Source organism: Macrotis lagotis, chromosome 7 (genome assembly GCF_037893015.1).
Source record: "Macrotis lagotis isolate mMagLag1 chromosome 7, bilby.v1.9.chrom.fasta, whole genome shotgun sequence".
Taxonomy (NCBI): Eukaryota; Metazoa; Chordata; class Mammalia; order Peramelemorphia; family Peramelidae; genus Macrotis; species Macrotis lagotis.
Window position 1 is genome coordinate 163,006,666 of NC_133664.1, and position 288,358 is coordinate 163,295,023.

At 33.9% G+C, this 288,358-nt stretch overlaps 1 protein-coding gene across 5 annotated transcripts; it reads right to left on the minus strand.

Moving 5' to 3' along the window:
• Nucleotides 1-77,227: 77,227 nt before the first annotated feature.
• On the minus strand, nucleotides 77,228-178,184 carry HGF (hepatocyte growth factor). Of its 5 annotated transcripts, XM_074194040.1 has the most exons (19): nucleotides 178,088-178,184; nucleotides 177,709-177,850; nucleotides 168,419-168,581; nucleotides 159,438-159,550; nucleotides 156,009-156,123; nucleotides 146,218-146,360; nucleotides 139,729-139,849; nucleotides 137,960-138,078; nucleotides 116,537-116,711; nucleotides 111,790-111,917; nucleotides 106,765-106,867; nucleotides 104,159-104,292; nucleotides 91,123-91,161; nucleotides 86,380-86,476; nucleotides 84,567-84,641; nucleotides 83,369-83,515; nucleotides 83,122-83,228; nucleotides 82,865-83,010; nucleotides 77,234-82,163 (listed from the first exon to the last, which is right to left on the minus strand). In XM_074194040.1, the coding sequence occupies exons 2-19, from the start codon at nucleotides 177,794-177,796 to the stop codon at nucleotides 81,987-81,989; spliced, it is 2,190 nt and encodes a 729-aa protein (XP_074050141.1). In that variant the 5' UTR covers nucleotides 177,797-177,850; nucleotides 178,088-178,184; the 3' UTR covers nucleotides 77,234-81,986. The 5 variants fall into 5 exon arrangements, with proteins under 5 accessions (XP_074050143.1, XP_074050142.1, XP_074050141.1 ...); XM_074194041.1 differs by lacking the exon at nucleotides 178,088-178,184 and having other exon boundaries at nucleotides 77,232-82,163; nucleotides 146,218-146,345; nucleotides 177,709-177,968; XM_074194039.1 differs by lacking the exon at nucleotides 178,088-178,184 and having other exon boundaries at nucleotides 177,709-177,968.
• Nucleotides 178,185-288,358: the final 110,174 nt, after the last annotated feature.

The window sequence follows — 288,358 nt, forward strand, 5'->3', positions numbered from 1 at the left end:
TCTCTTATGAGGATATATCTATATTACATGAAATTACAAATCAGTTCTGTAAAAGATTATTTTAATTGATTCATGATCAGTGATCATGTCAATACTTTAAGATTTTTTCAAAATTTTTTGTTGTTTTTGACTTCTTATAATCAAGTTAATATACAAGCATATTAGCTACATTCTAATTCATATATCCTTATAAATAAGATTTGTTAAAATGATAGCTCATGATTACATCACAATTGATAGTTTACAAAGTATTTGCACATGACATAGGGGATGTATGTGTTAATATCCCCATTTTACACATTTGCCCAAAATTACATTTCTAATGATCATCAAAATTAGTACCTGAAATTTAAGTCTGTTGATTCTAAAGCATCAGCACTCTGCATTATAAAGGATGTGTCAGCATATTAGGGGACAGTTTGTTTTCCATAGCTATGGTACATCAAACAAACTTACCCTGATTTTGGAATAATAACAATCCTTTGTGCTCACCCTCTGGATGTTCTCTTCCTCTAGCAAAAATCATATAATTTTGTGTTACTTTGACCAGCACTAGGTGTTTTCTGAGATGGGACAAGCATCCATGTTCCAGTCTTGGAAGTCCTGCTATTACCCAAATTTGTCTCATTGTTATTGTTACTCCTCATTGTCAGAGCCACAGCTCACTGCTTTGGTATAAATATTGAGGTATGATCACACCAGAATGGTCCCACCACTAGGGACAGGGCCCTGGCACATGTGTGTAATTTAACTCCTTGCTTAAAAGTTGTTCCCCTCGCTTCTCAATTAAACTTGTTTGATTCCTGTATCTCTTCTTTTAATCTGCTTTGTTTGACAGTGACCATGTGTAGATTAGAGGTCGGTTTGGTCCAGTTGACAAATTTTTTAACCTTTTTATGTCAGGGACCCTTTTGACAATCTGGTAGAGTCTGTAGACCCCTTCTCATGTTTTTAAGTAGAGAAAACAAAATACACATGATTATAAAGGAAACCAGTTACCTTAAAAAAAACAGTTATCAGAATTTTTTAAAAGTATTTGCAGACTCAAGATAAAGAACCCTAGATATGTGTGTGGTGTATGTATGTGTGTGTGTACATATACATATACATATACATATACATATACATATACATATACATATACATATACATACACATACACATACACATACACATATACATATACATATACATATACATATACATGTACATGTACATGTACATGTACATGTACATATGTCTTATTCTATAAGAATTCTTTCTGTATCTCTTTAAGCTTGGGCCTTTCCTCTCGTTATTAACTCCACTTTATCACACACACTCACACACACACATGCACACACGCAAACATATATCTTCTTTTTACATAGTTGCCCACATGTGTATTCTTCTTTAAACTGTGAGCTTTCTGAGATCAGGGACCATTTCTTGTTTTTGAAAGTGGTTAATATAGTGCCATGAATATATATGTTAGGCTCCTAATAAATACTTGCTGTTTACTGTCTCTTAAAGATAGTTATGCTATGCAACAATGAATCCTTTGAAATGTATCCAAGAATCATTATCTAGCTAAATATAATAAACCCTCATGATTTTTACCAATAGAACATGCCTGCAAATCTCCTCTGTAAAAGCAGATTTGTTCTCTGCACCTTACTTCAAGTATCTATGTCTACACTTCTTCCTTACCTTTGGGAAAAGAAGCAGCCTGGGGTGTTTCACATAACTTGACCCAGCTGTCCTGGAGGAAGAGGGAGGCAAAAAGACAAATGGAGAGAGACTAGGTGCACCCCCTCCAAACCTCATGGTTCATTGGAAGGTGCTGATATCTTAGCAGAAGAAACATCACCTTCAGGCTGGAGGGGGAGGGGATATACCATGAGCCAACAAGGGATAGAAAACAGACTCATTTGAGTCTCCAGTCATTTAGGGACTGCTTACTAATGGAGCTAGGCAGGCTTGCTAACCACAGGAAGCCTTTACTAGCAAGTAGCAGCTATTTCAATTCCCCCCTCACAGTCTTTGTATTGTCTAGCTGAGAGCTCCGAAGGAATGTCCATTATTTTTCCTTCCTATATGGGAATACACAGGTTCAGAAAATACATTTACATTCCAGTTCTCCTATTAAGAAACCGCTGCCTAGGCTCAAACAAATGTATATTTTCCTCACTAAAACAGGGTGTTGCCCTTATACTGACACAGGTTTAAGCTGTGTCTATACTAGCAACCATGTGCCACATAAAATGGATGTTCCAGCATCCGTTTATTTGGCAATGACCTTAAAATACAACCAGATGTTTTAATGGAGAGCAGACCTTTTACCAGCAAGTGTTTCCAATTGAAATACATTTGTTTTGACTGTATGTTGTTGCAGATGGAAAACATCCATTTTCTTTTTTTATAGTGGGAATGGATGACAAATGTTGGCAAATCTCTGGTCAGAAGGATTACCAGTGTAGACATAGCTTCAGCGAGAACTGTAATTCTCCAAGAAACATTTTTAACAGTGTTTTTAGAGGTAGCATTAATGCATTAAAGCAGTTGTTTATTGCAAGAAAAATTTATCATTATAATTTGTACCATACACATTCCAAATTTGCCCCAACTATTTTTCCTAAGTAGTTGTATAATCTTTGGTTGAAGGAAGCTACCTTTCTTTAATAATTATACCAGATGGAATAATTTAGAGCAAAACAGTACCATTTCAGAGTGTGCTATCTACATCTATAATATTCTTATAGTTCTGTACATTTTTATATCCTTATCAAAATTTGTGTTATTAAGAAACTTTTTGCAAAGATACAGATCTGTCTTCTTCCATGTAGCACAATGAGTATTTGAAAAAAGATAAAATTTGTATATGACATTATAAAGGAAAGTTAAATATTGTTTTTTCTAAAAGCAAAATAGCATATATGTGACAGACAACTGAAGATTCTGACAAGGAGTCGCATTGATGAGGTTTTTTATTCTTCTGAAATTAGACAGCCTATTAAGCACATGGGATGAAATCTGATAGTTCTCTTTATAGTCAATTATGGGTAATATTTGTTATTTAACTCCAGGAAATATGTAGAATGTTTTTAAAATAACAGGTGCCCTCATATAAATACTTTCCTATTTCCTAGTTATTTTAAATGAGAGAAAAATTATTTTCAATTAGTCAATAAACAAATATTCATTAAATTCCCACACTGTATCACAGATTTTTGGCATTGGTGATAAAGACAAAATTAAAACAACCCAATACTCAAGGACCTATTCTTTTGGGGGAATTGGGGAAATCTATTGTGCGGGAATGGCATATATGTGTTTGTATGCTTCTATATATGTGTACATATATATAGATATATACATAAGTATATATCTATATATATGTATAAAATATATAAAAATACAGGTCATATTATAAACAAGTATAAATTATATTTGTATAAATGTATACATATAGGTGATTTTGAGTGTGTTTATGTATATATGAATATATATGTGCATGTATGTATATATATAAAATACAATATGCATACAAAGTAAATGATGGAAGCAAGAGCATGAGATAGCACTAGTAAAGATTTTATTTGAAGGTAGTCCTTGAGCTAAGTTTTGATGAGAGTTGGGAATTCTCTTGAAAAAGACTGGTGGAAAAAAAAGAACTTTCTAGGGGTGATGGATAGCTTATCTCGCAAGAAGCATGTTAAGAGCTAAGAGAAACCTGAGTCACAATTGAAAGTCTAAAATGCCAATTTGATCCTGGATCATGAGAGATTAGCTGTGCCTCAAAACCCCTCCAGTTTTTCTACCATTTTGAGGTCACTGGGAAGACTAGTTATTGCCAGAATGCAGAGCTGTAAAGCTCTTTAAAAATGTGAAATTATAACATATTATTAAAATGATGCTTTGGAATTGAAAAAAATATAGCCTAAAAGGTCTATTAAATGGTTGCAGTGAAATTAACATTTTAAAAGTTATCTGGTGGAACTGAGTAATGAAAACAATTACATATGTGGACCAAATAAGAACCATTTCCTTAATTTAATATCTAATTGTTTTAATCTCAAATCATCAGATCTTTATTTTATATGTAGTTATACAGCTCTGTTAGTATGACCCTGTAATTAATGAATCTTCATTCTAATATAGACATAAGATTGAAACATCAAATGAAAGAAGGAAGAGTTATTTATGCTTGTACTATCTCATGAAAATAAAGATCTGGAAACCAGCTCTTATGTGTTCCTACCTGGTAGGCACCATTTTGCAGGAAGTAGAAGAAATCTTGCCCTTTTTAAAAAAGATATCAAAAAATTAGCTATGTGGTATTAATGACTATGTGTAATAAACTTTAAAAGAAGTTACTCTGCTATGAAGAGAATGCTGGTGATACAATGTTAGTAAGTCATATTCTTTGGCATTATAAATAACAGAAAATATCTATATTTTATATCAAAAGATCATTTTGCAAGACTTCAATAAAATATTTTCACCTGTTTTGAATTACCATTTAGAGAATTTTTTTTAAATTTCTTGTTTGAATTTTAGCCAGTCATTTTTCATCTGTCTGACCCTTTTGGGGGGTTTACTGACAAAGATGTGGAAGTAGTTTTCCATTGCTTTTCTAATTCATTTAACACAGGAGGGAACTGAGGCAAACAGGTTTACAGGTCTAGTCCAAGTTCATAAAACTGGTCTGAGGTTGGATTTGAACTGAGTTTTGCTTGACTTCAGTTCTAGCACTGTATCAATTCTGCCACCTAGCTGCTCTATAAAATGTATATTAATTACTAAGAATTTTATTGGGGTGGCTAGGTGGCACAGTGGATAAAGCACCAGCCCTGGAGTCAGGAGTACCTTGGGTTCAAATCTGATCTCAGACACTTAATAATTACCTACCTGTGTGGCCTTGGGCAAACCACTTAACCCTATTTGCCTTTCAAAAAAAAAACCTAAAAAAAAGAATTTTATTAAGCCCGAAGAAAGTTTTGAGGTCCTAAGGTATTTTGTGGTCTTTTTTTTAGTTTTTTCAAGGCACTGGACTTAAGTGACTTGCCCAAAGTCACATAATTAAGTAATTATTAAGTGTATGAGGTTGGATTTGAACTCAGGTCCTCCTGACTCCTGGACTGGTGCTCTATCCACGTAACCACCTAGCTGCCTTTTGTGGTCTTGTTAATGTATATTGCAATATTGTCCTTTTTTGTGGTTCAGTTGTTTTTCAGGAATATCCAAAACTTCCTTGCCCCCATTTGAGGTTTTCTTGGGAACAAAATGGGAGGGATTTGCCATTTCCTTCTCCAGCTTATTTTACAGATGAGGACTGAGGCTAAGTGACTTACCCAGGGCCACATGGCTAGTAAGGTTCTGAGGCCACATTTGAATTCAAGAAGATGAATCTTTCTGACTCCAAGTGTGGCGTTCTACTCATTGTGCCACCTACCTGCCCCAGCTACAAGTAACTTTATGCTTGCTTTCTAAAGACAATATAAGATAATAACTATTCAAAAGAACAATAATGACCAAATGAATAATTCACTGAATTTAATTATTCAATTCTGAGAAAGAAATTTAATTTGGTGCCAGGTTGATAGTAAAAAAAAATTTAGTGCTTTAAAATTATTTTCTGAGCATCATCATAATTAAAATAACTTTTAAAAAAGTTACTCTTCTACTAAGGAAATAACTTCAGTGTATGTTTATGCTGGATATATATATGAAATCTTACAGAAAATAACTTCAATATGTATCTATATTCGATATGTATGCAATCTTATAGAAAGTGGTCTCTAGAATACTAATGGCACTTACAGTTCAATAGTTTAGTAAATTATTAGATAACATTGGAATCTTTTTTTTTCTTTGGTTCAGGACATTAAAGTCTTTAGGAATATAATTCACTTACATTAAACAGTGTGCTTTAAACTGTTTCCAAGCCAGTAAGATTGACAGTGATTGACTATGTAAGTGGCAGTCATGCAAATGAACATATTCTATGGGGAATTCTTAAATATATGCTTTCCATGTTTCACAACATTTTGGAGGCTAAAAATGTGATAAATTTGGATGTTTTAGGCTTGCATTTCCAATTTCTATTCTGTCTAATTTGAATATGTATTCATATTTAGTTGGAAGTCTATGAGGATAAATTAATAAAATTAATTTCCTAAAATCTGTAGATTATTTTAAAATAAAATTCACTGTTAGGAAATGTGTTAGCTTCAGTGGTATATAAATGATAAGTTTTAGCAGAAAATCTTAAAAAGATCACAAATGTTGAAAATCTATGCTTTATGTTATGTGAAAATGAAAATACTAGCTAAATTTTATGGATTTCAAATCAATGAATTTTGTGATATAATTTTCTTTTTCTCCCCTCTATATTTAGGAAGCCATTGTTGAACTACACAGTGTATTAAAGAGAAAAATGATTAATACAGTAAACAAAAGCTTCCTTTCATATATGGCCTCATGAATCTACTAGGAATTATCGGACTTTAATCTGGTACATAGTTATTAATACTTAACAATCAGATTAGAAAGTCTTAATCCTGTAGAGACTAGTAATCATAATAAAATTAAACCTTCAAATACAATGTAACTCACAATCAATGAATAGTCTACTATGAGATCACAATACCATGAATCTTTGCAAATGAACTAGGGAAGCTTTGAAAAAATTCAACAAAGTCTAGGGAAAGTGAAAGATCTCATGTTACAGTAGGAAAAATTAATCATATAAGACTATTGTGTATAGGGATGGCTAGGTGGCACAATGGATAAAGCACCAACCCTGGAGTCAGGAGTACCTGGGTTCAAATCCGGTCTCAGACACTTGATAATTACCTAGCTGTGTGGCCTTGGGCAAGCCACTTAACCCCATTTGCCTTGCAAAAACCTAAAAAAAAAGACTATTGTGTATCTAAATGAAAAACAACAGACTTCCAGCCAAGATGAAGGATAGAAGACAGGCACTGTGTTAAGTGCTCCTCTTTCACTTAAAAATAACATGAAAGAAACCTCAACAGAAATTCAATCAACAAAACCCAGAAAGAGAAGATCAACAAGGTCTGTCTCAGGGGACCGTGGGTGAACCAAGAAATGAGAGCAGAGGATCAGCAAAAGGACAGCAGTGGGGGGAACCAGAGGACAAGCCTCAGCCACAAAGACTTTGGTGAGTGGCAGGTACAAGATCCAACTTTAGCCATGGAATCTTTGGCAGGGGAGAGGAGCTATAGGAGGGTAAGTTCTAGCTTAGAGAGTTTCAGAGCATTCCCCAGCTGGGCCGGGATAACTCCATACTTTCAGAGGAAACCTTTGCCCAGAACAAACAATAAACAATCCCTCACCCACTCAGGCTCATGTGTAAGCAACGGAGTTCACTCAACAGAAAGAAAAATTAACTCCCTCTCCCCAGTGCTCAGCACATTGTTCAAGGTCAACTCAGACCCTGCTGCCGAGGGCCTCAAATATTTCAGGGAAAGCAAGCAGTTCTCCCTACTGGCTGGCCCTTGGAATGACTAAACCAAGTGAACAAAACCTCTAGGATATTCAAAAGCAAGCCTCTGAGACCCAGCCTCCACACCCTAAACACAAGATCCTAAAAAGATGAAGAAAGGCCAAAGTAAAGGGACATAGGGAGAAATACTTAGAAGAAATAAATTCTAACCTATAGAGATCTAGCACTTCTGAGGAGAATATGAATTGGTCTCCATCCCAGAAAGACTTCCTTGAAGAAATCAGGAAGGAATTTAAAAATCAATTGAAAAAACTGGGAAAAGAAACTCAGAGAAAATTAACACCTTGCAACAAGAAAACAAATCCTTGGAAAATACAACTGGACAAATACAAAATGAGAACAACTCTGATCTTCATTTGGGCAAATTAAAAAAGAAAATAATTCTCCCAAATCCTCAATTTTTAAAATGCAAAAAGAAAATGATTCTCTCAAAACTACACTTGGACAAAGGGAAAACTCCTTCAAAAATAGAATTTACCAACTGGAAAAGGAATTGCAAAAGGTAAATGAAGAAAATTCTTCTCTATAAAAAAAGAATGGGGGGTCAGAGCAAAGATGGAGAAATGAATGGATCTTGTCTTAGGGGCTCTCTCATAAAACTCATAAGCTAAGGACTCTAACTAAATTTTAGAGAGATAGAACCCACAGAGGGACTCAGTGAGGCAGTTCCCCAACTCAAGGTAACCTGGAAAAGAGCAGAAAGGCTCTGCTCCCCAGAGTCAGAGAGGTGGGGGAGACCTCTGCCAGAGCAAGCACATGAAGCCCAGCCCCTCAGAGCACACAGAAAGCAGTGTGGCCAGCACAACTGAGTTCCAGGGAACAGAAGCAGGCGGTGCTGGTAAGCAGGAGCCCCCAGGACATGAGCCAATTGAACGTAGGGAGGGGAGTTAAGAGAGACACTGCCAAGCTCTGCCCTTGGAACAGGGCTCTGGGTTTCTGACCATGTTCAGAACCTGATCACAGTCTAGGCCGCCCCATAAAACAGCAGGGGCCCCCTCCACCTCAGCCCCATGGCAGAGGGGGATGCATAGGGTCACTCACAGACCAGGAAGGAGGACAGAGCCTCACACACTGAGACCCTTGTGGGAGTGTCCCAAAAGTTCAGGAAGCACCCCACAACCAGGCTCAGTTTGGGAAAATGAGCAAGCAGAGAAACAAGAGGAATACCATTGAGAAATATTTTGCATGTGAGCCCAAGAAGGATCAAAATACTCAGTCTGAAGATGAGGAAGCACAAGCTCCTGCATCTAAAGACTCCAAGAAAAACAGAAATTGGGTTCAGGCTATGACAGAGCTCAAAAAAGACTTTGAAAATTAAATGAGGGAATTAGAAGAAAAACTGGGAAAAGAAATGAGAGAGATGCAGGAAAAAACATGAAAATGAAGTCAGCAGCCTAGTCAAGGAAATAAAAAAAAAATGCTGAAGAAAACAGCATGCTAAAAACCAGCTTAGGTCAATTGGATAAAACAGTTCAAAAAGTTACTGAGGAGAAGAATGCTTTAAAAAGTAAAAATGGCCAGATGGAAAAAGAGATAAGAAAACTCTCTGAGGAGAACAAATCCTTCAGACAAAGAATAGAACTCAGGGAGATTGATGAATTTATGAGAAACCAGGAATCAATACTTCAAAACCAAAAGAATGAAAAATTAGAAGAAAATGTGAAACATCTCATTGTAAAAAACAACTGATATGGAAAACAGACTTAGGAAAAATAATTTAAAAATTATTGTCATTCTTAGCAAGCTCTGATAATATTTGAGGAATAAAATGGAGATCTAATAAATCTGTCTAAACTAACAGCTTATTTCGAATTCCATATGTGCTCCAAATAGTTGTTGCTTTTTTTTTCCTGTGGGGTATACTTTGTTTTGCTATGCATACATTATTTTAGTGTGTTTGCTAGGAGTTTACATTTTTGTTTCCTTTGTCATGTCTTTTTTTACATTCTTTTCTTACACCCAATATGTTAAGAAACAGACAGATGGTGTGTATGAGTTGTAGATTGTCAGTAGCAGATATATATGGATATAGATATATTATACATATATGCACATATGTGCACATATATGTATTTAAATAGAACAAATTTCTTTTAAGTATGTGTATATATCTTGCATGATATGTATAACATGTATAATGTATTTATCAAATATGTAAACATGTTTGATAAAGACTAACATAAGAATCACAAAACTATCATTCTCTAAAGGCTATATCCTAGGTCATCCACTTAGTCTTAGTTATCCTAAAGTAACAGATGATTGTTTAGTTTTCTTAGGCTGGAACAAGTAGAAAATTCATGTTTAGGAGTGTCATTATCAATTCTAAACAACCTGACATGAATCAGGAGCCCTAATAAGAACAATTCTTGGGGCGGTTAGGTGGTGCAGTGGATAGAGCACTAGCCCTGGAGTCAGGAGGACCTGAGTTCAAATTTGATCTCAGACACTTAATAATTACCTAGCTGTGTGGCCTTGGGCAAGCCACTTAACCCCATTGCCTTGCAAAAACCTAAAAAAGAAAAACAACACAACTCTTACCAGTTCTGTCTGTTGTAACATAAATTTATGGTTTTATCAGCACAGGAATGTTCTAGTGTGAGAATTCTTTTAACTTGCCTATGACTAAGTAAATAAATCCTTTGGAGCTGGCCATATACAAATAGAGATTTAGTGGTTTATCCAGGCCCTGTAAGACTGTAAGATTCAAAGTTGGAATTTGAACCCAAATCTTTTTCATTCTAGACTCAGGACTTTTTCCACTATGTTGCAAATGCCAGAAGTCACTTGACAATTTTAAAATAGTAATTATTAACTCATGTCACTTTAATGTTGAGACTCCCCCCACTGGAAAAATATTCCCAGTTCTAAAAATTTTTTGTCATGATTATTATTTAAAAGTTATATTAGCACTGTGGTATTCATTTTTCTTATTGTAGCAATGTGTTCATTTTTATCAGAAAAATTTATTTATTCATTTATTTGTTAATTTTGTTATTCCATTTTCCAAGAGTATTTGGCTTGTCTTCAGTGTTGAACATTAAGCAAAATATAAACATTAAAAATAAAAGCAGAACTAAGACCACTTAGGAGTAGTTAGCTAGAGCACTGGACTTTGTGTCAGGAAAATTCATCTTCCTGAGTTCAAATCCAGCTTCAGACACTTTTCAGCTGTGACTTAGGCGAGTTATTTAATTCTGCTTGCCTCAACTTTCTCATTTATAAAGTGAGTTGGAGAAGGAACTGGTCACCCACTCCAGTATTTTGCCAAGAAAATCCCAAATGGAGTCACAAATATCCAGACATGGCTGATCAGCATGATCAGCTAAGTGAAACAAAAGGAATATCTACTACTAGGTCCCTGAGGACACTAAATTTAGTTTTAATATCTAAGACAAAAAAGAGATAGTATTCATTTTTTTTACATAAGAGATCTTACAAATTCATGCACCAGTAAAATTTATTTCTTGGAAAAAAATTAACTCAGAAATTGATCCACACAAATGAACAATAATATTTGAAGCAACTTTCCATAAATTCAGAGAGTTTAAATTATGACCAAGTAAAAATATTTCTGGGGGTACTAAGATGATATGTTCCCTTTACTTTCTGATAGTTTTATTTATTAGGAATAAAAATTTGTGAATTAGATTATCAGGTATCTCAAGTAGTTTTTTGGAAGTTGGTACAGTTTAGATAGGCTTTATCATTATTTAAATACTTCAAATACTAGATTCAGGATAAGGGGAACTACTATTCTATTATGGATAGAAGAATAAGATGAAAATTTTCAGTTTCATCCAGTCATAACACCAATACACTTAAAATATAGATAAAAGCAGTATGGTTTCCTACAAGTAAAAAACTTTTCATCTTAGACTTTTTTTTTGCAAGGCAAACGGGGTTAAGTGGCTTGCCCAAGGCCACACAGCTAGGTAATTATATTAAGTGTCTGTGACCTGAACCAAACCCAGGTACTCCTGACTCCAGGGCCAGTACTTTATTTACTGCACCACCTAGCCACCCCAAAACTTTTCATTTTATCAAGTACTTTTTAAAAGAGCTAAAGTGACAACCCTAGTCTATGCTAGGCAACATAGAAGGAACAATTTAATGTGAATCCTATGTTAACTCTATTAAAAACTGCTTTTTTATTTCTATTGATGATCCAGTTTAATAAAGAAGAGAGTACTAGGGGTGGCTAGGTGTCGTAGTGGATAGCTGTGTGGCCTTGGGCAATCCACTTAACCCCGTTTGCCTTGCAAAAACCAAAGAGAGAGAGAGAGAGAGAGAGAGAGAGAGAGAGAGAGAGAGAGAGAGAGAGAGTACTGATGAGTTCTTCCAGGAATAGTTAATTCCAAAAAGAGTTTCTAAATAATTCATTGTATTAACTTGTTAAATGAGGCAATTTGAAACATAACTTTTTTGGAGCATGGGGATTGGGTTTTTTGTTTTTAGTATTCTTTTTTTGTTTTATTTTATATTATTACAATAATCTTGTTGTGAGAGTAAGTATAAACCCCGTTCTCCTCCTCAAAAAGATAGAAACCTCAAGAATAGTGAGAGAGAGAGAGAGAAAAAAAAAGTGTACTTCAGTCTGTGTTTAGATTCCAACGTCTCTGTCTCTGGGATGAGCTGCCTTTTTTATCATAAGTCCACCAGTGAAGTTGCTTCACTATTTTTCCCACAGTTGCTATTACTAGCTGTATTTCCTTCCACTCTATTACCCCCCACTCTCATTTATTCTATTCTCTCTCCTTTCACCCTGTCCGTGTTCAGAAATATGTTGTATCTGAGTACCCGCTCCCATGATCTTCCCTCTCTTCTATCACCTACTCCCTTTCCCTCTCCTCATTCTCACTTATCCCATCCCTGTCCTTTCATTTTTCTCTAGGATAAGGTAGATTTCTATACCCTAATAAGTGCACTCTCTGAGCCATTACTAATGGGAATGAAGGCTCACTCGTCCCTCCTTGCCTTTCCCTGTTCCACAACATTGCAAAAGCTTTTTCTTCACTCTTTTATGTGACTGTCTTAGCCCCTTCTTCCTCTTTATTCTACAGAGGAGACAACCTACACACACACACACACACACACACAAACACACAAATATAGACCTATACAAATCAGATATGAAGTCATCTTGCAAGCAAGCTCTTGGTTTTCTGCCTTGGTTGATTGTTTTGTTTTTGGTGAACACTACAGATGGAGATCAGAGATTGTGAGGTTTGAAAGGTCACTATCTAGTTTCAGGAGTTGAGGGGTCAGATAGTCCTTAGTTTGCTGCCAGTCCATCATCTTGCTGTTGAGATTGACCTTCAGGACTCACTTCAGTAGCTAAGACAAGGACTCAGCTGACATGACGCCATATTCATGAATTAATTGAGTAGGACCAACACTAAATATAATTAGTAATAAGTCTGAATGTAATCTCCTAAGTGACTTAGGTGGCAAAGAGGAGAGTATTCTCCAGAGATGTTGGAGGAAATGAGTGTACTTTTGCTCTTACATTAGCCTCAAAATAAGTATCTTTTTATAAAAACTAATTGATGCTAATTAGTCAGATGGAAATAGGATACTAAATCACTAGGATTTAAGAGTGAGATAATATTCAAAAATGAAAGTTTTAGCCCAATAATATCAGAAAGGGGAAGCCCAGAATCATCGAGATTATCCTTGATAAGGGAAGTATAGGTAGATTGGGTCTGGCTTTTGAGCCCAAGAAGTGCTTGCTACTTTAAAATTTTAGTCTTATTAAGCAGCAAGATGGAACAGTGGATAAAGCTTGGGACTTGATAGTAAAGGCCTAAATTCAAGCCAAGCCTAAGACACTTATTAGCCAAATGACCCTGAATAATTCATTTATTTTCCTCAGCCTCAGGTTTTTTTTATTTGTAAAATGAGAATAATTATAGCACCTCCCTCAATAGGATGTTGGAATGATCATCTAAGATAACATATGTAAAACATTTTATATACATTTTAAATAAATTTATTTGTTGCTGTTTTATTGTTGTCATTATTATTAATTTAGTGGGTGTGGATACAAATAATTGAGAGATACAAAGGATGGGTTCTGGTGTGGATAAAATTAGACAAGGAGAAAGGAAAGATTGTGTCCACTCAGGGATTATGAAAATAGAAACAGGAAGAGAAGTAACAAGGAAATTAAATTATAGAAGGCTGATGATAGCAGAGAAATAGTCAAACCCAGAAGGTTAACAATAAAGTAATTCATAGAATTTGGATGTAAAATTTGCTGTGCACAGAACCCAATGTGGGTACATTATTCTTGACTTTTCTCCTGGTCTTTTTCAAGAAAATCTAATTTGAAAGCCTCACGCTAAGAAAAATGGATATTAGGAATATAATGTTTACTGTGACATTCCTGCAACTTCTGAATTTATGTTTGATTTAGGAATCTAATCTTGCAGCATAAATTTAAATACCACCTTGATCACTACCTGTATGAAGTCAGTCAAATAATTTAAATTCTCTGGACCTCAGTTTCCTCATTTTACACTTAAATGAGTAGAGTAGCTAGCCTCTATGAGGACATTAAAAGGATATTAAAATCATTGCTTGGTCAGTTGAATATTATGTTGAGTTACTAATTCTGACAGATTGTAGCGAAAAATAGAATTTCTTAAGGCAATCAGATAATATAATTAATGCAGAGATAGTCTTCTTATTTGTTGGAGCAGGGCAGAACAGCTGAAAACAATATTAAACTCCTCCAAACAAACCAAGAAAATGTACTGATGAGAAGATTAAGAAAAAAGTCACAATGAGTCATTTGTCCAATACAGGTAGACAAAGGAAGATAAGAGAAGTCAAAGGACACTAGGGACAAAATTGAACTAGGAGTTTACATGGAAGCACCATGGAAGAGGCTCTAAAGGGAAACAAGAGAAGATTCATACAAGGACCTTGTAACAGACAGTGGTACCAGCTATCAACTTTGGGTTCCATTATCCAGTTCTGGGACAAAGATTCAGGGTTGGTTGAGAGGAGGCATTCTCCTAAAGGTGGAGTACCCTAGTAAGGAAATCATGGGCTTAATATATTATAAAAGGAGGGGCTACAGAATCAAACTATAGAAGGATGATTTGGATACCATGAGCAAAGGAGTATCTCCATTCTAACATGTAGCCCAGCATACAAAGATATTAGTAAGGCAGGAGTACCATTTCCAAGGGGAGTTCTATCACTGTGACAATTGATAATTACTCTCATCTGAATTTATTAAAGGAAGGAAATACACACACACACAGGGTAGAGAAATATAAGGAAAGAAGGAAAGAAGAGGAAAGGGGAATTTAGAAATGGACAGAATGATAAAATATTAATCAATTCTAAACAATATAAACTAATGATGTACAAAAATAATTATAACTGAGGAGACAAAGAATGGGAATATGAAAAGTGCCTATAAATTGAGGAATGGATGAACAAATACATACTTTAAGAAATGATAAAGGAATTGGAAAGTCAGAGAAGTCTGGGAAGAATTGTATTAAGTGATACAGAGTGAATGGAATAGAACCAGGATAACAATTTATACATTGACAACAATATAGTATAGGCAGATAACTTGAACAGTATTAATAATAATTATTATTATTATCATCCTAATGATCAACCACAATTGCAGAGAACTAATGTTGAAACATGAAAATGAAATATTCAGAGCAGAATGCAACAAATATTTATGTAGATGTGGCCAATGTGGAATTTTTTTTAACTACATATATTGCAATGGTTTTTGTTTTCTTTAGTTCTCAGTAAAGTTTTGTACCTCTTTACCAAGCTATTAATTTCATATCTTCCCTCCCTACCTCTCATATGATTTTAAAATAATTTTTAGCTCCTTCTTGAAATCTTTCTTGAACTCTACTAGGCATTCTTATTGGGTCTGTATCAAATCTGCTTTTTTTTTCCTTTGTGTCTTTGCTTGTAGATATTCTTGTCTACATATATGTTGTCTTGAATTTGTTTGCCACCATAATAACTTTGCTTTTCAGGTTCTTTGTTTTTTGTTTCTTCTTTCCTCCAGTCTACTTCTTGACTTTTGACTTTATGTTAATATTAGACTTTGCTATTGGGTGGGGGGGGGGGAGTGGGATTTCTGATCTGAGATACTATCCTTTTATGTCTTTCTTTTTTTTTTTTTTACAGATTAGTCTGAGTTCCTATGAGTTTTTGGTGTTTCCAAGGACGAGTACGTTCACTGCCATCCTGCTCCATGCCCTGAAAGTTAGGTCTTGTGTGAAGCTGAATTTCTTTGTTGTAGTTGAAGTTAGTCACTATTAACCCTCTGGGGAATTCTGCAGGTTCATAGTGACTGCTTTCTCTATCCTCTTTGGTCTTTGGTCTATATCCTCTTGGTCTCCTGATCTGATTAATCCACTACAGTCATGTGTACTGAGCTAAAGGTTAGAATTGAGTTTCTGCTTTGTTCCAGAGCTCAGAGACACACAACTAAGTTTCTGGGTTTCATTCTGTACTCAATAATCTGCTGATCCCCTTTGCTTGCTTGTAAACACATGGATCCTTACTGAATCTGTGCCTTAAAACTGGGTAAAAGCTGCTGAATGGCACCTGCCCTGCTTACAGTTCATGCATCCCCTGAATCCATGTACTCCACCTTAGCCCTTTGACTTTTTATTCAACCCCTTGGTACATATACAGTTACCTAGATTTTAGTCTGCATTCATAGACTTTTTCCCATTGTTCTTTTTGGTTTGGTTTTTGTTTAACTCACATGACTAGTATCTATCTCAATTCCAGTCTTCATCATCTAGACTATATTTTAGTAACCTTTTCTTTTTTTTTCAAAACAATAGGGTTAGGGGAGGCTAGGTGGAACAGTGGATGGAGCACTGGCCCTGGAGTTAGGAGTACCTAAGTTCAAATCTGGCCTCAGGCACTTAATAATTACCTAGCTGTGTGGCCTTGGGCAAGCCACTTAACCCCATTGCCTTGCAAAACCTTTAAAAAAACAGGGTTAAGTGACTTGTCCAAGGCCACACAGCTAGGTAATTATTAAGTGTCTGAGGTCAGATTTGAACTCAAATTCTCCTGACTCCAGGCTAAGTGCTCTATCTACTGCACCCTGCACCACCTAGTTGCCCTTTTTAGTAAGCTTCTAAATGTTGTTTGCAATTCATCCTCTTGGCAATCTATCCTCCCCTTTCCTACTAAATTGATATTCCTAAAGTACTGGTCCAAGGATATCATTGTTATTTACAGAACAGTCTAGGGCCTCATTCTAGACTCAAGAGAAAATGTTGACTCCTCTTTTATTCCTCCTTGTCAAGTTTGGAATATGAAGCCTTTTGCTATGGCACTGAGCATGGTGCCTGATAAATAGTATTGCTTAATAAATATTTGTTGATGTGACACTCTACATTTCAGCCAGATAGATCTGTTTATTTTTTCCTGTAAGTCTCTGGTCTCTCTTTGCTCAGGTTGTCTCTCATGCCTAAAATACATTCCATTTTTTCCTCCATCTCACAATAACTGTCAAAGCTCAAGGTAAATGTTCCTTCCTACAAAGGCTTTCCATGATCCCACCATTTGTAGTGTCACCTCTTCCATCCTGTGAGAAATTATTTGTGTGCATTTATTTGTATTTTTGTATATATCCTTCCCCCCATCCCATCCCACAAATGCATCCTCCTTAACTGGCAAGGACTTTTCATGTTACACAATAGATGAAGAGTAATGGGTATTTACATGGTTTGGGCAATTAATGACTAACTGAAACTAAAAGAACACTCACTGTAAGAGGACTTCTAGTAAAGAATGTCAGAAAAAGCTTCATTGTACCTGATCCCAAGGAGAATTAAACAGAGATTTAGTTCTTTATATTTAAAGGAGGAGGAGGAGGAGGAGTTGCATATTGAGGCTTTCCCTAGTTATGACTCATTTTTTCTCAGTCTCCAGGTTACACTTATTGGAATGGTTGGATGCTTTCCAGAGATTAGATAAATTGGACTTTTTAAAAAATTCTCAGGTACCTTTAAATAGAGACAGGATCGCTTTGGTTATGAGGAAGCAGCTCTCGTGAGTTATCTTTGCACTAAGCTTATTGACACCCCATTGGATACCTTGGAACTATTTTAATGTGTAGGATCATTGGCCCTCTTCAGAGAAGAGTAATTTAAGTCAAATGAGCTATCTGGATCTAAAAACGGCAAAACTCTTAAAGCTTAGAAAAGCAAAGACAAAAATTGTATCTAATAAGATGAATCTGTTCAAAGCCAAGCAAACTTGAAAGATTCATCCAACCCATTCTTTGAGGCTTCTAAAGTTTGTGTTTTTCCAGAAAAAGCACTTGAATGGAGATTGAGTTAAACCTCACACTGAGAATTGCAGGGATGTAGGCCCAGGGCTCTGACTCTTTGGCTCATGTCACAAGTCCACTCATCAAGATGCTTCCAGTCAATAAGGCATTTAGGTACAGCTCCCAAGAAACTTTGACATCTCAATCACACCATAAGCTTCCAGACCCATCCTCAAAAAAAGTCTCTTTTAGGAACCTTCAATGAAACTTCAAAACAAAAATAAACCTATTACAATACAAAGAATTGTAATATATGTCCATAGAATGCCATTGTAATGTACATATTTATAGTATTATTGCATGCATTTATTTTATTTACATATATAGTTAATAGTATAAACAACTATATTAATATGATTGATTAATAGTAATATTATCCTTTATGATTAATCAATTGTTATCATTTATTATATGAAATATATACTATTATTGCATGTAATATATCAATATTTTATTATATTAACATATAACATATTAACTGTATTGGTATCTAATATATTATTCTTATAAGAAGTAATAGGATATATTACATGATAGGTTAATATAATAATGATATTACATTACTTGTATTAGTATCTTATATTTTGTTATATATAATTATATTATATATGTTATATATAATATTTTATATTATAGATTATAAACATATTTTTAATACTTTATAATTCATACATCTATGGAAAAAGGGAGAGACAAAACATTTTATAGGGATTTTCAAGATGGGGGGGGACCTCATCCCTAACCTATTCTGTAATGTAGAAAGGATAACTCTATTGTATATGGCAGTCTAGACTAGTCTCATGTAATGCAGTCTCATGTAGTGTAGTCCATTGTGGCATATTATGATAAAATACAGTATATCCAAAAAAGTCTTAGTTCTTTTTAATTTGATAAAACGGAAAGCTACACTGATTTTGAAATACTTTGTATAATATAAGTAATATAATATGATGTATTATCATTTATTTATATATTGGTCTGTGGTAATACTGTAAATTAGAATAATGTTTGTCCTTCATTTTTGAAGAAAGCCATGACATCAGGGAGGTGACACCATAACAAGAACATGAATTGGATTTGAGTGAGGGGGTGGGTGCTGGGCTAAGTCAACAACCTCACTTTCCCCCCCAGAGCCATCTGGGTTCAGTGACCAGATATGAATCAGGATGACAGGATATGTCCCTGAATGTGAGACAAACAGGGTTAAGTGATTTGCCCAAGGTCACAGAGCTATTAAGAGTCAAGTGTCTAGGACTAGATTCGAACTCCCATCCTGCTCACCCCAAGGCCGGTACTCTTTCCACTGTGCCACCTAACTTCTCTAAATAAATCAGTATATTATACAATCTAGTGTTATATATTATTATATATACTGTAGTTTAAGATATAAAATTATAGTATATCTAATATATGTAGCATATACATTATAGTATATATGATATTATATAATTATTTTTAAGATTACCATTAATATTTTTAAATTAGCAATAATTTATAAAGATGCAAATGGAATACTACAAATCACCGCGTAACTGGTTGCCTTATAAATTGAGAGCACTGACCTCTAAGTCAGGTTTAAATCTTATTTCTGATAGCTATTGACTATGTCACCCTGGGCAAGTCATTTAACTCCATAATCTAATAGACGCCATTAAGGCTTATAGGAGAAGCCCGGGAAACTCCAGACATTACCCTCTCTAATACCTTCCCAATGACATAAACCAAATGTCTTGAGGGTCCAGATCCAAGCAGAAAGAGGACTCAAGGAACCCCCCCCCCAATAATCATACTTTTGGTGTGTCAAATATGACGAACCCAGTATCTATCGTCATAGGAACTGGACCTGTGCTTTCATTGGTATAGGGAATTCCTTGAATAAATAAACTCCCACTACCATCCATAATTGATGCCTTTTTTGTATCTTAAAATTCTTAGAGAGTGATCTAGATCATTGAGAGGGAACTATCCCAGGATAGTCAGGAGAAGTACTTCAGATCATGTCTTCCTGACTTGAAGGCCATATCTCTGGTCTCAAAGATAGACTGTCTCTCTAATCCCCTCAGAAATTGGGATTTTTAAATGCCAGCTATGAAGAAATAATTGATAATAATACCAAGCATCAAAAATAAATAGTTAACCTAGAAAGGAACCTGATTACCCAGTCCTCATTTTGGAATCTGTTTTTTTTAGTAATAACCAAGAGATGTCCAGAATCAGGGAAGTATCTGCCACCTTTCCCAAACTAAGAATGTTTCTCTGCTGCTTGCTTCAAACATTATTTTTTGTTATCTTCCTTGGTCCCTCTTCCCCACAGAAAAATATAATAAAAATTTTAATATATTTTAATAAGATGAAAGGGTATTCTCTGAAAGACATTTCCCACCTCATCCTTTCCTCCTCCATTTTCTCTTAAAAAAAACTTGGGTAGGACAGCTAGGTGGTGTAGTGGATAGAGCACCCACCCTGGAGTCAAAAGAACCTGAGTTCACATTTGGTCAGACACTTAATAATTATGTAGCTGTATGACCTTGGGCAAGTTACTTGACCCCATTCCCTTGCAAAAACAAAAACAAAAACAAAAACAAAAACAAAAACTCTTGGGTAAATAATGTGTTTTTTGTCTTGGATAGGAAACACTATTGCAATAGGCAAGCAGATTTGGTCTTGTTCATTGTGATTAAAGGTCAAATTTCTTCCCAAGCTTAGCTTAGGTTACATGAGAGAATAAATCCCATTGCTTGCTATCAAGCAGCCAAGTAAAAGTTCTGCATCCATAGTTTTATTAGAAGTAATTTTGTTCCTGGAAAAAGTGATAGAGATAACAAAGTCTGGTCTTTACAATATCAAGTGCTAATGAGGGCAGTCAAATAGCATAGTAGATAAAGTGCCAGAATTGAAGTCAGAAAGACTCATCTTAGTGAGTTCAAATATGACCTCAGATACTTAGTAACTATGTGAATATGAGAAAGTCACTTAACTCTACCTCAGTTTCCTAATCTGTAAAATGAGTTGGAAAAGGAAATGAGAGACCACTCCAGTAGGCAAAGTCATAAAAAAAGTTGGACACAACTGAAAGAACTGAGCAACCACACAAAAGTGATTTTTAAAGAATTCATTGCCTCCAAGGTTAGAAGATGAGGTACATAGAACCGATTCATTCTTTATTGTAATCCTTTTATATATCAAAACCCAGGACTACCGCTAGATAATTTTTATGAGGTTGGGAGAGCCAGATATGGTAATAACAATGAGAGTAAAAATGACCAAAATAATTGTTGATAAAAAATGTTATAACATTTATCATGCTCCTATGGTTCTCTGATTGAGATTAGCTAGAACCAGATAAGAAAGATGGGGGGGGGGATCTTTTTAGCCCAAATGAAATTAATCAGACTGAATTGAAAAATTGAGCAATGAGAGCATAAGCTAGTGAATTACAATAGCTAGTTAAATGTTCTACTGATTTATGACTTGGGCCAGAAAGTGATTCTGATTCATAATTTTTCTTAGTTACAAGCCTCAGTCATATTTCAGAAAATAGGAATATTGTCCCAGATATGTTGTAGGGAAAAAAACAATCGGCAGATAAATCTGTTTGACCACTGGGGAGATAGTTACCAGTGAGTAATATTTAGGTCCTACAAAAGATAGGCTTGAAATTCTCTCTCCAGAAGCATTTTGGTATCTGTGAGCTGGAAAATGAAAATATGATATTCAGCTGTGTTTTCAAGTTTTTGGAGATAAATAGGACAATAGCTTAAGAAGTGGAAAATACCTTAGTGGCCATTAAATTCAAATCTTTTTTGCAATGAAGAAAAAGAAGCTCTGAGTGTTGAGTGACTTGAACAGGTTTATATATAACTGGTAGATGTCTAAGGTCATATTTGAACTCAGGTCTTCTTGATACTTCATCTACTGCATCACATAACTGTCTCTGGTCACATTAGTATGATACTATCTCTCCTGTAGAAACTAGGGTGGCAAAAATTAAATTAAATTAAAAACAGAGGTGACTGAAAAAGTGAAGGAATCTATTTGGAAATATGTCTCTATCTGAGGAGGGAACAAATGGATCCATAGCTGTAGAGGAAACTTAGATGTAACTTTGGTGTTCATACCTAGCTGTCTGGGACCTATTCATTTGTGGAAAAAAAATTCTCAAGGTTATGCAAAAAGAAGCATATCATCTTGTGACTTTCTGCTGATAATAGAGAGGCCAAAGAACTATTATAGCTGGCAGCCACTCCCAACATCTGTACAATGAAGACTCATGAAGAAATTCTGAATGATTTTACTCTAGAGATCATGGAAGATTTGAAAGCTCAGCAAAATGCCATGGCTTCATTAATATTTGAAGACTAGAAATCTGCAGCTACAGGAAACAGTGGGAAAAATATTATGAAGGTGGGGTTTTTAAAGTAGTTTCAAGGACTGATTGAGAGAATGCCCATTTGATGCCATTTGGGGAGCTACAAGAAGTAGCCAACCAATGCTGCTTTCTGATTTCTGAAATGATTTCCTCTTAATTCTCTGACTAATAACTATATTAAAACAGTAATGAAGAAAAGCAAGTTTATAATGGTTCTATTTCTAGTTACTCCTATCCAGGAAACCAGAAGTTGTTCAGTTGACTCTAGAGGTTGAAGTACAATCTGGAGGAGTAAACTTGGCTAACCAGACAATGAGGCAGAGGACTGGATTAGAGTCAGGAATTCCATTTCTAACAGTTGCCATGTGCCTATGGGCAAAAGTCATACTGACCAAGTCCCATTTCTTTCATCTATTAAGAGAGAGGGATGAGCTACACATTCAGTGCTAAATTAGGGATGTGAAAAGATCTTTACCAAATATTTGAAAGTAAATTCTGGAAAAGCTAATAAAATTAAATTTTAAAGTGGATAAATATAAACTTAATTATGATTCAAGAAATATATTCAAAATATGAGATGGGGTAGTAATCAGTAGATACCAATTTGTCTGCAAATACACACACACACACACACACACACATACTCAAACACACATATACATATATGTTTTGTTTGATACCTCTGAAGAGGCAGAATGAGAATCATTAAGTAAAAGTTACAAAGAGGATAATTTGAGTTCAATATAAGGGAAAAAAAACCATTAACAATAGAAGATATCCAAAAGTGGAAAGAGAAGCATTGGGAAAGTGAAGGTGTTCCCTCACTAGAGATCGTCAAGTAGAAGATGTTTGTCCTTCATTCTTTTTTTTTTTTTTTAGGTTTTTGCAAGGTTAAGTGGCTTGCCCAAGGCCACACAGCTAGGTAATTATTAAGTGTCTCAGGCCGGATTTGAATTCAGCTACTCCTGACTACAGGGCCAGTGCTCTATCCACTGTGCAACCTACCCGCCCTTTGTCCTTCATTCTTTGTTTTGTTTTGTTTTAGGGTTTTTTTGCAAGGCAAACGGGGTTAAGTGGCTTGTCCAAGGCCACACAGCTAGGCAATTATTAAATGTCTGAGATTGGATTTTAACCCAGGTACTCCGGTGCTCTATCTACTGTGCTACCTAGCCGCCCCTTTTGTCCTTCATTCTTGAAGAAGACCATGACATTAGGGGAGGTGATGTTATGACAAACACATGAATTGGATTTGAGTGAAGGGGTGCTATGCTAAGTCATCAGCTTCACTTTCATTTCTTGGCAAATACAGGTAGAAAAACAGAGACAATGTCAGATTTTATATTCTTGGGCACCTTGGAGGGAAAACTATGGTAAATATGAACAGGCTGCTATAAAGCAGAAATATCACCTTTCTGAAAAAGGTCCATTGAGTTACCAGTCTCACTCTTTCCTCCAGAATCATCTGCATGCAGTGGCCAGATATGAATAAGGATGACTGGTCCTGTATGCAAAATAGTAGAGAGCATACTCATTACAACATATCAAGATTCATTATCAGATATGGGTTGTTTAGGTAACTTCTGAGGTATCTTTCAAATCTGAACTACCATAATTCTGTAATGTTATGATTCCATTAGTAGGAGGTCCTATGAACATTAATGGTAATAAACAATGATTATGAAGTACCAACATTGTTTTAACAGAGTCATACCATTCTAACTTCATTTCTTTTTTTCTTACAGCATTACTAGAAGGGCAGCTCAGGTAAATACTTTATAGTTTATATTGATTTAATCTTATGCTGTCCATGTGATCAAGACATAGATATATGGGCTAGCTAAACAGAAGATAAATGGATTGCAAACTGGATTGAATGACCAGCTCCAAAAGAAAATTATCAATAATCTAATATCAACTGGAGAGAGGATTCATAATGTAAACCAAGGATACATCAAGTATCCAGTTATACAATCTAGAGATATGTCTAAATTTTTAAAAAATTTTATCCATGATAAAGGCATAGATAACTTGGTTATCATATTTGCAGAAAAAACAAAAGTGGGAAAAACAACAAATATATTGAATGATAGAATCAAAATCCAGAATGTTCTTGACAAATTAAAACATTGGACCAAACTTAATAAGAAGCTGTTTGTGAGGAATTATTTAAAATCTTGCATTTAGATTCAAATAATTGACCACAAATACAATGGAGAAAGTCTCTCTATTCAGAAGTTTGTCAGATGTTGGACAGTGTGGAATGTAAGCTTGATATGAGTCAGCAATATGTAATAGTTATCAAAAAATTAATCACATAATCATAATATTTGAGTTGAAAGGGACTTCATTAAGTCATCTAGTTCAAACCCAAACTAAGTAGCTATCTCATCCATTATTAAGTAGTCATCTGATCTTCATTAGAAGACCTTGAGTGAAAAGGAGCCCAATATTTCCTAAAGCAGTTTCACTGTAGCACAGCTTATTGAGGTTTTTTCCATAAAATCTCCATATCCTTCTTTCCACTTTCAGTTCATTGCTCCTAGTTTTCCTCATTAGAGTCAAGCAGAACTAGCATAATCAATATGTTGCATATCAGCTCTTCAAATATCTGAAGAGCTATCACTTCTCCTGTAAGTCTTCACCCTCACCATTAGTTCCTTTAACTGGTACTCATATGGCATAATCTTGAGATATTTTATCATCTAGATAATCTATCTCTGGACCATATCCAGCTTAGTAATAAGCAATTTTTGTTGCATACACAAATTTTAGTTGTGACCTACGCTTTGTGATCCCATTAGGGGTTTTCTTGACAGATATAGAGTGATCTGCCATTTCCTTCTCTAGTTCATTTTACAGACGAGGAAACCAAGGTCAGCAAGGTTAAGTGACTTGCCCAAGATCAAATAGCTAGTGTCTAAGGTTATATTTGAACTCAAGTCTTCCTGAATCCGGTGAAGTCCAATGTTCTAATCAGACAGTACCCAGCTGCCCCAACAGCTTTGAGAAGGTGCTCTTTTCTTCTTGAGACTAGACATAGGGGGCAGAGCTAAGATGGCGACATGAAGGGATTGAGTCTTAGGAGCTCTCTGATAAAAACTCATAAACTAAGGATTCTAACTAAAATTTTGAGAGACAGAACCCACAAAGGGACACAATGAGGCAGTTCCCCTACTCAAGGTAACCTGGAAAAGAGCAGAAAGGCTCTGCTCCCCAGGGTCGGAGGGGTGGCCCACCAGAGGGGTGACCCGCCAGAACGGAATAACTTCAGCCTCCCGGAGGCAGCCCCAAGGCGCTGGGAGCCTTGGCTCACAGCAGCAGGGGAGTCTCCTGAGCTGCACACCTGGGAGCACTGGGCACAAAGTGGGGGAACAGCGGGGGACTTCTGCCAGAGCGAGCACCTGGAGCCCAGCCCTCAGGACACACAGCCAGCAGCTTGATCTTTCCACAGCCTAGAAGCTGAAACAGAAGCAGGCAGAGCTTTTAAGCAGGAGCCCCCAGGGCATGAGCCCATTGAGCTGAGGGAGAGGAGTGAAGAGAGACTGCAGAGCTCTGCCCTCTGCACCTGGAACAGGACTCTGGAGCTCTGACCACATTCAGATCCTGATACCAGTCTAGGCCCCCCCATAAAACAACAGGGCCCCCCAACCTTGGCCCCATGGCAGAGGGGGGCGCTTATGGTCATTCACAGACCAGGAGGGAGGACAGAGACTCACACACTGAGACCCTTGTGGGAGTGTCCCAAAAGCTCAGGAAGCACCCCAAAAAACAGGCTTAGGCTGGGAAAATGAGCAAGCAAAGAAACAAGAGGAAGGCCATTGAGAAATATTTTGCAAATGAGCCCAAGAAGGATCAAAATACTCAGTCTGAAGATGAGGAAGCACAAGCTCCTGCATCTAAAGACTCCAAGAAAAACAGAAATTGGGCTCAGGCTATGACAGAGCTCAAAAAAAACTTTGAAAATCAAATGAGGGAGTTGGAAGAAAAACTGGGAAAAGATAGGAGAGAGATTCAGGAAAAACATGAAAATCAAGTCAGCAGCTTAGTCAAGGAAATCCAAAACAATGCTGAAGAAAATAGCATGCTAAAAACCAGCTTAGGTCAAAGGGATAAAACAGCTCAAAAAAGTTATTGAGGAGAAGAATGCTTTAAAAAGCAAAATTGGCCAGATGGAAAAAGAGATAAGAAAACTCTCTGAGGAGAACAAATCCTTCAGACAAAGAATGGAATTCAGGGAGGTTGATGAATTTACCAGAAATCAGGAATCAATACTTCAAAACCAAAAAAATGAAAAATTAGAAGAAAATGTGAAATATCTCATTGAAAAAACAACTGATATGGAAAACAGACTTAGGAAAGATAATTTAAAAATTATTGGAATACCTGAAAGTCATGATCAGGAAAAGAGCCTTGACATCATTTTCAAACAATTACTACAGGAAAATTGCCCTGATATTCTAGAAGCAGAGGGCAAAATAGAAATGGAGAGAATCCACCAATCCCCCCAAGAAAGAGATCCCAACAAAACAACCCCCAGGAATATTATAGCCAAGTTCCAGAACTCCCAAGTCAAAGAGAAAATATTACAAGCAGCCAGAAGGACACAATTCAAATATCGTGGAGCTGCAGTCAGGATCACACAGGACTTAGCAGCAGCTGCATTGGAAGCTAGTAGGGCTTGGAATACAATATACTGGAAGGCAAAAGAGCTTAGAATGCAGCCAAGAATGAACTACCCAGCAAGGCTGAATGTCCTCTTCCAGGGAAAAAGATGGACTTTCAATGAACCAGGGGAATTTCAAATGTTACTTTTGGGATGGCCAGAGCTGAACGGAAGGTTTGATCTTCAGATACAGGACTCAAGTGAAGCATGGAGATTGGAGGACCGGGGGTGAATATGAGGGACTTCATGAGGATGAAGTGCATGTATAGAAAAATGATACTGATAATATTCATATGAACCATCTCAGTTAATAGAGCAGGTAGAGAGAGAGCTTTTATAGTTGAAGCACAGGATAAAGCTGAATTTGAAGATAAAATATGGTGTAAAAATGGAGTCAATAGGAAAAAAGGGGAAATGGAATGGGAGAAAGAAAAAGGAGAGGGGGGAATAGTCTAAGATATTTCACATAATAAGATTTTTCTTAATTACAATGAGCTATTGCAATGATATGGAAGGGGGGAGGCAAGGGGGAATGAGGGAACCTTTGCTCTCATCAGAGATGGCTAGGAGAGGAAACAGCAAGTATACTCAATGGGGTATAGACATCTGGAGTAAGAAGGAGGGAGGAGCAGGGGGAAGGGGTGGGGATGTGAATAAAGGAGGAGAGGATGGACCATGTTGGGAGAGTGGTCAGATATAACACATTTTCTTTTTTATTTCTTGCAAGGAGTTGGGATTGGATGGCCTGCCCAGGACCATAGGGCCAGGTGGATTCTGGGCCTAAGGGGTGGTATGGGGGCTCAGGGCTTCTTGGCCCCAGGACCAGGGATCTGTCTTCTGTGCCACTCAGTGACCCTACAGCAGAGTCAGAATGAAAGGACAGAGAAAATATAGTACATGGTAGTGGAGAAATAAGAAAGGAGGGAGTTACGATCAGCAATGGCAATGTTGGAAAAATATGGAAGTAACTTTTGTGATGGACTTATCATAAAGAATGAGATCCACCCATGACAGAGTTGTTTGTGTTGGAACAAAGACTGAAGCACATTTTTTGTTATTATTATTTAGGGGAGATTGCAGGGCAAGTGGGGCTGGGTGGCCTGCCTGGGGCCACATAGCAGGGTGATCTTTGGGTGTCTGGGGCCAGATTCAGACCCAGGTGCTCCTGGCTCAAGGGCCAATGCTCTGTCTGCCACCCAGCCACCCCTACTATTATTACTATTTTATTTTATTTTGGGTCTTTTTTTTTCTTCTTTTTGGTTTTTTTCAGGGCAATGGGGATCGGGTGGCTTGCATGTCACATGGCTGGGTGATTATTGGGTTTACATGGCTGGATATGGACTCGGGTGCTTGTGGCTCCAGGGCTGGTGCTTTGTCCATTGCGCCACCTGGCCATACCTACAATTATTACTATTATTTTTTTAATTTTAATATTTTTTCTCTCCCCTTTACTTTTTTGGCCTAAGCAACTCTATCTATATTCATGGGGGGAGGGGTATTTTGTTTACTTGTAAACAAGAATATTTTATTAATGTACAAAAAACATTTGTACAAAATGAGAATAAAAATAAATTTTAAAAATATATATATATAAAAGAGGAAACTGCCAAAAAAAAAAAAAGACTAGACATAATATTTTCTTTTTGGTCATGCAGCCTAAAATTGCATTTGATTTTTTTCATTAAAATAGCATTTTGGCTCATTAGTCATGCATTCCATTAAAACCCCTAGATCTTTTTGAGATAAATTACTATTTAGCCAAATATTCCTTTTTTCCCCACATTTTAAGTTGATTTAAAAAAAAAACAGTTGTACTTTATTAAACAGTGATTTTTTAAAATGGTGACTTCCGAATTACCTGGCTCCTTCCTGTTCCTTCCCCACCTAATGATAAGACAAGCAGTATGTGAAGTCATTCAAAACATATTTCCATATTAACCACTTTGTAAAAAATGAACGAAGCAAGAAAATAAAAGTGTTAAGTTCCTTTTTGACTAGCTGCTCGGATGTGTTAGGTTCCTTTGTCTAGTCTATCCTTACCCAGACAAACACTGAAGAGGCGGGAGACAAGGGTGACAAGTTCTCTAAGATCTCCTAGATCTCCATCAAGATCTCTCAAATATACATTTATTAAACCAAATACAACTGCTTAAATATTAAATATTAAATATCCCTGGTCCACTCCCACTCCTGTAGCACTCTACAATCAAACAGTAAATAATGCTCTGGTGCTAGAGGACACCAGGTGATGAAATTTTACAGTACTCCCACAAACAACAGTCCCTTACACAAGAGGGAAAAAGCACATTTCAAGCTTCAGTTCTTTCTCTGGATACAGATAGCATTTTTTTCATGAGTTCTTTGGAAATGTCTTGGCTCATTGATTGATTAGAACAGCTAAGTCTTTCATCCTTACCATATTGCTGTTACTCTGGTCAATTTTCTTCTGATTCTGCTCACTTAATTTTGTAAGAGTTCATGAAAGTATTCCCAAGTTTTTCTGAATTCATACTGCTTATCATTTTTATAGCACAATAGTATTCCATCACAATCATATACCACAGCCATTTCCTGATTGCTGGGCATCCCTCAATTTCAAATACTTTGCCACCACACAAAAAAAGCTACTATAAATATTTTTGTACATTTGATCTCTTTGAAATACAGCTTTATTAGTGGTATTGCAGATCAAAGGTTAATGCACATTTTATAGCTTTGGGGATATAGCTCCTAATTGAAATCTAGAATGGCTGGACTAGTTCACAATGACACCAAATAATTTTTCTACAATCCTTACCGAATTTTTCATTTTCATTTTGCTGTTATGTCAACCACTTTGATGGGTATTAAGTGTTACCTCAGAGCTGTTTTGATTTACATATTTCTAATCAGTAGTGATTTAGAATATCTTTTCAAATGACTCTTGATAACTTTGATCTCTTCTGAAAAGTGCCTGTTCATATCTTTTGACCATATATCAACTGGGGAATGACTTTTATTTTTACAAATTTGTCTGTTACCTATACATATATATATATGTATATATATATATATATATATATATATATATATATATAATGTGTGTATACATATATGTATAGAAAATTACTGAAATTTTTTTCCCATCTCCATTTTTTCTTATAATTTTGGTTGCATTAGTTTTGTTTGTTTCTGCAAAAGTTTTTTAAATTCATGCAATCAAAATTATACATTTTGCTGCCTATGACCCTTTCTATCTCTTGTTTGGTCATAAACTTTTCATTTATCCATGGAGTTGACAGATACATTTTTTCATGCTCCCTTAATTATCATATCACCCATGATGTCTAAATCATTTATCCATTTTGACCTTTTCTTGATATATATACAGTAAAATGTTGCTCTTTGCCTAATTTCTGATCCTATCATTTCCTGGCAAATTCTTAATTAATGTTTGTCCTTCATTTTCAAAGAAGACCATGATATTGGGGAGGCAATGCTATGAAAGCACATGAATTGTATTTGAGTGAGGGGGGCTGTGCTAAGTCACTAGCTTCACTTTCATTTTTTTTTTTGCAAATACAGGAGGAAAAACAGCATCAATGTCAGATTTTATATTCTTGGATTCCTTGGAAAGAAAGCTATGGTAAATCTGAACAGGCTACTAAAAAGAAGAAATATCACCTTGCTCACAAAGGTCCATTGAGTTAAAGATATGGTTTTTTCAGCATTATATGACGATGAGAACTGGACGATAATAAAATCTAAGTGCCACAAAATGCATACTTTAGAACTGTAGTTCTAGAGAAGACTTTTGAGAGTCCTTTGGACAGTAAGGAGATCAAATCAGACAATATTTAAGAAAATTAATTCATGCTATATACTGGAAAGTTAAATACGGAAGCTTTTGCTGGTTATACATATATATATATATATATATAAGTGCTGATGATTTATATGAATTTATTTTATATTCTGCAACTTTGTTGGTTGTTATTTCAACTAGTTTTTTAATTGATTTTCTACTCTTTTCTAAGAATAATAGTCTCTCATCTGCAAAACGATAATTTTGTTTCCTCATTGTCTATTTTTATTCTTTCAATTTCTTTTTCTTGTTTTATTGATATAATCTAGTATGTTTAGCACAATATTGCATAACTGTCATGTTGGTGGACATAACTACTTCACTTCTGATCTTATTTGGAAGGCTTTTAATTCATTCCCATTATAGATAATACCTTTTCTTGGTTTTTAGATAGATAACTATTTATTGTTTCAAAAAAGGTTTCACATTCCTATGTTTTCTGATGTTTTTAGTAGGAATGAATGTTGATTTTGATACATTCTAATATTTGCTTCTGTTTTGTATTAGATCCCTTCACATTTAGTTATGACTACTATGTATTTTGCTCCTTGTTATTTTCTTCATTTTGTCTATCTTTTTGAACACTATCCTCAAAAATCTACTTTTTTTTCTGACCACTGCTTCCCTTAATGCTCCTTTCTGAGTATCATCACTGCTCTATACCCTGCTATTCTTACTTCCCTGTTGGGTAACAGATTTCTATACCTCTGTGAGAGCACAGGCACATATTTTTTTTTCCCTTTCCTCTTTGAACCATTTAAATGAGAATGAGATTTAAATGTTTTCCATTCTTCTCTTCATTATAAGAGTTCTTCCTTGCTCATCCCTTTTATGTGAGATAATTTTCCTTATTTTTCTTCTTCCTTTCTCTTTTGTATTATATCTTTATTTCTCACCCCTTCCCATTTTTGGAGATCATTTTTAACAAAATCAATTGGCATCTGTGACTCCTGTTTGCATTGTCTTCTAATTGTCCTAATAATGATAAAGTTTTTCATCCTCTCATACAAAAATATAAACTGTCTAACCTATTAAGTAATTTATGATTTCTCTTTCATGATTACCTTTTTCATGCTTTGAGTTGTGTGTAAATGTCAGGTTTTATGTTCAGCTCTAGCCTTTTAATTTGGAATGTTTGAAAGTCCACTATTCATTTATTTTTCCCTCTTGAAGGATTATATTCAGGTTGTGATCTTTGTTGCACCTTTGTCTTCCAGAATATTCCAAGTAGTCCCCTCTTTTTAATACAATGACTGCTAAATGTTTGGTATCTTGACTTTATCTCCCCAGTATTTGAATTTTTTGTGTGTGTGGTATTCTTTCCTTGACCTGGAAGCTTCAGAGTTTGGCTATAATATTTCGGGGGGGGGGGGGGGCTATGTGGCACAGTGGATAGAGTATTGGCACTGGAGTTCAAATGCAGCCTCAGACACTTAATATACCTAGCTGTGTGGCCACCCCATTTGTCTTGCAAAAAAAAAATAAAATATAATATAATATTTCTAGGAGTTTTCATTTTATGATCTCTTTCAGAAGGCATTTGGAATATTCTTTCCATTTTTATTTTACCTTCTAGTTCTCCAATACTGGGAAGTTTTTTTAAACTAATAATTTTTTGAAATATGATGTCTAGGCTCTTTCTTTGAGGTAGACATCCTGCTTTCAGGAAGTCCAATAATTCCTAAAATGTCTCTTTTTTTTTAGGTTTTTGCAAGGCAAATGGGGTTAAGTGGCTTGCCCAAGGCCACACAGCTAGGTAATTATTAAGTATCTGAGATCGGATTTGAACCCAGGTACTCCTGACTCCAGGGCTGGTGCTTTATCTACTACACCACCTAGCTGCCCCCTAAAATGTCTCTTGATATAATTTCCAGGTGAGTCTTTTTACTGATTAAATAGTTTATATTTTCTACAATTATTCACCTTGTTCACTCTTTTGATTTTATTTTTAATATTTCCTGATGTCTTATGGAAAAATTAACATTCATTTCCTTATTCTAGTTTTAAAGAATTCTTTTTCTTTGGTGGGTTTTTGTATCTCTTTTTTTTGTCATTTGATCAGCTCAGCATTTTAAGGAGTTATTTTCATTAGTGGAGTTTCATATATCATTTTACCAAGAAGTTCTTTTCTTCAATGAATTATTTCCTTTTATTGTTTGATCAAATCTGATTTTAAGGCATTGTTTTCTTCAGCATTTTTTGTGCATCTTTTACCACATTTTTTTTCATATTGCATTCTTCTCACCCCACCTCCAATTTTTCCTCACTTTTGTTTGATTTTTCAATTCATTTTTTTTTTGTTCTTTCTTTAGCTGTTTCAGGAATTTTTATTTGGTTTGTGTCCTATTTGCATTTTTCTTTGAGGCTTTGTTTATAGTTATTTTCTCACTATAGTCTTCTTAGTTGGTGTCTTAACTACCCTATCGTCATGCTATCTTTTTTATGATCAAGTTCTTTTTTTCTTTGCTCATTTTTCAAGCCTATTTCTTGTCTATGAAATAATTGTATAATCAGTGCTAGGAACTGCTCAACTGAAGCCAGGGGAAGAGGGATGGAGGTACTATATCAACCTCTTCTATTTTTACAGCGAGGGTTTTTTTTTTAAGTGTTTTGTTTGTTTGTTGTTTTTTTGTGTGTGTTCAGTGTACTTCAAGGTAGAGTTGTCTGGGAAGAGGTATAATCACTGTTCTACTGGTCTGAGCTTTGGTCCTTACCAAGAAGGGTCCCTTGCTCCCTTACAGTCACAAGAACTATTTTTCAAGGCACAATTGTTCTTCAATGTCTGTGATCCTTTTTGACTCCAAGCGCACTGCTTTTTAGAACCCTTAATCCCCTATGTTTACAAGCTTTAGTGATTCTCTCTGCCCATGAAATGAGACTTTGAAATGTTGCTAGATAGCATCAGATTTTGCACCAGTGTTAGAACAGGCATTGCCTGTAATGTTTGGCTGACCAATTGTCCATTTTCTTTACTGTAATTTCTTTGCTGAGAGCTCCACAGCTGCTGCTATTGCTATTGTAGATACCTCCAAGGCTCACAGCTTGTGTTGTCCTCCTTGAATATGCTCTGGGTCAGTCTCCATTCCCCAGGATCTTTCCTTCTGACCTCTGAAGTCATTTTGGAAAATGTCTGGAAAATGTCTCACCCTGATCTTTTATTTCTTGTACCACTCCAGAATTTGATTTGAGGCATTATTGCAAAATTATTTGGAGAGGAATGTTGGGAGATGAATTTCCTTGAGTTTAATTTTTTAAGTCAATGTTCCTTCTATAAAAGCAAAAAATAGCTAGAATCCTGACAGTTTAAATCCTGACAAAAAATAGAAAAGCAAAATCAGTGATTCAGCAAACATTTATTTATGTTTAACTTTATTGATGTGTTTTATCATTAGCTTATAAATGTTTACAGAATCCTCCACTCTAAAAGGATTTTAACAAAGAAAAATGTTTAAATAAACTTAAAAATACAGTGACCTTACCTGAAACTGCTGGTTAGCATTCCAAACTGTAGCACCCATCTATTTTACTTTTTTAAAATTTTTATCAATAGAAATCTATTTTCTCATCATTCCCCTCTCTTATCATATTAAGAAAAAAAAAAGAAAAACAAATTCCTTATAACAAATATGCATAGTGAAACAAAATAAATTCCTTTATTAAATGTAAAATAGATGTATATATAATGTGCACATGTGTATTGCTTACATATCTATCTTTATCTATAGCTATATCTATGTTTTATCTGATACCCTAAATTCTGTCATCTCTTTGTAAGAATGTTGATAGTATGTTTCATCATCTAAACTGTTAAGTCATATATGTTCATTGTAATGATCATAATTCTTAACAGCTTTGAAAGTTGTCACTGCAATATTCTTGTTATTGCATAAATAGTTTCTGGTTCTAATAATTTCACTCTTCATCAGTTTATAAAGGTCTTCAAAATTGTTCTTTAAAATGTTGATATTATTTATGGATTGTTCTGGTTCTCTTCACTTTGTCTCAATTTATTTAAGGCTTTTCTTTTTTTTAATCACTTATTTCCTCATTTCTTACAGCACAGTAGTATTCCATCACATTCATATAACATAATTTGTTCAGTCATTCCTTTAGCTTACAAGAAATAGGTACTATTGAAAATATACTATATCATATATATACATATATGTACATATATGTATATATATATATATATATATATAGAGAGAGAGAGAGAGAGAGAGAGAGAGAGAGAGAGAGAGAGAGAGAGATGGACCTTTCAACCTTTGTATGATCTTTTGAGGGTATAGGCCTGTGTGTACATGCATCAAATGGCAAATGGCATTCACTGGTTAGTAACTTTTTTTGATAATTGCAAGCTAGTTATCAGAATGATCATACCCTTCACAAAACTACTAACAGTTCATTGATGTACCTATTTTTTTCAGTAACTTCAACAATTACCATTTTCCTTTTTTCTTATCTTTATCAATTGTCAAGGTGGGGTATGATCACAGAATTACTTTAATATGTATTTCTCTAAGTAGAAGTGATTTTGGAGCTTTTTTCCCTTATGATTATTGATAACCTGTGTTTCTTTGAGAACTGCCTGTTTGTATTCTTAGATAATTTATCATTTGGAAAATAAATCTTATTCTTATATATTTAAATCATTTCCTTATATATCTTTGAAATTAGACATGTTTAATTTTTGGTTTAAGTTTTATGCTATCTGAATTATTCCTCCAACTGATACTCTTATTCAGTGAGTATTTTTCTCTAATCAATAAATTGACAGGTAATTGTCCTTTGTTTTTCAAATGATATGATCTTTGACATCTAGGTCATACATTTATTTGGAACTTATCTTAGCATAAGATATAAGGTGTTGATCTGAATCTAATTTCTGAACATTCTACTGATCAATTTTCCCAGCCATTTTCCTGTGAATAGTTAAATAGTTGATGGGAAGGAGGGGGTACTGTGGGGGGGGATATCTTTGTGTTATCAAATACTAGATTATCAGTTACATTTCTTTTTATGTTATCTCTTACCTAATCTGTTTCTTAGAACAATCTGTTGGGTTTGTTTGTTTGTTTGTTTTTCAAATAGTACTTTGTTATAAAGTTTGAAATCTGGCACTATTAGGATTCCTTTGTTCCCACTTCTCTTCTTGATTCCCCTCATGGTTCTTGACTTTTGGGACCTCTATATAAATTTGATTATAATTTTTCTAGCTCTCTAAATTAATCCTTTTAATAAAATAAATAAATTAATTTAGATAAAGAAAAAGAGAGGGAAGGAGTGGGCATTAAGCTAGAAAGGAAGAAGTTAGTAGGAAGTTTTTTCTTCACCTTTTAGCTAGGTCCCAGACTTTTGTTATTGAGCACATAATTTCCCTTTCTAAGACCCAAATTTCTTAATGTTCCTCATTAAGACTCTTGAGTCCTTACACCTGATCCCTCCAGCCTCCCTAGTCCAGAGCCAAATTCCCCACAGAGATGAATAATCCCCTTCCTGGCTTTAGTATTCATTATGAGTAGCCCCTTCCTTTTCCTTGTAGACAAGAACTTTTATGAATGCAAATAGGGATACTTGTGATGCTCAGGATGTTAGCCTTAAGACCAAGAGTAAAAGAGAGGAAACAAAGGTTAAAAAGACCCCAAGGTATTGTAATGACTATGCAACAGGTGTGAAAGGAAAGTGGCTAAGAAAGATAAAAGGGAAAAGGGAGAGAGCTATAAATAAAAAGGAAAAAGAACTGAGAAAGTGAAGAGCAAAAGAAGCTAAGGTATGCTTAGCAAATCTGGTGTGGGTTGGATGTGCAGGGAAACTAAAATAAGCATTTTCAAGATTTGGAACACAAGGAGGATAGAGTGAGAAATTCGGTGAGGATGCTGGGGGAAAAGATAGAGTCTTTCAGACTGAGATCTGAATCTGGATTTTTCCCTACATAATTTAGAAAAGCACTTGTTTTACTCAGAACAAAGTCTAGTAAACTAACAATAACAGACCTTACCAAAAGACTTTCAAAACAATATCATAAGAACAGAAGAGGTCCTTAAGTCCAACCTCCTCATTTTGCAGATGAAGACCTTAAGGTCAAGATAGCTTGAATGACTTGTTCAAGGTCTTGCAACCAGTGTCTGAGGTAGCATTTAATTCCATATTCGCTATTTGCTATACAATACTGCCTCTTTTATAAAATGTTCCATGAAGGTAGTATGGAGCAAGGAAATATAATGGATCAAACTCACCTCTGCCCAGTCCAGTGCTGTATGTATACAAATATGATTATTTGTATTTTAATGATGAGAATATTGAGGCTCAGTGAGATTGTGGTTTGGATGTGCACACACAGCTAATATTACTCAGAGCCAGGATATCACACCAGGGCATGTGGTACCAAATAAAATAGTCTTTTCTCTAACATCTAGCAAGTCTTCATTAAGCAACAAGTGGAGAAGTGATTTATCTATTAAGATGGATAAAGTTGAACTGTATGTATAGCTGTCTTTTGGACCTGGAATTCATCTCTCTCTCTATATATATATATATATATAGATATAGATATAGATATAGATATAGATATAGATATATGTATATACATATATATATATACAAGTGTATCTATCTATCTTTATGTATATATAGAGAGATGTGTTTGTGTATATATACTTCTATATACATATATACGCACACATATATAAAAATATAAATATTCTTCATACTACCATAGTCAAGAATTTTCTTGTACCTGAAATATCTGGTTTACCATGTTCAGACACCCTATAGAAGCAGGACTTTTACTGAGGCTGAGCTCTTTACCCAAGGCCATAATTTAAAGAGCAGAACCCCTTTTAATCCTGTGTGTATAGAGAGTGCAATGGCAGTTGTCAACAAATTTATGGATCTGAGTTTGATAGGAAAAGTGCTGGATTTTGAACCTTGTAATCATCCCTAACTATGCTACATTAACTGAGAGAACAGTTAAATCTAATCTTTCACTTCAATCCAGTTTACCAAATCATCATTTTGTCTAATGTTATAATTCTCTTCAAGAACAAAGAACAAACAGCAATAACAATTATTTTTGTCATGATCATTATTAAGTCACTTCATCAATGTATGCCTCAGTTTCATCTGTAAAGTGAAAGGCTTTGAATAATGTGTCTGTGTGTGTATGTGTGTGTGTGTGTGTATGTGTGTGTGTCTCTATGGGTGGGGGTGGGGGTGTCTGTGTCTGTGTCTGTGTCTGTGTGGGCATGGGTATGTGAGCTGCCCCTTTGGAAGTCCATTGATGTCTATGGGTCATTCCACAGAAAAAGGTTTTTAAAATACAAATCAAATCCATAGAATTACAAAGGAAATAAAAATTGATGCTTCCCCCTTTTCCCTTATTCAAGTTCACAGACACCCTATTTAATCCCTTTAGCAGTCCATAGAGTCCAGTTTAAGAATTCCTTTACTGTACTGGCTGGTTCTAAACACAAGTCTTCTAACTCTAAAAGCTATAACTGAGAGATCTTGAAAAATCTTTTCCGGTGCTAAATTCTGTGTCCCGAACATTTATCACATTCTTGGCTGAGGGGCAATGTAGGACAGAGCAAAGAGTACTCTGCTATGGTCAGACCACCTGGGTTGAATTCCATCAGCAAAACCTGTTATCTCTATTTATAAGGACAAGTCACTCATCTGCTCTGGGTCCTAGTTTCCTTATTTGTAAAATGAGTGTTGAACTAAAAGACCTTCTAAGGACCCTTCTAGTTTTAATGCTTTATACCCCTTTTGCTCTTTGCCTTTGTCTTAATGTTTTAGATCTTCTGATCCCTTTCTCTTATTGCTATTGCTGCTACCAGTTTTTTTTTAAAGGATTTTGCCTCATTATTTATAGGAACTTGTTATATGAATGAAATAAGGAGAATTAGTAAACAGGGAAAAAATCATAAAATACTGCCATAACATTAAGATGGAAAAACAAAATCATCTTGTTTGCTTTTTCAATAGGCAGGGGAAGGAATGGAGACAGGTATAGAATTCAAGTCAAATTTTTCAGAAAAAATGAGTCTTAAAAATGACTTAATATTTTTGTTAAAAAGCAAGATATTCAGAACACTGAGAATTACAGTGGCCAATCTAGACCTTAAAGGTAGTGTAACATGCCTCCCCGTATTAGATTATAAGTGCAGAATGAAATGAGATATATATTGTTAGACATGGTCAACATTTGGGGGTTTCCGCCTAATTATGCTTCTTTGTCAGAAGAGAAGATAGAGGAATTAGATCATTGTCAAGAGACACATATAAAATGCACCAATAAAAAACATTTTCTAAAGAAAAAAAGGATTCAATACTATAAAATAAATCACAGTGCCAAAAGGAATCTATAAGAATACAAAAGTAGCAAAAATGTGGAAAATCTTACCCCCAGCTTTTTTTTAATGTTCCATGGAGATGAATTTTGACTGCATAATAATGAGGTATTCCACAACCCACAGTGGAAAATCAGACTCATTATTTTATAATGACACCTCATACAACAAACTTGATGAAAGTAGACAAACCCCCAGCCAACCAGCCGTCTCTCATAAAGAGCAAAGATAAAGAAAATTGGCAGCTTTTGAATATTAATAGAACCTATCACATCCAAGGAATTGGCAGATGAGTTGATGTTCTTTCAGGGTTCCAAAATAAATTCCTGAAAGTCCATATGCATTGCTTCATAGACAAAGCATAAAACTGCAGAACTCAAAATCAACAGAAAAAAAACAAATGTTTTCTTCAAAAAATAAGCTTTGAAGTTAATTGAAGCTAAAAGAAGAATTGTCAGTGAGCCAATATTGGAAGAATTCAAACAGACTACAAGCATTTTGAAATCAATTTTTTGGAGAGTTCCTCAGAATTTGAAAGGTCTATGAACACAGAGTCCCTATTATAGCTCAGGTCCAAGTATCTCCCAGGGTTTGAAGCAGTTTATCTGAGACTACCACATGTTTTCTCAGCAATTGTTTTGCTATTATTTTCATTTTTATATGAAATCCAACTTACTAAATACTTATTAAGTACTACTATGTACTAAGTACTTGGGTAGATTCTGAGAAACAATGCTTCAAACAGTTTCTGACAATCTGGGTACTTTTTCTTCCATCTTTTTATCTGATATTGCTTTCTCCTAATTCTCCTACCTATTTGACCACTAAGTCAAGCATGCATTTATTAAGGACCAACTATTTAAGAGACACTGAAGTACAGGTACAAAGAATGAATAGGAAGAATCCTTAGAGACTCTATTTCCACCCACTGATTTCACAGATGAGCAAACTGCATCCTATGGACATTAAGTAGTTTTCCCAGGGCCACCCAAGGACTAAGCTTCTGAGCTTAGTAGAATTTGAAACTTGCTTCTCTGATTCCAGATCCTGAGTTCTTTGCTCCATATTACACTGACTTCCTAAAAAGATACTCCAAGGGGTGGCTAGATGGCAAAGTGGATAAAGCACCAGCCTTGGAGTCAGGAGTATGTGGGTTCAAATCCTGTCTCAGACACTTAATAATTACCTAGCTGTGTGGCCTTGGGCAAGCCACTTAACCCCATTTGCCTTGCAAAAAACCTAAAAAAAGACACCCAAAAATGATTATTTTTAGGTCTCCATTTGAGAAAATAGGAATACCAGTTACATTGTTGTTCTGTTTCAACCCCATCTACCCTAACACCACAGAATCATTGTGCAATTGGCATCATTGTGAACAAACACAAAATTGTTAAAATTTCTTCTACATAGTACTTCCATTTTCCTATTGAAACTAAATTTTAAAAATGGGATTTTCTGAGTTATTTTACCTCATAAATAGGTCTTCCCCAAATCCTGTTCCTTGGATGTGAAGATAGGACATCCTCAGAAACCTCAGACAAAATCTTAACTAGTTATTCCCATGATCTTTCCTACTCTATGACTGTATCTAGACAAGCAAGGTCCTCTCAGGGATATTTCTATTTTCCCAGTAATATAGAGACAAGACCTTAGAAGATCATGGGTTTTAGAGCAGGAAATGACTTTAGAGATCAACTAATCCAATCTTCCTTTATTATAGATGAGGAAGCTGAGACTCAGCTAAATGAAGTAACATCACCAGATTAAATAAGGGTAACAAGTTATAAAGGTGCATCTAACTTTCAGTGTTCTCTCCATTCTACCATAATATGGACAGTGTCACAGCCCAGGTGGGATAGATGTGAGTTTGGATGCAAATGAGAGTTACACACAAATTCATACTGAGAGAATAGAATTCTAAAATTGTTTTGAAGTAAGGCTAGCAGAGCTCAGAAGCAGATTACCTGGTTGATGTGAATCTCAGGTATGGCATAAGACTTAAAATCTTAAAATGTCAATTTATATTTATATAGAGAGTGAACACCTGTTTTCTGACTATCTCCCTTCTTAGATTTCCTCTTCTTTTTTTCCCCCAAAATCCTATGAACTTCAGTTTTTTTTTTCCAGGTACTTCTGGGAGGAGGGAGGCCTTTCCTAAATTATGCTGCGTTAGGAACCAAGACCCTTTTTAGGTCTGCTATAAAATGCACCCCCCCCCCCAGGCAGCTGAGATGTGAAGGTGAAAAATGGAATTACTCTAGGGAAACTGAGAAGCCAGGTCACTTCATCTTGAGTTGTCAGAAAGCTAAAGAAAAAAAAATGATGACAATGATGATGAGTTTAATTGTATACCATTGCAGCATTGTCCTTATTCACGTCCAATTACATGGACTGGTCATTATTTCATCCTCTGTACCCTAGCCAAAAGAAATTCATTGAAATGGCTTTACATATGTAACATATAGTTTATAGTTCTCTTTTATTGTTTCTTTCTCAGTTGAATGAAATCCACATTGAATAGTATGTCTGTCTTGAAAGAAAATCTTACTTTCAGATTGACTTTTTTTAATCCAACAGCTGCTTTTAGTTTAAATAGTTTACTGTTACTAAAAAAGCTATGGCAGCCCAGAGACATTTTTCTATCAAGGTTTATCTCCACTTGTTAAAGTCCAGATAAGATGCTGCCAGATTTTTCTGTTTCAAAAGAGATAAGAGTAAATGTAACTGAAGACTCTCCTCATTTATCATTAGCTTGTAGTTTTACAGAACAAAGTGAAAATGTTTCAATTTCAGATTAGAAAAGAATATATTTGAATTTGTTCAAGGAGGAGGCTTAGAATACTTCATTTCAAAAGATTGTAGTGCCATTTTTGTATAAGAGGAGAGAATAATTTACACCTGATCTCATAGTGATAGTTTAAGGATTAAGTTGGTAAGTCTGACTTTAGCTACAAAACATATTTTTTAAGTCTATACAGAAGGCATGTGAATAGTTTAGAAGTTATGCATTGTATAACTGGAATGTCTTGTATTGCAATTGTGTTTTTTTTCCCTATCCTAATAGATCCTAAGTGCTTTGGATACCTATGTGATACTAAACTTTTCAGTTAACAAATTGAAATACAATTTTACCTATACAGAGAACATACATTAATTTTTCATTGACAGCCAACATATACATGTGTACACTTGTCTAATTTCATGACAAAGAGAATAAATTTTCTGATTCGAAATATCAGATGATAGGAAATCATCTATATTTTTCTTGGTAAGGTACACTTAGTAGCATGTTTCATGTGCATGCATACATATAAATACACAGATACATGCATACATACATTCGGCTATTCATCCCTTATTTGCCCAGTTTTGACACCAGTTCCTAGTTGAGTTTCATTATTGGCTGTCAAGAACTTATGTCTGCACCAATGGGACTCCATATCACAATGGATGATCTACTCCAGAATAATTGAAAATTGACTGCAGTGACATTCTTACAAGAAACTCCATTTGAGGTCAGATTGTTTTCATAGGATTTCTTTTTCAAAAGGGCCACCCTGCACTGCCATGATGTATGCATCACTTCATTCATCGTTGAAATATATCCAGTTCTACACTGAAATGCAACAGCTGTTTCCCAGTAACTTACAGAATAATTTAAGGTAGGAAGTTTAAAACACCATGATACAGTTAATGACCATTTTTCTTAGGGTCCTCTGACTTAAATGCAGTTTTAATATGTTTTTTTAAAAAGATTGAGTTTCAGTTTTTGGAAATCAATACCTCATTTGAAAAGAATTTTATGACAATATAAATATGCATCCAACTAGTAGAGTTGCTCATAACATGGAAGAAAAACCTCCAAATTTAGGCAGATGTATAAAATGCATTTGTTATATCTCCCACTGGAAATACAGTATATTTCTAAAGGAAAAATTTGAAGGGTACGTATAAAAAAAATGAGTCAAAAGTTTGAGTGCCTGAAAATCCTATAAAAAGGACACTAGAATTACATTCCAAAGTTGACTTTACCAATAAAACCAAAAGATTATAAATGCAGAAGACATGCATTTCATCGTAATACAAATACTTTTATTAGTTTCTAGAAAAAGAAGAAATCTTAGATTATCTCCTTTATGGTGTGTTGGTAGATCACCTCAGGTTCAACCTAACTCCCTGCATAGGTTCACTAGTCTAGTGATTATGGGCTATATCACATTGTATTTTTCAACTTTCAATTGGAAAGAGAGAAAGGAAAATTTTTCGTTGTGCATTAATTGAATGTCAATTTAAAACATTTACCAAAATGTCCATTTTAACTGGGGAGGCTTTCCCTTAGGATAGAGAGCATTCAAGAAATTCAAGGAAGGGATTTTAACAATTCTACATGGGACCTTCTCATCCTTTCCTCCATGAATTTTTAGAATATAAACCTGGCTCATAGTAGGTAACTAAACTTGTTGATTGATTGAATGTTCTTATTACTCAGTTTCTACTTCACTGAACGGTTACAGTTTTTTTTTTCAAAAGCATAGAAATGATATTTATTGAATTGGAATGAATGTGTATTTGAGCAAATCCCTCATCCAGCCTGTCTCATTTTTTTCTAATTTGTATGATAGAGATAGCAATACACATACATACAACCTATATTGAATTGTTGATGATCAAATATAATAATGCATATAAATTACTTTAAGCTGTTGTTATATTTTAAGTATATTTCAACACAAGTGCACATAAATTATATTAACAAATAAATGCACTTGTTATCTCTTTCTCTTAACATTCCAGATAAGAGGTTGCCTTTATGACATGGTAGAATGATAACTGAACTTGAAGCCAGATAAGTTCTGACTTTAATTCCTGGCTCAAGCACTTATTAGTCATGTGATCATAGATAAGTCAGTTAAACTTCCTGATTTTGACATTTGTAAAAAATGTAATGATAATAATACTTAAACTCTCAATCTTGTTCAATTATTGTAAATAGAAAATGAAACAATTTTATGTTTCTTTGCATAAGATTTTTTGCAGATCTTAAAATGATACATGAAATAAATTTTTTTGGCTCTACCAATGACTGAATTGTTTTGGGGAAGTGCCTAGAAGGAACCCACATCTAGTGTTACTATCTACTTAGAGGATTTTTTTCAAGACTTTAGCCAAAAAATGATAAGTGAAACAAAATAGAAACTTTCATTCTTGGTTCATTAGGTGCTTATTATCAGAGTATATTGTTTTAAAATTAATATTTTTTCAAGTTTGGAATCTATGACAAAATTAAAAAGTATTCTGGAGCAAAATATGAATTTAGATTTAAATTCACAAACTTGAATGAATATGGAATATGGATATGGAACAAAAATATGAATTTGGGTTTAAATTCACAAATTTGAATAAATGTATGTTGTAATTTCAAGAGAAAATTATTATAATAAAAATAACATGTAATTTTATGCAATGTTCATTAGTCAAGTGAATAAAAAATGCCATTATCAATCATGAATCCAGAAACCAACTCAAATCAAATTTGATACCCTAGCTGCAAATAATGACTTCTGATTTCAGATTACCTTTATATACTTTATGTATAACTTCTGTGTTCCTAGATATATTTATCAGACTTTTAAAAAAAATGACATGTCATAAGGAGGAAGATAGAAAGAGGAGCAAGATAATTCTTTTGTGAGCATATAGTCTCTAAGTAGATGCCTACTAGTCTGTAGTGATGTGTAATATATATTTTGAAATAGCTGAAGCTGCAAAGTGTTCCTGTGTTTCTGGATAGATGGAGATGAATATCCAGTTCCCTGGGGAAAGGAATTACAAATGTGAATTTTAGGCATCATCATCATCATCATCATCATCATCATCATAAAGCTGCCATTTATTTAGCATTAGACACTCTATTATTATTATGTCAACCTGGGAAGCATGTATTATTCCCATTTCCATAAATAAAGTAACTGAAACAAAGAGAGCAGAAGTGACTTGCCCAGGATTTTGCTGTTGTTGTCAGTTATTCTCAATCATGTCCATCTTCCATGCTCTCATTTGGGGTTTTCTTGACTAAGATACTAGGGTGATTTGACATTTTCTTCTCCAATTCATTTTACAGACAAGGAAACTGAGGCAAACAGGGTTAAATGACTTGTCCATGGTCACCCACACAATCTAAGGTTGGATTTGAACTACACTCAATATAGCTAGTTTCACCATGACTTTTACTAAGGAGTAAAACTAGAAGCAACACCTTCAGAAAGCCTCTCCCAATAAATAACTAATGTCACACAAGCATCATCTGAGGATGTTCAGAGGACGACGGAGAAGGCCCTGGAGAAGGTCTACTGTCAGAAATTCAAATAAGGTCTCATTCATTTACTCACCCTGGCAAGCCACTTAATCTCTGTTCTTCCTACTTTCTTCATCTATAAAATGGACATGACAATAATGCCTTATTTCCAGGGTTCTTGTGAAGCTATTTTTATCTTAGTATTATTTTTAGAATGTAAACTCTTTGGAGGCAGGGACTGTTTTACTTTTTTATTTTTACATGATATTAGCACAGTGTGATCCCATTGTAGATCATAATAAATGCTTGCTTGCTAACTTGGTTGATTGATGATAGTTTGTGTGAAAAATACCTCAGTTCTTTCCTTTGTAGCCATAAAAAAAATGATGATCATGTGTTGCAGGCACAATGCTAAGCACTTTGAAATCATTCTATCTTCTCTAAATGCTTTGGCAGTATTGAGCAAAAAGAAAAAAATAGTAAAGCAATATCCACCCATTTACATAAAGGATCTTGTACATTTCTGATCATGTGATGATTTCTAGGTCTGAAAGCAAAATTTAGAAGGATTTCAAGTATGAGAGGAAAATGGCTCCAAAAAAATTCCCAAGCAAGAACTGCAAAACAGAACAGAGCTTTTAGTGAGCTCCATTTAAACAGGCATAAAACACAAAGGACATTGTTAAAGGACAAAATCACCAACTCCTTTTAAACAGAGACAAAGTACATTACCACAGCTGCATAGGGGGAGCTGGTGATTTCATCTTAATGAAGATAAAGGTGACACTGAAAGAGTCCAGAAGAGGGTAATTGAAGAGATGCTCAGAGGTGTGCTTCAGGTCAGTTCCTATTATTGACTATCAAAACTGCTATTGTCCCTGGACAATCAGAGACAGTTTGAGTTACTTAAGACTAAGTAAACAATGATAAATCTCTCTACACTAGTGCTGATAGATATTAACTGACTGAGTTGGTGAATTGAAGAAAATTCAGCTTCTGTATGTTAAGTCCACTATGGAACAGAACAAGAGCTTTAGGTTGATTTTTAAAAGTTCACTTCAATTAATGATGCCAGAATAAGTTGCATTTGAATTCAAAGGTTTGACATGAACTCTAATTGAGTGTATTTTATTTTGCGCTGCAAGAACTAATACATGCAAAAATAGGAGAAAGCAATTTCTTCTCCCTGTAAAGTAGAGCTCTGATTTTCTACTTTGTATCCTTTAACAAAAATAGTGCTTTACTGTTGAGATATTTTTGTTACTTTTTTTTGTTACTGATGCTGTTTTCTTTTTGCTGCCATCCACCCAAGAGATGACTACCATTTGAAATATATATATATATATGTATGTATGTAAAATTATTCTATTCATACATCTATTTATCAGTTCTTTCTCTGGATACAGATAGTAACTTCTTTTATAGGTCCTTTGTAGTTAATTTGGGTATTTATAATAGTCAAAATGATTTAATTGCTAAAATTGTTCCTAAAACAGTCTTCTATTACCATATAAAATGTTCTCTTGGTTTTGCATATTTCACTATTCATGCAAGTCTATCCATATTTTTATAAGATCACTGAGTTTATCATTTCTTATAGCACAGTATTATTTCATCATATTCATATACCATAACTTTGGTTCAGCCATTCCCCAATTGACAGGCATCCCCATTTGAGAGGTAATGTGATATAATAGGAAACGCACTGGAGTTGGAGCCAAGAGATCTGTATTCTTCTAGTTCTATTGTTGTCACTGTGCAAATCACTTAAATGTTCTAATCTTCAATTTTATCGTTTATGCAAGTCTAAGGTCTTCAATTCTGTTGTTGTTAGTGTTACTCATTCTGCTTCTTCATGACCTGGTGGTCATGGCAAGCATGACAATATTGTCCATGAGGTTTTCTTGCTAAAGATTATACACTTGCCCTTTTCTTCTTCAGTGAATTAAAGCAGAGGTTAATTGACATTCCTAAGGTCACACAGCTGTTATCTGAAACCAGATTTAAACTTGGGTCTTTCTACTTTGAGAACCACCATTCTATCTACTGAGTCATCTGACTTCAAATAATCCTTTGATAATGCAAGATCTGGGAGGAAGTAGGGAAGTGGGAAAGCAGTAAAATAAAATCTAGTCATTTATGGACTTTTTATGACTCCACACTCTAAGAAATTCCACAAATTTTGAGAGAAAATGATAATGTGATCATGTACAGAGTATAAGGTTAACTTCTTAGAGACATGTTAATTTTTCTGAGCATTTGGTTTAACATACATTGTTTAATCCCTAAATCTCAAAGAGAACAAATGATATTATAAGAGTGATATTTTGCATATGAATTGGACTTAAGTGAAGTATCAAAATCATCAACCTTACTCTCTTCAGAATAAATGAAACCTAGTGACAAGAAAATAGTGAAAACAATTGGTGAATTAAACATTAATGTATATTAAACTACAGGAAATAGTTCACACACACACACACACAGAGTAGTTTTTCCTTTCTCTCTCAATATTTTCAAGCTGGGATAACATATGAAACATTTCTTACTTAGTAATACTTGTATATTCATTTAAATATTTAACCCTCAAAAATATATCAGGAACATTTCTCAGAGCTCAAGATTCTATATTCCACTCACTTCCTGATTCTTATAATTACTATATTCTTTCCAGGAGACCCAATTTGGTAATCTGCTAGTTATTCACAATATTCCTTCAAAAAGGAGTAAACTAGTGAACAGATATTAGTAAAATATGAGCACATGTCAAAGCAGTTTATTTTTCATCTCCCATATTGAAAAGAAGATGCATATGCCAAAAATGCTCTAAATTTTTTAATAAAGTAAGTCAATTTACAGGACTGGTAAATGACTCAACAGATAATTTAAATTATTGCAAAATTTATGTAAAAATTGATTCTACCTAATGAGTAAGAGGTAGAAGTCATGCAAGACAGGAATCCACTATGAACAAACACTAAATCAAAAGAATCTGCCCTTTTCAAAGAAAATCAAACATTCCACATAAACCTGTAGAATCCATCAAATAAAGGCAAAGTCCCTTGGAGAATTAGTGGAATATTTCCCCCCCTTAAAGACTGCCTTCTTTATCACCAGAATATAAATATCTTTGTTTCAAAATGAAATGATTGCCAGAAATTGTATATTAAAGTGTCTTTTAGTTTCCTCTCTTGGGTGCAAAAAATCCTGACCCCGCATAAATAGCAGGGGTACTATGAATTCATAATGGAACATTCAATTGAAGTCTTCTTGTCTTAATAAAAGATTTGGTGAGTACTCAGCTTCTACGCTTTGTGTACCTGAGTCAGTATTATTTATCCCATCCTGGTGGTGGTATTAAAAATTGCACTAAAATCAAAACTCCTCCTTCTCAAGCAAACTAGAAGCGTAAAATTGAACTTTCAGGAGTTGAGCTATAGAAAAAAAAGTAAGTTTGTAATTCCATATTATCAGTAGAGATAATGGAACCATCCTACCAACCCTAATCCATGCCCTTAAAGCCTCTCTGCTCCAAAATCTCTGGAATTGTTTGAATAGGACAATAGATGGTAGATTTGAATCAGGAAAGGATCTGAAGATAAAATATTCTCATTTGCACATTTTATAGAGAAAAAAATAAGTCCTATATAAGTTAAGCATATAGAGAATAAGTTTTATTACCTTAATAAAATAGTAAGAATAAGTTTATAATTTAACCTATTAATGAAGTGAAATAGGTCTATTTAGTGTTTATATATATATATATATCAATTTAGCATAACTGATAAAAGAAGTTCAGAGTAAATTTTATTACCTTCATGATAATTTGTCAGCCTAGCATAACTAACTCCATTTTGTTTTAATCCTCCATTTTTTGAGTTGTTTTAAGAAAGTTCTTTTTTCAAGAATAAGATAAACATTATTATGATATGATGCAGTAAATTATGTTTTTATTCCTAAACAACTGATAAAACATATGGACCATATGATAAGACAGACCACAAGTGGAAAAAAATTATATGCAAACTAATAATCAAACTATGTGGTAAACAATATAGGAACACACATAGTTAAAAGTAAAAACCCAACTAAGGCCTCATCCAATAGCCCATTCCTTGGAAGAATTTAGGACTGGCTTTTTTTATTTCCCACATTTGAGATTTAAGCAATCAGTTATTCGCTTAAGGGCAGTGCTGATTGATGGAGCAGTTCCAGATGACCACCTCAAAGTAAGATACAAGGTCTCAGGCTAGACAAAGTGGAAACTTTGCTGTAAGTTTGGTATTAGAAAAGCTTATTGGTACCTCTAAGATTTAGGCTGATGAAAATATTGTTTACCCATTTTGTTTAATAAGGTTTGATTGCAAATACTGTATATGTCTGTTTATATCATTAGAGTGCATACCATATCACTTGCCCAAAGTGACATAGGTAAATAGGTAGCCAAACTGGATTCCAAAAAAAAGCTTTCTGATTCCAGATCCCAGTAATCTTTTCATTATCATTCAGTATTAAATAGGAATGTTTTTCTTTTGTCCCCAGATTACTATCTCAAATCCACAATCACTCCCAACTCTTTCCTCCCCCCCCCCCCCACCCAATTCTGGTATAAAATCATTACCCTAGGGAATGATAGATTACATCAAAAAGGAAGATAACAGTGAGTCTCTAGACCAAGTATAATTGCCTACAGCAGGGGTTCATAACCTGACCTGTAGGACTGTGCCCTATTTTTCTTTTTTTTCCGTTTTACTTAACACACATCTTCAGTAAGTCCATTTTAAAAACAGCAACTTTTTTGATGGGAAACTGAGTGTAGAATTAAAAATCAATACATATGTAAGTTGTTTTGCTAAACATTTTACAATAATAAATTGACAGATAAGATGCTCTGAATAATACAGTACAAGTTGGAAATGTTTCCATGTCAAGGCCAAAGGTATCAATTTATAGTATTTGAAATTTATGTTACAATCACTATTTAGCAATTTGTGGTATAGAGAACAATCTGTATTCTACAACAGTCAACTACCAATTTGTCCAGGTAGACATAGATGAAATGTATTACATAACTGCAGAAGCTATTCCACACAATGTATAACCAAGTGAAATTGTATTTTTTTTTTTGTAAAACTCTTTCTTGATATGAGATTAAGGGGATCAGTGAACTTAGAGGGGAAAAAAAGCTAATTGAATGGAGAGACAAATGAAAGAGTGTTATCTTTATTTCACTTACTTCATTTTGAAATTTAGCATAAATTGTTTAAAAATATTCCAAGTATTCTCAAAAGTAAATAGCCTTCAGAAGACTGCCAGAGGGGTCTAGTTACAAAAGGTAATAAACACCTAGTCCAGAGAAAATGGCAATTCTATGAAGCTCCTCTTCAGGGTAACTGTTAACAAAAAAGAGGAACTTACTAAGAGAAGTTCCTCTCTACTTTTATCCAAATACAATAAAACATAATGGCAAGATCATTTCTGGAAAACTCCCATTCTAGGATCCACTGCTTTTTTTTCTCTCTTTGTATTCTTTAGTCCTATTTTTACCTAATCAAAAGAACATTGTAGACTATAAAGTTTGAGCCCAAGTGTAGCAGTTCTGATATTCTTAATGGTGAAAACAATCCCTTACATTTACAGATCTTTTCCCATTTTTCTTCTGTTTGTTCTCCTATTTTTGTCCTTAAATGCCCTAGGATTCCACTAATTAATTTGGATTACTTGCCAGGCTTTCAATATGGTTTTTACCATGCAATATGTCTTTCTGATTTATAGAGTGATACTGCTCATAATCTTCCATCATCACTTTTTTTGTAAGATTTTATAAGTAAACTTACATTCTAAACTGATGTTGCCTTTGGCTGCCACTTCTCTCTCCTTGGCAAGTTAAATCTTTTCTAAGGCACATTTTGATTCTTTGTAATTCATTCTATCAAAATTTACTACCTAATTCAGATCATAATGACTCCTTTCTGTGGGCCCTTGAGGTTGTTCTCCCTCCTTTTTTTTTGTATCTGGCTGTCTTCCTCTCCTCTCCAGTTTCAATTGCTTTACTAGGAGAATTCAATATACTTGCTGATATTCCTTCAAAAATGAATTCTTCACTTTTTTTATTTATTCACTTTTTTGACTTTTTCCTCTATTCCGCCTCAGCCAAATGTATGTCTATGTCTCAGATCTTGACCATCAGTCATAAGTATTACAAACTCTGACAATGTCTCTTTCTGATCATAATCTCCTATAATTCTATTTTTCCCACTTTATCTCCCCTATTGAATGTATTTCTTGTCCTTGCCATCCAATCCCTCTCTTCCATTAGAATTTCCTCAGACTATTGCTGCTGAAATTTCATTTTACTCTCTTCCCATCATTCCCTCTATAGTTTTCAACCTCTATTCTTGAATCTTTAATCCCCCTTGCCCTAACTAGTTCAAGTCCCCTATGTTGCAGGTCCAAAGATGTGTAGTGACTTTGCTTAAGATTAGTAAATATTCAAATCTAGTTCTTCTAATTGTCAGTGCAGTGCTAGAAGACAATGATATCTCCTCTCACACCCATGCCATAATTCTTGAATAAAAATTTACTTCACGTTAACAATTAATTTTTTTTTGGATGAAATCAGTCTGTGAGAGAGCTTCATACCCTGGTTCCACGTACTTTCACCAGGATCCCAAGACTGTGAATCATCATGATGAGAGATGTTGGAGGTATGTTTCCCCCATACACTCCCCCCCCCCACATACACACATACTCTACCTCTTCCTCACCTCTATTTGATCCTCTTCTGTTCATAAAATTGTTCTAATAATCACTGCAATGAACTCCAGGGTCACCTTACCTCAATCTTATTACAACAATCTGTGCCTACAATTAGATTTAAGCCAAAATAATCCTCTAACCATGAGTACCATGGTTGATACTTGCATTAGTCCAACTCTCTGCCCAGGTAGCCAGTTCTTACTTGGAAGGGGAGATCTGCTCCTCCTATTGAATTACCATCAATACAACTTTTTATGAGCAGATACACTTGGTAGGCCCTGATATTCTCATAAACTAGAGAAAATGACTTGGTTCTATTCTGGGGAAGACAAAGAAAACAAGACACATGTTGACTGGCCCAGTCTTGTTTTCCCTGATGTTCTTAAATCCTAGCTCCCTTCTGCTAGGGATCTGCTAGATCCTTTTCTCAGTTTAAAGTCCCTTTTATAATCTTCCCTAGCAGACAGTTGAAATTGTGAATCAGCCATTGTGAGCCTTACTTGTGTGAGGAGCACAGTACCTAAAGGTAGTTTACTTCATGTTCTCCAACAACTATGCCAAGCTATGCAAAAAAAAAAAAAAAAAAAATCAGAATTTATTATCATGTTCTATTAAATTTAGCCCCTCACAATTTTCTTTTTTAATTTTTTTATTTAAGAGCAGCATTATCATTATCCAGCCACTCATTATCTGAGTCCTATTTCTTTCCTTTTGTCCAGTCCATTGTTCATTTTCCATATCCAGTTCATTGTAGGCCTAACAATTCTATTTCCATGAAAACACCTTTCCATCTCACATAACCAATAACCTAAATACACACCTTTATTCTAACTCAACTGGATACCTCAACAGTCTCCCAAATGACCTCCTTATTTTTCTCTCTCTTCTCAGATCTATCCTCTAAACAATTGCCAAAAAAAATCTTTTTAACCCCCATTTGCAGGAGTGAGTGGGAGCCCAACTCTAAAGTCCAAAGTCAAGAATAAACTGGGAAAAAATGTGCAAAACCAACAAAATAAACAACCATAAAAATAACCATAAAAAAGCTACTGTCATGATAGTGAACAAGGCAGAAACTTAGAAGAAAATGGCTTGAAAATATCTATAAACAAAGTTTTAGAGAAAAAAAAAAAACAAACCCAAAATGAATTCTTAGGGAATCAATGAGATTTTTACAAAGTCAAACAAATGTTTTAGAAATCAAATAAGAATGATGGAGGGGAAAAAAATCACAAGGCACAAGGCAAGAAAATTATGAGAAAAAATTAACAGTATGGTAAAAGATGCAAAAAGTGATGAAAAATATGTCAGATACTGTGGATAATTAGAATTGGAAAATTGTAAAAGAGATACAAAAAATCCTTCTCAAAATATAGAATAGACCATTGATTGAGAGGTATAAAAGATTGAACTCCCTCCAACTTTCCATATTGTTTTCTCTGTTTTTTTCTAAGCTGCTTGTGTTTCCTGGTTTAGAGAAAATTTTTTTGTCCTTAAGCTCTGAAATAACTTACTTTGAGGTACTTTAGTGTACCCTTGCCTTAAACTTACAAGATTCAGGTGTGTTTTATAAAGCAAGCAATTTAGAAACTTCACTCTCTTAAGCAGGGAACAGATTGACCTAAATAGGTTTCTTCTGTGCTCATATCAAGGGATCGGGATATCTTGGAATGAAAGGAATCTACTTCTTATCCTCTTTTCCTATATGAGGGAGAGAACTTTAGAAAAGTAACATAACATTCTTTCAGTTTTGTTTGCCATTCTCTACCTCCTAAACCTTATAAGATAATGATACCTGCCACTTTATTGAATCTACAAGAGTTATCACATAGGTTCATATTCTCTTTTTAGTTATAAGCCCTTCAAGGACAGGGACATGTGTTAGAATTCCTAGGTTTTTTTTTTTCAAAGCTCAATTCATTTACTTTTCTTTTATGTGGTCTCTTATTTTCTACCATCTGGTAATGTACCATTCCCCCAAATTACCTCATATTTCCTTTTTGCATATTTACATCCTATGTAGTTTTTCTTCATGAACTCCATAATCCTTTCCTTCCTTCCTTCCTTCCTACCTTCCTTCTTTCCTTCCTACCTTCCTTCCTTCCTACCTTCCTTTCTCTTTTATTTGTCATTCTTTGTTCTCACTTCTTTCTGCATGCTTCTCTTTCATCGCTTCTTTTTTTTGGTTTTATTTTATCTGTTAATTGTACAATATACATTGATAGAGATGCAGCATGGCATAGTGGATAGAGTTAGACTTAAAGCTTCTATTTTTTAGTTCAATGGGTTTCATTTTCAACTTGATTAATCTCACTGGATTTTGAGCATTTCCAAATTTTAATCTTCTCTCTCTCTCTCTCTCTCTCTCTCTCTCTCTCTCTCTCTCTCTCTCTCTCTCGACTTTTTTTTTCTTTTTCTTCTCCTACTTATGGGTGCTCTGTCCAAAGGTTTAATAAGATTTCTTAGGGTTTACAAGCTCAAATCATACTGTTTCTTGTAGATTGGTCAACAATGGGTCTATGGCTAGGTTTCCCTTTGTTTGGACCCTGATTGGTTCAGAGTGAATTCAAACAGCAATTGTTTCTGTTTTGACTAGAAACCCTGAGGGCATTCCCTCCTAGATTGACCTTTTTTGGAGGGTGGGGGAGTGGGTTTTGCAAAAAGAAACTCCTGGATTATTTTCTTTCCTATCTGCCTTAATCACTGACATGGCCCCAGGATCTTAATTTACCAACAATTTTTTTCCTTTTTCCTCCCCTTTTTTGGAAGTGGGTCATTTTTGATCTCCTTGCCTCATCTCTCTTACCTGACCTTAATGACTGATTTACTGTTGCCTCAGTCAAATTATGACCTGGGAAATTCCTAGTTTTAAAAAGCCAAGTTCTCCCACTGCATCCAGGGCCATACCCAGTCATCTTCATCCATATCTGTCAGGGGACCAAGATAGTTCATAGGAAAGTGATGATGGTAACTTTGCATTGCGCCTCCTCACAGAAATCCAACTCACTTGTTGAGGGAGAAGTTGATGCCATCAAGAAAGGTTGAGAGTTCTTGTGAAGGCAAAAATATCTCTACTAGACCTGGAGTTAAACTAGCCAGGAGTTATTTCAGAAGCCTGCAAATTTTATAGATTAATAAAATCTTTTTACTGAAGAGACAGTAAGTGGCTTGAGGACAAGGTGAACAACAAAGGACTAGGCAAGGTGTCTTAGAGAAAGAGAAAAAAGAGAAAGTTACAAGAGCTGGCTTAGACTCAAGGAAATTGGGTTACATGGAACACAGGTCATAGTTCTCTGGCAAACTGTCCAGGAGTACATAGTTCTAGCTCAAAGAGAAAAGTGTTCATCCTGTATTGGGGGGGGGGGGGAGAAGAAAAAAAGAGCTTCTCTTCGGGCAGCCCTTACTTAAATGGATTACCATAGTTGTTGGACAAGGGTGGCCCTTGGGGAGTGGTTTAACACCTGACTCAAGATGCTCTCCAATATGCATGCCATAGGGATTGCACACCAAAGAGTGGCCAAGAGAGGATTCATCACACATTAGTCTTTTCTGTCCCATAGCACAGGACCTTTAAGTCCAAAATGTCATTTCCTATATCCTGCATCAATGGTATCCACTAGATGATGTCATAGTCTTCTTTGAGAACAAAGGACAAATAACAACAATATATAATTTAACTTTTTCATTAAGAATTTGCACATTATGCCATTTGGTGCTTATATGTTTAGCATTGATACTATTTCATTATCGTTTTTATGTTTTACCAAAATGCAATTTCCCTTATCTCTTTTTATTATATCTCTTTCTTTTGCTTTGGTCTGAAATTATGATTACTAGTCTTTTTTTTAAATACTGCTAAATCATAAAATATTATATTAATATACTATACAATAATATATTACTGCTGCTGAAGGAGCTCCCACTCTATTTTAATTGTGTGTATCTCTTATAAAAAAACATACTTTTAGGTTCTGGTTTCTAATCCATTCTGTTTTGTAGGTAAGCTGCCATTTATATTCATAATGATGATTATTAGCTGTACATTTCCATCTATCCTATTTTCTTCTGTTCTATCTTTCTCTCTTTATGTCCTGTCCAAGTGTTTAACTTATCACTGCCTTTCTTTTTCTACCCTCCCCTTTATTACTCCTCTTTTCTCACCTTTCTCTTCCTCCTTCCCTGTTGAGTTAGATACATGTAGTATTCCATCTTTGAATCAATAATAAATGTGAAGTTCAAGAATTGATTATGCTCCAATTCATTAAATATCTATTTTTTCTTCCCATGAAATACTCCATATTTGCTGGGTAAAGTATTTTTGGTTATAATCCTAAATCCTTTGCCTTCTAGAATGACATATTCCAAATGCTCTGATACTTTAATGTGTCTGTTGCTAAATCATGTGTGAATCTGACTGTAGACTCATAATATTTGAATGATTTTTAAATTAATTTATTATTGCAATAAATGATTTCTTTCTGGATAGTTAAAGTATTTTCTCTTTGACCTGGGAGCTCTGGAATTTGGGTGTAACATTCCTGGTTGTTTTCATTTGGGTTCTCTTTCAGTTGGTGATTCATTAATTCTTTCAATTTCTATTTTACCCTCTGGTTCTAAGATATATCCAGGAAGTATTCTCAAAAATTTCTTCAAATATAATGTCTTGACTCTTTCTTTTGAAGACAGGAAAAAATGGGCTTGAGGAGATTTACAAATCCATGTGAGTTTGCTTTATGAAAAATTCACCAGGTTCTTTAGAGGGTAAGAAAAGGCTTGAATTTTAATTCACAGGTTGCACAGGCTAATACCAAAGTTCACAGGTTACTATAATAAGTTCACAGATTAAGTTCTTTTTAGATGTAGAAAGATAGTTTCAATAGAAGTGGAAGAGTTAAGTAAAGAAGAAAAAAGTCACAAGCTGGGCTGGTAAGACAGCATCAACCACTAAGAGAAAGAAAAAATTGTGAGAGATTATTTGGGGAATCATACTTCTCCAGAGCAGGCTGTTGTCACAGGAAAACAGCCTGTAAGGAAAGGTATAGTAACAGGAGGGTTTGGGGGACACTCCCCCAGAGCAAGCTTCCCTCCAAAGGCAGAGGAGCAGTTCAAGTACATGTACATGTTAAGGAGTGAGGAGTGAATGGCATAGGGAGACATAGGTGGGGGCAATTAGCTCAGACAGCAGCAGAGATGAGGTAATGAGAAGTATGTAGATGAGGGGTGGTAGGTCAAATACTTAATCCTTTAAGGTTTACCGAATGGGGGGGGGGGGGGTTGTGCCTGGAACCAAGAATTTACCAAGTCAGTTTACTTCCCAGGGCCTTAAGGTACTTTACTAAAAGTTCATTCACTGGGGGCAGCTGGGTGGATAGAGCAGTGGCCCTGGAGTCAGAAGGACCTGATTTCAAATCCAGCCTCAGATACTTAACAATTGCCTAGCTGTGTGACCTTGGACAAGTCACTTAACCCCATTACTTTAATAAAAAGTTCATTCACCTACTCATAGCTTGGAGGAAGGCAGGGAAGATAAATAATCAGTACAGAGGTTACAGATTAATAACTATGAAAGTTATTTCTCTTTCCAATATTTCCCCGACTTCCTTTTGATCATGGTTTTCAGATAGAAGAATAATAATACTTAAATTATCTCTTCTTGATCTATTTTCCAGATCAGTTGTTTTTTTTTTTTCTGATGATATAGTTCAGAAAAATTCATTCTTTTACTTTTTAATTTTAGTTTTTTTTATTTTTGTGCTATGGAATCATTAGCTTTCACTTACCCAAATTTTAATTTTTAAGGAATGATTTATTTTGGTGAGTTTTTGTACCTTATTTTCTTTAGACAATTTTTTAAAAAATATATTTTCAACAGTAAAATTCATTCCTTTGTCCATTTGACCAATTCTCTTTCTAGGGTGCTATTTTTTTTCAGTATTTTTGTGCATTTTTAAAACAGAGCTCTTTTATCTTTTCATAATTTCTTTTTTCATTCTCATTTTTACTTAATTTTTTGATATTGAAAATAATTTTTAGTTCCTCCAGGAAATATTGTTGGACTTGTGTTCGTTCAACTTGCAATTCTTTTGAGGTTTTGTAACTATTTTGAATTCTCCTGATATTGTGTCTTAATCTTCCTTATCACCCTACTATTTTTTTATCTTCAGGATCATTTTCTTTGTTCATTTTCCCACCCTATTTCTTGATTTCAAATTATGTTAATGCTGGGCTCTGTTCCTAGTTTAATAGCAGGGATGAACATTATCCCAAGTTTGGGCAAAGGTGTAGTCACTGCTGTCTTAGTCTGTTCTGTGGTCTTTAGCCAGGAAGGTCCCTTATCCTTTGAGATTATAATCAATACTATCCTTGGGGTCTTGGCTCCCTTCTCAGGGTCCCTGATTTCCTAGTGACTGAAAACAATCTTATTCCTCAAGGGCTCAACTCTTTCTTGATTGAAAATGCTTCTCTCCATTCTTGAACTGTGTCCCAGAAAGGAGGTATAAGCAATGAAGTTTTAAACAGTACCCAGTATTACATCCACTGCTACTGAGGCAGAGAAACCAGGGCATGGGAGTGATGAGATCAGTTGGAGACAAACTTTGTAAATCTTTTGTTTGCATTGTAAAGGGAATGTTCCTTCTTCCTTTATCACCTAATTTAGGCCACACCTGAAGGCCTGACCTTCAACCTGATTTGGATTGCATTGTTTTCTGGTGGAGCAGCCAGGGAACACAGACCCTGGAAATACCAAAGACCACCCAAAAGAGACCCCTCCCCAAAAGGCAAAATCTCCAATGAGGGACTTGGATCACTCCTAAGTCACCAGCCCCTCCTAGGAACTCTGGGAGAGAATTTAAGGAGATTGAGGAAGGGGCTCACTCTGTTTTACCTTCCAGCCTCCTGCTGAACCCTGGCCAGCTGGCCTGGCCAATTCAATCAGCAATCCACGTGGTCTTCTCTTGAAACTCTTTTTAACTTTTGTATTACTTTCTTAATATGTTGTAACTTCCTTTAATAAAACTCTATTTTCTTTGCAAAACCTGCTTCCCCTAGTCTGAGCCTCGATTCATTGAGGAGTAGAACCAAACCCAAGAAACAAATCAGTGGCCAGTCTTATTGACTGGTTGCCAGATTTCCTTACCATTGTTTGAGAATCCCAAAGCTGCTTCTGTTCTATTGCCTCCACCTAGTTCCTCTAAGAGTGGTCTAGGCTAGATTGCATCTCCATGGCACAGATCTCTCCTTTCAGTCTAAATTTTCTTGGAGCATAATGTCTCAATCTGACTTTTTTTGACTCTGACACTCCAGAATTTGATTAATCATAATTTTAAAGTTTAGGGTTGAGGTTGGGAGACCTCAACCATCTTGAATATAACTAACTAATAGGCATTTGACATATGACATGTAACATGTATTTAGCATATTGTCTGGCATGAAATAGGCATTTTATATGTGTTTATGGATTGATTTTGCAATCATGAAGGAAAGATACTGAGAGATCCCAAGAGTATACCACTAAACCATTACCAAAATGGCACTCCTACATCTGTCAAAATATTTAGCATATTATTGTAAAAGTAATTCTTTTAATGCTCAATATATTCCTAATCTGTCCTTTTTATTTTTCATGCTATTCACCACAGCTTGGTTAAGGAAAAATCCCAGACAGCAGCAATGGGTGAAGATCTCCCAGGTAAAAATTTAGTCCTCACTCTATTCTTCACTCTTCTATTAAATATGGAATGCATGTGCTATCTTTTCCTAAACTGGTACTTTTCCCATCCTCTACCATTATAAGAAATATCAGGGAACAAAAGTTGTTCTAATATCTTTTAAATATATTTAAAATAAATATCCTTAAATGAATACCTTTAAAATAAAAATCAGCAGTGACTACAAAGGAAGAAATAACAAAGTGTAGAGAGGAGAAGAGAAACAAATCAGTGAATTAAATAACAAGTTTCTCTGTGTTCAAGGACAATAAAACACTCTACTTGATAAGAATCTAAGAGAAAGAGACAATTAACACATTCTGAGAGGAGAATGTCTCCAAGGAAAAATTTCACCAAATTTGGACTGTGCAGCACAGACATGCCTTATCACCTTCTGCCATTATAGCAGTCATGACCTAAATGACCTTAGCCTCTGTCTCCTGACCCAGTGTGGAATAAAAACCCTCAACAGCCTCTGTTGTGACAATTGATTTTAGTCTCTTGAAGAAAAGAAGTTGTGGGTAGGAGGGATTATTGTTTAAGCCTGGTTTCATCTCCCTCATGATCCCAAGATAGAAGATTCCATGCCAACCTTCACAATTCCAAACACCTCTATGAAACATTTTCTAGGAGTCAATTCACACCAGAATGTACAAAGCTAGTCAATTCTGGGACAGACAGTGTTTGCATTAAAAGGTCAAATACACACACACACACACAGACACACACACACATATGTATAGGTCCAGTCCTGGTTTCCCTACTGAATTATAGTTCTTCACCTATTGATGACTGTACATTTGAAACTCAATATCCTTATATGTATTTAAAACAATATATCAAAAAATACTTCCCAACACTCCCTTCTTAACTTCTTTCTTTTGAAAATACCATCAGATTTCCTATAAATTAGACTTTCCACCTCATAGTCATCCTTGACTTTTTTCCCCCCTTTATCTCCCATATATAGATATTTGTCAAGTCTTAATCGGTCTTCTTCCTTATCATATTTAAGTCCCTTTTTCTTTATTAATAAGGCCATCACCTAAGTTCATGTCCTCATCATCTCTTACTTCCACTATTATAATCTCTATCTGATGTTGCTGCTTAAAACTACTAACTTCTATAGTTTCTCATTTTCAAAGTTGTGCAAATTGATATTCCTAAGACATATGCATATGTCATAGCCTTGCCAAGAAAGTTGCAGGGGTTCCCATTTTCTTCTAGAATAAATCTATAAATCAATCTATAAATATTTATTTTACTTTTAATTTATGGAATAAAACAAAAATTTTCATGAAAATATAATAAAAAGGGGCAGCTAGGTGGCTCAGTGGATAGAGAACTGGCCTTGGAGTTAGGAGTACCTAAGTTCAAATGTGATCTCAGACACTTAATAATTACCTAGCTGTGTGGCCTTGGGCAAGTCACTTAACCCCATTGTCTTGCAAAAGCTAAATATATATACATACATATATATATATATATATATATATATATATATATAATAAAAAGATGGTTGTACATGAAACTGCAAATCTACTATACACATCATTAAATGTCTAGAATCTACTAGAGTCTATGCATTTATTTACTATAAAAAAGTAATAAAACCCAAGAAAATGAAGTATTATCTGGCCTCAAACATTTTACTTTCTATCATGGAAAACAATACATATACAAATACATACAATACATACACAATGAATACACATTAATTCATGAAGGTTATTGGCATCTAAGAGTATCATAACCAATCTCATATAGGAGGTAGCTGTCATTTGACCTGAGAGATGAAGATGAATCAAGGATTCATATGGGCAGAATTAAGAAATACATTCCAGGGGCAGCTAGGTGGCACAGTGGATAAAACACCAGCCCTGGAGTCAGGAGGACCTGAATTCAAATCCTCCCTCAGACACTTAATAATTACCTGTATGATCTTGGGCAATCACTTAGACCCATTGCCTTACAAAAAAAAAATACATTCCAAGGGGAATAGCATGTACAAAGGTATGAAGGTGAGAGATAGAATAATGTGCACATGATCAGCAAGTGTGCCAGTGTGACTGTAACTTCATAGAAGTGTAAAATGGGGACAGATATGAATGCTCACTGGTAAAGTCCAAAATTGGTGTTGGAAAATGAGGTGGCAAGCACACTTGGTAGAAGAACGAGGCATGTTTTTAGTCAGCCAAGCAAGATCCAATAAATAAGTCACAGAGAGTAAAAAGACAAGTAGAAAAAGGTGTGTAGGAGTAGGCAGGAGAAAGGAAGCAGGTAGCATGAGAAAGACAATATGAGAGGGAGAGGCACTGTGTATTTCTCACATGACTATGGATTTGTGTTGAGAGCAATAAGTGCATAGACCCAATGGATGTGTACTCAGGGGAAAGGAATTTGAGGTCTCATTTTTATAAGGGTTTTGGAAAACAGATTCTTATCTGTGCCATCTTAGTGTATTTTATTAACATATCCCACAGTATCTCAAAATTACTTGTAAAACTTTAAAGTCATCATCTCAAGATTGTCAGCACCCTTTTGATCTTCCACTTATCTGGAACTGGAGGTTTGGAATTTTCCTGAAATTCATGTATCATAGGACTAGAACCCTGACAGCAGCACCTAGCTGACTTCAGCAGATTCAATGCATTTCATGAGAATATGAATTTTGGTGAATATGTGATACTATTTATAAATTTTGTTTCTTTGAAATGATTTTTACATGACTTCCTAGTTCTCCTTTGCAACCTTATTTCTCACTATTTCCCCTTTTGTACATGGGCTATTTACAAATCTTTTGCTATTCTGACTAGAAGAGGTGTGTGTGTGTGGCGGGGGGTGGGGGGGTTGAAGAGAGGAACCTGAACTAAATTTTAACACTGTGGAAAATGTGTAATAGTCTTTCCAAGATAGATCAGAACTAATGCACAAAAGATTTTAATTGTCCAGGGGGGAGCTTTTATTTTATCCTAAAGGCAATGATTAGCAATCAAGTTTCTTGTTCAAAGGAGTAACATATTCAGACTTGTGCTTTAAGAATAAGATTTTGAGGGGTGGCTAGTTGGCGCAGTGGATAGAGCACTGGCCCTGGAGTCAGGAGTACCTGAGTTCAAATCTGGCCTCAGACACTTAATAATTACCTAGCTGTGTGGCCTTGGGCAAGCCCCTTAACCCCATTGCCTTGCCAAAAACAACAAAACAAAAACAACAAAAAAAGAATAAGATTTTGGCAGCTATGTAGATAGTGAAGTGGATAAGGGAGAGATATGAGACAAAGGTGCCAATTAGAAGTCTACTGAAATAGTCCAGGAAAGAGGTAATAAGGCTTGAACTAGATTGGGTGGTCATATAAAAGAATTAAAGAATGAGTTGAAAGAGATATTTTAGAGGTAGTGGTAACAACACTTGCCAATTGTTTGGCTGGAGAGATAAGGAAAGGGAAGATTCAATGATGATACTGAAGTTGCAAATCTGTCTAAATGGAAGAATATTGGCATCCTCAAAAAAAGGGAAGATAGGAAGAGGGATGAAATATGAGAGAAAGAGTAGATTTTTGCTTTGTGTATGTTGAGTTCCCAGTGCCTATTGGATATGAAGTAAGAAATGTCAACTAAGTCATTGATGATGTGGACCTGGAGCTCGGGAGAGACTAAGGTGGATATATCAATCATATGTATAGATATGTTAACTGACCAATGAGATCATTGAGATATTAAGTATATTGAAATGAGGGGAGGGTTCAAGGCAGAGTCCAGAGAAGGATATGGTAATGATTCAGTAAAGGGAACTCAGAATGGGTAGTCAACTGGTAAAAGGAAAAAAGTCTGATAGAAAACTGAGCCATGGGAACCCAGCAATGAGAGAATATGCAGGAAAAGTGTTCAAGAGTGGCAAATACTGCTGAGAAGTCAAGAAGATTAAGCAATGAAGAAAGATCACTGAATTGGTTAGTTGAGATTATTCATAACTTTGGAAACAAGATGGCAAAAGGAGCTGAGAGAAGTAAAGAAATGGAAACTATGAGTGTGACAGTTTATTCCCCCTCCTGAGATATTGGCTATAAAAAGGAGAAATATAGGGTAACATGAGAAAGTAGAAAAGCCTGGTGAAGAGTTAATTTTTTCAAACACAAAGTAAGCACTTAAATGCCTTTTTGATTGATTGTACAATTTTTAATGGTAGTGGAAGGCGATGGGAAGAGGGGCAGGGAAGAGGAGAATTAGGCATGTTTCTAGACTAAAGAGGAGCATCCAGGAAACAAAATGCAAATACCTTTGGCATTCTCATTCCTTCACAATCTGACTGTAATATTCTACTTTTCCAGGTTTATTATACATTACTCTCCTTCGTGAACTCTTGCTAGAGCCAGATTGGTGTATTTGCAGTAGTTCCATAGACATGTCATTGCTATGAGCTATTTCTGGACCTTTGAAAAGATTGTTACCTATGACTGGGATGCACTCACTTGTTACTTCTGTTTCATGGAATCCCAAGCATATTTGAAGGCTTAGTTTAGGTATCAGTTCCTATATGATACCTATCCTGATCCTACCATTGTTAATGTTTAATTCCCCCTCCCTTTTTTTCCTCTCTGGGTACTTACTTTGTACATGTTTTGCTTATTTATTTGTGAAAATGATATTTCTATAAACAAAATGTAAACTCCATGATGGAAAGAACTGTTTCTTTTTTTTTCCTCTTTGTATCTGTGGAACCAGGTTCATAGTTCTTTGGTTGGTTGATTGGTTGTTATCATTCATTTCAAAGAGGAGCAAAATGACAGTTTACAGTATGTTCAACTGTGGCTGATCAGACTAATGTGAGTCAGAATGCTCTTCCATAGGCCGGGCACACATAGTCCATGTAAACATTTGAGGTGGATTCTCTAAATTTGAACCTCTCACAAAATATGTGTTACATAAAAGAAGCTGAATAAAGGCTTAATAAAAGATACATGAAATTCATTATGGGTAGTGCCTCTAATGGTGCAGATAGTAAATCTATATTTGCATAATCCTTTGTGAGTCTTGTTTATGTGTGCTAATAAATCCTTTGCATATGGTGGTGGACATTTTTTACTGGCAACTTTCCTTTAGATCTTTTGATATAATGTTGATATCAAACAAGCATGGAACCCTTCATTGGTTTTTTTCCTCTTTTTCATACATAATAGAACTATCTTCTTTTCCAGGCAAATATCTCTCTGACAGCCATTCCAATATTTTTCCTATATAATTTCTTATTGGCCATATATTGCATCCTATTTATCCCAATCCTTTTCTCCATCATTGCCCTTTGAGTAATCCACAACTTTAGATTTTTAGAAAATGTGGCATTCCATGACTGGAATTTATGTTGCATCATCAAAGGAAAAATGTGTGAACATATAGCACATATTTTGTGGATACATATCTATGTACATATATAAATATTTTCATTGTATATAATGAATAGATGATTCCATTAATTGCTATCATGAAGTGAGTGAAAAAAAAAAAGATGAGATATCAGGTTTTTAAACTAATTCAGAACTATGTAAATACTCTGCCACCCCTTTAGGAAATATAAAGAATTTTTTGGTGCAATTAGTGAACAAAATTAGAATTAGAATTAGAATTGAACATTAGAGAGCTAATTGTTGACTGACTACATTTTACATATATCTCTCTGGTGGTCTTTATAAAGGTGAGTCTGCCATAGTTGAAAGAGGCTTTGTAGAAGAAGCATAAGGGAAGAATATTGGAAATAGGGATTTCTCTTCTTTTTCCATCCTCTATTGGCCATAAAGCCAGTAGGGCTCCATCTCTGGATTTTGGGTCTATGGGCTCTTCTTAGACATATAAGAATAGACCCTCCTCTCAGTTTTCACCTTTGATCTTGGGAAGATGCATGTGTATGCATGCATACACACACACACACATCTATTTATATGCACATTTATATCTATATATATTCATGTGTACATTTTTATATGCATGCCTATTATCTCAATGATATAATAACTATGAATTTAGGTTGGTAACTTCTAATCTTAGAGGACTGCCTAAATAGCTAAAAGTTAAAATGATTTGCCTAGAGTCATATGGCCAGGAAGGATCAAAATTGGAATTGAATCTAGGTCTTCCTACCTGCATTCTACCACACTTGTCTTGATCATTCAGCAGAATGGATGTTTAAAAGATGAAACTTTGAAATATGGAAATTCAAGGTTATTAGAAACACTGGGAAATTTCCCAAAGACTAAACAAAAGAAGTATTTTCTATGAAATAAAATTATTCATAAGTAGTATGCACTTTGTGTGAAATAATGAGTTCAATGTCACTGGAAATCTTTGAGCAGAGGATAAGTATCCATATATATGAAATATCTTAGAGGAGATTCTTGAATTAGGTGTCAGGATAAAATTAATGACCTCCAAGTTACTTTCTAAACTTTATAATTATATTTAAACTACAGATAAATACTGCATGAAGTATATTCCAATTTCCAATTCGGAACATTAAGAATACAATTTTGTTCTACACTCCTCCCCAAAAAACATTTTTTAATTAAAATTCCCTTGTTTCCCTAGGTGGAAATAGGAGGTAGGAGGTAGGAGATAGTACTTGGTGTTAAAGTAATCCAGGACAAATTTATTTTTCAAGCAAGAAAAACTTCTTAACTCCTAAAATTTGCATAAAAGAAAACATGTCTTCATTTACATAAAAGAAGAAACTTGACATGAGCACAGCAGAAGGTATCTCTCTAGGGCAGTTACTCTCAGGTTTTCTTAATTTAGAAGGACAGCCTGGCCCCCTCTTTTATTCTCTCCCCTTCACACAACCTCACTCTCTATGGAAGTCTCCATATGGAATCCTAAAGATTTTTCGAAAGTATGGAAATGCATAAGTACCTATAACTTAAACTATAAGTTTACTGTCCCTTAGTTTTGTAAGTATGTACATAAATATATGCACATATATTGTATAAATACATATATACATACATACATATATATATATACATATATTTCATATACCTACAGATTAGGTTAATCTTCTATCCTGTTCAACTCAAAATGCTGGTTGAACTAAATTAAATAACCATTTACCAGCACACCCTAAATCTGGAGCCAGATAAAAGATATGCAGGTTTTCCAAAGAGTTTAGATCTGAACTCTCTGAGGAGATCTCAGGAATATAAGTTCCAAAGTATAATATGTATTTACCTGTGTTTTCAAATATGAGATCTTCCTTGATGGTCATTAGGAAGAAGAGAAAGGTATAGGTTGTTGATGATTTTCCACAGAGAGTACTATATATTTGTGTAATGCATCTTATATTGATCAAGTTGCATGTGCTTCAAAATATAGGAGGCAAAAAGTCAATATTGCTTTTAAAATAATAGGAACAATACTTGTACTATATAAATTTTGTAATACACCTAATTTTCCATTATTATCCTATATGTAAACCTTTATAGTCATATAAAATATGTTAATAATTATTTCAAAAGTGATCCATTATAAGAAATATTCATTTATCACAATCCTGTTTATTTTTTTATGATTTCATCTAATTAGAAAAAAGTACTTGTCAAGACATTGAGAAGAAGCATGGAGGTATAGGAAGCAGATGAGGATTTTACATGATTAGAATCAGAAAAACAAATTTAGTTTTAATTCTACTATTTGTATATTGTAAAACTTATAGCAAATGTCTTAGTCTCTTAGGGCCTCTGTTTCTTTCTCTATAGTGCAGAAACCTCTGTTTAGATGTTATCTATGACTTTTGGGTCTAATTGTCTGGGTTTCTAAATTGGCCCCCAAAGGAACTAATCAGAAGAGTATGTCTTTTGAGACAAAGGAACAGAGGAACAAGAAGATCCTGAAAGGAATTAGTTTGCTTTCATGGAAAAAGCACTGGTATTTAGGAGGCGAGAGTTTTCATTGGCTCCTCCATTTATTTTTACTTCTATGGAATTTAGTTAATTCAACCATTAAATAGCATGAGGGAGATGATCTCTAAAGTCTCTTCCAAGTTTAACATCCTAAGTTCAATGAGTCCATAAAAATTGTGAATGCATAATTCCAAGACCAAGGTCAAATCCTCACTTCTTGCAAATAGACTAGCCCATATGTATTTCTCTCTTTTCTGAACCACTGTTGCATTTTGTTTAGCATTTAACAGTCTTAAAGTTATTCTTTTGCTCATACTTTTATCTTCCTAGTGGGATTTACAATCTTCGGGTCAGGGAACATTTCTTACATAGTAGCCAACAGAGTGTACATTATATAGGACTTAATATTGAAATGATTCTTGGGAAGGTGAATATTGAGACACATTTTGAAAAAGGAGGGAAGATTTTATCATGTGGAATACTCTGTATTAATAAGGTAAGGAGAAAAAAGTTTACAAATAAAACGAAAAGCATAAGGATAAAATGTTTCCAGGACTGACTGGGAACAAATAAGGACGAAACAAAAGGGATGTGTGTGTGTGTGTGTGTGTGTGTGTGTGTGTGTGTGTGTTTACTTCAGAAGAAAGAATGGTTAGAGTTAGAAGATTTTGAAAGAAAGAAGGAAGAATTTTATTTTTTTATTTTGAAATAATGTTTTTGTCTTTAATGAAGCAATCTCTATGGTCAAGTTTTGAAGACAGTAACCTTTACTGTACATGTTTACTTATTTAAGTATAAATGAAATGTAATTATTTAAAATATCATTTATAGCCCATTAATTATAAAAGCTATCACATCGGATTTGGTAGTTTCAATAAGACTTTATAATATCCATTTATACATCCACTAGTACCTAACTAATGCTATCTAATAATACATTTTTTAATTGAAGTTGATTATGACTAAAGAAAAAAGCAGATGTGAGAAAACTTACTGGTTGATAAGGTCATGGTTTTCAGCCATTATCGTTAAGTAGTTTAAGTTCTATCTGATGCTTTAGTACCCCCATTTTGGGGTGTCCTTGGCAAATATATTACAGTGGTTTGCCATTTCCTTTTCCAGCTCATTTTAGATAAGAAACTGAGGAAAATAAGTTAAGTTACTTGCCCAGCATCACAAAGTTAGTAACCAAGACCAGATTTGAACTCAGGAAGATGAAGCTTTCTGATTCCAAGCCCAATGTTTTATTCATGGCAATACCTAACTTTTTTTAGTTATTATTGCATGAGTAATTTAGGGGGAAAACTAAAATAATCTCCTAACTACAATATCTGAATTGTACTTTATTAATTTCACTGAAATTCATCAAATATATACACACAGAATTAAGTCATGAAGTATAAATGGTATTGATTATGACTTCTTTTGAGGACAAAATTGAAAAAACAAAACTAGTTTAGGAAAGAAACTAGAGCCACAAATATTTCCATGCTTTGGACAAACTTCACAAATGTAAACCAGGGCAGGAAACCTTAAATTAGTCATCAAATTAAAGGCTAAATCAACTTTTCAAAATAAATTCAGTTGTGCAGTAGAGTAAGCCTATTAAACAAGGCTGAAGAAGTGAAGTCATAAAACACCTAGGCCCCCATCAATGGAGTTCATAGAACAAGGTGAGACTATTGCTGAGTAGTATATAAAAAGACAAGATAGAAATTTGAAACCACCAGTGGAAGGTCATCTTCTGGGTTGTTTTATTTAGTTATTTTTGCCTATTAGATAGTAAGCTTAGTGCTTTCTTCACTGATAGAGTTTTAAATGCTATGAGAGCCCTCTTAGCATCAATGTCATTCTAACTTTACTGTAGAAAGGACTTTAACAGGGACTATGTCTTAAAAGACTTTTGTTTGTTTTTTCCCAAAGCAATGGGGTTAAGTGACTTGCCCAAGGTCACACAGTTAGGTAATTATTAAGTGTCTGAGGCTGTATTTGAACTCAGGTCCTCCTGACTCCAGGGCCGGTGCTCTAGCCGCTGCTCCATCTAGCTGCCCAATGACTTTTCTTTTAAGGGAGTATGTCTAAGAAAGTCTCAGAATCTTGTTGGCACTATAAATCCTTATAAATACTTCAATTTTATAATTTTTGCAGTTTTCATAACAGGAGACTGACAATATCAACAGTGCAAAGAATATTTGATTTGGAGACAGAGAACTTGGGTTCAAATACCAGCTCTGAATCTTACTACACATCTGACTTAACCTTAACCTCACTAAGTCTTAGTTTTCGCCTATGTAAAATTAAGGCATTTATGTAGGTAGTGTCTATTAATAGCAGAATTTGAGGAAGACTAACCTGGAACTGATTATTGAGTTGTAGTTGGTGGGAGGAGAGAAGATAGACGGAACAGATATGTCAGAATGGTAATAGAGCACACAGGAAACTGTAAATGCTTAGAGTGGGACTATGAAAATAAAAAAATAATGTCAAAAAGACACTGAATGGGGATTTGTCAAAAGAAATATGTCACTGACTAGCAATGAGATATTTATAGATTTTCTGAGTCTGAGATAGCTGGAGAATGTGGTTTTGATATTTAGTTCTGACATTCTTATAGGAATATTAGAGAGGATTTTTTCTTTAGAGAGGAAGATCTCTTTATAGAGGAAGCTTTGCATGTTTAAAAAAAAGAAACTTGTTAAACTTTGACCCAAATGTAGGTTTGGTTTCAGAAGATAGTAGGTGAAAAATACTCAATTCATTTCATTTAAAAAAAATTTATTTTAATATTCAAGTTATAAAATTTTAAGTTCAAAATTATTTTTGTTTTGCTTTCCCCTTACTCCTTGAGAAGATAACCATTATATCATATCAGATATGAAGTCATGCAAAAATAAATATATTTCCATACTAGCTATGTCGCAAAACAAACATACACCAAACATGATGGATAAAGTAAAACATGTATGCTTCAATCTGCATCCAAAGATCATTAGTTCAGTCTCTGGAGATGAATAGCATTTTTCATTATGAATTATTTGAAACCAGCTTAGATCAGTATCTTAATCAGAATAGCTTAGCCTTTTACAGGTCTCATCAAACTACAATATGCTTTTAGAGATGAAGTGAAGATGGTGGAGAAAAGGCATAGACCTGCCTGAGCTCTCCTAAATTTCCCTCCAAACTACTTTAAATATGCCTCAAAACAAATCCTGTAGTGGAAAGAACCCACAAAAGGACAGGGCAAGGTAATTTTCCAGCTCAAGACAACTTTAGAAGGTCAGCAGAAAAGTATGAAAGCCAGCCAAGGTTGCGCCAGTGCAGGCAGCACCAGCGAACCAACAGAAGTCCTTGGGGGGAGAGGGGGTGGTGAGTGAATTAGCACGGCAGCAGCAAACTCTGAAACTCTTAACCCACAGAAAGTAAAGGAGTCAGACAACTGGTTAGAAGATTAACAGCATCCCTTTACTGTCACTTGAAGCAGGAAGCTGTTGCCCATACAGGGATTCAGGACCTGGTCCTGAACTGCAGTCCCAGGGTGAGGAGCAGCACTAGCACACCAGAGCTTGACAGGAGGGTGTAGAGTGGGAAGTATAATTCTTGTTTGGAAAAAAGTCCTTGTGGTTGCTCACAGATGAGAATAAAGGCCAGGAGTATAGTAAACACACCTCATCTAAGATCATGCTCTCTTAGAAAAACTGAAAATCTACAATCCCTCTGCCCCAGAACTACCTCTGAAAACAAGTGCACAAAAAGCCTGAAGCTAGGGACAGTGCCTGCTCCCCCCAAGGAGCAGAACCAAATTTAATATCAACTTAAGCAAATAACAACAAAAGATCCTGACAACAGAAAGTCACTATGGTGACAGGGAAGATTAAAGCACAAACTAAAAAGAAGACAACAAAGTCAATACTGCTATATTCAAAGCCTCAAAGAAAAATGCAAATTGGCCTCAGGCTCAAAAAGATCTCATGGAAAACCTCCAAATGAATTTTTCAAAACAAATATGAGAGAGGAGTAGAGAAAAGAAATGAGAGGGATGCAAGAAAATCGGGGGGAAAGGTCAACCATTTGGTGAAGTAAGCAAATAAAAATACTGAAGAAAACAACACCTTGAAGTAGTCTGGGCAAAACAGAAAAAGAAACACACAAAAATCCATTGAAGGGAAAAAATATCTTAAAAAGCAGAATTAGCCAAAGGGAAAAAGTTATACAAAATTCCCTGAAAGTAGAATCGACCAAATGGAAAGGAGGTTCAAAAGTTCATTGAAGAAAATAATTCCTTAAAAATTGAAATTGGGGAAGGGGAAGCTAATGATTCCATGAGACATCAAAAACAAAAAAAAAATCAAGAAAAAAAATAGAAGACAATGGGGAATACCTCATTGGAAAAATGACTGACCAGGAAAATAGATCAAGGAAAGATTATTTAACAATTATTAGACTAAGTAAAAGCTATGATTAAAAAAGAAGAACTTAAGGGGAAGCCAGATGGTACAGTGAATAGAGCACCAGCCCTAGAGTCAGGAGTACTTGAGTTCAAATTTGACCTCAGACACTCAATAATTACCTAGCTGTGTGACCTTGGGCAAGCCACTTAACCCCATTGCCTAGCAAAAAACTAAAAAAAAAGCCTTAGATGTCATCTTTCAAGAAATTAATAAGGAGCACTACCCTAAGATTCTAGAACCAGAGGGTAAAATTGAAATTGAAAGAATCTATTGATCACTTCCTAAAAGAGATTTCAAAATGAAAACTTTCAGGAATATTATAGCAAAGTTCACAGCTCACTAATCAAGAAGAAAATCTTGTAAGTAGCTTGAAAGGAGCAATTTAAATATTGTGGAGACAAAATCAGGATAACAACAAGAGTTAGCAGCTTCCATGTTAATGGATCAAATCATCTTCCACATTAATTAAAACTTGGAAAATGATATTGTGGAGGGCAAAGGAACTAGGATTATAACTAAGATTCACCTACTCAGAAAAATTAATGAAATAGAGGAATTCTTAGTATTCATGATAAAAAGATCTGAGCTGAAAAAAATTCTAACTTTCAAATATAAGATTCAAGAGAAACTTTAAAAAAGATAAATAGGAATAAGAAGAAATCATAGGAGATGAAATAAGGTAAAATTGTTTACATTCCTATATGGGAAAACGATTTTTGTACCTTACAGAATTTCCATTATTAAAACAGTATACATGAACAGAGGGCATGATGGAACTATATATAAAAAAATAAATTAATTAAAGGGTGTGAGAGAGAGAGAAATGCAGTGACAGAAGGTGAAAGAAGAGAAGCATTTTACCCCATTTTAGGGTAAATTTTTTTCACATGAAAGACCTTTTACAGTGGAAGAAAAGAAGAGGAAATGGAGAAGAACCTTACTCTGATTAAAATTGGCTCAAAAGAGATTAACATACACAATCAATTTGGTCTAGAACTGCAACAAACCTTATAGGAAAATAGAAGTAGATAAGAGAAGGGGGCTGACAGAAGGGAGAATAGATGGTGGGGAGGAGGTAATCAGAAGCAAAGATGGACAAGTTGAAAGGAGAGAGATTAATAAAGAAAAGAGTATGAAAGGAAAGTTTCAAGTTAGAAATGGCACAGTGGGTAGAGCACCATCCTTGACGTCAAGAGAACTTGTTCAAATCCAACCTCAAGACACTTACTAGCTATGTATCTTTGGGCAAGTCACTTAACCTTGATTACCTTCCATTCAGGACATTTTCAGTGTCTCTGATTCATATCTGCCCATTGGACGCAGTTGGCTCTGGAAGGAGAAAATGAGGCTGGTGACTAATTACACTCTCACTCAAATACAATTCATATGCATGTTATGGTGTCATCTTTCTGATGTCATGGTTTTTTTCGAGAATGAAGGACAAACATCATCTTCATTATCATACCAATTGATTCTTGAAAACAAGGATTTTGAGAGGCAGAGATGATGGAATGCTTTCCAGGTATGGTGAGTGGCTTGTGAGAATGTAGGGGGTTGGGTGTCAAGTCTAGGGAACAACTAGTAGTCAAGTTTGATTGAAACATAAAATTCAGGAAAGGGAGTATTATGAAATGAGACTGAAAGGGTAAATAAGACAAACTGGAAAGTCTAAATGTCAAACTATGGAATTAGTTTCATTATTACTACAAATAATTGGGAGCCATTGAAGGAACATGTTTAAACCAAAGTCTAAGAAATATTATTTTGACCACTATATGGAAAAGATATTGGAGATTAGAAGCAAGAACACCAAATAGGAGCCTTTACAGTAATTTAGTTGTGAGATGGTGAGGACTTGACTTGTGTGACTTGTATCTGAGTGGAGAGAAGGAGACATTCAAAAGATGTCAAGTAAGATTGAAAAGATGTAGATTAGGACTTGGTGGATGAGAAAGAGAAAAGTCAAGAAAATACATTAGACTCTTAGATTATGTATTTGAGCTGAGAAGACTTTATCAAAAATAGGAATTTGTCAGCAAAATGGAGTGGGAGTTGGGGTGAGGATAGGGATAAGGAACTACATTTTGGACATGATGAGTTTGCATTTGAAATTCCACTGTTATATTTAGGTTATGCTGTCAGTCAGGAACAAAAAGAAAGAATACTTAAATTTGGAAATTATCCATATAGATACTTGAATACTTGAATCATAGAAGGTAAGAAAATCTCCAAGGCAACACATTTCAAGAGGGAAGGGATTAGGACAAAACCTTGACATTATCTGTGGTGAGAAGGCAGGAAGTAGAATGTTTTATTTCTGGAATGTCAATCTATATCAAGCTGGTTACCAAATTTGCATGTGTAGTAAAATCTCAATAAATGGCTGTTAACTGTCTACATTATTGAACTTTTAGAAATTTATGTAAAATGAATATGAAGTACAATCTTTCTTCTCTATCCCCACAAATTGCAAAATACTCCCAATGATTTTTCCCTTTTAGTAAAGAAAGGAAAAATCTTTCTAACCAATTTATTGAGCAACAATATTGTGCAATTCCTCAATGCACAGCAGATGGCACATTTGCACATAAGTAATGACTGTCCTGCTGTTGACGCATGATGTTTCAGCAAGAATTGATGAGATACTTTTTTTTCCCTTCCTTTCAGTGTTATGACATCAGTTCTCCAGGAAAGAAAACCAGCTGGGAATATGTTCAACCAGCATAATCTAAACTACATTAGGCTCCATAGACTAAACTCCCTCTTCTTTAATAACTAAAAGCACAATTTTTCTTTCAAAAATTATATTTTATATCCATACTTACCCATATAAATTTACTAATAGTTTAAGCACCTTAATTCCTGTCTTATCCAGCTGAATGGTTTATTTGTACCCAATAAAGCATCTCAAAATAACTTCACTAATTCATACTTAAGCAACCAAATTAAAGAAAGCTCTAAAATAGCCAACTTTTGGTAAGAGATGCTTGTACAAATCAAAATTATAGATTATAGCATAAATATTTTACTCTGAATAGCCTTTCTAATTGTCAGTAAACTATATGATTATATTTTAATTTAATCAATATTCACTACTAAAATTTCTAGTATTTATAAGCCAAATCTTTTTTTTTTAGTTTTTTTTGCAGGGCAATGGTGTTAAGTGGCTTGCCCAAGGCCACACAGCTAGGTAATTAAGTGTCTGAAGGTGGATTTGAATTCAGGTACTCCTGACTCCCAGGCCGGTGCTTTATCCACTTGCTACCTAGTTGCCCCTAAGTCAAATCTTTTAAAAATAAAAATACATGAAATAATGGCATTTTGATACTAACAAGGGTTTTATAATGGACCATTTAAATGGTTCTAATATATTGATAAGTAGTTTTCGCCAAATGTGTAATAGTTACATAATAAATTCTGGATATTTGCAAATAATAAAAGGTCAAGACTTTAGTATTGTTCTCCCCAATTCTTCAGCTCCAATTATGTAAAATAATATAGTAAGTGTTTAGCAGTGGAAATTACATTAGTCCTGAAGTTGGAAGAGTTTGGGGTTTAAAACAGTCCTCTAATATTTACTGATTCTGTGACCATTCAATCTCTGAGCCCCAGTTTCTTCATTTGTAAAATGAGAATGAGATTATGTTCCTACTTCATAGGCTAGTTAGTAGATAAACTGAAATGTATGATTGTAAACAGTTTTAACAAGTTAAAGTCCTAAAATGAATGCCAGATATCAGTAAATTAAAATTGTAAGTACATAGGAAAGGGCAATCAATATTTATGCCATGAAAACCCTTCAGTCCCAATTAAAGATAAAATCCTCAATTAATCAACTGTCAGTTTTAGACAAAATATAAAAAGTTTTTCAAACTGGAGTGATTTATTATGTTTGAATTGACAATTACTCAAGGAATCATCTACAAATTATTTAACTGGTTAAAACTGGATACAATGAGGAAGGAGCAAGTATGATATCCCAATAAACCTTCTGAAAAGGAACTAATTAGTAAAGTGGAGAATGGTGAAAGGAGGCAAGGCCTCATCTCTGCTTTCTTTTCTTTCTACTCACTTTTCTCAAAGGAGGTCCTTGTAATCTTCAAAAGATCCAAAGGATTTTGGACTTCACATCTTCCATCAGCATCCTAGCATCACCTCCCCTCCCCCAGGACAACATCCTGGAAGCAGTGTCAGCATCAAGAGCCAAGGACAGATTGAATACAGATTCCCCAAGCTTAAAGGTAACTTCTTGAAAACCTCACAAATGAAAGAAATAAACTTCCAGAAATCATGAACTGTGAGTTATCTCTTTGCCACTTGTACTCTCTATAAGTTTACACAGATTTAAAGCAAGCAATTTTTAATCTTTTGTTAGTGTAGTTTTTAATTTTAATTTTATTTGACTTTTCAAAACCAATAGGATGCTCTAAGAGAGGAAACAGGGCCTTTCCATTACAAATAATAAACATAATCAGAAGCTGGCTTCCAAGGCTCCACATCAATATTCAATAGGAAGAACATTCTACATGTTCACACACACACACACACACACACACACACACACACACACACACACATTGTCATTGCATCACCTTGAGGGGCAAAAAAAATCATACTACACTGTTCCTAGAAGTATTCAGCATATATCAGGACTTGATATATAATGTTGGAATCATCATGCAATGCAGCTTGAACCAGGGATTTGGATCTGGGGTTAGGAAGAAATGAAGCTCCAAAAAACTTGAAAAAGAATTTGTAGAAAATGTGTGCACATATTTCTATTCATAGCAAGAATTATGAGAGATGAATAGCCAGAATATTACTCTCTTCCAGTGTTAGAAAAAAGTAAATAAGATTTCTAGCACACCAGGTAGGCACCTGTAATGAACTTTTGGGAAAATATGTTTTACTGGTCAAAGGAATAGACAGGAATAGATGAGTTTCAATCTATATCACTGTGGGAAAGGTCCCCAAACTATGTTGTAAACATCCATTTCAATAAATTTTTTGAATTTTGAGGTTAATTACTAAATATACAAGGACAAGTGTAAATTTGTAAACTTCCTTTTATTAATAAACTACTAAATTCAGAGTCAATATTAGATTGTTATGTGCCATTATGATAAAAAATCTTAATTTGAAATGAAAAACTTTTTCTCTCAGGATACAATCTAAAATTGAAACTGTTCCTTCCAATTGAAAGGATTGGGCACTTAGGGTTTATGCAATATTAGACCTTCAAATGAGCAAAATTGTGGGAGTTTTTAAATTTCCAAATTGTAGAAAAATGACTGTTGTTTAGATCATATTTTATGTTTTTTAATCTTTTAAGAAATTTTTAAATACAATTGTCTTATATATTTAATATGGAAATTTGACTGGCAATTTATTACAGATATCTTGGCAACAATTTTAAAATAATTAAAACACAAAAATCTTCAGAATTAAGGAGCATAAATATCTTTTTTACATTTACAGAGAAATAAATTGAAACCAAGAATGTTAATGACTTGCCCAAGGCAATAGATTGTGCTGAGGAGAATAAAAAGATAGTAAAACTTCTGTATTGAAGGGCTAGATAAAGATCCTATTACTTCCTAATTACACAGTATGCAAATTATACTGTTTATCATCTCAATATATTTCTTTCTAGAATTAGAACCAAAATATCCAAAAAGTGTGATTGATTAAAATAAAGGACATAAGGCATCTAGGTAAAATATTTTATTATTAATTATAATAATATAATAAACAAGGTTACAAAAATAACTTTATTAACTAATAATGATGCCATTAATTACAGAAAATTTATAATACAAGTCATAACCACAGTGTTCCTTTGTTTGGGTAAGCTTCCAGCTACACCCATTCAATAGGCAGCATTATTATTTTCCTATTTACATGCAAGACAAATGGTCATAACATCCACAGTATTCCACTTATGGGTTCTCAAAGACAAACACTTTCTGTGCAAATGTAAATAAGCCTATTTAAAAGGCACACTGTCAAGACTTATAGTGTCCAAAAGGTTTCTCATGGCTTATATTTCCTTTTTTGAAATTCTAACTTATACTTATTTTTAAAGATTGAAAATTAACTTTGGTTTTGGATTCTCATGAAAAAAATACATACAAAGCCACAAGAATGTTTCATTGAGGTGATACTCCTTCATTTTGAAATAATTTTATTTACAAAATATACTGAATAATTTATCTTCAAAATGGCTACCTTCAAAACTTCAGAGACCTACAGAAGGGTTTTGTTTTGGTTGCATCCTCCCATTAGGTTATATATTAATATAGCATAATATATTCTCTTTGACACATTATTTCTTCATCATGAATATAATGATTCCTCTCTAAAAGCAATTGCACCAAAATACCAGGAAAATACTGGATGCAAACCTAATTTTGAATAGATAAAATCTTTTCCTTTCTTGACAGTGTTCCTTTTAAAGAAAAAGCTGCGGCTATAACATTCATTTTGTACGGTACCATTGGTACCAACAAGAAATATTCACAGGAATAAGTGAAATACAGCTTTGCTATCACATCATTATTCTTCTCTTTTCTTGCCCTCCAGTGTCTCATGTTCCTCCTAATATTTTGAAATCACTTGAACACTTGGATAGCAATCCTTAGCCTGTTAGAGATTTGACTCCATATAAACCATTTTACTGAGGCACTGCCACAGAAAAACAGGTAAAAAAATCCCTACACATCATATAATAACACCTCCCCCCATAAAAGTATATAAAAAGATTGTATGCCTTCTGCCCAGCAGAGGAATAATAACATATTTTAGTTTTTTTAATCATTATTCTTAGTAATACAGAATACCTACAAATGCATCATTTAGGAAATATCCACTTTTAAATTGTCAAAGCAGAGATTGATTGTAACCATTTAAGCTAAGAAGCCTTTCTTGATAGATCAATAAAGTTTCATTCAAATTAACTCATTATTTCCTTTTTTTCCCAAAAAGATCTTAGAATTGCAAGGAAGATATATAAATTTAATTAGTGTTATGCTTTATCAAGATAAAAAAACATTCATCAAAAATAGATTTTATGTATTTTACCAAAAATGATTAATGTGATTACACATTATTCAAATTTTTAGATAATGACAGTTTCTTGTTCTCTCTCTCTCTCTCTCTCTCTCTCTTTCTCTCTCTCTCTCTCTTTGTCTTCAGACTCCTATTATAACTTCTGGAGCTCACTTTAAAACAAATGGAAGTTTTCTAAGAATTAGAACATGGTAACAAAAAAATTCCAATGGGGGGGTATTTAGTTTTAAAATGACATATTTGACCCATGTCTCTAAGAATATTTGCTTTATCTATCTTCTCTTTTATGCAATGTATAATAATTGATAATGAAATGATTGGTTTTCAAACCTATAGGAAAAAAATTTTAAAAATATATCTAGACATTGTTTAAAACTTTTTAAAATAGTTATTTTCTATGTGAATTACAAACAATGATACCAAGGCTATGACTATTTTAAGGAAATGCATTTAAGCATGTTTAATATCTTTTTTCCACATACTCCATTTTGCCTAAAATGATGATTAGTAAAAGTGAATGAAGCCAATCTAAGAGATTTGTGAATGGACTCTTTATGCTTTAGAGATAACCTATTGCAAGCAATAAATCTGCTGGTTCTTATCTTGAAGAGTCTTAATGAACACATCTCTCTGAATTCTAGCATTCTTCACTGAATGAGTTATCTCACAATCAGGTTTCTTTTTTTTTCTGGGTCCTATCCTAAACATTTCCATATAGTTTCATAGAGGCTCATAAAAAAAGGTCAAACAGTTCAAAAGCGTATAGGACCTAGATGTGGTTCTAGATTTTAAATGAGAGAGAAACAGAAAGAGAGACAGACAGACACACTCTCTCATACACACACACACACACACACACACACACACACACACATACAGAGAGAGAGAGAGAGAGAGAGAGAGAGAGAGAGAGAGAGAGAGAGAGAGAGAATTTCATAGGGACTCTATCTTGCCAGGATGAAATGAGTAACTAATATCTCTCCACCCTCCACCTCTCAAATCTAAAGAATTATTTGGACTTCTGTGAGAAACTTAACACTTTACTTATTATCATGAGGAACTACAATCAGTAAGACAGAACTCAGCTTCTGTATTTCCAAACAAAATCTATACATGAAAATCCATATCAAATGACCTTATTGGTCTCAAAAACTAAATAAAAATTTTCATCAAAAACCTCTTATAGCTTTTGACCAGATCAGTGCACAGTGACTTGATATAATGCCCTACTAGAATGATACTGTTTCATCATTAAAGATGATGTTCTATATAATTTCATTCTTCTTTCTTCTAAATAGATTTTCTTTTATCGGATCATAGTCTTAGGGCTTTGTCCCTTAGAGGGACAAAGAAGTCAACTTATCCAACTCCATTATTTAACAAATGAGGTATTGGAATCCAGAGAGAGAGCAAGAGGGTCATCATTAACACACATAAATGCCATAAACAGAATCTGATCCAAGGTCTTCTGCCTCTAAAAAAAATCATCATTTTATTGCCAAAAGTATATTGGATCAGGAGAGGGATTTTCCTTCCAATAAGTTCATATTGAGAGGCTACTTATAAAGTTGAACTACATGATTAAAATAATGTTTTGAAATAACAAATTATTTCAATAGCTTTTCTTTTTGTTTTGGAAGTATATCTACTTTTCACATTAATCTTGGTACTCATCTGGTACTGTAAGTTTTTTTTTAAGAATTAACTTGTTTTGTTAAATTTAAGAAAATTAATTTATTTAAAGCATATATTTAGTGAAGGAAATAAACATTTTCCTCTTAATATACTTACATAGAATCTAAAAGATTCTTTAGGCAAAGAGATATTAGCAACTTGCATGAATAAAAGGACTTAAATAGAGTAGGGAAAGAGTATACATATGTCCAGTTTACCCTCCCTCTATGACAGAAAATAAAAACCATCAGCAAAGCAGCTAACATTCTAAGAGTTGTCAAATACCTAGAATATGATTTTTTAATCTTCACTGGGTTATGGTCACAGGGATGCCAATCAACTTTTGGTATTGGCAACACACTGCATTATTTAAACAAAAACTCTTAAGTTTTTTTTTTTTTTATTTCTGGCACTCATTTGTATTTCTTTTTCTCTAGCTTTCAGAAACTGTTATACTACCTGACAAGAGAACAGAATCACACAGTTCCAGAATGATGATGACCATGAATTACTTACCATGACCCTGTACTATGTATGTGCGCATGGCATGCAGAGGTACATGAATACATATGGGTGTTAGAAGACATAGAATGAAAGAAATGTGAATGATTATCTTAAATGATAAAATGGAATGTAATTTAATTTCAAGGAACTCATTAAAGACAGAGGTTAGTATGTTACAGTGATGAGTTTGACATAATATTATTTTTAAATTGTGGTTCATCATTAAGTTACTACTAACTTGGAAAGTAGCATAGAGAATTTGATGTTTCCTTAAAACTCTTTTATCATCTAGCAATAATAACTTTGTAATTTTTTTACCCATTCAAGTATCTTCAGGAGATATGTTGCTATACTTGCACATACCTTAATTCACTTCAACATTTACAAAATAACACTGACAGACAGAATGACAGAAAACACTCATAAATATCAATGAGTATCTTAATAAATTTGACAGTCAAGTAGTTGTATTTTTTTTAGGATTTTTATATGTGACATTTTAGTTTCATGCGCTCTGTAAGAGGAGCTATAGAAGTTGGGGCTCCAGTCACAGTTATTTCAGCTATGACTGTGGTACCTTGTATGTCAATAAGATTTTGTGAATCCACTTTGCATAATATGCTACTCGAACAAAAATCCCAGGGCGGTTTGGAATGGCACAGCCACGACCTGGTACAATAACACCAATGACCATTCTCATTTTATGCTGTTCACATATCAATGGGCCACCATAATCTCCCTAGAAAAAGGACATGCATGGCAAAAATCATCATTTTAGAGGAAAAAAGATAATTCTTTATCATTTAAAACAGTCCATGATAGTCATATGCGAACGTTTATTCTTAATCCTATATAAACAAAACTAATTCTATCTTCTAATAGGAGGGCATGCACTGAATGGAAGTTTGGAAAACAGAGGGAATGTTCAAGGTTTAGGGAATGATCTAATTTAAGTAGAGTATCTGATACATTGTGTGTATGTATGTGTGTGGGAGATATTAGGATTTTCCTATCCTGAGTTTTAGGTCTTCTAGGTTGAGATATCATTCCTTTTACTTGTAAGATTTCTACTAATATAATCAGGCTCTTGTTTTATGGTTGGGAGAAAGGGAGCAAAGAATGCAAACAATTACTCTGAGTAACACCATTTCACAAAGCCTTTAATACCTTACAATCACAACATACCGTAACACTGTAAAGCCTAAAGAAATGTTACTCAGTCATCCCTAAATCCCATGGAACTAACTTCCTTTTGTAATTTAGTTTTATGGTATCCTGTTTTTATGGAGTCATTTAATGAAATGAGATGGATTATTCTGGTACAATAATATAGTATATTTAGTACAATCTTTTTGTTTTTTAATATGAGAAAGAATAAAAGGAAATATACTAGAGAACATAATTTCTATTAGCCATTCTAGGTTTATAAATTTTTTTTACCTCACATGGTCCTGTTGCTATTTTTTCAGTCCCAGCACAAATTTCAGACTCATTCAGAGTAATCTTTCCTTGATGATATTGATTACATTTCTCATTTCCCATGATAAATAAGTGTGCTACACGAAGGAGACCATCGAAGTTGATTACTTAAATACAAAAATTAAAATCAAAATTGTAAATAGAGAAATATCATATTTAAATAGAAATCCTTCTATTTTAAATAAAATGGCAACTTAATTGAAAATTAAATATCTTACATCCAGTGTATCCCCATCCATATACACTACAAGTAGTCTTTTCAGGAATTGTGCAGCCATAATTAGGTAAATCAATTGTACTAACAAAATCATCCAGTACTGCAGGCCTGAAAAATAAAAGTCAATCTACTTGAGCTTATTCAAAATTTTTAGAAGTTTTAAGACAGAAATCAAAAGTAGACATTGCATTCTCATTTGACTCCTTTCTAAGTTAAGAAAAAATAATCTTCAAATTTGAAGTACTAACCTTGCAAGCTTTAGTAAAACCAGATCTGATCCTTCAGGTCCATAGACTAATTGAGAGATATTTAGAACTTGTTTGTGTTTCTCTTCTCCTCGTCCATGGACATCATGAATTCCAAGCCAAGCTTCATAATCTTTCAAATCTTTAGTTCTAATTAAAATATTGAAATGTAACATATAATTTTGATATAACTTTTGTGATTATGCTTTTACATTATGTCTGTGTGTGCATGTGTGTATTCTGGAGCTATTTGCATAATATAGCAAAAATCAAATGAAATTTGTAATTATAAGCCATAACATAACAGTGTGGAGGGTAATTCATTTATAGGAAGAGATCCTGATTAAGTACAGTTATACAAAGGCAATCCACAAAGTAGCTTAAATTATATGTTTTCTATAAATCCCTGTAGCCTGCAATATAGTTCAAGGAACACTAAAATTTAAATTCAAACTCTGCCACTTATTTATGTCTAGTTAGTTCCCCTCTAAAATCCAGGAGCCTAGACAAAATTATATGTAAGGCCTCTTTCAACTCTACATCTTATCTTCCAGGTGTTAGAGAGTGTTCCACTTATCCATCAAAATGAACTTTGAAGTGTTCTGTGAATTCTGTATGTTTGGAAGCCCTGAGTTAAGGTCCCACTTCTGACTCAACCTGTCCTCTGTCCCTAGGCAAGTCAATGAATCCCTCAATGCTCCCAGCATCCCTTTATGAAGATTTTTTTCAGATATGCATTAATTTAATAATTTTCTTCACCATGGCTAACCTCCATCAATTTAAATACAAGCCTAATATTTAAAAAATCAATGAATACACAATTTTAATATATTTTATGTGCAGTGAAAATAACAATTACAAAAATGTTTATTAGTTAAAAAAAAGAAAAGGAAAAAGGATCATGTCTATTAAACCACTAGGTTAGATGGAAGATTTCTTAAGACACATAATGCTGTGTCTCTTTCTTTCCTGAGGTTGATTTTCATAGGGATTAGTTCAAGGGATAATGTAAATGCCAAATGCATTGAGGCCAATTGCAACGTCTGTGAATTAAACTATAAATGAGAGTAGTAAATCATGTGCTGTCGCCTTGATTTATATCTTTCAAAAATAAATATACATGAATGAAATTAATATAAAAACAAAAACAAACAAAATCAAAATTATTCTAAATTAATACTTAATTTTAAAGATATCTTACCGAGAGGGAAAACATTGTCTTGCAGTTAAGATCCAACTTTCTTTTATTAATGAACCTCCACAGATATGCCTATTTCTGTGTGGAAAGCAAAAGGAAATGTAATAAATGGCAACAGATTTGATTCAACACACATTTATTAAAGCACATGCTAAATAAATGCAGTAAATTGTCACACCCTTTTCATAGGAATGAGAGTGCACATATGTTTAATATTCCCAGTGCAAGAGAAGACATGGAAAACCAGAAAAAAAGGAATAGAGGACAAGGTACCTTGGTGCCTGGTAGGATGGCCTATGAAGAATGACATAGGGCAGACTGGATATAAAGGGTTGAGATGAGTTAGATGGGTTCAGGTTTTATTTAGTTCTGCATAATATTTGTTGATAACAGAATTAGTCTTTATCTTCAAAATATGTTAATATGATTTTTTCTAATTTCATTATGCTTCTAATATGTATGTAACATGATGTATATATGTATATACATAATGTATAGTTGTGATATACACATATATAATGCAATCAAACAATATGTACTAAAATAAGAAATCAGAATTAAGATAACAAAATAGTGTGAAAATTCCAATAATGCTTTATATAATCTTTTCTTCCAATAAATTCATCTATTTTATTTTGTTTTAACATTCATCCATATGCATATGTATATTTTAAGTGCTTTATTTAATCTTGTATGTGTTGATGGTAGCAGTCAGTAGAAGGTTAATTCCTTGAGCAAGATGTTGTTTTTAAGGTTTTAAAAAATTATTGATTTCTTTTTTATAGCACCATCATTTCCAAATGTATCCATTTTCTTCCCCTATTTAGGGGAGGAAAAAAAGAAGGAAACAGTTCCACAAAACTAACCAACATATTAGTCTAATTTGACAGTAAATGTAAAATTCTTCCCACATAATCCTCCACCTCTATTGAAAACAAACAAAAAAAAAAGAAATACATTTCCCTGTTTTTCAGAGACAATCTTGGTCATTATAATTGCAAAGTGTAAAGTGTTCAGTGTTGATGTTGGTTGTTCTCTTCCTTCACATTATTGTAGACACATTGTATGGTACAAGGACTTCTTTTCATTGTTTTTATTTCTCCTCATCTAGCCTAGTGTTTTGTTTATATGGGGGATATTAATAAATATTTGCTTAATGAAATTAAATGAATAATATTTTTAAAATGAATGTGACCTGAAACTAAAAATATATCTCCCTTGAAAAATTACACATCTATAGTTACCTTCCTCCTAATTTCCAATATTAGATTCTTATGGCTGTTATTTTTTCTCAACCAATTTGACTTCTATGTTATAAAAATATGAACAAAATTGTTCATCACTCATTTTTCTTTATAAGATTACCCTGCAACAGAATCATATTATACCATTCATTTTCTAGAGATAAATTCCAAAAAAAAGTTTAATTCTGGATGTCATATCTAATTAATTGATTTACAGTAAAAAAATTGATATGCTCTAGAATGAGCAATTGTATAGATCATTTTTATGAAGAGTTCTATAATGAGAATACACAAATATATAATCATGTGTGTGTATATATACATATTTATATTTACATATATTGTGTGTGTATATAGATAGATAGATAGATAGATAGATAGATAGATAGATAGATAGATAGATAGATACATAGACATATGTACACATATCAAGACAGAAAGGGGGAGGGAGAAAGAAGCATTCTTGGCATATATATTATACCTATATATAATAGAAATGGAAGTTAGAGAAACTTTTAAAAATTATTAAACTGAATACATATTTAGTCATTATGTTTGAAATAAATAATTACCTGTATTTCAAACTAACCATCCATCCTACATTTGTTTGCGTAGGAATTCCATTTACTACTCGTAACTGTTTTGTTTTTGCACAGGAAATGACAGGATCTGAAAATAGTCCCAAACACAGAATTAAAATCCACATGCATGAAGTGTAGATAATATGCATAGGTTATGTTCCAAAGAATTATTTGTAAATTTCTTAAAACTAGGAACGCATTTTTCATTTAAAAATATTTTTATCAGAATAAAAACTATGTAACAAAATCGACTATTAATAGTACCACAGAATCTTATCACCATGTGCAATGCTTTTCAATTAACAAAATAAATTCCTAGAATTACAAAGGAAGCAAATTATATTGCAGTAATCAAAATGTTTAAAAAAAACATTACTTTTAGTATACTGTGTTAACTTTTAAAATTTCTTTTATGTTTTTCTTTCTCTTTAATATTTTCCCCCTTAGTTCTTTCACAACTTGATTAATATGGAAATACGTTAACACAATTGCACATGTACAACTTTTACCAGATTGTTTGCTGCCCTGGGGAGGGGGGAGGGAAGTAGGGGTAGTAGAGAAAAGTGGAACTCATAAACTTACAAATGAAAGAATATTGAAAACTGTCTTTTCAAATAATTGGAAAAAATAAAATAAAAATAAAATATAATCTCCATAAACACTCCCCCTCACCCCACCCCAGCTCCAAAAAGATCCTTTGCTTTAAAACATATCAGACAATTTCAATCTTCTGTGACTGTAAAACTAGGAATATTGCTGATGGGACTAAGTCTGAGATTAAGAGATTGAGACTGGAGGACTGATGTCTAGAACTTGTGTTGGCTGTAGGGTAGGGTTGGGAAGAGAAGAAATGAGAAGATTTGTGATGATGTAAACTCCAATCCTTCCTCCCTTTCCCCCTAGCACATATCAATCCTGTTTTTTATGTTCTAGAATTAGGTAAAAAATAAGGATGGAGGTACAGAGGAAGGAGCTGGCCCAACTAGGAGGAATTGGTAAAGGAGAGGGGTAAAAGGAGAGAAATTCCAAGCATAAACAGTGGTAGGAAAAATGAGTTATTCTGACCACTTCTGTTATTCATGACAATCTGTTGCCCAAAAAGAATAAAAATTAATCCAGAACTTCCAAAACAAATAGGTTAGTGTGGGATGGAGGGTTCATTGAATGTTGAACCATGATACTATGAACCATGAAACAATGATGAACCATGGAACATGAAACTTAGTCCCATACAACCAAGAATTTCACATTGTCCAGCCCTCTCTCACTGTAATGGAGGGATGGAGAGAGGGCAAAGGTGTTAAAGTTAGTTTATTATTCATGACACATTCTGCTGCAATTGCAGTAGGTTTTTGGCATTTGCTTTACATTCACGTTCTGACAGGATTTCATAGCATGATAGATGCAAACTTGGAAAGGGTCTGAATGGTCCCAAATCCTACTCCCTCGTTTTACAAATGAGGGAAATGGAACAAAATAGATAATTGACTTGCTCAGACAAACACATCTAATAATTATCTGAGACAGGCTATGAACCCATCACTGTCTTGATTCTAAGTCAGTGTCCCCTCCCCTGTACCATCCCACGAATGTAAACTCCCAAAGATTCTTTTAAATATTTCTGATAATTAAATGAATGAAAATACATTTCCCTAGAGATAAAGTAAGATACGCCTTTAGATTACTATTGTTTCATGTTAGATGGACTTGCATAGCTCAATGAAACATTGAGTCATGCCCTGTATATTGGTCATAGTGGAGAGTTCTGATAAAAGGTGAACCACTAGAGAAGGAAATGGCAAACCAAGAAACCCCACAGACAGTACCAAAACAATAAAAGAAATGACCTTGGAAGATGAGCCCCTCAGGTCAGAAGATGTCCAACAATATATTGGGGAAAAGTAGTGTACTACAAGTAGCTCCAATATTTTTAAAGCAGCTGGGCTAAAGCTGAAAGATAGCTCTGCTGAGAATATGCCTGGTTTTGAAAGGAAAGTATGATACTGTAAAGATCAATATAGCATAGGAACCTGAAACATAAGATCTATGAACCAAGGTAAACTGGACATGGTCACATATGAGCTGAAAATATTAAACATTGACATTTTGGATGTCAGGGAACTTAAATGAATTGGAATGAGTTGATCACTACATATTCTACTGTGGGCAAGAATCCCTTAAAGAAAAGGAGTAGCCCTCATAGTCAATATAGGGTGAGAAATATAGGGTACTGGGTCATAATCTCAAAAATGATAAGTATATACTATATATAAAAGATCTTAACATCATTAATAAACACTTTGATGTGATTACTATCTAGAATCAGCTCCCTTGGAAAATGAAATCAGATGGACCTGAGGAAGCACTGCTAACAATAAGACTATTGGAGGTGTTGGAATTCCAACTGAGCTATTTAAAATCTTAAAAGATGCTCTCAAAGTGCTACATTCAATATGCTGGCAAATTTGAAAAATTCAACAGTAGTCCCTAATTAGAAAGAATGATATTATGATCCTATAAAGTAGGGCAAGGTAAAGAAATATTTAAATTACTGAACAAATGTGCTCATTTCACACACCAGCAAGGTTATGCTTAAGATTATGAAATCTAAGCTTCAGCAATATGTGAACTGAGAAGAGCTGGCTTGAAACTTAACAGAAAAAAAGCTAAAATCTTGGCAACAGGTCCTATAATTCCCTGGCAAACAGAGGGAGAAGAAATGGAAGATGCATTAGATTTTATATTCTTGGGCTCAAAGATCACTGCAGATTGCAACAATAGCCATGAAATTAAAAGATGCTTGCTCCTTGAAAGGTAAACTATGGCAAATCTGGACAGGATAATAAAAAAAGCAGAAATATCACCTTACCAACACAGGTCCATTAAATTAAAACTACATTTATTTTTCAGTAGCAGTGTAAGGTTATGAGAGCTAAGCATCACAGAATCAAGCTTTTTAAATTGTGAAGATTTCTTTCTTGGACAGCAAGGAGATCACATCAGTCAAAACTCAAAGAAATTAAATCATACTCTTCACTGAAAGGTCAAATTTTGAAGCTGAAACTTGATTATTTTGGCCACATAATGAGAAGATGGAACTCATGGGGAAAGACCCTAATGTTGTGAAAGATTGAAGGCAAAAAGAGAAGAGGATGATAGAGGATGAGATGGATAGATAGTGTTATGAAAATAATGATCATGAACTTGGACAGACCACAAGAGATAAAGGGAGTTAAAAGCCCTGGAGTCCTATGGTCCATGGAGTCATAAAAAGTTGGGCACAACTGAATGTCTGAACAACATAGCAAAACAACTATCTTTGAGGGATTTTTTTTGTTAAACTTTAAAAAAGAGCAAGTCTTTTATTACAGTGGTTGATCACTGTGTTCAATTTTAGGCACTATATATATTAGAAAAGTTAAAAAAGAAGCATTTTTAGAGGACAGGGACAAAGATGATGAAGAGACTTGAAACAGTAGTATTTGATAATGGCTTAAAGAAACTGGGGAAAAAAATAAGAGAGGCATGCTTTCTATCTATAAACAGCTAAGAGACTGTTTCATTGGAAAGGGATTAAAACAATTAAATTAGATTGGCAACCAATAGAGATAATTCCCAAAAGAGTATCATCTCCTTTATAAAATGAATAGCAGAGAATAATTCTGAAGATTATAACTGAATGATTCATCTAATAATTCTTTAGTAATATAATAATGTAGTAATGTAGCATTAGGTTAGATGACTTTTGAGATTCATTTCAACTCTAAGATTCTTTTATTCTAGGGAAAACCTTTAAAACTTCAATTCAGTAAACATTTATAACTGCCTGCTATGTTCTAAGCACTATGAGGCAAAGACAATCCCTGACCACAAGTTTACAATCTGTATTCATAATGTATTTATGAGGTAAAAATATTAACCTGCATTAGCCTTTTATTCTAGTTATTTCTAGTTGACCTCTGTATTCATTGTTGTTTTTATGTTTATCATACATGTCCAGTGACCCAAGGATTTAAATTATTATCCCATGTACTTTGACATGACTGATTTGATTTGTGAAATTGAAATAATCCTTTACCTCCCTCAACCTAAGGAAGGTGCAAAAATGGATAAACTTTCAGTAGCTTAGCTGAGCTTAGTGCTTAGTAGACATTTAGAAAATGATTTAAATAATCTTGAATAAAGCAGGAAACAAATAAGGATAAAAATTTGAACACAAGGGAAGAATGGCAACTGAATAATTTTTAAATTATTTTTCTCATATTTCCATGAAGTCAAATTTCCATAAGTTCAGTAATACTATCAGTTAAAGCAACTCAACAAGCATATATTAAATGTCTATTATGTCAACAAAATTATGCTAATTGTATTAGTTTATAACTGTAGTAAGAGATATAAACTAAGACAGATGTTGACCTCTGTGAAACTGATGTTGTAGTATTCATTCAAATTAAAATACGAAAACACATGTCAAAAATCAAAGAATACTTCTTTTACATGATTTATAGCCAGCCTCTCTTTCTCTTTTCTTAAATATACATATGATTGTCCAATAAAATTAGAGGAAATATCTCTCATTTGCATAAAATTAAAGAATTTTAAATCTTCAACAATAATAAAAATCTTAGGAGGAAAACTTAAGAAAATCATGAAAGAACTTAATACAGGCACAAAAGAAATATAAATATGTGTATGTATATGTAAATATTAAGTGCTTATAAAAAGATTACTTACGGTCTAAATTGACTATTGTAGGTGTAGTATCACCTTTACCTGTAAAAGTAAATAAAATATTTTAAAACTGATGAGAAATATTTGAAAAGTCCTAAAATAAGTAGCTGTGAAAAAAGAAACAATACTTCAAGATGCTCCATATTACTGTAATTTCTCTCTCTTCCCTCTCTTCCTCTTTTTATATATACACACAGAAATATATATATATATATATATATGTGTGTGTGTGTGTGTGTGTGTGTGTGTATACAGATATATATATATATATATATATAGATAGATAGATATGTAGCAAATATATTTTTGTATATATAATTCTTCCAAAGATTAAGAACTAAGGTAGAATTTTTCAAGATAATTATAATTTGTTTATATTGGAAGAAATTAGATTGCTGTGCATATGAGTACAGGATGATATATATATATGCTTTAATTGTCTCTTTGGTAGGCTATTCGATGTGGACCTTTATGTCAGCTAATTTCTATCGAAATGCCCTAAATTGCCCAGTAATGGAAATTATATTATCCTGAATAGGACTAAGCTATATTGGAGGAAAAATATAGAAAACATTGAAATACTATTGCCTGCCTTGATTCCATTATTTAGATAAATTATTTTAATCTTATTGTCCATAATTTTTCCTTTAAAAATAACTTTCCTCTTTAGACTGAATTTTAAACTAGCAAAGTTGCAGAACTAAAGGAAATGAACATACCACATATATGTATATTAGAAATTCCAGTGGTTCTGAATCTGAGCTACTAATGTTTGTTGCTGAGTGGAAATTCAAGGTTCCATTCCATGTTTCACAGTTCAGATTTCGAGGATGGAATGCTATAGAACAGTGAGAATGGAGGGGATCTCTTTGGTAGTTGTATGGAACATTAATTTCAATTTCAAAAGACACTCCTTTTCACCAATCTCCTACCAGGGGTTAAATGCAGCAATAGAGACAGGCCAGGAAGATACTTGGGATAGGGAATAATTAAGCAGTAATGAATGAGGCACAAGGCATTTCCTGGAGCTAAATGACTAGCTGTTCAGAATTGATGGCCCTAGTGCAGTCAGGCACAATTAACACTAGCTGACTGTTAATACCTGGAATTGCCCCGAACTCAAATGAATGAGCAATGGGGGGGGGGGGGGTAGAGAGGGAGCGATAAGAATTTCTTTTTCAGGGATACAAATTTGACAGTTATTTATTTTGAGGTATTTCTAAGCAATTAATTCTCATAAAAGACTTATGTTCTAACATTTAATTTAAAAATATAAAGAAAAAATTGGGGGGGAAAGGGTAGGAATGTGAATTTTATTATTCCCCTCATCCAGTTTCTCTTTAGATTATTTTGGGTGGGTTTTGTCTTTGAGTCAGCTGCTGACAGCTTATTAGCTGGTATGGATAGGAGGTCTACAAACTGAGAGAGGTGCAGGCTAGGGAAATTAAAACATCAAGGTTATTGGTTTCTCCGCCCAAGTCAATTACTTGCAATTTTTAAAATGAATAGCTCTGTGCTCCCTTGGCTGCTTTGATGTGAAAAACTGCAAGACAGCTAGCATCTTGTGAAGAGGGCGTGATTTGCAAGGCCTGTAGTTCATTATTGGGTTTGGAAAAAAATATTTTATAATGTGGAAAGAAGCCTTAGGTGATTCAACTCTTTTATTTGATTAACACTAATAAACAAGGTACATTTTTTTCTTCTTGCTCTTTTGCTCTTGGAACGAGAGCTTTTGTGTTATTAAAGGTTAGGCTGCTTTTCTTAAAAAAGAAGAAAGCCTGCAAAACTATATAATGTACAAAATCTTAATAATAAGGATATTAGATTTGTTGATTTTCAAAATATCAAAGTTAAATCTAAACTCTTAGTAAGTCAGACATTTGAACACTGTTTTAAAATGACCCTCAAGAATTGACATTGGAATAAATTTAGTACTTGAGAGTGCTTTAAAACATGTTTTTTTTTCTCATCATTTAAACTAAATAATATTATTCCACATATCTGATTTCTTTTTTAATGGGTCTTTAAAAACTACATGCAATATTGTTTTAGAGGCCATTTAGAAGAATGCAAAAGTCAAATTGTTGTTGTCATATTACAGTAGAAGTTCTGAAATTATTTACAGATTCTAAGTTCCTTGTGTCACACCAGACATTTTCTTTCTTGTCATTTATAACCCTCCCTTCTCCCACCTTGCTTCTGCTCTATCCTTTAAACCAGCCCAACAGAGTCCAAGACAGGAAGGAGGAAAGTTGGTGATCTTTAACTTCCTGAATCCATGAAACTTCATCTTCATGCTGGCCAATGTCCACTTTGCCATTTAAGGATACTCTAGAAAATATTTAAGAACTAACTTTCCAAACAAATATGTATATACACATACATATATATATATATATATATATACATGTGTGTATATATATAGACATACATGTACATATATGTAAATATAGACACATACAGTTAATCTACATTGTTTACATTTTCTGTCCTAAGATTAGACACAAAACAATAAATCAGATCTTGATCTATAGCTTTTGTCAATTTCCAATATATACTCACACTAAAAAATAAAGAAATAATTGGCTCTTGAGAGATGGTTCTAGAGCACATTTCAGTGCACCACTGTAGCCACACCATCCTTACCCCACTTTTCCCCTTTTACCTGAGAACTATAATGAGATCATCAAAACCATTGTCCCTGGTAAGTTTTGTCATTTAACTAAACTATTGTTTTTCTCTTTGTGTATTTCACTGAGTCTTTGTGATTTCTCAGACTGTAACTCACTTTCTTGGCCATCACTGTTTCATCAGAAAGGATGTTTCTTTAGTAATGAAATTAAAATATATTTGTGTTTATATTCCCAGATGTAAGGACAGTGTTTGGCACCTAGTGATTAAAAGATGCTTTTAATTCATTTGTTGATTCATTCATTCACTGAAGTCTAATAAATAATTTAATTGCATTGAAGCACTTGAAATATATAACAAGTAATAATTTCTTTGGTCATTTAAAAGAAAAAACTAAAAACAGTTGATTGTGGATGTTAGAGGATAATAGATTTAATGAAAATCTGTATTTATGATCTAATCTGAAAATAGAAATAAAAAGTATTATAAAATAATTATTTCATTTTTAAGGCACTATGGCTAAAAATACTGAGTGTAGAACCCCATGGCCTAAGGTCACATTCTAGATGTGCCAATGTCTGCCTTTAAGACTCCAATTAGTCAGGGCATTCCATTTTTCTAGTTGCAAAAAGTGCTAATGCACTTTTCTTTTAGATTTTTTTTGCAAGGCAATGGGGTTAAGTGACTTGCCCAAGGCCACACAGCTAGATAATTATTAAATGTCTGAGGTCAGATTTGGACTCAGGTATTCCTGACTCCAGGGCCGGTGCTCTATCCACTGCACACCTAGCCACCCCCATACTTTTTAATGCTACTTTGAACTCTTACTGTGATCCAATGATAAATATTCTTAAAAACAAATTGCTCCCCCAAATGTCTACAATGATAGGAACAATAGGTGAAAATATGTGGAATAATAAATTGTAAATTTAGTTTTGGGCAACTTTGGAAATGTTTGATTTATAACTCCTATTCTGAGTTTGTTGAAATCTTATTCTGATTTTAGGAATTCATATTTTGGTAGTGGTGGAATATTGGTAGAGAAGCAATAATAAACTTGGTTTGGAATCAAACAGTAATGGAAGTGGTAGGAACCAGTTTCTCTATCCATCAATAAACATTTATTGAACATCTAAATTTTTCAAGTGTCTGGAATATGATACAAAAAATAAATGATATCTATTCTCAAAGATTTTATATACTTTTGGGGAGAAAATATGTACATAAATATATAGAGAATAAATCTATATGGAACAAGTAGAAAGGATGGAAGGGAGGGAATAGCAGTGGAGAGAAGGGCTGAAAATGCTTCATATAGGGGCAGCTAGGTGGCACAGTTGATAGAGCAGTGACCTTGGAGACAGGAAGACCTGAGTTCAAATCTGACCTCAGACATTTAATAATTACCTAGCTGTGTGGCCTTGGGCAAGTCACTTAACCCCATTGCCTTGCATTAAAAAAAAAGAAAATGTCTCATATAGGAGTTGATGCTTATGTCACATATTGAAGGGAGAGAGGGATTTTGCAAGCCAGAGATAGATCCAAAGTGTATTCAAGGTATAGAGGTTACTAGTGTCAAGATATACAGATGGGAGTTAGAAGACCCATGTGTGAAGTGTAGAAGGAATCAAAATAGAAAATTTGCCTTACTTGTAGACTGTAAAAAGCAGAGTTATTTATAGTGATCCTAGAAAAAAATAGTTTGAGGCTATATTGTGATGTGAATTGAAATGCAAAGAGATAAATTTATTTTTTATTCCAAAGGCAAAAGTTTTTTTTTTTTTTTTATCCAAGCAAAGGAGTTACATAATCAAATTCGTACTTAAGGCAGTTCACTTTGGTAACTTTGTGGCAAATGGGTGAGAAAGGGGGGAATCTTGAAGCAAAGAGAATAAAGAGAAAGTTATTGAAATAATCTAAACAAGAAGTGATGACAGTATGAACTCAGGTGATGACATTCTGAATAGGGAGAATGGTCAGATGTAGTGATATTCATCAACCATGCTTTGTAGACTTTATTCTATTTTTGTAAAGGTTAGTTGATTCCTGTCCTTCATTATGTTTTTATTTTTTTAATTTTCTTTAATTTATTTACACATTACTAAAATATTCTTAAGAGTAAACCTAATACCACTCCCCCCCCACAAAAATATAAAACCTCATGAGAAATAATGTGAAAGAGAAAAAACTATGTTTCAGTCAGTGTTCTGATACCATCAGCTCTGTCTCAGGTGGATCACATTCTTTATCATATCCATCATAGAAGTTACTTCCATATTTTTCCACAGTTGCTGTGGCTGATTGTAATTTCCTTCATCCATTCCTCCCCACCACCATTTATTATATTTTCTCTCTCCTTTCACTCTGTCCCTCTTCAAAAATGTGCTGTGGGGCAGCCAAATGGTGCAGCGCACAGAGTACTGCTTGGGGCCAAGAGGTCCCAAGCCTACATTCCCCACCCAGCCACCCACCCATAGACCCAGCAATCACTTGGACCCTTGGTCCTAAACAGCCCATCCAATCCCTTTCAAAAAAAAGGCCATATTTCAAAAAGTAAAAAAAGTTAATGTATTATATCTGACTATCCTCTCCCATGATCTATCCTCTCCCCTATCACCCACATCCCCCCTTCCCTCCCCTTGGTCCCCCTTTTCTCCTTTTTCTTCCAGATTTCTATACCCTATTGAGTGTGTATGCTGTTTCCTCTCTGAGCCATTTCCGATAAGAATGAAGGCTCCCTCATCCCCCCTCACTTTCCCCCTTCCATACCACTGCAAAAGCTATTTCTTGACTCTTATACATGATATATCTTAGTCTATTCTACCTCTCCTTTCCCTTCTCCCAGTACATTTCCCTTTCAGCCATTGACTCCATTTTAAAAAATATACCTTCAAATTTGGCTCTTTCCTGTGTCTCGTCTATAAAAGCTCCTAACTGCTCTAATAAATGAGATTCATATGAGTATCATTAGTATGATCTTTCCATACAGGAATACATGCAGTTCATCACTAAGTACTTCATTATTTATCCTTCTTGTTCACCCTCTCTATATTTCACCTGAGTCCTGTATTTGAAGATCAAACTTTCTATTCAGGTCTGGCTATTTGCAATTTTCCTATTTCATTGAAAGTCCATCTTTTCCATTGGAAGAGGATGTTCAGTTTTTTCTGATTCTCAGTTGCATTCCAAGCTCTATTGCCTTCTGGAACATCATATCCCAAGCCCTATGAGCCCTTAATATGGATTCTGCTAAGTCCTGTGTGATCCTGACTGTAGCTCCACAATATTTGAATTGTTTCCTTCTGGCTGCTTGTAATATTTTCTCCTTGACTTGGGAATTGTAAGAGAGCTCTTTCAGTAGGAGATCACTGGATTCTCTCAATTTCTATTTTACCCTCTGCTTCTAGTATTTCAGGGCAATTTTCCTGTAGAAATTCTTTAAAATTGAGGTCAAGGCTCTTTTCCTGAGCATGACTTTCAGGTAGCCCAATAGTTTTAAATTATCTCTTCTTGATCTGTTTTCCAGATCAGTTGTTTTTTTTCCAATGAGATATTTCACATTTTTTTCTAGTTTTTCATTCTTTTGGTGTTGAATTATTGTGTCTTGATTTCTCACAAAGATATCAGCTTCCTTTAGCTCCATTCTGCATTTGAGGGATTTATTTTCCTCAGAGTGCTTTATTATCTCCTTTTCCATCGGGCCAGTTCTGCTTTTTAAAGCATTCTTCTCAATAACTTTTTGAACTGTTTTATCCATTTGATCTAAACTGGGTTTTTTTTAGGTTTTTGCAAATCAATGGGGTTAAGTGGCTTGACCAAGGCCACACAGCTAGGTAATTATTAAGTGTCGGAGACCAGATTTGAACTCAGGTACTCTTGACTCCAGGGCCAGTGCTCTATACACTGTACCACCTAGCTGCCCCTAAACTGGTTTTTTTTAGTTTTTTTCAAGGCAAATGGGGTTAAGTGGCTTGCCCAAGGTCACACAGCTAGGTAACTATTAAGTGTCAGAGACCAGATTTGAACCCAGGTAATCCTGACTCCAGGGCCAGTGCTTTATCCACTATGCCACCTAGCCTCCCCCCACCCACAACTTGTTTTTAATATGTTATTTTCTTCAGTATTTTTTGGATAACTTGACAAAGCTGCTGACTTCATTTTCATGTTTTTCCTGCATTTCCTTCATTTCTCTTCCAATTTTTCCTCTACCTCCCGTACTTGATTTTCAAAATCTTTTTTGAGCTCTGTCATAGCCTGAGCCCAACTTCTATATTTCTTGCAGTCTTTAGATGCAGAAGCTTGGACATTCTCATCTTATGAGTGTGTATTTTGATCCTCCATGGGACCAAAGTAATTGTCTATGGTCAGGTTTCCTTTTTTTCCTCTTTACTCATTTCCCCAGTCTATGCCCTGGTTTTGGGGTGCTTCCTGAGCTTTTGAGCATAATTGGGACACCTTCCCAATCACCTCAGTTCCTTTAAGGATATATGGGAGGCTCTAACTGCTCTCCTGGCCTGTGTTCTGGTCTGTGGATGATGCGAGCACACCCCTCTGTCCTGGGGCTGTGAGGAGGGTCCCTGTTCTATGGGGGCCCAGACTGTGACCAGAGTCTGAATGTGGTCAAAGCCCCAGAGTCCTGTCCTAGGGACAGAGGATAGACCTTGGCAGTCTTTCTCCACTCCCTTATCTTCCATGGGCTGAGCACTCAGGAAGCAACTGCTGGGTGGCTCCTGCTGGATGGCTCCATAGGCCTGCTTCCATTTCCTGGGATCTGGGCTGTGCTGAGGAGGACCATGTTGGCCTGGGCTTCATGCTTGCTCTGGCAGAGGTTTCCCCACTGGTCTTTCAAGTTGTGCTTGGTGTTCCCTGGGGTGGCAGGTCAGGAAACTGCTTCTGCTGCCAGGAGCCAGGGCTCCCAGGGACCCAGGAACCTGGGACTGTTCCCAAAAGGCTAAAGCTTCCTCACTCTGACATATTGCAGCCCTACTCCAACCCTGTGGATCAGAGCCTTCCCACAATTTTCCAGGTTACCTTGGGCTGGAGAATTGCCACACTAGATCTTTCTGTGGGTGCTGTCTCTTCAACATTTAGTTAAAGTCATAATTTTAACGTTTTTGGAATATTTTGGAGAGAGCTCCTAAGAAAGGCTGTTCTCCTGCTGCCATCTTGTCTCTGCCCATCCTTCATTATTGAAGAAAATCAAAATGACCAAAACTTGGTTCTGTGTCAGTGTCTCCCATAATATACAATCAGTTGCAAAGTTCTTAAGAGAGATCTTCAGAACATCCTTGTATTGTATTTTCTGACCCCACTGTGAGTGCTTGCCCTGTGTTAGTTCTCCATAAAAATAGTCTTTTTTGGCCAGCATATGTTTGGCATTTGAGCAACATGACCACTCTGTTGTAATATTTCAATTTTAGGCAGTTTAGCTCAAGAAACTTCAGTGTTTGGTTTCTTCTCCTGCCAGGTGATCTTCAGAATCTTCCTAAGACAATTTAAATGGAAGTGATTCAGTTTCCAGGTATAGCACTGGTAGACTGTCTGTCTATAATTCACAGGAATACAGAAATGAGGACAGCACAACAACTTGTAGCCTTTCAGTTTGGTAGTCTAATAGCTCATCTCTCCCATCATTTTACCTAAATCCTGATCTAGCTCTAGCAATGCATGTGACATCATCATCAATGTGCGCTTCCCTGGGAAGTATACTGCCAAGGTAAGTGAACGTATCCACAGTATTCAAAATATCTTCCTTTGATGTAACCAGTGGTTCCATACATAGATGTCCCTGTGATTACTTGGTGTTAATTGTTAGACAAAAATTAGCACAAGCTTGTGTTATCCACATAAAACTGAATTTCATTTGCCTTCTTACTGAGCCAAGAATCCTGCATCACTCCTAGCTTTATTTGTACTTTGTTTTTGTTGGAATTAAATGCTGTCTTCTTAGAAATGGATGTGTTATCCTTCTGGTAAACCTTGTGGAGTTCTCATTTTTCATTTAGCAGGTTCTGTATTTCCCCATCATTTTTATCAAACCAAGCTTGATGTTTGTGAGTGTAGTGACCCAGATGAGAAAATTCAGTGCTGTACACCAAATCTCTGAAAACTGTCCACTCCTTTTCTAATCCACTGTTGCTAACTGTGTATTGACTCAACCTCCCCTCCAAGTTAGCAACAAACTGTTCTAGTTCAGAGAATTTCTCTCATCTCTTGACAGTAATTCTTCTAGTAGTCGCTTTGCCTTAGGCCATGGTTTCAGTTGAATGTGACTACTTGGAGAGGATGAGTCTGTGATCAGTTCAGCACTCTGCACCACACATTGCCTTTGTCACCCTCCCTCACATCCTGTCTGTCTTTTCTATTTACAATCACATAGTCCATTAGATGCCAATGTTTGCTTTGAGGATGCATCCAGGAAGTTTTATTGCATTTAGGTAAAGGAAAGACAGTGTTTGTGATGAGAAGGTCTTGAGATGTACAAGTCTTTAGTAGTAGGTGATCATTGCTATTGCTGTCTCCAACTCTAGTTTTGCCAAGGATTCCCTGACATGTCTGGTAGCCTGAGTCTACTCTAGAATTAAAATTACCTAGAATTATAAGCTCTTCCTCTTTTGGCATATTGATGATAAGGGTCTCTAGATCTTTAAAAAATTTTTCTTTGGCCTCATTGTCATGGTAGGAACATAAGCACTGATGATGGTGGCATGGTAGTTTTATGGCAATTGCATTGATAAACTTGTCATTCGTTCCTTTTGGCAGACATGCAAGTTTGTTGACTGGATTATTTTTTATCGCAAAACCTACCCCAGCTTTGTGGAGCTTCCCTTCACTACAGCCATTCTAAAAGAATATGTATCCAGCTCTAGTTTCCGTAAGCTAGCTTCAGTCTTGGTTCATGTAATACCTGCTGAGTTCTCTTGCAACAAGAACTATTTGTCTTTCAGACATATTTGATTTTGTATTGTCCATGAGTACACACACTTTCTTTGAAGAAGTTTTTGTACATTTTTTGGTTTTTCAACCACTGGTGGGATAACCCCCACCACAGTTATCAGGCCAGAGTTGGCTAAGCAGACTATTTTTAAGGGGCCTTTTCTAGTCCCTTTCTCACACCAGGACATGAGCAATGTGATCCTCCAAAGATTGCACAGACATCCAACACGCAGGGTGCTTCCAGTGAGGAGATGACCCCTATGGCCTGGATTGCCTGTGTGCGAGGTTGTGACTACCACTCCCAGTGTATCCATACCTGTTACTTCATCACTTATCTGTCACCACTGGTCTTTGAGATAGGAATGGTAAAATGGTATGGGTGATGCCTTTTGATTCCTGCATAAATTAGATTTAAATGAGACAGGGTTGCATGAAGTCATTGGCTTCATTTCCTCTCAAAAGTCATCATGGTCCAGTGGCAAGAGTCAGGACAACTGGTGATGGCTCTAGATACAGTGGATAACTTTGGCATCTTCAATGTCTAACCAACTCTAAGCCTTCCATAGCATCTGCTTCAGCTGCCTTCATTGCAGTGACATATGCACACTAACACATGCATATTTAAGTTTGGCAGATTTCTTTAAGCTGTTACTTGGAAATTAAGTTGAAACTTCTGGACTGCTATAATGAATAAAGTTTACTTTACAAACCTCAAAGTTCTATATAAAATGTTATGTGAATTATTCTCATTTCTCAACCTTTTTCAGTCTTGCTTTTGACCTCATTATACAACTAAAATCGTTCTCTCCAGAATTATCAATAATCTCTTAATTGACACATTTGAAGGATTTTTTCATTGCTATTGCAATCTCATTTTAACATCACATGTCAAACCTGGGAGCTAGGTGCTCTTATCATTTCCATTTAACCCAGGTCTTCCTGTGTTTCAGTACAACATTCTATCCAATATAATACCTAGCTTCTTCTTTTGCTATGAACAAAGTATGTAAAGGAAAGATTTCTTAATGCAGCCAGGCAGATTCACTGCCAGGCAAGGCAGGTTTAGTGTTACTGAACTAAGATCCTCAGATCTAGGAAAACCTGGACTCAAGATGTATATCTGATATACATTCTTGTAGTGTTACCCTATGTACACAGTCACTTCATCTTTCATTGTTCTAGATACCTCTCTAAGACTGTATGTGGGTTATAAAAATAATACTGATCTGAACTGTAAGTAAGTTTCCTCACTTGATAATTCCCTTCCCCAGTGAAATCACAGATCTAGTCCCCATCCTCTATCCAAACAGACTTGGTACAAAGTATGGGCAAAGTAAAGAACTGCCTCTGAAAGCAGACCAAAGCATACTATTTTCAATTTTTAAAAAATTGTTTTATATTTTATTTTTTTCCTTTCATGAAATTTTTCCCCTTTTGTTCTGATTCTTCTTTCACAACATGACTAATATGGAAATATTATTAACATGGTTGTACATATGTAACCTTTATCAGATTACTAGTTGTTAATGGGGAAGGGAGAGGGAAGAGAGGAAAGGAGAAAATGTGGAATTCAAAATTGTAATAAAAAGTGAATATTGAGAAATATCTTTAAAAGTATTTGAAAAAAAATCACAAAAAAAGTTTAAAATAGTAGAGAACTGTCTGGCATATAGCAAATAAGAAAATATAATAAAAGATAACTTGAATATTCCTTTTTAGTGAGATTTTTTTCCCTATCTAAAAAAAATCAATTTTTCAATGACACATACATGTTTTATTTTATGCTTGTTTTACAATGAAAATCCTCCAAAGAATAAAAGCACAGAGGATAGTCCACACAAGCAACTACAGCACCTAGGAAGCACAAATGTCTTATATGAAGATATAGGAGTCTGAATATCAGCAAACACATGAGAGAGTCTATGAGTTGAATGGTAGTAGAGTACCAGGGTATGCCTGTGTCATCCATGTCCATAAGAGTATGTCTGGGTTATTCTTCTGTAGCTATAGAAATCTGTGCTATTATATTTTTTTTACTGTTGTTTTAATGTTTTCATTAATGTCTAACTCCATTTGTTTTTTTTTAGCAAATATGCTGGAGTGGTTTATCCATTTTACAGATAAGGAAACTGAGGCAAAAAGGGTTAAATGACTTGCTCAAAGACACAGTAAGTGTCTTTGTAAGGCTGCATTTGAAATCAAGTCTTCTTGATTCAAGTTGCTGTTAACATTGAGTCATCCTATGTTATATGGACATCTTATTCAGGTCACATATGGAAGAAGAAAAGAAAAAATAATGAAATAAGGATAGTAAGATAGAGGAAAATATATCAAAAGGGGAGATGGAAATAAAATAAAAGGAGAGATATAAACCAGTTCTTATTTTTAAACTGAAAATTTTCATTAGAAAGTCATCATTTTATTGATACTGACATGGAATTTTGAATTGTTTTGCAAATATAAGATATTTTGCTCAGTAATAATTAAGCTAATTCCTGAGGATGTAACTTATGGGCTATATTACTAAAATAGATCATTAGATTCACCAATAGTTTTAATTTTCTTTAGAATACCTATTAACATATGTTTTAAAACATGGCCCACAAACCTGAAACTTATGAGATTGGTCTGTTTTTTTTTTTTTGTCTATTTAAATTTCCTTTCTTTTTTAACCACAAAGTTGTGAAATGTAGAACATTTTGTTTTGTTGGGTTTTTAAAAATGCATCTGGCCTTTCTTTCTCTCCTCAGCATTTAGCATAGATCCCAGCACTTAAAAAAAATGATTCTTGATTAGACTAACACTCTTCTCTCTATGATCTCATCTGTATGCATAATTCTTCAACAATGCAAGTTGCAACCTATTCATAACTGCTTGCCCTTTAAAACTCTCCACATTATCATGAAAAGTCCTAGGAGCATGAAAATGACAATGCATTATTGGAAACTATTCCAGTATAACCCAAGCTCTGGAAAGTTCTATTATTGTTCCGGCATCTTAGTCATATCTGATTCTTTGTGATCTCATTTGGGGTTTTCTTGGCAAAGATACTAGTGTGGTCTGCCATTTCCTTTTCTCAGTTCATTCTTCAGATGAAGAACTGAGATAAATAGGTAAGTGACTTGCTCAGGGTCATGCAATTAATGTGTCTCAGGCCAGATATGAACTCTCACTCTATCCCTGTACCACCTAGCTATCCTATACCAAAGTTTTCAGGTATGTTCCTAGCAAGAGGCTGCTTTCCATAGACCAACTTACTTAGGCATCTATAGGTAGTATGGCTACTTGATGATGAATCCTTATGACATGGAAATTAATGAACAAAAAAATTTGAAAATTTCTACAACACAGTGATGAGAGTGATGGAACAGGGGCAGAGGATGTGAAAAACAACCCTTATAAACATTACTACAATGGACACAATATAGTTAAAATATTTCAACTGAAAAACATTAAAAGTAAGCACACTCACAGCGAGAGATTGGGCAGTAATCCCAAGGAACTAGAGGATTGCCTGTGTAACACCAGGGCCCATGGGCATCATCATCAGGATTACGGCAGTAATTCTTATTCAATTTGCTAGCATCTGGTTCCCAGAAAGTGTGCCTGCATAAAAACATGTTGCAAACATCATAAGCTGCTCACTTCAAGAAAACAAAATATTACAAAGAAGACAACCCATAGGTTGCAATATAGATCTTAAACTTTCACCACATATATAAAAGTGTATGTATGTTTCAATGAACCCTTTCTTTAGAAACTTCCAACTTAAATTAGGGATGTAAGGATTTCACAAACTTATATTTTATGTTACTTGAGTCCTTTTCAATTAAAATATTTTCATACTGTACTGTATAGCAACTTTACTGGCAACTGTAAGGCAAATACACAACTTTTTATTTTCTTGTTACTACTTATTTCTTAACTGTTCCTCTAAAGTGAAGAGAAAGAAATAATGAAGTCATTCAAAATTCAGAAGCTTTCAAAGGCAGAAAAAAAGATTTTATATTTAGATCCATATATGAATATATATTTATTTAGATCTGTGCAAATGTTTGTAGATTTTGTATCATTTGAATTACCCAAAGAACATGACCTTAAGTAATAATGGAAACTGAGAGTCAGCCCTAGGGAAATTAAATTACAAAAAGAAAATGCTATAATAAAAATGGAAAACATAATCATCAAACTAATATTTAGTTACTTCATTCTTCATGCTCTTGAGATATAGTACTACTGAGAGGGATGGGAAGACTTTCTGCACAGTGTTATTTGAGCAAGGTTTTTATGTCTTTTTATTAGACTTATTTTTAGTGGTATCTTCAGTTTAAGACATTTATTGAGAAAATAATTTGATACATATGTCCTCCAATAACTTGCCTCTTCAAGCATTTCCTTGCACCTAAATTTTCATTCTCTCCTTATCCAGTGCTTTCTTCACTGCTATGTACAAACATTAGATGCCCAACCCTTCAGATATTCACTGGATCCTACCAAGCCCTAATTGTGTCCTGTAAATCTCCCTTTTTCTCAACAGTTAAAAAAGAGTCTACCATCATTGTCTACTTTACCATCTCCCACTTCTCAATTCCACTGAAATTTCTCTATTTAAGACCATCAATGAAGGAAGGAAAGAAGGATCAAATGTCCAGAGTTACTTAATTAAAAAACTAGCATTTATCCTCAACTCTTTGTACTGGTCTCATTATATCCAGTCAGTGTCTGAATCTTGTTAATTTTACCTCCATAACATCCCATCGTTTTCACTTATGTGTCTGCCATGCTAATTCAGGACCTTCTTATTTCTCATCTAGACTCCTGAAATAGCCTCTTAATTGATTTCTTTACCAGTCTTTCCAATTCACTTTTGTCATAGCTGCCAAACTAATATTTCTATGGTCAGTTTGTAAAACATTCATTGATTATGCATTTATTATTTAGGTACTGTACTAAGAACTGGGAATATGATGAAAGTCAAAAACACTGTGTCTCTGCTCTTAAGAAGCACTTGTTCTTGGGGGCAGCCAGGTGGCACAGTGGATAGAGCACCAGCCCTGGAGTCAGGAGTACCTGAGTTCAAATCTGACCTCAGACACTTAATAATTACTTAGTTGTGTGGCCTTGGGCAAGCCACTTAACCCCATTGCCTTGCAAAAAAACTTTAAAAAAGGAGCATTTGTTCTAATGAAAGATATATTTTTAAAAAACGGCACAAATTTATTTTAAAAAATTAAAAAAAACAGCACAGAATGCAAATGAAAAATAATCTCAAAGGAAAACAATGAGGTAAGAAACAATGGGAATGGAAGGGAATCCTGTAGAAGCTGGTATTTGGATTATCTCTTTTTAATAGATTAATTTATTTTTTCCAACTACATGCAAAGATAATTTTCAACATTTATTTTTTTGAAAGATTTTGAGTTCTACATTTTTCTCCCTCCCTCCCTTCCCTCTCCTTCCCCCTCCTTCCCTCTCCTTCCCTCTCCTTCCCCTTGAGCATGAGCAATCTGATATAGTTTATACATGTATAACTATGTTAAACATATTTTCATATTGGTCATGTTGTGAAAGAAGAATCAGAACAAAAGGAAAAAAACTATGAGAAGGGAAAAAATAAGATAAAGCACAAAACAATTTTTAAAAATGGAAAATAGTATGTTTTGGTCTGTATTCAGAGTCTATAATTCTTTCTCTAGATGTGGATGGTAGTTTCCATCGCAAAGCTTTTAGAATTGCCTTTTATCATTGTACTACTGAGGAGAGCTAAGTACATCATAGTTTATCATCCCATAAAGTTGTTGTTAAAATGTGCAATGTTCTCATGGCTATGCTCACTACATTTAGCATCATTAATTTTCTTGACAATGAGATGTCAATCATATATGTGGTAAGTAGGGGAACTGGCATCCAAACCTAGCCCCTCTGACTCCAAACACATTCTTTCTTTCACTGTATAGTACTGCCTCTATATTTATACTTTTCACATTTCAAAATATAGAATCACACACTATATATTGTTTTAATCTGTGTTTGTGCTATTAACATATGTCCATTACTCCATAAAGAAAATTTACTCACCGGTGTAAGTCTTCCATATTCTTGTCCCACATGGAACATGTCAGCCCAGATCTTGTTTTGGATAAATTTCCCATATAATTCTTGCCATTTCCACGGTAACAGTCTAAATTTTAAAATAAATAAATAAACAAATAAACAAACAAATAAATAATGATTAAAAATAAATAAAAGAGATCATTGAAGAAATTTATGGCATGATATAAGGAAAATTATTTCTTTAAAACCACTAAATTGAAATAAAAAATGCAATAAAAATTATTTACAAATATACTATTTACAATATGAATGATTCAGAATACAATTTTTTTTTTATTTAAAGTCCAAGTTGTCAATCTGGAACAATTACATGGTTCTTTTTTAAAGCCAAATTGAGGATCTAAATAAGTTCATTGATTTCCTAAATTAAAACTTTATGAATTTTAGAACCATTGAAACAATAAAAAATAATAGTTCCTAGCATGATTTTTTTTTAGATTTTTGCAAAGCAATGGGGTTAAGTGGCTTGCCCAAGGCCACACAGCTGGGTAATTTTAAGTGTCTGAGGTCACATTTGAACTCAGGTCCTCCTGACTTCAGGGCTGGTCCTGAATGTGTCATTAATTCTCTGAGCAGACTTGGGCAAGTCACTCTATTTTTCTGGGACATAGTTCCTGTATCACTAAAATTTTTAGACTGGTCTAAGCCATGAATTCTTTTTTTTTAGGTTTTTTTTTGCAAGGCAAATGGGGTTAAGTGGCTTGCCCAAGGCCACACAGCTAGGTAATTATTAAGTGTCTGAGACCGGATTTGAACCCACGTACTCCTGACTCCAGGGCCGGTGCTTTATCCACTACACCACCTAGCCGCCCCTAAGCCATGAATTCTTAACATTTTGTAGGGTGTCTTGAACCCCTTTGGCTCTCTGGTGATACTTATGTGCTCCTCAGATGTGTGTTTTTAAGGAAAAAAATTATAATTGAAGAAAATGGCAATGTTTAATTAGTAGTTCATACATATATACACACAGCACACAATACACACACACACACACACACACACACACACACACACACACACACACTCATCCCCTTCAACTCCAAAAAATTCATTTCCTATATCCTGGGGGTGGGAGGAAGTGGAAATTAGATAAAGAATCTCTGATCTATTTCATCTTTAATATCCCTTTAAATTCTAAGAGTTCTAGGGCATTTTAAGGCATTCTTCTAATATTTTTAGTTATACTGAGATGTGTGGCATGCTTAACTTCAATATTTGTGCTATTTATCATATGTTGATATAGGCATTTATGTTAATGCCACTGATTGTTAACTCTTTATATGCACATATACCCATTTAGATTGTAAGTTCCTTGGGAATAGGAATGTCTCTATCTCATACTTTACCTATCATAGTATTTACTTAATGCAAATTGGCTGATTATTTGAATATAATTGCTCACATTTATGTAGTGAAAATCATTGTGCAAAGGGCTTCACAGATATGTCATCCTCACAGCAATCTTGAGAGTTAGGTGCTGTTATTCCTTTTTTTTATAGGAAAGGAAACTGAGGCAAATGGCAGTTAAGTGACCTTTCCAGGGTCAAACAGTATATGAAACCAGATTTGAACTAAAATCTAGGAAGATGTTGGACTCAATACTCCATTGAGTCTCCTGAAATATATTATCTATCTTATATTCATTTCTCTCCCAGCCCTGCTGTGTAGAATGAAGGCAAGAACTGTTAAATTTTTTGGTTCCTACATCCAACTTCTAGAAGAGTGCTTTGTATGCAGTAGTTTAATAAGCATTTTTTGAATATAATATTTTTCTACAAATTGATCGATCTTTAATATGCTTTTCTGTTTTTCTTGAAGCCTTTCTTAGATAATTAACTTGTAAAGAAGGATCTTATATGTGTAGATCTCTATGCCATGTTTCACAGTTCATACATTATGCTTAGTTAAACTTTCAATACAAGAAAAATATATTTATAAGATTGTTTTGGGAATTTAGGCTCTATTTAATTGAAGTTTAATTGGAAGAATTTTTTAACATTGTTGAAATTTTCCTTAAATATATTATTAAAACAAGCTAAACATATAAAAGAAATCTAATCTTGGATTAAGATGATCTTAGAGTGCCTTATACAGTTTTCATTTGAAAATGAGCTATCCATATCTGTGTTGCAGAAACGGACAATATGAATTTGGTCTCTACTAACACCAGGGCATTCTATGACTTTTTAAAAGATATAGCAACTTGTTGTATTAAAATTGAATACAATTTAAATTCATTTTGATAATGATTAAATATTTTAAAAGACATAAGCATTACTGAACTTTATATTTAATCCCAAAGGTTTTCTTTCTCTTTTTTAATTTTTTTCTCTATAAAGGACTACTAAGAAAGTTTAAGTGTGTGAACTTGACTCACTGATAGTTATTCATGAAGTTTTTTATGAAAATTCTCCATCGATGTGAAAGAAACTTGGAAAATAAATGCTTTTTTCCTACCAGAAAACTGTTTTGCTACTGTTGAAAGAGTTCCTGAGCCAAAAATAAATGTTTTATACAGATCGTTTTTGTGGATGTCCAAAATAATTCAAAAATAATAAATTTCAATATTGAATCAAAATTTTTTATATAATATAATACAATTTCATTATATTTTAATAAAATATAAATCTGAATTATGATGAGAAAAAATGTCTATCTCTAGTACTTCAGATCTTAAGCTCAAAATATATTTCCTGCTGATAAGTAATTCAATTAATCAATCAAAAGTCATCTATTAGTTATTTGCTATATACTATGCACTGGGGATACAAAGCAAAAAGCAAAAAAATCAAAGAAGTCAGAGCAAATCTAAATTAGAGCATATGAGATGAGTGTTGATAGAAAACAATTCATATTTTCATTTGCCTTTGAGTGTTTTCACCTGAAATGTTCTATTGACACATTCAAACTCAACATGCCTCAAATGAAATCATCACCTCCTCCTCAAAACTTCCCTCTTTCCTAACTTTGTCTTTATTAATGATAACAGTCTTCTAGTTTCTAAGGCCTTTGAATCATCTTTTGTTTTTCTTTCTCCCTTAACCCATCTTTTCAATCAATTGCTAAATCCTATTGTTTCTATCTTCTCTACATTCTGTGGTGAAACCATGCTAGTTTGGGTCCTCCTTGCTCACCTAAATTGTTACAATAGCTTCTAGTTTTCATTCTGTCTCCTCCTAGTCCATCAGTATCTGAGGAATAGATTTTCCATATGCACTTCTATTACTATTTTAGAGCTAATAAAAACCCTACAGTGACTACTAGAGAAAATTTATCTTCTTTTTTCTGGTTCTGTACCATCTAGCTTAACAATTTGCCTAACTTTGCTTCCTCACTTCCTTTAAATTATTTTGAATTCTGGCCATCTCCTTTTTTCAGACTTTGTCCATATGACCCTTCATGCATAACTAAGACTTTTTTCCTAATCCCAGACTTCTATCTCAGTTGAAGTCTTTACTTCTTCAAAAAACAATTCAGAATACACTTCTTTCAGGAAACCTTCCCTATACTCTAAGGGAAAGTGAGCTCTACCTGAGTAGATCTCTTAATAACATTTTCCATGGATCTTGGAGTCTCTTATCACACTCTGACTGATGCTTATGTATTCATGCACCTCAGGTCATATCCCCTTACCCAGTAAACTCCCTGAAAGTACTTTCATTCTTTCCTGTTCTCCCAGTGCTTTGGAAACAGAGGCTTAAGAAATGTTGGTCATATTGAATTGAATACACTGCATCTGTTCCCTAAAATTGTTTCATGCAAATTCAAGACTTATACAGGAGTAATACTAATTTCATCCTACTGCCCCGCTTCCAAAATCAATCTATGTGACTAAGAGATAAGTAGAAAACACAGATGTTACCAAACTAGCTTTTAATAATTTTCAACTTCTTGTTCTGACTATTACAAGAGCATCTAATGAACAGTAAAACTGAAAAGATTCAGCTGCTTTTCCATCACAGCTCTTCTTTTCACAGTTGCTAATGAGCACTGATAAGATGGTGAGAGAAGGTCGAAGGAGGGTTAATGAAAGCAATGACTATCATTCTTCTTTTTGTATTACCAGTAAAGGCTTGGGAACAGTAAAGGTTTAATAGATATATTGGTCATATTGATTCAAATACACTGGACATGTGCCCTAAAGCAGCCTAATCCAAATGCAAGTCTTGTAAAGTATTAAGAGAAAGCACTGAAGTAAATTTCATTAATAGACCTTGATTGTATACTGAACAATTCAGACATGGATTTGCCATAACATATATATCTAGTTATCCTTGCAAATACACAAAATGCACCCTATTGATAAATAGGAATGGGGACTCCACCTGTGAATTTATGAGTATAGGGAAGTCCCTAGATAGGAGGAAGCCTTCTACCAATGCATACCAGTAACTTCTTTGTTATTATACAATATTCAGAGACTTGCTTAAGTCCATACTGACATTTTGTATCAAGGATGGAACTGGAAACTAGACTCTTCTTGGCTTCTAAACTATCTTTCTATGCACTATGATGATGATGATGATGATTCTTTCATTCTTGAAGAAGACTATTAAATCAGAAAGGTGAAGTCATGACAAGCATATGAATTGGACTTTAATGGGGGGGTGCTGTGCTAAGTCACTAGCCTCACTTTTCCTCCAGAGCCATCTGGTCCACTGGTCAGATATGAATGAAGTCGATTGGAGATGGCCCAAGTGTTAAGGGACTGAGGCTAGATTCGAACTCTCTTCCTTCTGTCTCCAAGGCCAGTTCTCTATCCATTGTACCACCTACTATTCCATACCCTAGAATAAATAGATAGTTACAGATGGATAGCTAGGTGATAGATATAGATGTTTGTGAGACAGACCAATATAAAATATAGACAAACATGAACACACTGTTTTGTATACATAGATAAACTGAGGTAACTGTCATCAATCTTGTCCTCCATTAACTGATTTTTACTTAATTTAATTAGGCACAAAATGTGTAATGATTCTGTACCTTGCTGACTTGAAACATCACACTTCGGAATCTGGGAACAATAGCCAATTCGAATATTTGGATCTGTTGTAAAACACCAAGGTGATTCAGCCCCATCTGGATTTCGACAGTAATTTTCTCTTAGATCTCTATCAAAAAAATAATCAAGTTAATGTAAATTAAAAATGTTATGTTTGTGGAAATCAGTCCTATAATGCCTCAAAAAATACAGAATGTATGTAATAGACAAATAAAATCTAATGTATAAAGAATTCCCATAATGTTTTAAAATATATTTTAAAGACAAGTACAATTTTGTGTCAAATTAGTTTTTATTTTCCTTGTGTTAAGCCGAGAAGGACCATAGTTAAAGCTGCTAATGAAGTTGATGGGTATGGTATGTTATTCCTTTAAAAATGTTTTAAGAAGCAGTACAACATAGAAGAAAATTGAATTTAGCATCTGCAAATACTTTTGAAATCATTATGAATGCTTTAAAATGGAAATCTAAATATAAAAAAATAACGAATGTATAAATGGGCTTACATAATTCTTCATTTTAAACTTCTGCACATTGTCCACAAACCTAGAAAACACTCTTTCCATATCTGTACTAATAGCCTTGCCATCCTTCAAGGTCCAGTTCATATCCTATCTCTTCCATGAACCCTTTCTAATGCTCTCAACCAGAAGTAATTCTTTCTTTTTGAAATCCATATGTATCTTTGTTGATTTTTTTGATATATTTATCACAATTTAATTTTTATTATAATTTTTGTGCTTGTCTTAATCTTCCATTAGACTATAAGCTCCTTGAAGGTAGACATTGTTTTTTTGTTTTATTTCTACTTCCAATGCCTTGTGTTAAACTTTGATGAATTTATGAACAAATTAGAATTTTTCTATATCACTACATAAATACTACCCAATAGTCTGGATGACCTTCATATTTTTAATGGAAGTCAATTTGTCACTTGCATTGTCCACCACTTGACTGCAATTTGCACTTTATGATCAGGCTACTGGTCGTGCATATCTTTGATAACATTTTTATGACATATTTCCATATAAAAGCTATTGTTGGTAATATGCCTGCTTATGCCAGTATCTTTTCATTACTCTTTGAATATCCTATAATTTTGATCCTATTAGATTATGATTTTCTATAATTTGTAGAAATAAAAGAATTCTTAGCTTGATAATGTTTTTCCTTCATTTTCAAAAAAGACTGCATCATTGGGGAGGTGATGCCATGAAAAACATGTGAATTATATTTGAATGAGGGAATGTTGTGCTAAGTCTCCAGCCTCACGTTCTCCTCCAGAGTCATCTGAGTCCAGTGACCAGATATGAATCAGGATGACTGGAGATGGCCCTGGATGTGAGGCAATCAGGGTTAAGTACAGCTAGTAAGAGGCAAGTATCTGAGGCTAGATTTGAACTTCCATTCTCCTAAGTCTTTATTATTATTATTAGGTGTTTTTTATTAAGTTATTTTTTGCAAGGCAAACGGGGTTTAGTGGCTTGCCCAAGGCCACACAGCTAGGTAATTCTTAAGTGTCTGAGACGAGATTTGAACCCAGGTACTCCTGACTCCAGGGCCAGTGCTTTATCCACTACGCCACCTAGCCGCCCCTCTCCTAACTCTTAAGGCCAGTGCTCTATCCACTGTGTCACGCAACCAAGTCACTTAACTCCTGTCTCATTTTACTCAACTGTAAAATGTGAATAGAACAACCTTTAGCAGGGTTGTTTTGAAGATCAAATGAAATGATGTATGTGCTTCACATAGTCCTTGTTCACATAATAGATGCTTAAAAAATGTTTATTCCTATTATTATCACCAAACAATGGATTTTGAAAGCAAAGAGGAACTTGGTATTATTAAAAATGTCTTACACTTTCCAAAATGTAATCCAACTGCCTCTCTTCTGTCTATGTAGTTTTGGGACCAATTCATAGTCCAACTCTAGATTCTCTTCAAGATTCATGCTCATACATATTTACTCCTGTGTGTCATAAGCTGAACAATATTTTCATCTAGTTTAGGTTTTGTTTTCTTGTATAGAAGTGTGTTTATTTTTAAAAATTTCTAGTATTTAAGTAACTGTAGAATTCAGTTTTGAGAACCTAGAGCATTTCAGAGATCTACATAATAACTGAAAGGTTATCTGTGATCAGATGCTTCTAAAGAACCTCATAATCAATAGGGAATTTCTGTTTCATCTAGGCTTTGTGTATATGCTTCCCCATGATTCTGGCATATATCTTTAGAGAGCTCCTGTATCCCTGTTGCCTTTCACATGATATCCACTTTAAAAAATGATTTTAATAACTATTCTTATCAATGATTTAATTAGGAAAATAGATACTATAATAAGTATAGAAAGTATGTTGAAATCCTAAATGGATGAATATAATTTTAGATAATAGATGTATATAATTGTAGATTAAAGTTTTAAAAATACTTTCAAAATTGTAATTAAAAACTCAGCAAGCAAATGTGGTTTCAAAAAATTATGGGAATTTTTCCTTATTTCTTTTCTTTTTTGGACATTATATATCAGTGATAACTAATTTTATTGTAAGATTTCATATGTTCTTATTACAAAAGAAAATAATTCAGAAGCACTTCAAAGTTTATTGAAAAATACAGTTTTAAAAAACTTAAGTGATTTTTATGTGGCATAATCATTCATTTACACTTATGAGGCTTATCTGAAATAGAGAATTTTTAAAAGGAAAGAACAGGCAACTGGTTATAATATACAGCAGTGAAGCTACCATATCATCAACCCAGTTTCAAATTGGCAACCACTCCTATTAAATCTCTCATTTCATTTCTCTAACTGCCTTAAGTCCTAGCGCAGACTGTTTCATTTAAGGATGTAAGAACATTGATTGCCAAAGTTTCAAACTCATTGAATGGCATGTGTTCATAATTTGGGACCAAACTCAAACTTTTGGCTGCTCTAGTCCTTATGAAAAAGCCAATTATTAAGAAAAAATTAATAAGAGTAAAAGTCTCTTTCTCTGTGACACCACATACTTACATTTTGATAAATTATGTGTGAGCATGAAATGTATATATCAAATTTCACATAAAATGTGCTTAGTTTACAATTTTAAATAAATAAGTATTTGGTGAAATAAGATTTTTTATTTGACCCAAAATAACTAAATGAAAGCACAAGGTGCATAGTAACCCTCCAAATTTGCCAATGCCCAGTTTTGAAGAGTGTCTGAGGTGAGTGTCTAAATCCAGAAACACCTCATTAATCGGAGTTTAGCTAGAAAATAAGATTAGACTCACCCTAATATTTTTCCTGAATTCTTTCCTCTCTATTGAAACATGAATTGTTTACAGCTGCTAATGAAGTGGGAATAAAGGGAAGAGGTAATTATGTGATTCATATTGCTTCATCACAGACTATCATTAAACAATATACCTTGGCAAAACTTTCATTTAGAAAAAAAAAAGATTCAGCATCTGGAAGAAAGAGCATTGTAATGGTACTGAAATTTGATGTAAAATATTTCAAAAATAATCAGAAACTTACCAATGTGCCACATTCTGCCAGGCCAACACACTACTACCAGATGAACTCATGAATACTCCATGGCAAAATGTTAGGCTGGACAATGTGGCTTTCATTCTTTATTTTAAATTTTTTGTTTGCATTTGTCTTAGTAAATTAAAGAATAATTCTTCATGAAATAATAGTTCAAAGGAAAAGAATCTGACTTGAATTTCTTAGACACCAATTACTACTTTGGTCTTCATAATTCATATGATTATGAAATATGTAGGTTCACTTAATATGCTCATTGTTTTCTCTGATGGAAAAGCCAGTTGGATGTTTAATCACATAGTCTATACAGTAATCTCTTAAATACATATAATAATTAACATTAATTTGACACCATTTTAAGTGTTTTCCTCCTCTATTCATATATATATATATATATTATATATACATATTTTCTCTTTCCATTGTGACTTTAACTTCTAATTTTGTGGCATCTTGGTCAATTATTATGGATGATTTATTATGTACACATGGCGTGGGGAAGAGTACTAACAAGTTAACAGTAACAAAATAATAAGCTTAGTAGGAGTTCTGCAGCTATGTGGGCAAATTAACCAAAATTTAATTACAACATTATTTACTGGTGTACATTTAAAAAAAAGAAGATAGTATTGGTAACACCACATTCTCAAAATCAATCATTTCATCTTCCAATAATTTAGTGTTCAATTATAGTGTATCTTATAAGAAAAGTAAAATATAATTTATTTATTTAACATTATATCCTTATCTTATCAATTAATGCTAAAACTAGCTTTCTTTAACTTAAATTGTCCAGATAATTGCTTTAGCTTCCCACTTAACAATTAATTGTTTGGATTTAAACTGAGAAATTTTTAGAAGTTTTAAATATTTATTTACATTTAATTTTTAGCATAATTTTAAAAGGTAAATTTTTCCAATGCTACAAAATTATGTCTGAGAAAAGAAGTCTGCTCCCTTTTGTGGAAAAACAAAACAAAACAAAATTCTCCTCCAAAATAAATTTGTGATCTAAAAACTAACATTCTTGCCAACCTTTAATTGTTATCAAAATGTGTATGCAGAAGGGGGAAAAAAGATTTATGACCAGAGATGTTAAAGTTGTCTACCTTCTATCTGCTAGCTCAAAGAACATGGCATGACCAGTAATATTTCCATTAAATTGACCAGTAATATTTCCATTAAATTATACATACTTGCACTTGAAGTTCTCAGGAGTTATATCATGCTGATGAGGATACTGGGAGTCCCAGCGCTGGCACTGAATTCCATTCCATATTGTATTCACAGTACCTCGATAACCTTCCCCTTGACCTCTGACACAGTGGGTTGTTTCCACAGGAATATCACTATTATTCATGGTATTATGAGCTTTTAAAAATCAAAAGGGAAGGGGAGAAGAAGTACTCTTATTACATTGCCTTAGTTGTTCTTTCAAAGTTTATTTATATTATGGGTATCATCTTATTATTTTAGAAAATTCTTAAAATATTTGACTTAATTCATAGTACCAAATACAGTTTTAGATAGTATTTGGCATTCATGTTTTCCCATGAATAAAAATCCTAGAAGACCTACCATTGAGTATTTTCCTAAAGTAAAATAAGTGTGTGTATACACACACACACACACACACACACACACACACACACACTCATATATTTGTGTATTGCTGTTATTGTTTGTCCTTCACTCATGGCAACAGGGAGGTGATGCCATGACATCATGACAAGCACATGAATTGGATTTGAGTGAGGGGGTGTTGTGCTGTCACTAACTTCACTTTCTCCTCTAGAGCCATCTGGGTCCAGTGGCCAGGTATGCAACAGGACACCTGGAGATGACCCCAGAGAAGAGACAATCAGGCTTGTGTCCATAGTCACCCTGTTTATAAATATCAAGTATCTGAGGTTAGTTCTGAATTCAGGTCTTCCTGATTCCAGGGCCAGTCCTCTCTCCACTGGCCTACTTAGTTGCCCAAGGTATGTGGGTATGTGAGTAATCATATATGTATACATATTATATAACAAATTACCCCTAAATTTGACATTACTACAGTACTAAAATCAAGTTGCTCTGATGCTCTGAAATTAAACGTTTATAATGTGTTTAACCATGATCTTGACTCTAACAAAATAATTAATACAGTCTATAAATTCTATGGAAATTCAATCTTAAAGTGCTAATGTAACTTTCTGCTAGTCTTTTAAATAGTTACCTTAAATGTTCCTTTCATTAATGTTTTTGACATTTTTAACTCTATTGTATCTGCTAACATTAATTTCTTCAATACCCTTCCAAGATTTTCTACAATACCACTTTTCTTGAAGATTTATGAAAAGCATTAACAGAATAAAGTGAGCAAAATTCGGTTTCTACAACAATTTATAATTTTCATTTTTACCATTTTATTGCGATAGTTTATGAAAACAGTTGTCCACCACTTTGAAAATGATTCAAAAAGTTTAGAAGAACTATATTTGATACTTTTCCAAATTATTATTTGTGGCACTCCTTAATTCTATCTACTCTAGGTATTTACTATTCTAGAGCTATTTATTTTCCTTAATTCTGACATGTTTTCCTTGGTGAATGCCAGGGTATAAATGTTGCATGAAGAATGTAGGGATCCAAACTTAAATGGAGCAGGTTTAAACACCTCATTCAACTCAGCTTCTCCAGGTTCTTCTGGATGACAGATAAGCAAAGAATCCACAGGAATGTTCCACATCAGAATTTAACATCTGTACAACCTGAACCACAAATGTAGGGAAAAGCCAAAATTAAATATAGCTTCAACTATAGAAAACTGAAACAGATTTGCCTTGTTTTTGACCTCTTGTCCACACCTGATCCTTAAAATATAATGTAAACTTCTTCGGGTTAGGAATTGTTTCATTTTTGTTTCCAAATCCTTTATACCCATACTAGCATTATATGGAATACAAAAGTCTATTAAAGTTAATGTTTGTTCAATGATTGATAATTGCATAAAATTTATGCATAAGTATTTATTGGTTACAAATCTTCTTTGTCATTTTTATTCATTTCTGTGTTGGAAAATACTTTTCAGTTTGGGGGGATTATTCTCAGAAGAGTCCAACCTACGTAAAGTTCCAATGTAGATAAATTTTCCTTGAATCTTCACCCTTAAACACCACCACCTCAAAACCCTTCATCTACAAAATATACATCTTCCTTATTTTATCCTTTCTTTTCACATAACCTTCATTACCTTGTACCTGGATTTTCACCATCATCTCTTTATTGGTCTCCCTATAGCAAATCTTTCTCTCTCTCTACTGTCTGTCCCACACACATACTAAGCAGCTAACATGATTTTCCTAGAGATCAGTTCTGATTACATCATTCTCAATGAATTCTATTAGACGAATCAAGTCAATAAGCATAGTGCTCACTGTACTAAAAGCAACAAGTAAAAAAATAGTCTCAACTCTCAAGGAATTCACACTCTGAGAATGAAACAACATGAAAAACAAGTTTATAAGCATTATAAATTGGAGATAATCTTAGAGAAAAGATACCAACATTAAGGAGAATTGGGGAAATCTTAACAAAAGGTAGCATTTTAGTTGAGACTTGAAGGAAGCCAGGAGGCAGAAGTAGAAAGGGAAAGCATTCCAGAAAAGGGAATTCTCTTTTGAAAAAATCCAGTGAAAAGGCACAGGTTCAAGATAGAGTGACATGTGAGAGAAATAGCAATGTCACTGGATTGCAGAATACATGAAAGAGTGAAGAGTAAGAAAACTTGAAAGGTCAGAAATATCCAGGTAATGAAGTAATGCCTTAAGAAGCCAACAGATGATTTTACATTTTTTTTTCTATAGGCAATCTGGATCCATTGGGGTTTAATGAATAGAAAAAATGACATGACCAGATGTATGCTTTAGAAAATTACTTTGATGGCTGAGTATAGGATCGATTGTAATTGAGAAAGACTTGAGAGAAGGAAGTCAACCAAAACCTCTAGAATCTTTTACAAACTCCTCTGTTAAGCATTTAAAATCCTTTCCAATCTGGGTCTAACCTACCTTTCCAGCTTTGATATCCACATCCTGCTTTCTATGGTCCATTCTTTATTGTTCCTTAAAGAGTACACTCCATCTCCCATCCTCATACCTGAAGTGGGTATCCTCTATTCCCAGGCTGCATTCTCTCCTCACCTCCACATTTAGAAGTCTTTCTTTCTCTTAAGACTTAGCACAAAGAATTGTTACCCATATGAAGCCATTTTGAATTTACTCAGCTTCTAATGCCCTCCCTTCCAAAACTCAGTGTTTGTTTCTTGCCTGTACACACCTCAAACTTGAAAGTAGTGGTTTTGTCTTTGCATCTCCAATGCTGAATAGAGCATCTGGCACATTTTTTATAACTATTTACCAACCTGACTGACTAATGCTACATGTTTAAAATAACTTTATATTTTAGTTATTAGATGCCAGACCTGTGATTTCATTGGTAGAAGGAATAGGAAATTACTTCTACCAATGCAGGTTATCATGTTTTCTGCAACATATAATCTTAGAAAATTGGTAGACCACTGAAAATTAAGTAGCTTGCCAGATTTTACAAATCAAGGACACACAAAGGCAGAACCTGACCCCAGGTGCTCCTAGTCACTCTATCCCCTGCTTCTAAAATGGCATGTGATTATCTGCAAGGATATAATTAAAGCAAATCATGAAAAATTTCTCTATCATATTCATGTCTGGTTAGTAAAAATATATTGAGAAAATACAGGAGACTGTATGAAAGGAAATCAGAAAATTCGAATATTAACACTGGGTGACATTTTCCATATGTTAACTATAGTGGTTCTCTTTTTGACATAGCAATAAGCAAAAATAGACCTAACATTTTACTCAAATCTTAAGTTGAAGAATGAAACATTCATATATTTTTAAAAAGTTGAAGAAAAGTCTCTAGAATGAGGTGATTTACTCAGCTATATTAAATATGTAACTTGTAAAATGCTGACAAGGTCAATACAAAAGCACTAGGGAATGAAAACTAGATGCTGATTATGGCATTGAGATGATGCAGGGCAGATTTAAATCATGAAACATATATGTTTTAAGTGTTTCAGGAATCTTGATGAGAAAATAATTTGGATCATTTAGTTCATTTTGTTTTGGCTTAATTGCTTCTTTTCAGCATGTCTTAAACTTTTGACAGTGGTTGCTGAGATAACCACTGAATCCTTCAAGGAAAAAAATAATAAAATGACAAAAAACAAAAGTGGAAAAAAATTTAAACCACACAAATGTAAACAAATTAAAAAACAAAACTCCCATATTTTCAATCACTCAACAATTCCTTACTAGTAGAAGAGATGGGGATGGGAAAAATTTATAAAAACTCTTTGGATTCAAAAAATTTAGAAGAGCACAAACATAACTAAAATATAATGATAGGCATTTTCTAAGAGTAAACATCAGTGTCTCATTGGGTTTCATCAGAATATAAAGTCAATTCAAATATTTAACATTAGTAATTTTCAACTGACAACTAATGTTAGTATCAAATCTCAAAAAAATTATAATTTTCAGCTATTAGACAGTGTTTACTTATTTCTGTGGCTAATTCAGTGAAACTACTTCTCCCTGATTAGACCCACAGTCTACTGATATTTAAACTAGTTTCTCTCCTTACATAAAACAAAACAAAACAAAAATCTTCTGAAGTCGATTGAGTTATGCATGTGCTTTTTTGGTCCTCAGTTCCTAGGAATGATGCTCATAATTAAATGCTCCAAAACAAATAATGCTATTGTTTATTATAAGGAAAGTAGTATAGTCAAGAATGTATTTATTTAGAAGAGAAATAAATGGTAATTAAATGATTTTCTAACAATGAAGTTTTCCAAGTGGTGTATTGGATCCAGCTCAAAATAGTTGATTATTACATTTTCTGTTTGAGTATTTACCACTCAGAAACTGGCAAGTGCTATAAAAAAAGGACTTGATTTATTGTTTTGATTGTCTAGACTTAAAACAATGATATAGAAAAATCTTAATATTAGAGATTTAACTGAATTTAATGCCTTACACATATGTATATGTGTGAATATGTACATACATATTCATATATGTATATATACATATACATAATTTGTTGTTGTTTCTAGAAAGCAAATTGTTAAAAATTTAGCACTGTGCTACTGTATAGAACCTTCAAAAAAGTATACAATAAATATTAATTAATCCATAATGAGTTATCAGTCTACTGCTGATTGAAGAGTATAATATGTTGGTTGTTGTTAATATAGTTTGTTATTAAAATAGAATTGATTCTTCCAAAAGTATAAAAAATAGACTTATTTTGCTGTCTTAATACAAGTTGCCAACTATATCCCAGAGGCTTATTTCAAAAAGAAAACAAATGTTTCATGCCAGGCAACTTGGGAGGGGATATAGAATGCTGGGCACACTGCTCCTTTGGAGAAGTTAATTGAATTAGTGAACTAAAAGAGCGACTCATTGTCCTTTGCTGCCAAACAAATATCCCTGAAAATCAGCTGAAGCTGATCAACTTTAGCCAAATAAACTTGTTGTTCAAATACTGCCTTGCCACATGCAAAGAGAGTTTTTAAAGATATGTACACTGGGTCCATACTGAAAATAACGGGAATTCTTTTGAGAGTTTCTCACAAATAAAAAATTTGATGAGGGGGTGTCAATGTCAGCCACTCTTTTGAAACAAATGCAAAAGTATTATTACATGATACTCACTGGTCTAAGAGCTAAAGAATGTTTTCCTCTGATGATTCAAACAAACTTTTCTGTTTGGAAATGCTTTTAGGAAAACAACATTTGCTATTGAGATCTCTCCCCAGGCTATTAAAACATGATCAAGGACTTCTTGGAACATCAATTTAATTTTGCTTAGATGTGTCTTATTGCAAAGACCAAAGATAGTATTTGGAAGTGAGGTCAAAGGTTTGTAATAGAAGGAATATTAATATCAGGGGGAAGATGCATTAAATAAATCTGAAGTCTTGAAATAATCACTCCAAGTGCAGTGGTTTACAGGGGAAATAGTGGAAGAAGCCATTCCCTCTAGCCTGACCGTCTTAAATTCCCTACTTCTGTTAACAAGACCACCATTCTCCCAGTATCCCAGGCTCAAACTGTGTCATGATGCTCATCCATTCAGTTGAATCAGTTTAATGATACAAACTCAGTCTAAAGTATCTTTCATACCTCTCCCCAAATCTTCAAACAGTAATCGTATAGTTCAGGTGCTTATTTATCACCTCTCTCTCTCCTGGACTTTTTTTAAAGGGCTTCTACCTACACCCCTACCTCTACTTTAAATGTTTCAGGAATCTTAATGAGATAATTTGGATCATTTAGTTCATTTTGTTTTGGCTTAATTGCTTCTTTTCAGCATGTTTTAAACTTTTCACAGTGGTTGTTGAGATAACCACTGAATCCTTAACCACTGTTCCAGTCTAACCTTCATATTTCTGCCATGTCCTGAAGTGCATCTTTGATAGCATCATTTCTCTCCTTAATAATTTCCCTAGGATCTCTATTGCCTAATAATTAAAATTCAAACTCTTAAATTAGCATTTAAGGCTCTATACACAATGTCACTTCAACCAAATTTTTCAGCCTAGGTTTTTTTTTTTTATGTTTTTGCAAGGAAAATGGGGTTAAGTGGCTTGCCCAAGGCCACACAGCTAAGTAATTATTAAGTGTCTTTGCCCAAGGCCACACAGCTAAGTAATTATTAAGTGTCTGAGACCGCATTTGAACCCAGGTACTCCTGACTCTAGGGCCAGTGCTTTATCCACTACGCCACCTAGCCGCCCCCAGCTTAGTTTTAAACTACCCTCTTTGTATACTCTATATTCCAGTCCATTGGTCTTATTACTTACTATTTTCCAATGTTAACCTACCCATTCCTGTCTTTGTGCCCCCATTGTTGTCTCCATTGTCTAGAAAATGACTCTGCTATTTTCAAATTTTTGAAATTCATACCTGAAATTCCAGAAATCCTAAAACCCTTTTTGGGTGCCATCTCCTCCACAAAGTTTTGAGTTAGATATTCCTATCAATTTGATTTGACTTCTCTTTTGCATTTCTCATGCTTAACTTTTTTTATAGTTATCTACATGACTATCTCTTCTTATAGACTTCATTCTCCTCGAGGAAAAGAGTTTTCCTGTATAACATTCTTTGTATATCAAACACTTAGCACAGTACCTTTTAATTGTATTTACTATTTCTTGATGGACACATTAAACAGTTGTCCTACATCAGAGAGTGACATAGAGATGACTCTGGATTTTCAAAGGCTCTACTAATGAACAACGAGCACAAAAAAAAGCCTTCTAACATGCTTTAAAGATTTTAAGTATGAACCTAGCAAAAGAAATATTTTCTTTACAAAGACCAGACTAGTTAGTTATGATGCAATACAGTAATCTGGATACTTGGTTATGATTCTTTGTCTATTTTAAAGGGAACAACAAACAAAAAAGTACAAAATGGTCTTTAGTCCTTTGTGGTCCCTTTCTTTAACAGTAGCAGAGTGGAAGAAAAGGGGAAAAAGTGCTAAGAATCAAAAGAGATTAAACATAAGCATGAATTGACATTTTAAATGTGAGATCATTTGACAACATGGAGAACTACTTTTGGAAGAACTAAATCACCTTCATTTTTGTGTCTTGCTACAATTAAGAGATTACATTTTTACAGCATTTTTAGATTTTCAAAGCATTTTACAAACATTATCTCAATCACAACAATCTTGGAAGGTAGGTGTTGTTAAATTCTCCATTTTACAAATTAAGTTACTGAAGGAGACAGGTTAAGTTCTTGTCTAAGCTTACATAGCTAGTAAATTTTTGAAGTTATATTTGACCTCATATTTTCCTAACTCTAGGTATAATGCTCTATTCAAATGAAACCAGAGATTTACAGAAGTTGAAGCTAAATGGAAAGATAGCTCATTGATTCTCCTTAGAAAAAGCAAATAAAAGTACTTGGTGGACTTTGTTTTTTTTTAATAGGTTCAAAGGCAATAACAAATGTCATTTTTAGAAGAGAGGATATCTCAATCTGAGATATTTTATCATCTCAGAGGATTCATGGAGTTTGCTAAAATATTTTTATGAAAATAATTATAGGTTATGCACTAATATCGATTGCAAAAGTTAAGAGGAAAAGAAATTCTATGAAGAACTTAAAAGTACCCTTTAAATTAAGTTGGCATATGCTTTCACACTTGATGAATTTTAACATAGAAGGCTAGATGCTAGAAATATTCTGCAAAAAAATGAATCAGGACTAAGGAATGAGAAAAGCTAAGATTTATAATGTACATAGAAAGTATACCAACTAATTATGTCTAAATGATAAATATTAATAAAATGTCTTGCCAGTTTTCCTACAGCAGTGTCCATTCACAACTTTATCAAAAAGATGTTTGTTCTTGTTGATATGAGCAGAGTTCTCTGAGAAGGGCTACTCATGTTTGAGATTCTCAACTTGAGTCATCCTCAGAGGGTTGAATGAGCTTCATAAAGTAAGCCACTCAGTCCAGGCAGGCAGACTTTTTATAGATTAAAGTCAATTTCTACTCCCTTTCTGTCCAGAAAATTACAGATTACTCCATAGGTCACTGGGAAAATGCTTGATTGTCTTATCAGGATAGTCTACCTCTGACTTCCAGTCATTGCATAGCAAATAAAAGCTTGATCTTTCTCAGTTGTAATTTCTGGAGAAATCCAGGACAGTGGTGAAGCTTTTCTCTTGTGAGGTTACTTTTGTAACCCCCCAGTAACAAAAGGCAGAATGCAGCTTCATTATAAATTTAAAACGCCTCTCATGATAAACTGACATGGGAAAGTAGTAACAGCTTCTAATGCACAAACCTCAAATTGCTTGCACGTTTTCTTTGGATATGATGCCAAGATTCATATCTGAATTGTTCACTGGACTCTATCCAAGCTTATATGAAAAGCTCAAGAGACAAGACTGTCCTAAAAAGTCTTCAAAACTATTGGTTTATTACTTAGTAATTTGCTTTGATAGAACATCTCTCATTCCCTTGGGGTCAATGTGGGCGTGGGGGCACATGCCTAACACTATATTTCCTTGGGTTAGAATACAAGTAAACAAGTCATATAGAACTTGTGTATTCTGTTGAATTTATAAAATGCACAAATGTAATCAATTTACATCAAATATGAGAACTTCAATGGACTTACTTTATCTAATCATATAGAACAAATTAAAATTTTAAACATTAAATATTTTGATTCTTAGTTCTGGTATAGGTTTAAAGTATTAAAGATGCTGCATAATATTTACAAATGGTACAGTTTACTGTAAAAAGGAAGCATGGCAACTATGAAGGAAAAAAGCATTCAGCTACCTAGGCATCTACCTTTTGAAAAGCAGTTTTTCCAGAAAAAAAAATCAAGATTTGAAAGTAGATGGGATGGGGAGCCCATAGAAATAAAATCTTCTTTGGCAGTGAAAGAGCATTCAATGAGAACTCAGCAACATTGATTCCGTGACATTGTCCATAAAAAGCCAGTCTTTCTGGACAAAAGGGGAAGGAGCATGAGAGAAGTGATAGGAGACAGAAGAGACAAAAAGAAAGAAAAGCAGAGAGAAAAAGAGGAAAGAAAACAGCCATGAAGATCAGCAGCAGCCCTGTACAGGTGGTGGCAATTAGAAGCCACAATGCCAACAACAATCAGAAAACATGTTGAAAGGAGAGAAGAAAGCCAGAGGTAAAGAGACAAAAGATAGAAAAGCTCTGCTTACAGCCTGAGGGGAGAGGAGAGGCTAAGCAAATATTCATCTATGTTTTAGCAGACTGAAAAGGTCAGTCCTTTGACATGCCAGAGGCATATCAGACATGGAACAGCTATTCTATTGCTAGATAATTGTAGGGCTCACCCTGGGGGAACAAGGTTTGCATCTGGTAATATGCTCACCATTTTTAATGATAATAACTGACATTTATAGCTTTTTAAGTAAAGCACTTCGGTCACCTTAACCTCATTGAGTCTCATCCCAATTCCATAATATTGATCCCTTTCACAGATGAGGAAACTGATATGCAGAGAGATCAAGTGATTACCCTTGGTCATATAGCTAATAAGTGTAATAGGCTGGGGTTGAATTCAGGTAGCCTGACTCAAAGTCTAGCCCACAAAATGTGCACTACTTGATTGATTTTAAAGACCATGACAAGAGTGATGACTCTAGAGTCAGAAGAAGTGGGGTTGGATCTTGGCTCTACCATTTCCTAGTTGTGTGACTTTGAACAAATAATTCCCCAAACCACATTATACCTCCATTTTCTCATCTGTAGAAAAGAAATAGTGACACTAACTCTACATACTTCATGTAATGATTATAAAGAAACTTCTGTAGAGTGCTTTCATAACTAGGATAGGGACATATCAATGTTATTATTTAGAATATGAAAAGTTATTGAAACAGCTGATCCATAGTAAAGCCATTATATATTACATATTTTGTTCAAAATATCATATCAAAACAGTTTTGTTTTTCATAATTCTATTAAAATCAAACATTAAGAAGAGATTTAAGAAAACCATGACCTGGTGTTATATCTATAGAAATGTCATTTTTCTGCTGATATAAAATTTGCAAACTGGTATAAAACTTTTCTAAAATATCCTAGAACACATTCAAGTAATCACAAATGTTGAGGTTTGTTGGGTCATTAGAAGTCATCTAGCTTAATGCCTATCTAACCTACTCTGAAAACTCTGAGAAGTTGTTGTGACTTCATTTTACAACTGAGAAACATGAGTCTTAAATGACCTGCCCAGTTTCATATAGTGAGCAGCAGTAAATAGTAAATATCTAAGGGAAGATCTGAACTGAAATTTTTCTGATTCCACATTCTATTGCACCACTTAGTTGCCTTAGCTGGGAAAAGTGAAACAAAGGAAGGGAAGAAGAGTGGACATGGTCACATCTGATATATGTGACAGATAACAAGCTCTTTCCCTACTAAGATGAGGTTTAACCAATGAGGAAAAACATAGCTTCTTATTTATGGAAAAGAAGAGACAGAGATGGGCAATTGGTGATGCCTTGCTAGATGGTACAAATTTAGCTATTTATCAACCTCATATAAATATAATTAGAGAGGTGTTGTCTTTCCATACTCTATATTTAGCATATGGTAGTGGCTCCCTAAGGATAATAAAGCCTGAAGTATATGATTAATGAGAGGGTTACCAGAAGAAAATTTTAAAAATTAAGGATTAAATCCTGGGAAAAGAAGTAAAATCTTTAGGGGGCATAGGTAGAGACTTCAAGTGATATAGATTGATTTATTCTCTTAGATACCATTAAACTTGGTAGAATACAATTTGACCCTAGAATAATAGAGCCTGGTTAAACAGAACATAATATAATACACCAAAAGAAAGTAAAGTAGAATTATATTTTTAGAAGAACAATATCTCATGTATAAAAGCTTAGGAATCAGATGGGGAACACATGGTGGAGGGTTTTGAATGAGGTTCAATGGAGGAAGAAAAAGAAAACTTTGATATATACTGATGACATATAATTTTTCCTATCATTTTCTTTCTTGCCTTTTTAATTTTTTTTACTCTGGCCCTGGATTGTTACTAATTTGTGGAGAAACTAGCAAAAGGTTTTGGGATAATCTTGATAGTCATGAGATGATGATTTCTATTCCCCTTTATTGAAAGTTTTAGAGACAATCTCAAAATGAGCAGTAAAGAGCAGGTGTTATAGAACATGCTTGGAATTCATGGTACCAGGGAAATCTGAGACATGTATTTCTTTAGCACAGAAGTCTTGAGGTGCCCTGAACTAAGTTGAACAGCTCTCCCCACTAAGTTTAGTATGAATACAGTGAACCCCTGGCAGCCGAGACACCAGGTAGCTGAAGGAGGGATGAACCAGTCCACATCAAAAATAGTATGAGTCAAAATTCCAAAACTGACTAATACTGATATTGGTTCTATGAATAACCATTACATTCTAGCCTTGATGAGAGACCCAAGTTTTGAGAGAAAAAGGGGAGGGGTGGAGAGAAGAAGAAAAGGAAGAAGAAGAAGAAGAAGAAGAAGAAGAAGAAGAAGAAGAGGAAGAAGAAGACAAGGAGGAGGAGAGGAGGAAGAAGAAGAAAGACAGAAGGAAGAAGGAAGAAGAGGAAGAAGCAGCAGCCATGTAATTATGCAATGGAAGATAGTTCACATTGACAATAAGGGTTAATTGGCCTCTTCTTATTTCATCTACAGTTCTGTTCTTGAAATCAGATTTACAAATCACTATGTGGATAGCAACATGTTAAAGGCTACTATTGTGGGTTTTGGAATTCTGGAATTTCATGAGGTTTTCCATCAGTCAGGAATGTTATTGTTTTTTGATTGAAACTCTGAAGCTGGTTTAGATCTGGAGAAAACAGAGACTGAATGAAGGATCTTGAATTTCATGATTGGGACCTATTCTAATGCCTGGCAGACTGGTGAGCAGGAAGACAAAACTGATTTCCTTTGTTATTCTGTGTTTTTCCTTTGATACTGGTATGAAATCCTTATTACATTTCTTTCTCTTGTTATATCTCCATGAGGAATGGGTTCAGGGAGTCCCATGACCCATAAGATACCCTTGGAAGACAGCAAGAGGAAGTTTAGGAGACTTTCTAAGGTATAGGACCACTTGATCTATTTTATTAAATTTTTGATATGTAAAATATCTGAATAATATGCTAATTATCAAAAGTCTTCTGAATGTAGAGAACCTTTAGAGAAGACAAAGCTGAGATGATAGGGAATCTAGATCTATTTAACTATTATAGATTTTATTTTTTGATATTTGGAATAATATTGTTGTACTTCCACTATTAATGCTGGATCTACCTGCCACCACTGCTGAAGCCCCAGTGTAGGTGTTTGAAACCATATGCCAGTTGGTTTACAGCATACAGTAGCTGATATAAGTCCTGTCATTGACACACACTAGCAATGTGACCCTGGGCAAGTCACTTAACCCCAGGGCTCCAGGCAGATGTCTGAAACATAAATTTTATACATATATATATATGTACATATATATATACATAAACATGTCCATATTTATATATATATATATATATATATATTATACATGCATCAATAGAATACCCAAATATAACTATAATATATTTCAGCTACCTAAATATCTAGCACATACTTTCAGCAAAAAGGGGAACTATAGATAGGTTTTTGCTTTTGCTTAATTTTTACAAAGGGTGAAGAGGTAAATTGAACTGGTATTCTGGACAATCTAGAGTGACAAAGACGAAATGGTTACAATAGTAGAAATGATAGAAACCTTGGTAAGAAGCAACCACTCTATTTTTAAATTCATGACAGAAGAGATGAAAGCCAGACATGCTCAGGAGATTTGGAAGAAAGAATTTCAAAGAACTAAGAGAAAATATAGATATGATTTTATGGCCTAAAATACCAAATGCGAAGGCTCAAGAGGTAGTGGAAGCTCTCAAGAATAAAATACATATGGCACAAAAACAAACAGTTCCCATCTGGAGGGATATATGGTTGAAGGGAACAATGTGGTTGCATAGACCACTCATCAAAAATTTTATCTTTTAAGATTTATGTAAAGGATGGAAACAAGGGAAATTAATGGAGGATGAATACAAAATAATATGATGGTCCTATAAAATTTGATAGTGGTGGTAAAGCACAAAATGGGCATAAATTGATTTTGAGCTCTAAGGAAGAAATGGAATTTTTAACTATTTCAGAAACTAGAGGAAACTCAAGGAAAAGGTTCCTATAATTGGACTGAAAAAGATAAAATTAAAGATAGTATACCTGAACTGAAACCCAAGAGAAATGGCAAAATTCAAGAGCACCTAAGTACCTATAATGAGTTCAAGTCATGTGACCCAGAAGAATTATATGTCAAAGTAAAGACAAATAGGATTCCTATATAATTTTTAGTGATCTTTAAAAAAAATCTAAGATAATATGAATTGGCACAGGTCTGTGAAAGAAAATATTTTTATCTAGATCTTCAAGGAAAAGAAGAAAGTCAATATCAACAAACTTTAGGCTGGTTAACTTAGTTTTCCTAATACTTTAAAAAATTCTAAAATGGAATATTAGCAGTTCTAAAATTTTTTAGAAAGGAAATCAATGGTCACTAAGACACAGAATGGTTTTTTAATCAGGAACAAATCATGCCAGACTAAAAATATTTTCCTTCTTGGCAGGAACACTACTCTAAATTCATTGAATAGAATGGGAAATAGTGTCGATATAATACATATGAATTTCAGCAAAGTGTTGAAGGGTTCTTAGGCTGATCTTGTAGACAAGAAATGGAGGTGTGAACCTGAGAGTTGTATGGTTATATGAATTTGGAACTTGTTGAATGTCTAGATGGAAAAAATTTCTATTAATAGGTCAGTTTCAATTTGGATTAAGGCCTCTAATAGAGTTCCCAAAGTGCTTTTGAAAGAACTTTGACCATGTTTTGATTAACATTTTCATCAGTAGCTCAAATAAAGTATTTGTATAAGTAATTTGTCTAAAGACATAGCTGATTTGTTTTTCAAATTTGCTGAAGTAACAAAGGTGTAAAGGATAGCACATTCACTGGGTAATAAAATAAGAATTCTGCCCCCCCACTCCACCCTGAAAAATTCAGCAAGTTAAATTAACAATTCAAATAGATAAGACAAAATTTAACAGGGGGGAAGAAAGAAAGTCTTATACTGAAAGAATCAACTATGGCCTGCACTATATCTAAAAAAAAATATACCAAATTATTTGAACTGATCCCCAGACAGCACGATCTCAAGACTTCACCACATCCTTGTTTCTCTCATCTGGATTTTCTCCAACTCACCAGTGTCTAAAATTTAGTTGCCAGAAGTGAAATCAATATACAAGATGTGGTATGACCAGGGCAGAGAAAAGGGAAGCTATCAAGTCCCTAATCCTTTACGCCTTGCCCCTCATTAATGGAGTCTAATGTCAAATTTTTACTTACATATCATATGCCCAGCTTCTTTTTTTTCAAGTATCTAGTCATGATTCTCTCATTTGTATTGTTAGGCTTTTTAAAAAGCCAAGTGAGATACTTTGTATTTATCCCTATTAAATTCCATTTTGTTTGGGACCATCAAGTACTTTTTTTAGATCCTGACTCTACTAGTCTTCCTAGCATTTCATCATCTGAGAAACTGATAATGAATTTCTGTCTTCATTTTAAATCATTGGTAAAAGAGTTAAATAGCACAAGATCAAAAACAGATATTTGAGATTTTTTTTATTAGAGCCTTCCTACCAAGACATCAAAATATTGATCATTATTTTTTAGATCTGACCATTCAAACATTGTTAAATTCATGCTACTAAAATATCATCCACCCCATATCTCTCCTTGCTACAAAAATAACATTAACTTGGTCAAATGGTTTAGGAATATCTAAGTAAAGATTATCAACATTCCCCTGATAATATAATAAATCCATCTAATGAATCCAACAAAAAAAAGTAAAAAAGGCAATTAGTTTGGTGTAGCCAAGAAGAAAAGTGACTAGTTTTGGAATCAGAGAACCTGAGTTAAAAATTGGGCCTTTCTCTTTAATCTTTTTTGTGACAAATCTCTTAAACTCTCAATGTCTCAGTTTATTCCTTTTCAAAAATGAAGGGCTTAAATTTGAAATCTTCTAAGCTCCATTCTACCTCTAAAACCATTAATCAAAAACTTTTTTTAAAAAGTTACAATTTATTACTTTATTAAGCCGTGGATTTACAAAGAAAAATCCAAAAAAAACCTTTCCCTCATTCTATTGAAGGAAGTTCATATAAAATAGTACATAAAAGAAAAATGACAAGATTCGAGGAAGGTATCCTTTAAGAAGGCAGGGGTAGCTGTGAAAATAAAAAGAGTTGATCTTTTTATGTTCCTAAATATTATTCTTAATGCAGCCATGTTGAGAATACCATTTGTTTTTCTAGATATTTATTGATCATTCATTCAAATAATGCCTTCTAGAATTTGACCATGAAATGAATTCAATTAGGCACACTCAATCCCTGACCAAAAGCCCATCAATCCTATATTTTAATCTATGATACAGAAATCTAAAACCAAAAACCTCCAAAACATACTAAATTTTATCTTCTTGACTGACTCTTTACACAATCTTCTGTTCTTATTTTGAGGTCTATGTCTTTCATCAGCTATAGTGATCAAAGAACTACCTATGCCCTTAAAATTTTGTTTCTTCCTGAAATTTCCAAATCCTTAGAAATTTTTTATGGTCCTTCCAACAGAATCACTTATTCCTACATGAATTACAAAAAATATGTAATAGTCATCAGATTTAAGAGGTCATCCCTGACATCTTGCATATAATTTGTAAATAATTATTGTTTACAAACTTTTTTTGTCTTCTATTAGAATATAAACTTTTGATTAGGAATTAGTCCCTGTTGTATTATATGTATTTAATAAATGTTTGTTGATTGATCTGCTGCTTCAACGGGCATTCACTAATTACCATAACTTGAGTTATGTCTTCTTCTTCTTCTGGCCCTTATCAGATAATCTCTCATTTGCAACTCCTGCTTCTATGAAAAAGAGCCCACATCTTTAATTAACTTAAAGCTTTCAATGGTTCTTTTTCAGGATTCCCTTCTTCATTTTCATTTCTTTTTTTCTTCTTTGTTTTCATGTTGAAGCTCTTCTGCTTTTTAAGTTGTATTTCATTCTCCCTGATAACTTGGAGAAAAGAAAGGTGTTTTGCCTACTCCTTCACATTGTGTTGTAAGAAGGAGACTAAACTAAACATTGGACATCAGGTGTCTTTCAGTCTCATTTTCCTCATATTTGAAATGGGAATTATATAACTTCTTCATAGTGTTGTTGTGATGATCAACTGATATAATCTATTTAAAATACCTTAAAAGACTGAAAATCTAATATAAATTCTAGCTAGCATTATTGTAATTATTACTATTATTATTGTTGTTGTTATTATATCATTACAAAAATCTCCCTTCTCTCCAATTTTCTGGAAGGTTTCCAAATCCTTTGTCTTATTTACTAGAGCAGTTCTTATGACCAGTTCTCATGGAGAATAACAGAGATAGACTCTCTGTATTGGTCCTTAACTCTGGAATCTTCTCATCACCTAGTAAACATCTTACCTTTTCAGTAACTTAATAGTCTCATTCATTTTTCTCCACAGTATTTCCTTTTTCTTTTATCCTTGCTTTGAAACCTTCTCTTTAAGTCCTTATTTTGCTTAACTTTGAGTTATCTTTTTTGAATGTGAATCTTTCTTCTTTTGATATAAACTTTCTCCACCAAACCTAGAAGTCAATAAAGATATTTTTCCAAGTTGTTGCATTACTCTGAATCAAGTCCCAGAGCAATGGCTGACAATAGTTTTGTACTTGACAAGTCTTGTAAGTACTGGAACAATGGCTGAATAATTCAAAACTTCTTAACAATGTAGATCCTGATCAGAGACACTTCCCAAATCTGCTTTGATATAATATTGGATGGCCTTTTATCTGAGCAAAACCCCAAGTTAGGTATCTAAATGATCAAAGCATACAGAACTCTATAGAGTCTCCTAGAAGAAAACTCTACAAGAAGAGTTTGGTTTGATGGTACACAGAGGAAAATAACCAAGGGAATGAAGAATGTTGGTTGACTAGATTTCAACATTCATTTAGATAGACATACTGTGGAACCTGTCCAACAATATGTTTATCTGGTATAGACAATACAACCAGCCAATAAAAAATCTGGGCATAAAGCTGAACAGGAAGAAATGGGTGGATTGCCACTGGAGAAATCACATTGCTTTTAATGACCCCCCTTCTTCCCACAGAAGAAAAGGCTCAAATTTTTAATACTAGCATTTTGCTGGTGGTGTTAAATGGTGACAGGGTACACCATTGCCACAGGAATTAAAAATAAACATATGCAAAGAACAAAAGAGAGATAAGTGGTTAGTGTGAGAAGGCTGCAAAATATAGAAAAGGAATAAAGGATGTCATGATGACTTTGCATGATAAGTAGAGAAGATAGGATCATCACATGAGTAAGGGTTGAAAGATGGAAGGAGTACTGTATTGAACTACTAAATATATTGGGAGAAAGTCCCTTATTTTAAGAATGGGGAAGATATGGACATGTATATAGGCAGCATAGAGGAGTTGGTAGATAAAGACTGAGCTTTGAATAAAAAAAAAAGAAGCAATGATGTTGGGAACAGCCTGTAGAGAAGAAAAGCACATGTAGAAGAGCTAGTCTTGCAAGGAAGAAAGCCTACCTCATTAGAAAAATGATGAAAAGGAAGCAAAAGTGAGAGATATTGGTGAGGCTTTCAGTTTAAAAAGAAAAGGAGACAAGTTATAGACAGGGAGATAGAAAATAACTACAATTTTCTCAAAAAAAAAATAAAAAGGCAAAGTCCTCAGCTGAAAGAGTATAGGGAAATTTTCATTGGGAAGTTAAGGTCTGGAATAGCTTCTTTGGAGAGGGAAACAGGAATCAATTAGGGGATAAATAAAATAATTACCTTGCTGAAGTGATTTCACAGTTGAAGTTAGATGATATAAATTTGTACCATACTGTGTCAACTTAGTTACATGACTTTCTTCAGGATTTATTTATTGTTAACATATAAATAGTAATTCAGGGCTGTATTTTGGCAAGGGATTCATGGTGGCAGGACAAAGAAGAAAACAATCCAAAGCAGTGAAAGAATGGAGTTGAATTAGTTAACTATAGAGATGAAATTGAGAAAGAGGAAAGGGAAATCAGGGCATTAGTGGTGGCCAGTGTAAGTACTAAAAAGGAGAATCAGTTAGACATTCAGTTAGCAAACATTTATTATGTACTTGCAGGGTACTAGGAATTGTCCTAAGCCCCTGGAAATTTAAAGAAGAGCAAAAATGCCACCTCGCTCTCAAAAGGTTCCCATTTTAATGGAGGTCACAATATTAAAAAAAATTGTTAGCAGAAGATATGTACATATATATATATATATACATAAATATGTATATGTGTTATAAATTCAAAGTAATATTGGGGAAAAGGCATTAGTCTGCAGGAAAAGACCTCCTGCAGAAGATAAGACTGGAGTTTGAAATGAGAGCAGAGAAAAATTTTAAAAGAACTAAGAAATGGAGAAAAAGGATGAATAGGAGTTTGTGGTCACATAAAGAACTATCAGGGTTTTTTATGGAAGTAGAATATTTGTGTGTAATAGTGAAGTATAAGGTATGACCATTCTGTGTAAAAATGAGGTAAAATTGGATTTGAAAAACCTGACAAAACCAATAAAGTTCCTGATGTATCATTGACATGATTGTTTAAGCACACTGGTATAAGGGGAGGAGTTGGAAGGGTGATAGAGTGATCCAGTGAATAAATTTATTGTGAAAGAGGAGAGAATTATAATGTAGATATAATCTATGTAGATAAAATCCTTTTTTTCTAAAATAAGAACTAAGGGAATTTTTTTCAATATAGTTCAACTAGGTGATATACTAGATAGAGGGCCAAGTCAATTCAACTCTGTGAATTCAAATTTGACCCCAAACATTGACTAGCTATGTGAACCCAAACAAGTCACTTAACCCCGTTTGCCTCAGTTTCCCCCTCTGTCAAATGTATTGGAAAAGGAAATGGCAAACCATTGCAGTATCTTTGCTATGAAAACCCCAAATGGGGGTCACAAAGAGTTGCATGTGACTTAAAAATGACTGAACAACTTTTGGACAACTAGGAGGCAATGGGGGGATAATTAGGTGGCACAACAGAGAGAGAGAGAAAGAGAGAAAGTTAGCCAGAGTTAAATAGATTCACCTCTGTGAGTTCAAATCCAGCCTTAAACATTAACTAGCTGTGTGATCCTGGACAGGTCAATTAACCCTGTTTACCTCAGTTTTCTCATCTATAAAATGAGCTGGAGCAGGAAATGGCAAATGTCTCTAACATCTTTGCCAAGAAAATTCCAAATTGGTCACAGAGTCAGACACAACTGAAAAAACAACTGAACATAGATCAAGAATAACCCAGTGTCCAATCAAAGAAATGAAAGAGAATGAGATATGAGAGAAGAAGGTTTAAGGTGGATGAATGTAAACAGGTAGGGGTACATGGTCATTAATTCTTAGCCTCCCTCTAATTCCAGTAACACCTGTCTAGGTATTAGGTATATGAAGCTGAATATGCATATGTGTGCAGTTCATATGTGTTTGTCCACAATGCCTGGTACTTTCTTGTGGGATAGTGTCAGAGTAGGTAATGGGAAGTATCTAGATCTGTGCTTTTATCCCTCTTGGAATCTCCATGATATGGAAATTCCCTTCAGTAATGGAGATCAATGGTTCATCTTAATATCATCTAAAAGAATCTAATATAATCATCTTAAAGAATTAAGGGTTATGACTTTCTCATAGCTATTATGTATCATAGAAACAACTTCAATTAAGATCTTCAGACTCTAAGGTTGACCTGTTTATTTTAGTACACTGCTCTTACCTTGTACAGAGTATACATTTAATCTTTTTAAATTGATGGAATTAATTGAGAAAGAACAGGGTCAAGAATAGTGACTTCAAGAAACAAAAAAGGAAGTTTATTACATGAATTCTCCATCTTAAAATTATCTTTTATTTTACTTGGCAGTACAAATAACACGACTCCCCTCTCCCCAACCTTCCCAACCTTAAGGACAGAAACTTTTTAACGGCATTTTGTTTCTAGTGTTTACCATAGTATTTTATTCACAGTTAAGTGTCTAACAAATGCTATTTGAGAGAGAGAAAAGAAAAGAAAAGAAAAGAAAGGAAAGGAAAGGAAAGGAAAGGAAAGGAAAGGAAAGGAAAGGAAAGGAAAGGAAAGGAAAGGAAAGGAAAGGAAAGGAAAGGAAAGGAAAGGAAAGGAAAGAAAAGAAAAAAGAAAAGAAAAGAAAAGAGAATACTGAAGGAGCTGCAAAAAGGCAGGCTCAACCAGCATTGTGTGGTGCAAACTGCAGATGAGAGCAGACAGCTCAGCTAGGATTAACTAGTGCTGCACTGAAGGTGTTAGAAGTTTCTATTACACTTATTATCCTTAATTCCTATATATGTCATTCATCAAGAGAGAGTCCAAGGTACATTGGCAGCACATGGATTCTCTCTGGGGAGAAAATGTTCTCTGACAGAACGAGTGCAGAAACAGAAATAGAGAAACAAAAATTTCAGTGTTCCCTTCTCCATTGACTCTGAGACCTTGAACATGTCTGATAACTTCAGTTTCTGTCCATATAGTCATCCTCTTGATATGATTAAGAACATTACCTGTCTCTGTATCTTGTTTATAAAATTATATGTATAAAGTACTTGGGAAAGAATGACGTATGTATAATATAGAGTAAATGCTATAATATTATAATACTTTTTCTAAAATATTTTTTAAAAACAGTGAAATTCAAAGAATGGGTGGAATGAGCTGTTAACCTATATCATGGATAATTGTCCACTTAGGCCCAGCTCTCAAGAGGAAAAGGAAGCAATAAATTTGTCTCTAACTCACCACATGTTTTAATTGCACAGTATTCCCAAGGGGTGTCAGGGTCAAGAGTATAGCACCACGGCCTCGGCTTGCCATCAGGATTGCGGCAATAATTATCATCAAAGCCTTTGTCAGGATATCTGCAAACCACACCAAGAAATGTGTCATGTAAATCTGCCTGGAAACACCACCCAGTCCTCTGTTCAAGGAATTATTTTCAACTAAGTACAGATCTTGTGAGCCATGAAAGAGAAATTTCACTGAGGTTGTGCTTATTGGAATTTGTTACCTATTAGCCATGAGGTTGACATTCATGTGTTTTGGAGTGTGGGGCAACAGATAGGGTTAACTCTGCCAATTATTTAAGGTCTTTCTGGTGGCCCAAGCCCAGAGACAAAACTGAATCCATATCTCATAGAACCCAATTAAAAATAGATTATATAAAAATGACCTGCTATAGAATATTCTTTAAGAAAATTGGTCCCTTTGCAGAATATCATTCTAAGTTTAAAATTAAAATTATGTTTCAATAGCCCCATTATTAATGACAGCTTTATTATACTAATAGAGCATTTGTAGATCATGTCCTCACCATTCCAGTAGTAGAAAAGCAAATAATTATACATTGCTTTCTCCTTCATTTAACTTAGCAGAGTCTGAAATTGTTGTTTAATTGTTAGCATATTCTCTATGCATTTCCTGAAAGAGAGGTGCCAATTTTTTGAAAAGCAGGGGTTTATTTAGAAAAGAATCATATTATTTTCTTAGTAAATACAAGCAAAAAGGGAGAAATGAAGTTTCCCTTCAATTATATCATTTCCATTTTCTGTTCATATACTTAAAATTGAAGAAACTCATTCCAAAAAAACCCATAAAACTTCAAGGAAAAGTGAAATGGAAAATGGAGACAATTATTAGACTAATTCAGGTCCAAAGTGTCTCTTGGGGAAAAAAAGTTTGAGAGTTTGGAGGCATCTACATTCACTGTACAATTTCTATATAAATATAAGCCTGCCTAATTCACCAGAACAGCTCTGTGCTTTAGTTTTATGGTTTTTTTGTTTTACTTATTCACTTCTCATCACCTGTAGAGAGATAGCCTATATTAATAAAATAAATGACTCAGAAAAGGCATGTCACTAAAAAGCAAGCACATTTAAAGTTATTTAGTCCATACCCCTCATTTTAAGTATAAAGAAACCAAATCCAAAGAAAATATTACTTGCCCAAGATCACATAGGTAAAGTTGTAAATTTAAGATTTAAAAATCAATTTCTCTTACTCTAAATTCATCACTTCTTTCATTACATAACACTGTCTGCTCTGAAAAGGTGTAAAGGTCAATAATTAACAATAATATAGCCAATTTATTTTCCACTGCAAGACTGTTAATGAATCATCCTCTTCTTCACCTCTACCTCCCCCCCCAAAATATGCAAAAGTTAGAGAAATGAGTCATGCAAATGTTCTACCATACCCTGTGTGATACCCATCATCCTCAGAACAATCCTGATAATGAAAATTCCAACCACTGGGGGCTTGAGTTAGTGCCAGATGGAGTTGTAACTCTGTAATTATGTCCTCATCATGAACTCCTATTCCCAGAACTCTGATGGTCCTGAGAACTGTGTCAAAAGTATCATACATATTAACAGGAGGTTATAACTCTATGTTTATTGGTTCATTGGTACAGTATCCTTTCCAAAGTGGTAATCTTAAAGGGCTTGAACTGGTGATAGAAGGAGAACTTTCATAAGTAGAGCCAACACAAAATCAAGAGACATCTTTACCTCTCTGGCAAGAATTTGTGTCGGTGTGGTGTCTGATGATCCCAGCGCTGACATATCTTGCCTGATTCTGTATGATCCATGGGACCTCGGTAACTTTCCCCATTGCAAGTCATGCATTCAACTACCAAAAGAAAATAAAATATGAATATGTTAGTAGACTAAGAGCACAAAAAGGACACCATTGCTGTATTAAAATAGCAATCTTTTCAACAATTAAAATTTTTTAAAATGATATTTTAATACAGCTAGCCTGGGATGTTATAAAATTGTGGGGGTTTTTGTGTTAATGTAAAAAAAAATTTTAGTCAGCTTCAAGATAGTGCAATAGAAGATCCTGTATTGTGAAATCAAATTTAAAAACCTCAAATTTAAAACATATTTAGCTTGGTGTCAGGTTACCTTGAATGTGAAGTATGAGCTAACTAAGATTTGGTTGTTTCAACCAAATCAAGAATAAAATCAGAACTTAACCACCATGCAAAAAGCTTCTAGAAGATTGAGAATTTAAGCCTCTCACAGGACTACTTTTCCCCCATAACTTCTAAAACTATTTGTTTTCAGGACCATCTCATTTATTGACTGAGCAAGCTATTCTTCCTATTAAAGGCACAATAGGTTATAATAAAATAAAAGCCAAACACCCAAAGTAGAGGTCACACAGGAAGGTAGTTAAACAATCTAGAAAGTCGGTATCCTATTTTTTGTCAGAAACTGTAGATTACCCAATGGACACATTTTTTTAAAGCATCCCATTGATCCACAGACTCTTTGAATGATAAAGCTAACCAAAATAGAATTTCTCTAAATTTTTTCTTGTATGTAGATATTGTATGATATTACAAAATCACCTAATAGAAATGCGCTGGTTTTAATTCATTATACTTTCTCCTCTTAAAAGATATAAACTGAACATTAAACACTTATTATGTGTATGACATTGTGCCAGGTGCTGGAGATAAAATGAGCAATGTTCCTAAAGAGTTTACCTAGCAAACTAATATGTTTGCATTTGCTTCACAAATGTATTACCAAGAATGCTAAAACCACTATATTCTGGTCTTTTGCCTTGTCCATTCCTTACCTGAACTTGAGATTCTTTAAATGATTAAATGATGCTGTAACTTAAAGATACAGAAGAAATAAATCAATGCTTATTCTTCCTGGAAATTAGTTTGTAGCCATAATTATTTTTTGGTGAATTTAATGCCAATGGATATCAATCTAAAGAGAATCTGACCATCTTCAAATTTAATCTGCCCTAGTGATAAACATGTAATTAGAGTCAGCAATATATGAGTCTTTATTGATCATTTTATTATTATAGTATATCAGGTATAAATACATCACTACTGATGTATTTCATTAACTAATCTGTACAGCAAGACAAAGTATTGATTCAATCTTTCTTTCACTTTGGCACTAAGAAGCCTCAACCTCCTACATTTTGTAACTGCCTACAATGCAAATGAAGAGGGTTCACAGCACATGGCTGAAAGCATTTGGATGGACCTAAGCCCTCTACATGACTCATTTTCACATTGATACCCCTAAAATAGATCATGTGTCAGCATATTTAAGTTTCACATACGAATGGTTCACACACTTATTTAGTTCCAATCCTTCTATACTTTGTCAGGTGTCTTTATACAAAATAAAATGAAATTCTCTTTGTTCCCTCCTTCTCTTAGGATAAGACTATGGAAAGTTCTATTATTGCTTGTAAGCAATATATATCTAATGTTGAAGTATAGGTGTTTCCTATCTCATCATCCTACAGGTGTAACTTTTCCCTAATAATATATTTTAACACTATAATAAGAATTGACCCTTGCATTATCATTGTGAGGATCAAGTGAGATAACAAATATAATGCATTTAGTAAACTCTAAAGCACTGCATGCATATTGGCTATCAATCTTATTATTTATTAAACATAGGTTTTATATGTTCAGCATTATAGTTACTGCTGAGGGAGATGAAGAAGAGGTATTGGAAAAGGGAACAAAAATAAATATAAATATAGGTGCCTGTGTTTATGAAACCTATAATAGCTGGAGAAGCAGAAATACAAGTATAACAGAAGGTGATAGGTGATTGTTCATCATAGTAATTTATGATTACATGCCAGAATATATTATTAAGGTAAATTCTGCAAAATAAAATGGGCAACTGAAATCAGGGAAAGCAAAATAGTGAAGGTGTGACTACATAAGATAGGCCCTATAATAGTGACAGGAAGAGAGGAGTCAGATAAACAAAAGAGGGAGGGAAAGAAAGAGAGTGCTGGAGAAAACAATATGATCAAAGTGCTGAGAGGAAAGCACCCTGAGGAAAGGGATTGATCCTACTGAAGGAACAGACAAGATTAATTAACTGAGGGAATGGTGATTGCCGGGGGTGGGGGGTGGTGGGGGGGTGTAATAATGCAATTGGTTGGATAAGGTGGCATCAGATTCAAAAAAATAAAAAAATCTTAAGTCAGTCTAAGAAATTTGGACAGTTTTTCCTGAGATCTAAGGTCTAACTGCATGTACACATGTATGTGTATTTATTTATCATTATATATTGTTACATATTATTACATGCATATATTATATATATATGTGTGTGTGTGTGTGTGTGTGTGTGTGTGTGTATACCCACTTACATACACATCCACAAATTTAAAAACTCAATTTTAAGTTATCAGTCACCCCTTCAGCATTTCCCCTCCCCTCTTCCCTTTCTAAATACTGATAGGGGCTCTCTACTATATACCTGACTGAGGCAAGGAGAAGATGAATAGTAGGGAGAAGGGGGAAGCGGCTAGATTATCTTACCTAAGAGGAGTAGACTGAATTATTTGGTGTTTTGGAATCTTTTTCTCTAACCCATGTTTCTAGTCAGGCACAGGAGGCCCACTTTCAGTAATCCAATACAAGGCAAGAACATGAGAAGAATAAACCAAAGGAGTATCTTCTCTTTCCCATACTAAGTCCACACACACACACTTTTCAAAATTTCAGAATTCCAGGATCTCAAGCGAATTTTACTGTGATAGCCTGGCTCAGGCAGCAGAAATCCTTTTCTAAAAGGACCCCAGCAGGTGGCAATAGCTCTATAACACTGAAAAGGATAAGTATGGCCCTTCCACTTTGCTATTCCTCCTGCTCCATTTAGTTTAGCATCGTACTTAAAGGCATTGTTAAAATTTTTATTTCTTCTATAGCAGCTACAATGAATCCTTCACTTTAAAAGATTTAAAATATTCACTTCAAAATAAAATGTCATACTCAGCCACATAAACACAAAGCAAATAAAGTATTTTGTTTTTAAGTAGTTTTCTTTTGGGAAGAAAAGACATGACCTAAATGATAGATGTAAAGTACAGAAAAAAATATCATAAAGACAGATGCAACTTTAACATCTTTCTGATGGCAACAATAAACAAAAAAATGAACAGATTTGTTTTGTGTTCCTAGACTTGTCCAGGATAATAACATAGATGATCTGCTTTTATACTGAAAAGGAATGATCTGTAAATATTCTGTAATTATTATGCCATCTTTTTTAATCCCTTGCTGGGAAAGAACATTTTCAGGTAAATAAAATCATTCTTATATTTGTGTAAAGGTCATGCCAACTTCTCTCTTAACTTTTTCTGAGTTATCAGAAGATTTCACAAACTTCACACACAAAGAGTTAACATTTCTTTCCTTAAATGAATGACCTAACTGTGCATGGAACATACATAATAAGAATTAGGAGGAATTCATTGGTGAGAAGACTTTTAAATATTGTAGAGAACAAGAGATAATGATGAAACTCTTTCAATGGAAAACTTTTTTTAAAAATACATGTTATGATCATGCTTGTGATTTTATTTTTTATCCTTAATTATTTTCTAGATTGAGTTTTCTGTGTAAAATGTTGTCTTTGAAATAAAAGTTATGTTTTATTTACATCATATATAACTTAGTTCTTAAGACTCTGAGAGAACTTTTGTCATTCAGTGAGTAGAACTTATATGTAAAAGATTCAGATTTCAAAGAAAAGAATAATTGACATCTAAACTTTAGTACCTAATTTATAACAGATTTCACTTAAATTTCAATCAACTTTTTAGTCACTACCATCTTAGAAGTTAAAATTGCAAAAGCTGTGTCAAGTCATTTGTCCCAGAAGAGTTTAGTAGAAAGTGATTCTTCATCATGACATGACAATTATTTTATATAATAAAAGTCTTTATCATCAAAAAATGAGCTTGAGAAGGTCTTAATAAACTGGAAATACTTCAACTATATCTGTTGTGGGGATCAGTCTTGCTAAATTCCAAGAGACTCCTCACTAGAAATATGACAATTAGGTGATGGTGGCCAATCCATGAAAGATTAAAAAACAAATACCTTGTATTTTAAATGATGAAACAACTATCCTGCAAATTACAGGATGAGCAACAGATATCTTTCGATCTGTTCCATTTTGTTTTATTTATAAAAATAATAAGAATAGCAATAACAATATGCATACCTGGGTAGGAGACTTTTACCACAGGTTCAAGTTAATGGTTTTTTATTCGGAGGCTTTCTTCCCAACTCTTAAATAAATTCTATATAATGTCTATCTTTTGGGTTTTACAGAGAAATAAATTATAATATCCTTTTATGATTGGAACTGCATTATAATCCTCTTAAAACATGATTTATTGTAACACTAATTCAAATAGTACAGGTTCTTCAAGCCACAGGATTAGTTTATATAGGTACTTAGTCCATGTTACCAAATATTCTATTCTATTTCCATTTCATATTTATAATATTTTCCAAATAAAGTGATTGTAAGCTGTAGTGATATGGGGATGGGGTGAAGAAGGAAGTGGGATCATCTCTTGGTCTTCTCTTTATTGTTATTTCATTTATTTCTAATTCCAAGTTTTCTTTTTTCTGAGTGAGTAGGAATGAATGCAAACAATTCAGAGACCAAAAGTTCATAGGCTAATAAGATAAAGGAAGCTGAAAAAGTATTCTTTGCTTTCACTTCCCTTCTAAAAGTCTATGTTAGTCAGTCAGTTAATCAGCCAGCCAGCCAGTCATCTGACTAAAGTCAGTAGATTGGGAGACAGTTCAGAATTTTTCCATATAAACTGTAGCAATGGAGACCCTCTAAAAATAGGAACTTCTGTCCCAAGTGTAAATTTACTTCAAATGCTTTGTTATACCCTTTTTCATACAAAACAGACTTGTTCATAGTTACCACAGATAAGTTTATTATTAAAAAAAAAAGAAAACATCAAGAAAGATATAATGAACAGAATGTGATATGAAATGGAAAGTGATAGTTTACAAAACAAAGATGGAAGTGACTAGGACAAAGTTAAATTAACTTTAAATCAACAAACAATAAAAAAATTACTCTATAACAATTATCCAACAATAAAAGTAATAAAAATCATTCTAATATCCAACGAATGCATGTGGAGGAAAATTGTCAAACCAGAACTTTGGTTCACAGTGAACTAATGAAACATCTTGCTGGAAAACATGGGCACCATTACAGTAAACCCCTGAGTATTTAAAAACACACATACACACTGAATTCATAATACAACAGAATTCATGTTTTAGATGTATGTTTTTTTAAAATGTTGAATTTCTGACAAAATTCATGGTTCCAGCTGTTTAGCAGCCAGATTTACCTAAGTAAAAAAACCACAGACAATGCTGAAATGCTTTTTCTTCCATCTTGTGAGTCATTCAGTTTTCCACTGCAATAGTATGGACAATGCCCATTTATGCTGCAGGAGGAGGTAAAAAAAATAAAAATGGATTTAAGGTGCCTTCAATCAAGAAAGCTTGGGTACCACTACTGTAACCTCTCAGAGAATATTCTGTGTTGTGCTCAGAGCTCCCCACATGTCCAGTAAAGCACAAGTACCGTGTCCTCCAAAGCACACAGAGTAAAAAGGCTTGCATTGTCCCAATCCTATATTCTTCTCCGGTGTCTTCCAGGACAAAGCTTCCACAGAAGCAGCTGTCTGGTGAGTGGAATTGATACATGACTAACAGGTCTACTCCCTAACCTGTCCCTTTGGGAACTGTAAGGAAGGGGCCGAAGCGAGGAGGAGCAAAGTGTGTGTGTGTGTGCACACACGTGCATACCCCTGAATGAAAGAGAGAGTTTCTCCCTCTCCTGTCCTCCCCCTGAAGGGATTCCTGTAGCTACCTCAAGGCTCTCTCTGTGGGGTTTAACTCAGCCAGCTCCTATTGCCACCTGCAGGAGAGAACCATGTTTATTATTTGGCATTTGAACTAGAACTATAATCCCTCCACATTTAACAATCCATTTAAAGATTAATCTCCAAATTAATCACATATAAATAGAACTCAGCTTCTAACACCCATTTTCATTGGTAATTTGATTAGTTACAATTAACAGTCACAAGGGTTAGACTATTACTCCACATTAAAGGGAAACGGTGTATCCCACCATGCGTTAATGTTGTTAATTTACCTTCTGAACACTGAGGAATGTCACAGACTTCATGGCGTACCTCTGGATTGCTTGTGAAACACCAAGGTCCCCCTTCTTCCCCTCGAGGATTTCGACAGTAATTTTCCTGTAGGTCTTTCCCCCGATAGCTCGAAGGCAAAAAGCTAGTTTTAAAATGATAATCATTACAGTAAGAGCATGCAAATCTTATTGTAAATGTTGCTTTATTACTCACTAGGTGCAGAGGTATTTCTTATGCACCCACCCACCCAGACATTCTTCCTTTTCCTTCTTTTGTTTTAATCAAATCAGAAAAAAAATGCTTAACTTTCATTCTTTCTTTTGCTGCACTGGTGTCACTTTATATGCAATGAAACTTTCATGATTTAAATTATAAGCTTAGAAATGTGTGTGTTTCTGTGGGGGAGGAGGAAGAGGGAAGAAGGGAGGGATGGAGGGAGGGAGAGAAAAGGAATATTTTTATTCTTGACAGAATCTTAAATTCTACACAATAGGCTCAAAATAGAAGAATTGTATTTGCTATCCTTGGATTGAATCTAAATCATGTAGTTGTCGTCTAATTCAGTATTATCATTCAGACTTTTCACTCATATCCAACTCTTCATGACCCCATTTGGCGTTTTCTTGGCAAAGATACTGGAATGGTTTGCCATTTCCTTCTCTAGATCATTATACAGATGAGGAACTTAGGTGAACAGGGTTAACTGATTTCCCTTGGGTTGCATAGCTAAAAAAAATGTCTGAGGCTTATTTAAACTCAGTTTTAAAGGGCAGATTACCCTTCCACCTACCTGCCCTCTTCTTAGGGTAGAGCAGCAAGTGAAAGAACCTTAATTGGTCTTCTTTATATTTATTGTAAATTAGAATGGCATTGTGTTGCTGCTTTGATTTCCTCTAGTGCTCTCTACCTCATGATAGGAAGGATTAAAAGTTGTATGGATGGGATTTTAATCTCATAGATATATGGAATATCTATGATTTGTAGGATATGTGTGAAACACTTTTGGGCATTTTTCCTCTTAATAATTTTCCTGATGGTTAAGTATTTGCCTACTTTTCTACCTTCTCTTTGAATTGGTTCTTCCTTCTACCTTGATCATTAAATTAACTGGATCCAGTGAAAAACATAATTTGTATTCAATTTCTATAACAAACAACTCAGGACTATAGTTCTCTGATACAGGTTACCTTTTTAAAAAAATCATTTATTTAAAGCAATGGGATCAAGTGACTTGCCCAAGGTCACACAGCTAGGCAATTATTGTCTGAGCTCAAATTTGAACTCAGGTCCTCCTGACTCCAGGGCTGATGCTCTATCCATTGCTCCACCTAGCTGCCCCTCAGATTACCTTTCTTTAAAGAAATCTCAGCTCCTTTCCAACTATAAGGTTTTATTTTTTAATATAGTATAGGGGATGGCTAGGTGGCTCAGTGGATAGAGCACTGGCCTTGGAGTCAGGAGTACCTGAGTTCAAATCCGGCCTCAGACACTTAATAATTACCTAGTTGTGTAGCCTTGGGCAAGCCACTTAACCCCATTGCCTTGCAAAAACTAAAAAAAAAAAGAATAATGTCTTCATAATTAAATTTCCCATTTTGACCAAAATATTCGTGATTAAAAGTCAAAGGACTAAGGCAGTCTACAAAAATAGAAAGAAACCTTATGTTCAAGAAACCTGGATTGAAGTTCTTCCTTTGATATATGTGATTTTGTTACCCTGAACAAGTACTTCAAACTTGGAATTCCCCCATAACTTCATTAAGGGCAGATATTAATGATGGTCAATTTTATTCCCTATTCTCTAGCCTTTTCCTCAATATCTTCCCCAATTGCCTTGAAGCCCATACCAGATATCATGACCTGGAGCCTCACTGGCCAGCTTGGTTATTACTATTATTTGCATCTAGTTACAAGAAATCCCCTAGTCTCTAGCCATTTCCTTCTAAGCTTTGCCAACTCTTATCTCCACTTCTGGAAACTTGATTAACTCAACACTGCAATTGTTCCTGGATGGGATAGGTGAATCTTAGCCTTTATGATTCCAGAATCAATGCCTGTAACAGTCTGCAACAGAGTGATTGGTCCTGACCACCACTCCCTATATGTCTTCTCTCTCTCCCTATTATAAATGTTCTTGACTTGGCATTAGTGAAGTGAGAGGGAGAGAGAGGGAGAGAGAGAGAGAGAGAGAGAGAGAGAGAGAGAGACAGACAGAGACAGACAGACAGAGAGAGACAGAGACAGAGACAGAGACAGAGACAGAGACAGAAACAGAGACAGAGACAGAGATAGAGGAAATTGTGCTTCACTGTGATTGATTTCCTCTGTAATCCTAAACATTTTAATGCATTTTAAAACATTATTCTGAGAAAGTTTCATTGATTTTACCAGCATACAAAAGCAGTCAGCCACAAAAAAGTGAGGAATTTTTTTCTCTATTGAGAATTAGATAATCCAGTCTTAGACACTTAATAATTGCCTAGCTGTGTGGCCTTGGGCAAGCCACTTAACCCCATTTGCCTTGCAAAAAAAAAACCTAAAAAAAAAAAAGAAAAATAGAAACTTTTTGATGTCAGGAACTGACTTTATTTTTCTTTTTTTTTAATCTCCAGAACTTATTGCTTGGAGAATAGTGTCTCTGTATGTGTCTAACTCTGTCTCTGTCTCTCTTTTTCTCTGTGTATATATGATAGATAGTGGGGGGTTTGGGTTTGTTTGTTTTTTCTTTATGACAGGAAAAGATCTATAAAAATTCATGACATTAAAATTTAGGAAGGGGAAAGGGGAAGAAAGAGAGAAAAAAGAGCTAAGGAAAAAGAAAAAAGAGATAGGGAAGAAAAGAGAGAGACAAAAAGAAACAGAGGCAGAGAGCAAGAAACCTCAAGGAAATTTTTGTGGCAAACATTGTACAGCCAGGAAATTTTAAAATTTCATTTTGGTTATCCTTGGGAAGCATTTTCAAAATACAAATATGTTTAATAAATATGTATTTTCACATTTCCTTCCAAATTAGTTATATTTTAGTATGTCAGAACTGAGAATGTATAAATATAACACATTCATGTAATAACCAGTACTATAAGGAAGCATGACTATATTATTAAAGTACAATACAACTTTATTTAATAATGATTACTTCTTTCAATGTTATTTTATAAGAATGAGATGTTTTTTGAGATAAAACCTAGGAATCTGTTCCCTACTAATGAAAAAAATTTAAATATCCTGATACTTTTTAGTTTTTACCCACACAAAAATGAGTTCATCATTCTTTCCTCTATTATAAAACCAATAAAAATATAAATACTTCATTTACTAAATGACCTTTTATAATGTGAAAATTTACAGCAGAGCATGAAATAAGTCATCAATAAAAATTTGTGCCTTCAGAAACTATTTGAGTAAATTCTAAGTCATTCATTCCAATAGTCACTTGTTCAACCTTGTAGGTAAAACATAGTATGGACAAAATGTTTTTATACAAAATTTTATAAACTTTATCATCTTTATTTTAAATAAGTAAAAACAAAAAAAATGGTGATGTTAATGGAAATTTAGTGAACTAATGTGCTCCATTTATTAGAAAGTTTGTAACAAACATTTTAATAAATATGACTTGAGTTTCAATAGTTTTTGCAAAGATTCAATTATGTGCATCAGTATATGGATATGCAAACACATCATGCATACAAACATACATATAGCTTTGTGTTCTTTAACCTTTCCTCATTTTGGTTTCTTTTCTAGTAAAATGAAGAGTTAAGTTTCTGTAATTCTGTGCATCTCATAAAGTTGTTTTATCAAAACTACTTTTGACTCTTCAAGCATTTATAAGCATGTGAACTATTATTCTTTTTTTTTACATTAATAAGATTACCCGTTTCATTGGCATAGGGAATTCAAATGAGGAAACTACCTCTACCAATGAAATCAGGGATACATGACAGCTAAATCCTTTTGTAGATAGACTAGTGGACATGGAGTCAGGAAAACCTGTATTTGAATATGTGTGAAGTACTTACTAGCTATGGTGACCCTGACCAAGTCACTTATCCTTATTCAAGTTCAGTTTCTTCATCTGTAAAATGTGGAAAATAATAATTCCTACTTAATAGGCTTGTTGTGAAGATCAATTAAGACATGAAAAATACTTGGTAGACCCTAAAGTCCTATATAAATACAATTTATCATTATTATAATTGTATGTTACTGTCTATAGATGTGTGTATTTCATAATTATATGTGTATATTAATATAACTATATACATACATATATACAAAGCATTATATATTTTATATAATATATATGTGTATGTATATAAAACTGTATTTTTGCAAAACACACATACATTTAGGGTCATAAAACTGCAGTCAGCATTCCTTTAGTTTCCCTGTTATGTAATGGAAGAAATTCCTTTGAAAAGTCTGACTCAAAATTTAAGCATAAAGAACATTATTACTTCTCAGGTTAAAGAGACTTAGAATTTCCATACAGGATTTTATTTTCCAAGGATTTGCTTCCTTTTTCATTCTAAATTTTCTCTCTCATTTTTAGCTTATGGAATTCATAGTTTATCATGAGGTTCTTATTCTCCAGCAAATTTCATATTAATATAATATAATATGGATTTTGCTAGGGGGTGGTAGAATTCAAAGAAGGATAAGACTTGAACTTTTGATTTCATTGTTATAAAGAAATGAAGGATGAACAAAAATCTTTTACCAGTGCTGGTTGGTATCTTCTCTGTAGCTTAAAGTTTTAGGGAACCACCTATAAATTGTCCAGAGTCATACAGCCATTATGTGCCAGAGGTAAGACTTGAACCCCCATCTTCCTGGTTCCCAGCCAGACTCTTTTTGTTGGTATTGTTTTTGCAAGGCAATGGTGGGGGGGGGGGCACAGAGCTAAGTAATTATTAAGTGACTGAGATAGATTTGAACTCAGGTCCTACTGACTCCATGGCCAGAGATGTATCCACTGCACCATCTAGCTGCCCTAGACTCTACTATATTATACTTTATCCACTATATATTACACTGCCTCTTATTCTGTTAAGTTTCTTGTAACTGATATGAAAAACTAATTTCACAGATTTTATATACTTTTGAATCTTCAAATGATTTGGGTTTTTTTTTTATTTATTCTTCAATTTCTCCACCTATTGCCTAAAAGCTCCATCACTGTAATCAATTTTAGGCTATTCTTTTAACTAAAGTCAGGAATTTCCCCATTTTATGATTGTCCATTGCCAGACTTGAACCATATATGTGACTTTCTGAACTCTCTTCCAAGTTTTTATTATGACAATTTCCTCCACAAATATTTACTGATATACAAATATACATTTATGTATGAATATTATAATTGAAGAAAAAGCACAATCATTTTTCTCATGCAGAAGGCATTCTAAAATGGACCCATCAACACGGGCCTCAAAAAAAGCAGGGCAATAACAAATGATTTGACAATAAGTGGGCATACATGTATATTTACTTCCTTTTGCATAGGAGCTGTAGCAGAGCTTTTTATTTCAAGCAATGCAGGATGTCCCAAAAGTCCTAGTGAGCTTTAAGTTTTAGCAGATTTTTACACTAAGATTTTCAGAACCCATATATTATTGTGATTCTTTCTGCAAATAATGAATCATGACCACCTTTGATATAGCAATTGACAATAGAGATAAGAGAGTTGGAGTACAGGGACCTAGGATTTCCTTTGTGTCTGTGTAGACACATTGCCTAACCTCTCTGAGTACAGTTTGCTTATTAGTAAAAACATGGGATTAGTCTATAAGGGAGATTAAATATGAGGTTATTTCCAATACCATAATTCTGTGGACCAGGTTTACTTAAAGCAAGGTATATCTTGTCAAATCCTGAACAGAGAGAGATAAATAGTCTAAGATATTTTAAGAGTATTTTTCTTCCATCTCATTATCTCACCTCAATCTATGCAGATTTGGAGGAAAAGATAGTCAGAAATATAGATGCAAGTGGACAAAGGTCTAGAAGGGAGAGTTTGTACACAGTTAAAAAAAAAAGAAAAGGAAAAAATAGAGCAAATACTCCTAGATTTAAAAAAGAGAAGATGAAAAGTTAGTTCATTATTAGTTTTGACCTTAATCTAGTAGATTTGCAGTTTCATGTGCAAAGTTTCATCTTTTTTATTATATAGGTTATAGAAATGTTTATTTTATGCCATGAATTAAAAATAAAATTTAATAGAATACTCTCTCAAAAGTTTTCCAGGAAATTGAAATCAAAAGTTTCTCTTTTATTTTCCCTTCTGCTTTTCTGGTACATCTGGTCTTCAAGGATGATTGGGAATATTATTGGATCTGGAATCAGGAATGCCTGAGTTCAAATTCTACTTTAACTACAAGAGTTGTATATACCTGAGCAAATCACTTAATGTCTGTTTGCTACAGTTTCCTCTAATGTAAAATAGGGTTAACAATAGTCCCTAAGGGGTGTCTAAGTGGCACAGTGGATAGAGCACCGGCCCTGGAGTCAGGAGTACCTGAGTTCAAATCCAGCCTCAGACACTTAATAATTACCTAGCTGTGTGGCCTCGGGCAAGCCACTTAACCCCATTGCCTTGCAAAAAAAATAGTCCCTAACTCCTAAGGCTGTTGTGATATTACAATGAGATAATACATGTACAGGACTTTGCAAAACTTAAATTGTTATATAAATTCTAACTATTATTATTTTTGGTTATTATTATACCTGAGTAAGATCAAATTAATTCAAATTATTTATAAAGCACTATTATAAAGAAGTATGTTCCAGCCACTGTGTCAATTAATTACATTTGTGCTTCCTGTGTTTAATTTGTGGTGAAATATCAGAGCTGCTTTTTGTATTTATCTTTATTTTTTGGCCATGTTGTAAACAGCAAGGGGGCATAGTGGATACAATGCTGACCTGTTCAGAAAGACCTGAAGTCAAAAATATACCAGTCACTGAGCAAATCATTTAACTTTTGTTTGCCTCAATTTTCTCAAATGTAAAGTGAGGATAAAAGCATGTACTTCACAGGGTTGTTATGAGCATGAAATCAGATGATAATTGTAAAGTGCAATGCTGTGCATGAAATAGGTCTATAGAAATCCTTATTCCCTCTCCTTCCCTATTAGGTTGCAGTCAATTTGTTTACATAGTGAGGTTCTGAACATAGGGTGAAGGCATTTGTTTTCTATCATCCATTAGTTCATTCATTCATTCTACAATTATAGAGCACTTCCTATATATGGTGTTTCTATTCATGGACTCATAAAGGTATAGATTTTAACCTAGAAAGGACTTTGACAATATCTAGTCCATATTCCTTACTTTATAGAGAAGGAAAATGAGGCAAAATGGGTGAGACTTTACACAAGTGCTTAAGAATAAAGATAGGATTTAAATAGGTCCTCTGACTTTGATACTATCAAAGCTTTTAAGGGGGTGTATTGTGGGGAGGGAGGAATATCTGAAAATCTGAATTGTAGAAGTATCTGAAATATGTTTCTCAAATTAATTATTAAATTTAGCTCTGACAATCAAAATGCTAGTCTTAATTTTCTTCCCTGATGGAAAACAGCATGATTTTTATATTCGTTTACCTCATTACTGAGAATTTTAAACAGCAAGAAAACTAGACTTATATCCCCAGGTCACCTGATTTTCTGGTTTATCTTTTCTATTCATTTGACCATCCATCATCATGATGCCATTAAATCTATTTATAAAGTATTTCAATTTATGAACTCAACAATGAATCATTACTTTACCAAGGGCATGCTTCTTACTCCATCACCCCTGAAGTATGGTCTAAGAATCAAGCACTTTATTTTAAAGTGCTTAACAAAAGGACAACTAGTACATGAAGGTCATTTCTTCCCAAAATAGTGTAGGCTTGGAAAGTTTGCAAAAACTGAATATGCAAGAAAGTCTCTTTGCAGTAAGGCTTTCTATTGCAATGAAAAAGTTAGTTGATAAAGCAGCTGTTTGGACTTATCAGTCAATTCTGAGGAAAATCTGTTACCAATTCATCCCCTCTAAGTTCTGTGAAGGGGATGGTTCACTATCACAGAATATTGAGGTTGAAATGAGACCTCTGGTGGGTCCAATGCATGTCCTGGTAGTGTGGAAGCATCAATTTCAGATGTTATTCCTTTGTTCATGGAAAACACATCATTTTCTGTAAGGGCAAGGTCTGTCTATTTTAGTGTAATGCAGGTAATGAAACCAAGCTAATCTTTGATAGCAGACAAAGTCAGATTATTTTCTCTATATTTTAATTCAAGGTCAGCAGTATGTTCTAGGAAAAAAACAAATGTCATTTTGATTTTTAAATTATTTATTTAGAAAACACTTGTAAATCTTAGCTATGGAAATGTTTGAAGTTAATCAACTCAGTTATATAAAGTACTATGTTAATAAGTACAAGATCATGAATACCATTTATATTTCAGTAAATAGTTACCTTCAATTTTTTCTGTCATCAGAGTCTAGACCCCTAATTCAAGTCAAATATCTTGCAAATAAAAGCCAGTGAGTGAAAGTGCAGATGGATTAAAGCAAATGTACTGCCACTACTGGGGATAGAAGGATGAAAGGAAGGAAAAAAATGCCATTTTTTTTGTTGATTAATCATTGATGGCATTTTATATTCAAATTTCCATTATATTTCAAGAAGATATACGATAAACTAATTGCTCATTTTATGAAATTAATAGCTGAGATTAATCTTGGAAATTAATGTGATTTTCCCCTCCAAATCTTGTGAGTTATTAGATATTTAAGAGTTACCAGGGACTTTTGTTTCTTACCCTTTAACACACAGTCTAATATATCTATCCTCAATTAGCACATATCTTTGAATGAAAGTGTTTACATTTACAATACACCCAAAGAGATTACACTGAGTGTAATTCTCAAAAATTATTAAAAAAAGTATTCCCACCAAGATGGAGATTTTTTCCCCTTACATTTGATGGCAGCCATAACTGAGGAGAGCATCAGTGAGCAAACAATAACCACCAGTAATCCCCAGAGTAGACTCATTAGGTGTCCTAAACTTCTCTGAATCCAAATCTGTCTTCCATTGCTCTTTCTCTTCCAAAAAAGACTTTCACAAATAGAAAGTTTTTGCATGCTTTGGAATCAATGGGCCTCAGGCACAATCAGAAAAGAGACTTAATAGAAAAACAGTTTCAACTAACTCCACAAGGTGTGTGTGTGTGTGTGTGTGTGTGTGTATACATATATATAAATACATATGCACACATATATTGCACTATGTTCTCATGAGTTCATAGGGATAACTTGTATCAGTTATCTATATTTCATAATACATGTAGGTTAAAACAATATATATAAATAATAAAAATAATAAAATAAAAGAACAATGAAAATGATATGCTAAATATTTAAGAATAAATTGGTTGAGGTGTCTAGGTGGCACAGTGGATAGAGCACCAGCCCTGGAGTCAGGAGTACCTGAGTTCAAATCTAGCCTCCGACACCTAATAATTGCCTAGCTGTGTGACCTTGGGCAAGCCACTTAACCCCATTGCCTTGCAAAAAATAAAAGAATAAATGGGTTTATCCTTTGTCAAGTTTCCCATATTTGTCAACTATGAGCACATCTATGCACATCCATGCATACACACGTACAGATTGAATGTATTTTATTAAATGATTTTCATTATGATGGAAGTAGACTAAAATCTAGTTAAGCAGTTTATTTTCTTAAATTAGTTGTAAAAAAATCTAGGTTATTATTTCTTCATATTATTCTTACCCGTGTTCATGTGGTATCATCGAATTCCATGGCTGACATTTAATACCACTCTTAGTTATAGATATGGTTCCCTTGTAGCTTCCCCCTTTACCAATGATACAGTTTCTAATATAGTCTATTGGAAGAAAGCAGAGAAAAGATTAAAAGCATGCATTATATATGATTTTGCTTTTTAAAAATGAAAATAAAAATTCCATTCAAACCTGTAACTAGCTTGGTCTTATATATTATTACAATTAACAGAAAAGTTCTACTATTATATGATATAACACAATAATACTATAACAAAAGCATTCAGAACATTTACTACTTAGAAGTATTTGAAGGTATTATTAAATTAATGATATTGTTTAAATATTTTAAAATTGATGCTAAACAAAGTAACAAGTCTTTTACTTAGATAAAATGTTTTTGTGAATATGTTTTACTCTTATCAAAATTCTTTTATAAATGTTGAACTAAAATTTTCCTTGTCCTTTTGTGGATTTTACTTGTCAAATTAGAGCTTAGATCGAATTCACTGTGTATTCATATATATATATATATATGTATATATACATATATATATATGAATAGAGAGAGATTTATGTACATATATATATATGTGTGTGTGTGTGTGTATGTTTAGAGGACTGACCTTATCTTCTGTTAAATGTGTAAGACAGTGAAGTCAAATTCAAATAGAAACTAAACTCTACCCAATATGTGGCTCCCAAGCAGGCCACATAGTGATTTAGAAAACTACAAATTAAGATTAAATGTTTTACTATATTTTTATTTATTTTGTTAAATATTTCCCATTTATATTTTAATCTGATTCAGTCTCACTCAAAAGTGTTATGGGACAACATGTTTTGACTCCTCTGGTGTAAAATACTGAAATCTTTCCACCTCATGGAAACAATATATCCTGAAACACTGTAACCATAAAGTATAACTGTAACCATAGAGGAACCATAAATATAAATTGATTATCCTTTAACATCTATTAAATGACCAAGAAAATAAGTAAAGGAATATACAATTTAAACACTCAAATCCATGTACCTAGAAATAACAGTTCAATGTCCTAGCAGGCTTTCTTAGTCATATCTTTAAAGTTCAATTTTAAAAGTGAATGTGCACTATTCACTGTCATTAATAAAAGCTAAATATATTTATATCTTATAAACTCTAGCTCTAATTATTTAAACCAATATAAAATTTAATTGACATAATATTTTTGGATATTTACAATCTAAAGCATATCTTGTTAACATTCTCCATAATTTGTTCAGATTATCAAAATTGACAAATTATGAAATATCATAACTAGACTTCACTCTATAAGCCTATTTAAGAAAGCAGTTAAGAAAACTTTTTTTTGGCTATACACAAAATGTTCTCATTTCCCTCAAATCTCTCTATCAGAGCTATATATAGCAAAGTTATATTATTACTATGGTAGTCAATACAACTTAAATTGGTGATCTGCAAAAAATACTAATTTAAAATAGAGAAGTATAAAATAACATAAAAAAACTTTTAAAATTTCTTGTTTGGTGATTTCCAATCCAGCTTGAAATTCAAAGTTTTCATATAGGGTAGAATAGTTTTGTGCTGGCATTGGAAAACATGACTAAAATCAACCTTATGACAATATGGGATAATTTGGTCCATTTTACTCTATTTAGTAATAAATCATGTTATAGCAATATTTAATGCTATACTAAACTTAGTAAAACATTTTGAAGTTTAAAAATGAATGACAGTATATACTGGCTTTCTATTATTCAGTACATTTCAAACTTGGCACAAGAGGAAAAGGAGCCTTCCTCAAATTTCTGACATCTTTTCCCAGGAGCTAAAATACTTCATTTTACCAGTGAATTGATGGGAGTTATGTTCTGTTGCTGTTCTGTGAAGTTCTACCCTGTGAAGTCTAAGCATGCCAATTGGTTTGAGGAGAGATTGCAAGCTTCCCCTCTTTTATGAAAATGTTCTAAAAAATACTTAGCACCCATTGAATGTATATATTCAACGAAATCAAAAATCTGTCATGATAGAATTGGTCAGTGTAAAAACCAATGACCATCACAAAAAGCACTCTTGTGTTGTTACCTGAATAAATAAAATGGATTAGCCACTCCAATTCTGCTGTGTCATATCAGGGACTTTTTTTACATTGAGATGTAGAGATTTGCACCGACTCTTCACAACAATGAGTAAGTAAAGAGTTCAGAGTTAGCCATTTGATTGGTTATCTATCTATCTATCTATCTATCTATCTATCTATCTATCTATCTATCTATGCTAAATTGGACTATAAAATATCATTTTAGATGAAAATTAATGGAATATTTTATTTTTAAGTCACTATTTTAGATATAAATTAGTTTTTTTGTTTCCCTGATCAATTATATCAATTAGCTAAAGAAACTGTAATCTCCACCTGAAACTTTTTATGCAGAAAAGGTTTAAATCTCAGTAATTTTGAAATTAGGTAGCCAAGTTACAATTACTACCAACACTGTTTTATGGAATTTACAAATTAATTTGTTTGAAATGATTACAATTTTTAGTACTTTGTGATTTATATAGTACTTTGATATAATCACCTCATTTAATCTTCAAAGTAACCCTGCAAAGCAAGTACAATAGGTGTTACTTTAATCTTTTTCTAGACAATCCTGAAACTCAAAGACTTTAAGGGGCATTTTTGAAAATACATATAAAATTTTTTGAGGAGCAAGTCACAGTTCCCCTCAGAAGAACAGTCAGGCAATCTCTCCAACCAAAACTGTCCTAATTGAAATGGCTATGAATGTTTTTGGTGTCTCTTAATTATTTATAGAGCCATTTTTCATTCATGCCTGACTCTTTGACCCCATTTGGGATTTTCTTGGCAAAGATACTAAAATAGTTTGCCATTTCCTTCTCTAACTTATTTTATAGATGAAGAACTGAGGTAAACTGACTTAAGTGACTTTCCCAGGGCCACACAGCTTAGTAAGTATCTGAAGCTCTAGCATTCAATTGACTAGATCACTTAGTTGCCCCTCTTAATTATTTAACTTACTTCATAATAATCCAATTCATTATGATGAATCAATTTTTAAGTTATTTGAGGGGGAGTAGAACTAATTAAGCATTGATTTATATGAACGTAACCTCAGTCATTTTAAAAAAAGGAAGTTTTGAATCCAATTGGTTTTTTTTCTGAGAGACAGCTGAGGCACAGCCAAAGATAAACTGGACAGGGAATCAGGACACCTGACTCTGGCTCTCCCACTAACAAATGAGCAATGAGGACTTGAACACATCTCATGATATCTCTGGACAGATTTTCTCATCTGTAAAATGATGAGATTAAACTTGATGATGTGTCAGATCAATTAAAGTTCTAAAAGTATGTGATTTTATAATAAAATTTAAGGAGAATCAAGTTACCTTTGTTTTCATAAAGATCAAATTCATGGTCATGTTTCTTTCTCACTCCATTTGACATGCTATTGAAAGGGAACCAATGACATCGTTTTTTTGCTTTGTCAAAAGCAAAGGCCCTGAAAAAAATATCTGAATGAAAAAAAGGAATACCACTATTTATATAGCGTTTTACATCAGGGGTACATGACAAACCAAGGAGAAAAATATGACAGTAAATATAGGCACCAACGAAACTCAAATGACATTCAAACCCTCTCGTATGATATTTAAAATAAAGAGAGAATAAAATTAACTTTCTGTGGTTTTGGCTTAAAATATCAATTTCCTCACTCATGCATTTTCACTTTTAATTTTACATTTTCTTGTAAAAATGAGAACTTGTAAAAAACAAAAAGTCATTGTCTGAAAGCACTCATCCAAACTTAAACTTACTTTCTAAAATCATTCTTCCTTCAACATGGGAACTCAACTAATAGGAATTTCATGTTTTTATTTAGCAAAAATCATTATTTATAGGCTAACATAGCATACCTAATATTATATAGTGCTCAAGAGAAAAAAATTAAAGAAAATGCTAATGAAAAACATTACTAACTTGTTTTACAGTCATTGCTATTCTAGAAGAGTACTATGAATAAGATTTAATCATTCTTCTAAGACAAATCTTAAGGGCAGAGCTTTAGACACAACAATTACATCATTTATTTACTTTGATCATATCTAGATATTAATATTCCTTAGGTTAGCCTATGTGTCAAATTGAAACTTTCTCCCTTTCAGTACTTAATTATAAAATTCTTCTAAGTGGACTCTTTAATGAATATTTTTGCATATTGCCCTATGTAGGTATCCAAATTTACAACTATCTAAATTCCCACTCTAAAAGAACTCCCCTTTTAATTGTCTAAACATGTATTTTAAGTGACTCTTGGTACCCCAAATTTTACATTTTCAGTAATTGGACATTTTGCATACTATTGATCTAACCTCTTTCAGGTGATTTAATTTTAGAAATCTTGAAAGATACCTGAGTAACTTTTGAAGAAGTTGTTGAAAGAAGTCTCATATGACATCCACTTCCCCAAAATTGATTTTGAATCTTTCTTGATTAATTTATAGGGATGTCATTTTATTATGTATCTGTATTTTCCCAAGCATGGCATTTATTATATCTATATACATTATGCATATAAACAAAAATATTTTTGAAACTATGGGAAGCAAAAGTTATTATTTTAGAATTTCACACATTAAATATCTGTAAAACCAATTTTTGTCAAGAATGACATAAGAGAATAACGTAGAGAAAATGTTTTAATCGATTAGAAGCTAAGACAGTATAAAATATTGCATCATGAATTATATTTAGTGACAATAGTTTCTTCATGTGTTCTAGTGTAACAATATTATTGCTTAGGGAATTCAAATAAACTACTCTTCATCATCCTTACTCTTATTTCATCTAATTAGAATTTTTTTCTTCTTCTCAACCTAATGCTACCAAACTATCAGTGTTACCCATTCCCAAAACTCCTTTAATTCCCCAACAACTTCAAATGTCTTATTAAGGTCATCTATTCTGATGTTATCATTGTTACCTTAATCTTTCTCATCTTCATCCATTTCCAATTATTATATAATCTTCAAATACCTGCTTTAGTTATCTCTATGCATTCCTCCAATGCAGAGGGGAAATGTGGAAAAAATCAATGATCTTTAAATGAAATAATCTGATCTCAAATTCCAGTTTGATCATGTCACAATTAGTAAGCAATTTGATCTCTCTGTACCTAGTATAATGGGAGATAGGTCAATGAATCTACATAGATATGCCCTGCAGGCTGGGTTCAATACATCAAACACAGTAATACATCCCTGGCCTCAATCCAACATATAGAACTTTAGTGAACGTGCTTTTTAAACATGTGTATTGGAGAGGTTCTTTGCCTTAATTCAGAGCATTGACAGGTGTAAGTCTATTTCCTACATTTTTAAGTATCTGGTATGCACTAATAAGAATACAAGACCCAATGCATAATATAATGGAGAAAAACAACTTACAAAAGGAAACTGAAAAGAGGTGAAGATTAGGATAGGTAAAGGTGGGAATGGGGTGGAGTGGGGTAAATGTATGGTTTTCTGTGAAGCTGAAGTCAAGCAAAGCTGCTATTGAAAAATGGCTGCTGAGATGATACTCCCTCAGAAAACACTCTTTCTTCCTTGGTAATATTTAAATGAAGAGGAAGAAATGCTGTGGGTCTCAAGATGGGGAAGAGGTAGTAACATCAGTAGAATATCACAGCTGCTTTATCTCCACAGCTGGGAACCACGTGGCTTTGAATGCTTGCTCTATTTCCTTTGTTTTCTTATGATTATTCTATTGCCTTTTTTGTCTTGGATAAATAAGTATCAGAAAGGGAATGGACCAAGTTATGCATTGTGAACTTTAAAAATATTTGAAGAGTTATCAAAAGTCCCCTCAGCAACAGCATCCAATACAATCAATGGATGAATTCAGTGAGGAAACAGTTCTGACAGATACTTAAGTCTTCCCAGAAATGAATTGATGAAGAATTCAAGCTACCATATCATATAAGTAAGATAGTAACTCATCCATTTCTACATCAAAAAAAAATTGAATTTGTTTGGCATATTTTTATGGGAGAAAAGAATTCTCAGAATTATAAAGTAACACTTTCACCCTGATTGAGGATCGGTGTATGTTTTGTAGGAGCCAATTTCAGTTCAGTTTCGTTCTCCTCTTGTACTTCAATCATTGATATACTTTTTCAGTAAAAATTGCTTTGTAAAATTTAATTGATATGCATTTATTAATTGATTACTGACAGAAGTTAGCTAACTAAGTGATATTATAGGACTTACCAGGAGGAGTTTATGAGAGATAACATTAGAAAATAACTACCATACCTCAGGTACCCTTGAGGGAAGAACTATAGCTATCTTTTAGGGACCTGATTTGCTAATTTGAGTGTTAATTCAAATAGTGAGTCCATAGTTGACACAAGATTTCTTGATTTTTTTTTTAAAAAGCAGATATTACAACTTGTACTACTTACCTCACAGGGTTTTGTAAGGAAAAATCTTTGTAAACTTTTAAGCCTATGAATAAATGTAAGTTTTGCTGAACATAGTCCATTTTACTTATCTATTATATCAATTCAATCCACAATATATTTCATCTCAGAAAAAAAATGTTAATTAAATATTAACCCAATTATATGTGAATCATTCAGATTTCTTGACTATTCATTATATGCAAAATGAGAGAGTAGGTAACAGGTAACCTCTAAGGCTCCTTTATCTCTGTGACGTTATGATCTTATAATCTAAATATTCTACAGTCTATAACCTTACCTTTTTACCTCTTAAATCATTCAGTTCAAGGACCATTTTTCAACACTGAAATTGTTTCTGATTACTCCAGGTACTAATGTACTCTCAAGTAAAATGAGCTTATATTTAACGTGGGTAGGGGGATTTTCTTGGCAAAGATACTGAAGTGTTTTGCCATTTCTTTCTCCATCTCATTTTACAGATGAGGCAAAAAGAATTAAATAACTTGCCCATGTTTGAATCCAAATTTAAACTCATAAAGATGAGTCTTCCTAACAGTAGTCTATTCACTGTGCCACCTAGCTGTCTAACACAAAATAATAATAACATAATAATGAGCTTATTGGTTGCTCAATAGTAAAAATGTTGTCAGATGGGCAAATGAAATGAATAATCTGATTAAAATGCAACCAACACTATAGAAGACATGAGAACAATTTACATTAATGATCTACTTATCTGTGTATTAATCTAAAAGATCTTAACATTTAATTTTTATTTTTATCAAAATTGTGATTTTTTTTGTTATAATCTTTCATGAATTCAGATCATATCTTTGGGGCCTTATTTATGTGTTCTTCAGTAACAGATGAGGTCAATCTAGAACACACAAATTTTGCCAAATTTACACAGATGTTTCCACATGTGGAGGTTGGCTTTTTATTGTTGTTATTTCCATCACCTTTTTTTTCATTATTTCATTATGGTAAAATATGTTCCCAATATGTTATACTCACTTATACTTTGCCTGTCCTTGAGTTTTCTTTCAATCTTCTATGACATTTTATCTTTAATCAGTTTTAAACATTATCTTAAAGACCCTCTTTTTTATTTTAAATTCTTTCTTTGATGCATTTTACTATAGTATTTCCTCTCTAGCCAACTGAAAAATCATTCAGTAAATATTTATTAATAACCAACTATGTATGACACATCATGACAAGCACTGGTGGATACAATAAAATGGAAAAAGATAATGCTTGCCCACAAGGAGCTCACATTCTAATGGAGGGAGATGACAAATCAATCTTCTGATTATATTTCCTATACAACAAAGATGAAGCTGATATTCACAATCTTTCACATTCTGAATACAACCCGCTTTTCCAGCTTAATTTGTCAATATTCTACAACTCTATGTTCAAGATAAATTGAAACATTAGCCATTCCTCATTTTTCCTCCTTCTTATGCCTCTTTGCTTCTTTTATAGCAACACCTAAGAAGTATTTTTAACTGTCTACTTTACCTCCATTAATTTTTATATCTTTTTCCATCCTTTAAGAAATGGAGTAATATACTACACAAAATAAGAAGAAAAAGCAGAATAAAGAGTGAATTCAGATTCTAGTTCTAATATTCATTAACTATATCCAAGGAAAAAACATTTCAACTGAATTTGTTTATCTGTAGGATGGAAAGAAAACAATACTTAAACTCTACCTATCACATATGGATATTGTAAGAATTATATTTGAAAATTTAAAACTCCATTTAAATATGAGTTATTATTATTATTAAAAGCCTATTTCAAGCATTGTATTCTCCAGATCTTCACAGTCCAAAGTGATATGTCCTTCCTGGAAATTATCATATTACTTGGTTTCTACCTCTTATATTATCATTCGTATTTTCATATTATAATTTATATTGTTATTAATATATATATATGTCCTTGGCTTCTCTACCCTATTATTCCTTGATTTCAGGGACCATGTTGGGCATCTTTACATTCCATGCCTTATCTAATGTGATGCCTTATAATACCAATATCAGATACTTAATAAATATTTTATGCAACAAAGTCAATAAGAACAATCAAAATGCTGCTAATACATAGTATTTCTGTATCTATGTTTCCACTTAGTTCAAAGATGCTTTCACAGCCATGATGATTTTTTCCAAGAAGTTCAATATGATTTCCTGTCTCTAGTCCATTACTCAATGAAGATAATATATTATAATTTCATAATAAACTATGATCTAAAATTAGAATATAACAATTTTAATATGTAATTGGAAAATATAAAATTAGCAAGTCTGACTAGAGCAGAGAGTTCAGTTTGGAAATATAAAGAGAATACTATCTCATCTCTGTATCCAGAAGGATATTTGCTTTTTGTAACTCAGCCATAAACTAGAAAATAAAATTAACATGGTTTAGGGGAAAGATTGTTGATTTAGAATAGGAGGAATTTGAATTTGAATCTGAGATCCTTTACTTACTAGATATGTGACACTGGATCTTAGTTTCGTCATCCATAAATGAAGGCATTAAACAAGGTGCTATCTAAGGTCCTTGTTGGATCTAAATCTAGATAATAATGAAAATAACTGTCACTTATGAGGAACTTTAAGTTCTGCAAATCAATTTACATGATACCTAATTTTCTCCTCACAACAATCCTTTAGGGTGGGTACTATATTATCTCCATTTTACAGAAAACGTTTAGAAAAGTTAAGTGATTTGCCCAAAGACACGTTAGGTAAATGTCTGAGGCAGCATTTGAACTCAGTTCTTCCTGAGTCCAGATTCAGTACTCCACTCATCATTCTACCAAGCTACCTCTAGTGTTGATAAAAGTAATAAGTAGTTTGATATTCTATATCCTGAGAATACTGCTCATTGTTAGGCAATGACATTGCCTAAAAGGAAAAAATATGCCTTAAGTAGAGTATTATCTTTTCCAGTAGAAGGAATAGAATGTTTTCTGATAACAGTTCCTAGTTTAGTCCTGGTTCAAATGGACTACAATCTCTTTATGAGTTTGCTGTAGACATGGAAGCCAAAAAAAGACAATGTGATCTTGGATCACACTGAGAGAAAGAGCTTCCAAGAATAGGTTGGTGATAGTTCCACTATAATATTCCAGCATCAGAATTCATATGGAGGATTATGTTCAGTTGGGTGACACAGTTTAAGAAAGACATTGATATTTGAGTGTCTAGAGGAAGCCAGTTAAAATGGAGAAGGGTCTTGAGTTAATATCATATTTAAATCTGTTGAATAAACATTTAGCTTAAGGAAGAAAAGGATGGGCATAATAACTATTTCCAAATATTTTAATGACTGTTATATAGAAATGAGACATTTCTTCTGACTATAGAGTTCACAGTCAGAAATAAGGGGTGGAAGGTCCAAAGATACAAATTTAGACTTGATTTCAGTATCAAACTGCCTCACAATTAGAACTGCTCATAAATAGAATGGGCTGCCTCAAGGGTGGTGGATTCATCTTCTTCATAGATATTCAAGGAGACACTAGTCTTGTTTTACAGGGAAATCTTTTCAGGGACGTTTTAGAATACAGACTTTGAAGTTCTATGCAAATCTTAAATTCAATAATTTCTGTAATCCAAATTCTATCTCATTGTACATTACTATCTCTTGGAACTTTATACCATTTGTCACTTTAGTAAGCATAAAATGTATTCTTTCGTCAAAGTTGGTGATAAAAATGTTGAACAAAACTGGGCCAAGAAAAGGATACTGAAACTCTCTGTTTGAGATATTCTTCCCAATTGGCAGTGGTCCCTCTATCTGACCATGCATTTGTACTTTTCTTCTTAAACATTCATATTGTATGTGCAAGGTGTTACACAAGATTTAGTATGGTTTTAAACTCTGATGGCTTAAGACATTAGAATATGTATTGTACACATGTCAAACACATACACACATACACATATATATGTATATATACAACTTACATATGTATTCTCCTTTTATAGACTTATCACCTTGATGATAGAATATGTTTCATTTTGTCTTTGTATCACTACTAATACCTAGGAGGTTTTTAAAAATGTTTCTTGTTTAATGTGCTTCTGACAACTTTCATTATTATTATGAGTTTACATGTTCAATCATCAACTGGGCTGCAAATTACTATCTGTTGAATTTATTAAACTCATCTCTTCTGGTTTAGTATGATTTGACAATATGCTCACCTACATTTCTATACTAGTCTTCAAAAACTCTATTTCCATCCTCGCCCCCCTGTCTTTTTCCAATAACAAGCTGAAAATAGTGACTGACAGAGATTTTTTTAAGTGAAAATAAACAAACCACAAGGCATCTACTTGTGTTAAAGTAGCCAAGGAATAAGAAGGCAAAATTATCATAAAAATTCCAATTTTCTTCACAAATCCCTGCCTCATTTCTTTGCCCTTGAACATGTATATCCTCTTTTTTCCCCCTACTAAACAACCAAAACCTTTGTAGTCAACAGGTCCAGAAGGAAGGAATACTATGTAACCAAAGTTTACATTGATCACTTTCAGGTTTACAAAGGGATAAAAATCCTTCTAAGTAATTTAAGTATTATTTTCCATGTTTTATAAAAAGAGGAAAACTGAGCCTAAAAGAGATAAGGTGAACTTCCCAAGGTCATAGATATTTATCATATTATATTATTTAATATAATATAATATTACATGTATTATGTTATAAATATTATAATGTAGATTATGTTATAAATATTATAGGTATGACCAAATCCCAGATTCGTTGTTTCCAAAGTAAATCACTCTTTCCCAAGAATAAAACATTATTTTCATGATGAATATATGTAAATATACAAAGATCCCTGAAAGAATTTTACCAGTTTTTCTTCTGCATCTTTGGCTCTAATGGTACCATTGAAAGGGATTTTCACAAGATTTTTGCCCCTTTTATACCCAATTCAAAATAAAAAGTCCACTTAATTCAATATTGTGTGAAAAGGATAGAGACTAACCCTTTGATTTCATTAGTATATGGAACTACTTGGAAGATGAAACTATTTCCATAATTCTTGAAAATTCATTTCAGAGAGTTGGCTAGAAAACCAAGACATTGACTTTCTTAGAGGCATAGAGCCATAAGTGGAATTTGAACTTGGGACTTCCAGGCTCAAAAGTCAGTATGCTCTCTCTCTGTCTTTACTACTACTACTTTTAGCCTGTGGGATAGTTATTTTTCATTGTCAAGTCACAGAAGAATTGGCAAAAGATAGGAAGCCATTCGTTTGACTCTTCTAATGCCATTTCTAATGACCTTATCACTTTTCACCTAAACATTTATCATGTCTTCCCATTAATGTCTTTTCAACATCCTTTTTCACCAAAGCCAAGCTCTGAAGATATTGTCTGAGTCTCTCAACACCTTCTATTCTCAATCTCCAGAGCCTTTGACTCAAGATCCTATAAATCCTGGCTGTTGCCCAATTCGGCAATTCCTATTCTGAAAATTCCTTCTGCTTCTGTTACCAATAAATATTTATTCTGAATATGTGGCCTAGAAGTTTAAAAAGAATTATGTAAAAGGATTCCAAATGAATTTGATTTTTAGAAATCGAACTGGCATACAGAAGAGAGGAAATCACAAAACAAATAATAAATTTAAGAAAGATAAACTTTTTATTAGAAATTTTTAACATCCTGTTTTCCATTCCTATTGTGTTTCCTTCAACTATGTCATAAGTCTTTTTGTGGCAAGAAGTTTAAAAGACTCAAGTCTAGATTACACAGGCTAACTGCTACATTGTACACTAGACAATAGTAATTTTAAAACATGATGTAGCGTGTATAGGACATGTTAAGTTTATCCTATTGTGGAAAATTCCTATCAAACCAATAAGGAATAACTTACTTGCAAGTGAATGGAAGACCTTTATTCCTAATACATCTCTTGGCACATTTATCCGTCGTGTTCAGCCTTTTGGTTTTAATAGTCAGTGATGAGTCTAGTCTGATTAGGGTAGTCTTTGCTGACTTTTTGAATTCATGTAGGGTGTTTCTTTTCCTCTGGCCCTCTATGAGTAAAAACATTCAAAAGAAAAAAAGCCTTAAAGGATAATATTCAAAAGAATTATTTTACTTGACATTGTCAACCTCTGAAAATATAAGCTAGATAAATTATAATAAGGGAAGAAAAAGTTAGTTGATAAGAACAAACCAAGGAACTGTCGTCATGCCTAGTCACTAATCTATAGTCTTTGAGAGAGAGGTTGCTCTTTCAAAGTGCAACAGAGTTCATTCTGAAGAAATAAAAGGCATGTTTTTTCTCCAAAGAGCATGAAGGCAAGAAACGATGCTGGGAGCATATCATGTCATATTTCATATTGTAATTTTCATTTCTTCCTGCATTTTGTCCTTATATTAATTATAATAGCTAGCAAAAGACATTCAACCAAAATTTGACAGGACGGAACTCACTAAAAATCTGTCCATGGGACACACTGGCTATATTTGTTCTATAGAACCATCAGGAAGAGGGAAAGCTACATTATTTAAAAAAATATTTTCTCTCATTTATTATATAAATACATCTTTCTTCTAGATAATAATTTTTTCTATTCCTGCATTGTTTCTCTTGCTATCCAGCCAAATGTGGTTAATCAAAACTTCATCTTTTAATGTGAGTCTCATTTTTCTTTATAAAAGAGTTCTTCAAGACCACCAGATAGCATGAAGTTTCCCATTAAAAAGCCAAATAACCCAGGAGGACATGCTATTCATCTTAAAAGGGTTTAATTTTTATGTATAGTCTTAGAAGAATTGAAAATGTGATCTTTCACTTATCCATTTACCTCAATTGTCCCAATTCCTAATAGCCACTCTTATTCCACTCTGCACAGTTAAGCCTGCTAATAGATTGCAGCTACTGGGCAATCAAGGTGACCACAGTCTATTAAATGTCTTATTTAGGAATCACTTCTGAGACAAAAAAGCTTTCTTTCCTCTGTTTCATAATTTTCCCTTAGGACTACACAAATTATTTATCTGGAGTTGGGAGGAAAGGCGGAAGGGCTATGGATGTATTTCCTGTACTTAATATCTAGAACTAAGTATTTATAAGAAGTCAGAAGTGAGGGCGGCTAGGTGGCACCATGGATAGAGCACCGGCCCTGGAGTCAGGAGTACCTGAGTTCAAATCTGGACTCAGACATTTAATAGCTACTTAGCTGTGTGGCCTTGGGAAAGCCACTTAACCTCATTGCCTTGCAAAAGCCTAAAAAATAAATAAAATGAAATGAAAAGAAGTCAGAAGTGAGGAAAGAAAGCAAAAAAAAAAAACGGAAAAAATATGAAAAGTCCTAAGGAGATGAGGTCTAAACAGGTGGGACTTTTAAGACATGAGAGAAGAATAAGTAGATATAGAAAGACAAAAAAAAAGGATAAGCATGGTTTTTCCTTTGATTAAATTTTGTTTTGTTTTTTCAATTAGCAAACATCAATCTTCCAATTTCCCTTTCTCCCAGGCATTGAAGAATTTAAAAAATGAAAATTATCATAATAAAGATGCACAGTGAAGTAAAAGAAATTCCCACATTGGCTCTTTCCAAAAATATACATCTCTTTATACATATTAGTCCATCATCTCTCTGTAAGGAGATGAGTAGAATTCTTTATTATCAGTTCTAGCATATGGAAGTTTTGTTTTAATTTTTTGTTAAGTTTTAAGGTGACAACATGCATTTAGGTGACTTTTTGAAAGGTTGCCTATGAGTTAAATTTGCAGACATGAAGGAAGAAGCATGACAGACTGGAACTGTAACAAGAAGGATATTACACATGCTAAAAAAGTAGTAGAAGATAAAACTCCTCTTTCACAAAAACTTAGAAATATGGGATCAAACAATTAAATGCAGAAATGGCATCATGCTTTTGACTTTGCCAGCAATTACTGACTCCTATTGACTTATTAAACATTCAGAGTTTATCAGCTTCTTATCTAACCTGGAGATTATTATCAATTAAACAACATGCATCTTATTCCTTGTTTTTATGTGTCTTCAGAGCATATTGTTCATGTTCCTTGAGAAAATAATCTTTACCCCATAATATGTATAGATATACTTCTATTGATATACATATCAATATTTCAGCAATCCATAATTTCATCAAAATGGATATCTCAACCCCTGATGCAGATTTGAATTCCTCTGTGCTCCTATAAATGACAAATTATTGTTGCCAAAAATAGTTCACCAAATGATAAATAATGCTTTCTAATGACAAACCCATCCAAATTAGACCAGTCTTTTAATTATGGACCTAGAGTCTACCCTACATATAAACTTTTCTAGATTGATCAAACCTCCTAGTTCATGAGATTTGGAGCTATTTAAACCCTAAAAATCATCCATTCCAATCTACACCTTTTACGGTTAAAAAACAAGCTAATTACCCTTAAGCATAGATGGGGGAATGATTTGACTAAGTAACAGAAAACAACAGAACTCAGATTTTCTGATGACAAATCTATGCCTTTTACATGATGACATAACAATTATAACCCAGGGTTCCTTCACTTTTTGAAGAAACAACTAAATAGAACTTTAACAGAAATAGAACTTTAACAGAGGTCAGCCCCATTTGGACAATTTAAAAAAAAGAATGATAAAGTTTAATCAAACAAATCAATGAATCATTTGAACTAATATTTTATTAGCCACAATATAGTGCCTAACACTAGCTGCCAAATTATCTCTTATGAACTGGCTAACTCATATTAGAATCAAATATCTCTATCATTGATTTCTATCTAAGAAGTTTTTAAAAGCATTAAATATTTTAAAATCATAAATAAAAAAGTATTTTAATTTTTTTTAGTCTTAGGATCCATATTTTCATTTTTGTCAGGGAGAGATTCAGAAGAAAGCTTTATTCTTTCATGAAAAGGATGTGCAAACTTCTTCAATTTCTGGCTTCTACTACAATATTATATTAATGAGAGATAAGTTTTTTCCATCAAGGGTTTCTACTTCCTTTGACCTCTGTGTACTGTTTTCCAGCTGTCAGGAATCATCCTAATCTTAAATATTTTGACTTCATTTTTCATTTTGTATATTTCCCAGAAAATTGTGGAAGTTAATGGAAGAAGAAAACCTATTAAAATAGGGCAATTTCTTGAACAAGAGTAAGAACAATGTATATAGCTATTGGAATAATTCTCCAAATAAATCATGTTAACTAAAAAGGTGGTTCTTAAAATTGGCACAATATTATCTTCTACAGTTGACAGGAAATGATCATGCGCAGCCGGGGCAGGAGATTTCATAAAGAAATACTAAGTCTGAAGAAAAAAATTAAACTCAGAAGAATGATATGTTCATAAACAGTTTTCATTAGACAAGTAAAATCTAATAGAACTTCATGTTTGCACTGATATTTTAAGTTCTTACATTTCTTTCATATCATGAATGAAAATAATGTTAAAAACCAAAATTAGGTCATTTTTATTCCTCAGATTGTTGTTTTTGTTTGATTTTTGGTACTATCCTTATTTGTTGTCCATATATTAAGTCCTTTAATTTTATTGTCAGTGACTCATTATTCAAAATTCAGATTCTAGATAGTGCCTACATCATATAAAGCTTCAGAACTCATAAAACTAGAAAATAAATTTCTCTAATAAAAGAACTAAATGCACAAAAGATATCAGTCAATAATGACACTTAAATATAAAATTCTTTGCTACAGGATATCAAGCTCCAACTTTTCTTTTGATCTATATGTATTTATATGAGTGTACATGTGAATATGTATGTCTGTGCAACTTATTCTATTCTGCCAAAAAAACTACAGATTAAATTCAGAAGGATATTATTGCTTTTGGGGGAGGGAGGGATATTGAGTAGAGCTCTTAAAGTTTCTAAATATTTGCCCAGTTGAAAGTCTTTCTGCCTTCCCCAACCTAAATTTGTATACACACACACATTTATATGTGCATATATGTATGTATGTATTCATTTACATTAGATATATGCTTGTATATAGTACATGTATTATATATATATATACATATATATATATATATATATATATATATATAGGGAGAGAGAGAGAGAGAGAGAGAGAGAGAGAGAGAGAGAGAACATATTGAATAGAGACTTTAGGCTGGATAAATGTTTAGAAAGTTTAATTGAGTTTTATTTAATATCTACCACACCCTCAAAATGAATAATAGCCTTTCCAATTTAATTTTTAGTACATTCAGTATAAGAGGAATTGCTTATAAAGATATGTGTACATATATATACACATAAGTGTACACATACAAATAAAAGCAGATATTGCTGCTACGGCTTTTACTGCTGCTGCCGCTGCTGCTGCCACTACTACTTCTAACTACTACCTACTTCTACTACTACTACTACCACCACCTACTACTACTATTATCTACTGACTACTACCTACTGCTACTACTACTACTACTACTACTACCTACTACTACTACTACTACCTACTGCTACTACTACTACTACTACTACTACCTCTACTACACATTTGATTATGCTGTCATTCCCCTACTCAAAAATCTTTGAGTGGTCCCCCAATTGCCTATAGAACAAACTACAAATTCCAAAATCTATTATTACATTCTGGTTTCAGTTAACCTTTCCCATCATTTCATTTTATCACCATTCAAACCAAATCATTTTATCACCATTCAAACTCTACATGTTCCTCAAATTTAACATTTCATCTCCTATCTATCTATCTAGTTTTCCATAGGCTACCCAATCCCTTCAAGAGACTCCCTTTTCCTGTTCACCTCTAATAACCTTTATTTTCCTTCAAGGATCAGCTCAAGTTTCAACTAGACAGGAAATCTTCCCTGACCTCCTTATATATTGTCTCCTAAAATTATAACCTTATTGTCTATTGCTGAGTTCTTTCAGTCATGTCTGACTCTTCATGGCCTTATTGAAGATTTTCTTGGCAAAGATATTATAGCAGTTTACCATTTCCTTCTCCAGATCATTTTACAGATGAGGAAAGTAAGACAAAGAGGTTTAAGTGACTTGCCCAAGGACATACAGCTAGTATCTGAGGCCAGGTTTGAACTCAGAAAGATGAATTTTCCTGATTCCAAGCCCAGTGCTCCATTTTTTGAGTTACCTACCCACCCAAAATTATAATTATAGCATCATATATTTGGATTCATAAGGTACCTTAGAAGTCATCTAGTCTAAGACCTTCATTTTATAGTTGAGGAATCAGGTCCAGAGACAATTAGTCTGCCCAATATCACAGAGGTAAATTTTTATTGAATTGGTAATAGTACACCTAAGGTTTATTCAAATCTATTCCATATCTACAACATACTGCCTTCTATATACACTAATCTATGTATATACTTTAGCTGTCCTCAAACCCCAGGACCTAGGATAGACTTCTTAAGAGCAAAGGTTGTAGCCAGTGTCTTGTACATAAAGATTTAATAAACCTGTGTTGAATTGAAGACAACTTTGACTAAAATAAAAGGGCAGAGGCCTGCCTGAAAAATCACTATCCTTTCTTCTCACTCTCAATACCCCCTAGTGAAAAGTTCACTATAATAGAAAAATTTGGAAAAAATATTTTGGTGAATGTGTTTCCTAACTATTTTCTTATTTAATTTACTTATTTGAGTCTTAGGATTGTTAGGAAACTAGTGAAAGGTAACAGCAAATAATGCCAAATGTATTGAATCCAATAAGAAAGACATATTTCTCCCTTTGGTCCCTGGGCCAGATATTCATTTCTCTTAGTACCTCATATATTTTCCTCTATGTGGGAGCTCCCAGTGACTTCAAAGGAAGGTCAATTCAGGAAAAGGATTTGCAGAGTGAGGAAAGAAACAGGAATCTGGCTCCATTCACTCTGAAAAGTCTGTCCACATGATTAAGGATTAACATATATGAAGTGGTGAGATGTTAAGATGACAATAAACAAATAATTAAAAGGAATAGAGAACAGAGGATGTGAATTATTTCTGGAAAGAAAGATTCTGTAGACAAATACACTTTCATAATTATTTTCATAGACAATTAGAATTTCTGAGACATCAAAAGTAACCTAGAATACAAAAGAAAGCTATAAAATCACATTGAAAGATCCATAGATCCATTGATAGAAGAAAATAGTGCAGAAAACATGGAAAGATTTGAAAGAATCTTTCAGAAATGGTTCACAATGTCCTGATTTGGTTTAGAAGGTGAAACTGTGTTGTTCTATATAAATCTAATAATCCCTTAAGATCATAGATTTAGAGTTGGAAAAGCTTTTAGATGTCATTTAGTCTTCTTATTGTTTTTCCCGTTGTGTTCAACTCTTCATGACCCCTTTTAGGGTTTTCTAGGCAAAGAAAATGGAGTAGTTTGCCATTTCGTCTCCAGCTCATTTTACAGATGAAGAAACTGAGGCAAACAAGGTTAAGTAATTTGACCAGGTTCACATAGCTAGCAAGTATTTGAGGCCAGATTTGAAATCAGGTCTTCTTGACTTCAGACTATGTGCTCAGGCCACACTAAACTACAAATAGTCTAATCCTGTCATTTTTTAAGATGAAAAACTGAGACCAAGACAAGTTAGGTAACTTTTCTGGGATCACACAAATAATAAATAATAAATAACAGAGTCCTAATTCTGAACCCAGATTCTCAAACTCTAAACAAAGCATACTTTTTTCTTTGAAGTTATTTTTGTGGGTAAAAGAGCCTCCAGGTACCCAATATCATACCTAGACCTTTACAAATGAAAGTGAGCTAAGAGATCATGTCTTCTAAATGCCTCCTTTAACAGATGGAGACATTGATAACTAGAGATAACTTGATAACAGATAAAGTCACCTGCTTATAATCTCTTAAGTACATCAATGGAAATTGATGATTTGAATGGAGGTTTGGGGGTGGGGGGTCACAGTACCATGGTCTTTTACCACAATTCAATTACTAGAATTATAGGTTTAAAATTCTCTCCCTGGGATGCTTATTTACAAATAGCTGACATTTACGTTATACTTTGCAGTTTACCAATTTTGTGGTAATAATCCTGTAAGACAGTTAGCATTGTCCCCATTTTATAGATACAACTGAAGCTCACAGAGATTAAAAGACTTTTGCTTATATTGCAACTTATATTTTCTGACTCCAAGTTTAATATTTTTTACACTGCACCAAGATGCCTCTAATACATAACTATAGTTCAACTTTTATATGTTAAAAGAACAAAGAACACAAAAATAAAAACTGAAGATTTTATGTTGATAGATGACAAGAATAAGAAACATCATTTTGGGGGTGTATTTCAAAATGGTCTGTCAATCTACATTCATTATATTTTACACCATTCCAAAGGAAGGTTAAACATCAAAAACTATCGAGTTAAAACTACCTCCCAAGCAAAGTAGTATCAACTCTCAGACATCCATTTCATGAATTATCCATGGCAAATTTGTAATTCCCTCTTGGTCTCCCCCTACTAGCCAAGACACTTCTGGGAAAGCAAAATCATTTCTACATTATCCAAAGTAAAGGTAATTAGGAAGGTAAATCCGCTGCCAAAATTTTTATTGTAAATCATTTCAAAACCAAATAGAGTTGTTCTTTCATTATTTTCTGAATGGACAACATACCATTGAGAGGAAAGAGTGATTAATAATACTATATTTTCTTTAGAAATTATAACTTCTCAAATATTAACCATTATTTGAACCATATTTTAAAACTTCCTACAGGTGTTCCTGACCTATAAGAAACCACCATAATAAAATTTGGAGTCATCATAATTTACTTACTTAGTAGAGTATATTTGGACATATCTGGAAGAAAAGTCAACTTTTTTTTCCTTTCTCCAGAAGTCTCATCAAAAAACATTCTAGTTTGATCATTCTCAATCTAATGGCCTCTCTCCATAAAGGACACTTGACAAAATAGATAAACCTAAAGGAAGTCAATTCCCAAAGTTTGATGATTTTCTTTCCTATCTGACTTAGTGTTTTCAACCCTTGGATTTAATCAGAAACTGTCAAGAATATGATTACTCATACCTAATTTGGTTTAAAAGATATAGCCAGTTCTTTGTGTTGAACTTGGAAAAGTCTACATCTACCAGCTGGTCATTCATTCCAAGATTTGTATTCCCCCATGCCCTAGATGTTCACTACTTTCACACTTCAATATTCTAGCCACTACAATGATAATACAACCAAATACAGATGTTTCCTCTTGTCCTGATAAAGACTATAAATTCTTAGGAGCAGCAGATGAAATATTCTCTAAACTACCCAGACAATAGTCATTCCCAAATGACTCCTTTAGAACTCTGAAGTTTGGGTTAGAAAGTGAGAAAAAAAAGAATGAAGTTGCTCTTGAAGCTAATGAAAGCCATACACAAACCATTTATGCCTTCCTTGCATGGCAGCTACCCAAGGACAGATACCCATGGGGTGGGGGGAGGGAGAGAGAGAGAGAGAAAAAGAGAGAGAGAGAGAGAGAGAGAGAGAGAGAGAGAGAGAGAGAGAGAGAGAAGAGGAGGGGGAGAGAGAGAAGAGAAGAGAAGAGAAGAGAAGAGAAGAGAAGAGAAGAGAAGAGAAGAGAAGAGAAGAGAAGAGAAGAGAAGAGAAGAGAAGAGAAGTTGAGAGATGAGAATAAGATTACATTTTTGTAGTATGCACACATTTGGTGTTTGCTTTGTATTTCTCAAAAAAAATGAAAACAATCCCATATATATTACAATTAGAGGCTGCATCTTGGATTGTAAAGTGAGTACACAGATTGTTTTTGGAGAGATGTCTTATCTAGAAAAAGAATGAATCCCCACAATCTTGTCCAAAACTCAGTTGCATTCCAGTTCAAACCTTCTCCCCAGCTTTAAACTTCCCCAAACAGGCAAAGTTCCAAACTAGTGTTAGCACTTTATTTCTATCCCACAATTCATACCCATTAGGTTAGTGAGGGAGGAGGGGTATTGATGAGCCATTAATTATCCTTTAAAGGCTTTTACAACAGAAAAAAAAATGATTAAAAAGAAAATGTACGAAGAGGTCTCTTTTTTTTTTCAAGACAATCAGACTTAGAGGAGAGAAGATGGGGAAGGTAGGTTGCTGGGTTTGGGGGTTGTTGTTTTTTGTTTTTAATGAGCAAAGAAAAAAGGAAAAAAAAAACTAACCTGCAAAGGAAATGGTGATGGGAAGAAGAAGGAGATGTTGAAGAACCTGATGCAGCACCAATATTGGCAGAAGTTGGGTCACCCACATGGTGCTGGTCTTGCTGGCAGATCACACAGAAGGAGATGCCTGCTTGAAAGAATCCTGTGTAGAGGCAGTTACTAAAGGAGCCAGCCTGCACCGAGCTGCTTTTTATTACGATGAGCTAAGTTTGTTGTGTGATTAACTGGAAAGATCTAGGTCTGAACTCCCTCTTACGGTAAGAAACTGTTTAACAACAGCCCTTAACTCTTGTCCAACCTCCCCCCTTCCCCCCACCTCCCCTCTAAACAACACCAAACAGATTCCAGCCCCTTTCCCTAGCTTAGGAAGGAAACTTACAAAGAAAAGGTCACCTGGCTTGAGGCCAGCTTCAATTTGGAAGCGTAAGCACCAGATCCCTGTGACTCGAATCAGAATAGGGAAGAGGAGGAGGAGGAGGAGGAGGAGGAAGATGCAGACCCGCCAGTTAAAACTAGGCAAGGCAACAAGGACCAATCCTCTCCATTTAAAAGCAAGCCAAATACAAGTGTTCGAATGTCTATTTGGGAAAAAAAAGAGGAAGGGGAAGCAGAAATATCTGAAACCCGAGAATTGCCCTCCAGCAAAATGTGCCTTAAAGTACTGATCCGATGTGGTTTCACTCCTAGAACCACCTGGGGAGTCCAGTTAAAGAGATTCGTTCCCAGGGGTTTTGGAGAATGAGGGAAGAGGGAAATCCGCCGAGCCAGGAGTAGGGCCAGAGCAGGTAGAGAGAGAGAGAGAGGAATCATTAGGGAAGAGATGTAATCCCGGGGGAAGCACCCATGTTCTCAGGTGGGAATGTCTCCTAGTCGCTTTGGGCCAGAACACACACGTGCACACGAACACGCGTTTTTTGACAGACATCTGAAATTGCCTGTTTGGGGAACTGGGATAAAATCAGGTGACATCTCCAAGACTCTCTACCAGAACTGGCACAGAAACCAAGTCTGCCCCAGCGCCACCTCTTTCCCATTTCACTCCGCAAATCAAGTTAAATAGACAGAAGAAGCGTAAATATTTCCTGTGATCTAAGTTTCTTTTTAAAGAGCGGGGAGGTGTGTGTGGGGGGGACCCCCAGCAATCCCAAGCTTTCCAGTACGTGTAGACATCACTGTGCTGACTAGAAAGGCAGTACATTACCTGGGAAAGAACATCGGCGGCTCTGGGGACTGAGGGACCTGGCTACAAATTTCCAAAGCCCAGTCTCAACTTTCTGTGCCCTGCTCCCCCACCCCCACGCCCAGCCCCGCTTTGGAGAATTCCTGTGTTTGGGAGGTTTGGACAGCCAATCGGCAGTCCAACCTTTATTAAGCTCCCAGGACACAGAAAAAAACCACAATGTATAAAGCATAAAGTGTAATGAGAGGGATTCATGTGTCATATCACTTCCCAACACCCTCTCTGGATAATTCCCCCGGGGTTTTCTTTGCTGCTGTTAGCACAGGTTCTTGAATGCTTATATCCTAGTTTAGGAAAAGCTCTGAAGATTTGGAGGATTTGGAGGGGAGCCCTGGACCCTAGAGCAACTTTGAAGTAACCCCAGGATTCAGTTTAGGACCACAAGGAAATTAGAACAATTGCCTTCCAGGATTTTGACCAATCTCCTATTTGCTGTGCAGTCTTATAAGGAATGGCAAAGGGGAGGGAGAAAGGGGAAAGGGAAAAAAAGTGTTATGGAGCAACCTATTTGCATACAAAAATGGGGAGCGAAATGTAAGTTACCAAAAGATTTAACACCGCCCTGTTCCCAGGCACTTTAAAGAACAGGTTCCATGCTGACTTCCAAAAGACCTTTTCATTCTCCCACTAACAAGCAACTCAGTCATATTGTCTTATTTCTTTACAGGCTACTTAGAAAATATATAGAAATTTTCATTTAACGAGGTTGAGAGAATGCTAATATTGTATAATTGAGTATTGATCATTACTCTTCTCATTAAGAAACGAATTTACAAAAATAAAAGAGACAAAAACCATCAAATCACTATTTCATAGGATTGTTCACACAGAGTTATAGGGACCTCGGTTTTTCTGGGTACTCAAATAAGCCACTTAATTCCTCATTTTCCTCTCAACAATTGGTCGCAAAATTCTAATATCCCCATGTTCTGTCCACCACTATTTCTGACTTTTCAAATCATCTTTGCCTCTGTCTGAAGGGCTCTTTGGATTTAAGGGATAATTTTTTTTCTCCCTGGGGAAGGAATTAGATAAAAGTACATAAGTATCTTCTATGGAAAGTGAGGAATAGCTATTAAACTCTGTGTATGTCTGTGTGTGTCCAAGAGAGAGACAGAGACAGAAGGAGACACAATGAGTCAGAGAGAGAGAGAGAGAGAGAGAGAGAGAGAGAGAAGCCCAAGTTACATTAAAACAAATTTCCTTAATTATAGTCAGGCTGAATTATGCTGAGTTGCGAATAAAAAGCACTTATTAACTGTGATTATTATGTGTCAAACTATACTAAACTTTGGCTTTACTAAAAAAGGTAAAAAAAAAAAAAGAAAAGTTCCTTCCCTCAAGGAGTCCACTTTCTAATGAAGAAACTACACAAAAAAATTACATGCATTGGGGTGGGGATGGACTGAAAGTCGAAATGAAATTATGTATATGAAAGTACATTGAGAACTGTTAAATTTTATAAAGAGTACCCTTATAAAGTCTTAGAGTAAGTTTGTACAAATGTAAAACAGCATTATCATTACAAGCCCTAACAAAACATTTTTTGTGCCTTTCCAAATCAAATGCCAAAATCCTCCTCACCTTCTTCCTTGCTTTTCTTTCTTTATTGAAAGCAAAAGCTAAAGAATAAAATTTATGCATACTGACAAGCAATATGTTTGATTAACTTAGCAGCCAGGACAGATTTCAGTTAAAAGGAGATGTCTAAGCACAGTGGCAACATATTCAAGAACAAGATAGTAATTTACCTGCCTAGTAAACTGTAGGCAGAATTTTGCCTTGGGCAAAGAGACAGATAACAGTCTCCAGAGATCCCTTCCAAATATAATATCCATTTGGAAAATACTCCCTTTGCTAGAAAGTTCAGTGAAAAAGCCTTCAGATATATATATATATATATATATATATATATATATATATATATATATATACATGTGTATATACATATATGTACACACACACACACACCATGAAAGAGACAAGTTTGTAATGCATTGTTGGTGGAGCTGTGAACTGATCCAACCTTTCTGGAGAGCAATTTGGAATTATGCCCAAAGGGCAACAAAAATGTGCATACCCTTTGATCCAGCAATAGCACTACTGGGTCTATACCCTGAAGAGATCATGAAAAAGGGTAAAAAACATTACTTGTACAAAAATATTCATAGCAGCTCTATCTGTGGTAGCAAAGAACTGGAAATTGAGTGAATGTCCATCAATTGAGGAATGACTGAACAAATTGTGGTATAAGCACATTATGGAACACTATTATTCTATTGGAAACCAGGAGGGTTGGGAATTCAGAGAAGCCTGGAGGAATTTACATGAACTGATGCTGAGTGAGATGAGCAGAATCAGAACATTGTACACTATAACAACAACATGGGGTTGATGATCAACCTTTAATGGACTTGCTCATTTCACAGGTGCAACAATCAGGGACAATTTTGGGGTATCTTCGATGGAGAATACTATCTGTATCCAGGGATTGTGGAGTTTGAACAAAGACCAAAGACTATTACCTTTAATTTTTTAAAAAAACCCTTATTTTATTATGTAATCTTGCTATCTCATATTTTATTTTCATCCTTAAGGATATGATTTCTCTCTCAACACATTCAATTTAAATCAATAGCATGGAAACAATATAAAGACTAACAGACTGCCTTCTGTGCCGGGTGGAAGGTGGGGGAGGGAATGGAGATAAATTGTTAAATTCAAAAATAAATAATTTTTTTTAAAAGAGATAAGTGGTGTAGTAAAAAAAATAAAACTGGGCCAATAGTCAAGAAACCTTTGTTCTAGTCCCAACTCAGCTAATCATTAGTTTAAGGCATTGGAGCAATCTTCCAAGGTCTCTATCTTTCACTTTTTTCACTATTAAATGAGGAACTTGGAATTTTACAAAGTTACAAAGTTCATTCTATCTTTTATTTATTTTAAGAAACTAATAGGTTGGGTTTGTTTGTTTTGTTTTTGTTTTTTTCTGATTCTATAGTCTTCTCAGCTACAGCTTTCAAGAAAGCCATAAAGCACTCTGTCACCATTTATCTCTTTTCTATACTGTCATTTCCTCCTTCCTACCTTTTCTCTAATCTCTATTCCTCAGAAGACTATAGAGAAGTATGATAGAGTCAATTTATATCTATAGGAAAGTTCATCATTAAATTTTCAGTGTGAGCACTTGCAATTAGAAAAGTGATAAATGACATTAATCAAGATTTTATATATTGCTTTATTGTCTAAATTTAAGAAAATTAGGAGAAATGTTAATAATGAAGATTAAAGCTAAAAGTTTGTTGTGCATATTTCAGGGCTAGGTGTTTAACATATATATTACATCCCCAATCTGTCCTATTTTTGAAACCATAATCCTAAATTATTCCATATTGACTATCTTTAATATGTAAAATATATAGCCACAGCATAATATTTTGACTGTACACATTTCTCTGGACTGCCTTCAATTCCAATTAAATTAATTTACCAAATGTTTATTAAAGATATGTTATATATTATATATCATGCCAAATTCTGGAGATAAATGACAAAAATGCTAACAATTCCTGTCCTCAATCATTTAACACTCTATTCTGAGGAAATAGTATACACACACACACACACACATACACACACACACACACACACACACACACACACACACACACATATATAGCTAACAAGTACAAAACTATTCAAAGTAATTTCATGGGGAGAAGAATACTAATAGTTGATGAAATTGGAAGGATATTAATTTTTAACGGGATGGCATTTGAATTTGACCTTGAAGTTCAATTAAGTATTCAAGAGGTAGGAAAACCTTCCAAGCAAAGGAGATGGAAAAGGAAATAGAAATAATTTAGGTAAGGTTTAGTCTGTAAGGGGAGAAGTGGGAAATCATTCACAAAAGAACATTTTAAATGTTAAGCTGAGGAGTTTATATTTTATTCTACAAGATTTTGGAGTCCTGAAGGCAGAGCATTGACATGTATAAACCTGTTCTCTAGTTTTTAGAGGCAGAAAAAGGTATAGAATTAATGTGGTTATTTGATGTTGTTCAATTATGTCCAACTCTTTGTCACCCAATTTGGGCAGATATAGTATAAAGGTTTGCCTTTTCCTTCTCCAGCTCAATTTATAGATGGGAAACTGAGGCAAACCGAGTTGTGACTTGCCCAGGATCACACAGCTAAGAAGTATCTGAGACCAAATTTGAACTCAGAAAAATGATTTCTGGTACTTTATCCACTTTGTCACCTAGATGCCTACTATCGAATCAAATTTTTGGATCATTTGTTGAGATAAAGTTGAAGTAATATGATTATTATATGGAAGAACTGCCAGTTTTATGATGTATCAACTTCCTGGAAACACATAGGATGAACTAGAAAGGGAAAAGACTACAGGTAGCAAGATGAATTAGGAGGTTGCTAAAATAACTCAGGTTAAAAGAGGTGATGAAGGCCTGAACTACTAGGGTATTGACCATTGACCTTGTGACTGAAGAAAATGGGATGAATGTGAGATATTTTATTGAGGTAGAATTGACAAGCTATGACAACTGATTGAATATAGAGATAATGCAAAGGAAAAGTTTACTGTATCTCCAATGATATAAACCTGAGTATGTATTGCTTTGTTGTAAATGGAAGAATGATGGTATACAAGAGAGTAATAATGAAGTTAGGAATAACAGAATTGTAGAGAGGTCATGAATTCCATTTTGGATTTTGAGTTTAAGATTCCTGTAGAATATCTAATTAGAACTGTCAACTAGACAGAAATGACCTCTAACCTGTTGATGGTTGAAGCAGAATAGAGCAGGTTAGAGACTGGAGAGTCAGGAATCAAACAGAAGTTTAATTTTAAAGTGAGGGAAACCATTTGCAAGGAAGGATACATGTGCTGAGGCCCCATCCCTGGTGAAAACAGAGATATCCAACAACTTGTCAATGCAGGCTGAAAAGATTGAGAGAGGTGTGCATTTATATGTGACATCAAAACTTATTTGTAAAGTGAGATTGTTTTACACTATTTGCCAAGGGATCTTCAACAGAAATTCTTAAAAAGTGCATCAAAGATCTGAAGTCAAAAAATCTGGGGGAAGAGAAAGTGATTGAAAAAGGACATCTGGCCTTTTCTTCGTGTTCTTTCCAGAGGTCATCAATTCAAAAGTATTCTTAAAGCTAAACAGATGACCAGCTAATGTTAAAATTAAGACATAGAAACAAATGGATCCATTTGTTAATGGTACTTACCTCAGTGCTTCAAAGATCACTGACTTCAGTATACTTTCCTCCCTCCACTCACATTTTAGTTTTTATCTGCATTAATAGAGAATCTTCACTAGTTAAAAAAAAGTCTATCATCTAATCTTCTGATGAGAACCTTCTGCATTTAGCAAAACTTTCCAACAGACAGTGGACATTTGACACAGTTCATCATTGAGATTATATTCTAATCTTCTCCAGCTTTGGAGAACCTAACAGAACTTATACTCCATTGACAAGCCTTTGGAAAACCTGAATCTCCTTCATTCCACAGATAAGACATCAGAGATAGACATTAGTTGAGAAATCTCAACACTAAAGACACATAACAGATGTTATCTGTTATCAGTCTACTTAAACAGATAAAGCAGAATCATGGGACATAAATGAACCATTATAGGCATGGTTGGCATGTTCATGAGAAGTTGCATTATGGATGGCATAGATAATCTAAATCAAAACTCCTTTAGTTTAATGACATCCACTCTCTTATGGTCTAAGCAAGTAGTACAATAGTAAGGAAATCACTATTAGCTACCTAATGCACCAATTAAAAACTGTCTACAAATTGATGAGATTAAAATTCAGATTACCATCAATCCCTGATAAATTTCCCAAGTAATGGGATCTTTTGCACACATTATTAGCATTTAGAATAACTATCATAGGAAAAATATTCATAAAGGGAAATATCTAGTACAATCCCCAAAGAAAGTGATCATTTAAAAAGTTTTGTATTTATCCACAGGATTTAAGGGATTTCTAAATGTCCTCTTGAGGAAATGAGTAACTAAACCAACCGAAGATTTCTTTTAAGTTTGTCAAAGACTTCATTTATTTATATCAATAGATTCCAAGTGAGGGCAAGGAAAACCTGAGGACCTGTGGTCTAAACTGAAAGAGATCATAGGCTGATGCCAAAAGATGTTCTGTCAACTAATTGATTAGGAAGATAGATTATATACAGGGTGAGCTAGAACCAGCTGATGATGACAATGATGATGTTTGTCCTTTGGTTTCAAAGAAGACTATGACAACAGGGGGGTGATGCCATGACTAGCACTTTAATTGGATTTGAGTGAAGTGTGTGCTAAGTGAGCAGCCTCACTTTCTCCTCCATAGCCATTTGGGTTCAATGGCCAGATATGAATCAGGATGACTGGAGATAGTCCTGGATATGAGACAATCAGGGTTAAGTGACTTGTCCATTAGTATTAGTATTAGCATCAAGTACCTGGATTTGAACTCCTGTCCTCCAGACTCCAAGGTCAGTATTCTATTCACTGCACCACCAAGCTGCCCCTAGAGTCAGCTCATAATAGCTTGGGAGAGAACTGATTATTAAATTTTCAGGGTGAGAATTTATAGCATTTATATTTACTTATATCTAAGTAAATAATAAGAATCAGAACTAGTTTTACTGATTTTTTAGAAAATCATAGAGAAAATATAAACACTGCAGATTAAACTTAAAAGTATACTTTAGTACTTTTTTGAGAACTGGAAATTTACATTTATTGGCATATTACTTTGTCCCAACATCCATGTCATAACCAATCTCTCACACAGCCATACCCACCTCCAGTTCCTCTAATCGATCCTCTTCTACTGTACATGTTTTGAATGTAAGAACTATTTGTGCCCAACCTGTGGTAGAATCTTACCAACTTATATTGGTCTGATTAGCCAATCCCTTTACTTGACATAGTGATGTCATTTTGATCCTCTTGGAGAATGAAGGACAACAGCCAACCTACATGTTTTCAGACCTCTCCTGTTTCTGTGCCAGGAGATGACTCTTCAAGTCATGTAAAATCTAATCACTACCTAAGAAAACTGGAGTAATAGATGTGCATATGACTTCCCCTCCCCCACCCCTCATCACCTTCTAACCATAATAGAACCCTCTCAGAACTGGCCCCTGAGTCAAGTACAGTGAGAAACCTGGTTCCTCTGTTTTCTGTTTAGGTGAGATAGAGTCATTTGCTTAGGATGAGTAGACATGGATGAATGGTAATATGCATGGATTACAATACAACACAGATCTTTTTACATTATCATTTCCCAAAAAATATATCCCTCTTTTGAATCTTCCTATCTCTATTGAAAGCACTACCATCTTTCCAGTCATATAGGCTGTCACCTTTGGTGTCATCTTTCATGCATCCTTAGTGTCATTTTAGACTCTTCAATTTCTCTCACCCCAATTATCCAATCTGTTGAAAAATTCTGTCATTTCTAATACACAATATCTTTCATATCTACCCCCATTAATTTAACTAGCACAGTCATTTCTCTAGTTCAGGCAATTTTCATTGCCCACCTATATTACTGCAGTGACCTTGTATTTATTCTCCCTGCCTTAACTCCTTTGTCTTAACCACTCCATCTTCCATACAGCTGCCAGATTGATTTTCCTAAAGAACTGGTATGGCCATGCTATTCCCCTGCATAGTAAATTCCATTGATCCCCTAATGACTCAAAACTCAAATATTGTTTATGTCAGTAATTTATCTTTCCATCATTTTTATTTTCCTAAGTTCCTATGTACATGGAAATGTAGACACAAATATGAAGTGTATATTTGTGTGTATTTAAATCTATATCTAGGTCTTGCATAAAACTAGGCATTGTCTCTCCCATTAAAATGTCTATCTTGTGAAAGCAAGGACTTTTTTGCTAATGTTTGTATTCCAATATAGTAAATAGTTATTTACTATTAGATTAGCAATATATTTTTAAACAAATGAATATACATATATAGAAATTATATGCACAAAATGTTTTTATTGATGGAAAATATAATAAAAAATAGAGACAACTGGGCTATGAAATCCAGAATCATACATTTAAATAGGTGATTTAGAATTTTGAGGTCAAATTAGATCAACTACATGGCCAATTGGATCAGTTGTGCATTAAAATAATCACTGAGATAACCAAAGTAACATTATTTAGCCTAGTATTTACAGTCTACATTCTGGTACTACCCTTCTTTCCAGCATCATTTTCTATACTACTTCCCTAAGTTTAGAGAATGTGAGTGTTCCCATGACACTCTCCTCCCCATATGTACAACCTTTCTGTCTTTTTCTAATGTTATTTCTTAAGCTTGGCATGCCTGTTAGCCACCCCCTTTTTCCCAACATAAATATCACCCATCTTTTAAAGCGCAGCTCAATACAGCAAGCCTTTTCTAATCCCAACCATGCCCTAGTTCTACCTAACATAGCATTTTGCTTACATTTTAGGTCCTTTTCAGATATTATTTTACCTTAAACTCTTAAATTTGCATAATATTCCCTTATCAACTGCAAGAGGATAAGGACTATGTCTTAATCAGGGATTTCTAGTCCCTGGGTCATTCCCCTCTGGACGCAGTAAGTCTTTAATGAATGTCTACTTGAATTGAAACCAGATTGTGACTTTTTAATACACAACCAGATTTTGCCACATACCCCAAAGAATGACTTTATTGTAAAATACTGTGGAATTTGTGGTGAATGTTGTATACTCCTGAAGCAATACTTAGGAAAGAGAACAGTAACTAATAAGAGACAACATAACAAGGAAGAGATTTATTGGTGTTTCAAAATAGCAGACTTGAATTTTGTCACAAAATGAAGTCATGCCTATTCAAACAGAAAGTCACTTCCTTGCATGCATCCTCTGATGTCAGTAAGACAAGAAGGTACTGACTCTTCAGAAAGTCCTTCTGAAGCTCTAAGAATAGGCATTTGATCACCAAAGGGCTATTCTTTGAATTTTTTTGTTCTTTTTTTTTATTTCCTTGTGAGCATAATAAAGATACATGTTGAAAAGTCATAGACAAATTCAGGAAATTCTAGCTATGGCTGAACTCTATCATGCTGAATTTTCACTTTAATTTCCATATTCTTTCCTGAGCCACAAGTGGCCCTTCTCTGAATCCAGGAGGGCCTAGTTAACTAACACTCATCACTCTGCACTTAAAACATAGCTTTTATGTATTTCCAGGTGTTAGCTGCTTTGTTAAAGCTGGAGTGCCCCCAGAGTTATAAAGCCTAAGCACTCCACACCTGGTCGCTTAGGCAGTGACATAAAGAATTTGGGTTAATCTAGGAACTTTCCTACATTTAGAAATCAGAACTGAATAAAAATTAGGAGAAGATTGCAGAAATGTTTATTTTGAGGAGTTTTTTTTTTCCAAGTGACTGTTTAACCCATTTATTTTGCATCTTAAAAGCTCTGTAATAAAGTTAGGTTTTTCCTTTTACTGTATGTACATGTCGTATGTTTATTGTGGTCTTGGGGATATCACAAGGGCAACTCCTTTTACCAGATGGTAATCAATGACAGGGATTAAATTTCAGACTTATTTTTTAAAAGTTTCACCTGGGTACCCTCAGTTTTTTAACTTGTGTATAAACATGTAGAAAATACTTGATCCTGACTCTTTACAAGAATATGTGATTTTAAAGTTCTATTTGACTCTTTGTTTTGATCATTTTAACCCTTATAGAATAGAAATCTTGGCCAACAGAAAATTGTTTAATATTTTTTTTTTTTTGCTTTGGTAAGCATCATCATCTGTGCTTCATAAGAAGCTTATACTTAAGTTTCTAATCTATGACCTGATTCTTCTGGTCCTAAATTACTCCATGATGATGATGTTGTATTCTTTAGAAAGTTCATTAACTCTTCCAGGATCAAAGGCATAATATTCTTGGTTTTCTAGTGATCTGAATTAAGACAAATTCTTCAATTCCAAAGTTTTTATTTTGTAATCGAACAAGTAGCCTTTGAATTGAAGGGACAAGCTTCATTATCCTTTAAAGTATCTAAACTACAGCCCTGGGTATTTGCTTCATTTGTATATGTTATTTTGTAAATAATCATAATAATATGAAATGGAAACAACAAAAAGCACAAAGTTGTGGGGAACAGCCAGGATTGGGGGGACAGATGGAGTACCTTGCTCAATATGTTCATCTGCTCCTAAATGGAGGAAGAAAAAAAAAAAACAACAGTAGATTGAGCCAAAATTTCTCTGCCATATAACTCTACAAGAGAATTAGGCCTACTATATTGACTATGTGTTGACATTCTGCAGAACACCCACTATGTAGGACATCAATCTACAGCTGTTCTTAAACTACATTTTTTTGATTTTTAAAAGAAAAAGTTAATAATCATTTTTTTAAAGTTCAGGCTTTTTCACAAATAGGACATGTTACAGTTGAAGTTTTGAAGCACGAAACCAGCAAAGAATGTTGCTTTCTTGACATCAGTGAAGCAATGTATTTCTTCTAACAACTGTTAGCCTTCAAAGAGGGGTGATTTTCTTCCTGCCCCGTCCGTTTTTTTTCCCTTGAGATGAATGCTCTACGCATTTTTTTACTTCTAAGTATATTCTGCAAGGCTAGAACCAATTACTTAAAAGCAAAATTCTGACTTTCATGTATTACACTTTAAATTCTGAACATCATCATATATTTGTAGCTTTTAACACATAAAAAAATTCAAAACAAGCAAAATTTAAATGTCACATTTTTAGGAACAACCTCCTTAAAAAGGCAGAAACCTTTAAGCCATCAATTTAATTAAAAGAATATCCAAATTAACAAGGTAAAATGGCCCTATCATTAACATCAGAGGTGTCAAACACACCCAATTCTAGCAGCATGTTGCTCATGGCCTACAATACTCCTGCATCCTGCTTGAACCATATTAAAATGTAATTGGGAAATATTTAACAACATAGCTAAAAATAAACCAAAACATAGATAATGTTAAATGTTTGATTATCTAAGTCAACATGCAGCCCTAAGGGATCCTTCTGTACCATTTAGTGGCCCTGTTTCTATTTGTTTTTTTGACACTACTGATTTATGTCATAATTTAAAGAAACTATTCTTAGAATCCCTTGACATCTTTCCAATAAACTGTGTGTATAACGGGTAAGCTGATCATCCTGTTTAAGGAAGTAAAATGCCTTTAATAATGTGTCTTCATGTTGTAATTTTTTAGAGAGAATGAAGCCATACTTAGTCAAAATGGGAAAAATAATTCAGGAAGGATGTCAAGAAGAAAAGCGGTAAAACTAAAACTAGAGTTAAGGATTTCTCTATAGTGTAAGAGTCTTTCTCCATTCTATATTTTAAACTCCATGAGAAAGAGACCAGAAGAGTGGTAGGGGGGGGAAGAAGGAAAAAAAGGAATCCTAAGAACTATAGTCATCAATTAGACTATCCTTAGAGAAGATGAATCTAAAGTGAGAACAAAGAACCCTGCAATATACAATAGATTGATAATGAGGATCCCAGGAGTCAAAAAAGAAAACCCTAGAACTTATTATGTATACAATAGGCAGAAGCAAATGATCCTATGAGTCTAATGTTCCATAAATAAATAGCTCCAGCTACTAGCTAGGGTAAAGATTCTCTATTGCTTTAAAAAAAAACCCGAGAAAATTGGAAAGCAGCACGGTAAAAAAAAATAGGTTTAGACCAACAATTATATATTATACCAAGATTTATTTTTAAAAACCTTTAGGGTTAGGGGATATAGGTTCAATCTCCTCCTCTCTGGCAAAACATTTAATATTCCTGGGCTTCGTTTTCATAATCTGTACAATGAAGGTGTTGAACTTAGCTCTAAAATGCCATGAAAATGGTCTCCAGTCTCAGAAAGAAAAAAAATGTTTTAGTTAGTGACTCTGCTTAAATGATCCAGAGGAAGCCATCTCTACCTAAGAGGAGGCCAGTGGAGATTAAAACTCTTATTTCTGAATAGGGCATTAGCTTGTGGGAGACTCTTCATGACACCTGCTCTCTATTTCAGAAGGTCTTGGTGGGAGAGGAATGTGGCTGAGAGCTTTAGGACAGATGGAGAGAAGAGGCAAATGATATACATACCTTGTGGATCTGATGGGGAAGAGGAAGAAACTCCTACAATGTTTACAACTATTGACATGTTGATCATTCTGATGCTATTGGGCTGAGAGAGGAGATTGTGGAAATTCTCTCTAGAAAAGAAGTTATGAATAATCTCTCTGAAACATTTGCTATTGTTGATCTCTTGATGCATCCAGTTTGCTGAAATTGTTGTTTCTTAGTTCTCCAGCCTATCGGAATGTTCCTTTGTTGTTTCCTTATCCAAATCACACCCATAAATCATGAATTTCCCCACCTCTCCCCACCCCCCATACAAGACTCTATCCTGAGCTTTCCCCTTTTTTTCTTGCATACTTCCCCATTGGTGATCTCATCAACTTTCTTGAGTTGTTATTTTTATACATATGATTTCCAGTTATATAAATTCAGCACCAGACTCACCCTTAACCTCTGTCTCTGCATCACTCACTACCTTTTGTACATCTTGAAGTGGGTATCTTGTAGAATTTCAATTTCAGCGTATCCAAAATAATCTTTGCTTTCAAAATGTATTTTTTATCTTTTTCCTCTTCTGGTTGAGACTTTGACAGAAAAAGATGGCTATACGAAGTGAATAACTAGGTATAAAGATAATTATGCAAAAGGGGTATCTTGTTTATAGAAATCTGGCTTAAGACATTCAAATGATAGTCTCTTATTTTATAAGTACATGTTTGGCTAGAGATTTGTCCCTCTGCAAAAACCTGTTTGAGAGGCAATACAATATAATGGAAAGGGGTGTAGACTTAAAGTCAGGAGAGATGGGTACAAATCTTACTTCTCTCATATAATATCTTTGTGGACATGAGTAAGTTTCTTTACTTCTTGGAGCCTGTTACCTCAACTGTAAAATAAAAAGAATATCTGAAGTATTTACCTAGGTTTGTTTTGAAACTCAGACAAGCCAATGTATATAAAAGCACCTTGGAAACTTGAAGAGCTCAAGAAATATTAGCTATAGATTTCAAGACTTTAATCCAGAAATGGAGGTAGGAATATAAATATGCATTTGTAATAACACTTTTCCACTACTGACTGTTTCTTATAGCTGTTTTTTTAGTTTTGTTATTAATTTTAATAGCAGGTGAATAAATAAAGAATATTGTATCTGACGGAAAAAGAATAATAAAGGGATGCACAATAATTCACAGGATTATAAAGCTAGGAAATGGGTCAAAACCAAATATATAATATTGGATAATTATATCATAATGCCCAGAGGATGATTAATTTTGTTTAAAGCAAACATGTGGTTTTAATACACAGAGGTAAATAAAACCTTATTGATATCATCAAGAAAGAGTAGTCCAAGATTCACAAGTGAAATATAATAATGAGCATAATGCATAAGAAAAGGTATATAAATATATGTATATATATAGACATATATATATTTTACAGATAGAAATATGTGTATACATATATATGCATATACATATGTATGTTTACAAACATTCATTTTATATCTCTAAACACACCAATGTAGAATAATGAAAATTTCAACAAATATTTACAAAATAGCTAATAAAAATAAAAGTGACTTAGGACAAGGATAAATTATGAAATGATTCTTACCTTTTAGAAGCTTATATTCTTTTAGGGGAAGGAATAATTGTGGAGAACAGCATTGGGATGAGGACAAGGAAAAAGAGCAAGAAGTAATATCATTGTGGAAGTGTATTAGGGACTATCCACCAGCTAAAGCAAATAGAAGATACTTTCTTGTTGATAAGATAGAGAAAAGAGACTTTAACTAACTGGAAATGTGTGAGAATTTTCATACTTTGCAGACAGAAAATTGGGGACATTCTTGTCTTACCTTGTTAATAATTTTATCTTTTCAAAAATAAAGGTGATGAAAGAAATTGGTCACCCGAACCTAAACTGAAGCACAATAAGGAACTCATTTTTATAAGGAAAACATGAGATCCTTGAGAGAAAATCAAGATCCTCATTATACAATTCATGACTGACAAGGAAGATAACTGACCAAATTCAGAGGTATAACCTGAATCAATTATGTCAAACCCCTCTAGAAACTGGAGTCACTAAAACACAATAAGGATCCCTGAAGGCCACATGTTGGCTTAGAAACAGGGATGGGGAAACATTTTTTTTCTGCCAAGGGACATTTGTATTTTTATAACATCATTCACAGGCCATATTTTTTCAAACAATTAATTAATTTACTCCTAAAAAATTAGTTTTGTTGAATTTCAAATCCCACCTGTGGTTACTTTGGCAACACCAAACCAATACAACCCTTGGTCCAGAGGTCTCCCTCCTCCCCCTCTCCCCACTGGAGAAGATCATATATTAATATTATCCATGGTTTATTCTATTTTTATTTACTTTGTTAAATATTTCTCATTGCATGTTAATTTAGTTCAAGCCTTACTTGAGAGTATTGTGCTGCCCTTGGGTCATATGTTTGACACCTCTGGCCTAGACTATAAGAAAACTTATTTTTTTTTAGTTTTTACAAGATCATATAGCTAGGTAATTAATTATTAAGTGTCTTAGGCTGGATTTGAAATTAGGTCCTCCTGACTCCAGGGCCAATGCTCTAACCATTGTGCCACCTAGTTGCCCCCAGAAATTTTTTTTAAATTTCAGGGGAAAAACTAAATATGGAGACTCAGAAAGAATGTTAACTGAGAGGGCTGTCTCTCTAAAGTGATATTTGGATTATACAGGATCATCAGTTCCCTATAGAAACAAAAAAGAGGAAGCATCTAAAGTGACATGAAAATTCAAAGTTCAGAGAAATGGACAGAAATGACTTCAATTTAAACCTTTCTTTTGATGCCCCTTCATTCAATCCAATCCAATCATGGATATGCAATATTTTAAATCATGTAATATTTTAAAACTATCTACTGTATGCAAGATATCCCTAAGCTCTAGAGATAGAAAGACAAGATCAAAATAATCCCTTTTCTCAGGGACCTTATATTTGAATGCTCTGCTGGGGTTATCCAATAAGTAAGAAAGGAAGTTTAAATGGGGTGAAAGAAGACTAGCACATGGGTATCAAGGAATCAGAGCATTTCTAATTTATAGGAATTAAGCCATGAAGGATACTAGGGATTCTAAGAGAATGAGGTAGGAGTCCATTTTTTCTAGGCAAGGTTAACTCAAGGAGGCAGAAAATCGTTTTCTAAGTTCAAGCTATCTTTGGTAGGCCAATTTTTTCAGGATGTAGAATGAGTGAATGTACCAAAAAAAAAAAAAAACCAAATGTAAGCTGGAGCTTTGTTATTAAGAACTTTAAATGAAGTCAAATCAATAAGAAGTTAAGAAGTGTCTGCTATTGTTGATGTTGTTGTTCAGTTGAGTCTGATTTTTCATGATCCTGTGGATCATAAGACTTCATAGCCTTCTATCCTCAACTAAATCTGTCCAAGTTTATCATTATTGCTTCCATGACACTATCATCTCATCCTCTGCCCTCCTCTTTTCCTTTTACCTTCAATCTTTCCCAACATCAGAATCTTGTCCAGTGAATCCCATCTTCTCATTATGTCATCAAAATATTATGTTGCTTTAGCATTTGACTTTTCAATGAATAGCCTGAATCAATTCCTTTAAAGTATTGACTGATTTTATTACCTTGCTCTCACAAATCTTCTATACCACAATTCAGAAATGTTGATTCTGTAGTGGCCAGTTTTCCTTATAATCCAATTCTCATGGCCATAATTTGCTACTGGAAAAGCCATAGTTTAGACAATATGAACCTCTGTTGGCAAGTTGATGTCACTACTTTTTAGTAGGTTGTCCAGGTTTCCTTCCAAGGAGCAGTGTCTTTTAACTTTATTTCTGAAATTCCATCATCTCCACAATGAAGACCCACTACACCATACTTGTTATTGGTGATGTTAATATCTTTTTTGCATAGTTCTTTTGTGTATTCTTGCTTCATAATCTCTTCTGCTTCTAAGTCTTCACCATTTTTGTCTTTTATCATGCCCATTTTTTATATGAAACATTCCCTTGATGTCTCTAATTTTCTTGAAGAGATTTTGATTTTCCCATTCTATTGTTTTCTACTTATTCTTTGCATTGCTCATTTAAGAGAACCTTATTATTCTCTAGAATTCTATGTTCATTTGGGTATATCTTTTTGTTTCATCTTTCCTTTCCTTATTGCCTCAGTTACTTCCAAAGTTTCAATGGACAAACAATTTGATTGCTTGCTCTTTTTTTTCTTTGAATTTTTTTCATTGCTGCCTCCTGAACAATATTGCTAACCACTCTGTATGGTTTTTCAGGCACTCTATGTACCATATTGAATCCCTCAAATCTATTTATCACCTCCACTTCATATTCACAAGGGTTATTATTTAGGATCATACATATATGGTCTGATGGTTTCCCTTCTGTTTTCTATTTAAGGTTGAATTTTGCAAAAAGAAGTTTGTGTTCTGAGCCTTGGTAAACTCTGGGTCTTATTGTAACATATTGTATAGAACTTCTCCCTCTTTGGTTGCACAGTACATCATATAATGATATTGACCATTTGGTTTGACAAACAAATCATCTTGACAAAATTCTAGTAGCTTCTGCCGTGCTTCATTTTGTACTTCAAGGCCTAATTTGCTTATTATCCAATTATCTTTTGATTTCCTTCATTAGCATTTTAATGTTCTATGATGAATTTGACATTTTTTACATTATTTCTAGGTGTTATGAGTGTTAATAGAACTGATCATCTTTGGTCTCTTTGGTATCAATGGTTGAAGCAAGGACTTGTATTACTGTGAATTTGAAGGGTTTGCCTTGAATCCAAATAAATATAATTCTGTCATTTTTGAGATTATTCCCCTGATTTTCTCAACATTTTATTAACTATGAGGGATAGTTTATTTCTTCTAAGGGAAGACAGTAGTACTGATCACCTGAATTAAATCCACCCATTCCCATATATTTAAGTTTATTGATACCTAAGGTTTCCACATTTAATCTTTCCATCACCTATTGACCACATCCAACCTATCTTGGTTCATAGATCTTACATTCCAAGTTCCTATGCAATATTGATCTTTTTAGCATTGACTTTTTCCTTTCTGCAGCTGAGCTTCCTTTCAGCTTTGACCCAACTACTTCATTAGTCCCAGATCTACTTCTATTTTTAACTTCCATCTTCCCCAGAATCATAATGGACACTTTCTAACCCAATGGGCCCATCCACTAATGTAATCTCTTTTGTTGTTTTAGTTTTGTTCATGATGTTTTCTCAACAAAGATTCTGGTGTGGTTCAACATTTTCTTCTCCAGTGTATCAGTTTTTGTCAATTCCCCACTAAGACCTGCAGATATTGGATAACCCTCCTGGCCATCTCACAGTTTCAATGAGCTACACAAACCCTCTACCACAAGGCAGTGATGGGGGGGGGGGGGGAGAGGATATCCCTCAATTAATTATCTCCTATTTATCTTGTACATAGTATATTTACTATATACTACTTTTTATGTTGTCTCCCCCATTATTCTGTAAGTTTCTTGAAGGTAGAGCTTATCTTTTGCCTCTTTTTGTATCCCTGGTACACTGGTTTGCTAGATGGCTCATTTCCTCATCTACAGAATGAAGTAGAGAAGAAAATGGCAAACTACTCCAGGATCTTTACCAAGATAATCCCAAATGGGGACATGTAGTTGAACTTGACTGAAACAACTGAACAATAATACCACTTAAAACAGGCTCCAGCATATAATCTGTTTATTGATTGATATTATAGTGAGGTAAGGATAAGTAATTCAGATGGAGGTATAAATTTCAAAAGTTCTATTGTGCTGATTGGCTTGATTCTACAGATTCTTTCCTGTCTCTTGACTTTTCTCCATAAATTCTGTGTGACTCAGTGCCACTGATCTCCTTGATGCTCCTTAAACACTCTACTTCATTTCTTGATTCCAGGAACTTTTAACACATTGCCTTGAATGCTCTCTCTTCATCTCCTTCTCCTACCTTTCCTTCCTTCATTTCTCAATTTCAAGTCCCACCTTATGAAAACAGCCTTTCCTAGCTTTCTTTAACCCTAGTGTCTTCCCTCTAATTCTACCTCAAATTTATCATATATATATATATCTTGGTTGTACACAGTTGTTTTTGTCTTGTTTTCCTCCTTTGATCATGAGAACATTGACAATAGAGATTATTTGCAATGTTGGGATGGAAGTATTGTTGTCTTTTTTGTATAATGAAAACCTAGTACTAGATAAGAACTAATAGTAGCTCTGGTTTTAGGTGGTGTAACTGTTTTCTTTTTTTTTTGTGCCCAGAAGAGTTTTAGTGTGGAGGTGGAATAAGTGAACTGGCAGAAATGCGAAAAAGAATTGACAGAAGAAAGCACAAAAAGGCAAATAAAGAAGAATTGCAAATAGACCAAATTTGTTATTACCTTGTTAAATTTAATACGTACTTGAAAAAAATTACCACAGATATTGATAATTTCTTCTACAGTTCTTTGTCTTGTTCTACTTTATACATGAAAATATGTTTTCAAATGACTGTTTAATTCAGAAAAACAATTTTTGAAAGGAATCTATTAAAATAAAAATTATACCTTTCCACATCCTGAGAAACTTTGAAGGGATCAAAAAAAAAGTGAGGAGGTAATATTGAAATTTGTGATAATTCAATCCAAGATTAAAGTTGAGGTAAGATCTGGAACTCCTAAGGATACTAAAGGACATAAATTTTCCCAAAAGAAAAGAATTATGGAAGGAGAAGTCTGATCAACACAGGCAAATTTTCAAATTTTTTTTTAATATTTACTTCTGTCCTGATCCACATTTTTTCCCAAGATTAAGTTCTCTGTGTGTATATAGTTATTTAAATTTTTTCATCTAGGATATATTTTGCTATACCAGCTAATGGGGGGGAGGGTAGAAAAAAATGACCTCATATACCCGTGTGAACTCTATTCAACCTTCGTTTATCACATGATTTTTTGAAGGAATAAATGAAAAAAAAATTTTCTAAATATTTAGTATGTTCAAAGTTTTGTTCTAATTGCTTGGAGATAAAAAAACAATTTATAATGAAATTGTTCCTTTTTTCAAGGTTTTCACATATTAATATAGGAAAAACAATGAATGGGATATTTTTGTCGGAATTAGAGCCCCAGAATTCTTAGAGTACAATAATTAACTAACCAACCTGCAATTATTAAACATTTACCAAATGATTAGTAAATCCTTACCATGACTGCCATATCATCAGGTCTGCTCTACTTCCAGACACTATGTATGCTACCTCTTTCTACCTCTGCTTTCAGAGTTGACTTTGTCCATTAGAATGTAAAGTCCTTCAGTGTAAAAATCATCTTCTTTATTTTCTTTTTCTTTTTCTTTTTCTTTTTGGCTTCAGCACTTAGGACAGTGACTTGCACATAATAGGTACTTAATTGGGTGCTCTTTCCTCTGTCTCTTCTTTCTCTCTCTCTCTCTCTCTCTCTCTCTCTCACACACACACACACACACACACACACACACACACACACACACACAAACACACACAGAAATACACAAATGGTAAATGGTAAATATTAAAGTACAAAGAAGGGTGTAATTTCTATTTGCAAAGAGTTTTATTCTAATGAGGGAAGCAACACATAGATATGTGTATATAAATGTGAATTTGTTGCTGTTGTTGTAGGGTAATTATTCAGTGATGTTTTACTACCCATGAACTCATTTGGGATTTTCTCAGTAAAAATCCTGGAATGGTGTGCCATTTCCTCCTCCAGTTCATTTTACATATGAGGAAACTGAGACAAACAGGGATAAGTGACTTCCCCAGGATTACATAGCTAGTAAACCTGAATTTGTATTCATAAATATCAGTCTTCCAGATTCCGGGTCCAAAGTTCTATTCACTTCACTACCTAACTGCTATATAATATAATACAATGCGATAAAATAAACAAACAAACAAAGAAAGAAATAACCAAAGAAAGAAATGAATGAATAAATAAATAAATAAATGGACTAATGGATGAATAAATAAATAAATGCACACACATATGTAAAGCAAATCTATATTGAACAAATACACAAATGAAAAGTAGTCAAATACAAGGTAGTTTAGGAATTTGGGCAATCCTGTTTAAAAGGATAAGGAAAGACTTCATAAAGAGGTAGTACTTGAAACAGAAGTGAGAAGAGAATAATCCCAGGCTTATCCACTTGTCCAATGCAAAGACATGGATATAGGATAATAGTGTTCTATGTGAGGAACAGAGCAGGCAAATTTATCCAATGAGGCTAGAAAGATATTAAGACTTTTCATGGAGGCCTTTAAAAAGCTTAACAGAGGAGTTTAGACTTTATCTTAAAGGTTATAAGAAGCCATTGGAGTTGCTTGAATAGATTTACATTGGTTAGAGTTATGCTCAAGGAAAATTGCTTTGCCTGTGATATAGAATGGTCTTGAGTAAGAAAAGAGAGATTTGAGACAGAGTATTTAATTGAAAGGCTGTTTCAATAATCTAGGCCAAAGGTAATAAGGGAATTGAGAGAAAGGGTGGATTGAGAGAGATATTGTGGAAGTATAAACAAATTATTTCAACATAAGATGCTTTCATTTTAATGATTTATTACCAGTATTATCTCTTTGATTTGATGAGTTCCAGAATCTTTTAGCATTGTTTTCATGTAAAAAATGAGCCATTATATATATTTTCCTTTTGTAGTTGCTTTCTTTAGTATGTAAAAGTACACATGAAGTATCTTTATGCTTTTTTGAATTCTTCATATTCATCATTCCTTATTATGAAATAATATTTTGGCACAATTCATTCACCATCTGACTATGCAGTGTGAGGGAAGACTAAGAAATCAAGGATAATGCTATAATTATGAGCCTGGAAGAATGGAAGGAGAATAGAACCTTTGACAGAAATAAGGAATTGCATTTAGAGAATGGGAAGGTTAGACAAAGAGAAATTATGAGTTCAATTTTGTATGTATTTAGTTTAATATGTCTCTGGGATGGAGGGGAGGGGAGGGGAGGGCAGGGGAAGGGGGGAGAAGAAGAAAGAGTGTATTTAGGAGAAGGTAATTAGCCATTACAAATGCAATCTATAAATTGAGAATCCTTTTCTAAAGATGAGGAAAGAGAAAAGTTTTGGTAATTAAGAGATGATTATTACCTTTGGAGGCAGGAATTTCAGTTGTATGATCTCAAAACTCAGACTACAAAGGTATGATGAGTGAATGAGTTAGAGGAAAGAAAGTAGAGAAAATGAGTGTAGACAGCTTTTTCCAGGAGTTTGTCTAAGAGAGAGGAGAGATAGTGATCTACATCTAAGAAGAATTGGTGGGATCTACTAAAGGACTTTTTTTTTCTTTTTTAATTTTGGGATGACTTGGTCATGTTGATAGGAGTAGTATACATACATTCCAAATAGGGATAGGGAAAGGTTAAAGCTTTAAAAAAAAAAGAAGATTGAAGGAAAAATCAGCTGGAACAAATCTGAGAGGATCAAGGACATGTATGGAGGAGTTTGTTGCTGAAAGGAGATGGCCACCTCGTTTTAAGAAACTAAGGGAAAGTATAAGAGTGAGAAATAATACCAGGTGGTTTTGAAATGAAGAGAAAAGGAGAAAAGGGAGCTCTCACTGAGTAACATCAGTTTTTTTTTTTCCTAAAGAGGTAGGAGACAGGTCCTCAACTGAGGAAGAAGAGAGAGAGGGAAGGTGTGGGATTCTTGGAAGAGGAAAATGAAACAGATGGTAAGATATCTTCTCATCTATTATTTCAACTAGCAAAAATATATAGATTTCTAATGTTGAATCATTTGGAAGCACCAGGGATTTTACTGAGAAAATCTTTCTTTTCCTGATCTTTAGTAGCTGTATGTGGTGAGAAGGCAGAGACTAAAACCCTTGAGGAAGCAACTGACAAATAGCACCTTCATAAGGGTTGAGTGTCTGTGTAGTGGCTTGAGAATATGATCTAGAAGTCAGGTCAGTAGTTTGGAGGAGGCGTGTCTTCACTCCGGGAGTCTTTGGTCTTACCTGAGGCTGAGTGGCAGCTGGTCAGCAGTTGAAGTTGGCTGAAGGCGTTGCCTTAGTCAATTGATGTTTCTATCAATGATGGCTTGGGAGGCTCTGCCAAAAGATGGGTTAATGATCTCTTTAGCACTGATATTTCCATGGTTTTTAAGGCTCTATTATCCTCTGAGCCATCAGGGTCAGCAGAGAAATGATGGTTGAAGTGGTAGACTGATACATTAGCTCCTGTATTTCAGTTTGAGTGCTTTGCTACTCAAAATGGTTTTGCTTTTCTGACCACTTGGAGTTATTTGGCTTTTGGGAATTTGGGGAAAATGATTGGCCCATTCTCTATAGGAATTTCTTTTCTTAATGAGGCTTGCCTAGAATCAGAAAGGATGGAATTCAAGCAACTAGTTGTGTCTGTTTCTGAGCAAGTCACTTCATCTGTCTCAGTTTTCTCATCTGTGAAATGGGGAAAATAACTCTTAACTCCCAGAATTGTTGTAAGGATCAAATGAGACAATAATTGTTATTTGATCAGCATAGTGCCTAGTATTAACTATTATTATTATTACTGTTATTGATACTGCCCTATGGGTGAAAATGAAGAGCTTTGATTCATTTTCCATATGGATTATTCCCCTCAATTTTGGTTGCAGGGGATCAGAATGCAAGCAGGGCAAGTCATCAGAAATACTGCTATTCTCAGAACTCTTGGGTTCATGTGCCTGAGCAGAGATGGTGTTCAAGGTTTGGGTGGTAGTTTGATCCACCTGCCATGTATCATGGTAAATTTTCACCCACACAAATACATACATGTTTGTATATGGAATTCTTCAGAATGTAAGATCTCTGAAAACAAGAACTTTTTCTTATACTTATTTTAATCCTTTATACTAGTACCTTGCTTTTCACATTTTAACATTTTAAAAATCTTTTATCATTGAAAATATCAGCCCTATCATTTCATTTTGAAAATGGACTGAACAAATTATGTTCTTCAACTGTATAGCGACATTTGCCTTGGCTTATATAATGAGTCTGATTACCTTGGCCAAACTATTCTCCTAAAAGATACATTTTGCAATTAAAGACATTCAAAGAATCAGGAAAGAATACAGATATTACACTTGACTTGGAGGAAGATTAACAAACAATAGCACTATTTTGAAAGATAGAGAGATCAGTATCTTTCAAAGGGGAAGTTGCATAACTGTCTTTAACTTTATCTCTTCAGATTCCCCAGGAAAGAGAATTCTACAATGGTAATAAGCCTGGCATTGCTCCAGAATGGAATTTATCTTATGCCCTAAAGCTACATGGAGATTCCTCTAGGAAGCAGATTCCATGACAAAGTTGTTTATGACCAAAAAGCCTCTGTAAAATGAACAAAGTAATGCAGAAAATTGCCAAATCATTTATTAAAAGAGGAACAAAGGGAACAGAAAAATGGTAAGGGTAGTTACAAAAAGTCAGACAGATGTCTTCTGCTGAAAACTTAGGCCACATCCTCTAAGACTTGTGGGGTGAAAAGTAGGTTTTAGGAAGTCTTTGTTTTCTCCTTTACCTCACTGTGCCTTAAAGAATAGTTGTCTTGTGTATATGTTCCCCTACAAGTATTAATCATGTATAAAACCTAGACCAGTTCTTGCACTTGTAATTGTCTAAATGGCATTTATTTTTACTTAAACTTCACCATCTCCCTAAAAAGAAATAGAAGAAATAATGATTTTTAGAAGAAATAATTACTTTCTAGTCTTTGAATACCATTTTCTGCAGATGTTAACTTGTGTAGTGTTAATAGCTTGGTTAAAGAAGGTATTAGCTGGGGGCAGCTAGGTGGCACAGTGGATAGAGCACCAGCCCTGGAGTCAGGAGTAGCCCTGGAGTCAGGAGTACCTGGGTTCAAATCCAGCCTCAGACATTTAATAATTACCTAGCTGTGTGGCCTTGGGCAAGCCACTTAACCCAATGCCTTGCAAAAACTAAAAATAAAAATGTATTAGCTGGTGGTGCTTTAACACCAACAACTTGACTGATTGTAATGAAGTTTTAAGAGTAATATTTTTCTGGAAATTTTTTAACTGATATGTGCCTATATTAGAGTTACAATTTTTGTGAATATCTTCATCAGTAGATTTTAGCTTCCTGTAATGGAAGGCTTTATATTTAATAAACTGTATTACCCATAAGATGTATTTCAATCATAATAAAAATGTTTTTATGTTATAATTGAATTGTCTATCTCTCTCTCTCTCTATATATATATATATATATATATATATATATATATATATATATATATATATATATACTACTAATATAAGGTGGATATATTTGCTGGGTCCAATTCAATACACAAAGAAGCATTTTTACTGACTTCTTGACTGGTAGGCAATGAGAAAAGATATTTGTCTTGTCCTTACAGTATATTCCCTTTAATGCTCTCTATCTAGGTCCTTTTAGTATCACTCTATGTTCTTTAAAGGGTCTTTTGCCATTTTTTTTATTTTCCCCTCGCTACTCTCCAGAGTGTGGGCATATATAAAATAAAAATCTCCACTCAACTGACCCTAAAGTACTATTCAACTTTCACACCAGCAGCCTTGCCCATTTCCACATGCATCCATTTATAACAACAGAAATAAAGTGTATTGAATTAACTTATCTTCCTCATCGTTTTGTAATTTCCTTTATTATTGAAAATTAGAATTGTATAATCAAAGGGAAATGAATATCATTCATACTGAAAATAAAGGGAAATGATAAAAATGATAAAATGATAAAAGCAAATACCTTTCAAGAGTTAAATATATGTGTATATATAAATTATCCAAGAGTCTGTGTATATATATAAACTACACACACATACATGTATACACACACACATCTATAAACACACAAATAGTAACTAATGCCATCTTTTCAGAATGAAAATAGTTCTACTTAATCAGGGTGAGAATAAATACAAACTTTTGCACATAGTATATCATAATTTTTTAATTTATAATTTTCCCATTGTGACTTATTTGATTTATAGTCCTGTGTTTACATTAGCTCATAAATCCATATGCTGTGAATGATCACTTTACTTGATTTTCAAATTTAATTTTTATAATAACTTTTTCTAAGTTAAAATTCATTTGTAACTTAAGAAAAAAGTCTAGATATGCTATATAGTGGAGAAAATAATTTCTGAATGTGAAAAAAACAAATGTAAAAAGGATTGCTGTTCCTTGCACAAAGAAAACTTTGAAAGACAAACACACACCAAAAGTTTAATTTTTAACAGAAATAAGATTTAATCACTATATCTTTAATATCAAGAATGACTCCCAAGTAATGTGTTTTATATTAACCAAATGACACCTTACACTTTTTTTACAACCAGTCCAGCAACCCCTGATATTCATAATTTAAAAAGTATAAGCAGACCTTTCAGACTTCACTGAATTTATTAAAATTTGGCAGAATGCCTAAAAAAAAGTTTCAAAATGAAGTTTAAATTTGGAAAGAAAAATAGCCTCTTGAAATGAACCAGCAGAACATATGTAGGTTGTGTCTACACTGGCAAAATAAAGCCCTTTTTGTCCTTATCTATCATCTAATACTTTTTTTTTATTATTTCTTTAAAGTAAGTCTTCCAAATATATTAATGGCATTCTGTTTCTGTTCATTCTGGCAGATTGGCCCAAATTATATATTAAATATGTACAATGGAATTTTAAGGCAAAGATAGTAGTTTGACTTACTTTTATTAATATGATGCTCTCTAATGTATTAATATACTTTGCTTTTATCCATAAGGTTACATCCATATCTTGATTGTTCATTTTACATGTATCGTGTTGGCATCTCTTAGTAAAGCTATACCTTGTATTTCATGGGAATGTGGAGGCAGCCCTGAATTCTTGGAGATAATGCAAGAAGAATACATACTCTACTAGGTCCTACCAAATTGGAAAGTTTTCTAGTACAAGCCTGGGGATAGAACATGTCTATTTTCCAAGGGCCAACCTAAGTTCAGAAAGCTTCATTATCAAGTTGTCCACTGAATGACAAAACTTTTTGGCTACGTAGCCTTTTTTTTAGGTTTTTGCAGGGCAATGGGGTTAAGTGGCTTGCCCAAAGCCACAGAGCTAGGTAATTTTTAAGTGTTTGAGGTCATATTTGAACTCTGGTACTCCTGACTCCAAGGCTGTTGCTCTAACCACCGCGCCACCTAGCCACCCCTACATTGGCTTTCAAAGATCATCTTCTGTGCTATAGAATGATCCTAAAATGGGTTGGTGGAGTCTGTAACCACACCTATGAAATCATATGTTCTTTTGACTATAAAATTATTATATGACTTTCAATCATGCTTAGAATAAAAAAGAAATGACAAATTAACAAATATTTTTCACATATTAAGTTGGAATCTTATCACCTTAATTTTGCTCAACTATGATTCTATTTAATTTTATTTCAACAAATATCTATTAACTGTACTATTTGTAAGGCAATAATTTGCTGCTTCTTCTTCAGAAATAAATATAATACATATAAAGGGGGTCTGTTGCATGCACAGAGGTCATCAACACTCACGGATGATATAGTTCCCTCATGGAAGGGGCTGGAGTTGTAGAATAAAATGGACTTGGGGAAAATGTAGACTATGTGTAGAAATTCTATAACTTGTAATATGCAGCAGGCTCTTGACTGACTGAAGTCACCCCTAAACTGAATTCTGTAAGTTCTTGACTTGGATCTTTGAACAATGGTAGATGAAACTGTCTCAGCCCCCACAAGTCAACTAGAAAGGTCTCTTGGTTCAGATGATGGAACTGGATACTGGCTGCCCTTTGCTCTTAGATTCCTGCCGTGGTTATTATCCTGCAGTCTGGGTTAGATGATGGAACTTAGACACTGTTCTTCTCTTGATTTCTGAGGCATACCTCTGCTTTTTTTTTCTTCTGAGCTTCCTCCTTTTTCAGATCACTGTAGAGAGTTTTTCAAACAGGGAACAGAACCTCCCTTTTTCAGATCAGTCTGAACTGGATCTATGACCCAGCATTGATTAGTTGCAAAGCTCCCAGTTGGCACCTTTCGTCTTCATGGTACCCTAGTGTAGTTCTGTTAGCCTCTACCATAGGTCTAAGACCCATGTAAATCAAGGCAAGACCTTTCCAGCCCTGGTTTAGTCTCTCTTTGGGCACTGGAATACTATGGATGACCTCACATGAACCCAGTATTCAAATACCCATATCCTTTTGTTCAACTGGGACTCACTGTAACTTTTTCTAGTCTTCCTCATAAGGATTAGATCTGCTTCATTTTCTGGATCTGTTTAAAGGTGTTTTGTAAAGAATAACTCAGCTATACTGCTTTCTACAACTTTGCCATCTTGGTTCTACCTGAAAGCAAATTTTGGAGGACTTTTAATATCTTCCATTTTTATTCAAGAACCAGGAATTGATACTTTACTCATTAAGAAATAGGAATCAAGAGTTTCTGAGTAAAGGAGGGATATAATCAGAATAATTCATAAGTATAAATACAGGATATATTATAAAAGATAAATACAAAGAGTATAGAATGAAAACTGGAAACTGCAGTTACTATAAAAGTCTTAAGTGAGAGATAAGACTGAAATAATGTATGAAATAAATGAGAATTGAAATAAAGATATATATATGTGTGTATAAAAATATATACGTATTTGTACAAGAAATGCTGAGATGGAAGAGAAAGGATGTAGCAATGATTGGATGTGGGGAGTGAGGAAGAATGACTGAAATATGACAGTAACATTAGAAATCTGAGTGAGAGTAATGTCAACACCAAAAATAGGGAAGTTAAAGAAAGGAGGTTTTAGAGTATAGGTGAAGTTAATTTCTGAATTATCCAGGGGAAAAAAATAGGAAATATGTTTAAGAAGCTCCTATTGTGTTTTGTTTTTTAATTTCGTTTTAATTTTTTAATTGTTAAATATTTATGTTCTTTCCTTCCACTATCCTGTGCCCAATGGAGAAAAGGACCCTTCATAAAAAATATTCAGTCAAATAAACTTAGTTTATATATATATATATATATATATATATATGTACATTATATGTATTACATTATATAACATATATTAAACATATTATTAAACATATGTTTACATTATATATGTTAAATGTATATGCCTATATACACACAAATACTAGCTATACCTAAATATATGTTATATAAAATTTATATATATATATGTCACATTTCATTATTTTCACATATCTACCTCTTTGTCAAGATGTAGATAACATGGTTCTTCTTCATTCTGCTATCATTGTGATGTGTCATTGCATTGCTCAGATTTCTCAGATCTTTCATTTATTTTCCTTTATAGTATTGTTTTTATATAAATTGTTCTCCTGGTTCTAATTACTTTATTTAGTACCAGTTCATACAGGTGTTGCCAATTTTCTCTGAATCCATCCATTTCTTAATTTCCTGTCAGGTGATATTATACTATTACATACATTTGCCATAATTTGTTTAACAAATAAATTTAATTCAATTTTAATAAATAAACATAATTATGTTTAACAAATTTATACATCAATAGATGTATATCTCCTTAATTTCCAGTCTTTTACTACTACAAAAAGAGCTGCTAGAAACATTTTTGTTCATATGATATGACCAATAATTAGTATCATTGTGAGCATAAATTAGTAACTTTTGAGTTATGAGTTCAATTGCTTCCTAACACTGATTCAAAGGCAACAAGGGTAAACATATTTTATAATTAGATGTTGGCCTGTATCTTCTCTATTTTTTGAAAAAAAAATTGCTGTTGTTCAGTCATTTTTCAATCATGTCTAATTTGTTGTGAGCCCATTTGGAATTTTCTTGGAAAAAATACTGGATTGATTTACCATTTCCTTCTCTAGCTCATTTTATAGATGAGGAACTGAGTCAAACAGAATTAAATGATTTGCCCAGGATGACAGAGCCAGTAAATATATGAGGTTGGATTTGAATATTTTTAAAAAATGGCATTGATTTTATATGCATGGTGACATAATGGATAGAATATTGGGTTTCAATTCAGTTATATCTGAGTTCAAATTTGACCTTAAGACACTTACTAACTTAATAAACATTGGTTACGTCATTTAATGCTTAGTTATCTAAGTTCCTAAACTGGGAAAGGAGGATAATATTGTCACCTACCTTATAAAGCCATTGGGAGGATCAAATGAGATAAATATTTGTAAAAATACTTAGCGTAATGCCTGACCCATAATAGGTGCTTTATAAATATTTATTCCCTTCACTTTCCCTTCCCATTGCTTTTATTTAACTAAAATAAAAACCTTTACAAAAGTTTCATCAAAAATATATATAGTTGGGGCAGCTAGGTGGTGCAATGGATAGAGCACCAGCCCTGGAGTCAGGAGGAACTAAGTTCAAATTTGGCCTCAGATACTTAATAATTACCTGGCTGTGTGACCTTGGGCAAGTCACTTAACCCCATTGCCTTAATCCCCCCCACATTTTTTTTAATATATATAGTTCATCAAAACAAATTCTTCCATTGGATGTGACTGAAAATTATATATGTTTTTCTGCATTTTAAGTTCCTAACTTCTCTCATGGAAGGTAAACGATGTGTTTCATTTTTATAATGAACTCATGATTTATTCTTGCATTGATCTGAATTCTAAATTTTTTTTCCTTTATGATTTTGTCATTGTATAAATTGTTCTCCTAATTCTATTCACTTCATTCTGCCTCACTTTGTAGTTTCCCTCCCAGTTTCCTATAAGTCTGCCCAATTCACAATTTCTTATAGCAAAATAATTTTCCATTACATTCATTTATCAAACTATGGTATAGGAAACATTCCTCATTCAAAAGATAACTCCTAAGTTTTCAATTTGGGTCTACAATACTATAAATATTACAATACTATAAATATTTTTGTACATATTAGATCTCTTTCTCTTTCTTTGATCTCTTCAGGATTTAGGCTAAGTAATATTAGAACTAGGTCAAAGGATATGCCTAATTTAGTAACTCTTATGTATGATTCCAAATAGCCCTCCAAAATGTCTAAACCAATTTAAAACTTCACCAATAGAACATTAATAGCCCTTTTTCCCCTTCTAAAATTTGTCATTTTTATCTTTTGTCAACTTTGTCTGATGATTATAAGGTGAAATCTCAAAAGTTCATTTATATTTCTCAAGTAATTAGTAATAAAGCATCTTCATATGATTAAAATAGCTTGAATTTCTTCTTTAAGACCTGCCTAGTGATATTCTTTACACATTTATCTATTGGGGGAATGCCTCTTACTCTTGTAAATATGATTCATTTCCTTACGTATCTTGAAAGTAAGGACTTTTATTAGAGTAAATTGTTGCATTTTTCCTACCTGTTTTCTTTCTCATTTTAACAACATTAGATTTTTGGAATATATATATATATATATATATATATATATATATAATATATATAAAATACATATGTAATGTGTATTATATAAATATAAATATAAATTGTCCATTTTATTTGGTGTTAGCCTTTCTGTCATTTGTTTTATCAGGTTCTCTTCTTGTATTCATTTATAGAAAAATAAATTTTTCCTTATTCTTTTAATTTGTTTATTAAGTGACTTATTTTTTCTAAGTCATACACACACACATACACACACACACACACACACACACACACACATATATTTGGAGCTTATCTTGGTATATGGCATAAGATGTTAAAAACTTGATTTCTGTTAGACTGTTGCTCAATTTTCCCAATATATTGTTTAAATCAAATAGTGAGATCTTCAGGCTTATCAAATAATGTTTATATATTTTTTTTACTTCTTTATGTCATATACCAGTTCATTTTTATGAGTACTGATTTATATTGTAAAGGTCTCACAGTTATCAAAAGTTTCCAGTAGTATACGCTTCTTAATTGATCTGTTATCTATTTATTTCTTTAAAGGCATATTATTTAAGATTGAAAAATAAATTTTTCAAAAACCAGCATATGGTTTAGAATTTATAGGAACAATACACAATAGTTGTACTCTACTACTTGTTGTATCCTACAATATCACAATATCACCCTCTTTAGGACCAGAGCTGGTTCATTTTTTGTCTTTTTATACCCATGAACTAGCACATAGCAAGGTATTCTCATATAGCAAGTGCATGCTGAATGTTTCATGATTTAATCATATGCTAATGCTTTTAAAATGAAATGTTTATATGTATATGATAAAATTACTGTGTACATTTTAACCTGTATGTCCATTGCTACCATACTATTTCTTCAGGCCTATTCATGTGATTAGATGACAAGAATGTTCCAACAATCACCAGGTGAGTGGCAACCATAACTAACAATTTTGGTACCAGAGGCAGATATCAGGAAACATTCATGGGCAAACGGTAAAAAAAAATAGTCTCAAAATGTTTTAAGACAAATTTAGTGGAGATAAAGGGAAACACTGAGATACCATTGAATCATTGCTGTGGAGGACATTATCTTGGGATAAAAGGGAAAAGCAGGTTAGGATGGACCATAGATCTCACAGTCATTGGGAAAGAAAGGGTACTACCTAGTAGTTTCCTATTTTTAAAAAATTTTATTTTATTTTTAATTTATGAAATAAAACAAGCATTTTTATAATAGTAAAATTAAAAAAGGTGATTTCACATGAAACTATAAATCTATTGTGTATAATTTGCTATTCCTTTTAAATACTTAATAAACTTTCATGTAACTTTATTTCTTTACTTTACTCCCACCCTAGAGATAACTACTATTTGATACAGATAAATAGATTGTGATAGATTGTTAGATAGATTTAAAATTATTCTATATATTCTTCTATTTATCAGTTCTTTCTTTGGATACAGATAGTGTTTTTCTTCAAATGTCCTTTATAGTTAATTAATATTATACATGATCAAAATGACTTATTCACTTAAAGTTATTCTTAAAGCAATATGTTCTCTTGGTTCTGCTCATCTTATTCTTCATTATTTGCTATAAGTTTTTTCTCTTTTTTTCTAAAATCATTAAACTTATTTCTAATTATTCTTAATATTTAGGTGCTAAGCTCTGTGATTCTCACTGCTCAAGAAGTTTAAAGGCTGTCAGGGTTCTCTTTTGGTACCCAATCCCAGATGTCCCAAACTATTTATTTATAGCTCCAGATACTGTGATAGGGATATTCTTAGAGATAACATTCATAAGTAATTTGTGCAAAGGAAAAGAAAAGAAAATTGGTATTCAATATAATGTGTATTTCAGCCTAATTATTGGTAAAAGAAATGATTCCTTCTCCTCCTGCTGGTCCTATGATAAAAAAGAATCTTTTATTTTAAAAAAAGTTCTTAAACTCTAGAAATTATTTTTAAAATGTTAGAAAAATTAAAGACATCTGGGAACTACATTAAGTAATAGGCATACAATATGAACAGAAAGGAAAATGATCAATGTTGGAAGAGATTTGGGAAATCTGGGACACCATATATTGTTGGTGGAGCTGTGAACTGATCCAACTTTTCTGGAGAGCAATTTGGAATTACACCCACTGGGCAATAACAATGTGCATACCACTATTGGGTCTCTACCCTGAAGAGATCATGAAAAAGGGTAAAAGCATCACTAGTACCAAAATATTCATACCAGTTCTATTTGTGGTGGCAAAGAATTGGAAATTGAGTGAATGTCCATCAATTGGGGAATAACTAAACAAATTGTGGTATGTGTATGTGATGGAACACTATTTGTTTATAAGAAATCAGGAGGGATGGGATTTCAGAAAATCATGGAAATCATGGAAAGCATGAACTGATGTTGAGTAATGTGAGCAGAACTAGACGAACATTGTACACTGTAACAGCAGCATGGGGGCGAGATGATCAACCTTAATGGACTTGCTCATTCAATCAGTGCAATGATCAGGGACAATTTTAGGAGAATGATGATAGAGAATACCATCTGTATCCAGAGAAAGAATTGTGGAGTTTAAAGGAAGACCAAAGATTATTATCTTAAATTTTTAAAAAGTTGTCATATATTACACAATTTTGCTATCTCTAATATTTTATTCTTTTCTTATGCATATGTTTTTTTCTCTCAACACATTCACTTTTGAACTATACATGTCATGGGAAAAATGTAAATATATCAAATTGTCTTCTGTTGGAGGGGAAAGGGGATGAAAAGGAGGGAAGGAGAAAAATTGTAAAATTCAAAATCTTTCAAAAAACTAATTAATTAAAAAAGTGATAGGCATAACTTTTTCTATTAGAACACACATTGAAAATAGATTCTGATTACATACACATGTATTTTTATATATAGATGCATATAAATAACTAAATTGAAAATTTTAGCTTAGGGAAAATTATTTCAAATTAACTTCAAAATGATTTGTTTCTATGACCATTTGGAAAATAAATGTATTGGCCAAAGTCTATGATCTTAATGAGGGCAAAAGGAAACAGTATACATTAAATTTTCTCAAGTGTAACATACAGTTTTATTTAAACATTAGTTTTTCATATCTCTCTGTGTATATATGTACATATATTTGTATATTAAAAATGTTTTTACTTGTTAAAAAAGAAAAATCAGAAATGTTATTTAAGGTCACTAAAAATCTTTTCAGAATAATTTTGATATAGAAATATTTGTTCCTAACTTTATCATCTAAATTGCATATACTTCAGAGTAAAATATAGCAAAAAGATGTATGAACTGATGCTAAGTGAGATGAGCAGAACCAGAGGAACGCTATATACCCTGATGACGACATGGGGGTGATGATTGACCTTGGTGGACATGCTTATTTCATCAATGCAATAATCAGGGACAGTTTGGGGCTGTCTGCAATGGAGAATGCACGTCTGTGTCCAGGTAAAGAACCGTGGAGTTTGAACAAAGTTCAAGTACTATTCCCTTTAATTTAGAAAAAAAACTGCTATCTTATTGTCTGATCTTGTTATCTCTTGTACTTTATGTTTCTTCTTTGGAGATGTGATTTCTCTCTCATCACACACACAATTTGGATAATGTACAACATGGAAATAATGTAAAGACTGATAAATTGCTTTCTGTGAGGGGGGTGGGAGAAGGGAAGTGAGATTGGGGGAAAAATTGTAAAACTCAAAATAAATAAAATCTTTAAAAAATAGCAAAAAAGAAAATCAATAATTAGTATTACCTAAATATTTTCCACTGAAATCTCCCAAAATTAAAGAAAAATAGCATCCTGCTTTTTCTAATAGTTGCTCTGTCCAAATGTCAGCATTGGAATCTGTTCTGACCATATGGATATAGATGGCAGGTGACTGGTAATTGGAGACAAAAACCCACATGCCTGCAGAGCAAGCAGCTCCAGAAGATATAGGTGTTTAGAGCAAATCTGTATGCATAAAAGGCAAAATAGCAATAAGAATTAGAGGAAATCTAGTCAATCAATTGGTTGGCTTCAAGGAGGTTCAATGATGAGAAAAATATGCATGGAAAATGAGATCTGGCTTATTTGCCAATAGAAGTAGGCAGAGTTCCAGTCAAGTAGATTATGGGCATCAAAATCTGGAAGAATAGGACCTTGCAATTAATTATAAATCAGCTGAAAGAGAATGTAGGATAGACTGACTTCCCAGGTGAAATAATGAAAGTAAAGGTTCCCCAGTATTAACTAGAGATTAGCACATTAGGCAAATATAACACTTGGATATGAGGTCAGCTGGATATATGATTTTATTAGGGCTAGCAGCCAAGGTAACTTATTGCCAAGACAATCACTGTGGATCTATGATTTCTAATTCTTATGTACTAAAGAGTAGATTAAATTATGGGGAATGAGGTGGATTAAGAAACATTAAGGGGAGAAATATTGAATAGGATGCCACACCAGTCAGTACAGAAAGATTTTTTTCATTAATTTTTTATTCCTTTAGCTTACGATCCCTTTTTACTCTGATTCAATGGCTTTCCATTTAATCTAACTATGGACTAACTATGGACATGCCTGAAGTTTATCCTAGCTCTTCCTTGGGGCAAGCCATAACAATACTCCCTACACACGACAACTCTTTATATATTGAAGACATCTATTATGTCCACCTCCTCTCCACCCCCACCCCCCCGTCTTCTCTTCTCTAGTTCAACTACAACTATTTCCTTCAACCAAACCTTTCATGACATGGACCTAAGACACTCATCATACTGATTGTACTCTGGAATTTCATCAGATTATCAATGGCCTTCTTAAATTGTGGCAACCAGAAATGAACCTAGAAGATCTGACAAAGGCAGATATTTTTCCTTATTAAGTTCAAGATTGCTTTAGAATTTTTCAGCTATCTTATCACACAACTATCTTATATTATCTTATATTATTAAGCTTGAATTTACTTTGATTCACAGATTTTTTTGGAGCACTTGCTTTCCATACACATCTTATAATTGTGAAGTTCATTTTTTTGGTCTCAGAGTACAAGACTTTAAAGCTATATTTGATGAATTTCATTGTATGAACTTAAACCCAAATCTATAGTTCAAAGATGTTAAATTGGGGCCCTATGGTGGAATGTGGACTACAAAATTCCAGCCTGGATATGAATCAGATTAAAATGTAATTGGGAAATATTGAATGAAATAAATACAATACAACATCATGTGTAGGTTTCTTTATCTCTGTGACTAACTTGTTAAAACTATTTTTGCATATTGACTCAGTCATCTAGAGTATTGTCCAATCCTCCTATATTAGGAACTTTGTTTTCTCCATGTTTCATACAATCCATGTCTTTATGAGTCATTAATTAAAAATATTAAACTGCACAAAGATAAATAGAAATCCTGAATATGGATTAAATTTCTCTTGCTACATTAACACTAAGCCATTAATGACTGTTCTTTAAGCCTGGTCATCCACCTGCTTCTGAATCCATTTTATTATATTTTTCCAATCTATATTTCTTAATCTGCTCTGCAAGAATAGAATGAGATTTTTTTTAATTAAAAACTTTGCTAAAATCTAACCAAGCTCTATCTACAAAATTTTTCTCATATACTAGTTTGGTAATCCTGCCAAAAATGGAAGTAGGTTAGTCTGGCATGGCCTGTTTTTGAAGATGCCATCTTAGTTCTTTGTCCTAACTTCTTCCTTGTCTTAATATTCCCCAACAATCTGTCAAGAGTGGTTCTAGAATTTTCCCAGGAAAATAAGTCAAACTCACTAGCCTATAGTTTGCTATTCTTATTCTTTTCCTTTGAAAATCAAGATATTTACCTTTCTCCAGTCTTGTGGTATATATCTTCTGGTTTTATGTGATCTTTCAGATACAGTAAATTTGGTATGACTCAATAGTCACATTGGCCAGTTCTTTCAGGACTCAACTCATATGTGAATTAAATTCATCAAGGTCAGCTAAATGTTTTCTTACTTAAGACATTTTGCTTTGAAAAGGGAATATCAAAATACAAAATCCAGCAATCATAGCAGAGAAGTTTCCTTGAGAAGACAGATTTTATCTTCATCTACCTTTTACATTAGTATTAAGCATATAAAAAGTCCTTAACAAAATATTAATTGAATTGAATCCTGTTGAATTAAAAATAGAATTGATTTGTAGCTTATGCTATTAATTAAAGCATACATTTAGGACTTTTCAGAAATAATTATTTTCCCCAGTCTATCATCCTGATACATAGGAGGGAATTTGAAAGCCTATTCTAAACTGGAAATGCAGAAAGGACTTTAGACTCCAGCTACAAAATGGGAGATGTAAGGAGCAAAATAAAAGCATCTGATCTGAAATCATTCTGTCACAAGTGAAGTCAAGCTGGAAGAGCTGGCTAGTGATGTATACCATCTGTTTTCCTCCCTCTGCTCCTTTCATGCTAAAAGAAGATATTTTTAAATAATAAGAATAATAAATACTTTTAATTGAACTATTTCATTATTACATTTAATTTTTTGATTAAAGCATTTCATAAGTTCATTTTTATGAGGTCAATCACAGTAGGAAGAATTGTATTGCTCAGTGACTAGATGAATAACCTCAGTGTTTATAGGAGATCAGTTGCTCAGCCTTCCTCTTACATATCAGCTTGCCAATATGATCATCATGTATTTTAACTTACCCAAAGAATGGTGAGCCATGAAGGATGAGCAATGCTTTGTATTCCTACCCAAGTTGAGAACATTGTGACATTTTTAACAAGACAAAATATATCTTGAGTTTAAAGCATAATGAAGTACATTAATAGTCTAACTTTTAATCACTTTTAAATATTGATTTTTCCCCTTTTGAAAAAAAAGTTTGATGAAAGATCTCTCTCTCTCTCTCTCTCTCTCTCTCTCTCACACACACACACACACACACACACACACACACACACACACACATACTATGTGTGTGTATGTGTGTTTAACTCAGGGGAATTTTCCTTGGCAGTCTGGATAAAGAATTTTGGCACTTGGACTGCCCCCACCCTAAAAGAGACTATTTTAAGAAAAGTTGTACTTTACTTAATTCAGAAAGATCTAGATAGATAGAGTGAAAGCTAATTCATTTGCTGCATTAGTTGTTGTTGCTTTATGAGGTCTTAAAAATAAGAGAAGCAGTGAAACATAGTGGATAGAGAGTCAGATAAGCAGTCAAGCAGACCATGAGTTCAAGTTTGCTCCATATCATCTTTGTGACATTGGAAGTCACTGACTCTGGCAACTCTTTAAATTTAGGTTGTTGAGAAGTTCTATGTTACCACCTGGATGTTACCACCTATCTCTATCATTAGGATAAACAAATTCCTTAAAATTGTGGATTCTCAAAATTCCCTTTCAGTCAACTATGTATGGTGTCATAATAACCTTGACCTCCTGTATGCATTTTTGCAGGTTCACAGAACAAAGAGAGGCCATAACATTTGAAAGGAACAAAAGAGCCCAAGAGCCCAGCTAGTAGCTCCCCTCTGTTTTTAAGTAGTATTCTGGAATATTTAAAGCTTTAAAGAGAATTATCACCTGCATCATCTTCATCATACTGTAATTGTTATCACCATGAAATTAGTATGACTTTGGACTTTTCAGAAATAATTATTTTCCCCAGTCTATCATCCTGCTAGATACTATTATTGGTGGTAAGAATAGAACTGGTCCTTTATTTTATGTGGAAAGATATTTCCCAGATGAGGAAACTCCTTGTATCTTTGTAAGCCAAATACTTCTTTGCAATTTATAATCTCAGTTGCCTGGAACATTAAAATGGAGGGCAAATGACTTTCCATAGGTCACACAGCCAGTGGCAGAGGTAGAACTTGAACCCAGATCTTCCTAGTTTTAAGATCGCCTCTCCACTATATCACCCTGCTTCTGGTGATGATAAGAAACTGTGAAATAATACTTATACATTGCATATGTGTTTAACGTGTTCTAAAAGTCCTGTTGTAGTCTTAGGCTACTGGAGCTTAAAACTGAACTAAGACTTTTGAGACATATTGTTTATAGTTAATATTTTCTATTGCTTTGACACATGATGATCTTTGGCTGTCATTTTTTAATTTTATGATATGTTATGCTTTATGGATAACTTTGCAATAGTGACATTTAATTACTAAAATTGTGAAGCATAGAGAGTGTAAATTTAATATTCTAGATTTGAATATGCTGAAAGTAAGCAAAAGAAAAATAAAGTGACTTGGTCAGTTACAAAATGACAAAACCAGAACTAAAATCCAGTTGGAATGATATTTTGCCCATTATTCTTTCCATTCTCCTGTACTGTCCTATTTGGACTAAATGATATTGTCATCACCTAATAGTTATTTCAAATGAACCTAATTTACTATTTTTGAGAAATTTGAGCATGGGGGGAAAACCCATTTGTTGTCTAAGTGATATATTGTTGATAGCTGATAACTCTAGTATCAACAGACAGAAGACAGGAAATCAACTTACCAAACTCATATTATTCATTATAAACTACTCTTTTCGAAATCCCAGGTTAATATTATCATGCTTTCATACAAGATATTTTGTTATGTGATTATTAATCACAGATGATTCCTAGTTTTATTATGAATAATTTTGGATGAAACATCTGACCTACTAAAATTTATCCTCAAATTTTTTCTTCCAGAAAGATGAGGTATACACATATAAGTTTATAATCTACAGATACTCATAAAATATGAGTTGAAGATTTTGCTTCAATATAAATTTTCTGCTCAGCTTTATTCTAAAGCTAACTTTACCTTAGTACTATTTTATTGTTACCATCTCAAGGGATCTGTGTCGTGAAATTCTAATTTACTGCTGGGAGAATGAGATCACTTTTTCACATCTCGAATATATATAATTTTTTTAATAGAAAGATACTCAGAGAAACAGGTGAATGGTCTTTTTCTCCAACAATAAAGGCCATAGAGAATGTATTTAGGATAGGGATGGTTCTGATAAGAGGGACTTGGCTTGTGATTTCATAGGAACAGTTAAGAGAATTTCTGAATGAGGATACTTCTAATGCAGACACATTCTCAGTAATGTAGATTTTTGGAGAATTACCTAGAACACTTGGAAGTTAAGTGAATTGTCACAAAACCATTTATTATACAATTTAAAAAAAATTATGTTTGTAATATCATGTATTTTTCCAAATCCAACAGTATGTAAGAAACATTGGAAAATGTAATGAGATGTAAATTCCAGTATTTTATCAATACTGATACATTGTGCCTAAACTCAAAGTAAGAGCTTTAAGAAATTGTTGAGCCTAATTTATTCAATTTTCCTTCCACTATATCAGGTTATAAAGAAATTTTTTTCTTCTTAATTCCTTTCTAATGAATTCTTGTTTTTAAAAGTAATTGTATTCTTCAAATAATTTCTTGGTTTTATAATGTCATTTTCAAGGTGTTAATTTTTTCAGCATTCTTTTTTATTATTGCTTAAGAAGACAACATGGAAAGAGGCAAAAATGTACAACATTAAAAAGGGAGACTTTATATCTAATAATGTTAAATGCATGATGAATGTATTTGCAATTTGTTTCAAGCTTTTTGTGCAGCTTGTGAATGAAGGGCATGTGGCTTTTATTTGTATCTTTGTGCTTATGAGCTATCAGGGAAAGTTAATAACATAGATTTCCATCAATTAAATCATGCCTAAAGGAGACCTTTGTGCAGAACTTAAAATCCACTTAAACATCCTAGGTTAGAAAATCTCCACCAGTACCAAAGCATGAAATCAAAATGTAAGTAAAAGATCAAAGACTTTGCACAGCTGGGAGTGGTGGTTGCTCAATCGACACCAGGCTTCTGAACTGAATGGTTAGCAAAGCCATGTTTAATGGTGGTGTTGAATGTTGGTGTCACCCTGAAGGTAACTTTGGAGATTTAAAAAGAAAGACATAGAGGGAGATAAAGGGGAGAAAAAAAGAATGAACAAATGAAAGAATGAAAGGAAGGAAGGAAAGAAGGAAGGAAGGAAGGAAGGAAGGAAGGAAGGAAGGAAGGAAGGAAGGAAGGAAGGAAGGAAGGAAGGAAGGAAGGAAAAAAGAAAGAAAGAAAGAGAGAAAGAGAGAAAGAAAGAGAAAGAGAGAATGAAACTGTGGCAATCATTTATCTTTCAAAAGTGCTAATAATAATTTTGTCAGAAAAAATAAGCTTCTAAAACCAACAAATGAATTTTGCAGACAACTCTTTCAAATCTTTTCACAAAGTAAAAAACATTTTTATTTCTGAGAACAATTACTGGACATTATCAAGTAATCCTCAAATGATATCTTGAAGGGATGAATTTCATCAATTCCTTTCTTTAAATCAAGCAGACAGATTCCAAATCACTTCTCAGGGATCAAGATCATAATTACGTAGGGTTGGATTCTCCATTGATGTAAGCATTTCAAAGTTCCCAATGATAAATGTAAATAACATTTTCTAGAATGAGAGTATTATGCAAAACAACAATGGATCAATCCCATATTTTTGCATAGGTTTTTTTTCTCTTCTCTTTATAGTGCCATTTAAAGTCTGTCTAGAATACATCTGGTGTTTGTTCTCTTGAACTAAAAATAACTAGTAGACCACCAGTAATTTAAATTGTACCCTGTTCCAAGGATGTCTGACGTGTGGTCCCTTTGGAAGAACTTATGCAGCAAACTGACTCTAAACCTGGAAATAAGGTTATGTAGACCAACAGAAGGATGCAATTAGGCAATATCAAGAATGTTACCTGCAAATTTCTTTCACAAATACTTACTAATTACACTGGCAAACCACTCTCATGCAGTTGCACACAGTGAAATAATAATGGTTATGGTGTTTAATTTTCAATTTGATCTCTTATTTTCTGGAATTATAGGGGAAGGAAATGTCACATTATGCTAATGGTTACCAGGCTACTAAAGAACACACACATTCAAATTGTTTATTTCTTAAGGTTTCTCTCTTGAAGACCATGACACACTTTTCAATATTCTTCTTCCTTATAATCAAAGAAACAAACACTTTAAAGATGCAAGGGTAGCTTTACTTTTCTCATAGCTTATTCACTGCTAGTTTTATAAAATATCCAGTAAAAAGAACAAATATGTAATTAAATCAAGTAATCATAAGATGAAAGGCACCTTGGAGGTCATCAGATCTTGGCACTGTCGCTTATCAATAAGGAAACTGAAACTCAGTAAGTTAAAGTAACTTACATTAATGGATTATTCAAGCTAAATAAAGATCTATTCCATCCCCTTCATTTTGTAGATGAGTAAATTATCTTAGGGAAATCAGAGTTTAATTGGCTTACTCAGTTTAAATGGAAAAACTGGGATAGCACAAGGTCCAGCCCAGTAGATAGAGCTGCATGTGCCATCCAATGCTTTTTTTTTGTTTGTTTCCCCATAAAGTCTATTCAATGAAATGATCCTGCAGTATAAGGTTGGGACAGTGAATATAGCAATGAACCTGTAATCAGGGAAAACCTGAGTTCAAGTGTGACATCAGACATTTACTAAGTGATTCTGTGCAAGTCATTTAATTTCTCTCCGTCTCAGCGTTCTCAACTATCTGGGAAAAAATAATAGCACTTACAAATCAGTTGTAGTGAGGATCAAATTACATAATGTATGTAAATTGCTTGGTATATAGTAGTTGCTTAATAAATACTTGGTCCCTTCCCCTACATAATCTGAAAATAAAAATTAAAAAGCAAAATGACATAGAAAATTAAAAACCAAAGTCATTTAGAAAATAAAATTATGGTATATCATTTTTATTTATAAACTTTAATGCATCCCTACTTAAGGAAAGCAACCTTTATAAAATGGTTAAAATGAAAAACATTCAAAATTTAAAATCATACACAAAAACCTAATTTGAATATTATAGTATCTCTAAACAGTACCTAATTATGATTTGATTATATCTTGAAGAGTTATTATATTTGTACTTTTAGTCCCTCAGTTTGTGATGAGAATCTCATAAATTAGAAAACTATAGTGATGTTAGATAACACTCTATTCTATTTGATTCCACTGTTATATTTATACAGCTTTCTAATTCAGCCTAGTGTCAGAAAAAAAAATCACCTTATTTGAGGTCCCATGGCCTATTTTTTTACATCCCTGTTCTGACACTATTTTGTGTCCTCTTTGAAAGGCAGTACTCTTCTCTATATATCTTTGAACATCAGTTCCCATTCTGTAAAATAGTACTAATAATATTTATCATACACTCTTCTTAAGGTTATTATAAGAAAAGCACTAGTAAAACCTTAGACATGTGAATTTGAGGCCAAAAGTTTTGCAAAAATAATTTCATGCCAAAAAATTAATTAACTTGGCCCAAGGATAATTTTTTTTGATTTGTAAAGCAAAGGCTATATTTGGATAAATAAGAAACTGATAATTATGTTTAGAGACAATGGACTATAGTGGAGATCTCAGACTATTAAGACAGCATAGTTAATACATAGGGCTGTGAGACACTGGACAAATTATCTAATCTCTCATTGTTCTTGACAGCTCTTTAGATAAAGGTGTTTAACCCTTTGTATGTCATGAACTCTTGGTAGTCTGGTGACACCCATGGACACCTCAAAATAATGTTTTAAATGCAGTAAATAAAATACATAGGATTAAAAGGAAAACACATATTTTGATGTTCAAAATTGTTGTGAATGTAGAACTGGAGCTCAAGAGAGAGTCCAGAACTGTTTTGTGAGAGAGAGACTGAATGAATAGAGATAGAAAAACAGTAAACCATAAGATATATAACCATATATATGTATATATCACACATATGATTCTGAATATAGATACATACATACAGATAGAAAGATAGATACATAGATACATAGACAGATATCTCTAACTTTATATCTGAATCCTCTTGATAAAGATGTCAGTTGAAACGATGCATGCTGATAAAATAACCAAGTCAAATGATGAAGTAGGAAAAGAAAAGAGGACTTGGAGAAAAGCCTTGGTAAGTGCTGTGACTTTTGGTTATAACAGGTGTGAAGATCCAGTTCGAGACTAAAAGGGAGAAATGAAACCAATAGGAAGGAGATACAGGAGAGAACAATGTCATGAAAACTTAGAGAAGAAGTGATCAACAGAATTAAACTGCTTCAAAAATGTTGAGGGGGATGACTTTTGAGAAAGGAACAATAAATTTGATAAACAGATCTTTGGTAACTTTAGAAAGCAAAGTTTCTAATGAAATACAAAATCTAGATTGCTGATGGAAGAGTTTGAAAGAGAAAGTAGAAGCACTTCATACATGTGATTTTCTCAACAAGTTGAACTAAGGAGAGAGGAAGGCAGCTAGGTGGTGTAGTGGATAGAGCACTGGCCTGCAGTTAGGAGGACCTGAGTTCAAATCAGAACTTAAAAATTGCCCAGCTGTATAACCTTGAGCAAGTCACTTATTCCCATTGCCTTAAATAAAAAAATGATTTAAAAAAAAAGGAGAGAGGAGATGAAGGACAATAGCTAGTGCGAATGGTCAGATCAAATAAGTTGTGTTTTTTTAAGGAAAGACTGAACATAGTGGGGCAGATTGAAGATTAAAGAGAAGAAAGATGATAATGGAAGTGATCTGTTGGAGAAGACAGGAAAAGAAGAGATCAAGGAAATGTATACTGATTGGTCTTGGCAAAGAGAAGGGCCACCTCTTCAACTGAGAAAGGAATTAAGACATTGGGGAAAGTTATCCAAAAAGAAGTCTTGCTGAATGGCTTCAATTTTTTCATTGAAATATGATGTGAAAGTCTTGGCTGAAATCATGGGGAAGAGAGACCTCAAGAGACTTGAGGAGAAAAAATAAAGTTTGAAATAACCAATAGGAAAGAAGAGCAAAAGAACTGCCTTATTGCACTGAAGGCCCATAGATAGAAACATGAATTTGTGACAAACCAAATCAGTATAGATTTTTGGTTTCCCCCAGATCAATTCAGCAACTAGTGAATAACAACAACACAAATATGATGAAAGCAATTCAAGATTTGAAAAGTTCTCATCATCAATAGAACAAGAAAGCAAGGAATTTGAGAGTAATGTATAGTATATATATATATATATTTCACCAGGGGATTTAGATTGGAGAAGGAAGAGAGTAGAACAAGTGGCCTGGGATGGGGGGGAGAGATGAAGGATGGAAGAAATAGAAGACACATTAAAGAGCAATGATGAATACCAAGGTTAAAGATCATAAGATATAAGCAAAGATAAAATGATAAATGATTAGGATCAGATAAAAGAATTCCAAAGTTCATGAAAATGGAGAACTTGTGGGTAATAAGATGAAGGTTTTCACTTTATGCCTTAAAGATGAAATATAGGAATAATGGGATCTTAGAGATATTTGAAAGAACATCAATATCTAATTTCAACTACCCTTATGTAAGAAAAAGAATTGGAGTGTAGATAAAATATGATCCAGGCACTGGGGAAGAAAGGAACATATTTTGGTGATAGGTTGATAATTACTGCCAAGATCTGGATTGAGTGACTATTTGAATCATATTAATTTCAAAGCAGAAGTTACTGAATTGTGGTGGTAGAAGGAGATTATGAAAATGGTAATGGGGAATAAAAAGTAATCTGCTTCACCTATTGTTCCCATTAAATTTGAGGTATGAGAGAAAGACTGGCAAGGTGAGTGGTTTCATTCAGAGAGACCTAGATCTCTATGAGATCTAGAAAATAGAAGGAGTGAAAAAGAAACAGTTTTATGGTAAAAAAATTAATTATGGAGCAGGTATTCCAAAGAAAAATGAAGTTTCAGGTAAGTCTATAGTGGGATATTGGGGACAGTGGTTTGAAAAGGATGAAAATAAGGGAGTGGACTGTTAAAGATGGTGTATGCACCTCACACCTCTCAGATTGGCCAGTATGACCAGGAAGGATAATGAGCATTGTTGGAAGGGATGTGGGAAATCTGGAACACTATTACACTGTTGTTGGAGCTGTGAACTGATCAACCCTTCTGGAGAGCTATTTGGAACTATGCCCAAAGGGCAACAAAAATGTGCATACCCTTTGACCCAGCAATACCACTACTGGGTCTATACCCTGAAGAGATGAGGAAAAGGGTAAAAACATTACTTGTACAAAAATATTTATAGCAGCCCTGTTTGTGGTGGCAAAGAATTGGAAATCCAGTAAATGTCCTTCAATTGGGGAATGGCTTAGCAAACTGTGTTATATGTATGTCATGGAACACTATTGCTCTATTAGAAACCAGGAAGAATGGGAATTCAGGGAAACCTGGAGGGATTTGCCTGAACTGATTCTGAGAGAGATGAGCAGAACCAGAAAAACACTGTACACCCTAACAGCAACATGGGAGTGATGTTCAACCTTGAAGGACTTGCTCATTCCATCAGTGGAACAATCAGGAACAATTTGGGGCTGTCTGGAAAGGAGAGTACCATCTGTATCCAGATAAGGAGCTGTGGGGTTTGAACAAAGTGCAAGGACTATTCCCTTTAATTTAGAAAAAAACAGATATCTTATTGTCTGATCTTGTTACCTCTTAGACTTCTCTTCTCTTTAAGGATATGATTTCTCAGCACACCCAATTTGGATCAAGGTACAACATGGAAACAAAATAAAGACTGACAGAGTGCTATCTGTGGGGGGTGGGGGAGGGAAGCAAGATTGGGGGAAAATTGTAAAACTCAAATAATATATTTAATAAAAACAAATTTAAAAAAAAAGAAAAACATAAATTAAAAAAAAGATGGGGTATGGCATTTGTGTATCAGCTGCCCTAGATGTAAAATAACTGTAATTGGAAGTAATCTATTAATTACTTAGTCCAGGCCTAGTATCACATATATAGAGAGGTCCTATCACACACACACACACACACACACACACACACACACACACACACACACACAGAGAGAGAGAGAGAGAGAGAGAGAGAGAGAGAGAGAGAGAGAGAGAGAGGTCCGCTGAAAGGTAGATGGTTAAACTATCTGAGGTTCTCCCTCAAGTCCATATCTGTGTCATAGTTTATGGTTGTGATCTGTGAGACCCCAGGAAAATGTTCATTGCGGGCACTTAATTGTTTATGTGTTTATTCAGAATAAAAAAGAAGACAGCAGAATTAGGGGCTAAGTATCCCAAGAATCTATTAAAGAGGCTCAATCTGGTAAGAGTGAGAGGTAGGTCTGCTATTAATGAGATAAGGTTCTGGAGGTCAACAGAAGCTATGAGTGAGGAGGGATGAGACTGGGTTTGAATACATAGAGAAGATCCTATAAGCTGATAGAAGTCATAAGATGGCTGGTATGGTCTTGTCTCTAACTGGACTGACTGTAAAGCTGTCTGAACTCATTTTAGCCTAAAGAAAGGAAAGAACTCAATCTTGTTTATTTCCATCTTTTAGGGTTAGTATAAAAATTTTGATAATAAAATTCTTTTGCTACTTGGCTTTGCACCCTGCCAGGAAAAAGTCTGGTACTTTTATCTAGGACTTGAACCTTGTCTTTCTTGGATCTCTGTAAACCAAAACCAAACACTATTCTTCCCTCCTGCAGAACTTGTTGATTATCAAGGAAATAATATTTTTAAGGAAATTAAAATGGATTAGATAGTATTATTATTATTATTAGTTTTTTATACTGTCTTTTTGTGTTTCTTTTTAAAAGTACTCCTTAAAACAGCAAATAAACAACTTAAAAGAAAGAAATTTCTGTATTAAAGATCTTATATATGTCCATTCACTAAAAATGTATGTCAAATGGCTCAAATCAAAATCCCCACCCTGACTTTTAAGTGCCACTCCCTCAAAAATTCCCAAATATCTTCCAGAAAAGGCCCAAAATTACACTGTCCCTTTTCCAGGTCACAAAATCCACAAGAGAACAAACTAGAAATTTTCATCATGTTCCATTAATTTACAAAAAACTCCATAAAAGAGGGATTATACTCTAGACATAGAACAATTACAGTTGAATCCTTAGGACATAAAAAAGAGAGAATCCTGCCAAAGTAAAAATCCTTATAAATGAATAACAGCGAAGACTAATCCTTAAAATATTCACTCAGCACCACTCCTGCCATAACCTTCATTACCATGGAAGGCATTTACTAAATGACCCATGGGTTTGTATTTGGGTTCTCTACTGAAATTTCTTTTAGCTGTAGAGTTTACTGAAGTCCTCATTCATACTTAGTCACTACTATTTGTAGACATTGATTCTGCCCACCACATAAGGGTGGAGAGGGGAATTTATACTACTTTCTACCAGGGGATAATCTTCAGTTAAAGATCCTTAAAGTTGTGGAGACTGCCCAGAATACCTTCCAAATCATCCTCACCACATATAGACAGCTAATCTGTCCCAGAGTAGAAGGGAAAGAGCAATTGGGGGAGGAGCCTAAAATATGACACTGTATTTTACCATTGAGATGGATAGGGTACTGAAACTCATCTGAGGCCATGTCAGTCTCTAAAAAGGAGGGAAACAGGTTGATGAGCACTAAATTCTCCAATTTAAGAAGAAGCTGAGGCCAATTTGTAGTGCTGCCCCAGGAGTCTATCTGTCCCAAAAGAAGAGTCATAAAATGATTGTCAATTGTATATATAAATAAACAAGTCTGAAACTCCAAAGATTTCCACAAGAAAGGTCAGGGAAAAAAACAGAGTATGATGGAAATCAGCAGACAGATTCCAAATCTCCAAAGGAAAGATGTGTACTAAATGCTCAAAAAAGATTAAAAAGCTCTCATAAAAAATGGTACCAAGACAAAGAAAAGTCAAACATTGTTGGATAAAATGTATATGATATTGTAGAATTTCAAGAGAGCATGAAACAGTAACAATATAATTCCAGGATGCCTCAAAAAGAAATCTAAGAGAAAAAAATTAAAAATGAATAGAATTTATAACTCGACAGACATAAATAAACTCGACATGCTAGAAAAATAATGAATTCTTGGTAGTTTATCAAAAAAGTGGGAAAATTAGATTAACAAATTTAGTATAAAAATGCCAGATTAAAAAAATGATAGAAGCAAAGCATAAGGAAATAATATTAAATGGATGAATGTATGATAAAGTATTTGTTAAGTCCATAAGATACTCTAGATACCTCTCTTCTCTTCTCTCTCTCTCTCTCTCTCTCTCTCTCTCTCTCTAAATACTTGAAGAACTTATATTTTTATGGAAGAAGAGAACACATAAAGGGAAGCTAAAAGTGCGAAGTTCAGTGGGTGAGCATCTTTAGACATGGCAAGGAATTGGAATACATGTTTGGTTCTGGGAAAGATAAGATTGTTAGGGACTGTTGTGTGTGGAAGCACTGTAAAGTATCATCACCTGGTGCCCTTGAGCACCAGAGCCTTATTTTACTAAGTGCCAAGGGAGTGGGAGTGAATTAAGGGACTGGGAAGGATATTTAAGCACTAGCATTTGGTTCAATAAATGGAGACCTAGGAGATTTTGGAGTACTTGGAGATTGTCATCCTTGTCTTCCTTGTCTTCCTTGTCTCCTGCCACTTGTCTCCTAACACTCACCTAGGAAAAGGATAAGGGTGACCAGAAAGGGACTCAGCATATGATGTCCAGAAAAGGGACTAAACATAGGGCACCCATACAGGGACATGAAGGTGGAGTTATCTGAGTGAAGTCCAGGATAAGGACCAGCAAATACAAACAAGAGGAACCAGGCTTGGAGCAGAGGATTCTGGAGAAGGTAACAGGTTGATGTTACCAGGGGCTGATTTTAAGTTGGAACAAAGAGGTATAAAGCAAAAATGAAAAGACAAACAAGTATTCAGCATTAAGGAACCAGTTAAAGTAAGTTAGTATTAAGGAAAGCGAAAGTGAGAAGACAAATAGGATTCAGCATTGAGAAGTCAGGGGAAGTGAAGTCTCTGAGGCAGTGCCACAGGGGATAGAGTTTTTTCCAGACGCAGTAGTCTGCCCCCCAGTACCAGTGAAAGGAGCAGGATGCAGAGAACCTGCTTGCTGTTCTTTTTGGCCATAGTTGCCGGCTTGATTGAGCTATGCATGTTAAGTATGACCTAAACCCCTAAATCTATGGTCAACTTCAGACACTTTTTTGTTGTTGCCACAGACCCTGAGGCAGACTCTGATACAGACCCTGATGCTGCTGAGAATTTCACTCCAGAAGCCACGAGTTTCATTTTCCAGCCTACAACCGGGTGCACCTCAGCTGTTGAACACTAACTGCACTTCCTCTGTTGAGAGCAAAAATGTGACATACTATTGAACAGTTTGTAATGGTGCTGGCTACTGTTCAGAAAATGCAACAACTCCAAATTGTACTGTCAACAACTCAAGTAATTGTAAATGCTCTCTCACTTATTCTCTGCCGTTCCCACCCTCTGCAGAGGGAGAGGGGAGGGAGAAGGGAAATCTTCCTTTTTGGAACTTCAAAACCCAAAAAACTTATTTTAGAAATTAAGGGACCCCCATGCCTTCTTCCTGGTTTTTTTCCAAAAGCAGTAGTCTGCCTCCCAGTACCAGTGACAATGACTATGTTGTTCTTAAGCTATTGGTTGGGAAACTTCATGATTAATTAGAAATAAAAGGGGAAGAAGACTTTTTCTGGAAATGAGAAATTCAGATTTCATCTGTTAATGAAGCCTGTGCTTATGGCTAATATTTTGTTGTGTTATGTGTGTGTATATGTGTATTTAAACATCTATAGGACATTTTACACCCCTCTACTGACCTGAAGAGGTGGGAAAATGTTTCTATATCCTGAGATCTGGTACTGGCCAGGGTATCAGTCTCAGCTTGGTAAATGTGATACAAGAGAATTGTTTTCTGTTTTTGTATTAATGTCTAAACTCTGAAATAGGTAAAGTTAAATGTTATTACTCCTTTTAGTTTGGGTTTTGAATTTGGTTGCTTTGAGAGGTTTTTTGTTGGCAAAAGAAAAAAAACTTTGTAATCTTTGTCTGTTTGTAAGTTGGGGATAAAATGTATTTCAAGGAATTTGGGAGTATTGGTTTTTACTATTGTTTAATTGACATTTATTTATACTATTTTTGAACTTTTGTTTACAATTTATGTGGTATTCATTATGTAGTAATATTGTTTCCAAAAAAAGACAAGAAGTGGGATATGTTAGAGACCATTGTGTGTGGGAGCACTGTAAACTATCATCACCTTGTGCCCTTAGGAACCAGAGCCTTATTTTACTAAGTGCCATGGAGTGGATTAAGGGACTGGGAAGGATATTTAAGGACTGGTATTTGGTTCAAAAAATGGAGACCTGGGAGATCTTGGAGTACTTGGGGATTGTCATCCTTGTCTTCCTTGTCTCCTGCCCTCCAATGCTCACCTGGGGAAAAGATAAGAGAGCCCAGAAAGGGATTCAGCATATGACATCTGAACAGAGCCTCAGCATAAGGTGAAAGGTCATCTACCTGTACCCAGAGGTTCCAGAGGAAACCTTCAGGTTTCTGTAGGAAATGGATGAGGAAAAGGAGCAGAATTGACTGATATATAGAAATGTGTAGTGATCAATGCAAAGATCTTGATCAACAGAAAAGATAATCCCCTATTGCCTCTATAAAAAAAAGTCAAAACCATATACTTCAAAAAGATTTTCAGGGTTCCATTATGGATTATAAGTCAACCAGGAGATCATGATAAATCCAGTGGCCTAAAAAAATCATTCTGTAAGAAAACTTCCTGGAACTTTTGAATGGGAGAGTAGAGAGAAAGGGCATTATTAGGAAGATTCCCAAGATTGTTTCCAGAAATTATAAAAAATCATTCAAACAAGACCCATAGTAGTAAGATTAAGAATTCCAGTGACAAATAACACCTTAATAATCAGTTAAGAAAAAAATCTACAGAAATAAAAAAGGAAATTAAAAACAAAAACAAAAACTAGGACCATTCCTCACTCATCACTAGAAACCACAGGAGGGAATGAAACAGTACATTCCAAAAAAGCAATGAATCTCAAGCCACAACTCAAGATGATGTAACTTGCAAACCTGACCTAAAACAGTAATGGGAATAAAGATGAATGTTCAACAAATGAAATATTTCTAGAAGAAGAAAAAAATATTCAAGTTGAATGTTTAACTTGAAAATTTGACAAAAGAAATATTAAGTTAAATATGTAATATTAATACTAACATTAATTAATATAATAATATAATTAATTAATATAATAATATAAATAATTCAATATTATTCTGAGGTTAAGTAATGATTAAATTATCCAGTATTTAGAGATTTGGGGTTTTTTTAAGAGAAAGAAAGAAAAAATTGATATAAGCAATAAAATAAAATCATCAAGAAGTTCAAAATGCTTACCTTATACTAAAGATGCAAGCAAAACTTAAAGAAATGGAAATAAGGTGAAAGAATAAAACTGAAATTCCATGAATTAAATCCTTCTACTTCTGCACAGAGATTATATTCTGTTGGACAAAATTGCATTTCAAAAAGATGTTTAAAGATAGAGTAGCAGTGGAAGACAAAGCAGAAGAGGTAATATGTCCTTATCAGCTTCCTAGAGGAAAAGGTAAAAATCATGATTCCTATAGTATCTCAGTAAAAAGGTGGGATAATTTTTTTTCCATTAAAGATTTTATTTATTTTGTTTTACAATTTTCCCCCTAATCTTACTTCCCTCCCCTCCACCTCCCACAGAAGGCAATTTGTCAGTTGTTACATTGTTTCCATGTTATACATTGATCCAAATTGAGTGGGATGAGAGAGAAACCATATCCTTAAGAAAGAAACATAATGTATAAGAGATAACAAGATCAGAAAATAAGATATCCGTTTTTTCCCCTAAATTAAAGGAAATAGTCCATGGACTTCAAACAACATGGCTCTTTATCTAGATACAGATGGTATTCTCCATTGCAGTCAGCCCAAAATTGTCCCTGATTGTTGCGCTGAAGAAATGAGTTGATCATCACCCCCATGTTGCTGTTAGGGTATACAGTATTTTTCTGGTTCTTCTCAACTCACTCATCATCAGTTCATGCAAATCCCTCCAGGTTTCCCTGAATTCCCATCCCCTCCTGGTGTCTAATAGAACAATAGTGTTCCATGACATACATATACCACAGTTCGCTAAGCCATTCCCCAATTGAAGGACATTTACTTGATTTCCAATTCTTTGCCACCACAAACAGGGCTGCTATGAATATTTTTGTACAAGTGATGTTTTTACCCTTTTTCACCAAAAAGATGGAATATTTGAATAGTAAAGGGAGAGATTAAGTCTGGGTGAATGAAATACAGTGTCAGTCCAATTCATGGGTAGAGTACCCATTGAAGAATATTCTCATAATGAAACAGGTGTATGCCTACTTTGAGAGATGGAAATTCCTAGTGAGGAGAGGGATTGGGAAGAGTGGAAATGGGGGAGTTCAGGCCAAGTCTTGGAAAATTCTATGTTGTCATAAATATTATTCTGGCACAAAAAGCTCAGGTGGTAAGAATGAAAAAGGGTCAGAGTGCTGGGTGAAGAGACATGGCTCTCTGAGAATGGCAAGCTATATGCTTTGACTATATGCTTTGGGACACATTAATTTCTACCATGGAGCAATACTTCTAGAGACCTTATTTCTCTCATGATTTTATACTTGTAATAATGAGAAAGAACAAAAAAAATAGATGATGAGAAAAGATAAAGACAGTAAGAGAATTGTTACAAAATTGAGTTTAGACTCCATATTTCAGAAGCATTCAAGTGTATAGATCACAATTAGAGAACAAAATTTCAGAAAAAAATAAAAAGCATAGAAAAATATGGATAAGAAGGGAGATTTTACACTAAACATTTGAAAAACCAATTCTATTTCAAATTATCTTCTTCAACAGATTGCCCCAGCCATCATCCCGTCACTCTTCTATATTCTGTCTCCTGCCTACTCCCCTATGGTCTACAAACATGTCCTTGTCTCCCCCATCCTAAATAAAAACAAAACAATTTGGTGGATCTATCCATCCCTGATAGCTATTAACCATATCTTTTCCTCTCTTTTGTGACTTAACTCCTTGAGAAGGATATTTATATTTATTGCCATTAGTTATTTTCTTCTTACTGAAATCAATAACAACTAACAAAACTCTCTACAATCTGATTGTCGATTGAAATTTTTCTCTGCCAAGTTACCAATGCTGTTTAAATTGCCAGATAATGGCCTTGTTTTGATCCTTATTTTCATTAACCTCTCTGCTGCCTTTGACATTCTATTCCTTGATGTTATCTTCTTTCTAGATTTTTTGTGACACCTCTCTATCCTACTTACCATTCTATCTTTCTTTATTTTGTTATTTTGTTTTCCAATTACATGCAAAGATAGTTTTCAGCATTTATCATTTTCTTAAGCTTTTGAGTTCCACATTTTCATACCTCCTTCCATATTAGTCATTAGTAACAGAAGAATCAGAACTAAAGAGAAAAAAAAGCATGAGAAAAAGACAAAAAATATGAAACAAATTTTTAAACTTTATTTTTATTAAAGATATTATTTGAGTTTTACATTTTTCCCCCAATCTTGCTTCCCTCCCCTCTCCCCCGAAACAAGTTTTTAAAAATCATAATAATATGCTTTGTTCTATATTCAGACTCCATAAACTTTCTTCTGGTTGTAAATGGCATTTTCCAGAACAAGTGTTTTAGAACTGTCTTTGATCACTGAACTGCTGAGAACAACTAAGTCCATCACATTTGATCATCACACAGTGCTGCTGTTAAGGTGCACTATGTTGTCCTGGTTCTGCTCACTTAACTCAGCTTCAGTTCATATAAGTCTTTCCAGGCTTTTCTGAAATCTACCTACTCATAATTTCTTACAGAACAATAATACTCCATCATATGCATATACCATAATTTGTTCAATTCCTAAATTGATGGGTATCTCCTCAATTTCTAATTCTTTGCTACTATAAAAAGAGCTGCTATGAAATTTTTGTATGGATCTAGACCTAGTAGTGATATTGCTGGATCAAAGAATATACATAGTTTTATTGCCCTTTGGGAATAATTATAAATTGTTCTCCAGAAAGGTTGGATCAGTTCACAACTCTGCCAACAATGTATCATTGTCCCAGATTTCCCATATCCCCTCCAACATTGATTATTTTCCTTTTTTGTCATTTTAGTTAATATGAAAGGTATGAAGTAGTACTTCAGAGTTGTTTTAATTTGTATTTCTCTAACCAGTAATGATTTATAGCATTTTTCATATGACTATAGACAGATTTAGTTTCTTCATCTGAAAACTACCAGTCATATCCATTGACTATTTATCAACTGGGGAATGATTTGTATTCTTATAAGTTTGACACAATTCTCTACATATTTGAGAAATGAGTTCTTTATTGGAAACACTAGCTTTGAAAATTGTTTCCCATCTTTCTGCATTCCTTCTAATCTTGTTTGCATTGGTTTTATTTGTGCAATTTTTTAAATTTAATGTAATCAAAACTATACATTTTGTGTTTTATAATATTCTTTATTGTTTGATTATAAACTCTTTCCTTATTCATAGATCTAACAGATAAACTATTTCTTTATCTCCTAATTTGATTTATGGTAGCACCATTAATCTCTAAATCCTATACCCATTTTAACCTTATTTTGATATAGGATGTGAGTTGTGGGTCTATGCTACTATTTCTTTTGCACCTAATCTATTCCATTCATGCATAATTCTGTTTCATAGCCAATATCACATAGGTTTGCTGACTTTATATAATGATAAGTCTTTGACATTTTATAATATGATTTTACAACTAGTTTGTTTTCATTAATTCCCTTAATATTCTTGACGTTTTATTACTCCAGCTGAATTTTGATACTATTTTTTTTCTAGCTCTATAAAATGATTTTTTTGTAATCTGGTTTGGCACCGAATGAGTGAATGAATAATTTAGGTGTAATTGTCATTTTTATTAAATTAGCTTCACCTATACATGAGCATTTGACATTTTTCCAGTTGTTTAGTTCTGATTTTATTTGAATGAAAACTGTTTTGTAATTGTGTTCATATAGTTTCTGAGTTTTGTCTTGGTAGGTAGAGTCTCAAGTATTTCATGTTGTCTACAGTTATTTTAAGTGGAATTTCTATTTCTATCTCTTGTGCTAGCCCCACTTCTGAATCTTATTATTACTGATAAAGAAAGACACAGCCACCATCCTAGGCTCCAAAATTGCAACCTAGGTTTCATACTCATCCCCTCCCCCTGATCCCTCCATATCAACTCTATTGCCAAATCCTATCAATTTTACTTTATAACATCTTTCATATTCATACACCCCCTTTCTTTTGATATTCCCATAGTTAGATGCAGGACTTTATTACCTCATACCTGGACTATTGTAATAACCTGATGACTCATCCACCTGTGCAAGTCTTTCCACACTTCAGTCCATCCTTCATTTAGCTCTAAAAATGATTTTTGTAAACATAGGTCATTTTCTATGAGAAGCCTTTTTTAGTCCCCCTTAAATATTAGCACCTTCCCTCTTTTGTTTATCTCTAATTCATTCTGTGCTTTTCCCTATTAAACTATTAACAAACTAAGGGGCGGGAAGGAAAGCTAGTAAAGCTAAAACCAGGCAGATAGTTCACGATAGTTCACAAATGATAGATGGTATAAGGGGCAAAAAAATGTGTATGGGAATACAGATGCATCAAAGTAACAAACAAAACTTAATATAGACAAATAACTACATTAAAAGAGAGAGGGCAAGAGTGGCTAGGTGACAGAGTGGATAGAGTGCCAGCTCTGGAGTAGGAGTAACTGAGTTCAAATCAGACTTCAGACATTTAATAATTACCTAGTTGTGTGGCCTTGGGCAAGCCACTTAACCCCCCCCCATTGCCTTGCAAAAACCTAAAAAAAAGAGAGAAAGAGAGTTAGAGCGGGCATTAAAAAACTAAACTAAAACATTACTAAGTGCAGAAATGAAAAAAAAAAACTCCCCCAATCATAACTGTCAAACTTTTAATGTGAATAAATAAATTAAATATTGGCAAAATGAATAATAAAAAAACACCCACAAAATGGCTATTTATGAGAAACCCATCTGAAAATCAAGGACATGTATAGAATCAGAGGCTATAAAAAATTTTATTCTCAGGGGCAGCTAGGTGGTGCGGTGGATAGAGCACCAGCCTTGGAGTCAGGAGTACCTGAGTTCAAATCCAGCCTCAGACACTTAATAATTACCTAGCTGTGTGGCCTTGGACAAGTCACTTAACTCCATTACCTTAAACAGAAAAAAATATTTTCCATCAGGAATTCAATAAATCTGAGTTACACTAATGATATTAGATAAAGCAATAATGAAAACTGATCAAATTAAAAGTTTAAAAAACATGCATTATTCTAAAATGCACCAAATAATGAAACAAAATCATATTAAATATACATTTATCAAATAGTACAGAATTAGAATTCATATGGGGAGAAAACTGAATTAAAAAAGATTTCTATAGTAATATTATAATAATAATAGGTAGATTTCATATTTTTTCAGATAACTCAACAAAAAATAAATAAAAGGGGAAATATTGATAGACAAACTGTTGGAGGATATAGCGCTAGCATCTTTTGAATGTAACTTCTAGGGACTATATGTGTATCAAAAAGCATCTTTATAATAATTCTAAGGTATCACCTCACATCTATCAGATTGAATGATATGACAAAAAAGGAAAATGATCTATGTTGGAGGGGTTGTGGGAAAAATGGGACACTAATACACTGTTGGTGTAATTGTGAGCTGATCCAAACATTCTGAAAAACAATTTGGAACTATGCCCAAAGAATAATAAAACTGACCATACCCTTTGACCCAGCAATACCATTACTACTTCTGTATCCCAAAGTGATCAAAAAGAAGAATAGAACCACATGTACAGAAATATTTAAAACACCTCTTTTTATAGTAGCAAAGAATTGGAAAGTGAAGAAATGCCCACGTTTGGGAAATGACTGAACAAATTGTGGTATATGAATTTCATGGTATACTATTGTTTAATAAGAAATCATGAGCAGGTGAATTTCAGGAAAAACCTGTTTTTGTTTTTATTTTTTTGACACTGCTGAGTGAAGTGAGAAGAAGCAGAAACATTGTGCACATTAACAGCAATAGTGTATGATGATAAACTGTGACATACTTAGTGCTTCTCAGCAGTACGGTATTTCAAACACTATTCTAAAAGATTTGTAATGGAAAATGCCATCCACATTTAGAGAAAGAAGTTTGAATCTGAATGCAAACCAAAGCATAGCATTTTTGCTTTTTAAATATTTGTTTTAGTATTTCTTTTGTTCTGATTCTTCTTTCACAATATAACTAACATGGAAATATGTTCAAAATGATTGTACATGCATAACCTATATCCAATTACTTGCTGTCATAGGGAGTAGGAGAGAGGAAAGCAAGGCTGAAAAATGTGGAACTCAAAATCTTATAGAAAACGAATGTTGAAAACTATACATATAATTGGAAAAAATTTTTAATTTTAAAACATCTTTATACAGATGATGTTTTAAAGATTATAAATAAGTGTTAAAAAGCAGAAACATCAAATGCATAATTTAAAAACCATACTTCAATAAAAATAGTAATCAATAGAGAAAAATAAAAAAATGCAAATCAAAATAGCACTTGATAATGAAATCCTAAATAGGCAAAGAATAGATTGTAGAAATAAGTGGAATGCAGCTAAAGCAATCCTCACAGTCAAAATTATGTCCTTAAAATATATAAAGGAAACAGAATAATTAGAAAGTCAACATGTAACTCCAGAGTAAGCACAGTAGAGGATATTCTGAAAATTAGAAAAAGTGTAATTTAGAAATCAGAAATGCTTTAAGACTAATAAAACCAAAAAATAAGATCTAAAAAAGACTAACAATTGTTATAAATATATAGCCAATGTGATAAAAAAATTGACCAAGTAAAAATCACACCAACCTGTGAAGAAAAAAAGAAGTTATCAGTTCTACTAGGTAAAATGTCAACAAAACAGAATTCAAAGTCATGAAGTATTAACTCCACTACAAAAACATAAAATAGTCAATCAACAGAATATAAAACAATAAATTCAAATAATCCAATCTCAGAAAAATATTGAATTAGTGGTAAAGGAACTTTCAAAGAAAAGAAACTCTCTGTTCAAATAAATTTACAGAATCCTATCAATCTTTTAAAAATGAATATATAAATTATACAAAGTATTTTATTGCTTTTTATTAATTTACTTTTTTATTTATTTGTACATTGCTAAAATAGTCTTGTTGTAAGAATAAGCATAATCCCCCTTCCCCACACAAAAATAAAAAACCTCATGAGAAATAAACAAAGAAAGAGGGAAAAAATGTTCTTTACTCTTTGTCCCGATACCATCATATCTGTCTCATGGTGGATCGCATTCCTTACCATAAATCCATCAGAGAAGTTACTTCCACAGTTGATGTTGCTGTTTGTAATTTTGTCCATCCATTTCTCCTCACTACCAATTATTATATTTTTTGCTCTCCTTTCACTCTGTCCTTCATCAAAAGTGTGCTGTGGGACAGCCGAGTGGTAACAGTGGACAGAGCACTGGCCCTGGGACCAAGAGGCCTAAAGCTAACATCCCATCCCAGAAACCCAGCATCCACCCATCCTCATAGTCCCAGACAGGCCACTCAGTCCCACTACCTTGCAAAAAGTAAAAGAGAAAATGTATTATATCTGACTAGCCTCTCCCATGATGCCCCCCCTTTCCTCCCCTTGTCCCCTTTCTCTCCATTTTCTTCTAGATTTCTATGCCCTACTAAGTATATAATGTTGTTTCCTTTCTGAGTCATTTCCAATGAGAATGAAGTTCCTTCATTCGCTCTCACATTTCCCCCCTTCCATACCATTGCAAAAGCTATTTCTTTACTCTTTTATATGAAATATTTTGGTCTATTTTACCTCTCCTTTCCTTTCTCCCAATACATTTCCTTTTCACCCATTGACTCCATTTAAAAAATATATTATACCTTCAAATTTTACTCTCTCCTGTGTCTGGACTATATAACTCCTTCTAACTGCTCTAATAAATGAGAAGGTTCATATGAGTAATATCTGTATCATCTTTCCATGCAAGAATATACACAGTTCAACATCATTAAATCCCTCATAATTTACCCTTCTCATCTACCCTCTATGCTTCACCTCAGTCCTGTACTTTCTGTTCAGCTCTGGTCATTTCAACAGGAACATTTGAAATTCCCATTTCTTTGAAAGTCCATCTTTTCCCCTGGAAGAGGATGTTTAGTTTTTCTGGGTAGTTGATTGTCAGTTGCATTCCAAGCTCTTTTGCCTTCCAGAATATTACATTCCAAGTCCTATGAGCCCTTAATTGGGATGCTGTTAAGTACTGAGTAATCCTGACTTCAGCTTCATGATAGTTGGATTGTTTTGTCCTGGCTGCTTGTAAATTTTCTCTTTGACTTAAAAATTCTAGAATTTGACTATAATATTCCTGGGAGTTGTTTTTGGATCTCTTTCAATAAGAGATCAGTGGATCTCCTTTTGCCCTCTGCTTCTAGAATAAAAGGACAATGGTCCTGTAGAAATACTTTAAAAAAGAAGTCAAGGCTCTTTTCCTGATCATGACTTTCAGGTAGCCCAATAATTTTTAAATTATCTTTCTAGATCTGTTTTCCAGATCCATTGTTTTTTTCAATAAAATATTTCATATTTTCATCGTTTTTCATTTTTTGATATTGTTTTATTGTATCTTGATTCCTTACAAAGTCATCAGCTTCATTTAGCTCCATTCTACATTTGAAAGATTTGTTTTCTTCAGAGAGTTTTGTTATGTCTTTTTCCATCTGGCCAATTCTGCTTTTTAAGGTATTTTTCTCCTCATTAACTTTTTGAACTGTTTTTTCCATTTGACCTAAACTAGTTTTTAATATGTTGTTTTCTTCAGCATTTTTGTATCTACTTGACTAAACTGTTGACTTGGTTTTCATGTTTTTTCCCTGTATCACCCTCATTTCTCTTCCCAATTTTTCTTCTACCTTCCCTACTTGATTTTCAAAATCTTTTTTGAGCTCTGAAATAGCCTGGAACCAACTTTTATATTTCTTGGAGGATTTAGATGCAGAAGCTGGAACTTTCTCATCTTCTGAATAAATGTTTTAGTCCTCCATGGTACCAAAGTAATTGTCTATGGTCAGGTTTCTTTTTTCTGTTTACTCATTTCCACAGCCTGTGTCTAGTTTGGGGAGCTTCCCAAGCTTTTGATTATTATTGGGACAGCCCCTGCATAGATCTCAGTTTGTTCAAGGTTTTATGTGAGGTTCTGACTGCTCTACTGACTGTGCTCTGGTCGGTGGATGGCAATGGGCAACTGAGGTCTAAATAGGGAGAAAGCACAAGAGTCCTATCCCAGGGCCAGAGAAGAGACTTTGACAGTCTCCCTCCACCCCCTTACCTTCCATGGGATAAGCTCACAGGTTACAGCTGCCAGGCAGCTCACTGCCTAGAGGTTCTGTGCACCTGCATCCATTTCCTGAGACCTGGGCTGTGCTGAGGGCCACAGCTATGCTGCTAGCTGTGGCTGTGATGAGGGCAGTGCTGGCTCCCACTCACTCTGGCAGAGGTTTCCTCTCTGATCTTCCAAGTTGTACTTGGTGTGTCCTAGGTTGCCAGGTCAGGGAACTGCTTCTGCTGCCAGGAGCTGCTCCCAGGGATCCAGGTATCTAGGTGCCCAGCAATCTATCACAGGAAGACTGGAGCTCCTTCACTCTGGTGGGATAATCCTGGTTGTTCTGCTGCCCCCTCCACCACTGTGGAACAGCATTTTCCTATGACTTTCCAGGCTATCTTGGGCTGGAGAATTGCCTCACTGGATCCTTCTTTGATTTCTGTCACTCAAAAATTTAGTTAGAGTCATAATTTCAAGGTTTTGGGAATATTTTTGAGAGAGTTCCTAGGAAAGGCTGTTCTCATGCTGCCATCTTAGTTCCACCCCCCCAGATGTATTCCAAAATATTTTTAAAAGTTTATTTTTTCCCAATTACATTAAAAACAATTTTTAATATATTTTTTTAAAAATTTAATTCCAAATTCTCTCCTTCCCTTCTCCCTCTCCTAAGGTAATAAGCAATTTGATATGTGCAGTCATGTAACACATATTTCCATATTGGTCTTATTGCAAAAGAAAACAGACCAAAAATAAGAAATCCAAATACAGACACACACACACACACACACACACACACACACACACACACACACACAAGTATATGAAAAATTATATAGTTCAATCTACTTTCGGATACCATCAGTTCTTCCTCTGGAGTGTTTTTCATCATGAGTCCTTTGGAATTCTCTTGGATCATCATACTACTGAGTATAGCTCAATCATTTACTGTTGGTCATTGTATATTACTGTTACTATGTGTAATGTTCTTCTGTCTCTGATCACTTCAATTTGCATCAGTTTATGGAAGTTTTTTCAGTTTTTTAAATGATCCTGTTCATCATTTATTATAGCATAATAGTATTCCATCATAATCAATCTTAAAAATTTAGAATGTTAGCATTTCATTAACTCTTTTCATGAGACAGATATGGTTCTAATATCTAGTTAAGGAAGGACAAAGAAAAGAAAGCAAACCATTGATCAATCTCTACAATAAATTATAGTTCAAAAATCTAGATTCCTCGAGGTAGGGGAAAAGCTGAGACAATTTATTCTTTTAAAAAATTATATATGTCAGATTTATGTCGAGATTATACAAATTGAGGTAATGATTATTATAATTAATCATAATAAAAACAAACATCCAAAGCCAAATAGTCAATTCGGTAGATTTAGGGAAATATCCTTTAAAAAAGTACATTAACTATGATTTTTCTCTCAACACATTCAATTTTGATCAATATATAATATGGAAACAATGTAAAGACTATCAGACTTCCTTCTGTGGGCAGTGGGGGTGGGGGAAGTGGGATTGGGGGGAAACTTGTAAAATTCAATAAAAATAAAAATAATAAAGAAAGAAAAAAAAAGAAAAAGTGCATCACTGTTATGAAAAAAGAAACAAAAATACTATGCATTAGAAATAGACACATCCAAAATGGAAAAAAACAACAAAAACTGTCCTAATAAATATAGCCATAAATCTAGTAATTCTTCCTTTTTTGTTTTTATTTGAAGTCGTTCTAGATATGACAAGAAAAAAATTAAAATCATAAATACAGGCAAAGCAAAGACAAAACTATCAATATTTGGTCCTGACATGCTGAATTAAAAAGAAAACATTAAGGAATCAGCAAAGAAATAAATGAGACAACTAAGGGTATCAGTAAACTTGCTGAGTACAAAATAAACTCTGATTAGGGAGCAATAATAGAAAGAGAAGTATTATTCAAACTATCTACAAAATATTTTGGAGTCAATCTACCAAAGAACATTCAGTATATACATTGTATAATTATAATTACAACTCCAACTTAAAGAAATAATGTCAAATAATTAAAGTAACAACTAGTGCTCATGATTTAGCTATGCCAATATGATAAAAATGATAGTTTCTTAAATTAATTTTTAAAATTTAGTGCTAAAGCAGTCAGGTTACCAAAGGGATCTCTAATGGAAAAGAGATCAAATAAATGTATGCAGATGAACAACATACAAAATATAGAGAAAAATAAAAAAGTAGCTAGCACTTCTAAATCTCTAGGTTATACAATATTGTAACTATATTATAACTAACTATATAATAAGCAATATTCATTTTAATTTTAAAAGATAGAAATGCAGATTAGTGGAACTTCCTAGAAAAGAAAAATAAATATAAACAAGTGAATTCAGTAACTCAGTGCTTTATAAACTCAATACCATAAATTATCTAGGAAAGAACTCTTTATTAGTCAAGAATTGCTGTAAAAATTAGAAAGTTTTAAATTCTTTTTTAATTCTTCTTTAACAGAAGAAATTAAGGTTTTTAATTCTTTTTTTAATTCTTCTTTAACAGAAAAAAATTAAGGTTAGACCAACAAATTAGGCCATATGCTACAATAAATTCAAAATAGGTATATGATCTGAAAATTAAAGCTTACAGCAATAGAAAATAGAATAGAAGCAAGTTATATACTCAATCAGTTATAGCTAGAGGGCAAATTATTCCCCAAATAAAGAATAGAGAGAATTTCAAAAGATTATTGTAATTATCTGATATTGGAAACAAGGAAAGATGAAGATTTAGAATAGCCTCTATGGAGGATGGACTTTTCAGTCAGGTAGGAACAAGTAGAAGATTTATCTTGCTGCTTTCAGGGTCCAGTTGATATTGGATAAAAATAATTATATAATGGAACAAACCATAGTTTTATGATTTCTTCCAATTATGGAACTGATATACAATTTTTATTTGCAATGGTATAATTAGTGATAAGGAAAAAGGCAATAAATTCAAGAGATTAGTATAGAGTTGAGTTGGTTTAACAAAGATTTGAAATATGAAAGGAAGAAGATTGTTGGAAGTGTGGAAATGATGGCTACCCCAGAAGTGAATTTGTTGTAGGAATGTTCTATGACTACTAGCTTAAATTTTAGCCCTCTCTCCTCTCCTCTCACTCACTCCTCACTCTGTATATTCTGATATGAGTCGCTAGAATAATTATGTCCCTTGAATTTCAATGTGTCACAGATTTTTGGTGGATGGAGGCTAACTACAAAGTATCCCTACCCCCAAGTTTATATCTAGACAAAGGATAGTTGTGTCTGTGTTTATGTGTATGTATGTGAGGTATATTGAGCAAAAGAGGAAGTTCAAAGAAGGTTAGACTGTGTAAAATATTATAAAATGACAAGAGATAGATGTTCAATTCTGATTCTGCTTCTTTTTTCTCTGTCAAAAACAAAGTTTGTATGGGGGGGAACAAACAAAAATGGTTAATACTGATCTGATCCCTGGAATAAGTTAGAGCACCAGATACTCTTGATTAATTCAAGTCACCATCCTTTGTTACTGAAAGACCAAGAGGACATGATTGGAAAATAGAAAATGGGAAAATACTATAAAACTATAGGTGATACATTTTTCAAAAAAAAAAAAGATGAGAATGGAGTATGTAAATTATAGCAGAATGAAATTGGCTTGTATTCTTGACAACTTTTTAGAACATGTTATTGAAAAGATGGCTATTTAATATCTAAAACAAATAAAGAAAGCAGTGATCACAAAAAAAATTTTGACTTCATCATAAAAAAGGTCATGCCAGACTAACTTTATTTCAATATTTACAGGTTTTCTAAACTACTACATCAGGAGAATGTTGTGGATAGTTTAACTAGATGTTAACAAAGAATTTGTGTTATCCTGTGGGTAAAATGGAGAAATATGGGCTAGATAATAGCACAATTAAATTAAATCAGAATGAATTGAATGGTCAGAGTAGTCATTAGTTGTTGAACAGTTTGGAAAAGGATGCCTACTAAAATGCATTAGGGATCTGTGCTTGACTCTGTGCTCCACTTAAACAAAGTCATAGATATCATCTTGTCAAATTTGCAGATGACACAAAGCTGAGAGAGATACTTAATACAGTGAAAGACAAAGTCAGAATTCAAAAATATCTTAACTAACTAAAGCATGGGACTGAGTCTAAGATAAAACTTAATAGCTAAAAACATAGTCTTACATTCAATGAATGTCATGAAGACATAATAGAGGATAGAAAGTTACAAGACAATATATAAAGGATCTGTGGGTTTTATTGCCATGCAGGCTCCATTGTAAGCTGGCAGTGTGATATGGTAATGGGAAAGCTGATGTGATATTTTGGTACATTAAGCAAAACATAGACATCAGAAATAAGGAGATGATCTTTCCTCTTCCTCGTGTTCATTTCTGGTCCCTTCAGATGTATTATGAACAAATTATTAACAAACTGGAGAGGGAAGGGAACCAATCTGGATAAAGGTCCTCATTCCATATCATAGAAGGCATAGTTTCTGAGCAACTAAAGATGTTAAGTCTGGAGAAGACTTGGGAGGTAGGAACTATTTGATTCTTTGCATTTTTATTCTCATTGCCTAGCAGAGTACCTAGTACAAAGTAGTCACATAATAAATACTTGTTGATTGATAGATTGATAGGATCACTGTTTTCTAATACATGAACAGCTATCATGGGAAAAAAGAGAACTTGATTTATTTTGTTCCAAAGGACAAAATATGGATCAGTTGGTAAGAGTTGGGGAGAGAGGGAAGTTTTAGGCTTAATTTGGTGGGGGGTGGGGCAGGAGACACACATAAGTAACCATTAAAATTATACAAAAATGGAATAGCAGGTGTTGGGATGTGATGAGTCTCTCTTCATTGGAGATTTTTCTAGCAGAGGCTGAATAGAATTTGTCAAACAGAGAATGAATTGAATTAGCACCTCTTTGGTCGTGCTATCTCTAAAATTCTGTGATTCAGAAAAATTGCTTCCTGACATTCTCTGCCTTACTAACTAGAAACAAAACCTCTGGGAACTAAAGCTAAGGTACTCTTCTTTTTTTCTTCTAGTGGTCCTGGAGACTAGCAGACCTTTGGCTAAACTGTAAACCTTCTGCCTTCCTAGTTGGTCATGAAGGAATTGTTTGCCTTGGCCTTTCTTTCCTAGATGTTTTCAAATCTAAAATTGAATAGAATTCTGCTTTTGTAAGTCTTCACTCTGTCCTGCCCATCCACCATCCCTACTGGAAGTTAGGAAGTCCACAGTGACTGATATTATTGCAGTCCTTGCAATTGGAAATGTATTGAACCAAGGAAATATATAATCTGCGCATAATTGTATACTTTTTGATATTTACTATAGTCACTTTTATACTAAGTAGGTATGTTTTGTACAGAAACAATAACAGAACTTTCATACCCTCTTCCCATGCCCAATTTCATCTGCTCTTTGTAAACTGACAGCCTAACAGAACATTCAGTTTTTATTTGACTTTTAAACCAACTGAATAAGACTGATGGGAAAGGGGACAGGAAAGAAGGGGAGGCACAAAAACAATGTAAATAAAGGAAATTAGCAATTTCGACAAGTAAGGTGTTCTTCCAGGCGTCAGTTGGTAAGCTAGAGAAGGTTCCAGTTTCTTGTCTCCACTCTTTCACATTATTAGAAAACACTTTTCTGGTTTTTCTATAAATAGAAGCCATCCTCTTCATCTTTTCACTGCTTAGTGTTAGAGAGATGGGTTTGCTTGGTAGACTGAGACAAGCCAAAACCCTTGATCTCCATTTGCCCATCTAAACACCAGGTGATGAAAATGCTGAAAATTACATATGTGTGTGCGTGTATACCCACATAAGGAAAGACAAATAAAAAAACTTTAAATTTTATTTTCAATTAATCAGTATTAAGTGCTTGCTATGTGCCAGACTCTGTACAAGTCACTTCTGTCAGGTGTTTTTAAAATGGAAGATTTTGTACCTTATAAATGGTTTGCTTTCAATAAGGGCATACCTATATAAGGTAGAGAAGTGATTCTTTAGGTGTTTGTAAATCTGATCATTATAAAAACTTTTTACAATTCTGTTTTTTCCCCTATGTCTTCTGATATTTAAAGTCATCTTACCCTTTCCTTTGTATTATAACTCTTCAGTGACACTCACTAATGATTAATGACTCATTGGCTCGTGCTGCCTTTAGAACATGAAAGTCACTAAAATACCTTTTCCCTGGGGGACAATTATTCCATGGAACAATATCCCATACCTGGTGTATTAAAGTCCCAAAGGTTGCCTGTTAAAGCTGCAGTTGTAATTTGTGAAAAAGTCCAGAATGCCCAGTTTCAAACTGCTGGGATTTTTATGCCACAGCTTCAATTTACTCTAAAGAAATTGTTCTGCTTTTGTTTTGGGGACAGCATTTCCAAGAAATGGCAACAATTACAAACAGTTCAAATCCAGCCTGGACATAAGTTCCTGCTAAATCTGACTATGCCCAAATGGGAGCCATATGCTTTCCTGAAATTTTTCTTAAAAATTTTGGGTGCAATTTGTCTGATTTATGACATATGAAAAATAAATGCAGAAAGAATCATGTTAAAAAACCCCAACACTCAGTTGATGGCCCTATGGGGACCAGATACAATTAAGAAAAGCATGCAGTGAATTTCTTAGGTCTATAATTACAAGACAATTTAGAAACCCAAGGTATAATAAGTACTGCTACATGTAAATTACCAGTTCCTAAAGAACTGGTTTTCTTTTCCCCATATTGTGATGTCTTACTTGACTACAATATATTTAGCGCAGTTTAAAAAAATAGGAAAGAAAAAAGGTTTGAACCAAATAATATTAAATGGATAAGTATATTCACTGTAAGCTCCTGGCTTTGATGCTGGATAAAGTTGTTTTCCAATCACTTTGTGTAAGGCTTAACAAAGAAAAGCAATTACTAAATCAAACTATTAATCAAATATTTATTGACAGGCTTCTATGCATCCAACAATGTATTAAAAGGAATACAGTACAAGTCAAAAGCAGGACCTTACTAATGAAGTATTTACAAAGCACATTTCTCCTTGCAGTGTCATAGTTTTAGACATAGAAAGATTGTTGGACTTGGAGTCAGAAAATATGTTAATTTTAATTTTGCATGTATTAAAACTGAATAGTCATGCCATTTAACCTGTTTAAACCACAGTTTACTCATCAGGAAATCAGTTACATGGAATGGTGCTTAGAGCACTGGATCAGGAGTCAGGAAGACTTGAGTTCAGTTTTGACCGTGGATACTATACAATTGTGTGACCCTGGGCACCTCACTTAATCTTTCTGCCTATTTCCATTTCCTTGACTGTAAAATTGGGATAATAATGGTTCTAGGTTTTGACCTTTGTTATCAAAGAAGACTGAAAAAACATCACTATATTAGAGACAAACTAAAGTGTCTCCAGCAGTGGTTGATCATACAGGCTCAGAATACTCTACCACACATGGGGTACAAATTGTCCATGTGAACACCTGAAGAGGATACTTTTAACTTACTCATCTCACATTTCTTTTAAGCTTCTTCAGTGTTCATGGAGCACAGAACCCTTTCTGATGAGGGCATGACATGTCAGGCAATCCTGTGCCAGAGTCTACCATGCTACTTGCCATGTTTAAGAAGCAAAATTCTTAGGAAAGACCTTCTTTTTACTCCCCTGTGAGCACTTGCCCTGTGTGGATTCTCCATAAAAAAGCCTTTTTGGCAAGTCTATGCCTGGCATTTGAATAACATGGCCAGCCCAACCTAGTTGTGCATTCTATATTAATGTTTGAAGCTTGGCAGTTTAAATCTAGAAAGGACCTCAGGGTCTGGTATCTTCTATCAGGTGATCCTCAGAATCTTCCTAAGACAAGTTAAATGGAAGCAATTCAGTTTTCTGCATAGTGCTAGTAGATTGTCCAGGTTTCACAGGCATACAACAATTTGGTCAGCACCATGGCTCAGTGGAACTTTGATTTAGAAGTCAGTATAATAAATTTTTTCTTCTATACTTTAATTTCAGAATCTCCCAAATACTGACCTAGTTCTAGCATTGTGTGTATCAACCTTATTGATACCTCAACCTTATGTGTACCTCCCTGGAAAGGACACTGCCAAGGTAAGTGAATTTATCCACAAGTATTCAAAATTCTTCATTAGTTGTAACTGATTCCACATATAGATGATGTGGTACTGGCTAAAAGGAATTTCTGTGTTTTCTTTATGTTAATTGTTAAGTCAAAATTAGGCCAAGCAGCAAAGAATTAATCCATACTTTATTGCATCTTAGCTTCAGGGGCTGCATTGAGTGAACAATCATCGATAAACAGAAGATCATGCACCAACACTCCCTCTACTTTGCTCTTGTCTTGTTGTCTTTTCAAGTTGGATAATTTACTAATTTAGTACTTACCTCACATGGTTGTTGTGAGGGTCTAATAAAACATTAATTAAGCTGTTAGTACTGTGGTTGACACATAAAAGGTACTTAATAAATCTTTATTCCTTTCCCTTCCCTTCATCTATAAAAGAATATATCAGTAGTATTTATTTGCTTACATTAAATCATGCATGCAACCCCCTTTTCAAAAACTTAAAGTGATAAATGTCAATTATAATTATTAATACAGTATCCTTAATTCCTATAATTATTAAAATAGAATACAAATTAATATACAAATCAAAACTAAGTGCTAAATGTGCATATGTGTTTTTTTTAAACTTCAAAGCCCCTTTCTTCTATGTGTAGATTTGATGCAGATGCATTCACTTTCACTGGAGAGCTGAAATAGGATAGAAGGTAGGCTCAGAAATGGTTTATGGAGGAGCTGAGACTTGAAGGAATTAAAAAAAAGTTTGAACAGATTGAAATAAGGAAGTAGAGTCTTCCAGGAATGTATAACCACTATGATAGAGTGTAATTCAGTTTGGTGTGAATGTAGATTGTATGAAAGCAAGTGTTGTCCAAAGAGTCATATACAATTCATCTCTCCAGCTTCCACCAATTTTTAATCAATAATCTCTGCCCCTGCCAAGGGCTCAAAAATGGAAGTTTCCTATTCTGTCATGCTATTTGAAATATACAGGGTAGGGATCAGAAGTCCTCATGCTTGTTTAATTTGCAGGAGGAGTTAAGGATTGCATTTTTCTATTGGCCCTTGAGGGCAGAATTAGCAGCAAGGTGTGGGAATGTTAGAGAAGTGGTCTTTGGTTTCATGTGAAGAAAAATATCCTACCCATTAGAAATGAATCAAATGAGAAGGAAGTATACTAGATGGTGCACTGGATAGAGCATTCTATTTGATTGAGTTTGAAGTTAGCCTCAGACTTACTAGTTGCGTAGCCCTGGGAAAGTTACTTCACTTTGTTTGCCTTGGTTTTCCTCATCTGTAAAATGAGCTGGAGAAGGAAATGGCCAACCCCTCCAGTATCTTTGCCAAGAAAACCTGAAATGGGTACAGGAAGAGTGAAACTCACAACATCCAATGAGAAGGACTGCTCCTACAGAAGGTTGTATGTGCCCTTGCAATAGAGGTTTTAAAGCAAAGTCTATAGGATCACATAGTAGACATGTTAAAAAGGGGTTCCTGCTCTGGGCTAAGTGACCTCTAATGCCTTTTCAAACTATTTTCCCATGAAAATGTGATGATAAATGAAATTATGTTCTACAGGCCTATTAATTTCATGCTTCATGTAGATTTTTTTTAATTTAAAAAAACTGTGGACTTGGAAGGAAGTATAATCAACATTTTGTTTCTAAGGAAAAATGCATTCCAAGTTCCAAAAAGCAATTCAAGTAAAGTCCGTCAGAACAACCCATTTACAATTTGGTAATACCTTGCACTTAATTTAATTTTTCCTAAAACTTTTAAAGATTTTAGGTAGTACTTATCTCTAGGTCTAATATACTTGAACTTGGTAAGCAAGTCAATATTCTCCTTTCTATAGCACTTGAGAAACATCTAGGTCCTGATTAGCGTACTGAATCCAAAAAGTGATTGCATTATTTAACTTTTCAATATTCAGAGTTGTCATTATAATATGATATTTTGGTCTAGCCCAGTGGAATTATTCAATGAAAATTCAAATAATGAGACTGCTTCAAAGGATTCACTCTTCACATTTTATATCCTCTTATGTTCCCAAGGTAAAGTTTAAATATTTCTAATTAATCTTCCTATGGAACACAACCCCTTCCTATATTTACCTTTGTTCCCTAGTCTCTTCTCCCTCCTCCCCCCAAAACACAAAAGACTCAATTTGTAGTGCTATGGATGTTCTTCAACTCTATTACAGCTTTCTTGAGGTATGAAGACTGTAAATGTCATGAAGACAGTGTTGTTGTTATTTTGTTATTGTTGTTGTTGCTGTTGTTGAGTTGTTTCAGTCATGTCTGACTTTCTATGACCCCTTTGGGGTTTCCAGGCAAAAATGATAGAGTGGTCTGCCTTTCTCCTCAAACTCATTTTTTTAGATGAGGACACTGAGACAAAGAATATCGCACAGTTATAGTTTCTGAGATCAAATTTGAATTCAGGTCTTCCTGAATCCAGAACCAACAACTCTATTCACTGAGTCATCTATTTGCCCTGAAGGCAGGGACCATGTGCTCTTTAAATTTAATATTTCTTCCAATGTCCAACAGTATTCTCCATTCAAGAAATGTTCAATAAATTGTTTTTATTGTTGTTGCTGTTGGATAGCAACCATCCCTGTAAACAGATTTTTTAACATGTCTGTATGAATCAATATATTGTTCAAATTGGGTTTTTTCCTACTAGTTCTTGGTCTTCATTGACTTTTAGGCCACAGTAGTATGTTAAACCAGAATTTTCAGGGACACATATTAATTCCTAGACCTCTTTCTGGTTCAGTGGAGGTTAAGAGATTTTCTTTAAGTGTGTAAATGGATTTGCTGACTGTGAAGTTTAGCTGCTTTCTCTTTCTCACCATGAATTCAAATGAAATCGTCAACAGCATACCTATATCAATTCACATTTTGTAAGCACAAAAGGATATAATGTCCCCTGAAAATAGATATTTCTATTTTCTTCCACATTACTAAGACTAATTTCTGAGAGTTGCACTATCTGTTGGTACTTGAAAAATGTATTTATTTTTTATGCTGGTTCCTTGAAAGTAGCACTAGCACTAAAGGAGGAAAAAAAGGATCAAACCAATTATATATATAGATGTTGTTTGTCCATTCTTGAAGAGGATCAATGATAACACAAGGGTGATGACTTGCTGGTGAATTGAATTATGAGAAGCAGAGGTCTTTGCTGAAGGCAGTGCAGTTCTAAGAAGGCTAAGGGATGGATTTTCAAGATATTTGTAGAATGATACAAACTGGCTATTACAAGTATTATTATTATTACTTAAAAATGATTTAAAAAATCAATAACTAAAAACTCATATGCCTACTCTCCCTTCTTTACAGACTATTTGTGAAGATGACAACATATATACTGAAATGCTTGTTGAAATACCTGATAGCAGAACACATTTTTATAGTCATACATAACTGAAAGATGCAAAAATTAGAAGATACACTGTGCCTCTTGTTAACTGGTTAGTAAAAAAGTTGAGCCATAAAAATAAAAAATTGCAATTAAAAGCCATGTACTATGCATTTAGTATAATAATTTTACTTAAATACAGAATATTTAAATTACATAATTAACAGATATAAATTTGATTGATGACCTTCTGATTATCTCTTTCAAATGAGATGTAAGACAGGGAGATATAAGCCCACCAACAGTATTTTTCATGCTTATAGAGGATATTCAAGTCAGAGTCAAACTGGAAGAGTGGATCCCTATAGACAGTGAAGCCCTCCAAGTATTCGTATTTTCTCATGAAAAATTGCTGTTTATATCAAGCCCTAAGTCATTGGGGAGTAATCTAAAATGATCGACAATACCAGTATTGGTTTAGCTTAATTATCTCCACAAGAATTAGTCAATAATAATTTATTAAATATTTATTCTATGCTAAACCCTGAATATACAAAGAACAAAAAAAATCCCTGCCCTCAAAAAGCATACTCTATAAAGGAGACAACATATCAGTAAGTAAAACCATATGTGCATACATATTTATAAATACATATAGTTATATATGTATATATTTATATGTATGTACATATATATATATTAGATGGAAAATAATCTGAAAGAGGAAAGTCTAAGATGAAGATTTATTATCTACAATATGTAGTTGTATGGATACCCCATAAGATCAGTTCAACAGAATATAAATCTTAGGCATTTTATAAAAATGGATAATGAAGTAGGCTAAGAAATAATTGAGGAAGTGAGGAGACTGAATAGCAGTTAGGAAATTGTGCAATACTTTTGATGACTAAGGTTCTCTCTCAATTGAAAACACATCTTTTTAATACCAATCTTACTCTGATAATGTTTTGTGTCTGTGATTCGTGGATTATCATAATCTATGAAAAATCTTTACAGCAAGCTACCTAACATGTAATGGAGGGGTATATGGGTCTAAATGTTGTTGTCATTGTTCAAAGCATGTCAACTTTGTGACTCCAATTAGGATTTTCTTGGCAGAGATATTAAAGTGGTTTCCTTCTCCAACTCACTTTACAGATGAGGAAACTAAGCCAGAGTTCAGTGCCTTGCCCAAAAGTTATACTAGTAGTATCTGAGGCCAGATTTGAACCATAGAAGATGAGTCTTCCTGACCCCAAACCCAGCACTCTATCTACTGTAACACCTAGCTGCCCATGGGGCTGAATAAGGTGCAGCATATCAACCATGAAGAACTGCACATAAGTAGCATGACAGATATCTTCAAAGAAGTGGTAAGAACAATATCCTAACCTATCCCATCTCGCATGCTAGGTTAATTTTCCCTTAAAAGATATTAAGACATATCTTGAGACTTGGTTAACTTAGGGGACTAACTAAGGGATTGTTGATATTATTTCCTTGTTGTCTAAGTACAAAAGCAAGAACAAGGAATTGAAGGGGCTCTCAGTTGCTCAGCTGGGGTCTTGAGGGAAACTTCACCCAGATGAATCAACTTGAGGTATCATTAGTTCCTATTCTTATTATATATCTTCCCTCTGTTACGGCTAAGTAAATCTCCTTTTGTTAACTCTTGAATGATCTAAGAGTGCCTTAATTTGTTCCAATATCAAAGCTAAAATGCCAGGAGTCTTGGTCTGAATTAGACCCATTCCAGAATGGAATATAAAAGCAAAAGAAATATAGGACAGTCAAATATACCAGTAGTGGAAGAAAACAGCTCCAGAGCCCCTATATTTCACTGTTTTTTTACCTAAATTCAAGAAACAGAACTAGAAGCAAAACTCTAACATGTTGGGCAGACCACCTGTTGCAAATTTTCAGGAATTCATTGACTAGAGTCCCTTTTCTAGGTTTGGGGCTAGTTAGGGCTTTCCTGCCCATTCTCCAACATTTATCAGTTAATGTTCTTTAAATAAATAGTTATGTGGTAAATATAATCCCCACATTACTAACATCTGAAAACAAAATTCAGCACATAATTGATGTATAGTCCAATGAGATTTCCTGAAGTATATGAGTTACTGCAAAGATAAATTACAGCTGTCTGGATCTCAGATTGATAGTGCATGCTAGGAATGGGAAAGCTGCCAATGACCTATGCTGATACTTTATATGAAGGGCATACTTCTCTAGTCCAATAGATTTTTCTATACAAGAAGTTTTTTCCATGGCGATAAAAGCACCAAAGTTATACTGGTAGCATCTGAGGCCAGATCTTCACACAATATCTTCAGCAGCAATATGATTTCAGTTGGGGGTACTCCTGCTTATGTAATTTAAAAGTTCTATGACTGACATCAGTCCAAATTAGTGAGCAACTCTTCAAATGTTCTTGAAAACTTAAGAACCTTAATTAATTAAGAGTTTTGTTAATGAATTCATGTATATTAATTTTCTTTTTATTTTGAAATAATAAATAACTTAGAAGGGAAACTAAGTAAAACCATGCAAATTCCTACAAACCAGAACAGAACAAATATATGACTCAATGAGATGGCAAGAAAAATTAGAATAAAAGAAAAGAAAATGTAACAAGTTGGAAAACAAGTCAAAAAAGAGAGACTTTAAGAATTAATGAATTTAGGGCCAGTAGATGGTGAAATGGATAGAATACCTACCCTGAAGTCAGGAGAACCAGAGTTAAAATCCCACCTCAGACAATTAACTGTCTATATTGCCTGAAAAAAAAGAATCAGTGAACTTGCTAAAAATACAATTTAAAAAATATCCTGAACACTATTTTCAAGAAATCATAAGGGGGCGGCTAGGTGGCGCAGTGGATAGAGCACCAGCCCTGGAGTCAGGAGTACCTGAGTTCAAATCCGACCTCAGACACTTAATAATTACCTAGCTGTGTGGCCTTGAGCAAGACACTTAACCCCACTGCCATGCAAAAACTAAAATAAAAGAAAGAAATCATAAAAGAAAACTGATCATATCTATAGAACCAAAGTACAAAGTAAAACAAAATCAATTTCACATTTTGAAAGAACTTTTTTTAAAAGAAGAAAATAATTTGTATTTAAAAGAATGCCTTTCAATACTGTTGAGGTAAGCAAAAAGTTACTAGACAAATTATAGTGTTTTTTTAATTTGCTGGAATAGTATTGTGCCACAAGGAAGGACAAACGAGGCAATTTCAGAGAATATTATGTAGTTTGAACTAATGCAGAGAGAAGTGAAAAGAAGCAGGTGGACAACTTTTACAAGTATAGAACATGAATAAGAACAACTTTGAAAGACAAGAGCTTTGGGATGCAAAGACTATTTCTCTAGAGAACTTAGAATGATTTGAATTTTATAAATATGTATATATATATTTATATTTACATATTCATTTTTAGCTTCTTGTTTTGTTTCTTCTAGTTTTGACATTTATTCTAGGCACCCACAGGCTTACATATAGGTGTATATAACTTGGAAAGAGACCTTTGATGTACTTGTTTCCATAATTATACTAATGGTAGCATATAGTTGGTGACTTTTCATGATGGTAGCTATCTCAGGATTCACAATCTACTCAGCTTGAATGTTTATAACTGTCCTGGAATCAGCTTGGAAAAGAGCTACTGTTATCTTAAAGTGGAAAGACAAAATAGTTTGCAGGTAGAAAAAGTAAAAAAAAATGACTATACTTTTTACAAGGAAAGATATGAGGATACAAGCACCTATATAAGAAGATTTAATTATTGACAAACAAAAAAGGAGTTATAGTAAGCCATTCTTAATATAAATTTGCCTAGGAAAAGAATCTCCAAATATGAATTTTCAGACAATAAATAATAATAATATTAATAATAACCACAATGAAAATAAAGTTGGTTTGATCCATCACTTACACTCACTTCTAAAAGAAGCAGGTCATATACCCAGGATAGTCCCATGAGGTTAAAAAAAAGTGTGTCGTCAGTTTCTAACAGCATTGGATATTTTATCCCAAAAATGTTTTTTTGTGGTGTAACTATTTTTGTAGTGACTAAGAACTGGAAACTAATGGGATGGCATTCAATTGGGAAATGACTAAACCAATTATGTTATATACATGTAATCTATCTGTTGAAAATTATGAAATCCCCATAAAGTTCCCTTTTACAATTTCATAGGTGATGGTTGCATTCTCAGAGGAGAGGAAATAAGAATCTACATTTAAGATTAAATATTTTTGAATTTCATAATCAGTCAAGCAACAATCAATCAACAAACATTCATTAAGTATTTCTTGTGTGGTAGTCATTATGCTAAGTTCTAGGAATACAAGGAAAGGCAAAATCATTACCTTCCTTCAAGGAGCTGATGTTATAATGCCCATATGTAAATGCTTAGGTACACTCAAGATATTTTTCGATAGATAGAAGGAAATTTTAAAGCACTATCATTTGGGGGACCAGGAAAAGTATTTGAGTTGAGTATCTTGAAGGATGCCAGGGAAACTAAGAGACAGAAATGAAAAGGGAAATATTTCAGGTAATACTCTATTTTTGAAAAATAACCTTTCTGTTTAAAAAAATTAAGTAAATTCTCAGCTAAAATATATGTCAAGTCAGCTTGTCTTTTTTTTTCAATTGGGCTAATCAAACAGTAATCAGGCAGATCAACTCTTCAACAGTTTTATTTAGCTTCTCAGCATTTGACTGTTATGACAGCTAAAAAAAATTGAATCATTCTCCAAATGGTCAATTTGATGGTAATAAATGTACTTTAATTTATTTTAATGCAAATGAGCCATTGCTAAGTGATACTACTACTACTACTACTACTGCAAAAAAAAAGTTTAACATGTAGAATAGGTAGTCAGGCATATTACTCAACAGTCAAATCTAAGGGAAAAGATAATAAAAGGTAGTTGAAGAAGATTAGGTAATAAAAACCTAATCCTGTTGCTGATTCACTGTCAGCTTGCCACAGGGACCATATTTAACTTTTAGTTTCTCAGCTGCCAACGCTTCTATGTTTAAATGCAATTTCATTTTACAGTTCTATCATTAATTCAAAATCAAGAAAATATATATAAATGATGGTTAAGCACCCAAACACACAGTTGTATGGGTATGGATGTGAGGCTACTAAATCTTGTTAATTTACATAAACTATTTGAAAAAATATAATCTTAAGTAGAATATAGTTATTAAACTAAGAGTTTATTATGTGCAACAAGTTATACATATAGCTTTGCTATTATCTTTCTTTTTTTATATTTTTTGCTTTATATTTATGAAATATATTTAAAGACTTAAATTTAAAATATATATCCAGAAATCTATAATACTTTGTTATTTAGTTGAATTTTAAGGAAATATTTTAATAATATGCAAAAGAAATAAAATTTAATTTTGGAAGAAAATCATCTTTATACTTTGAAGGCTCTGCTGTTTATCAATGTGTTTACCATTACCTTTACAACTATAGATTTTGATCTACCTAGATCTTCTAATCCTTTCCTCCATGTCCTCCAATAAATCCTCCATAAAAAAAATCCATTCATTTTTCTGGAAAACTTTGTCTAGGTCTCTTAATATATTAGTGGATACCAATGCAGTGTCAATATTTGGACAGTTCATTACCAGATGGATATCTCTTTCATCACCAGTAAAAGGAAACACCTGTATCTTTGATATAGAGAATAATGCAATATATTTAAAAAACACAAATATAAGAATGAACAGTTAAAATAACTAAAGGATAGAAGTGAAACTGAATATTCTTTTGCTGTAGTTCAATGTCTTTTATACTGTGTAGCATACATTATAAATGTTCATTTTAAACACCATATTCTCCACATATTTATTTGACAAATTTAATTAAGTTGACAAGATAATTTTAGAAGCTGATTTCAGATTCAATAATCAGGTCTACTATAGTACCTTCATTCTTCATACACCATCAGAAATTGATAATCAATGCCTTTTTCTAACTACATGACAGGGAAACTACTTTGTTTAATTATATGGATTGTGGATGATATCCATTGTACTAATTTTTACCCATGATCCATCACTGACAATACATTGTATCTATTTAAAGCCACCAAGTATTCCTCCATTTTACTTTTTCACACATGAAGTTTTGATCCTTTAGAAAATGTGGTGTTTTATGATTTGCACACACATAGAATCACTGAAGTTATACCAGTTCTTCATTTGTAAATGATCTTGGAATGATTTAGCTTAGCTAGATCTCATGCCAAAATCTTTGAAGACTTATTTTTCTCTCCTAGTAAATTTGTTGGTTTATAAAATCATAATATTTAAAGCAATCTTTCAATTTTCTGGTTCCATTGTTTACCATGTGCTTTCTAGAAGCCTTCTTACTTTGGAGATGTTGTCATCTTGTCACTCTTTCTTCTGATCAGTGAAAACTTGTACCAGACCACTATTTCATATATTACCCAAGTCATATTCAGTTTGCTCCTGGTTCCAATCCTTATCCTCTGGATTTTTCTCTCTTTCAACACCAAACTTCTTAATCTGTAGATGCTCCCATTCCTTGACCCTCGAGTTAAGTTTCTAGTTTGGACCACCATTTTATAAAGTGCCTTTGATATCTCACATCATTCTAGACATCAGTTTTCCAGATTTTCCTACCACTTCATCAGGAGCCTAACTTTTAAGGCAGTTACCATTCTGACCTTTATACCTTACCCCCTAATTTCCCAATTCTGTTTTAGGTGTTATCTTTACCCATTAGATTGTAAACTCTTTGAAGATATAAACTCTCTTTTTTGCTTATATTTCTAACCAGAACTTAACCCAGTTCCTAGTATATAACAAAGCCTTAACACTTTATTTATGTCTCTGTCTTGCTTAATACTATCTAGCAAATGAGGTTATATTATAAATAAGTGCTAGACTCTCTTGTCATGTCCCTATGCATGGCAAAGAAATTGTTTGAAATCTGAGGAAATTTCTGGTTATATTTTTCCTTCTTCTTTGTGGCAGTTGTTTTATATTGGCCAAATTCTGTAAGAAATAATAATTTTATCCATTTCCAGTATTGCTGAATCCACAATTACCTTAAATCGGTTGGATTGGAGTCATTTTAACTGCATGCATCTTCCCTTTTTATTATTCTAATTTAATATCAGTTTTATTCTTTTCTTTAAGGAATTAATGATCTGATAGAAAGCTCAGTGTGTGATGACTCACATCAATATTCATTTTCTGTCAAAAAAGGATTGATTTTTATTTGATGCATATCACATCCAAAAGTGAATATTTTTTCTCTTTCTCTGCCAGGTTCTGTACTTAGTAGCATTTTTATCAATGACTTGAGTAGGGTATTATCTACATCCTTATCAAATTTGCATATGGCATAAAGCCGAGAAGAATAGTTAACCCAATAAATGATAGCATCAATTTTCAAAATACTGTCCTAGGCTAGAACAGTGGACAAATTAAAAAACAAGATGAAAATTAAAAAGAATATGCATAAAGACTTCCATGTGGCTTAAAAAAGAGACTTCATAAGTTCAAGATTAGGGAGATATGACTATATAACAAATATCTCAATTGAGAAAGACCTGAAGATCTTAGGGAAAGCAAATTCAATATGAGTGAGCAGTGTCACATGGTAGAAAAGGCAGCAAATGCAATCATATTACATTAAGATGGGTAGAGTGTTCCATTGTACTATGTAGTTCACATTTCAACATCTAAGAGAATGTAATAATAGTTATTTGTTTGAGAAGGGGTGGTAGAGAGGTGGAAATTATTTTAGGAATAACATTATCAAGGTAGAGAGTTACCAGAAAAGAACAAAAGAATGATGAATATCTTGAATTCATACTAAATAGGGATTAGAAATGGCTAAAAGATCTATGGATATTCAGTATAGAATAAAGAAGTCATTTGTGTAGGTTGGGGAATGGAATGGAATTGTTAAATGTAAGTTTCTATGTGGAAGAGATTCGATTTGTTCTTTTTGACCCTTGAAGACAGAACTCTGAATAGTAAATGGAATTCGCAATGAGACAAATTAGATTTGATATCAGTAAAAAATTTCTAATAAAAAAGTGGAATGATTTGCCTTGAGAGGTGGTGGTTTCATTCCAGGATATGATATAAAGGCTGATTGACAGGCTATAGGTCAGGTAAGTTGTTGAGGAAATTCTTATTAAAGTATGTGTTAGATTCTGAGATTGCATCTAACTCTGATTCTGTGATCCCATGTTCTGTAGATATGAAGCTTCTCTTGATGAAGAATAAAACTACTCTGAGGACCTGAGACCTGGACTTGAATCTCAATTCTATGAGCTTGGATATGTCACCTTAATTCTAATTCCTTATCAATATATGAGGAAGTTTGTTTTGATGGTCTCTAAGATAATGTCATTGTATATTTGTTTGGCCAAAATAGAAAAGTCCTGAACTTAATTCATTGCAGTTGAATGAATTGCTGTTCTGCTTTCTTGATGGAAAGGAAAAATTATAGATATCCCCACAAGGGTAAATCTAATCTGTACAAACTGAAAAGGTACTGGACTTTAGTCAATGAATTTCTGTTCTCTCTTCAGAATAAAAGGAAAACTACTGATTTTGTCAGACAGGTCAGAAAGGGCAAACCAAATCTATTGAGGAGTCAGTTTTGTTAGGAGAAAAGATCTTTCCTGAAAAACATTTACAGTGAACACTGTAGGGTTCTGAATTCACCCCCTATGCAGTCTCGACAAATCTTGTGGTTAACATGTTGAGAGTCTGAGTAGTGCGTCATGGTGATTGCTTGCTGATGAAGCAGAATTATTTTTAAGTGCTATTTAATGGTCATTTTGTGGAAATAAAAATATAGAGAAAGGGAGAATTCCTCTTTTGATGATCTGTGAAGTTGGACTATCACAGAAACACCATAACATAGACTATACTGCTCACACCTTACAACTTCAGCTAGAATTCCAAATATTTTCTTAAAACTCACCTTATTTAGCCTGACTTTGCTTTTACTTTTTATTCAATTGAGTTGCCAAAACCCAGATTCATATTTAGAGTTGTTAAGATGGCAGTAATGAATTGAAAATTCTGTTCAGTACTGGTGCTAGGTATCATTCTGGATCTAACTTTGTACAGAAAAAATAAATATTAATATAAAACTATTAAAATATATATTATCAAAGACCAGGAGAATTGGAATTGCACTTAATACTTAACAATATCCACTGTTCCTAAGATAAAACTACATAGAACCCAAGAGATGTGTGACTAGCTGAAATATGGGTTCTTCACCTGCTTGTGCTCCATTTATTGACATGAATTGCAAGTCTTGTTCTACCAAGGGATTCAGGGGAAAGTCTGTTTCCTTGGGCTTTTTTTTGTCTCTTAGGAAAAAAAATTTTTTATATCCGTGGATTATCTCATTTTTATTCTGAAGTTTTGACAGTAAGTAAATGATAGAAAAAATGTTATATAATTAGCAGTCAAGGTATTACAATGTGGTGGCAATATATTATTTCTCTACTTGATTAAAAATATGTCTGTGACATATTAAAGAGAATCTAGATTTATTTCTTAATTGTCCAGATAACCCACATTACCACATAAATATCTTGGTGGGGATCCCCCTGTTCTCTCAAATTGCAAATAGTCCCAATAAAATTAAGACATTCAGATTTAGGAATTTCTCCCATTCTGTCCTTTTGCTCCTTTATGTACACATACAATATATGGTCTTCTGCTGGCCACTTAAAATTCTTCTCAACTTGTTGCCAAGCCACCTTTCCACATTCATTATACATTACTTTCCTTGTGTTTCTACAAACCAGCAAAGCTGGCCTTCTCACTGCTCCATGGGCATAGCATTTCATCCAAATCTCTATGCCTTTGCAGAAACTGTCCCCCATTTCTGGAATATTATCTTTCTTTAATCCAACTTCTTAGAAAACCTAAACACCTCAAACAGTACCTCCTATAAAAAGTATCTCCTTTCCCTCCAGCTGTTACTGAACCTCTTTACCTAATATTTAATTGCAGTACTTATATATAGACATATAATCTCCCTTGATAAAATATAAACTCTCTGAGAATAGATACAGTTTAATTTTTGTCTTTGTGTGCTCAGTGACTAACATAATTCTTGGAACACAATAGGTGCTTAATCAATTCTCACTATAAAACTGAAAAAATCACACAGGAGAAATATCCATCCACCATTCATTTTTTGATTCATTATTTGATTCCTCTCTCCATTTCAGATTGAACAATTCTCAGTTATTGGTCGTAACCAACAAGAAATAGCATGATGCAGTTGAGAAGAGTCCCCTGGTTCTAGTCTCAGTACATAAGATAATGAATCCCAACTCTGCAATTTCCTAGCTCTATGACCCCAAGCAATACTCATCTGTCATAGGGATAATAATAATAATTTTTGCTATTCTTACAAGGATGCTGTGAGCAAAACACTTTAGGAACTTTAAAGTGTGGAATCAATGAAAGCTATTATTATCTGTGAAATGAAGATAATACTTGTGCTACCTGTCTCATAGATGTGTTGTTAAGAATCTATGTGGTAAATTATAAAGTATTATATAATTATGAATTGTTATTTTTGTCTTCAAACTGGCTAATTTGTATCTCTGGAAAGTGCTTACAAAAGTATCAGAATCAGTCAAGCACAGATCAGAGGCATTAGATCAAATCTGAACCAGATAAAAGAATGAATGAATTAAAAAAGACCATGCAAACATTTTAAAGTAATCATTTTGTGTAAAAAATTCTCAGATTACCTATCTGTGTGGCCTTGGGCAAGCCACTTAACCCCATTTGCCTTGCAAAAAAAAACCCTAAAAAAAATTCTCAGAAAATATTGGGAGAAGCTCACTCTAACCCCAAAACACCTCCAACCATGATACTTTCAGCTAAAACAACAGCAACAGCAACAACAAAATTCTACATAATTGCAATGAAAACTCAATATATTTTAATATATTGATGTATACTATATATATATTGATATATATACTATATATATGATATATGTGTATTGATATATATACTATATATATATATTGATATATACTATACCATTATATCACAAGAGAGGAGAGGTAGTGAGGCAAAGCAGAAAGCTGGCTTGGATACCTGGTATTCTTGAGTTCAAAATCTTCTGATAAAAGTTGACTCTGACTGTAGCCAAATCACGTACCATATATTCCCATATATAAGATGCACCTTTTTCAAAAACTTTGGAGTCTAAAAACTGGTAGCATTTTATACAGTGGTTACAGATTGTTTTACTTGCACTTCCTGCTTTTTCACACTTGTTTTCTTTGCGATTATTGTTTCACATTTGTTACCAGTATATTAGGTTACATTTTGCCATGTCCTGCCCAGAAATGGCTCAGAAAAGATTTTCGTTCAGGGTTTAATTCAAGTTCAGTTTGCAAAAGTGAGTGGAGATCGTGCTGCTGAACATCAGTTTGATCCTCCTCCAGATGAGAAAACAATCTGAGACTGGCTACGTGAAGAAATCCTACTGAAAATGTTCCTTCAGAAGGCCATGAAAGACAAGTCAGCAAAATGGCCTGATGTAGAGAGGGAATTAAAGAGATGGATTGAAGAGCAAAGGGCCATTGGAATTCCTGTGTCCACAAAAATGGTTCAGCATGAAGCAAAAAGAATTTCTGATGGGAAAGAAGTTACTGATTTCAAAGGAGAACACAATTGGTGCTTCAGGTTCATGAAGCAGAATGGACTAAGTATGTGTCCGTGCACCAGACTTGCCCAGGGAGTGCTTGTGGTCAACCACAGACCAGAGCTCAGGCAGAAGAATAGGCAGAGTCTTTCCTAAGACAGTGATTCATCATCAAACACAATTGAGGACAAGCTAATGGATGAGTTTTGACAGAGATGAGGAGTTGTATGAATTTCATGATGAATAAAATTTGACTTCAATAACTTTATGTAATACATTTTTTTCAAGTCTTGGGCCCCAACAGTAAATCTTATACATGGGGAGATACAGTAATTTCTCAATGGTAAGTCAACTTGCCAAAAATACTAGCTTGTAGAGAGTGTTCTGTGGTAGATAGCTTTTCCTCATCTAGGAGTTCCCTATATAAAAAAATGACAAATCTAGTCTCTAAATCTCTAATGGTAGATCATATTATTGTCAGCTCTCACACATTCTCATAAAATTTAGGGTGGATGTTTCTGGCAGGTAGGTGGTACAGTGAACAAAGATCTGGACATGGCGTCAGGAAGACCTGAGTTCAGAAGTAGACTCAGACATTATAGCTCTGTGCATGTCACTGAACCTTGATCTGTCTCATTTTCCTCACCTATAAAATATGGATAATAATAGCAACTTTCTCCCAGGATTGATATCAGGATCAAATGAGACAATACTTTTAAATGTTTAAAGTAGTGCTTGCGATTTAATTTAGTAATTTAATAAGTTTTTGTTTTTTTCCTTTTTTTCTTCCTTCCTTCCTTCCTTCCATCCTTCTTCAGAGCTGGTGGATTTAATTAATGGTGGATAAAATTCATTCTGTTAAATGGATTATGTTTTCTGACACTTAAGGATGTTTTCCAGCATCTTTAGTTAGTTTAAATTAATCGTGGGATAGTGTCTCTGTCAGTTCTCTTGGGAACATGTTTCATGGTCTAATCAGACTCACCATTAACAATCTTCCCCTGGTCAGAAACAGAGCTAATATAGTGTGATGAGAGAATGGTGGCTGGTGGTTCAAATACAATTCTGCAAGTCCACACATGTGGATTCTATTTGCAGTCTTTTGATTGATTGACTTTTGACTATGGTCAAGTCATTTCATCTTGCCATAACAGTTTGCTCATCAGCAAAATGGTGCTTGCTTCCAAAATATGTTGAAAAGATTTTGAAATATTTCAGAAATGCTAGAACCAAGGCAAGCAAGAAGTATTATGGGTCAACTCATACTTTAAAATCTAATGTGAAAAACGATGACCTCTCCCCTTGACTCATGACAGCTGTGTTCTCTGAAATATACTGTCCTGTCACAAGGTGTAGTTATTTGGCAATTATATCCATATTTAATTAATTTTGTGATTCTTACTATATAAAGTTTCTCCATCTTTTTGGTTAGTTATTTGGTATTTTTCTTCCTCTGAATTCCTAGGTAGTTATTGTCATTTGTATTATATAACTGAACATTTGATTAGAAACAGCAAAGTGGTAGAAAAAGCATTGGTTTAGAAGTTCTAATTGTAACTATTTCAAAACCAGTGCCAGCTTTGTGACCTTTGGAAAGTTCCAACTTCTCTGGGTACCCATTGCCTGGCATTTAAAATGAGGGGGCTGAATTAACTATATGATCTCTGTGATCCTTTCTAGCTCTACAATTCTATTTCTAATCAGTTTCCTGTTTCCCAAATTGCAGTCAGTTCCTCAATGTCATCATTCTTGCCTCTTTTTTTTCTCTTGAACAACTTCCCCATAACATCTATCCTGAGTGATAGAATCATAATAAATACCTGCTGACTTTAACATTCTATCCAGAAAGTCAATAAGTTCTCTGAAGGAATCTAAGAGATACTCAAGTCTTTACAATTAGTTTTCCTGTGATTCAAGCATTGGCAGGAATACATAAATGATATTTTCTATATTTGGAGTGATTAGATGTTCCCTTTAAAATAGTACTACTACTACTACTACTATTAATAAATAATAGCTAGCACTGAAATCATGCTTTAAGATTTACAAAGCATTTTACAGCTATGATCTCATTTTTTCTTCACAACAACCCTGGGAAGCCAGAACTATTGTTTTCTCCATTTTTCAGAAAAGAAAGTTAGACAGTTGTGTTTGTTTCATTGCCTGAGGTTATACCAACCTGAAATTACTATTCTTGTTTAAAAAAGGAAGGATAGCCAATAGCTCTTCACCTCCCATCGAAGCAATTCAACTCATTTCAACAGCATTTACTTGGTACCTATTGTATGCTTAAACATTGTGCTTAAATGTTAGAGATCACTACCCTCAAAGAGCTTATAATCTAGTTAGGTGGCACAGTCACAAGGGTGTATGGCCTGGAGTCAGGAGAACTTGAGTTTAAATCCAACCTCAGACACTTATTAGCTGTGTGATCATAGATAAGTCACTTGACTTTGGTTCGCCTCAGTTTCCTTATCTGTAAAATGAGGATAATAATAATAATAATACTTATCTCCCATGTTGTTGTGAAGAATGAAAAAGCTAATCATTATAAAATACTATGCCTGAGATTACATGTAAGTCATTATCATCATCATCGTCATCATCATTATTATCATTATTATTGTTGCTGTTATTACCTAGTAATAATCAGGTGATTACTCTGCCTCCTGATTTCTTTGTTTATAATTTTTGTGAAAGCTTGCCATAATGACTACAGAAGAGCTGTTCTCAAAGCCAAGAATATTTGACGTCAAGTCTTTTTTCTAACATATGTTGGTTGAGTGATTCTGGGCAAGTTACTTAATGTCCTGGCACTCTAGGGAACTTTCTATGACTATAAGACCTAAGATTTTTAGTGCAGTCTCAAGCTGAAATAGCTTAAATAGAACCCTAAGAGGTTAAATGACAAGTAGCTTTAATAGCTGAAGATTGCACTGAGGGACACCCTGTGAAAGTTTTAGAGAAGATGTCAGCCTACTTTGACAAAAGGAGTTTCTGCACCTCCAAGTTCCCTATTTCAATGAAACCTCTGGTTAAGTCCCTGTTCAAGACAGATAGATAGATTAGATAGAGAGAGATAAACTATATATTTATATGGTTATCTATGCATATCTATATATCTATATCTACCTATCTATCTATAAATTGGAATAGGGACTATATCCATATCTAGATACCTAATAGGGACAATATCTATATCATGACACCTAGATATATATCTAAATTCAATCTATACATATGTGTATTCAAATGTGCATTCCATCACACTGGCTAAATTATAAGTAGTTCCTTATGGGGCAGAGCTTTTTTCTTGATACCCCTAGAACTTAGCAGAACTTAGTATATGGTTGGTGTTTAATGTTTGTTGATTTACTGATTAAAAATAAGGAAATTTCCCAAGAAATCTAGAAAGAAGTCTATCCTTTGCCATGACTTTCATATGATTCAACTATGGAATAAAGGACTACTTGTCATCCTTGTCACCTCCCCCCATCCAATCAGTATTCAAGTATTGTCATTTATATTTTTGTTATTTTTTTTGTATATCTTCCCTCCTCTGATATTTCCATAATTCCATCACAGGCCCTCATCAGTTCTTGCATGGACTGAGGCAATAGCTAGTCTGTTGATCTCCTTGACTCAAGACTCTCTCCATTCTAGTTGATCCATCACTCAGTTGTCAAATTGACCTTCCTAAAATGCCAACATGACAGTATTACAGGCATTTCCATTCATTGACAGTAGTGACTCTTCATTACTTGCAGGATCAAATGGAAAATTGTCTTTCAATGTCCTTTATAGCCTGGTACCTTTTGATTTTTCCTGTCTTATACTTTACTCCTAGTCAAGTACAGTATTGATCCAGCAACATTGACCTTCTTGTTCTTCTGTATGTCTGATACGCCATTTCACAATTTTGTGCATTCTTACTGACTGTCTCTCAATTCTAGAAGTTCATCCCTCTTCATCTCCACCTTCTGGTTTCTGTGATTCTTTGACAAAGTCCCTCCATCTGCAGGGATATTTTCCCAGTCATTTTTACTCTTATTGTCTTCTCTCTTGAAACTACTTGTTTTATTTATCTTATTTGCATATTGTCTACCTCACTAAACTGTGAATTACTTGAGAACAGGGACTGAGTTTACCCCCTTTCTTTATATGTCCAGCACTTAGAAACTTAATAAATGTTCATTGTATGACTAATAACCTCAGAGATTGTTATCATTGTTGCTATCTCCATCAGTTTCCCCATCTCTCTTGAAGACCCTGGCTTTCCTGAAGCAATACTTGAGAAGTAATTTTTTTTGTTAAAAGGAAGAACATTGTGGAAAACCAAAAATTTGGGGAGGGGGTCTGGGGGTGAGCAGACTAGATGGGTTTAAAGGAAACCTCTAATTCTAAGATTATTTGATACAATGGTATTTGGATTCAAAGGTGATGACTAAATTATACCTAATCTACCAGGCCGAAAGTACTAAAAAGGTATCAATTATATATTTTCTATTGATACCATCTCTTGGAATATTTGTTATTGGTTTAGTCCTTTCTATGATAAAAATAAAGCAATGTTTATGAGTGTTGAAGACTAGACAAGTTAGTAAACAAAGTCTAGTCCTAATGATATCACCAGGTATTCTGATTGCAACAAATGGAGCAGCATGAAAAATTCATGGACTTTATAGATGCCTAAAATATATAATGATCAGGAAGTTCTTTGTAATCATGAGAGACTACTATAAATAAGTCATGCATCTAATATTTAAGTTTAAGCAAAGTTGGGTTTAAAAATTTACTGAGAACCCAGAAAGAAAGACTACTGAATCAAAGCTTCTCAGCCAACCTAAGAATCCAGGAAAAATTTCTGGAAATTTTCTGGAAATTAACTCAGTGGTTCCAACTAGGCTCCATTGCATCTTCTCTCATAGGAAGCTACAGGTTAGGGTTGCAGTTTTCTAGGATAAATCTAACAAACTGCACAAAACTCCTAAAGACCATAATCACTGCTGTTTTCCTCGTTTTTGCATGGCTAGTTTTGTTGGTCAGCAAAAAAAAATAATTTTTGTTCATGTAACTTAATTGTGAACAGCTATGGCTAAAGTATTTTAAAGGTCAACAGGTCCAGATGTTTGGTCATTAGTCACCACCATCTAAACCACCTTCAATATAATAAATATGGATAAAATAAGGAAACACTTCAACCGTCAACAAGATTAGTGTTCAAGACTAATAGGACCCTGATTCTGCTTTTTAACTTTGTTAACATTTAACCCTTCCAGGGCAGAGGATTTCACTTGAAGTAAATCTCTTCTCCCACACTGCTCTTATTTTCTGAAGTTTATATACATTCATTAATGGCACTTCCATTCACCAAAGAAGGGCAGCCGTGCTTTTAAGTATTTTAATACTTTACATCACACTTCATATCTTTTTTCCCCCTAAAAAACATCTTGGAATGCTTAAGAAGGTGGCTTTGTTGGACAGTCAAGTAATTGTCTGATAAAGTAGCCTGTGTCTGTAGCTGTGAAACAACACACTTGAATTTATTAAGCCAATTATTGGCCTACTCTATATGTAGCCCTCTGAATAGTAGGAAAATTATTTCTGAAATTTTCTTTTTTTTTTTCCTGCTTGGTTTCTATATTGGCTGAAAATAAAGCAACAAATAAAGAGATAGATTTCTAAAACTTGATGTCTCTAATCTAGTAGGATTCACAGTTAGGCTGTCTAACATTCCAACACAACTGGTGGAAAAGTGAAATATTCAATCAGATAAGTGGGTGTATTGTTTAGCTAGAAGATGCCAAATAACCAGTTTGATTCTTTTTTACAGAATTCAACAGTTGCCTTGTCATTATGTAAACCCAGTCCAAGTCTAATCTACAATATCTGTTGTTCCATATGTGCATGGGGAGAACGGATTAGGTAGGGAGTACATAAATCCTTGTATTTTTATTTTTGAGTATAATAAAAATTTCTTTTTCTATTTTAGAATATTAGTTCTATGTCAGTTTTAAAAGGCAATGATTTCTTAGTTACTTCTATTCAAAGGTTAAACCTGAAAAGATTTTTAAAAATCAAACTTTGAAATCTCACATCAATCAACAGAAGTTAATTAGCATCTCTGCTTGTCTACTGTCCTATTTGGGAACAGATTCTCATATTTTGAATTTTCAGAAGACTTAATTTCTCTTAGATCTTCATGTTTTTATTGATGCCCTATAGGTATAATATAATCTCCATTACTGAGAGATTATTTTGATTGACAAGTCCTGTGAAATGGAGGAGACCAATTTGCAGAATACCCAGTCCATTGTCTGCATTTGTTTGGTTTCCATAAATAAAACAACACAATGGTGAAGTCCAAGTATTAGACTTGATGCTCATATGGGTTATTTATTTTCACTGTGCTCTATGGCCATAGACTGCACTCATGCCCTGTACAAGTTTGAGTATATGAAGATAGAACAATAGCATCACCTCTACAGGAAAAAGGAAGTTTAAAGAAATATCTTTAACATTGTGGGAATCTACTGACTCTGAAAAGAAAATAGGAACATTTTATAAAAAGAATAATATATTTGAACTTTTTCAGTTGTTTTAAATGCCCAGCCAGACAAAACTGAGTGTAATCATTTATAGGGGGGAAAAAAGGACTCTGAGGGATTCATCATCAGTGGTAATTTGGTGATTCTCTCTCTCTTTTTTTTTTCTTTGCAGCATGTAGTTTCCTGTTTTCACAAAAGGTAGGGAACTCATTATATGGGCTGTGTCTCATGGCACCATGCCTTCAGATGAAAAGTAATAAATTTAGTCAGTCATCTGGATGTTGTCTACATGATGCTAAACATCCAAATACCCACAAACATCCAGATAATTAACTACATTTTTCACTTTCAATCCAGATGTTTTGGTGTTGTATAACAATCAGTTGTTGATCTACTAAAACTCAGAAACCATATCCTATATTTTTTCAGAGCTATTTCCCAAATGATATAAACAATGCTCATATATAATATATGTATATATTATATGCACATTTCATGCAGTGTGTTGGATTACATATACACATATATACATTTCAATTCAGATAAGGTTATCAGTGGTATTCATTTGCTGTAGTTATAAATCTAAAAACATGCTTTCCAAAGCCTGCATCTATCCTCATTTAATCTGGGAACATTGTCACAATTTATGTAACGTGCTGCTCTAAAGGTTAACAAGAAAACATCCAATTTCTTTTTTCAAATGTCAGCCAAACACTTTATAGATTTTTCCTCCGTCCCCTTCTGTAGCCCCCTTTAGTTAAATTAGTACAGCTGTCTGAAAGATCAGATTTAAAGCCTTCAAATGTTCTCTTGGTCTTAGAACAGATGCCTCAGGAGATTTGCCAGCTGAAAGGTAAGTTGGATTAGAGTAGCCTGTTTTCCAAGTACTTTGTATAAACAGAGCTTGACAGGCACCAAAGCAAGGGCACAATTTGTCTATTAGAGGATCTATGGAACCTGAAGAGAGTACAAATTTTTACCCTTGAAAAAAATTTGGAATGAACTGACCAAGAAGCAATTCCAGTCTTCACCAATGAACAAGGAAAAAAATAAGATAGTTTACAAGGTGTCAGGTTTCTAACTGATGTGATTGAAGTATATAGAATAGGGTAAAGGTGTGAGTTTGAAAGCAATTAATGCATCAGTCTAAGAAGGACATCAACCTGGGTCCAGCTCCCCAGTGGGAATATTTAGCAAATACTAAATCTCAGCACATGAAGGTTGGGATCTGGTTTCAGTTCACCACAAAAGCATTAATATCAATGGAAGCCGTCCTCATTGGGCAGGTAGTGACTAGACATTGTGAAACCTGAGGCGGGGTAGTCTGCTTAGAGCATTTGAAGTAAAAATGGGCTTATGGAGTAATGCTGCACCTGTTTATTTTTACCAAATAAGAGTTTGGGTAATTTTTTATTCCTTTCTAAGGACAACTGAATCTTTACTGTCATTTTCATGGAGTGAGACAGCATAGGTCCAACGTGTGAGGTATTACTGAACAGTTGACACAAATGGAAAGCCCATATTGGCATTATGCCTAGCTAAGCAAATGCATAAAAAAAATATGAACAGGGTGTATGTGTAAGTGGGAGTGGAGAGTTAAATTTCAATTGTTTTAGTTTTAGGAAAAAAAGAAAAAAGTATAATTTTACTAGTTCTGAATTTTTGTATTTCTTTCATTTGATATTCTCTGTAACAATTTTGTCTTTTAACAATGCTTTACACATAGCTGGAATTGAACAAATGTTTCTTGAATGAAGAGTCTGAGAATTCAATGATGTCCTATATTAATAGTCTGAGTATGGATTTTTATTCCCAATTCTGATGTATCTTTTTTTTGGTTACATTTGGAGTTCTTAGATGTCTCACTTCTTCCTAACTCCATACTAGGGAAAGCAAACATTTGATACAGATCTTATGTGAAACAAAATAATATGTATTTCATATATCAGTTCTTCCTTTGGAGATGTATAGCATCTTCTATCACATCTTTTGCAGTTGATTTAAACATTCATATTACCCAAAACTTAGCCATTCACAGTTACTCTTTGAGGACTATTGCTGTATTCAGTATTCTCTTGGTTCTGCTCATTTCACTCTTTATTATTTCATGGAAGTCCTTCCATGTTTTTCTAAAATCAACCTGATAATACTTTTTATAGTACAGTAATATTCCAGTGTATTTTTTTATTTGTTAGGTTTTCATATAACTTGGAAATATTTTGGACAATTAGGAGTCACATATTAGGAGCCATAATTTTATTTTTCTTTTAAATTATACCTCTAGAACTACAGAGATATTTGTACTAACTATTCCCTCATAAAGGATCATTTTATTTGAGTCAAAACAAAAATGATGATACTGTGGTATGTCATTCAAATGAAAGAAGTTTTGGAAGCTTTTGGCCTTTATCATGAGGTTTCCCATTCCTAAATTATCTTAAGCCTCATTCAAAGAGATAATACATCTCAGGGGTTAGCCAAGGAAGCCCAAAATACTTGTCCATGAGTTTTGTTTTGTTTTTTTTTTCCTTAAAGGAATCAGTATGATAGAACAAAATGGAAAGATATTTGGAAAACATCCCAATCATTCTTTATAGATTTATTAAAAGCATGACCAAGATGGAAAATTGATAAATATTTTGATATTGTTTTGACATTCCTGGGCTTAAGTAAAAGTTTGTAAATTTCAAGGAATTAAATTATTTTTATGATGTTGATCAAATAGGTTGAAGTGCCATCTCCTTATCAGATAAAAATGATGGGATGGGAATTTTACTATTTTTGTGGTCCTTTTTTGGATTATTTACTTATTAAAAAAATGGCCACATGAAAAATGTCTATCTTCATCACCTATTACCCAAGTGATCCAAATCAATTGACAACTTATCTGAATTGCTTTGCTATAAGATGGATATTAAGAGGTAGCCCCAAATCTTAAGAAATAATATTTGAGTATGTAGATATATAGTTGGAAAAACAATAGTTGAATTATTAGTTTATTTCTATGGATAATAGTTCATTTACTATAGGTAAGTTGTTTAGCTAGGATTCCTCTTGAATCATTTAATTCTAAGTCACTTAATATTAAGATTAATTGGCTACTGTATAAATTAACCCATCAGTCAACTCAACAGCTTCAACTAGTAAAAGGTAATACTGATGTCAATAATTTAGAATACATGATAATACAAATTAATAAAATACCAATATTATCATTTATATTTTTTTTTTCAAAAGAAACTAAGCAGTAGTCAAGAAAGGACAATTTACTAAGTAGTTCTTTTAGGGTCTGAAAAATATTTTTAAAAAGCCTACTGAAAAAAAGTAATTTCTTTTATCTAGAAAAAGATTCAGATAAGTTGAAAAGTATTTGAGTGCCTTGAAAGAAAAATACTCACAACTGTAAGCATTTAGTGTATTTTTGAATGAATTATAGTATTATAAAAAGTGTCTGAAATATGAAAAGATTAGAAAGTAGAAAACTAAAAAAATCACAAAAATTCAATTAAGCAGAGTAGTTCAATCATTTTGACTTTGAAGAAATAGACAATATACAGTTTCTATAAAGAAGTGATTGCCTACTCTTTCTGCATTCTAGGAAAGAGAAAGAGAAGAAAATTAAAGAGAATTTTAAAAAAATAAATGAAATACCTTTACTACTTGTCAAAATGGGGGAAAATAACAATTTTATGTATGAGACTAGATCATAGTTCCATATGATTACAACAATTTGTTCACCAAGGTCCTTTTTCCATTAAAACCATGAATCTCCTTTGTTGCCATATGTAATTAACTAAAAGAAGAAAATGCTTTAACAGATTGAAAGAAAACACAAAATTGAATCCAAAAATTATTTGCCAATTTGAGCATTGATAGTGCAGTATAGTACTCTATCCTAGTCCAATTTTGGAAGATAAAAAAACATAAAACACTACTACTGTAGAATTTGTTACTCATTTTTCAATTCCTTGTGGCTTCCTTTAACTTTGGCTCACTTAATCAAAATAAATAAATAATATAAGAATTATATAACATATAATTCTTGTTGGGTATATAGCAAAGTCTAAGTCCATAACATTCTTGTTTTTTTTCTACTTTGCAAATGAAGGTTATGCCTCTTAGATTAAAATGTAGTTTGGGTGAGGAGGCAGCTAGGTGCTACGGTAGATAGAGCACCAGCCCTGAAGTCAGGAGTACCTGAGTTCAAATCCAGCTTCAGACAATAATTACCTAGCTGTGTGGTCTTGAACAAGCCATTTAACCCCCATTGCCTTGCAAAAACCTAAAAAAATGCAGTCTGGGTAATTAAAATGAAGCTGGTTAATATGCATGTATATATTCAATAAATTTATTTGAATAAGGATCAGATTTATACTCCAGTAATAGCTAATAAATTAAATGAGATCATATATCTGTAAATCATTTTATAAATTTTAAAACTATTTGCTATTATTATTAATAATAAATTTAATAAAATTATTAAAACATATAGAGAACATTGAAGTAACATATCTCATCATGAAAAATTAATATCATTTATTTTGATAACACTTAGAAATTTATAATAAGTCAGAGCTAGGATGAAATTTAACTTTTTGCTGTCTATAAATATGTAAATATTTTGCATGATAGTTTAATAATGTTAAGATTTCAGGGAAGGTGAAACTATTTAAAAGAGAAAAATGTTTCCTTTTTTCCTTGCATTCCTTTTTCTTTTAAAAACAAACAAGCAGCCCTCTTTTTGTACATTATCTGTTTATTATTCTGTGATTTACCTAGTGTTAAATTTTCTCTTCCATTATATATTCCAAACCCTCTGTTCCTTAATAAATAATATTAACTTGCCTTATCTGGGGCCCTATCCAGTATGGCTAGTCTGGTCCTCCTGTCACAGATATACAATCTGTTAACAAGCCTCGACATTCCTTTCTGTTATAGTCACCAAGGTCAGGAGCAATCCAAAAGGAACCTGGAATCTTCTAAGTATCTTTATTGAGCCTACATGACTCTAGTACAATGTTTGCCCTGTATGCATAACTTGAGTTCAGCATCCATTATGGATATGTGAGGTAATATTCACTAATCCTTACTTTTCTGGTACCTCTTCTCCTATCATGTCAACAGTTATCCCTTTAAAGTTGATGACATTCACATTTTACAGATGAGAAAACAGAGGGACAGAGAGGTTAAGTGACTTGCCAAGAGTCACACAACTGAGGTAGAATTTGAACTCAGGTCTTTCTGACTCTAAATCCTATGATCAATCCATAACTCTATCTGTCATTACAGTTTCTATTAGAGCAATTGGCTGTCTTACCTTAGTTATGAAATATCCATATTGGCTTTGAATAATCACATAATAATAGGTTTGCTTTAATTATCTCCTCCCTGGTAATCATTGATCCTCTTCATTCATTCAGGAAACATCTGTGACTTCAATTACTTTTTTTGGTTAAGATTTATTGAGGCTATTTGCTCTTGGATTATAAACATTTACTCTTTTTTTTAAGGTTTTTTTGCAAGGTAATGAGGTTAAGTGGCTTGCCCAAGGGCACAGCTAGGTAATTATTAAGTGACTGAGACCGGATTTGAACTCAGGTACTCCTGACTCCAGGTAGGGTGCTCTATCCACTGTGCCACCTAGCTGCCCCTAAACATTTGCTCATAAAACACTCTCTTATTATTAAACTCATCCTTTTTAAAAGTCAACTAACATTGGAAAACAGATAAATAAAATAGTAAAAAAATAAAGTCAACTAACAAGCATGACTACTACTTGCCAGTATGTTTTGTAATAGCAGAATAACATCTAAGCAAAACCAACAAACATAATGAACGCCTTCAGAAGCATATAACACATTCCCATCATGGATCATCACCTCTCTGCTAAGAGAAGGGTACTTTCATTAACCCTGAGATAACATACTTTCAATAAAATATTCTTAAAACAATGCTAACACAACACCATTAAGAGACCTTCTTTTTTTTCCTTCTTGGAAGAAACTAAACCCCCTTTTACCTAACCTCTATAACAATTATAGTAAATAAAATTGTGGAAAGTTTCTGTATCATGTATTTTGGGGTTGAAAGACCTATATCCTAATGCCATCTTTTAATGAAAGCAAACCAATTTATAACCTTTTAAAGCTTCTGCTTTACATTCACAGAATCATTACATCATAAATATAGAAGCAAAAGGAAATTTAGAAGCATTCTGGCCCAATGTTTCACTTTGCAAGTGACAGAACAAATGGATTAGTCCAAATTCTCATAGCTTTTAAAGGACAGAGGTAGGTTTTGAATCCAGATCCCAGTCAGATTCCAGAAACTTAGACTAAATGTAGATGACTAGAAGAATGATTCATCTGATTTGGAATTTAGAAAGAGATAAGTTTAGGGGAGGACAATATCTATATTTGTACATATTTAGTTAAAGATTTCAATCATATATCTGGATGGAGATAGTCAACAGACAGTTGGTTATGGAGGACTAGAACCCAAGATATAGATCTAAACTGAAAATACAATTTTACAAGTCATCTCCTTAGAGAAGATAAATGAAATTAAGGGAAATGGTCAAGCTACTAAACTAGAGGGTTTAAAAAAAAGCATAAACAAAAAAACAAAACTTAAAGGGGAGTGTTACTTTTCAAGAGTAAAGTATGACTCCTGATCCATTAAAGGAGACCATAATTGTAAAATGTATAGGAAGAGAAACTGTAAAGAACAAAGTCGCAAAGATCAAAAGAGGAGAGAGTTTCATGAAGAAAGGGTGAGCAGAAGGAATAAGGATTAAGAAGGATGCCTAATGAGTAAAGACCATTATATTTAGTAATAAATTGTTGTTGACATTGATGAGAATAATTTTAGTCAAATCTTGGAATCAGAAGCCAAATTGCAAGGAGTTGAGAGGTGAATTGGAAGGGCTGAAGTAGCAGAAACAAGAGTAGAGCATTTTTTTCCAAGAGTTTGATAGGTGGTGGATGCCACCAGGGGTATCCTTCTGTCTTCCTCCTCTTAACTACTCACATGGTTTAGAGGAGTTGGGAGTCAATGGCTCTATTCCTTCCAAAGAAATGAAGAACCACCAGATTTTCCCTTATGCCTAGCCTTTTCTCTATCCTCTCTCATGTACTTCAGTCCTTCCACCTCTCAGTACTTTCTCCACAACACCTTAATCTGGCTACATATTCCTTCTTTTCCATTCTAAACTCCTTGGTGAAGCAGCTCAACTCTAGACTATCTTCTAATCTAAATTACTTGATTTCTTGTCCTATTATCAATCATAGCTTGGCAGATTTCAGCCTTGGACTACTCCCAACATCTGCCATTTTAATTCTTATTTTGTGCTACTGAACAGAACTGGAGGAAGACTTGAAACCATGATGACTGATTCACTATGAATTTATGTTATCTCAACTGGGCCTTCTCTGTAGCAAGGAAATCTGTCAACAACCTAATCAGTTCTCTTTCTCACTCACCATACCAGCTGTTTCAAATCTTCCCTTCTCTCCTCAAGCCTCCCTAAGACCTCCTTTCAAACCCTGACATGACCCTCTCAACCAAAGATTTCACTTCATACATGGTGCTCTTTTCCAAGAACCACATTTCTCTTTCTCTTCATCTTACATCTTCTTGATATCATTCCCCATAATTTTTTCCTTTGCTCTTATCTCTAAAGAATGATACCTCTGTGTGTACCATAGATTTCATCTCCTGTCTTTAACAGATTGCCTTGACTATCCTCCCTTCTCTAATCTTTATCTTTCCTCATCTTCTAGCTTCTTCCATGCTGCCTAAACACACATTTATGTCTCCCCTCATTCTTAAAATATCCTTACTTATCCTATCATCTCATCTGTGTGTGTATTTATATATATACTCCCTATCTCAAACTCCTAGAATAAGCTATTTACATTCAATGCTTCTATTTTCCTTCCTCTTTCTTCTAAATTCTTTTCCATCTGTCTTACTACAAACTATTCTGTCCAGTTAACAACAATCTTTAAATTGTCCAATCTAATAGCCTTTTCTCAGTTTAATACATATTGATCTTCTGGATCATTTCATAGTAATCACTTGCTCCTCTACATCACCATTTCCTCTTTGAGTTTTCAAGAGACTTTTCTCTTGATTCTGTTGCCTGTCTCCTTTTTTCTTATCTTGCTATTTTGTCCTTTATGTTCCTTCAGCTGTAGTTATCTCCCTAAAGTTGTCCTGTGATCTCTCCTCATTTTTTATATGTTATCTCTCCTTTAGTAATTTCATTTGCTCCCATGGATTTAATTATCAAGCAGGTGAGTCCATGAGCTCTACATCCATTCCTAGTTCTGAGTTCAAGTCCTATATCAACTGCCTATTAGACATTTTGAATTGGAAGTTCTATAGGTACCTCAAATTCAATAAGTCCAAAACAACTCATTTTTCTTTCTGACAATACCTTCTTCTAGACTTCTTTTTTACTATGAAGGGCCCCCACTATACTTCTAGGCACTGAAGTTCAAAATATTAGTATAAACTGCATTCCTCATTTTCATTCACCCCACATATCCAGTCAGTAGTTAAATCTTAGTGTTTCTCTCCCTACAATATCTGTCATATAGGTTCCCTTTTCTCTAGTCACACAATCACCACTCTAATCCAGGTGTTTGTCTCTAGACCATTGCAATGACTCCTGATTGTTTTCTCTCAGGTTTCTCCCTAACTCTAATCCATCATCCATTCAGCCACCAAAATGATTTTGCTAAAGTTCAGATTTTACCATGTCAGTCTTTCCCTCTCCCCATCACATTTTCATATTCAAGAAACTCTACTGACTCCTCATGCCCTCCAGGATCAAATATAAACTCTATTTTAAGTACTTCATGATTTGTACCCTTTCTGTCTTTAAGCATTCCTATAAAATATTTCCTCCCACAAACACTATAGTTGAAGCACATTGTCCTGCTTACTTAACATTCCTTACTTGCAACCCTGCCTTTCTTGTCTCCTTCACTCTCAGATCTATACAGTATTATTCTCTGAACTTTTCCACTTTCCTGTGAGCAACATTGTCACCCTGGAGATAAATCTTTGCTGCAGTTCCCTTTTTTGATTGGTGAGTTCTTAGTTTGGACAATTATTTCTTGAGATATTCAGGCCAGCATGTTCAGTATAGTTTTGGCTTCACTCCCTGGACTTCACTGTCTCACTAGTGACCTTGCCCCTATCCCACATTTTTTAGTTCTCCTTTTAAAATGTAAGCTCCTTGAGGGCAAGTACTGCATTTTATTCTTGTATTTGTATCCTTGACATACCACACCACATAGTAACTGCTTAATAAATACTCTATTATCCAAAGTCTGCTATCTCTCTGTCTCCCTGCTTCTCCCTCATTCTTTCTCTGTCTTTTTCTTTCTCTCTTTCTACTGTATCTCCCCCAAAATAAGACCAGGTCTTATATTAATTTTTGATCCAAAAGACACATTAGGGCTTACTTTCAAGCAATTTCTTTTTTTTTCATGTACAAGAATCAAGATTTATTCATTTATTCAAGTACCAAAAAAATCTACATTTATTCAAATACAATTATGTCATCTTCTTGTGGAACATCATCCTAAATCTATAAACCCCAAATCCCTGTGTCTGAATTTATTGCAATTCCATTTCCTGTAGAACCATTGGCCCCAATCTCTCGTGTCCAGCAATGGAGCTCTTCTTAAATGAGCTCTTCTAGTCTATGCAGCCTGTTCCTAGTGAATTGGCAACACAGCTGACAGTGATTTTATCCCATGAATTCTTCACCTAAGTCACAACCCCTTGAAGGTTAGGCTTCACAAAGTTTCCAAGCTGATTCTCTTCTTTCTGTTTTCAATGAAGTCATTGATTTGGCCCTTAAATGGCTTGTTTATTGCAATAGCAAGTCTGGAGATAGGCAATCATTCCTGTGGGGATCATAATTTGATCTATTATTCTCTCTGAAAGGAAGTTCTTCATGTTTTTAGCATGGTAAGTGCTGGTTGAATCCCAGACTAGCAGAACTCTTTGGCCACCTCACAAAATAAGTGGCAGCATTAAATTGACCCATCCATTTTTAACTGCTTGTGTGCAACAGGCGTTTTTGGTTTCAAGAATATAAATGCCTAAACCATGGTCAATCTTATTTTTCTTGCCCATAAGATGATTAGAGATGGAACTTTCCATCCAGACCTATCAAAAGTGCAATTTATTCAGGTGTTGTGTCTGTTGTCTGACTGATCATTAAGCAATGTTTTGAGTTCATCTGTTTACATATAAATACTTGGGTATTTAAAAATATTTAATTATAATTTATATTATTATTCATTTTAATTATTAATGTCAATAATAGTATTTATATTATGTAAATATTTATTATATTTTAAATATTTGTATTTATTTATCATTTTATAATCCAAAACATCTACCATGTGTGGCAACAGACATACTAAACAGAATCTTAATAGGAGTTTATTTTGGGGATAGGGCTTATATTATGAGCATCCCAAAAAATCATGCTAAGTGTTATTTTTTGGGGAAATTCATTATTTATCATCTGTCTATCTATCTATCTGGATAATCCCTTGCTCTCTTCAAGATTCAATGCTTATACCACTTTCTCCAGGAGGGTTTTCTTTTTCTACCTGATCCAGTAGTGTTCTTCCTAAGATTACCTCTGCCTCTATTCTATGTATATTTTATTTACCTAATTATGTAAATCTGCTTTATCCATTAGAATGAAAACTCATACAGATCTCTTCTACTATGTATTAGTCACTGTCCTAAATACTTAACAACTATTATTTTATGTAATCCTCACAACAACTCTTCCAGGTAGAAGTGATGATCTACAATTTACCCCTGAGAAAACTAAGGTAAATAGAGGTTAAGTGACTTGTCCAGGATCACACAACTAGTAAATATTTGAGGCCACATTTGAACTTCCTGAACCCAGGTTCAATATCCTAAACAATGGGCCCCCTGGGACATATTATTGTTCAGTTATCTCAGTCCCATTTAACTCTTTGTGATCCTATTGTAGGGTTTCTTGGCAAACACAATGGAGTGGTTTTATCATTTCCTTCTCCAGCTCATTGTACAGATGAGGAAACTGAGGCAAAAAGGGTTAAATGAATTGCTTAAGGTCACACAGCTATTTAGTGTTTTGTACTCAGGAAGATGAGTCTTTACTGACCCTAGACCCCAGAACTTTATTCCCTGCACTTTAATACACCTTGGTTTATTATTGTTGATTTTACAGCTGAAGATAGCAAATCTTCAAGAAGTAAATTAACTTGCCCAAATCACACAGTCTGAAATAGATTCTAAGTCCATTATCCTCTGATTCTAAATTCATTACACCAAACTAAATTGTGTAGTCAATGAGGAAGGAGCCACTAGATGAGGAGAGAACAGTCGATGAAAGAAAAATAGTTCATCTTTTTTCACTTCATATTATTTCATGAATAAATCTCTTACTGTACAGGCAAGCTTGTAAGATGTGTAGAAGGGCAACTTAATAGAATAGTAAGGTGAACTAATATTTCTCTAGAGATGATCTATAACTACTTTTACATGGAAACTATGCCTCTGACTTTTTGGTTAAAAGGTGTTTGAGGAAAAAAGTCTTTGGGTCATTATCTTTACAACAACTAATGTCATTGAATCACAAAACTTTGGAGCTAGAAAGGCCCTTTGAGGTGTGTGAACTTCGATATTTACATGGCAGATTATACATCATTTGAGCTTCTACTTTTATAGATTGTAGAAACTGAATTACAAAGAACAACTTTATCAAGGTTAAGCAGCTGGCTAATAATAAAGCTGATTTCTAGGATTCTATCAGTCAGATATATTTTGTGTATATAATAGTCAATGGTATATTTTTCCTCTTTAGATAATCTAGAAATACTTTGTCTAGATTTTTTCCTTATATTGTTCACATTTGTCCTGGCACAGTATCCCCTAGTAGAATGTAAGCCATTTTACGTCAAGGGTTATGTGATTTTTTAATCTTTTTTATTTCCAGTTCCACATATTATAAACATGCACATAGTAGGTGCTCAATAAAATTTTGTTGAAGTGCTCACAACTCCAGTGAATAAAGACAAAATATAAAAGATACCCATTCAACAACAAAAAAACAACAAAAACAAATGTAAAGGGAGAACTGAATATACGTCTCCTAAACATCAGTAAAACTTCACAAAAACAAGAAATTAACATTGTAATACTAAATTCAGTTCAAAGTATTCACTAAATATCCATTACAGGAAGGACACTGTGTTGGTTACTAGACATAAACATTAGAAATTGATCTTAGAGATCATCTGGACTGACCTCCTACAACATTTTTAAAATGCATAAGGAGACAAAGAAGTGAAAATAACTTATAGCCAAAGTCATAGAACTACTGAGAGAGCTGGGTCATGGAACCAGACCTCCTAACTTCTAGCCTGATGCCTTTTACTAAAACTAACACACACACACACACACACACACACACACACACACACACACACAATCTGAATTCCTCTCCTTGTTTCTCTGTCTCTTTCCTTTCTGTCTGTCTGTTGTCTGTATCTCTCTCTCTCTCTCTCTCTCTCTCTCTCTCTCTCTCTCTCTCTCTCTCTCTCTCTCCCCTCCCTCTACATACACATACACACACACACACACACACACACGTCGCCACTGAATGGATACATTTTTTCAATATGGTTGAGATTTTTGTTTGTCCGGTTTTTCAATTGAAGAAATAGTCTATGCTGGGTGATTCTCGGAGAGTGGTTTCAAATAAAACTATACTGTTTCACTGAAAATTTTCTGCGTCTGAATTTATTATAATCACAGCATTGATTTATTTTTAGAAAACTTCTTTTAGCAGCAAAGCAACTATTGGCTGGAGAGAGTTGTTAAATTTTCAGTTTATTACCTCAGCAATCAGCAAGCTACAACTAAGGGCTTAATTTACTATTTGGATATACTATCTGGACTTGGAAGAATGATGAAAAAAATGTTAATAATGTGAATTGAAATTTAAAATATGTCCTGGGTACATTTTTTCCAGGAAATCTAGTTATTAAATATTTACCTGCACATCACTTAAGCTTAGCTAATAAAACGGAGGTGGAAAATCATTTGTTTGTTTTTTAAGTTGAATATATGACCAAATTAAAATTCTGCTCCCCACATCTATTATCTCCAGGTTAGTCCCATTCCTAGTATTAGTCATTGTCCTAATGCTTATTATTATGTCACAACTTAATTGTAGCCAGATTTAATATTTTTAAATAAAACTTATTCCTATCTTTAATAGTTTGGGGTAGGCTGTTTATTTTTTCTGGAAATGGTTATAATAAATAAAAGGAAGGCCAAAGTTGTTAAAGATTAAAATGAAATGAATGTGCATTCTTCATTTCTTTTATCTTTGAGTCCTAAAGAATATGGAATAAAAAAAGAATATGGAATGTTCTAACACTCATGTTCACTGGAGAGGAGGTTATTAATATTCACATGCAAAGAAACTAAACAAGCTTTAATTCTTTGCTACTCTAGTTGTATCCATAAAAGTGCAACAGAATCAGATTAAACAATAACAAAAAAATCCATTGGACTGGTGGATGCTGCCTGTTTTTACAGCTGTCCTGAACAGCAGATAAATAATAGAAATAAAGGGACAAAAATTAGGTCCTGGTTTGATTCATTTGTGATTATGTAAAGTTTATACTGGAGCCTTCATTGCACACACACACACACACACACACACACACACACACACATAAACTGACATGCATGTGTGGGCATGTGACTCCAAAGTTGATTATTATATAGAATTTTATGTATTTAATAATGTAATCATGGTTTGTTCATATCACAAATTATCACATTAGCATAATTTAAGATATAAATATAATTTATTACATAAAGATGTGTATTTATAAATAGGAACTCATCATTTAATTTCATAGCACAGGGAACTGGCAAGTGAGAAAATGCCTTCTATCAATGTAGAATGCTTCCTCTGCAATCTAGATTTTGAGAGAGTTGCCTGGAACACCTAGAGATGAAATGATTTGCCTCAGGTCACATAGCCAGGATATCTCAGAAGAGGAACTTAAACACAGATTTTCATGACTGTGAAGCCAACTTTCTGTCGACTCTGTCCAACTAGCTATACATATGTGTGTGCAACCCCTCCCCATCTAATGCTTTGATGACTGCAATAGCCTACCAGTACTTCAAGCTTCTCCCCTTCTCATTCATCTTCCATTCATCCACTAAAGTGATTTTCCTAAAGTGCAGGTTTCATGTCAACAACAACCCCTCTCCACCTCAGTAAACTCTATGGACTTCCTGTTGCCTCCAGGAACAAATACCAGTTGCTTTTCTTTCTTTTTCCTTTCAAAGCCATTCCTAATTTAGCTCCTTCCTACCTTTCCAGTCTTAAAACACCTTACTCTCGATTCTTTGATCCAGTATCATTGTCTTCCTTGCTTTCCCACAAACAGGACACTCTATCTCAAAACTCTGGGCATTTTCTCTGGCTGTTCCCCATTCTGGGATGCTCTCCCTCCTCTTTTTATTTTTGTTATTGTTCAGTCTTTTCAATCGTGCCTTACTCTTCATCAACCCAGTTAAGGTTTTCTTGTTAAAGATGCTGGGATGGTTTGTCCTTTCCTTCTCCATATCATTTTACTGTTGAGGAATTGAGGCAAATAGCATTGAATGACTTGCCCAAGGTCACACAGCTAGTAAGTATTTGAGACTTAATTTGAACTCAGAAAGATGAATCTTCTTGCTTCCAGGCTCAACCTTCTATCCACTGCATTACCAAGTTGTCCTCTGACTTTCTTAAAGTCCTATACAAAGTCTCAGCTTCTACAGGAAGCTTTCCCCCAAACCCTTCTAAATTCTACTGCCTTTCATCCATTATTATTTCCTATTTATCCTACATAGAGCTTGCGTACACATATTTATTTGCTTGCTATATTGCCTTTTGGATTGTAAACTCTTTGAAGATGATACTCTTTTGTCTCTTTTTGTATCCCCACTGCTTGGCACTGTTGCTAACATATTGTTGGCACTTAACAAATGTTTACCAATTGACTGATGGGAATACACCTTGCTGTAGTGATAGGAGATAGGCATTATAACCCTGGAATTGCCTTCAACAGATTCTCTCTTAAGACCTACCATTTTGTTTATGCTGTACTTGAACTTTCTTTTATATTTTATTTCCCCTTATTAGAGGGTGAGCTCCTTGAGAGCAGGTACTCTCCTATTTTTGTAGATGTACCTCCAGTATTCCAGCCCAAGTAAGAACTTAAGCTAACGTTCTAATGAATGAAGCATTCACATTGGGGAAAGGCACCTTGGTGGGAAGGATGATTTGTCAGGGGAAGTCACTGGTCACATGGAATTAATCAATTGAACTCAAGGTTGACGCCCCAAAATGGAGGCAGCTTTGTGGATGGCTATCCTTTAAACTATAACTCATGAATAATTTTGGAAAAGTATGCTTCTTGAGGACAGGGATTCTCTTCTTTTCTGTATGTATTCTCAACTTAACCCAAGACAAAAAAAGGCAAGTTTCTCTCTTTTTTATCTTTGTCTACTGACATCTCTAGGTAACTAGGTGGGGCAATAGATGAGAGTGCCAGACTGGAGTCAGGAAAATTCATCTTCCCTACTTCAAATCTAGCCTCAGACACCAGCTGTATGACCCTGGGCAAATCAATTAACCCTATTTACCTCAATTTCATTGTCTGTAAAAGGAGCTGGAAAGGGAAATGGAAATGACAAACCACTTTAGTATCTTTGCCAAGAAAACCTTAGTTCATTCAAAAGCATTTTTTAAGCTTCATGAAGTTTAGACTTAAGGTATAATGTGTTATAGAGGAAAGAGAATTGGAATTGGACTTAGAAAATTTGAGTTTGAAATCTGAAGTATTTGTAAGATCTCAGGCAAATAATATAGCTTTCCTGTTCTTTACTTTCCTCTGTGTAAAATGCGGGAGTATTCCACACATTGTAAGCTCTCCACAAATGCTTTTTCATTCATTTATTCATTCATAATTGGGAGAAGAGGTGTATGAGTATAGTCAAGCAAAGTTCAAAAAGATATTGTTACCTATTACATTTCTTAAACTTTTTTGCCATCTATGCTTCTCTCTAATATCATCTTAGAATTCCAGTTTTATTCTTCTTTCTGGATGAGGTTTATTTGCTTAGTGTTTTTAATAGTATATTTTCTTTTTTATTCAAATAAAGTTCTTAATAGCATCACTTTAAAAAGACTATCTTAGAAGCACCTCGATATAAGGAATTGTGAATTCCTTTTCTTTTAGAACTTTCCTGGAAAGGTTGAATTATTTGCAAAACAAATATTCAGAAAAGTTCAAACTCTAATGTTACATTATTTGTTAGAAGATTAGACAGATCTTAAAGACTCTAATTTGGATGGTGGAAGTTTGTTTCCCTCCCACTGCAACAAAGATGATAACTAAAAGGAGATATAATAAATGTTTACAATTTAGTTTATCCTCTTTCTTTCTTCATTAACTTACTGTTGGTATTGCTCTTTCAAGAGGCCAAAGTTCAGGGCTCTGTTTTTTAATTGCAGCTCACTCTTCTCTCCATCCAGGAGCATCAGCTTTATCATTACTTGCAAGATTTATAGCTCTCCCTTCCTTCATCAGCTTGCTAATAGGCAGTTGTTGAACTCCCCTGAGTCTAGCCTAGGAAATATGAGCATGGTGTAATTGCTACAGCTGGAATCGCATTCCACTTCAGAAGCTTCTTAACGGCATTCTCAGATGTGTGAATAATCCATTAGTGACCCAAGGGGATTACTCCCTGGCACCAATTTTACCTTTATGAGGAGGTCTGGGATGATGATACTTTCCCCTTCCTCAATTCAAGGGTGAGGAGAAACAAGGGGACCTAGGGTTGGTGAATTCAAAACCAGTAAAGTTCTGAGAACAGAAGATGACTTTGTAAAAGAAGCATCCTAAAAGGAAAACCAGGAAATTTTGACTGGGGGTGGGGGGAACATGTAAGTTTAATATTTGTAATCACTAAATAGCTGGCATTTTTTTTTAATTCACAGGCAGTGAAGTTTAAGTAACATGATCTGATCTTCCTGTGTCTTGTTTATATGGATGGCAATTGAGAGTAAGCAACACTGAACTTTCACTTCCTGTTCACTGTATCTAGGACAGACAATGTTGTGAGGATGACTCAGTTGCTCCTGCAGCAACCGCTCTTTGAGGAAATTGCTTCCTGATTTCACCATCTCTCACTCTCTCTCTCTCTCTCTCTCTCTCTCTCTCTCTCTCTCTCTCTCTCTCTCACTCTCTCTTTCTCTCCATCTTAACTCACTATTTTTCAGATTTGCTTTTGGCATCTAAGAACAATGCAAATAACTGTTCCCCAAAATGCCACAGAAATCAGAAGAATTTCAACTTCACAACTTGGAGATTTATGAAGAAACTTGGATGTGTTTATGTGTATGTATGTTTCTGTTGCAGAAGAGAATCCACATCTGTCATATTGTTGATTACTTTTCTAGCATAGGACCATAGCTCTTTTCACAAGCATTTTTTAAGCTTCATAAAGTTGAGAGCTAAAGGCATAATGTGATATAAAGGAAAGAGAATTGGAATTGAATTTAGAGAATTTGAGTTTGAATTCTGTATTTCCAATTTATAGGACCTTAGATAAATGATTTTACTTTCCTATTCTTTAAATTGGGGAGTGGAGGACAGAAGTAGATTTGGATTAGGTAACTTATGTTTTCCATCACTTTTTTTTAACCTAGATGGGAATTTTCTGCTTCTTTGATTTCTGGCAGGGAATGAAAATCAGTCTAGTTTAGAAACTAATTACTCAACTAAAAATGCTTTTTTCAAAAGCATCAATCAAGTAAAAGATGGTCTTATCTTAGTCCTTCACATTCTTGAACTCCATGTAGCCTTTGACACTAATGGCTATTCTCTCTTCTCCTGGTTTCCATGACACTTTTCTTAGTTCTCTTCATATTTGAATGACTATTCTGAACCAGTATCTTTGATACTGAATCATCATGCATATGTCACCCCTTAATTGGTAGTATATACCCTAACTCTGTCCTATCCCTCTTTTCTTCTTCCTCTGCATTCATGCTTTTGATGACCTCATCACTTCCCATGGTTTTAATTATAATTCCTACAAATCACTTCCAGATCTATACATCTATTCCAAAACACCAAATGCCTTTGGACATTTAAAACTGAATGTTTCGAAGATTTCTTATATTCAGAATATCCAAAATGGAATTTGTTATTTCCCACATCCCCTTCCAAACTTTCCAATTTCTATTAAGGACATCCCATCCTCATTCCAATTATACATAGATGCAACCTCAGTGTCATCATCAAATTCTCACATTTCTTCACTTGACATATCTAGTCAGTTGCCAAATCCTGCTATTTTTCAATTCTACCACCCCAT

Bases quoted from the DNA above. Each gene is read 5' to 3' on its own strand.
- HGF (XM_074194040.1), bottom strand. From the start codon at position 177,796: ATGTGGGTGACCCAACTTCTGCCAATATTGGTGCTGCATCAGGTTCTT. The intron at 104,293-106,764 runs GTGAGTAAATTT...GTTTTTATGCAG, and splicing joins AATATGGAAGACTTACACCG to GCACACTTTCTGGGAACCAG. The intron at 86,477-91,122 runs GTAAGTAATCTT...GACTATTTTCAG, and splicing joins TACAATAGTCAATTTAGACC to ATCCTGTCATTTCCTGTGCA.